This window comes from Phocoena phocoena, chromosome 2 (genome assembly GCF_963924675.1).
Source record: "Phocoena phocoena chromosome 2, mPhoPho1.1, whole genome shotgun sequence".
Taxonomy (NCBI): domain Eukaryota; kingdom Metazoa; phylum Chordata; class Mammalia; order Artiodactyla; family Phocoenidae; genus Phocoena; species Phocoena phocoena.
Genome location: NC_089220.1, coordinates 11,458,374 through 11,746,731, shown reverse-complemented (window position 1 = coordinate 11,746,731; position 288,358 = coordinate 11,458,374). Strand labels below are relative to the sequence as shown.

The window sequence follows — 288,358 nt, the reverse complement described above, 5'->3', positions numbered from 1 at the left end:
CAAGCAGCTGGGTTGTGAACCTGGTGCCTGGCACAGCTGGCGCAGAACACCGGGGAACCCGAAGGTTTCTAACTGGACAAGCTGGGGAGTCCGAAGCTCAGACGTCCTGCCCCGCTCAGTGTGGAGGACTCTTAATCTGGAAGGGGTGATGGAGGCGGGTCTCAGGTAAACGGTACACACCTCAGGGACATGTGTCCAAGGCTTGCTCTGACCTAAGAGCCTTTCTAGCTACTATGAGGCTAACCTGGGGAATGTGCACCTAAGGGCTCTGAAGCAAGACTACAGGGTAGCCTCGGACATTTCTGTGCCTCAGTTTCCGCGTCTTTAAACTGGGGGTTATAATATTAACTACTTTATATTACTGTGAGGACTAAATGGGCTTATAGTTGTAACACACAAAAACGACGTCTGGTAAGTGCTCCATAAGGGCTACTATTCGTATTATTTAAGTATATGAATAATTCTGATTTTATCCATTTTCTGGGGATTATATAATTCGCCCTCAGAAGCAAATTTAGTTATATGATTTTCACAGCCTTGGGAGGAAACTGTTGCTCTTTAAATGTCCTATATATCAATCACATTTACCATTTCATTCACTCCTTATTCATTCACTCAACATTGAATTCTCACTGTCTCCCTGTCAGTGTCCATTCGGCCTTTCTCTGCTGGTGTCGCCTTCACACCCACTAGGAATCCCCAGCCGATCTTTCCTCCTCAACCTCCTGCCTTCTGATTTGAATGGTCTCTCAAACATTAGAGCCAGGTAGTTCTGACGGGTCATAGGCCCAGACAGGTGAGGAGACAGAGGCCCAGAAAGGCAAGGTGGCTCACCCGGGTCGCACAGTGAGTGACAGGACAAGCACCCACTCAGGTGTCCTCCTTCCCAGCTCCCCTCCCCCCACCCCGCCCATCCTCTGCGGAACTGGTGCAGCTGGTCAGAGGGCCTGGGAGGGGGAGCGGGAAGCAGGGCAGCACCTCCCAAGTCCCGAGGGCCCTGCTCAAGCGGCTTCTCTAGCCCATAAGAGACCCTCCCCCCCCCATCAGTGCTCGCTGTCAGCTAAATGTAGCACCAGCCCTTTGCAGATGGCAGCTATGGATGAGCCACCTGAGCCAGCAGTCAGAAGTGTGTCCTAATCCTGCTCTAATTCCCTGCAAATAATCTGCCCAGGCTGGCCTTAACCTACTTGCTGGGGCTGGAAGGCACACGAGGTAAGCCACTCGGCTTAACCACAGAGTGGCCAGGCTCAGGAGCCACAGCGCGCCACCAGCCCGCCCCACCCGGAACGTGGTGGGGGCGGCGCTGGCATCCCGTTTCACAGGCCGGGAAGCTGCAGCCTGTGAGGCTAAGGGCTCGTGTGGCCGTGAGCTCAGACTTTGCACTCTGAAGCTCGGCCATAGGAGGACTAAGCCAGCACCCAGAGGCCTTCCCCGGGGCTGAGCTAATTAGTGAGCGAACAGCCCCTGAGGGGAACATCTGCTTAGTTGTCCTGAAGTGACAGGTGCAGTGGGCCTGCTCATCACCACCACTTAAAGCCTGTGTGTGAACAAGCACCATGGAGCCCTGTCAGCTGTGGGTGGGTGGGCGGCTGGAGCGCCTGCAGCGGAAGAGCTGAGTCAGAGGCCTAAGGAGATGTCCACTCACTCAACACACACTGATAAAGCACCTACTATGTGCCACCTTTACGAGAGGCGCTCAAGCAACTTCTCACAGCAACTCTAGGAAGTAGGTTCATTTATTGGCCCTAGTTCCTCAGCCTACAGATGGGGGAAATGGGGCACAGGGAAATTCACTTATTTGCTGAGGCCATACAATGAGAAGGTTGGCAGAGGTGAGATTTGAACCTACGACGTCTGTCTCCAAAGCCCCCATGTTCTTAACCACCTTGCTGTACAGTCGCTGTTGAATGTCACTCTACATGGAACCCTCAGAGATGGCTAAGATGGAGATGGCCTATCCCCACAAAGATACGAGCTGTAACAGTAACACCTGAAGCCCAAGGCACAAAGGCAAGGGTGCCCACAGCCAAGGACCGATGAAGCTCCCAGGACTTCGGGACTTCCCTAGTGGCGCAGTGCTTAAGAATCCGCCTACCAGTGCAGGGGACACAGGTTCGAGCCCTGGTCTGGGAAGACCCCACATGCCACAGAGCAACTAAGCCCGTGCGCCACAACTGCTGAGCCTGTGCTCTAGGGCCCGCGAGCCACAATTACTGCCTGTGCTCCACAACAAGAGAAGGCACCGCAATGAGAAGCCCGCGCACCACAACGAAGAGTAGCCCCCACTCGCTGCAACTAGAGAAAGCCTGTGTGCAACAATGAAGACCCAACGCAGCCAAAAATAGATAAATAAATTTTTAAAAAGCTCCCAGGACTTTAGAGAAACAGGGATATCACCTAATCTATTAATTAATTTAAATATTTTTGTTTAGCTTTACTTATTTCCTGGCTTGTTTGTTGTCTGTGTCCCTACACTAGAAAGTAAGTTCCAGAAGAGCAGGAACTTTGTCTTGTTGCCTCTGCATCCCCAGCACGTACAGTAGCACCTGGCATGTAGTAGGTGCTCAATATATATTTTATTGTTTAATAAATGTGGTAAATTAAAGATGGCCATAAATTCTTTGCTAATCTTCCCACTGAAATGGGGTGGAAGGGTCTACTCCTCCCCACTTTGAATCTGGGCTGTACTTAATGACTTGCTAGACCAATGGAATATGGTAGAGTGATGCCCTGGGACTTCTGTAGCTCAGCCATAAGAAGCTTTACGGGTTCTACCTGGGGTTTTGGAACTCCTGCTCCTGAAATGCTCCTTTTCACAGCCTGTTCTTCTTGCTTCGAGAGGCACTGCGTGTAGGTGCCCTCAGTCAACGGCCCCAGCTGAGCTCCCAGCTGACAGGGAGCATCAACCACAGGTCACAGTAGTGAGCCAGTTTGGACATCCAGCCCAGATGCGCATTCAGATGACCACAGCTCCAGCAGAGGAATGTATGATTGCAACTCGATGAGAGGCCCTGTGTGAGAACCGCCCATCAGAGACCAGTCAATCCAGTAACCCTGAGGGATGGGGAGAGGGGTGTTGTTCTGATGTGGGATGAGAGGGGAAGTGGCAGCACGCCCATGCCCATGATAAAACAGCATGTATGTTCTGGTCTCATTTATGTAACATCACGTATGTATCTATAAGCCTAAAGAGGGGCTTGAAAGATAATTACTAGATTGTTAATGGTGGTTAGCTCAGAACGGAGACATCCATGTGACCTTGACTCTATATTTTAATGAGCTGTTCAGGTGCTTTACAATGAGTATATGTTATATCATTGCATATAATAAGCAAGGTTACTGAGGGTGGAGTGGGAGAAAGATAATAAATTAACCTCAAGGATTTTCTGCAACACAGCCTTGAAGATTATCATGGCTATTTTCTTTAGGTGGTAAAATTAAAAGGATTTAAGTTTTCATCATCAGGATTTTATTCAGATCCTGGGTCAGGTGAGTTTAAGGAACTTGCCCAATGTTGCAAGGCTGGTATATCAGTCAGGGCTCTTCTTTGCCACAGAAACCAACAATAGCTGATTTAACTAGATAAGAAATTTCTTAAAAGATCATTGTGGGGGCTTCCCTGGTGGCGCAGTGGTTGAGAGTCCGCCTGCCGATGCAGGGGACGCGGGTTTGTGCCCCGGTCTGGGAAGATCCCACATGCCACGGAGCGGCTGGGCCTGTGAGCCACGGCCGCTGAGCCTGCGCGTCCGGAGCCTGTGCTCCACAACGGGAGAGGCCACAACAGTGAGAGGCCCGCGTACCACAAAAAAAACAAAAAACAAAAAACAAAAAAGATCATTGGGCACCTATTCATGATAAAAACTCTCAGCGAATTAGGAATAAATTGGACCTTTAGCACCTTAACAAAGGGCATCAAAAAAACCCTGCAGCTAACATTATATTTAATGGTGAGTGACTGGACACTTGCCCCCAAAGTCTGGGGAAAAGTCAAGGATGTCTGCTTTCATCACTCCTAGTCAACATCCTAGTCAGCACAAGAAAAGAAATAAAAGACATAAGGATAAGGAAGAACTAAAACTGTAGGCAGTGTGGTCCACATAGAAAAGACCAAAGAATTTTCAAAGACACTATTAGATCTAGCAAGTGAGTTTAGCAAGAAAGAAGGCTACAGGGTCAATATATTGTACAATGAGTTATTTATTTAATTGAATATTTGTGGGCTAGCAATGCACAGATGGGAGAGAAAATTAATTTTTTAAAAAGGTACCATTTACAGTAGCACCAAAACTATGAAATACTTCAGGATAAGTAATGTGTAAGATTTCTAAGCTGAAAACTATAAAATATATTGAAGAGAGAAATCAAAGAAAACTTAGATAAATGAGATATACTGTGTTCCTGGGTTGAAAGACTCAATACTGTCAAGACGCCAGTTCTCCCTAAATAGATCTCCAGATTCAGTGCAATCCCAATCAAAGTCCCAGCAGGCTTCTTTGAGAAACTGACAACCTGATTCTAACATTTATATGGAAAAGCAAAGGACTTAAATTGGCCAAAACAATTTTAATAAAGAACAATGTTGTTCTTGAAATCGTAGTACCTGATTTCAAGACGTACTATAGTAATTGATACAGTGTGCTATTGGTGAAAGGATGATAGACACATCAAGAGAACAGAAGATAGAACCCGGATACAGGCCCATACATATGGCAGTTGATTTTTGATATAGGTGCCATAGCAATTCATTGGAGAAAGGATAGTCTTTTCAACAAATGGGGCTATTGGACATCTATATACAAAAACAAAACAACCCCCCCAAACCCTCAATCCATACCATACACAAATAGCAATTTGAAATGGGTTATAGATCTAAATGTAAAAGCTAATATAAAACTTCTAGAAGAAAACAGAAGAAAGTCTTTGATACTTTGGGTTAGGGAAATGTTTCGTAGGACACAAAAGTGCGAATCATAAAAGAAAACAATAATAAAATGAATTTCATCCAAGTTCAAAACTTCTGCTCTTTGATAGACACTTAGGAAAATAAAAAGACAAGCCACAGACTGGGAGAAAATATTCGCAGAACACAAATCTGATAAAAGACTAGTAACCAGACTATATTTTTAGAACTCTCAAAACACGATAATAAGAAAATAACCCAATTAAAAAATTAGCAAAATATTTGAACAGAACACTTCACCAAAGAATATACGTGAATAACAAATAATCACATGAAAAGATGCTCAACAGTACTTATAATTAGGCAAATGGAAATTCAAACCATAACCAGACACCACTGTACCCCTATTGAAATGGCTCGAATTTTTAAAAGCTGACAATTTCACGCTGCTGGCGAGGATGTGGAACAACTGGAACTCTTACACATTGCTGGTAGAAACTGGTGGAAATGCCACCTGGTACTGAAACGGAGCAGGACCCTATGGTCCTCGCCCCCCATGTCCTCTGCCTGCCTTTTGTCCGTGGAAAAACTTTAGCCAAACAGTAAGTTTAATCAGAGAGGTGAGAAAATGCAGAAGCAAAGGAAAACAGCCAAACAAGACCAAATGATAATTGCTTAGTCATTAAGCATAGTCAGGGACCTTTGGCTCCTCCTCAAGGACTATAGATAATATCCTGAGCCTATCCCATGAGCTGTCTTGTAGATACTGAAGCCCCCACCAGGTGGAGAAGTTAACTGCACGATGACCAGACTGTAGCCATGACATCAGCTGGCACAATTCTGAGAACTGACCTCAAAGAACGGGAATCATTCTGCCATTTGCGACAACATGGATGGAACCTGACAGCATTTTGTTGACTGAAACAAGTCAGAGAAAGACAAATACTGTATGACCTCATTTATATGTGGAATTTGAAAACATCACCCCATACAAACAGACAGTAGAATGGTGGTTGCCAGGGGCTGAGGGGTGGAGAAAACAAGAAGATGTTGATCAAAGGGTACAAACTTCCCTTCCCTTATTCATAAGATGAATAAGTTCCGGGGCTCTAAAGTACAGCGTGATGATTATGTTAACAGTACTGTGTACTTCAAAGCTGCTGAGAGCGAAACTTTAATGTTCTCACCATAATAACAGCAACAACAAAATGGTCATTATATGAGGTGAAGGATTAACTAATGTGGTAAACATTTTGTAATATATACATGTATCCGATCATCACATTGTACACTTGAAACTTACACAATGATAGACGTCAATTATACCTCAATAAAGCTGTGAAAAACCCCAATAAATCTGCAAAAAACAGGGGCCACTGAGAGGGCCAGAGAAGCTGGTTTTGAGAGTGTATGCCGTGAAAAAGGCTCAGAGTCATACTGGACTCTGGACTTAGCCTCAGTGAGTGTCCAGTCAGGAAAACAGAAAGCACCTCAGGTTTTCAAGCAGAACAAGACTTACTCCATAGGCTGAACTGATGGAATACACGGGGCCCAGGTCACGTGCCTGTACCTTAGCAGCAAGGGAGGTGAGGATTGGGAATATCTGGCATTTTCAACTTTTCAGGTGGAGGATTCACCATAAAATAAGGGAGTCCAGATGCTACAGGCCAAAAGGAATGATGAATGTCCACTCTAGCTAGTAAATATGAAAGTTGCGTTTCGAGCCCTTATCAACCAGGACCAAGGTCCTCATCATGACATGGCAGGTCTTGAGGTGGTGCCTGAATGCTGCTCCCAGGATCCAGTCAGTCTGGAATGGGTTAATAACTGTGGCCCCACTACCATGCACTCTCCACCGTGAGAGTGGTGAGCTCCGGGCTTCGCCTTGGCTTCAGCTGCTTCTCTCAGCCCTACCCACACCGAGATCCCACCTGGGCCCTTCGGCACCATGTGTGGCTTCAGCCGGGAACGTCTTTTTTGGCTTTGGAGCAGCCAGGTCCTCAGAGAACAGAGGCAGGAGGGACACACCCTTCATGGGCGCGCAAGACGGGGAAGCTGGAGCTTGGAGCAGCATCCGTGTCCTGATAGAACAGGAGGGAGGAGTGGAAGGTCAGGGTGGGTTAAGGAAGAAGAGGAGAGGTCAAGTTGAGGTTCTGAGATAAAAGCCCTTTCCTCCCCTCTGTCTACTTGCCCTGTTCTCTGAGAAAGTCTGGCTCCAGGCAACCCAGGCTCTCACTTACCTCTGCTCTCATCCTCTGTTGACCCTCCCAGGCTGCTCAGCACCGTCTTCTTCCCCCTTCCACCGATCTCTGGATCTTTCTACCCACTTCTTACTAACCCACAGCACTTCCTGAATCTCAGCCTTGAAACACTCACGCACCTAAAAACACTACCTGCAGGGAATAACACAGCTGAGAGAAAGGTATGGACTCCCTGATTCAAAATCGACCAAGCCTGGGAGGGCATCTTGGGAAAAGGAAACACCTGCAGAGCAGAGAGGAAAGAGAAGGAAGGTGCAGGGAACACCTGCAGGGTTCTGCTGCTTGAACCCTCTAAACCTCAGTGCTGCCTCCTGGCCTGACAGATCCATTCAGGATGACCTCTCTCCTGAGAGAGTGACACCAGTCGGAATCAAGCAGAGTGTCATTTCCCCCTTTAAGAGCTGTGTGTTGGGCTGTGTCTATCCCTAGGCGTCAGTCATGCAGCCCAGGTTCTTTCCCATCCATGCTTCTGCCTGGACCAGGCTGCTTTCCATTCCTACGACCACAGGTAACTAGGTGGCCACCACTGAATACTGTCTTGATGAGATTGGTGATGACTGTATGATTCCTCAGCGAAATGGGAAAACTCAGGCACGGGGAGTTGCCTTTTGGTGATTCTTCTTTTAACCACATAAGGCTGGCAAAGGACTCAGAAACTCCTGTGAGTTGCTGATGAGGGAGAACTCTTTGATCATTGTCACAGTGACTCATGTACAGAATAAGAGGGTCCAGTGCGTAGGTTAGGTTAGGTTATGCTACAGTAACAACCCCCAAATCTGAGTGGCTTAACACAGCTAGAGTTTATTTCTGGGCCATGCTACGTGTCCAAGGGTGTGTCCCCAGTGGGTTCTGCTCATGTGTCCACTCAGGGACTCAGGCTGGTGGAGACTCCATCTTGACATGTGCTGGTGGGACCACTGCAGCAGTGAAGGGAGGGGAGTGGAGTGAACAGCCCACCGGTTCTTAAAGCTTCCTCCTAGAAGGACACATGCCCTGTTTCATTGGCCTGAGCATCTCAACACGCTCCTGACTTCCGAGCAGATGGGGACGTGAAATCCTACCAAGTGCGTGGAAAGCAGAGTCAGCACTAATGGGGAACAGCATTAATGATAACCACAGATGTGCCCTCTGCTGTTGGCGTGATCCTATCTCTCCGTGTCCTCTTACATTTATGTTAGTAGCCTGTTTCAAAAGGCATTTAACGCAAGAGGGAGGGGATATGGGGATATATGTATACGTATAACTGATTCACTTTGTTATACAGCAGAAACTAACACACCATTGTAAAGCAATTATACTCCAATAAAGATGTTAAAAAAAAGAAAGGCATTTAAGTTTGCTGAACTTTGAGCAGGAGAACTTGAAGCATTCCGTGCCCGACTCAATGAAACTCACCATATTATAACTCAGTCTCAACCCTTAGGTATGATCACCAGACTTTTGTTCCTTGTAACTTGCCCACTACACCGCCTGCCCGCCTGTTGGGCTGTTAGCTATTCCCTGCACCTGGATTCCCCATTAACACCACATCGATCCCTATGCCCTCTCTTCACCTGGAGTACTATTATTGCTAATCACCATTCCCATCAAGTACCATCGTCTTTGCTGAGTACAGGAGAGCCTTTTCTCCGGCACCCAGTACTGATTCGTTCCCCTGGCCCAGCCCCAGCCTCTGTGTCTCACCAGCCCAGCCACCATGGGCAGGTCTAGAATCAGCCCCATCCTCTCCCAGTCCATTCATCTAATTGAACTGGACCATGAGCAGCTCTCCTGAGACGTTTGCATTCTAGATTTGTGTCCAGATAAACCAAGCAGCCACCTCTTTTTTTTTTTCCCCTCATGCCCTTCAATCCCAGGAGGTGTAGCTAAGATTTATGTAACACCTGCCCCAGTCTTCCCCTTCTGGTCAAGCCCAGGTTGCTAAGTTTAAGAACATTTTGTGTTCCTACTTGTGGTGCCCAGCCAGAGTGCCACCCACGGCAGGTGAAGGGTGGAGGTGGAAGACACTTCTGGAATAAGACGGTGTCAGGACCAGGTTGAGCTGGGAGGAGTATCTCTATGTTAGGTGTAAGCCAGAAAACCGTCAAGGGGAAGCCAAGGTCAAAGCCGGAAAGGCAGTGCCAAGTACAAGAGGCAGAAAGGATGGGAACGCAGGACACGTATCACAGGGCCTTAGCCAGGAGGATCAAGAGTAGGACACAGCGGGGGTGCCGGGTGGGCAGGACACAGCCCAAGGCCATAAACGGCCCGAGGGCTCTGGGCCACCTGCCTTGCCTCTCTGTTCCCCACACCTTGCAAGCACTTCTAACCCAGCGTCAGAAACACTGGCTTAAGAGACCGGGAGACAAACAGAAGCTGACAAATCCGTGCGTCTGTGGCTGTGATTTAGCTACCTCTCAGCTAGTGCAGTGAACCAGCGGGCAGAACCAGGAACGACTAATACGAAGCTTTGGGGCTGGAGGAGTTCTGCACGGGCTCCCGAGAGGAAAAGGACACAGGGCTGGAGTCTCTCAGGTACTCCTTGGCCTGGCCCGGCGTGGCTGAGAACCGGAGCGACAGGCACAGCGAAAGGGCATCAGCGGTGCTACTCTGAGGCCTGCCGTGTGCTTAGGTGCGGGGCAGCCCCCTGCCCCCTGCTGGTGGATCCCGGCGGGGCTTTGCTCCGCGAGAACGCTCCGCACTCCCCGCCACTGGCAGTCAGGGAGCACCCTGGGGCCGCACCCCGGGCACACCCATGCGCACCCTCCCCCAGGGTACCAAGAACGGTTTCACAGGCAGCAGGCCCCAGGGGGACCCAGGCGTGGAAGAACGCAAGACGACCGCGCACGACAGGGCAGGAGCCACTGCTTGGCGGGATGGTGTAAGGCGGGGGTGGGAGGGATAGGATGGGGTAGGAGGCGGTCCCTCTCATGGGCTGTGTGTTCTGATTGGCTGAGGAAATCTCAGATACCATTGGTCTAAACCTGAAGTCGGCAGCTGACCGTAGCTTCTCAAGGGTCCTTCTGCAGCATTTTTGGGGTCTTTGGGGTTGAGGGGTGCAGGGGGCTGTTGGAGAGATTTCTGTCACAAGCGATCAGAACAGTTGCATTGCACCCAACATTGGGGGCTGCACTCCCAGCTCCCAGGCATGCTAGCAATTTTCCTGGGCTCTGTCTCGTGCTCTCTGAGGTCCTACGGGGGGCTATATCATCAACGTAGGGGGTGCCTCAGGCTGTCTGTACTCAGGGCAGTAGGCAGCACACCACACCACTCTGGCTTTAGAGGAGGGGTGCGTGAAGATGTTCCCTCAGTTCTCTCCAGCCACATCTTTCCTTTCCTTTTGTCTTCGTACCTGGACCAAGGAGAACACAAAAACTCCATGTGCTAATTGAAGCAATATCTTTCATCAGTAGACCCAGTGGAGCCTCCCAGAATACTCTGTACCATTCTTCTTCCCTCTGTGTCTTGCAACCAGAGAAGAGTGAGGATACCATATCTTGGGTGTCTTGTCCCAGCGTGGAAGGCACCAGAAACGCCCACCACCCACCATATTTTTAATACCTGTGCTGTACTGACCCACTGAGTTTCCAGCTCACTTCAATAAAGCTTGAGATGAGACAAGTCCCAAAATCCATTATCTCAGTCCCCTTTGGGAGCATTTGCTGCCTTCAGGGCTTTAACGAACACAACCCCCCACTTCCATCAGCAGCCCCTCTGCTTTTACAAAATGACAGATGCTACACACCTGCTAAAATCAGGTTGTTTTGCGTGCAGAGATTTTCTTTTTTCTTTTTGGCTTATGTCTAGCTACATTTCCAGAGCCCTGAGGGAAAGTTGCAAGGGAATCTCTGGTCAACTCCACAATCATTATGCCTGAGAGATAATGCAGAGAGACTCTCTCACACCTCTACAGACATGTTCTGGTGAAGCGCGTTTCCAAGGTGAGATTCGGTTAAGTTCCTGCTGAACCGAAAGAGGTTGACTCAGAAGTTGATTTATCAGAGAGCTGGAAAGAAGCCGGCCCGAGCGGTTGCCAAGGGCCCCATGCAGAAGTGCTGAATGTGTAAACCGTATCACTGTTTAAAAATGAGCCAACCCAGAAGCTCTGGCTTCAAAGAGCTCAGCCTCAAACAGCAGTGGGAAGCAGTCAGGAGAGGCTCCCCTGTGATCATGCCACAGAAGGGGTTCTCCTGCCCTCACTGTCATTCCAGCCACGGCAAAGAGAAGAGCTCCTGCCGGGGCTGGAAGCCTGGCGCTCTGGGATGGCCATGCAGGATGTACAGAGGCCAGAGGGTTTGGGCAGCCGTGAGCCAGAGGCCAGGTAAGGGAGAGAAAATAAAGGCAAAGAATGTGGATGAAGAGTGTGTTTGTGTGCCTAGACAGTGCCTGATGACATTGTAGACACACAGTATTTATGAATGAATGAATGAATGAGACTAACACAGGCCAGGAGCTGTTCTAGGTCCTGGGATATATCCATGAACAAAAAGAAACAGTCAGACATTCCTTGTGGAACATTCATTTTAGAGGCAGGGGAAACAGACAATAAACATTCCAAATACAGACATCATAGAGCATCCTAGAAGGAGTTATGTGCCTATTAAAAAAATAGAGAAGGCTAAGGGACTTGGGAGTGCTGGGGGTGGGTGGGTGTTGGAACTCTAAGTAGGATGGTCAGGGCGGGCCTTCCTTACCATGTCATCGCTGAGCAAAGACTTGAAAAAAGACAAGAGAACTGGTCAAGTAGGTATCTGGGAAAGAGAGCTCCAGGTCAAAGAGAAAAAAGCCCATGCACTGAAAATTTATGTCCACACAAAAACGTGCACATGGAGCTTTATTTATGACTGCCGAAACTTAGAAGCAACCAATATGTCCTTCAGTAGGTGATGGGTAAATAAATTGGGGAACATCCAGACAATGGAAGATTATTTAGTGCTAAAAAGAAATGAGCTATCAAGCCATGAAAAAACCTGGAGTATCCTTACATGCATATTACCAAGTGAAAGAAGCCAATCTGCAAAGGCTATAAACTGTATGATTCCCGCTGTATGACAGTCTGGAAAAGACAAAACTACGGAGACAGTAAAAAGATCAATGGTTGCCAGAGATGGGGGAGGGAAGGGTGAACAGGCGGAGCACAGAGAGTTTTTAGGGCAGTGAAACTACTCTGTATGATACAATAATGAAGGACAGATGTCCTTACACATTTGTCCAAACCCACAGAATGTGCAATACCAAGAGTGAACCCCAATGTAAACTGTGGACTTTGGGTGATGAGGACGTATCTGTGTAGGTTCATCAGCTGTAACACATATGCCGCTCTGGGGAGTGTTGATAGTGGGGAGGTTATTCCTGTTGCGGGGAGGAGATACATGGGAAATGTCTGTACCTTCCTCTCAATATTGCTGTGAACCTAAAACTGCTCTAAAAAAATAAAGTATTAATTTTAAAAAAGGCAAAATAAAAATAAAAAAGCCTGTGCAAAAGTGAGAGTGAACCTGGAGAGGCACAGTGAGGTAGGCAGTGTGGCTACGCGGACAGAGTGAGGGGAGAAGGACAGAGAGATAAGAAGGGGAGTGCCGGCCAAGGTCGCGGCAGGAAACAGATGGTCTGCTCACACTGGATGATTGGAAGAGAGTTTAATTAAAGGACAACTTGCAGAGTAGACAAGGTTCCGGGGCACCAGGATTCAGTATCCCCGGATGCCATTACCCGCCCTGAAACTGAAGGGGCAGGAAAAGAGAAGTTACTAGAACCCAGGGAGAGAGGAGGTGGCTGCTTGCTGGCTGAGTGACACTAGCAGCCATGCAGAGCCCTGCAGGGGGGAAGCTGAGGGAATAAGCACCCCAGCTCTCCTCTCCTCTCTCCCTCGGTCACCCGCCCAGGGTCCCCTATTGTCTGAACCCAACCGGAAGCCAGAGAACCTTCTGCAGGTCAGCCTCTGGGGGCTGGGAGCAGGGTGAAGGGTGGAGAGTGGAAATACAGGGACCAACCAATGATGCCCAGCACAGAGCAGGTTGTGCAGGGCCCTGGGGCCACCTAAGGACTTTGGCTTTTCCTCTGAGTAATACAGGAGCCCTTGGGGCTGTTGGACAGAGGAGTGATGTGATCTGACTTCAGTCATGAATGAATGGATGAATGTCGTAAATAAACATCATGTATGATCCTTAGTGCTGACATTAGTGACTAGGAGCTGAAGGAAGAGCACGAGCCCTAAGGGTCAGTGGAGAGGGAGATGCAGGAAATCGGTAACGATGGTTTGTACATCAGAGGGAAGCAGGATAGGAGGGGAGGGGAGGGCGCAAGCACCCAGCACCTCCAGACTCAGGCAGCTGGGGTCTGCCGGCCCTGCTTTATCCTCCTGGCCTCTGAGAGAAGTGCTCCAGATCAGTGGTTCCCTCTAAGATTCTACTCTCAGCCTGGTGAGGTGGGCCTGGACCCCTGTAGGACTGCCACGGAGACACCAGGCTTGTGGGTGTGGTCCTGAGTCATCCCGGGGTGGGGGTGGGGGGGCTTTATCAAATCCCAAGTGCCAACCCACATTTGAGTGTGCATTGCCCTTTGCTTACTGTTAATGGGCTGAATTGTGTCCCCTCAAAATATATGTCAACGTCCTAACCCCTAGGACCTCAGAACGTGACCTTATTTGGAAATACGGTCGTTGCAGGTGTAATTAAGTTGAGGTGGAGTAGGGTGGATCCTTTGTCCAGTATGACTGGTGTCCTTATAAGAAGAGACAGATGACATGAAGACAGACACACAGGGAGAAGGCCATGTGACCACAGAGGCAGAGACCGGAGTGATGCTGCTGGGACCCCAAGGAACACCAAGGATCAGCAGTCACCACCAGAAACTAGGAAGAGGCAGGAAGACCTACCTGACCCAATGCCAACCAGCCTATTGGCCGGACAGTGACCAATCAGTGCTCTCCCTCGAGAATTCGCACTGAGACATAGATTCCTCTGCTGAGGTGGGTGCTTGCAGGAGATGCTGCCAGGGCCCTACACACATCCCCTCCACCCTCATCTCTACACACCGATGGCAGCCGCGGGGCACGCCTGTGCTCTCCACCTGAGGACTTTGTCTGGCAGTGGGAGCATGTGTAGCACCAGGTGAGCCAGAAGTGCCAGAGAGTTAATGCTCCGAGAAGCAGCCCTCGGCCTGATGAGCAGAGCCAGTGGATAAATACCCAGCTTCCTCAGCCCTCAGTTGGCATAACTCTTGTTTTTCCAGAGTTTCCCAGCAGGATTGAGGTTGAGCTTCACATGATGGTAATTTGCTTGGTGAAACCCTTTTTATTGATTTCCTTCTTTGTCTCACTCCTCAGCCTCCCAGTGTTTGTGGGGTACCCCCCAAAATAAACTACTTCCCTAGATTCCTTTTGTCAGGGTCTGCTCCTGGAACAACCCAAACTAAGACAGGGTTGGGTCTACCTGTCTTGTAGACTCGAATCGGAAGGCCGTGTGAGGACGGACATTAGCATGCAGGTGACAGAAAGATGGGTCCGAGAGAAGCAGACTGGCGGGTCCACGAGGCCTCTGAGAGACAAGAAGATAGAAGTCACCAACACCTGAGAAATAGAGGGAACAGCTGTGTCCCCACACACCCATGGTCCCCTTTCCCTATGCTGTAAGCCTTTCTGTTCCCTTTGGCCCCGAAGCTTTAACAACAGCAAAAACAACAGCCAACTCGATGTAACTTACTATAGGCCAGGCACTTTCCTAATGGCTACACCCATAGTGTTGTCAGATTTCAGCAATGAAAAAATCCAGGCTGCCCTATTACATTTGGGGCATACTTTTCTTAAACATTTATTTGTTACCTGAAATTCAGATTTAGTTGGGTGTTGCCTTGAATCTGGCAACCTGATATACCATGAGGCAAGCACTCATGATCGTTTTACAGATGAGGACCCGGAGCAATTAAGCAATTAATCCAGGTTCACGGAGCTGCCAAGTCGTAGGGCCGGGCTGTGCACCCAGGTGGTCTAACTCCAGAACTGTCTTCTCAGCTGTCTCGGGGAAGGCACTCAACAGTAAGGTGTGCTGTATCTCAAAGCAGTGCATTCCCTGTTGCTTATTCTTTGTGGTCAAGCAGTTGGGGCCATAATGGATTGGTGTTTGAGTCCTGCCTGGGAAATCTTTTTTTTTTTATTTTTTATAAATTTATTTATTTTTGGCTGCGTTGGGTCTTTGTTGCTGTGAGTGGGCTTTCTCTAGTTGCGGTGAGCAGGGGCTATTGTTGGTTGCAGTGCACGGGCTTCTCATTGCGGTGGCTTCTCTTGTTGTGGAACACAGGCTCTAGGTGCGTGGGCTTCAGTAGTTGTGGCATGTGGGCTCAGTAGTTGTGGCACATGGGCTCAGTAGTTGTGGCTCGTGGGCTCTAGAGCACAGGCTCAGTAGTTGTGGCGCACGGGCTTAGTTACTCTGTGGCATGTGGGATCTTCCTGGACCAGGGACCGAACCCGTTTCGCCTGCATTGGCAGGTGGATTCTTAACCACTGCGTCACTGGGAAGTCCCTGCCTGGGAAATCTTTAAGGCAGGAAGGATGAGCTTGTGAGCTGCCTTGGTGGAGGAGCAAAGGAGGGGTTTGCTGCTGTGTGGGGACCAGATCTTGCCTGGGAAAGGATATGCGGGTTTCCCATGGGCCTGTTGGGGGCCATCGATAAACCACCACCTGCCCTGGTTTGCCAGGGACAGCTCCAGTTTAGATCTGCTGTCTTGGGGTCTCATCCTGTTCAGCATGTCATTTGTAAACAAAGTATATTGTATTAATAGTTCCATTCAAACAGACTGCATGGGTTTGGTGGACCTCCACTTGGTGCTTGCAGCTGCCACCATGGCCTCATCTAGTAGTGTGTGACACCTGTGGTTCAATCCAGAAGTTTCCTAGCAACAGCTGTCTTTTCCAGTTGCACAACTTAACCAACACCTTTCTTTCAAGGACAGCATGCAGGGCGCTCACAAAGAGTACTGTGACATGGGGGATTAGGGAGAGCCAGCGGCTGCCAGCCTCGTCTGATGGTAGGAGAAAGTATTTGATGCTGCTGATCTGGTGGCCATTTGGCGTGCCAACCAGTTGTGCCAATGGCCTGTACCAAGAGCCTGTGCTGCGGGCTGCAAAATGCTCAAAGCCACCAGGCTGCCAGTTGATGGTGTCAGTGGGAAACATAGGAAACTGCAGATTAGGTGGACGGCAAATATGTGGGATGCAAGCTGAGCCGTCCTCTCCTGCAGCACCGAGAGAAGTCCGAGTACTCTTGGTACAGTGGTGTTGTCACTTATCACATGGTGTAGCTCTGCTTATGCACTGCATTGCTTGGTAATGCTTTTTACATTTTCAGTAAACCCTTCCAGCCGTAATGGAGCTCAAGAACATTTGTGTGCATATTTAATGAAAACTTAAGCACAATTATTCTGTTTCCCAAGAAAATTGATGATGAGCATGTACCTAGCGCAAAAGGTTGATGTTTATCCAGACACCACGGGGACCATGGTCACCGACCGCATGGAAACCTGAAGACAGGAATCTGCTGAAGAAGCGTCAACATCCCCTGCAAAAGGTAGTGATAATTTTCAGGAAGTGATGCCCCAAGTGGGTGACTTAACATGTGCAGCTCCAGAGAAGTCCATTTACACATCCCTCTGTGGACCATGACTTTGTTGAACAGGGACAGAGTTTCAGTTTGGGATGATTAAAAAAAAGTTCTGGGGATGGTTGCCCAGCAATGTGAATGTATTTAATGCCATTGAATTATACCCTTAAAAATGATTAAAATGGTAGGTTTTATGTTATATATATTTTACCACAATAAAAATGAATCTTGTTCATTTTTTCCCAAGTTTCCTTGTACATATACAAAGAGAAGTGATAACTGTTATCGTGTGGGCTCCACTGGCAAAAGAACAACCTTGCAAACAGTTAAATGATGCCAGTTTGATATCAATGTCATCCAATGTTTTAAGTACATCAGTTAACTCCAATGAGGATTTGATTTTTTTCAACCAATTCACGGAATCAAAATAAAGTTTTAAAAAGTTCATTCTGCCAAGGGTAAAACATCCAAAATTAATGTAAACACATTGTAAACTTAGTTAAAATATCCAGCATTGAAGAGAAAATTGTTTCTGTGGTCTCAATACAAATACACTTGGTGAATCACAGCTTTATGGTAAAAATGATGTTTGTACTAAATGAGCAATGACCTTGGAATTGGCTGTGATGCACATGTAATTTGTAATTCATTCAAAGTAGCTGTGATGTCCACCAACTGAAATAAAAGCTGCACTTGTTAAACATTACAAATATTTTTATGCTTACTCAGAGTAACTGTGATAATGCTGAAGCAGTATTAAAACAATTTTTTTTGGCTGACGAGTCATTAATCAGATGTTAGAAATGCTTGAGCTTTGGCAGAACCACTCTGTGGATCAGCCCAAGAGTTTTACCAAGCTTTTTCTTTTTTTTAAAGGGAGTCTCAACATTTTTGTCAAAAATCAGTTGGAAATATTTAATCAAAGTACTCAATGAATGGAGCACTAAAATAGAACTTCAGCTTTTGAAGCTTTTTAGCAAATTGCAATGATTGAAGACAAAGCTTGCAAACAGGAAGGCATGAAAATGAAAAAAAGGGACTGAAAAAATTCTAGGATGTGCTTTGGGAAATCTTAGCTTGAGGGGAGAATCTTTGGATGGAGCTTATTTTATTAAGTGTATAAATTTATATTCTGTACCAGATGGAATAAAATTAAGAAAGGCCTACAGTCTAGGTTTGACAAAACACTGAAAAGAGTCATACTGCTCCAAAATTGTTCTCCTGGTGAATATTCCACGCTGTACTAGCGACTTAATATGTCAGAGAAGAACATATTTGGTGTATCATTTTAAGTTCCTTTCTAGTTGGATCTAAGTTAAGTGTGAGTGTTTGTTTCCTTTGGGGAAAAATTTTTTTTCCAGTTTAGAATTTGTGTTAAAAATGTCACTAATAAACCCTTGAACCTCAAAAAAAAAAACAGTCATAAATATAGATCTATTATTTGGTGCCTTTTTATCTTATAAAGATACTTACTAAAGAAAAGTAATCTGAAAGGAGGCAAAAAGACAATGTGTGAAAATATCTTGGCTGAAATATTATACATTTTGATTTGAAATAAATTAGAAATGAGAATCTCCTTCATCTACCAAAATTTCCTTTGAGCTCACCAGGCACCTCAGCACCAGGAAAGAATATTTTCTCAATTAAAAATATCATGGTCTGCTTGTGGTTGCTATGGGGGAGGGGGGTGGGGGAAGAATGGATTGGGAGTTTGAGACTAGCAGATGCAAAATGTTATATATAGGATGGATAAACAACAGGGTCCTACTGTGTAGCACAGGGAATTATATTTAATATCCTGTGATAAACCATGATAGAAAAGAATATGAAAAAGAATGTGTGTGTGTGTGTGTGTGTGTGTGTATTTAACTGAATTACTTTGCTGTACAGTAGAAATTAACACATCATTGTAAATAACTGTACTTCAACAAAATAAATTAAAAAATAAAAATAAAAAAATATCATGGTCTGTAGAGGAGTCTTTTGAAGATCTCAACAATTTCAAATGTATTAACAATTAAACGCAATTTTGAAGACAATTTCAGGCTATTTTATAAAAATCTAAAAATAACGAGCCCAAATTAAAAAAACAAAACAAACCATATTCTTCAGAAGAGTATTTATGACACGGTATTAGAATCAGATATAGCTACAAAAGAGAGTAAAAGTACTTGATTGTGCACCCAAAGTAATTATTCTTCTAAGTTTTTTCAATGTTCACACAATTAGTATAAATACTTTAAAGAGTTTGTTCAGACATATATGGATACAGATATATGTTATTTTTATTTTGAGAACGAATATTATTTTAAAATAGAGTTTTTGAATGAAACTATTTTATAGGTTCACCAATGTAAAACCAATTTGTTGATCAATATATAAGCATAATTAATACAATTTTAATTGCTTTTAGTACCCCCTAACCTCACAGGAGACAGACCAGCCGGAGACTTTAAAGTCCTGCTCAGAAGACTATTTGAAAAGGCTGGGATGCCATAGTGACCGAGCAGAGTGAGTGGGCCACAGGAAAAGAACAGAATGCATTGCCCACGTCAAGGTGTTTGCAACTGCAGTGCCCCAGCAGGAGCCACTGAAAGACCCAAAGAAATGCACATGCAAGAAAGGTGTGTAATACAATCAGACTCAGGGGGCGTGGAGCCTTTTTACTGAAGAACCAGTCAAGTAGCAAATCTTCTGCCCCCTTTCCCTGCCTTCCCTCCCCTTCACACTCCAACCCACAGGAGCCAGAAACCAGAAACTGGAGTTAGCCAACTAGGGAGGGGAAAGGGAGAGAAGAAGGACCACAGCCTGGTGCTGGAGCACGAGGGCAGGAGGTGGGGCAGAAGTCTCACCTCTGAGTCAAGATTTGGCTGTCGATTGGAGAGGAGAGTTGAATTTCTGAATTGAGACAATGGATTGCAAAGAATAATTACCCAGGGACTTTTTAAAACCAAAGAGCAAACAAAAATTGAGGGGCTAATAAGGAACGAAACGTTGATGTTACAATGTGGATAGACCTCAAGAACATTACCTGCAGCAAAAGAAGCCAAACGTGAAGGTCACGTATTGTACGTTTCCATTTATATGAAACCCCCAGAATAGGTAAACCCATGGAGACAGAAAGAGGACTGGCTAGAGGTTGCCGGGGTTGAGGCTTAGGGAGTGGGGGATGGAATGGAGAATGACTGCTAATGGGTACGGGGTCTCCTTCTTGGGGTGATGAAAACGCCTTGGGACTTGATAGAGGTAGTGGTGGCACAACACTGTGAACGTACTAAATGCCACTGAGTTGTGCGTTTTATTTTATTATTATTATTTTTTTTTTGCGGTACGCGGGCCTCTCACCGCTGTGGCCTCTCCCGTTGCGGAGCACAGGCTCCGGACGCGCAGGCTCAGCAGCCATGGCTCACGGGCTCAGCCGCTCCGCGGCATGTGTGATCTTCCCGGACCGGGGCACGAACCCGTGTCCCCTGCATCGGCAGGCGGACTCTCAACCATTGCGCCACCAGGGAAGCCCAAGTTGTACACTTTAAATGGTTAATTTTATGTTACGTAAATTGTATCTCAATTAAGAAAATATCAAGGGGCTACCCCAAATGTTCATCCAGGGACAGGAGAAGGATGCCTCCTACTGGGATGGTTTAAAGGCCAGTGCCTAGCAAAGAAAAAAGCTTTTTGTAAGGACTGTTGTCTCTCACATTCTGCGTGTAATACATATTACTAAATAGGGCTGGATGCATCAAACCATGTCAACTGTACTCTCTGGGGGATTTAAAGAATTTTCGAGGGCAAATTTGGACTCTGCTGAAATTTCACCTACTGTGCTGACTTCAGACCATTAGCTCCACATACTCTGAGCAACAGTAAAGCATTAGGCAAGTGAAGACACGACAGAGAAACAGCTTGAATTGTCTCCCTGGGAGCTGAGTCTCATTAATAGGCGAGTTCCAGGCTGGGGTGAAGTTCTACAAGCTTCTGCTGCCACAGACTCTGGACCACTTTGGACCAGAACCAGCCATCACCTCCTGTCATTCTGAGGTTCAGCTCTTTGGCGTGTCCTTGTTTCCCCTACCTCTGGATTCTGACCATAAATCCCCTAATTCCTGAGACAGGTTCTGTGCCAAGCAACCAAGGAACCCAGACAGCTTGGAGTCCGAGAAGCCTGCTAATTCGGAAAAAGCCTCTTGCCCCAGAAGAGTAGGGACTGGCAGCTGGCAGGCATCCTGGGTGTCGGCACTGGCTGTTGTGTGCCCAGGGGAAGGTGGGCAGGTTATTTTAAAACACTGGCATGGCGCTACTGAGCTTTGAACTTATAAATGTGCATTAAAATTGGAAATTATCAACCAGAGAAGTAGGGAAGTAATTAGGATCCAAAGTACATTATTAACTCAAGTGAGCAGATCAACTTGACCTCTCCATGCCTCAGTCTTCTCCTCTGCAAAATGTGAATCCTTTTGATTTAACCACATGGTGTGAGAATGGGATGGTATAGATATATATCGAAATGCTTTGAAAAGTACAAAGTGTAACACAAAATGCAAGGGTTTTACCCAAGTTGTTTACATAGGAACTTAGTCCAAAACACACCTAGTGGCAAAACCGAGGGCTTTCAATATTTAGGGAGAAGTTGGGCCAGTGGATGGATCTACAGCCAGACCATACTCTCTCATGCAGGGTTGGAAGATCTGTTTGGGCTGTGTACCAACACCCTGTCCTCAAATTTGTCATTTATTAGAAAGAGAAAACTGGCCAGAAGGGGTAAACCCAAACGAGAAAAATTAATCATCAACCTCTCGTTGTAATTGCCTTTGTTTTTCAGGATTAATCAATCCTAGGTCATAAAAATAACACAAAAATTTGAGTTTAAAATTAGGGGCATTGAGTAGCGCAAAGAACAAATTTCGAGTGTTTCTTATTTGTTTACCTAGCTGGGAGCATGAAGGACGTGTGTTTAAGTTGGCTTATTTGGAATTAGGAGACTCTGATCTAGATGTTCCATTCTCTACCAAACCATGATGACATTCAGTTCAACTCAGTAGATATTTGCTGAGTTTCCATTTTGCTTCCAAGCCAGGGATACTGCGGTGAATGAGATAGGTTTCCCTTCCCTTAGTTTGTACACAGGCTCTTGGAGATCAGCCCCAGCCCTTGTCTTGGGTTTGAAGGAAATGAGCCGTAGACATACACTTTGAAGTGTGTCGGGTGTGTATTCTGGCCAGAGATTTCCATGGGGTTAGCACCAGCAGAGGGGGACACCCAGGTTAGAAACCCTTCTTTTGAAAAGCTACCAAACTCTCTGGTCCCTTAAGCATATCCCGAATCAAGAGTCTGATATTTAAACTGACAGCCACTCATCACGTTTGAAGGGCAGACGTCTGAAATTAGAACGCCCAAAGGTCAGGAAAGCAAAAGATGGTATTTGGTGTGTTGTCACAAGGCAGTGTGTTTTAAGAGACTACACTCATTTGCATGGTGGTTGAAGGTTTTTTTTTTTTTAAGACAACCACTAAAACTCCAGACCAATTTTCAGCCTGAGTACTCCCCATGATTTTGCTCCAAATACTGAACAGATGGGCCGTGAGTTGAGTTTTCCTGAATCTAAGCACCAGCAGTGTTGCCCAGCTCAGACATACAATAAGCAAGACTCAACCCAAAGTACAAGAACATTGATTTTTTAAACTAATTTAAATGTAATTTAATTAATTTATTTATTGGCCACGCTGCATGGCACGTGGGACCTTAGTTCCCCGACCAGGGATCGAACCCGTGCCACCTGTGGTGGAAGCGCAGAGTCCCAACCGCTGGACTGCCAGGGAAGTCCCAAACATTGATTTTTAAAAGAATTTTATCCTTCCAAAGATCACAAAATACTTGCCCCGAGCTGCTACAAGTGAAGTTTCTCCAGGAGCTTCCATCCTCCACTCAGCTAGATGCAAGACCATCCCAAACCACAGACTTTCATCCAGTGTCTGTCTTTCTCCCAAATGGGTCTGGGAAGTGCAGGCTGGAAAGAGGCTTACGATTCAGTTTTACCATTTGATGACAGAAAAGAGGAATCTCCTTTTATGCTCTGTTGGCACCAAGAGGGTTAGAATTTCAGAGCTGGATGACACTTTAGATTTGGTCCAATGACTGCTCTTCATTTTCCAACTCCAGGACTTTTTATCTTTCCCAAACTGAAACTCTGTACTCATTAAACAGTAACTTTCCAATCTCCCCTTCCCCCAGCACCCAGCAACCACCATTCTATATTGTCTCTATGATTTTGACTACTCTAGGAACCTCATATATGTACAGTATGAATCATAGAGTATGACATTTTATGATCTTTTATGACTGCTTATTTCACTTAGCATAATGTCTTCAAAGTCATCTATGTTGTAGCATGTGACAGGATTTCCTTCCTTTTTAAGACTGTATAATATCCATTGTAGGTATATACCACAATTTACTTATCCATTCATCCATCAATGAACATTTGTGTTGTTTCCACTTTTTGGCAAACACTGCTACGAACATAAGTGTACAAATGTATGTGTGAGTCCCTGCTTTCAATTCTTTTGGGTATATACCCAGAGGTGAGATTGCTGGATCATATGATAATTCTATATTTACTTTAAAAAAAAATCTATTTATTTGGCTGTGCTGCCTCTTAGTTGAGGCACATGGGATCTTCATTGCGGCGTGCGGGATCTTTGGTTGCGGCATGTGGGATCTAGTTCCCTGACCAGGGATCGAACCCAGGCCTCCTGCATTGGGAGCATGGAGTCTTAACCACTGGACCACCAGGGAAGTCCCTATGTTTACTTTTTTTGAGGGACTGCCATAATGTTTTCCAAACTGGCTGCACTATTTTACATTCTCACTAGCAATGCACAAGCCTTCCGAGTTCTCTGCATATTCACAAGCACTTGTTATTTTCTGTTTTTTTTTTAATTTTTATTTATTTATTTTTGGCTGCATTGGGTCTTCGTTGTTGTGCATGGGCTTTCTCTAGTTGCGGCGAGAGGGGGCTACTCTTCGTTGCAGTGTGCGGGCTTCAGTAATTGTGGGACGTGGGCTCAGTAGTTGTGGCTTGCAAGCTCTAGAGCACAGGCTCAGTAGTTATGGTGCACGGGCTTAGTTGCTCTGTGGCATGTGGGATCTTCCTGGACCAGGGCTTGAACCTGTGTCCCCTGCATTGGCAGGTGGATTTTTAACCACTGTGCCACCAGGGAAGCCCTATTTTCTGTTTTTGGTTTTTTTTTTTTGCTGTACGCGGGCCTCTCACTGCTGTGGTCTCTCCCATTGCGTAGCACAGGCTCCGGACACACAGGCTCAGCGGCCATGGCTCACGGGCCTAGCCGCTCCGCGGCATGTGGGATCTTCCCGGACCGGGGCACGAACCCGTGTCCCCTGTATCAGCAGGGGGACTTTCAACCACTGTGCCACCAGGGAAGCCCTATTTTCTGTTTTTGATTATGGCCATCCTAATGGGTATGAGGTATCTCACTGTAGTTTTGATTTGCATTTCCCTGATCATTAGTGATGTTGAGAATCTTTTCATATACTTATTGGCCATCTGCATATATTCTTTGGAGAAATGTCTATTCAAGTCCTTTGCCTACCTTAAAATTGGGTTGTTTGTTTTTTGTTGTTGAGTTGACACTTCTTTTTTTATATATTACTAAATGGGTCACAGAAAGGCTGTGTTTACCCAAAGACACTAAGCTGGATGGTGGCAGAGCCAAAATAAGAATTTCGGGGTCCCAGTAACACAACAGGGCTTTGTCCTACTTCATTCCTTATAGAGGAGGAAACAGAGGTGCAGAGGTGAGGAGACTCACCTCTACTACTTAGGGCTGTGGCCTCTAGGGAGCCCAGATTCTCAACCCTGGTGCTATGGTCTCAATTGTTTCTCCTGTCCCCAAATTCACATGTTGAAGCCTTAACCCCCAATGTGACTGCATTTGGAGATAGAGCCTTTAAGGAGGGTAATTAAGGTAAAATGAGGCCATAAGCGTGGGGCTCTAATCCAATACAACTGGTATATAAGAAGAGGAAGAGACACCAGAGCTCTCTCTTCTTCTCTCTGTGTATGCACAGAGGAAAGACCATATGAGGACACAACAAGAAGGTGGCTGTCTGCAAGCCAGGCAGTGAGGCCTCACTGGAAACCATCCCTGCCAGTACCTTGTTTTGGCCTTCTAGCTTTCAGAATTGTGAGAAAATGAATTTCTGTTGTTTAAGCCACCTTGTCTGTGGTATCCTGTTATGGTAGCCTGAGCCTACTAATACACCTGGATTCAGAAAGTTACCAGATGGAGAAGACCCCAGAGAGAAGTGCCAGCGTGGGTATGGGAGGTCAAGTTGGCCAGCTGGGTCTCACAATGGGTGTGGCCATGTTAAGTTTTTCTGGAATCTTATAGTCTTCAATCTGATATCCGAGTAGTCTCCTCCTGGCAGGACAGAATTTCCTGATGTTGAAAATAAAGAGCTTAACAAAGCCTATTAAAATAGTTCTAAAGGCTTCCTGGATATCAGATAGCTCTCACTAAAAAGTATTCTGATGATTTAAAAGTCCCAGACACGTGCATATTAGGTTTCCCTCAAAGTGCACATGGTTTCACCACCCGTGTTGTACTTCTTTTATTCTGTTCTCTTCTCTGTGATCCCTGGTTTGGGTGGGTTTTCTCAGCTATTTCTGATGTATTTGTCAGCCTTTCCTTCCCCGTCCACCAGATTAACTGCCAAATCCCTCCAAGGTTCCTTATTTCTGTAAGATCTATTGTAGTTATACTTCAGATGGTCTTGACTCTAAGGCAAATAGGACCCAGCAAGCAAGGGCCAATGGGAAGAGGAGGAAGTGAAGAGCATCTGTGGGTGGGGCACTGGTGGGTTGGGGAGCAGCCTGGCTCTTAAGGATGGGCCTAGGGAAGGGAGCTAGAATGTCAAGTGGGACACTGAGGCAGAAACCTAACCTAGTAATAGGAATGGGTTCAACACCACAGGAGTTGTCCAGCACGGTGCAGTAGCCTGGTGTCAGCAGACAATCTTCTAAACCACTGAGCTTCTCCCTTCTGCCCCTCATCCTTTGCTCCATTTTCTCCGGCTCTAGCCCATCCTTCCTGTCCTCACCGCGCCTCCAGTCTCTTTGTTTCATGCTACATAATATTTCATCACTCCTTCTTGGCTTTGTCTGCTCACTGGAGACTCTCAGGGTAATGTCACAGTCCTGGGACTTCTCTCAGGGTCAAGGGCAGGATCCCAAAATGAGTAGGGGCTGGCTGAGACTCAGCTGTATCAGCTTCCCAGAGTGAACTCTGGCACACATTCCAGAGGCTCTGAAGATTTTACCTGGAAGTTACCAGTTCCTAAAGGAACCGGGCAGGGTTGGAGTTCTAGATGGGAGGTCTAGGAGAGTGGTGAAGTTGGAATTTACACTCAGGAATTAAGACTCCAAACCTAGTGCTCAGTCTGCTATAGTACTTCTCAAATTCTAATGTACCTCTGAATTTTCTCAACATGTAGGTTCTGATGTAGTAGGTCTGGGGCGAGGCCCTGGATTCTGCATTTCTAACACACTCCCAGGTAATATGGACACCGTTGTTCCGCCCTTTGAGTATCAAGGCCCCACTGCATCATATTAAGAGAACTCCAGCTGTGCTGGAATTTCAGCTACCATGGAAGGCTGGAATATTTTTGAGTACATTGGGCCTCTAGTCAGGCCTGGTGGGTACCACCTCCCCTGATGCATCTCATCAGTCTTGAATCTGTAGCACAGAGGTTCTCAAGCTTGAGGGTGTATTAGAATCACCTGGAGGGCTTAAGACACAGTCATCTGGATCCCATTCCCAGGCTTTCTGATTCAACAGGTCTGGGGTGGGCCCCAGAATTTGCATTTCTATTGTTTCCAGGTGATGCTGCTGCTGTAGGTCTGGGGATCAGACTTTGGAATCACTGTTGCAGAGTAGCTAAAACTGAGGTACCACTAGGGTCCCGCAATAGAGGGTCTGATGGTTTGGGTTTGAACCTGATTCTACTCCTTACAAATAGTGTGATATGAGGTATGTCACTCCTTTTCTCTGAGATCCAGTTTTCCCATCTACAAAGCAATGATAACGCACCTCATTGCACAGGGTTGCTGAGCAGTTGAGAAAGAATGTTTACAAGTGCTTCACACGTTTGTCCCTAAGAACGGGTTCCCATCCCAGTCTGCATGGAAAATCTGTCTGCTGCCATCAAACAATTAAAATTATTCAACTGTTTAAAGACCTAAATATACGACATGACACCATAAAACTCCTAGAAGAGAATGTAGGCAAAAACATTCTCTAACATAAATTGTAGTAATATTTTCTTAGATCAGTCTCCCAAGGTAAAAGAAAGAAAAGCAAAAATAAACAAATGGGACCTAATCAAATTTAAAAGATTTTGCACAGCAAAAGAAACCATTAACAAAACAAAAAGACAACCTATGGAATGGAAGAAAATACTTGCAAAAAGATGCGACTGACAAGTGGATGATGCAGCTGACAAGCAGTAATATCCAAAATATACAAATAGCTCAGACAACTTAATATCCAAAAAACCCAAACAACCCAATCAAAAGACAGGCAGAAGACCTGAATAGACATTTCTCCAAAGAATACATACAGATGGCCAACAGGCACATGAAAAGACGCTCAAGACATGCAAATCAAAACCACAATGAGGTATCACGTCACACCAGTCAGAATGGCCATCACCAAAAAGTCTACAAACAACAAATGCTAGAGAGGGTGTGGAGAAAAGGAAACCCTCCTGCACTGTTGGTGGGAATGTAAATTGGTGCAGCCACTATGGAAAATAGTATGGCTGTTCCTTAAAAAACTAAAAATAGAGCTACCATATGATCCAGCAATCCCACTTCTGGGCATATATCCCCCAAAGACGAAAACTCTAATTTGAAAAGATACATGCACTTCAGTGTTCGTAGCAGCACTATTTACAATAGCCAAGACATGGAAATAACCCAAGTGCTCATCAACAGACAATTGGTTTAAGAAGATGTGGATATATATACAATAAAATATTACTCAGCCATAAAAAAGAATGAAATATTGCCATTTGCAGCAACATGGATGGACCTATAGAATATCATACTAAGTGAAGTAAGTCAGAAAGAGAAAGACAAATATTATATGACATCACTTGTGTATAGAATCTAAAAAAAATACAAATGAATCTATATACAAAACAGAAACGGACTCACAGACATAAAAAGCAAACTTATGGTTACCAAAGGGGAAAGACAGAGGGAAGGGATAAATTAGGAGTTTGAGATTAACAAACTACTCTACATAAAACAGAGACACAACAAGGATTTACTGTATAGCACAGGGAAATGGAAAATAATCTGAAAAATATATGTATATATATAACAGAATCATTTTGCTGTACACCTGAAGCCAACACAATATTACAAATCAACTACATTTCAATTTTTTAAACAGTTGTTTCAGTCCATTGGTCTGTTGTTTTAGTTGCTTGACTTCCCCTTTTCATGGAATTGAGTCAATTAACCAAATGGATCAGTATATTTTTTTCCAGGACGCTCTTTGGGAAAGCGAGGTCTAGAAAACCTGCATCTGAAACCCACAAGGCATGGCTTGTTAAACTTTAATGTGCATACAAATCACCTGGGGAGCTTGTTTGAATGCAGACTTTTATACAGTGGGTCTGGGATGGGGCTTGAGAATTTGCATCTCTAACATGCTCCCAGGTGATGCTGGGGTTGCTGGTCCAGGACCACACTTCTTGTAGCAAGAATTCTGGAACAGTATGAATATGCAGATTCCTTGGCCCTGCCCAGACCTTTTCTATAATTTCCTCAGGTGATCCTTTGGCAAACTAAAGTTTGAAGGCTATTGTCTCAGTGATCAGCCTTAGTCTTTTGCCTTATAAATGTTGGCTGTAACCCAAACAGTGGGAGATGTCAACATCACATGGCCTGCCCAGCACATTTCATGGGGATGGAGAGGGAAGCAGAGGTGCCTTCAAGTCCCACTTCTACCACTTCTTGGCCATGCTGGGAAAATCATTTCACTTTCAGTTCGTTCTTTTGAAATAATCGGCTCATTTGTAAAATGGGAAAGATAATATTTGTCCTTATAATGGGTCGTTGTGAGTCTGGAAGGCTTGCTGGGTCCAGAAGCACTTTGGAAATTGTAAATTTGCAAATGCAAAGGATTATCTTAAAAACAAAAAAGGTTAGGGTAAAACTTTCTGTGTCAACTTATGAAAAACTAATTTTACCTGGGCCTTGGCCATAGGCACGTGGCTGAATGCAGAGCACCACGAAGGCAGTAAAATATTTTGGGGTTGGTCCAAACCTAACCCAAGCAAAGGTCTTCCAAACCTTTGAATTTTGACCAACTCCAAAGAAAGCCAGTTGGGTATGACTATGTCTCCCTTAAAAATTATTTAAATTGTTAAATGTACATTAACACAAGCAACATCTGAAGAGTAACACGTAACAGCACTGACCTTCTCCATGTAGGAGTCAGTAGGGTTTGAAAAGCAAGGGAATTGTTTGGAACTGAGCTCATTTCACAACACAACCAATGTTGTGAATATTGTTTCTGAGTGAGCCCACAAACCCACTTACCTCTTAATATCGCTAAAACTCAACACTTAAAAAAAACTAACAGCAATGATGTGTAAAGAGCATTATGCTTTAACGAAGCACTTCTATATTCACTGATTTTTACTTCCTTCCCATTTTAAAGATGAGGAAACTGAGGCTTAGAGAGGTTAAGAGAGTAAAGATTATAGAATCAGTCACAGGCCATGAGCTTGAATCTTGTCTGCCGATTTCAAGACTGGTGCATATTTGTGGTCTTCTAGAACCAGTCCCAATGAGCAGGGTTTGAAGGATTCCATCTTGGATCATCGTGTACATACCTATTCCTATAACCACAAGACCTGGGAATTCTCCCTCACCTGTTTAGTCTCCCACCTGGTAGTGGAGGATTCAGCAGGACAGTGCCAAGGGCAGAAGTATTAGTCAGGAGAGACAAATTACCTTAGCAGTTTTTGAGGGATACGTTTTGCCCCTTGGGTTCCTAGTTACACTTTCGTTAATTCAAAGGGGTCTGTCTCATCTCTAATTGGAAGCAAAGTTACTACCTCTAACTTAAGCAAGAAAATGGGTATATTGCTTAGGATTTATCTTGGTTGCTAATGACTGAGACTTGAAATAATATCAGCCTATATGAGTTGGAAGATTGTTTTTTCTCTCACTTCAAGCCTGAAGGTAGGTAACATAGGGCTGGTATGGTAGTTTCACGAGCTCCTCCGGAGCTCAGGTTCCTCTGCCTTTCTCTTCACCATCCTTAGGGCTGATTTCTACCCTCCAGTTCACTTTATGGCTGTGATATGGTCATTGTAGCTCCAGCCATCACATCAGCACTTCAGGTAGAAAAAAGGAGGAAGAAGGGATAAAAAAGTGCATCTCCCAAATGAGTTAATGTCTTTAAAGCTGGGTACAGGGACTTCCCTGGTGTCTCAGTGGTTAAGAATCTGCGTGCCAATGCAGGGGACATGGGTTCAAGCCCTGGTCCAAGAAGATTTCACATGCTGCGGAGCAGCTAAGCCTGTGTGCCACAACCACTGAGCCTGCATGCCACAACTACTGAAGCCTGCGTGCCTAGAGCCCGTGCTCCACAACAAGAGAAGCCACTGTGATAAGTCCACGCACCGCTCTGAAGAGTAGCCCCCGCTTGCCGCAACTAGAGAAAAGTCCACGCACAACAATGAAGACCCAACGCAGCCAAAAATAAATAAATAAAAAAATAAAGCTGGGTACATTTATTCACTCAGTAAACTGCAAGTTTTATTTCTAAGGAAGAAGGGAGAATAGCTGTTGGCATCTATGCCCTGTTGGGATTTTGGGTAGTTCATGGGACTGAAGGTCAGCGATATCTCAGGGATTCACAGAAAGTCTCTGTAGGGAGCTGTTGTGGGAGCATTTTGCCCCGCTTCCTTCAATCCCTGTGGGCCCACTCAAGATTCAAATTCCCAGGAGAAAGAGGCTAAGTTTAAGTTTGCCTTAGCTGCTCGCTGGGGGATCTGAGAAGTGGACCTCCGTTGTTGACTCTCCACCAATTATAAGGACTGGGCCAGGATCCTTGCTCAAAAGAAGGGATTCTGGGCAGAAAAAAGTCACAAGCGTCTCCCAGGCTTCATTTGTTGTCCCATTTCGTTCTCTCTCTTCCAGCCCCAGACTCTTCTTAGCACAGAGAAGGGATGGTAGGGTGTGGAGTGGAAACAACAGGGCTTTTTCAATCAACACACCTGGGTTTACTCACAGTTCTGCGTTTACCAGGTGTATGACGTCGGGCCCGTATTACTTCACGTGGCTGAGCCTCAGTTTCCTCAGCTATTGGAAAGGGGATAATCTTACGTGCCTTAAAGTTGGTTCAAGTATTTGTGAGGGCAGTTAGGGAATGCCCTACACACGTGCTTACCAAGAAGTCGGATACTCCCACGCATTGGTGTTGCCCTGCCAGGCACCTTAACCCTTGTCTTTCACTCAGCCCTGGGGGGCCTTTATCAAAGCTGAGCTATGGCTTGGAGAAACTGTCGGGAAAAAGCTCTTCTCCCCTCTTTGATGTTACTCTCAGTGGAAGGGACCCAGTTTAGCCGTCCTTGGGTCTCAGAGTTTTCTTGAGGCCTCCTTCCTCTCTGAGGCCCTGGACATGCAGCCATAGGACTCCCTGGCGGTGTTCCGATGGCTGAAGTTGCTCATTGCGTATACAGAAATCCATCTTCTCCTTTCTCCTTAGGAGGTAAACACTGACGTTCAGCTGGGCCCCTTGCCACCTGGAGTAAAAGACAAGATTTCTTGGCTTCCCTTGGAACTCAATATGTCCATGTGACTAAGTTCTGGCCATCAGGACATAAGCAGAAATGCTGTGTATAAAGAAGGCTGCTTAGGGAAATTTCTCAGCTATAAATGTGTCCCTTTTTGCCTTCTGCCTTCATTTTTTCAGCCAACAGCCTGAGTTGTGATGACTGGAGCTCCAACAGCCATTTTGGACCCTGAGGAGAGCTTGTAGACAGAAGCTATGTCCTTAAACAGTGAAGCAGAAAGGTTGAAGTCCGTGTCCCTAATGATACTGTGGAATCTCCATGCCAGTCCTGGACCATCAGTTCTGGACCTCCTTTGCATCAAAGAAAAATAAATTTCAATCTTATTTAAGCTACAGCTATTTTGAGGGTTTCCTTTTTTTGTGTGTTATAGTCAGCTGAAACTGATCCTAATAGATGTTACCACACTCACATCAGGTAATTTCCCTTTTCCCCTCGGGGTAAATTCTTGCCAGGTGATCTCTCAGTCCTCATGAAAACAGATTTCTGAAGGGATCTTCCCCACTGGTATTCCAGATGTGTCCAGGCATACCCAAATCCTACCTAGAATCAAACTGGGTCCCTCCTAACTCACATTGTAGCTATTCTTATAATACATGGTCTGACACAGCTCTGAGCATACCAGGCTCAATAAAAATTAGTCAGCATTCTCTTCATCCTTTATATGTGTAGGTGGTCAACTCCTTCCACCTGTTAGGTCTGGGCTGTAATGCCGAGGGCTGAGCCAGTGTGGGGAAATCCTACATAAGTGTCTATGAACCAATCTGCCCCCCTAGAGGTCCCTTTCCACTTTCCAGCCTTGCTTTGCTTTAGGACATTGCCGGGCAAGACCCTGAGCTCAGAGGGGAAGCCACCATCCATCAATAACACTTCCTGCTGAGCCACTGGCAGGGGTTGGGGGTGGGGTCCCAAAAGGAGAAGATGGAGCCCTTATCCTCAGAGGCTTCTCTACCCAACAGGGACTAATAACGCTGAATGATTAGAGTTGAGACTGGGACTCAGCAACACAAGGCCAGCTTGAACCATCTGGTCCAACAATCCATTATGTCCCTCTGAGGTCTCACTCATCCCAAATAGCCTCCGGGTTTCCTGGGTAACCTTCTCCCCTCCCCTAACTCATGCTGACCTGGATCCAGGCTACTGTGGATGCAGAGGTTCTCCTGATTATTAGGGTCATGGGTGGCCGAATGACTTTTGTTGTTTTGATGATTTGTCTTTAAGCAGGAAATCAGATCTAAGCCAGTTCTAGGCATTCAACTTATTAACTGAATTGAACTAAGGAAAAGGAGAGTAAAAAAACATGCCTGAACAAATGGAATGAACGGGCCAAGTCAAGAGATGGTTTCTTTCCACGTCCCTGCACACAATGGAAGCATGCTTCTCAGGCCCAGGATTGTGGGGCTGGAGTCACCATCCCTCCCGCTCTCCCGCCTCCCTTTCTCTCCTCATCCCAGGCTGGGCCGAGGAGTCTGGGCTTTATTTTCCACCAAAGACACCTGAGGAATCCAGGGGTCAGGCTGAGTCAGGTGACCCAGCGCGTGTCACCGTGTTCAGAGTGTGCAGTCCCCCTTCCTTCCTGGAGTCTTAAGTTAAGGCCTGAGAGGGTCTTTGCGCTGCAGAGGTCCTGAGACAGCAGAAAAGGGAGGCTGAGGTGTGGACAGCGAGGCCCAGAGGAGGCTCAGGAAAGCTCCCCAAGCCAGCATTCCTAGGAAAAATGCCCCTGGGGATGGTGGTGGTTCTTCCCTTCGCAAGGTCCTCGCTCAACCGTGGAGTTGCCTTCTGCAGTTCAACAGAAGTAGACTTGGTCCCCCATGTCCTGTAAGCCCGAGCTCCTTCCTCTGAGTGTGTGGGAAGGAGGTCGAGGCACTGAGGGAGCAAGTTTTCCTGCCAGTAATCCAAACGGAAAGCTGGCCCAGGAAAAGTTTTTGGAGTAAATCCACCCCACCTTGGAAAATTCTATCAAATGATCATATTCTGCACTATATACACACTTTCTATAAAAGCAAAAACTAAATGGTACTTCGGGAGACAGGGCCTTGGGGTGTCTTCCACAGTAGCCTAGGGGAGCTTAGAGGTTTCCTTTATTACACCTAGCTCTCATCGGGCAAGATGTATTTTTACTGTACCTAGCTCTCCGTTCAAATGATCAGAGCAAATCCAGTTACAAATGACAATATCTCTTTGAAACGGTGATGGTGACAGAATCTTGAGTGTTTCCAGTATGCAAGAGGTGGTAAGTGGAATGCAGTGTAAGGTAGTCTTTATTATCAACTTATAATGTATAAACTGTCACTGACAGTCTGTCTAATTTGTGTGTTAGTTATCTATTGCTACATAACACATTACCTCCAAACAGCAGCTAAAAACAACAGTTATTATCTCCTAGTTCCTGTGGGTCAGAAATTAGGAGTGGCGTGGCTCAGGGTTTTTGGCTAAGATCTCCCAGGAGGTTGCAGTCAGGCTGTCGGCCAGGACTGCGGCCTCATCCGAAGCTTCAGCGGAGGTGGAGGATCAGCTTCCAAGCTCACGTCCACGGTCGCTGGCAGTCCTCGGTCCCCCACCACGTGGGCCTCACCACAGTGCTGCCTGGTGACGTGACAGCTGGCTTCCCCGCAGTCAGTAATGTGAGAGAGGCTGAGGCCCAAGACAGACTTTTTGTTTTTGTTTTTTTAATATTTATTTATTTATTTGGCTGTGCAGGGTCTTAGTTGCGGCATGAGGGATCTTTAGCTGCAGCTTGTGGGATCTAGTTCCCTGACCAGGGATCAAACCTGGGCCCTCTGCATTGGGAGCATGGAGTCTTAACCACTGGACCACCAGGGAAGTCCCCCAAGACAGTCATTTTATAGCCTAATCTTGAAAGTCGTGTCCCATTAGTTCCGCCACGTTCTATTTGTTAGAAGCAAGCCATTCGCTCCACCCACACTCAAGGGAAGGGGATGAAACAAGGATGTGAAAACCAGGAGGCAGTGATCATTGGGGTGGGGAAAGGGCATCTCAAAGGCTGATTTCCACAGTTTCTGCCTTTTCTTTCTTTTTTTTTTTTAACATCACAAATACTTTAGGGATTTCTGTGGCTTAATCATTACCCTGGTGTCCCTACTATTTTTTTCTTTAAGGTCAGAAAACTCCTGCAAGGGAGTTTTCGGGCACTGGGGAGGTTTATCTTCTGTGGTTTGGGGAGAAATGTTCCACAAATTGGATTTTCTAGACAACTGAGGGCTTTTCCCTTTAAGCACCCAAGTTCATTCCATACTGTACAGGAGACCCATGTAATTCTGGAGTATAATTCCTGAGACCATTGAGAATACCTAGGTTACAAAAGGAAAGGTGTGTACGTATGACTAAGTTTCTCAGGAATTGCAATTCTATGATGTCTCATTTCTCGTAAGCATTCCCACACATTAAGTTAAATATCTTTGTAAGTTTTGCTAAAACTCTCTCATGTAGTTAATAACTTTTGTGCAGGTTGGAGCAGTTGCTAATATAGCTTTGAGAATCAATTTTTCTTGTTTCTGGAGGATTTGATTATGTCCTAGCTATGAGCCACTATTGAATGAAACACTTCATTCCTTTTAAAAAAAACAAAAGAAGTATTATCTTTATTCTAAGCCAAACTGTCATCCAAGTACAAAGGCAACTGAGAATTCCTAGTGTTTGAATGGCAGAATCTGTTAGAGGATAAACTTAGACTCCCCCAAGAGATGATGGGAAAATCTTCAACAAAAGAATGAGCAGGGGCTTCGCTGGTGGTGCAGTGGTTGAGAGTCCGCCTGCCGATGCAGGGGACACAGGTTCGTGCCCCGGTCCGGGAAGATCCCACATGCCGCGGAGCGGCTAGACCCGTGAGCCATGGTCGCTGAGCCTGCGCGTCCGGAGCCTCTGCTCCGTAACAGGAGAGGCCACAACAGTGAGAGGCCCGCGTACCGCAAAAAACAAACAAACAAACAAACAAAAAAACGGGCAGAGGACATTGATTCATATCACTGTAGACCAAGACAAAACACATGCAGTGACTATGATGGAAGAATAGATTCTAAATGATCTAGAAGTGATATAACTGACAAAAATTCAGATGCAAAGGGGGAACAAAGTTATATACGGTATAAACACATTGTGGTATAAATGAGACTCTTCATTCTGTAGGTTACTCTAAACATCTATCCCTTGCAAAAGAACCACCAATTTCTTAGTTATCCTTACTTTTTCTTCCCTTCTAATACAGCTCTAAAGGTCCATTTTCCTTGTGCTCTTTTCCATGCCTTGGCTTCCTCTTTGAGGCAGTATGTCTTAGTGGTTGTGAGGGGAGGCTCTGGAGTTATACAGTCTTGGTTCCACCACTTCCTGGATGTATGACTTTAAGCAAGTCACTTGACCTCTTTGGCTTCAGTTTCCTCATCTGTAAAATGGGACTTTTTATGTTTCCTACTCATAGGGCTATCGTGAGGATTAAATGGAACAATCCACGTAAATCTCTTAAGAAAGTGCCAGGAACATAGTAGGTGATCAATAAATGTTCGAGGTGATGGCCACTGGTCATGGGAATAAGAGACAACAGCAAGGTCATACTGAGGGCAGGTGCTGGCCATTGACAGGTATACTCAATGGCATCCTGGTGTCCAAATTCTTGTTCCATCTAAAGGTAAATCACGTCTAACCTTCAGGGTTGCTGGTGAGTGGACTAGACACCTACTCTACTGAGTCCTTCCTGCTTCTGCAAAGAGAGAGCCAGGAGCCTGAAGTGACCTTTCTCTTGGGATTCAGGTTCCTCATCAGGAACCAGGACCGATATGCAGGCGGACTCATTCAGCCATGTCTCAGACATGAGACTCCCATGTCTCAGAGGTGTGTGCTTGGGGTTGTTAGCCCTTGAACAAAATAGCCCAGACACTAGTGTGTTCCAAATGCAAATGTTTGCATTTCATACTTTTCTGCCTCTGAAAGATCACTGCCAGCTGCTGCTGTCGGCATTGCCAGCATGCCTGCTTCCAGCAGCTCTCTTCCTTCTCCTTCGAATTTCTTACTTTCACGGGCTGGGAAATGTGAGAGTGAACCTTAGTAGAATTTTCTGTAAAAGACAAGGCTTTTTTTTTTTTTTTTTTTTTTTCCGGTACACAGGCCTCTCACTGCTGTGGCCTCTCCCATTGCGGAGCACAGGCTCCGGACGCGCAGGCTCAGCGGCCATGGCTCACGGGCCCAGCCGCTCCTTAGCATGCGGGATCCTCCCGGACCGGGGCACGAACCCGTGTCGCCTGCATCGGCAGGCGGACTCTCAACCACTGCACCACCAGGGAAGCCCAAGACAAGGCTTTAAGGGAAGGTCCGAGGGCTGTGCCGCGAGCAAAGCTTGGAGCTGACGAAGGCTGTGTACTGTGGCAGAGACAGCAGCGGGCAAGGACTTGACCTTGTCTCAAATCACCACATTTTTGAAGTTTTATTTAAACTTTATCATAGAGTACAACTTGGCTCTTTTTCCTTTTCTCTAAATTTAAGACTTATAAATGTATGTGACCACCGCCCAAACTGGGACACAGAATAGTTCCATGACCCCAAAAGACTCCCTTTATGGCCATGCTCTCCCCCACCCAGAAGCTCTGGCGATCCCGATGTTCTCTGCATCACGACAGTTTTGTCCCTTCCAGAACATCATGTAGATGAAATCTTAGTGTATGTAATTCTGAGACTGGCTTCTCTCACTCAGCATAATGTCTTTGAGATGCATCCAGGTCAGCGTCTATCAACAGTTTGTTTCTTTTCATTGCTGAGGGGTATTCCACTGTATTGTTTATTCACCTGGTGAGGGATATCTGGGTTTTCCCAGCTTTTGGCTATCACAAACTCCTATTAACATGTGTGTACAGGTTTTTGTGTGAATATAAGTATTCATTTCTCTAAGGTAAATATCCAGGAGTGAGAGTTCTGGGTTATATGGAAAGTATATGTTTAACTTTATGAGAGATCGCTAAACCATCTTCCAGAGTGGCTGTACCATTTTGCATCCCCACCAGAAATGCTCCAGTTGCTCTGTGTCCTTGCCAGCACTCGGTATTGTCTGTCTTTTTATTAGTCATTCTAGTAGGTATGAATTGGTATTTCATTACGGTTTTGATTTGCATTTTCCTAATGGCTGAGGATGTTGAACATCATTTCATGTGCTTATTTGCCATTCTTACATCCTTTTTGGTGAAGGTCTATTCAAGTCCTTTGTCATTTTTGAAAGTGGGTTGTTGGTTTCCTTACTGTTGAGTTTTAAGAGTTCTTTATGTATTTTGGATACAAGTCCTGTGTCAGATCTGAGACAAGGCTTAAGCAAATACTTAAGCACCTGAGACATCTCCCTTATTAAATGGGGATAATGTCGTTTTCTTCGCCTGTTTCCCAATGTTGCTCTGGGGATCAAATGATAAAGGTAAGTGAAACATCGGAAGTCGGGAAGGAATCACCGTTGCTGCTTGGGTTATCCAGGTTCTCGTGTGAATGGTCTGTGCCCTACGGGTATTTCTTTATTTGCATAATATTACGCTCCTTCCAAGCAGGTACTTGACAGATTAAAAGGTTTAAGGTGAAGGGGAATTTTGTGGAGAAATGGTCTCTGCTGACAGCTACTCCTTTTTCTGTCACCGCTGGAGCACATTTCCTCCCCCCAGATCCCGGGAGAGACGTGACCAGGAAGGTGCTAAAGGTCGATGGTGGCTGAGCAGCCGGTGTCAGGAGCTCCTCTGCAGACCATCTGCCCCAGCTTTAGGAAGCAGCTCCTGCTGGCCCAGGCAGAGTCCAGCACTCCCATTGAGTGAGGATCATATGCCACCACTGAGGGTTGAAGAGAGATGTGCAGGAGAGGATGTGACTCGTTCCCAAGTGAAGGGCGGACGACTGGACTCCATCTTCCAGATCCCATTGCTTTGCCGGCTCCCTTGTGAGGGAGCCAAGCTTGAGCCTGGCTCAGAGGAGCCAGCAGTGGCAGAATATATAGGACCCGTGTCCTGGTAGTGTTTACCCCCAACCTAGCAGTGCTCACAGGTGCCCCAGGAGTGCTCACCCATAATCTAGTTAGCAGTGCCCACCCATATTACGATAGTGGGTATAATGGTGGCCTCCGCACTGTCTATCCCACCCCTCTCACCTAGCACAGGAGAACTCCAGTTTGAAGAATTAACTTCAGCTCACGGGGTGGCCCTGAGGTATTTGAGAATAATCCCATTCACCCTGCTACTGACTGGTTCTGGAACGCACATGACCTGATTCGGCCGATGAGACACAAGGAGTGGTTTGCTGAAGGTCTCTGGGAAATTGTCCTACCTTTTGTGGGTGGGGGCGGGGTGGGGTGAGAAGCCAGATCCATTCACTGTGTCTCACCCTGTCTGTCTGTTTGTGTGTCTCTCCGTCTCTGTCTCTCTCCCCCTCTGCTGGGGTGCTAGCAGCTAAGACCACAGGGACCCAGACTAGGAATGAGTCCAGTGCTGGGGCTGGACGAGCAGAGACGTGGAAGGAACCTGAGTCCTTGTTTCCGCCCTGCGCCTGAAGCGCACCTGGTCTGGAAGTCTTTGCTGAAGTTGACAATATTCTCTCCAGTTTAATTCAGTTTGCGTTCAGTCCCTTATTATTTGCAGCCCAAGCACGGTAGCCGTTATAAGCTGTCCCCTCACCAAGCTCAGGAGGCCTCCTTAGTTCACAAGTCAGACTTCAGAGGTACCGAGTGGCTCTGGGGGTGAAGACAAGGAAGAGGCAGAAAGGCAATGACCTCTTCTCACTTCAATGCTACAACATCAGCACCGTTTTATGGACCACGTCTCATTCTTTTTCTGTTTTAACATGGAAGCGTTAAAAATCACCTAACCCTTATTAACTTGGATTAAGGTGAGGGGAGAGTCTGAATTATAGCATCTGTTCAAAGGAAGGCAGTTTGTTTTATTCTATTTGAAGTACACAGTAACTAGATGATTCTGTATCTTGGGGCGTGGGGGGAGATAATCCAGATGGAAAGTTCTGGATCATCTCATGATCCAGAAAGGAAGAATGCTATCAAGGACGCCAAGGGCATCCTGAAGGTGCTCACGTGGACAAGTTGGACAATTTGACCTTCTAATCATGTGGTTTATTGGAGAAAACTCGTGAAAGGCCATGAGTTCATAATGATATGCAAATAAGAACTGTTAGTCTAACATTGAACAAAAGGGGAATTGAATGACTTGAAGTGGATGACTAGTGGGGTATAGTATTTGCTTTTTATCCTAAAATTAAGGGGTTGTTAATATGTGAGAGTATTTCATTTCTTCTATAAGGCGTGTGACTGGTTGTAATGACCCGTCCCAAGCAAGCAGGGACAGGTGTGTGAGCCTCCGGGTCACTCCTGGCCCCTCTCCTCTGCTCATCACACAGGGACTGGCTCTGATGGGCTGCGTTTCCCAGGTTTCTGGTTGGGTGTGACCAGCTGGGAGGGAGGCTGGAGAGTGGGAGGGAAGGAGAAGCCAGGCTGTTTCTCCCCATGCTTCTCTGTCTCCGGCCGTCTCCAGCATCGGCTGCATCACCTTTATAGCTCCAGCCGCTGTCCTGTTGGAGCCACCATGGTGCCAGTTTCTTTGGGGGGCCCCCAGCCTCAGGGCTCCACTACCACCTTCTCCTTTGTCTCACCAGCCCAAAGGTGTTAGTGGTTTCCTCAAGTTGCTAATCTCCCTGTCTCCTGTTCGGCTTCTCAGCTGTATACTCAATTCCCTTCGATGTATCCCCTTCATGTAAATTATTAAAATGACCTCTGTTTCCTAGTTTGTATCTGATAGGATATGTCATTGTTTCTATCTGCACAGGCAGGGATGAATAAACACCAGGAACTGCGAGTCAACCAAATAATCCCAGAATAAACAGACACAGTGGCAAGGGCAGGAAGGGTCAATGAGCACTGCGGTGACATAAAATCCAGGCAGGGGGAGCTCAAAGCTGAGAGGCGGCACACAGAAGAAGCAAGCAGGGAGAGGGTTCCGCAGGCTGCTCCTGGTGACACATTCGTCACGTGTCCTGAGGAGAGGAGCTCACTTTGCACATTCGATCCCTCATCTGGTAGGAGATGAAATGTTTCGATGGTCTTATATGAATAATAATAAAATGCAAGTAAAAGAATACATAAGTTTCAAATAATATTGTGGGACCAGGTCAGTACATCCTAATAGGACAAATGGGTTAGATGGTATCAGCTAAGAGACATTTAAAGGTAGAATCAATTCTGGGAAAGATGCCGAAAGTGGCAGGTGCCGTCCGTGTCCTGTCCGGCTACCCTCGGTACCCATAATCCCCTCATCTGTCACTGGGCTTCAGACCACGAGTCCTGCCACTTTTTGCCTGAGGGCTGTCTCTGGCCACTGGAACCAGCTTGGCCCAGGTGGGCCGCCTGGAAGTGTACATCTCCAGGGCAGCCCTCAACCGATATCTGATGAGAAGGGTGGATAAATACTCCAGCACCCCTGCCTCCCACTTGGGGTAACTGAGGTGTGATCTACACTATCTCCCATGTTTCTGGGCAGGACTGTGCCTGGTCACCCACAGTGGTCACCTGCTTGCCGACACGGCCTCTCTAGATTCCTCCCTTCCTGGTCTCACGTCCCCACGTCCTGACGGGTGATTCCTAGAATCTCCTCTCAGAGAAACTACTTCCACTCATATTCTTGTCTCAGTGTCTGCTTCTGGGGGAGCCCAGACTAAGGCAACATTAAAAAAAATAAACTCATTTGGAATAATTTTAGATTTAGAGAAAAGTTGCAAAATTAATACAGAGACTTCTCATTCAGTTCCTTCCAATGTTGATTTCTTTTTTTAAAAAATGGCTTTATTGAAGTATAAATGATATACAAAGGACAGCACGTATCTAATGTGTTTGGAAATATGCAAACCCCAGGATACCATCACCACAATCACAGTCGTAGACATACCAAACACCTCCCAAAGTGTCTTTGTATCCTGCCCCCTTTTTTATTGTTGGTTTTGTTTTATAGCACTTACCATGAGATCTACCCTCTTAAATTTTTAAGTGCACAATATATATTGGTAACTATAGACATTATGTCATACAGCAGATCTCTAGAACTTACCCATCTTGCATAACTGAAACTTTATACCCACACGTTATCTGGTCATTTGTTGCCTGTTAAACCTAAGAGGTTCAACCTTGCACATTACTATTAACTAAATCCAGGCTTTCTTCAGATTTTATCAGTTTTTCTGCTAATGTCTGCTTCCTGGTTCAGGATCCCACAGGATCCCACCGTGACTCCGTGGTGTCCTCTGGTCTATGACAGTTTCTTAGTCTTTCCTTATTTTGCATGACCTTGACAGTTTTTTGTTTGTTTTTTTTTGCGGTACGCGGGCCTCTCACTGCTGTGGCCTCTCCCGTTGCGGAGCACAGGCTCCGGACGCGCAGGCTCAGCGGCCATGGCTCACGGGTCCAGCCGCTCCGCGGCACGTGGGATCCTCGCGGACCGGGGCACGAACCCGTGTCCCCTGCATCGGCAGGCGGACTCTCAATCACTGCGCCACCAGGGAAGCCCTGACCTTGACAGTTTTGAGGAGTACTGCTCAGGTAGTTTGTAGAATATCCCTTGGTTTGGGTTTGTCTGATATTTTTCTCACGGTTAGACAAGAGTGACGGGTTTAAGGGAAGAGGATCTCACAAACGAAGTGCCCTTCTCACTACATCATCTCAAGGAAGATACCAAATTCAATTAAAAAACGTAAAAAAAAAAATCCATTAAAAAGACAGATGCTTAAAATCCCCAAGTCATCACAAGTAAAAAATTTTTTATAAAAAGGGACCCAGCCTGGAGTCCAGGGGCTCATGTTTGAGTCACCTGACATTGGACAATCCAGGTCCTATGTCCCAGCCAAGAACCAATTAGCCAATTGCCTGATTCTATGTCCTCAGCTTGTCTGAGAAAGTGTCCTCTGAATTTTGGCTCTGGTAAGACTAATGACTCCTCAGGAAGGAGTATATATTATTGAAACCCTAGGACGATATAAGAAATGCAATAAAGGATTAATAAATGTAGCAATAACCCTGGGAAGGAAATATATCAGGTGCAGAATAATGAATTAAAGCCATGGTGTGTGTGTTTAGGGTGGGTATAAGTAGGTGCAGTAATAAGTTGTGTAACTTGTGTTTCTGAATATTTTCTCTGCTATTTGAGGTCTTTGAACTATTCAGAAGAATCAAATGGATTGTTTGTAGTGGAATTTCAAATTGTTTAAGAACATATCATTCATCATATTTATAACTGAGAAAAATTGGTTTTCTGAGTTCTCTTAATTAGATGTAATTGTAACAAATTAAGGATTCAGGAAAGTCTACACAATTGTGGGAGCTTCTTTTCCCCCATAGAAAAGCCCCTTAGGCGTTAAATCGTCTATCAGTGGGTTACAACAGGACTAATAGTCCCTCCCGGCTCCCATCTGTAAAGCTGTTAGCTTTCAGGAGCTGAAATACTAAGCCTCTCATAGATGCTTTAGGCATTTTCACATCTTTCATCTCATTTTATCCTCATAAGAACCTGGTGGTATTATCTTCATCTGACAAATGAGAGAACTAAATGTGTAATTTAGGATGCATCTGAATGTGAGAAAGAGAATACTGGACCAAAAATGACTTAGACAGCAATAGATTTATTATCTCCTTGAGAAGTGGTACTGCTAGCTGCAGGGCTGGTTAATTCAGGGGCTCCATAACACCAGGTCCCAGCTTCTCTGTGCTTCTCTTGACTACTTCTCATGGGCAATAGGTGGCTGCAGCAGTTCTAAACATCCACAGTGTCCTCGTGTAAAGCAGGCTCTCCTGTGGTGTTAGGGAGGAAATCCTCTCCCAGCAGTGCTTTGGTGACTGCTCCTCACTGGCTAGGATTGAGTCCTGTGTTCAGGTCTAAGCCAATCACCTACAGAGGGGCGGAGTTACGTGATTGGCCTGGACCAGTCAACCTTCACCTCCTGGGACTGGGAGGGTGGATAGGCAGCCAAGCCAGCAGAGAAGATGGGCACAGGCAGCCCTGGCTGTGAGGAGGCGTGGCGAGGGCGTGGCTTGTCTAAGCTCAACCTGTCAAGCCAGGACTGGAGTCTTAGGTTCCAACTTACACTTTGGCCTTTCCCGCTAGACCTCTCTGAGCCCTTGGAATAAGGTCACACCTTTAAGTGGTCTTCAACTTGGAAGGAGCCTCCAGGGCCTTCTGGGCCAGTCTCTCTCTGACCAGCCGGCGAAGGTGGGTTTCAACTTCACAGAGCAGACCTGTCTTGCTTCTTCCCGAAGACTGTCGCAGCTCCTGAGGCTCCGAGGGCCACGTAGTCCATGCTTTTTATTGCACAGATGGGAACAGTGGAGCGGGGTGGGAGAAGGAGCTCATGGTCACAACAGGAGGGGACTGGATTCAGGGCCTTCAACTCCTGATTCTTAAAACGTTGCCCTTTCTACTCCACCTGGCTAATAAAAGTGAGCATGTATGGGAGGCACTTTAGAGCAGCACTTGAAAGCACAGCCTGTGGAGCCTGACTGCTGTGTTTGTATCTTTGGGCAAGTTATATTATCTTTCTGTTCCTCAGTTTCCTCATCTGTAAAATGGGTATAATAACTGGACTGCTTCCTCGGGTTGTTGTGAGGAGTAAAGAGTACATGTAAAGGCTTTGGCACACCTAGTAAGCTTTTTAATTTTTATCGTGCTGCTGCCACGTGCCCAGCACCATGCTCTATGTTTTGCATTTATCTAGTCTTTATGACACCTCTATTATTAGCAGAATTGTTTTACAGATGAGGAAATTAATGCACAGAAATGTCAGATAACTTACACAGGGTCCCATAGCTGAGGCCACACTGAGTGTCAGACCATGTCTGTCTCTAGAAGCCTGAGCTCTTAATCGCTTTGCTATCCTGTCTCCCTCCCCTTGGTGTTCGGCCTCTTGGGTTCTCTACTGCAGATAAAAAAAACCAAGGCCGGCCAGGACAAGCCCCCTAGTTCATGGTCACCAAGCTAGTCAATGAAACAGGAGCTAGGAGAGAGGGACATTTCACCAGCCCACTCTTCCCCTGCAGGGACAGAGCCTCCTCAGGTTCCGACAGCAAGATTTGTCTCAGCTACTCTGTCAGGCAGTTCTTCCTCATGTCAGACCCAAACCTTTCCTGCTTTAATTTAGGCTCATCTTCTTTTTGCTGAATCTCTGAGGCCTTTTTCTAGTTTATTTGAATTGTTAGCTTACGAGTCAACGAGCCTTCACACCTGCCACTCAGCCCTGCCCTGTTTGTCCCCCGACGTCCACTTCAGAGCCTCTCCCTGAGGCTGTAGCTAAGGGCTTTCTGTGCCACCTTCAGGGACAAGAGGACCGGGGGTCTCTAGAGTGTCTACCCTTGCCACAGTCTCAGCTCAGCCTCAGCAGGATCCCCTTCCCCCCCAGGCCTGGATGAAGCGTCTCCCTCCTGACGTCTTACTTCCTTGTACTTCTCCAGACTTTCCACCTCCCATCTGGCTGGGGAGTGACTATTTCTAATATGTGAACTAGGGGAGGGAGAGACTGTCCTCTAGACCGGCACTGTCTACCACTAGTCACATGTGGCTATTCAAATTGATTAAAAGTCAGTAAATTTAAAAAATCCCGTTCCTCTGCTGCGCTAGCCACGTTTCAAGTGCCTGACAGCCACGTGTGCACGGTGCCTTTGTATTGGACAGCGCGAGCACAGAACATTTCCACCACTGCAGAAAGTTCTGTTGGACAGCAACAGAACGGTGGTTCTCTAGCTCAGAATCATATGGAGGACTTGTTAAAATACCTAATGCCGGGCCTCCCCAACCCAACCAGAGTTTCTGTCTCAGTATGTCTGGGGTGGGTTGGAGGATTTTCATCTCTGACAATCTCGCAGGTGATGCTACAGAGGCTCGCCCAGGGCCCCCACTTTGAGAACCGCTGCTCTTCACCCACCACTGGGAGAGCCTGCTTGGAAGACCCATACGCTGACCCTGAGCTGACGGTGGGAAAGAAGGACTGGTGGACACAGCTCCCTCAGCTGAGCTTCAAGAGGGAGCATGAGACCAGCCTTTTCTTTTTAATTTTTATTGGAGTATAGTTGATTTACAATGTTGTGTTACTTTCTGCTGTACAGCAAAGTAAGTCAGTTACACATATGTACATATCCACTCTTTTTTTAGATTCTTTTCCCATATAGGTCATTACAGAGTATTGAGTAGAGTTCCCTATGCTATACAGTAGGTTCTTATTAGTTATCTATTTTATATATAGTAGTATGTATACGTTGATCCCAATCTCCCATTTATCCCTGCCCGCCTCCCCCCCCAGTAACCATAAGATTGGTTTCTACATCTGTAACTCTATTTCTATCATGTAAATAAGTTCATTTGTACCATTTTTTAAAGATTCCACATATAAGTGATATCATATGATATTTGTCCTTCTCTGTCTGACTTACTTCACTCAGTGTGACAATCTCTATGTTCATCCATGTTGCTGCAAATGGCATTATTTTGTTCTTTTTTATGGCTGAGTAATATTCCATTGTATACATGTACCACATCTTCTTTATCCATTCCTCTGTTGATGGACATTTAGGTTGCGAGACCAGCTTTCTAAAAGCAAACATTGGCGGGACAGTGGGGTGTGTTCCTGAATTTGCCAAAAAAAACCCCACCCTCAACCCAACAGAATAATCCTGCACCCCCGTGGGCTGCCTGGGCTTCATCTCCACTTGTTTGTAAGTTCTGAGAAGGAGCCACTTCAGTTCCAACCCTCATCACTGTCCTTCTCCAATGACAAATACAAAACGAGGAGCCACTCCAGTGTCACCTAAGACACTGGTCCTTGGTTGCAGTTTTCTTTCCACCTTGCACTTTCCAAGACCCATATGTACTTGGTACCTTCTCTTTCGAAGAGGCTGTGTCGGGGACAGGAAAGCACTGGATTTGAAAGATTTGGATTCAAGTTCCTGTGTGACCTTGGGCATTGCCCCTCTGAGTTCAGTAATGGCGTGATATGATCATATTACTTTACAAAGCAGTTTTATGCTCAAGTAATACAGGATGTGATTTTGTTTGTAAGTCACAGAGTACTAACCAGACCTCAGGTCCCGTAGCTTGGTGTGTAACTATTAGAGCACAGGCTCTACCCAATTATTTGTTTGTCCACACATCTCTCGACAGCCTGAGAACTCCTCAAGGCAAGGCTCTGTCTTATTCACCTATTAATCTTTGAGTCCCCTAGTGCTTGACCTGAGGTCCAGCAAATAGTTATAACAGTAATGATTATTATACTAAAGCATACAGCATGTATCACGTGTCAGGCACTGAAGTAATATATTAATTCATTTAATTCTTACTGCTTCCGCACAAGGTATGTATTATAGTTATGAGATTATACATAACAGGTGCCAAGTAAATATCTATTTCATCATCTAGGGCAGCCCTTCTCCAACTTTAACAGGAATAGGAATCACTCGGGGATCTTGATCTTGTTAAAGTACACATCCTGATTCAGCAGGGCTGCGGTGGGCCCTGGGATTCTGCATTTCCAGCAGGCTCCCAGCTGCCAGGTGATGCTGCCGGTCCGCAGACCACACTGCGGGTTCAGAGATCTAGATCATTTAACAAGTCATCAGATAGAAAACATCCAGTCCCTTGTGGGGTGAATGCAGGGGTGGGAAACACTCAGAAAAAAATAACTCATGCCTTACTTTGGTGGTGAGAGGATTACAGATCCTCAGCATAGACATTCTCTGAGGGGATGATGAAGCGAGTCAATCAAAGACAGCTTTCAAAGTCTCATTGGAACAGTCTGATCTCACAGTTTCCAGGAAAGGTGCAGGGTAAATACTTTCCAACATTAGGAACAAAGCTTACGGTGTGGGGCTACACATCTGATCTTAACAGGGAGCCCAGCACTTGCTGTCAAATCGCCTGGACTCTGTCCTCCAGCGAGGGCTGTGAGACCTTCCCATGGCAGCCACGGCACAGGTGGACCTGAGGCCAGTCCCCCTAGCAGGTGGATGGATGCTCAAGGGCAGTGGGAGGAAGTATGTGGATGAAATGTGGCCTCAGAGTCACACAGAGCTGGGTTCCAATCCGTTGCCACTTGCTAGCTGTTCAGTCCGTGTACCTTATCGCCGTGTTTCTGTTTTCTCAGTGTAGCAGACAGATGATACCGGGTTTGATGAAGAAACCAAAACTCCCGGAGGCTTTCAAACAGAGTGACTGTGATGCAAGGAACTGGTTACAGAGGAGATGGCAGAGCTGGAAGCCAAACGGGGCAAGGGGTGGCAGTCCAGAGGCTAGCAGGAAGATAGCTGTGGGCTGAAGGCTCGGGAGGGAAGCCGTGTTTCCACAGCCCAGGGGTCAGGTCACCAGGGTGAGGCTGGAACCACAGAGGACACGGCCCTTGCCAGGATGCTACCTGAACAAGGACGAAGGAGGAGAAATACCCCTAGGGCTTGGCTGTTTACCCCACCCTCCAGGCTCTGCCATTGCCTCCCTGGGCTGAACCTAGCTGGACGCTAGGAAACACGGCCTGCTGCGGCCAGCCGTGCTGTAACCCGGAGCAGGAAAGGGGAGGAATGGCTCCGAGGGCCAACAGGCTCAGGACCTGCATCACAGGTTCAAGGACTGGGCTGGGATGCCTGTGTAAACACCCCGGCACAGCGCCGGCCACATCAATAAAGCTCGTGTCCTTCCCGCTCTTGGAAACAGCCGGCCTCCGGGGGTTAACCGTGTCTTCTGGGATGCCGTCTTGGCTATCAGCAGTTTCCCTCATCACCCCTGTCTGTGTGGAACTCCAGGCTCTGCAACTCAAGAGAATCCTTCTCTACTGGCCTCTAGGGATCCTGGAACAGGAAAGGGTCCTTCAGACCAAAGGACCATCAGGGCCCTGGGAAATGGCCAAGGCTGGATGCAGGGACACCGGCAAGGGGTGAGGGCCTGGACAGGCCTGTCACTGTATTGTCCATTCGTTCATTCATTCATCCATTCATTCATCCATCCATTCTCCTCTTAACAAGCAGTCACTGAGCCAGAACCACAGCAGGTGTCAGGAATGCCGGCTGTGTCCCAGCCTGGTGGGTGGTACAGGCCTGCAAATTAACATTTCAGTCAGGGCTGTCTTGGTTCTAAGAAACAGAAAACCATTCAAAAAACTCAAGTGAAAAGGAGGCTTATTGAAAGGGGTAAGGGAATCTGATGGAATCAAAGTTCAGGAGGTGCAGCTAGACCTCAGGGACCCGGCCCCGTCTTGCTCTCTGCCTCTCTGAGCATCTGCAAACCAGATCGCACGTGGTTCCTGCTCCCCCAGAACTTCTGCCTGTGGTGACGCTGGCTTCCCCGCAATCAGCTGACTCAGGCCTTGACTCCCTGAGACCGTAAAAGTCCAGCGCATCCTCACCAACCAACCAAGATCACTGGTCTCTCCGTTTACATTATAGCGAGAGATCCTGCCCCTGACTGGCTCTCTTGAGTCAGACCCCAGGCCCCATCAGGGTGGCCTGGACAGGACAGGCAGTGGGGAGGCGGGGGGAAGGGCGGTGCGAGCTGCCCTTGGGAGGGGCAGGTCCTGACAAGGGAGCCGAGGGCAGGCAATGAAACATGCTTCCTGCAAGAAATAATTACAGATCTGGCCTAAGGAGTATGTTGAATATGGAAAAGCATTTAAAGTGATAATAGTGACCATTTATCAATTTATCAAGTTTTTATGTGTCAGACATTATATAAGTGCTTTTTATACGTTTACCTCTTTTAATCCTCACTGTAGGCCTCAGAAGTCTGCTTTATTATTTTCTCCATTTGACAGATGAGGAAAACAGGCTGTAGGAGGTTAAATACTTGGCCTGAGGTCAGATGGGTGGAGGTGGTAACAGCAGACTTGAGCCACATCGCTGAGCCACATGCCTTAGTCCTGTGTTTCTCTGCTTCCATCGAGAGCAGACGCCCATCGGTAAGGCCATTTCCTGTGCACAGCCTACAAGAATGCTGTCTCCAAACCAAACCTTTCTTTGGTTAAGGAATTTCAGATGCACAGACTTGGGCATTAGTGTCCCATTTTAAGGCTCACCGTAGCCATCCACCTGTGCTCAGATCCTCCTTTATCTTGATCATGTCTTATCCTTCATCCAGGTCCCTATCCTAGGCCCCTCCCCTAGAGCTGTCCACTCTGCAGTAGATAACATACGTGCTTCCAATTTACCTCGTGTAGGTTTAATTAATATATGCTATCCTTGGAAAGTGTATATGTGTTTGGGGTTTATTTTTCAGGGACTGTTTATTTTTTATTTCCTTTAAAATCTTATTTATTTATTAAAAATTTTTTTAAAATTTTATTTTATTTATTTTTGGCTGCATTGGGTCTTTGTTGCTGTGCGTGGATTTTCTCTAGCTGCGGTGAGCGGGGGCCTACTCTTCATTGCAGCGCGCGGGCTTCTCATTGCAGTGGCTTCTCTTGTTGCAGAGCACAGGCTCCAGGCGCATGGGCTTCAGTCGTTGTGGCTCGCGGGCTTAGTTGCTCTGTGGCGTGTGGGATCTTCTGGGACCAGGGCTCGAACCCGTGTCCCCTGCGTTGGGCGGATTTTTAACCACTGCGCCACCAGGGAAGTTCTATACCTTTTTTTAGATCATAAATCACATAAATTCCCCTCTAAGCCCTGTTTTTGCTACATCCCACAAATTTCCTGTGTTTTCATTTTCATGCAGTTCAAAATATTTTAAAATTTCCCTTGAGATGTATTCTTGGACCCATGTGTTATTCAGAAGTGTGTTGTTTAGTCTCCAGGTATTTGGGGATGCAGTAGTCCATAGATGTCCATTATGCACAGTTGGTTGATGGTGGTGTTGAATTCAGTCATGTGCTTACTGATTTTCTGCCTGCTGGATCTGTCCATTTCTGGTGGAGGGGTATTGAAGTTTCTAACTCTGTGAGTGGATTCATCTGTTTCTCCTCGCAGTTCTATCCGTTTTGTCCTACGTATTTTGATGCTCTGTTGTTAGGCACATACGCATTTAGAATCATTAGGTCTTCTTGGAAACTGACCCCTTTATCATTATGTAATAATGCCCCTCTTCCTCCTTGATAACTTCCCTTGCTCTGAAGCCTGCTCTAACATTAATATAGCTACTCCTGCTTTCTTTTGATTAGTGTTAGCAATGTATATCTTTCTCTACCCATTTACTTTTAATCTATATGTGTCTTTATATTTAAACTAAGTTTCTTGTAGACAACATATGATTGGGTTTTTTTTTTATATCCACTCTGATAATCTCCGTCTTTTAATTGGGGTATTTAGACCACTGATAGTCATTCAAAGTGATTACTGATATAGTTGGATTAGTATCTACCACATTTATTACTTTTTTCTATTTGTTGTCCTTGTTCTTTGTTCATATTTTTGTCTTTCACTCTTTTTCTGCTTTTTGTGGTTTTTTTTGTTGTTGTTGTTTGTTTGTCTTTTTTTTTTTGCGGGACGCGGGCCTCTCACTGTTGTGGCCTCTCCCGTTGCGGAGCACAGGCTCCGGACGCGCAGGCTCAGCGGCCATGGCTCACGGGCCCAGCCGCTCTGTGGCATGTGGGATCTTCCCGGACCGGGGCACGAACCCGTGTCCCCTGCATCGGCAGGCGGACTCTCAACCACTGCGCCACCAGGGAAGCCCTGCTTTTTGTGTTTTTAACTGAGCATTTTTTAAAACTTTTTTTAGTGAGTTGCCCTAGAATTTGCAGTATACATTTATAGCTAATCGAAGTCCACTTTCAAATAACACTATACTGCTTCATGGGTAGTGCAAGTACATTATATTAACAAAATAATACTAATTCTGCCCTCTTGTCCCTTGTATCATTGCTGTCATTTATTTCACTTATACATAAGCCATATAGGTATGTAACAAATACATTGTTCCTATTATTATTTTGAACAAACCATTGTCGGTTAGATCAATTGAGATTTTTTAAAAATTTATTTACTATTTATTTTTGGCTGCATTGGGTCTTCGTTGCTGTGCACCGGCTTTCTCTAGTTGTGGTGAGTTGGGGCTACTCTCCATTGCGGTGCACGGGCTTCTCATTGCGGTGGCTTCTCTTGTCGTGGAGCACGGGCTCTAGGTGCGCAGGCTTCAGTAGTTGTGGCACACGGGCTCAGTAGCTGTGGCTCACGGCCTCTAGAGCGCAGGCTCAGTAGTTGTGGCACATGGGTTTAGTTGCTCCATGGCATGTGGAATCTTCCCAGACCAGGGCTTGAACCCGTGTCCCCTGCATTGGCAGGTGGATTCTTAACCACTGTGCCACCAGGGAAGTCCTGAGATTTTTTTTTTTTTATCTTCAATTATTCCTTCTCCAGTGCTCTTTATTTCTTCATGTAGATCTGAGTTTCTGACCTACATAATTTTCCTTCTCTTTAAAGAACTTTTAACATTTCTTGCAAAGAAGTCTACTGGCAACAAATTTCCTCAATTTTGTTTGTCTGAGAAAGTCTTTATTTCTTCTTCATTTCTGATGGATCATTTAGCAGGGTACAGATTCTAGGTTGGTGGGTTTTTCTTTCACTCAGCACTTTACATATTTCACTCTACTCTCTACTTACTTGCATTTTTTCTGAAGAGAAGTTGGATGTACTTCTTATCTTTGTTCCTCTGCAGGTAATATGTTTTTCCCTCTGTTTTTTTTTTTTTTCAGGATTTTTTCTTTACCTTTATATGCCTAAGTGTAGTTATTAGTTTTTTGTTTGTTTGCATTTATCCTACTTGGGTTCTCTGAGCTTCCTGGTTCTGTGGTTTGGTGTCTGACATTAATTTGGGGAAATTCTCAGTCATTTTTGTTTCAAATTTTTACTCTGTTCCTTTCCCTCTTACTTCTCCTTCTGATATTCCCATGATGTGTATCTTACACCTTTTATAGTTGCCACATAATCTTTGGATATTCTGTTCTGCGTTTCTCAGTCTTTGTTCTCTTTGCTTTTCAGTTTTGGAGGTTTCTACTGCTATATCCTCAAGCTCAGAGGTTCTTTCTTCAGCTGTGTCTGGTCTACTAATAGGCTCATTGAAGTCATCTTTCATTCTGTTATAGTGTTTTTATTTCTGGCATTTCTTTTTGATTCTTTCTTAGAATTTCCATTTCTCATCTGTTACATTGCCCATCTGTTGCACGCTGTCTGCCTTATCAATTAGAGCCCTTAGCATATTAATGCTAGTTTTAAATTCCTGGTCTGACAATTCCAACATCCCTGCCATATCTGAATCTAGTTTTGACATTTGCTCTGTCTCTTCAAACTGTGTTTCTTTTGCCTTTTAACATGTCTTATAATGTTTTCTTGATAGCTGGACATGATATACTGGGTGAAAGGAACTGCTGTAGACAGGCCTTTAGTGATGTAATGGTGAGGTGCGTGTGTGTGGTAGGGGAAACATTCTGTAGTCCTGTGATTAGGTATCAGTCTTTCAGAGATCCTATACCTCTGGGTTGTGAATGTCACCCACGCTTTTCACGTTTTTTTTCCTCCCCTTAAGGGGAGACAGGATGGCTCCAGGGGGCTGGAGTTGGGTATTTCCCTTTTCCCATGTGGAAGGTTAAAGCTGCACCATAGTCTAGGGGCTTCCCGGTGACTGGATCACCCTGGAGCGTTCTACTCCCAGACTTGTTCATACTGAGCCTCCAGCAATTTGTTAATTACAGTTCCAGTTTCAGAGGTTGCAGCTTGTGGGTTTCTGCTCCAATAAATTGTTATTCTCTATATTTATCTGTTGGCTTCTCCAATTTGGGGGTGGGTAGTTTGCCGGTGACCTCACTTCTTTTACAGATCTAAGGAGAGGTGTTGATTTTTCCCTTTGTTCAACTTTTTGCTTGTTGTTAGGATAACATGGTGACTTCCAAGAGCTTCTTACATGGTGGACCAGAAACCAGAAGTCTCCCTTATCTAGTTTTAATTGAGCATTTTATATTATTCCATTTTATCTCTCCTCTTAGCCTATCAACTATAACTCTTTTAATTTGTTTTGGTGGTTGCCTACAAAATACATTTTTTAATTGATATGTCTACTTTTAAATAACAATATACCTCTTCACATGTAGTGCAGGTACCTTTTCCCCAATTTCTCCCTTCTATCCCTTGTGACATTGCTGTTATACATTTCACTTACCATATGCTGTAATTATACATTTTTATTCTTGTTGCTTTAAACCAAGTTATCTTTTAGATCAATTGAGAATAAGAAAAGTAAAATATTTTCTTCTCTGATGCTCTTCCTTTCATTACATAAATTTAAGTTTCTGACATATAATTTTCTTTCTGCCGGTAGAAATTCTTGTATCTTTTATTTTTTTATTTTTTGCAGGGCAGGTATGCTGGTGATATATGCCCTCAGTTCTTGTTTGTTTGAGAAAGTCTCTTTATCTCCTTTACTTTGGAAGAATAATTTCTCCAGGTATAGAATTCTGGGTTGGTGGGTTTTTTCTTTCAACATTTTAAATATTTCCGTGCCATTCTCTCCTTGTTGAGAAGTCTGCTGTACCTCTTCCCTTTTTTCCTCTATTGGTATGTTCCCCCCTGGCTTCTTTGAAGATTTTCTCTTTGACTTGGATTTTCTGTAGTTTGAATGTGACGTGCCTAGGTGTGCAGTTATCTTGCTTGTTCATTTGTTTTGGTGTTTATTCTGCTTGGTGTTCTCTGATCTTCCTAGATCTGTGATTTGGAAAGTTTTTGGCCATTATTACTTCAAATGTTTCTTCCGCTCAGTTTTCTCTTCCTTGTCCTTCTGGTATTCCAACTATGCATATGCTACACCTTTTGATGGTGTCCCACAATTCTTGGATGTTCTGTTCCATTAATGCTTTTTCCTCTTTGCATTTCAGTTTGGGAACCTGTCTCCAAGTTTACTGATTCTTTCCTTGGCCGTGTTTAGTCTCCCGATGAGCTCATCCAAGGTGTTCTTCATCCTGTGATGGTGTTTTTGATTTCTAGCATTTCCCTTTTGATTCTTTCTTAGAGTTTCCATCTCTCTGTTTACATTATTCGCATGTTCTTTCCACTAGAGCTCTCAACACATTAACCGCATTTATTTCAATACTCTCTCTGATATCCAACATATGTATCATATCTGATTCTTTTGATTGCTTTGTTTCCTTAGACTGTTCTCTCTTGCCTTTTATCAGACTTTGTTATTTCTTGTTGAAAGCCAGGCATGTATTGGGCAGTAAGGCCTGGGGTAAATCGGCCTTTAGTGTGAGAGTTTACGTTAATCTGTCTAGGTGTTGGGCTGTGTTTTTTTTTTTAATTAATTAATTTATTTATTTTTGACTGCATTAGGTCTTCTTTGCTGTGTACGGGCTTTCTCTAGTTACAGTGAGTGGGAGCTACTCTTTGTGCTATGCACAGGCTTCTCATTGGGGTGACTTCTCTTGTTGCAGGGCATGGGCTCTAGGCATTCAGGCTTTAGTAGTTGTGGCACATGGGCTTATTGGTTGTGGCTTGCAGGCTCTAGAGCTCAGGCTCAGTAGTTGTGGGGCACAGGCTTATTTGCTCCGTGGCATGTGGGATCTTCCCGGACCAGGGATCGAACCCATGTTCCCTGCAGTGGCAGGCGGATTCTTAACCACTGTACCACCAGGGCAGTCCTTGGGCTGTGTTCAATGTTTGCTGCAGCCCTGTGTTCCAGAGGCTTCAACTTCTTCTAGAGTCCTTGTTTTTGTCCCCTCTTGAATCTGGGCATCCCTAAGCACTCCTCTTTGGAAAGAGTCTGTGTCTGACAGCCCTTTCAACTGTAACCCACTGTTATTGTATTGGAACACTCTTGGTGTGGTGGCTTTGTGATTCATTAGCTTTGTTTGGGCATGTTTCTTCACTGAGCCTACTTCCTAACCTATAAAATAAGAATAGTAATAAGCCAAGATGTGGAAGCAACCTAAGTGTCCATCAACAGATGAATAAAGAAGATGTGGCATATATACAATGGAATACTACTCAACCATAAAAAAGAACAAAATTTTGCCATTTGCAGCAACATGGATTGAACTTGGAGGGCATTATGCTAAGCGAAATAAGTCAGACAGAGAAAGACAAATATACTGTATGATATCACTTATATGTGGAATCTAAAAAATACAACAACCTAGTGAATATAACAAAAAAGAAGCAGACTCAGAGATATGGAGAACAAACTAGTGGTTACCAGTGCGGGGGGGGGGCCAGTATAGAGGTGGGGGAGTGTAAGGTACAAACTATTGAGTATAAGATAGGTTCAAGGATGTATTGTACAACATGGGGAATATAGCTAATATTTTGTAGGAACTGTAAAGGGAAAGTAACCTTTAAAAATTATATAAAATTTTTTAAGTGAAAAAAAAATCAATGTGGAGCATTCTTCCCATAAAGAAGAAGAAAAAGAGGAAGAGGAAGAAGAAGGAGAAGGAGAAAGAGAAGAAGAAGAAGAAGGAGAAGAAGAAGAAGGAGAAGAAGGAGAAGGAGAAGGAGAAGTAGAAGAAGAAGAAGAAGGAGAAGAAGAAGGAGAAGGAGAAGGAGAAGGAGAAGGAGAAGGAGAAGGAGAAGAATAGCTCCTTTTAAGGTTATGTTAAGGCTCACATGAAATCCTAAGTGAAACACTAAGCACCATGCCCAGTATCAACTTGATTCTTGGTTGAATCAATGGGCCTATTTAGCTCTGCATCATTCATTGCTGCTGGTTTAGTTGGATGGTGACCCAGAGTATGGCTTTGCCTCCCTCAACCACACAGTTAGAATCAGAACCCTTCTCTCCCCATCCCAGTGGCTCAGTGGTATGAATTTTGCAATAGGCAAGTTTCTTAAAAATAAATAAAGTGCTTTCTAGGTACCCCAGATGCTTTAAGCATCTAATGACATCTTTAAGTACAGAAACTGCCGGAACCACCTCTCTCTCCTGAGAAAATAATAACCTCCCTAATTGCACACTGACTGAAGATACATTCCCCCAAGTAAATAGTATTCTGTTCAGAAGCATCCTAATTAGGTATTTACCTGAGAGATTGCAGTGGCTTTACCCGGCTCCCCAGGGAAGTATTAAGTATCATATCAGGGCCCACAGGACTGAAAAACAAGCCAGTACCAATAAAATAAACCCTGTCATTGATTTTCCACGGGAAGACAGAGGGCTGGGGCTCTGGGGAGAGGAGCTGTTAGCCAGCCGTGGGTGGGGCAGCATGAATGCCTGTATGAATGGAGGCAGCTCCCATCAACGATGGTCCAGATCAGGCTGAGGGGCAGTGCCTTTTTGTCCCACCTCCCCAGAATTAGGCATCGGGGCTCTGCAGAATGCCTTTTGTGCGGCCACTGAGTGCTGAAACAACAGATGTAGGAGCTGCTGAGGCTCCATGTTTTGTGGGAGGTGGAGGGGTCCTCTCTGTGTCCTCCCAATTCTCATTGGCTTTGGGTTGTGGAAGTCCCTGGAGAGGCCAGGGAGCCTTATACAAACTTCCCTGGAGGTGGAGTTACCTGCTCCCACCCACTCCCCTTCTCTCTCTTCTCTTTCTTCCTCCATTTCTCTCCTGTGTTCCACTTCTAACTATCTCATTCTCCCTCCATCTCCTCTTTTTTTCTTTTACCTTCTTCCTTTCTGCTCAACAATCCCCTTCTCTGTCTTCCCTTTCTCTCCTCCCTCAGCTCCCTCACCCTCCTTCCCCACTGCCCACTCTCTTCCACTTCCTGGCTCCTCACCTGGAACTCCAGGGAGTCCAGACCTGTCCTCATCACCCACACGGCACATGGCCCCTGGCTGGGTGGTGGTACCCCTGCTGCAGGCCCTTGGGTGCCAGGAAAGTGATGAGAGTTTGGGAAAATCAACCTCAGCTTCTTACCAGGAACTGATAGGAGATACTCCTCAAGCCTGGCTATTTTGCTTGCAGGCACCATCAGCTGTGCCTTGGGATCAACGTCATAAAGCTGTCCGGGTGGAAGGTTTCTACGGATGCACTGCGAGCTGTACAGGGACTGTCCTCGAGAGCTTGCAGATTGTACATACACTCAGAGGTGGAGGGTGGTGAGATTCTCAGCACGTGGGGACCACCAGCCATCACAGTCAGTGAAGGGGGCATGGAACACGTGGGTCTCCTTCTCATCCTGGCTTACGGCCCAAAGAACATGCCCTTTTGTTTTCATTCTCAGAGCCCTTCTTTTCCAGCACAGAGGGCTTCGTCAGCATGGGTAGAGTCAAAGGAACCCTAGCGATTGTCCTGACCTGGAACTCTTAACCTGGGTCTATAGCCTGGAGGTTTATATTAGTCTGCTTCTACTGCCATAACAAAGCACCGCAGACCAGGCAGCTTAAACAATAGACGTTTATTTTCTCACAGTTCTAGAGGCTGGAAGTCCAAGATCAAGGTGTCAGCAGGGTTAATTTCTTCTGAGACCCCTCTCCTTGGCTTGCAGACGACCGCCTCCTCCCGTGTCTTCACACGTTCTTCCCTCTGTGTGTGCCTGTGTCCTAACATGCTCTTTTCATAAGGACACCAGTTCTATTGGATTAAGGCCCACCCTAGTGACCTCATATTAACTTAACTACCTGTTTAAAGACCCTATTTCCAAATATAGCCACATTCTGAGGTCCTGGGAATTAAGACTTGAACATAAAAATTTAAGGGTGGGGGACCATTCAGCCCATAATAGGGTTTGTGGATAAAACTGGGGGAAAATAGGGAAAAAATGACATTTTTATTTTCACAAACCTCTAACTGAAATGTAACATTTCCTTCCTGCATTACAAATGTGGGCAATAAACCATAGTTACATTAGCAGCGCCTGTGACATTGTTACAAATAAAAGTCACAGATATTTTCAGATGAAATTACAGTTGTCACAAACATCCTAAAATATTGTTTATACTCATAACTGCTTTGAAATTACTGTTGTTATACCCACTGCTGGGTCTTCTTTATTGCATTTATTAAGAAACATATATGTTACTATATAACAGTTTTTTCAGTGTGCTGATAATTTTATGATAATTGGTTTCCCTTGCAAATTCAATTTTATTTTATGCACTTTAAAACATTATACTGATAACGGGTCCAGAAGCCTCACCAAACTGCCAAAGGGATTCATAGTACATAAAAGAACCCTGGACCTAGTTGAAAACTTCAGTTTTACAAGGGAGAAAAAGGGCACCCAGAGAGGGAAGTTCACTTGTCTGTGGTCACACAGCTGGTTAGTGGAAGGGCTGAGCTAGAGCTGAGGTCTTGCGATTCCTAGTCCACTGCTTGGTCCACTCCATCATGTTTGCTAGCTGTTATTCCCCTGGTGAGGACTGGTATAAAATCATTAGCTTTGATATGAATTTTCAAAATACCTTCAAATTAGTAGTATATCCTATATGTCCTTCAGATGTGCAGCCTTCAGGGTCACCCTTCCCTTTAATAGCCAACTAGCCTAGTCCCCTTTCTGAGAGATAGAAAGTAGGCCAGCTTTTAACTGCTCCCCCACCTGACATGTTAGGGAGATCTTGGAGGAATGTTTACAGGTTTCATGGGCACTGGTTTTCTCTGATGACCCCATCTAGTAGGGCAACCAACTCATCCTGATTTGTCTGGAACTTTCCCAGTGTTTGCATTGAAAGTCCCATGACCTGGGAAGCCCCTCCTTCCTGGGCAAGCAGGGGTGTTTGGCCACCCTCCCAGTCAACCTGTTGCGTGGACAGCTGCTCCAGCCCCTCGGGTCATCCCTTACCCACTCATCATCGGCCTGCCCAAGCTGTTCCCTCTTTGCCTACTCTGCGTGGCTCTCCAAAGCCCAGCTAAAACCAGGCTGTCTCTTGCTCTGCAATTTCTCTGAAGACTTGGGAATTATACTGTGGGTAAGAGAACAACCTAATATCTTACCGTGGATCTCAAGGCTCCTGGCTGCCTGGGACCCTTGCCCATGGGCTGGTTCTCTCTCCTTGGCCCCCAGCCTGCTGCTACTTGGCATGGGTCAGTGTGGCCTCTTCCAAGGTTGCTCAGCTCCCTCTTTCTCCACCAGAAGACCCTGACCTCGGCCCTCAGCCCTCTTCCCTCTTGGGGCTCAGATCACTAACATCCCCCCACTTCCCAGTCAATATCCCGATCTTTCTAACAAATACCATATGATATCGCTTATATGTGGAATCTAAAATATGACACAGACGAACCTATCTATGAAGCAGAAACAGACTCACAGACATAAAGAACAGACTTGTGGTTGCCAAGGGAGAGGGGGGTGAGGGACGGATGGATTGGGAGTTTGGGATTAGCAGATGCAAACTATTATATATAGAATGGATAAACAACAGGGTCCTACTGTATAGCACAGGAAACTATGTTCAATATCCTGTGATAAACCATAATGGAAAAGAATATGAAAAAGAATGTGGATATATGTATAACTTAATCACTTTGCTGTACAGCAGAAATTAATGCAACATTATAAATCAACTATATTTCGATAAAATAAATTTTTTAAAATCCTGGTCTTTCTCAAAGGTGCTTCTCTACAATGAACACTGGCTCTGACATCATCACCGCAGCACAGCTCAGCCTCTGATTCTCACACGCCCCAGCTTGGCTTCACCTCTGCCAGTGAGAAGGTTCATAGATGTGGTTTTCTAAAAACAATCAGATGTCCATTCTCCATGTCTATGTCTCTATTCCTGCCCTACAAATAGGTTCATCTGTACCATTTTTCTAGATTCCACCTACATGCGTTAATATACGGTATTTGTTTTTCTCTTTCTGGCTTACTTCACTCTGTATGACAGTCTCTAGGTCCATCCACATCTCTACGAATGACCCAATTTCATTCCTTTTTATGGCTGAGTAATATTCCATTGTATATATGTACCACATCTTCTTTATCCATTCGTCTATTGTTGAACATTTAAGTGGTTTCCGTGTCCTGGCTATTGTAAATAGTGCTATAATGAACATTGTGGTACATGTGTCCTTTTGAATTATGGTTTTTCAGGGTATATGCCCAGTAGTGGGATTGCTGGGTCATATGGTAGTTCTATTTTTAGTTTTTTTAAGGAATGGACATGTGGACACAGTGGGGGAAGTGGAAGGTGGGACGAATTGGGAGATTAGGTTTGACATAAATACACTACCATGTGAGAAATAGATAGCTAGTGGGAACCTGCTATATAGCACAGGGAGCTCAGCTCGGTGCTCTGTGATGACCTAGATGGGTGGGAAGGGGGTGGTGGGAGGGAGGTCCAAGAGGGAGGGGATGTAGGTATACATACAGCTGATTCACTTCATTACACAGCAGAAACAAACGCAACATTGTGAAGCAATTATACTCCAACTGAAAAAAAAAGGAAAAAAAATTAAAACACTGAGTTTCCTTCCCTCCAACACGAGTTGCTGCAGTCATTCCTGGAGCAAGGCAGCAGCATCTTAGAGAATAAATAAATAAAATAAATACTTTGTGCCAACACTTATAAGAAAAAAAAAAAAAAGCAGTCCGCTCCTGACCCCTAGGGCAGTAAAAAATACATTTGCATCATTGTTGCAGGCATTCATGTATTCATTCAAGACACATTTACTGAGACCTACCACGCACCAGGCACTGAGCTGGGATGTGTAGATGCAAAGATGAACACGATCAACCCCTTGCTCTCTAGTAATTCCCTGCTAGTAAGGGCGATAGACCATCACATCATGCAGCCAGGGTTGTATGGTGCAATCTACCAGGTGCTGGGTGAACCGAGTGACGATGTGGTCGTTTCCACCCTGGTGACAGGGTGGAGGGTGGAGAAGGGAAGGGAAGGTGTAGTGCCGTGATTCTCAAAGAATGATGTCTAGACCAGCACCGTCAGCATCGCCCGGGAACTTGCTGGAAATGCAAACTGTCATGCCAACCCAGACCTTCTGAATCAGAATCCCTGGGGCTGGGGCCCAGCAGTCTGTGTGCTAAGAAGCCCTGCAGAGAATTATAGAGCCAGTCAAGTCTGAGACCCATGGGCACAGTGGATGTTTTTGGTGCCCCTCCCCCAGTGCCCATTGCAGGTTAGTGCAAGCGTCCCCACAGCTTCTTCAAGTGTTGGCTGCTAACCCCTCACAGCTGTCCGCTTCCCTGAAGCATTGCCCTCTGCCAGGTAGCTGCCTCACCTGGGAGGTTACCTCCATCCCCACCCCGAGAGAGCACAGCCAGTGATGGATATGGGCTACACTGAGCTGCTATCTTGGCCACAGCTCTGTGTGGGGGGTAACTCTGGGGTGCAGGTAGGATGCAGAGTTCTCGAACGCTCCGACTGAAGCTCATCCCCAGCTGAGTGCACATTCCTGCTCGGTTTGATCCCTGCCCTCATCCTGCTCCCCTCATACCCTTCTCCCGAGACCACCCCCAGTAGATCAACCTCACGCGCCCCAGCTTTAACCTCCTGAGCTACCTGTCAGCGCAGAGGGTAACAGCATAGGGAAGCTTGTACACGGATACACATATGTAGCGCATTCCAAAATCTCAGCTTCACGCTTTGGCCAGGTATCAGCAGATGGATTTGTAGGTACCTGGACAGAAGGGTGGTCGTTTATTACAGCTGACGTTATTCGAACGTGCATTTTTCATCGGTGGAGATGCAAGTATGCTTTCCAAGGCAGTTTTTGGCAATGCTTTAATGAGAGGGACTAATCAATCACTTCTGATTCTGGCTGTTTATTGGCGCTATCAATCATGCTGAACCCTCTTGGCGTTAATGGGAATGTCATCAGTGCTTCTACAGGGTTCTCCCTGCACCTCAGCTTTAAATAACAAGATTATTATTTTTCACATGTTATTCAATCTGGGACTTCCCCCACCATTGGTTTGAATCTGGGAGGCCCTCACCCTGAAAGTGCTTCTCCTTCTGGCCCACCGGAGGAAAGTCTCTTTTTCTCAGATTTGGGGAAGGAACTAAGCCAAGATGCCTTCACACAGGCTAATTAGGGGTTGCGCTTAATTACAGGTGTTCTGACATTTTTGCAAAGGCTGCCACGTGTCTCTCCTGATGTTGGATATTTATCTTGTCGAAGCTAGGAGAGGCCGCGTCCTCCAGCTCCCCAGGGGCCTGACAAGTTGCTGGGGCTCCCAGTGAACTTTATGTGGTTATAGTGACACAGGCCGGGACCTGGGACCCTTTACTGCAGTGCTTGCACTTGGACAAACGACTCCTCCAGCGACAGAATACAAAGGAGCTCTAAGGGACTGAACATAACTGCACGCATGCGTGATTGGGGCAATTATGCACAACACGGTACAAAAAAGCCAAAACCCAACTGCCACTTCTGAGGTGCCGGGAGCAAAAGCAGGGAGCTGCGCGCGATCCCTGCACACAGCGCCGCCAGGCGGGTGGGCAGGCCACCGTACCCACCGATCCGCCCCTACCCTCACCCTATGTGAGGGACCAGCTCGCCCCTCACCCCTCAGGGACCAAGCAAGGGCACGTGTTACTTGTTTTCGCGCATGAGTCCCCATAAAGCCTTGCCTGAATTTCTTGTCTGGCCTCTCCTCAATTTCTGCTGATTAAAGGGTCCAGGAACTCAGGTCGGTAACAGCGGTGCAGGTAATCTGTGTGATCTGTGAAGTGGGCTTTCTTAAATCACAAAGAGGATAGAAAATTAGTGCCCAGCTATTACCTCCCTGTGATTATTCTCTTTGACGGAGAAAATCTGTGAACCAGAAGAACAAATGCATGTGTCCCCAAGCCAGTCCCCTAAAATGAGCATTTCCTGGGGACTCGTGAGATTAAAGGATCCAACAGCCAGGTGAGGAATGAGTGAGTGAATGGAGGGAGGTTAGGGGTGAGCTGGGGTGGGGCAGGGGAGAGCAGGGGAGCTTGTGAGGCCAAGGGTTGGGGTACAGAGCAGAGACCCGCAGAGCAGTGCAGAGCGGAGTCTGGTTTCAGTCTCCAGTGCCATAGTTTTGTCTAGTCAGCCTCGACTCTGACCTTGGGTCCAAAAACTCCTCCTCGACAACCGTCCCTGTCAGCGCGCTGTTGTTGCTGTCTGTCTGTCCAGTTCAGGGGTTACTGGATCCCTATTCGGTTTCCACTTTTGGCTCATTCTGTCCAGGAATGGTTGGTGAAGCACAGCTGTGCCAGGTGCAGGAAGAATGCAGCCCAAGGCTCACACTGACCCCTCGCGCCGTCTTGGCTACAAGATCAGGAGAAGGCCGAAGCCGTGATGAAGACAACAGGGTTTGGCATGACAGTATCTGTTGAGTTTTCCTCATTTGCGCCATCTTCCCCCACCCACTGCCATTTCCATGGGAAGAGAATGTGGGTTGAGTGAGTGAGTGAATGAATGAATGAATGTGGTTGAACCGCACCTTGCTCATCCTCCCTATCGGACCCTCATTATCCCCCCTGGCTTGGAATGTTCTTCCCGTGCTCCAATTTCCAGCCCCTCCCTTACCATCTTTGACTCAGCTCAAATATCGCTTGTACCTGTCACTCTCCTGATCTTTCGGAAAAGCAAACATGATCTTGTCCCCTCTGTGTTGAGATTCTTCAAATGCCTTGCCACTGTTATGAATTTATCCAACAAATACACATTGAGCTCCTCGTACAAAGGTTGCGTCATGTCTCCCAGTGCCTGGGACTGATCCTGGTTACGGGCAAGACCGCAGAGAAAGTCTGTCTCCTCGTGGGACTTACATTCTAGCAGAGGAGAGAGCCGCTGACCAAGTGAAAATAAACCAGGATGTTCCAGACTATAGCCTTTGGAGCACACAGTCTTGGACTGGCAGGTGGAAGGCCCATATTTAGTGCTTCTTTGTAAAGCACACTATCATCCCGTTCGCCTCTGCTGCCTCTGTTTCTTCCTCTGAATCTCTTTCCTTCTCTTTGACATACACAGCTCCAGTTTTCTTGAAGGTCACAAGAAGCCAGAAGAAGCAACTCTGTCGGCAGCTTCCACCAACATGAAGTGGAACTCCCAAGGGGCCTGCAGGAGATACCGGTTTAGGGGTGAGAAAAGGCCTTGATCAAGTGACCTCAGGAAGGGACTATTTGTCTCCGGAGCCACCTCCCCTGCCCCCCAGCCTCTGTCTTCCTTTCCATTCCTTTCAGACCAGGATCTGTGCAAGGATGGCAGTGGGTGAGCCAGGGCGAAAATTCTTTTTTGGCCCTAGGAGAGCTGGGTTCCGGTCCTGCCCCTGCCCAGGTGACCTCAGGAAAACCTCCTGTTTTCATCCCTGAGGTGACAAGATTGTGTTAGATGACATCTGTGGCCCCTTCCAGCTCTGGGTTTGACTAGCATCTTGCCTTTCTTGAAGCTTGGCAAGTCCTGGTGCTTCAGCAGCTCCCTTGGGGACAGCTGTGCTCTGAATGTTAGTTCTGTGATGTGAAAAACATGGCAGGGAGCGGGGCGTGGATTCAGTGGAGACTTTCTGGTGACCTGTCACATCTTGCAGCACCTGCCCGCTTCATCCACTTTGCGCTACTGGAAATCAAGAGGAAAGTGGAATTCCAGAATAAGAAGAGCACAGGCAGAACAAAGGGACGGGTCTCCGCTGAGGTGGTCAAGGGCTAATGCCAGGTATTTCCCACTCTCTGACTGGGTAAGCGGTAGTGTTGCGCTTCCTGGCCCTGTGTGTTTGGATGGGGCCACGTGATTAATTCTGGACAATAAGTTGTGAGGGGGAGTTTGCATATCACTTCCAGGCCAGAGCATGGAGGTGACAGGGGAAACCTTTCAGCACTCTTGACAATGTTTGAGAAGGAGTCTACTCAGTCAGTCTGGGTCTCCGAATGACCACATTAAACAGTGTCCAGCTGACCCTACATAGACGTGTAACAAAGGAGAGAAATACCCTTTGTTATCTTAGGTCCCTGAGACTTGGGGGTTGTTTGTTACTGCAGCATAATCCAGTATGTCCTGACTATTACACAAACCTAGATTCTGTCAAGAGCAGTGGAGAACATGGTTAATTTCCTCTGAGCAACTTTCATTAATCCTTCATTGGTAAGAGCAAAAAAAACCCCACAAGATGCCCATGTGGAAGCTTAACTGGGTCTTTCCTTCCCATCTTACAGTTTGCAATGCTCAAGGATAAAGAGGCCTTGGAAATCCACCACTAAGGTGAAGGTCTATGTAGATCCCTGCCGCACCAGTTCACCTTAGGTTGCGGGGCCTGTTTTTCCTCTGCCTCATCTCCCCAGCCTGACTCTGTACCCCAGCACGAGGAGCTTCCTTTCCCTAGCAAGCCCTTTCTGAGTCAGATGGATGAGAAATCAGTTGAGAAAGGGAAAACAAGACAGCTTGATCTTTCAGGGATGAGTTTGAAGACATTTCCCAACTTAATATTTTACGTGCCAGGAAAAGAAAAAGAAAATATTCATAGGAAATTATCTTGAAGAGCCCATGTGATGGGTGAGAAGAACTTTCCTCATTGTTTTCAGTAATGTCGTTAGATGACGTGATTGACTATGAATAATATCGAGAGGGATTATCACTGCTGTCCAACCCACTGTTTGCCTCAGACATTTATTATCAGGGAAAGCTGATTACATGCATAAGAATTTTCATGTCTAGCCAAGACCCATAGTAGATGATTTCAGTAAAGCAAATGTATGGACTTAGAAAGAAATTTTAGCAGAAAATTTCCTGTTAAGAAAACTCTTCAAATATAAAATTTTCAAGTCTCATCATATTGGCTCATCATCCCTAAAGTAGAATTTAGTGTGTGTCTACTATGGGACCAACTAATACTTTACTTGGCAAAAGATGTCTGTGCCATCATAGTTATCTATGATAGAATTTATATAAACCCCCTAGACATTCCCCATTGGTACCCGTGTCCCTGGCTGGTTTCCAGGTTTGGTATTAAAAAGCTTAGATTCAGGACCCACCTCAGCTACTGACTAGCTCAGAAACGTTAAAGAAATCAGTTTATTTCACCGAGACTTGATTTCTTCACCAGCAAAAGGGAGTCAACTGCCAACTCCTAAGGTAGTTCTGAGGCTCCACTGCTTCTATGGCTCAGTCCTGGTCATGTTCTCCCACTGAACAGTTTCCATTCCCATTGCCTTGCTGTGTTGTCCAGTATGGTAGCCACTAGCCACGTGTGGCTATTTCAATTTCAATTTATATTAATTAAGATGAAATATAATTGGGACTTCCCTGGTGGTGCAGTGGTTGAGAATCCACCTGCCAATGCAGGGGACATGGGTTTGAGCCCTGGTCTGGGAAGATCCCATATGCCGCGGAGGAACTAAACCTGTGCACCACAACTACTGAGCCTGTGCTCTAGAGCCCACAAGCCACAACTACTGAGCCTGCGCACCACAACTACTGAAGCCTGTGCGCCTAGAGCCCGTGCTCTGCAGCAAGTGAAGCCACCACGATGAGAAGCCCACGCACCGCAACGAAGAGTAGCCCCCGCTCGCCACAGCCAGAGAAAGCCCCCGCACAGTAATGAAGAACCAATGCAGCCAAAAATAAAATAAATACATTTTTTTAAAAAAAGATGAAATATAATTAGACATCTCGTTCCTCAGTGGCGCACACCACATTTCACATGTTCAACAGACACTGAGGCTAGCGGCTACTGTATTGAACAGTGAAGATACAGAACATTTCCCTAATTGCAGAAAGTTCTATCCGATGGCACTGGATAGCACTACCAAATTCTTTGTTAACATGAAATCTTGTGAGAAGTTCCCCTATGTAAAACAGTTGAAAAGAGATATTCTGATTGAAGACAGGTGGGGAGATCAGAGTCCCTCCCGTCCTCCACCTCTCCTGGCTGCCTCTCGCCTCTCAGGAGGCCGTAAGGAACCCCGCAGAGGCCCTCGGAGCAGAGTCTGAAAACCACTGGTTCATAGGCTAAAGCTCAGACTGCTTCGTAGGTGGCCCATTATGACCCGGCCTCAAACTATCGTGTTCTCCTCTCCCACCTCCGCGTCACCGTCCCCTCCCCAGGACAATGAGTTTCCTCTCCCTAATATGCCCTTCCCCCTCCCCTGCTTGCTACTCATGTTAATCACCTTCCAGGACCCAGTTTGAAGTAGATCCCACTCAACAAGTGGGATTAGTCACTCCCTGTATCCATTACTGGTGCTTTAACTGCTTTGGACTGGGCCTGTCTCTGCAGCCAGCCTGTGAGCTCCTGGAGGGCCAGGGCCACGCCCTGTATCTCTGTATGCTTGGTACACGGTCGGCACTTAGGAAATGTTAGTGGGGTGGATGGACAGAAATTGGGTGAGGCCTTGCAATGGGCCTGTCTCCCCAGCTACACTGTGGGCCAGGGTACTGTCCTGTTTTCTCATGACAACAAACTCACACTGACCCACTGCACACTCACAATCTAGCCCTGTTTTTGGACTACACAGCTGCCTTCAGTCCTCATGTCTGTCCCCAGTGCTGGTGGGAAAGGACACTGTGGCCCGGCCGGGCCTGGAGTAGCTGGGGGGCAGGGGGATGGAGCCCTGGCAAAGCAACACTATCCCTCACTCTCATGAAGTTCACGTTCTAAGTAAAATAAACAATAAATAAGTAAAACATATTTTGTCAGATGGTATGATGGAGAAAATTAAGCCTGGAAGGGGGGAAGGCGGGTGGGGCTGGGGCAGGAGAGCAGTGCTGAGGGGGTCACAGGGTGAAGGAGGGTTAGCAGGTGGGTCTCAGGGGAGGTGAGAGACATAAAGGCCCTGAGGAGGGAACCATGTGGATGTCTGGGTGAGGGGTGGTTTGCACAGAGGGGACTGCAAGGACAAAGACCCTGTGGTGGAAGGGTGCTGGGGGTGTTTGAGGCCCGATTGGGCAAAGCCTCGTAGGTGTCTTGCTGTGGACTGAACTGTGTCCCCTCCAAATTCCTACGTTGAAGCCTTAACTCTCAAGGTGACTGTATTTGGAAGTAGGGTTTTTAGGAGGTAATTACGGTGAAATGAGGGTGGGGTCCTCATCTGAAAGGATTGGTGGCCTTATAGAAGAGAGAGAGAGATATCACACCAGTGAGCACACAGTGATGCCAAGCAGAGCGGTCTCACCCCATCCTGGCCACACTGGCCTCCTGATCTTGGACTTCTGGCTCCAGAGCTATGAGAAATAAGTGTCTGTTGTTTAAGCCCCAAGTCTGTGGAAGCTGTTACGGCCACCAGAGCAGACTAAGCCACCTCTGTAGGGACTTTGGCTTTTACTCGGAGTTGGGAGCCCCGGGAGGGTTTGAATGAGGAGTGGCACGTACTGACCTATGGTTAAAAGCATTTGTCTGGCTTCTGTGCTCAGAACAGAGGGGACAAGGGGACAGGGAGACCCAAGAGAAGTCTATTGAAAACATCAGGCAAAGTCCGCACAATGGAATACTTCTCGGCAATAAAAAGGAACAAAGTGATGCCTGCTACAGCATGGAAGAACCTCAGAAACATCCTGCTACGCGAAAGAAGCCAGATGCTAAGGCCACAGACTGTGTGATTCCACTTACGTGAAATGTCCAGAAAAGACATGATGGAACGTTCTAAAATGAGACTGTGGGGATGGCTGTGTAGCTATAAATTTACTCCAAATCATTGGTTTGAACCAGGGTGATGAGAGTGGAAGTGGTGAGAAATAGTCAGACGCTATTTTGTGGGGTCAGCAGGTAGGATTTGCTGACGGATTAGACCTGAGATGTGAGAGAAAGAAAAGGCAAGGATGGATCTACGTGCTAACACTTACAGCACTTACTATGCTGCAGACCCTGGTCTCGGCCCATTACAAATATTAACCCATTTAATCCTTATGAAAATTCTATGAGATAAAGACTATGAAGCCCATTTTACAAATGAGAACACTGAGGCACCACAAGGTGAAGCAGCTTGCCCATGGTCACATATTTAGGATGAGACCAAAGAACTAGATCAGGGGAACTGACATGTATTAAGATGAGGCACGCCATGGGACATCCCTGGTGGCGCAGTGGTTAAAGAATCCACCTGCCAATGCAGGGGACATGGGTTCGAGCCCTGGTCCGGGAAGATCCCACATGCCGCGGAGCAACTAAGCCCGTGCGCCACAACTACTGAGCCTGCGCTCCAGAGCCCGTGAGCCACAACTACTGAGCCTGCGCTCTAGAGCCCGTGTGCCTCCACTACTGAAGCCCGCGAGTCACAGCTATTGAAGCTTGCGTGCCTAGAGCCTGCGCTACCCAACAAGAGAAGCCACCACAATGAGAAGCCCGCGCACCGCAACGAAGAGTAACCCCCGCTCGCCGCAACTAGAGGAAGTCCGAGCGCAGCGACAAAGACCCAAGACAGCCAAAAATAAATAAATAAATAAATTTATTAATAAAAAAGGAAAGATGAGGCACGCCTGTGACAGGAGCTGGTGTGTAGGGACAGGAGGTCAGAAGTGCCGTGTGGACACGTCACGTCTGAGAGGCCCCCTGGACACAGAGTGAGCCATAGGATAATCAAGTCAGTGGTTTACAGGAAGTCGCTTTGCTCTGGGACCCTCTTGCCCAAGCTTAAACTGAAGGTGTTTTTATTTGGAAAGGCACCTCGGAGCTGTCCCAGCACAGTGGGATTGAGATGGGGGGGGGGCCGGAGCCCTATGTAGCTGGGAATGGGATGTCAGAGACGGTAGCGGATTGCATATGGGGAGTCTGGCCATCACGGGGCAGCTGATTTTCTGCCCCACCCTCAGGACAAGCAAGATGCGAGGACAAAAATTCTGGTTTCCAGACACGAGTCAGCACACCTGGTGATTCTAAGAACCCCAGGCAATGACTGTTTACCTTCAGCCAAGCAGACAGAGCCTCAGCACAGGGATTTGGGTAATTAATGTAATTTGAGTCATTAATTGACCTGATTTGGTCTCATCTGGACTATACAGTTCTCGCCAACATTTGAGATACAATTAGAGGTTGTTATGTGTTTCCCTGTTGACCCACTTGTGGGAGACTCTTTCTGAGTTTACCCGGCAGGATGTAAATGACTTCATCTGGCTTATAGAGTAAAATACAGTGTCTCTACTTTCAGACCTGTGGTGTGTAGAGAACAGTAGGTGGGAAGCCATGAGACTGGCTTCTGATAATCCCCAGGCCACTTATGCAGAGGGCAGGCAGTCAGGCTAGATGATCTTCAAAATCCCACCTGTATTAGTCAGGTAGGGCCACTGTAACAAAGAACCACAGACTGGATGGCTTAAACAACAGAAATGTGTTGTCTCACAGTCCTGGAGGCTAGAAGTCCAAGATCAAGTTATTGGCAGGATTTGTTGCTTCTGAGACCTCTCCTCTTGGCTTACAGATGGCCACCATCTCCCTGTGCCCTCACTTGGTCTTCCCTCTGGGCCTTTGTCCTGATCTCCTCTTCTTGTAAGAACACCAGCCATATTGGATTAGGGCCCATGCTAATGACCTCATTTTAACTTAATTACCTCTGTAAAGACCCTATCTCCAAATACAGCCACATTCTGAGCTATCAGGAGTTAAGACTTCAACATATGGATTTATGGGGACTCAATTCAGCCCCCAGCTCCATCCAACCCCAAGTTTCAGCGATTCAGGGTCCCCTCTCTGTTGCTAACTCCCCATGAACTAGGCGTGACATTCTCCCTCTGTACCTCAGTTTTCCCATCTGCTCTGCCCCCCTCAACTGGGAGGCAAAAACCAGTTAATGTATAAGAAAGTGCTTTGTCACCCCCAAAGCAGTGGTCCTTGGACGGACAGCACCACCCCTCGGGGACATTTGGGAAGTCTCTGGGTGCAGGCTTTGGGTTGTCACCATAGTTGGGAGACCTCAGGGCATCTAGGGGGCAGGAGCCAGGGACAAGTCCTGCTTCATGGGGGACGTGCCCACACCACGAACTGTCTTCTGCCACTCGTGGCTTTCTAATATCCTCTGTGCATTCATGTAGGTGAAAAACAACCCATAATCACCTGAACTTAGCTCCTAATTCTATTTTACATATAAACACAGAGCATTTCTTTCTGCAAAGTTTAAATGTATACTTTTTACAGGAAGGCACTGCCAGGCAAATCGAGAGAAGATTGTACCTTGTTTTGTTTGGAACTGTATCAAAAATTATTCACCACTTTAGAAAACACATTTTCTACGACACACGTTCAGAAAACGGGCTTCTAAGGCAATGCCACTCATGGTACTTGAGTCACCGGTAAGACATACCTGTACCAGTTTGCATGTGTAGCTGCCTTGTCCTTTCCAACTAGAGATACAGATGTCTCCTCAGGCTGTTCCCTAGCATAGCTGTGAAATATATTGTTCTAATTTACTTTCTTTCCATTCGTTTTATCACAGCCAGGGCATCATATATTTTCTTGAAATTATGAGATAGGTAGTTATATTGTCAATGAATTTCCCTTAAAGAGTGTAAAGGGAATGCTAAATATTTCTAAATGGTGGCTATAACATAAGAGTTGAGAAATTCTGCTCTAAGACAACATACGGGTACAAATTTGTACCCGGCTCGTCAACGTCGCCATCTGGGGGTTTTGCATTTCTTCAGCCCCCGGGCACGGGTGCACCTGACCCCCCCAGGTGATCTGGTTGCAGTGGAGCACCCTCAGAAGGAAGGGAATGTTTTTGCTTTCGTCATTTCTTTTAACTCTCACCCAGCAAGGCGCTGGCATCTGCATTGTCTACTACTCATTACTTCAGACAATAGAGTCGGTCACTGCTGAGGCCTCTGGACTTCTGTGAGTGAGAGGGCACAGCTGGAAGCCCAGCTCCCCCAAACCCGGCTACCTGTGCCAAGCCGGGTCACTTGGAGGCCCGGCTGGGGCAGAACTGTGGGGACCAGCTTGTCACCGGTGACGTCACTGGTCAGGGCAGTTTGAGTTTGGGAATTCTCAGCTGGAGGCTGAGAAAACGACCTGTGCGTGGGCACAGCCTGTACCCTGGGGCAGCCCACCCTGCCACCCTGCCACTTGTCTGTGCTCCAGCTTCACTTCCAGCCTGGGTGCCAGCCCCTTCCCAGCCTTGGGGCCTCCGGCTTCATTAGTGGCACAGCACATAAATGAGGCATGGCTCCCCTGGGATGGCCACCCTCCCCGGGGTGCTGCAGACCCTACCCCAACCTCTCTCCCTGGTGCGCATTGGCCTTACTGCTGCGGGTGACGTGGAAAGTCCACCAAGAGAAGCCTCCTCGGCAGCAAGCCAGAAGTGGTCCTGCAGTTTCCCTTAGTGCACCTGCTCTGTGTTTCCTATCCCTCCAGGTCGTTTACTCTGAGCCTCCAGCTGAGAATTCCCAAATTCAATGCCCTGCTCCTTCCTTGAAACCCCCCAGCAGTTCCTCAGCTCCTACAAAGAGACTCCCCAACGTGTGGACCACCTGCATAACCGCTTGTCAAAATGCAGGTTTCCAGGTTGCATCCTGGACCCACAGAATCACAGTTTCTGGGGATATGACTCTGGAATCCATCTTTTAATATGAGGTCCCTGGGAGATTCTGTTTTCTCTAATTTGGGGCATCCTGACCTACAGAAAAAAGTCCAGTTGTCTTTATGGCACTGGCGTCTTTCACAGCTAGGCTCTGGTCTACCTATCGAGGCTCATTTGTCACAACTGGGCTCACAACGAACTTGTCACTGCTCCCCAGCATCGTGTGCTCTACCGTTTCCACATTCCTCTACACGTGCTCTTCCTTCTGTCTGGAAGCACAGCCCCTCCTTTCCCCCTTGAAAACTCCTACACACCTTTCAAGACAAGATCAAACAGCACCTCCTCTGGAAGCCTTCCATGACTCCCTCCAGGTAAGCAGTTGTTGCTGCAGCGCAAGGTCATACCGTGATTATAGCATTTCCCATTCTCTTCTGTCCTCATCCCTTTAACCCCACGTGGCAACGCCCTCCTCATTGTCAGCCCCTGGCGACAGGAGGACTGTCTTATTTATCTTTGAAACCCCAGCAACTAACACCCTTCCTGGTACATCCTGGGTGCTCGGTAAATATTTATGTAACTTTAAGTGGTCTCTTATCCCATCTCTTCTTAATTGAGGTTCTGCCTTAGGCTGCTGGGCTTCATTTAAACCTTGGTCATTAAAAAGCATTTCCTTTGTTTCTTCTGCATGGTTCATATTTAGCCAAAGAGATTTATTTCTCCAATAAACCCTGCTCTCCAGACAGCCACATTCATCTGTTCCTCCTACTGAGAAATGCAGGGACAGTATGCACCAAGAACTCCTGTGCTAGTGAATGCAGAAGAAGGGGACCAGGGGGCTTCCCTGGTGGCACAGTGGTTGAGAGTCCACCTGCCGATGCAGGGGACACGGGTTCGTGCCCCGGTCCGGGAAGATCCCACATGCCGTGGAGTGGCTGGGCCCGTGAGCCATGGCCGCTGAGCCTGCGCGTCCGGAGCCTGTGCTCCGCAACGGGGGAAAAAAAAAAAAAGAAGAAGGGGAGCAGGGAAACTTGGTTCTGTCTCACCGCCAGCCAGCAGTTGATCAAGGCTGCTTCCCTGGCATTTGTCTCCTGTGTTTGCAGGGTTAAATGAGGTCCTTTAGGGGGGAAAAAACTCAGAACTCTTTTCTTTGTTCTACTGACTCCTCTAATATTCTTTTTTTAAGGTTTTATTTATTTATTTAGGCTGTGTTGGGCCTTCATTGCTGCGCGCGGGCTTTCTCTAGTTGTGCGAGCGGGGGCCACTCTTCGCTGGGGTGCGTGGGCTTCTCATTGCGGTGGCTTCTTTTGTTGTGGAGCACGGGCTCTAGGCACGCGGGCTTCAGTAGATGCAGTGCGAGCTCAGTAGTTGTGGCTCACGGGCTCTAGAGAGCAGGCTCAGTAGTTGTGGCTCACGGGCTTATTTGCTCCGCAGCATGTGGGATCTTCCCGGACCAGGGCTCAAAGCCATGTCCCTTGCATTGGCAGGTGGATTCTTAACCACTGTGCCACCAGGGAAGTCCTGCTCTAATTTTTAATATGAAAAAAAGAGAATCTCGGGTTCACGTTCTAAGAGGGTGGCTAACCTATCAGGGAATGTAGAGCTGACAGGTGTGTTGTTAGCAAACCCAACAGACTCCAAGCTCCAAGCAACAAAAATGCAGGCTGCGGATATCTGCTACTTCCTGGCGACCCAAGACTGCTGGAGAATTTTTGCCTGATGTGAATTCAGGTACATATTCGGTCTTAACAGTTGGGGTTAACACCCATCCGATTTCTTCTGTGTGGATTTCTTCCTTTCTGTTTTTCTTGGTTGAGAATTTTATATCTTTAAGGATTCCCGCTGCTAAACTGTTTTCATAGATGCAAACCTACTGTTCTGGTGGTGAGGCTATTATACTCCCTGCCAACTTATCTCCAGGAGAATTAAGGGGTTTGGGGAAGGGGAGGACGGCAAGCACTAAATGGACTGGCTGAGTGCTGAGTTGGACACAAACAATACGGTCTTGCTCCTAGAATTCTGAAAGTTCAGGGTGAGAAGGAACTTTGAAGTTCACCTTGTCTAACCCCTCCTTTCCATGCTTGAACTCCCTCTGTGACATTCCCAGCAAATGTTGATTATCTGACCCTTGTACATCACTTCCTGTGCCAGACAACTCATTACTCTCTCAGGCAGCCCATTCCATTTTCTTTTCTTTCTTTCTTTTTTTTTTTTTTGCGGTACGCGGCCCTCGCACTGTTGTGGCCTCTCCCGTTGCGGAGCACAGGCTCCGGACGCGCAAGCTTAGCGGCCATGGCTCACAGGCGCAGCCGCTCCGCGGCATGTGGGATCTTCCCGGACCGGGGCACGAACCCGTGTCCCCTGCATCGGCAGGTGGACTCTCAACCACTGCGCCACCAGGGAAGCCCCCGTTCCATTTTCTGATTGCTCTGCTCGCCAGCTTTCTCATAGGGTAAGCTGACAACGTGTCTCTGTAACTTCTAGGGAATGGCCTTGCTTATGCCTGCTTGTGTCACGTAGAGAGAGGCTTAAGGACTGGAGGTTTTCTCTTGTTCAGGTTAATCATCCCTGTTTTGTACACTACTTCTGTGGGTGATGGGAACCTACATTGTTTTTACACTTTTTTCACATAATGGAGGTACTGTGACATGAGCCCTCTGTGGAGAGCTCCCCAGTGGCATGGTTCACTTACTTCTCCCCAGGATGGGCATGTGAATTCCATCCGCAGCCATTCACATCAGAGTGGTGGCTGTCACTACCTCAGTACTTAGTAGCTTAATGCTGGGCACGTAGGGGTACTCAATGAATATTTACCGGAGAAATACAAGGATAGATGGATGAATGGGTGGGTGGTTGAATAAAGAAATAGATAAATGGATGAATAAATGAAATTATGACTCAGTAAGTGAAGGAGGCCAACTGGAAATGTTTGGATCAATCAATCAATATCTATGGAACCTCTTCTATACCAATATCGTGCTGGGTAGAGGGAAGGAGTGCTGGGGAGAAAGTGAGCCTTTTACAAAGAAGTGTAGATATAATGATTTATATCCTAATGAGAGAAACAAGCTGGATGCAGACCTGTGAAAACAGCCTCCTCCCTCTCTAGATCTGATGGTTATTGACATCTGTCTATAGCAAGTTACCCGCAACGTAAATCTGGCTCCTTGGAATTCCTTCCTGTGATTTGGGATTGAAAGAAGTTAGAGCTGGAAGGGCTACTGGTGATTAATTGGTCAAATCCTCTCTTTTACAGTGAGGACCTGGAAATGGAAGTGACTTACCCAAAGCCACACAGGGAATTAGTGCCAGAGCCAGTTCTGGAATCCCTGTCTCTCAACTCCCAATCTAGCACCTCTTTTCCACTATGCTTTCTTTGCTCAGAGATTGTCTTAATCCACATTCATTGTGTACTTGCTCCAAAATGTCTGCTTTGCCTTGACTTTGCAGACCTGGCTGGCTTTGAATTCCATATATCTCATTCATTCATTCATTCATTCATTCACCCATTCTCTACCCAGCCACACTTGGGGGAATATTTATTATTTCACGTTGACCATTAGTATTTAGGATAAACAATGCTCCGTGTATTTATTAAAAATAACTTTGAAAATAGTCTCCTTGGTTTTCACATAAGGTTCACAACAAACTCCCTTGGAAGCCAGTATGGAGTTGAGGAAGGCTATGTGTGATTTAAATTTAAAGATGGGCCAGATATGACCTGTGATGAATTTTCAGTGGCTGTTGTGCACTTGGGTTGCAGAGACATTAAGGAAGGCTTGTAAACTACCTAACAGAGCACTTAAAAATCTAATAAATAAGAAATACAATGCCACTGTCAGAAGCCTCGATGGAGGTCGGAGGAAGCCAGAGAAGTAATTTGTGCAGTAAATCCTGTGTTTTTCCATTACTCTTTTTTTCCCTTTCAGACAGGCTAAAAATAGAAGTCTCAAATAAATACATATCAGAGGTAGAAAAGAGAAAATGGTGATTTGGAATGAATTGCTTGATGGTCTAAGCTGACAATATAGAAATTGGAATCAGAGATTATAAGCGCAGGGTATGATACCGCCAGGTTTTCTAGGGAGCCATAGTTGATTTGGCAAAACTTCTAAAGGGCTAGGTGGGGGGGGAAATGTTGCCACGTCCCATAAAAACAGATCAAGGTGAACAAGGTGAAGACCCAGGGAAGTATGACTTTAGTCCTTACCTGGCTGATGTCTCCTGGACATTCCATGGTCTGACTTCTTTATGGTCATTAATGACGATGACTGAAGGTGTTTCAGCTCCGATGTCTCAAACCATCTGGCTTCTCCTCCCATCACGCAACTACTCTTCTGATGACCACCAATGACCTCCTTGTCATTGAGGCCGGTGGACACTTGTTTTATCCCTTGTTTCATGTGGTGCTGGTATTGACCCCTGCTTCCTTTTCCTTTCCCTGCTTTTCTTCCTCCTTCTCATCCCCATGTTCTCAGTATCCTTTGCTGGCCCCTTTTCGTCGCTTGTATTTGAATGTTGATGTCCCCCAAGGGCTGTCCTTCACTCTCTTTACTCCACACTTGCTGAGCAACTTTGAGACTCTCAGCTTTCTGTCTTCGCCCATTCTATGTCTTAGCTCCATATTTTCAAATTTTTTCTAGATCCGTGCTGCTTAATATAGCTGCTGCTAGCCGCCTGTGGCCTTTTAAATTCAAAATCTCAAATTAAAATAAAATTTAACATTTGGTTTTTCATTCACGTAAGCCACATTTAAAAAAATCGAAGTATAGTTGATTTACAATGTTGTGTTAGTTTCAAGTGTACAGCAAAGAGATTCAGTTATACATATATATACTTTTTCCAGATTCTTTTCCATTATAGGTTATTACAAGATATTGAATATAGTTCCCTGTGATATACAGCAGGTCCTTGTTGTTTACCTATTTTATATATAGTATTATGTATATGTTAATCCCAAACTCCTAATTTATCACTCCCTGCCCCCCCTTTCCCCTTTGGTAACCATAGGTTTGTTTTCGATGTCTTGTGAGTCTGTTTCTTTCTTTCTTTTTGGCTGCGTTGGGTCTTCTTTGCTGTGCGCGGGCTTTCTCTAGTTGCGGCGAGTGGAGGCTACTCTTTGTTGTGGTGCACAGGCTTCTCATTGCAGTGGCTTCTCTTGTTGCGGTGCACGGGCTCTAGGTGTGAGGGCTTCAGTAGTTGTGGTTCACAGGCTCTAGAGTGCAGGCTTAGTAGTTGTGGCGCACGGGCTTAGTTGCTCCACGGCACGTGGCATCTTCCCGGATGCCAGGACTCGAACCCATGTCTCCTGCATTGGCAGGCAGATTCTTAACCACTGCACCACCAGGGAAGTCCCTGTGAGTCTATTTCTGCTTTGTAAATAAGTTCATTTGTACCCTTTTTTTTAGATTCCACACATAAATGATATCATCTATTTGTCTTTCTCTGTCTGGCTTACTTCACTTAATATGATAATCTTTAGGTCCATCCATGTTGCTGCAAATGGCATTATTTCATTCTTTTTATGGCTAATATTCCACTGTATATACATATACCACATTTTCTTCATCCATTCATCTGTAGACGGACATTTAGGTTGCCCCCATGTCTTGGCTATTGTAAACAGTCGCACAAGCCACGTTTTAAGGGTTTTGTAGCTGTTTGTGGCTCTCTTGTTGGGCAGTGCAGCTACAGAACACTACCACCATTGCAGAAGGTTCTACTGAACAGTGCTGTTCTAGCTATTGCCACCTGAATATCCCACAAGCACCTCAAACTCATCATGCCTCAAATATATTATCAGACTAGCTTTGGTGTACGTGGAAAAGGGTGACAAAAAGAAATAAGGGAGGGGAAAAAAAAGAAACTTTCAGTTGTAAGTAATATAAAACCCATCTCAACAGGCTTAAATAATAAAGGGAATTTTTTAATGCACAATACTAAATGGTCCAAAAGAAGGGTGAGTTTCACATGAGGCTTGACCTAGCAACTCAGCAACATCATCAAGGACCGTCTCTCTACTACATCCATAGTGTTGACACCATCCAAAGGCTGGCACCACTTATGGACACAAGGTGGCTGCCAGAAGCACCCAAAGCAACAATCTTTCTCACTCTTGTCCAAGGAAGATAGGGGCAGTTTCAGGTGCAGAGCATAGCGATTTTTTTTTTTTGCAGATTATATTCTATTATACGTTATTACAAGATACTGGGTACAATTCCCTGTGCTATACAATAGATCTTTGTTGTGTATCTATTTTATGTAGAGTAGTTTATATCTATTAATCCCATACTCCTAATTTGACCCTTCCCCCTTCCCTTTTCCTTTGGTAACCGTAAGTTTGTTTCATATGTCCGTGAGTCTGGTTCTGTTTTGTATATAGATTCGTTTGTATTGTTTTTTAGATTCCACATATAAGTGATATCCTATAATATTGGGGGGGGCCCAAAAGGTACCTTCAGTGTTTTAAGTAAAAGACACATTTTTCATTTTCACCAAAAACTTTATTGAACAAAGTATTCACCCTTTTGTTCCACCACCTTCTGTCATTTTTCAGGCAACTTCATAATTCCATCTTCCCAAAACTTTTTATCTGTTTGAGCAAAGAACTGTTCCAGGTGCCTTCTACAGTCTTCCAGGGAATTGAAATTTTTTCCATTAAGAGGATTTTGTAAAGACTGAAATAAATGGAAATCCGAAGGTGCAACGTCTGGTGAATACGTCAGATGAATCAGAACTTCCCAGCCAAGCTGTAACAGTTTTTGCCTGGTCATCAAAGAAACATGCGGTCTTGCTTTATCCTGATAGAAGATTACGTGTTTTCTGTTGACTAATTCTGTATGCTTTTCATCGAGTGCTGCTTTCAGTTGGTCTAATTGGGAACAGTACTTGTTGGAATTAATCATTTGGTTTTCTGGAAGGAGCTCATAATAGAGGACTCCCAATCCCACCATATACACAACATCACCTTCTTTGGATGAAGACCAGCCTTTGGTGTGGTTGGTTCACTTCACTTGCTCCATGATCTCTTCCATTCTAAATTGTCGTACAGTATCGACTTTTCATCACCCATCACAACTGGTTTTAAAAACTGAAAGTTTTCATTACATTTCAGTAGACAATTGCATGCGGAAATATGGTCAAGAAGGTTTTTTTCGGTTAACTTACATGGAACCCAAGCATCAAAGCGATTCACATAACCAAGCTGGTGCAAATGATTTTCAACACTTGATTTGGATATTTTGAGTATGTCAGCCATCTCCTGTGTGGTATAACATTGATTGTTCTCAATTATTGTTTCGATTTGATCGCTATCAACTTCAACTGATCTACCCGACGGTGGAGCATTGTCCAGTGAGAAATCTCCAGCATGAAACTTCACAAACCACTTTTGACATGTTCAGTCAGTCACAGCACCTTCTCCATACACGGCACAAATCTTTTTTGTGCATCTCAGTTGCGTTTTTACCTTTCTTGAAATAATAAAGCATAATATGCCAAAAATGTTGCTCTTTTCTTCCCTTTTCAATATTAAAATGGCTACACAAAAATTCACCAATTTTTTTTAACATCTTTATTGGAGTATAATTGCTTTGCAATGTTGTGTTAGTTTCTGTTGTATAACAAAGTGAATCAGCTATACGTATGCATATATCCCCATATCCCCTCCCTCTTGCATCTCCCTCCCACCCTCCCTATCCCACCCCTCTAGGTGGTCACAGAGCACCGAGATGATCTCCCTGTGCTATGCAGCTGCTTCCCACTGGCTATCTATTTTACATTTGGTAGTGTATATATGTCCATGCCACTCTCTCACTTCGTCCCATTCTCTACATCTGCGTCATTATTCCTGTCCTGCCCCAAGTTCTTCATAACCTTTTTTTTTTTTTTACATTCCATATATATGTGTTAGCATACGGTATTTGTTTTTCTCTTTCTGACTTACTTCACTCTGTATGACAGACTCTAGGTCCATCCATCTCACTGCAAATAACTCAATTTCATTTCTCTTTATGGCTGAGTAATATTCCATTGTATATATGTGCCACACCTTCTTTATCCATTCATCTGTCGATGGACACTTAGGTTGCTTCCATGTCCTGGCTATTGTAAATAGTGCTGCAATGGACACTGTGGTACATGACTCTTTTTTTTTTTTTTTTCCTGCGGTACGCGGGCCTCTCACTGCTGTGGCCTCTCCTGTTGCGGAGCACAGGCTCCGGACGCGCAGGCTCAGCGGCCATGGCTCACGGGCCCAGCAGCTCCGTGGCATGTGGGATCCTCCTGGACCGGGGCACGAACCCGTGTCCCCTGCATCGGCAGGCGGACCCTCAACCACTGCGCCACCAGGGACGCCCCCATGACTCTTTTTGAATTATGGTTTTCTCAGGGTATATTCCCAGTAGTGGGATTGCTGGGTCATATGGTAGTTCTATTTGTAGTTTTTTAAGGAACCTCCATACTGTTCTCCATAGTGGCTATATCAATTTACATTCCCACCAGCAGTGCAAGAAAGTTCTCTTCTCTCCACATCCTCTCCAGCATTTATTGTTTGTAGATGTTTTTAACGATGACCATTCTGATCGGTGTGAGGGGATACCTCATTGTAGTTTTGATTTGCATTTCTCTAATGATTAGTGATGTTGAGTATCCTTTCATGTGTTTGTTGGCAATCTGTATATCTTCTTTGGAGAAATGTCTATTTAGGTCTTCTGCCCACTTTTGGATTGGGTTGTTTGTTTTTTTGTTATTGAGCTGCTTGTAAATTTTGGGGTTTAATCCTTTGTCAGTTGCTTCATTTGCAAATATTTTCTCCCATTCTGAGGGTTGTCTTTTCGTTTTGTTTATGGTTTCCTTTGCTGTGCAAAAGCTTTTAAGTTTCATTAGGTCCCATTTGTTTATTTTTATTTCCATTTCTTCAGGAGGTGGGTCATAAAGGATCTTGCTGTGATTTACGTCATAGAGTGTTCTGCCTTGAAGAGTTTTCCCCTAAGAGTTTTTTACAGTGTCTGGCCTTACATTTAGGTCTTTAACCCCCAAAATCCACCAATTTTGATAAGTCTTTTTTTAAATGCACGCTGATTTGACGGCTGTCACATATAACCTAACAAAATTGTTTTGAATGAAGTTAAAGACAAGTAAATGTTGCTAGAACCATCTTATGGAAAAAAGCAAACGAAACTTTTGGCCACTTAATATTTGTCTTTCTCTGTCTGACTTATTTCACTAAGAATAATAGTCTCTAGATCCATCCAGGTTGCCACAAATGTCAATATTTCATTCTTTTTTATGGCCGAGTAATATTCCATTGTATATATATATATATATATATATATATATATATATATATATATATACCACATCTTTTTTTTTTTTTTTTTTTGTGGTACTCGGGCCTCTCACTGCTGTGGCCTCTCCCGTTGTGGAGCACAGGCTCTGGACACGCAGGCTCAGCAGCCATGGCTCATGGGACCAGCCGTTCTGCGGCATGTGGGATCTTCCTGGACTGGGGCACGAACCCGTGTCCCCTGCATCGGCAGGCGGACTCTCAACCACTGCGCCACCAGGGAAGCCCCTATACCACATCTTCTTAAGCCAGGCATCTGTTGACGGGCGCTTGGGTTGCTGCCATGTCTTAGCTATTGTAAATAGTGCTTTTCTCTTCGCATTTTTCAATCAAAGCCTTGAGATCCACTTTGGTTGGACCAGTCCAGGCTGCCTGCCTGTGCCTGAACCATTCACTGTGGCCAGAGACATGGTAAGGATTGGCTGGCTTAGTCCCGTGGTGCATCTCTGGTTACAGAATCACTTGGAATAAGCTTTTCCTGATGCACAAGTGTTCTCAGACAGAAATTGGGAGCTGCAGGGGAGACAGAAGGGAAACATGGGTGCTGAGGTGGTACCCACGGATGTCTGATAGGAGGGGATGGCATGATTTTACAATGAGATTGATAAGTGGAGTTTACGTTCCATTTCCTTTATTTTCGAGTTTTACAATCAGAACCTGGGTACTTCGGGTTGAACTTGAAGAAAGCCAAGCAGCAGCTGCGGCAGGATCACGCTTTTTTCATGTAACCCGCCATCAACTCCGAGCAGGACAGGGCTCCTTCCATCCCATGTATTTCCTAAGGAAAGCTTTTGCTTCTCAGCCCTAGAAATGATGGAGTTTTCTGGGGGGTCCAGAAAATGGGGTTGTTTTTTTAAAGCCCAAAGTAGAGTGGGGAAAATGTGCATTTTCCATTTACTGTGATATATTCTTCCTCAAATTGGGGAAAGAAATGCAAAGAATCAGGGGAGGGGAAGAAAGTAGGAAGAAATAATGTGAGTTAACACAGTACCATACTTCCTGGTTCAGACTGGCAGAAAGTAAAACTGCTTCTATGATGGCACAGGAAATTGTAATAGATGCCGAAACTAGAACAGAAAGCTTTTCTGTAATCTTTATGCTGCTTTATTTTATTTGTTTGCCAGTAATCCATATCACCTGTAAGAAAAGCACCATCTTCTTAAAAGTTCTGGCAAAAATTCACTGCATATCACGGGATAGAAGTTAGGAAAGCCACGTCTTTTCAGCAAGTATGAATTAGGACAAGTATTCAAATGGATCAGACCAAAGCTGCTTTCTCTCTACGTATAATGAGCATCTTAAGGGAGGAGTGAGAGCGGCCTCACAAACTCCATTCACAAATACTTACTTTATTCAGAGAGCCTTATAAACCCCACTTAGCTTTAAGTATTTGTCACATGTAGAGGGTCTCCAAGGGAGGGGCTTCAATTTTCTTTAAGTTATACGGTACTGGGGAAAACTGGCTAGAGCATGTTGAAATCCTCTTCTTGCACAGCTGCAGAAAAATATTTTTCTTGAAGTTGCTTAAGATGATTGTTTTCAAAAAGCCAAAGCGTTTGAAATGTGTCTTTTGTGGCAGAGCCCCCCTGACAGTTATTTATGAAGAGCTGAGAAGTGGTGGAATAGAAGGCAGCCAGTGTTTTGGGTTACATTGTAGTCCCCCGAAATATACGTTGAAGTCCAAACCTCTGGTACTCCTAAATGAGATTTTATTTGCAAATAAGGTCTCTGCAGATGTAATCAAGTTAAGATGAGGTCATACCAAATTGGGGTGGGCCTCAATCCAAAGACTGGTGTCATTTGGACCCAGAAACAGAGGCAGAGAGAAGAACTACACATGAGGACAAAGACTGAGATGGGATTGGTTCAGTTGCCAGCAAAGAACACCAAGGATCGTTTGCAGTCACCTAGAAACTAGGAAGAGACAACGTAGAAGTCTTCCCCAGACCCTTCAGATGACACATGGCCCTGCCAGCGCATTCATCTTGGACTTCTGGCTTCCAGAAGCATGAGAGAAGAAATTTCTGTTGTTTTAAGTTCTCCAATGTGTGGTATGCCGTTGAGGCAGCCTGAGCAAACTCACAGAGCCACTGTGGGTCTTCTCCCAGCTAGAACAAGGTTCACTCTCTTCCATCCTCGGATCTTCAGAGAAACACAGGTCCTAAATTGTCAGACGGACTCAAAGTGACCTTGCAAATATCCCACTCTGTTGCTACGGCCACCTACCAGTCTCTGTGTCACTGCCCAACCTTGAAGAACCACCCCCTCCCCCAGCCTTCTGAGTTAAGTCTCAACAACCAGACAACACAATTTAGTTAGAACAGGGCAGACCTGGAGAGAGCAACAATACAGGATCTGGTTTCCTGGGTATGAATTGACTCTGAGCCCAAGAAAATTTTGCATGTTCTGGTAGAAGGGCATTGATTACAAGATCTACTTCTGAAATTTAATGACTGGATCCTTGGATAAAACACTTAAGTTCTGTGAACCTCAGGCTCCTCATATGTAAAATGGGTCCATAATTCCTGCCCTGCCAATTTCTCAGGGTTGTTTGGGGATCAACTGAGAGCGAATATGAGTGAACCAGTTTGAAATGGAAGTTACATACAAATCTAAGCCATCGATTTTATCAGGGTGGCCACAAAACCCAGTTTCTTAGGGAGGGACGGAGAAAGTGTGAGAGTAGGAGACTGTAGCAATACCAGGGTGTTTCTAAAGCAGAGCTCAGAATGAAGAGATCTGCCCAAGGTCAACCAAAAGGACCAGAGATCTACAACTAGAATTTGGCTCTCTAAAATTCACCGCTCTACCCCATTCCTGTCTCTCTCTCCAACAGACTCTACATATTTGGTTTTGTTTTATTTTTTAAATTTATTTATAATTTAATTTTTATTTTATATTGGGGGTATAGTTGATATACAATGTTGTGTTACTTTCAGGTGTGGTCACTTTCAGCAAAGTGATTCAGTTATACATATACATATATCCATTCTTTTTCAGATTCTTTACCCATATACGTTATTACAGAATACCGAGTAGAGTTCCCTGTGCTATACAGTAGGTCCTTGTTGTTCATCTATTTCATATATTGTAGTATGTATATGTTAATCCCAAACTCCTAATTTATCCCTTCTACCCACCTTTCCCCTTTGGTAACCATAAATTTATTTTCAAAGTCTGTAGTCTGTTTCCGTTTTGTAAATAAGTTTATTTGTATCATCATTTTAGATTCCACATATTAGTGATATCCTATGATATTTGTCTTTCTCTGTCTGACTTACTTCACTTAGTATGATAAAGACTATACTTTCAGGGATCATTTCCATTAGTTTGTTACATATTTTCTTCTTTAAATTATATTTTATAATTTAGGAAATTTCTGCCTCTGCTTCTCCCCGTCTCAATTCCTATCCTCTCTCTGTCCTTCTCTATTCCTCATCCTCTTTCTCTCCTTCTCAAACCCCATTTTTTCTTTGGAAAAGTTTCAAGTAGAATGAATTCAGTGTTCTCAGCCAAGTCTCTGTATAAAGAGTTCACTATGTACTTTAACAGAAATTATCTCCTCTGAAGAATCCCTACTTTAATCTCCCCCAAGGCAGGTTTTTGTAGTGTTAGAACAAAATGACACGATTCTCTTCAAACTAAAAGCCTTATTAATTAGCATTCAGAAAACCTTGCCACTTCCTCTTCTTACCTTTCTTGTAATTGGAGGCTTAATTGATTGGATGAGTTTCAATGATTTTTTAATAGCATGTGGTTATTAGGACCAATCAAATACTCCAGAATAATTGTCTTAACTTTTGAGGGGGGGTTGGGGGGCGGCAATAATCATCTCTAACATTGCTGGGATTTAAAGAATACATCTTGGCTGAGTTAAAACTTTTTTCTGTGTAACGTATGTCTCAGTGGGGCTGGAACCAACATACACCTGAGCCAATAGCCTTTCATGGCAGATGTGTTCACAGCAGGTGACCCCAACCCGGGAGAGCATCTCTTTCATGTGAGATCTCTTGTGGCTCAATGAAAAGCTCGATTGTTTCAGGGAGACCTGACTTAAGACCTCATTACAGGTATGGGGGAGAGACAATTGGCTTATATCTTGTTGAGTCATCTCACCCGGGAGATAATAGCCACTCTCCCAGGCTGGAAACCCCTCCATCGCTTACTAACTGTGGGACTTCAGAAAAGTGTAGGGGTCATGGGGTTCTCAGCAGAGGAAAGGAGCTTAATGAGTCCAGCCCTTACCTGCCTCGTCCACAGAAGAGAATGAATGTCAACAGCCCTGAAATCAAATTGCAAAACTATACAAGTGGGAAGTACTATTCTCCATGCAGTAAATGAACTGAATGCCCATAGACAGACCTGAATGGGGTTGGAGGACATCCCCTGACCTATTACTTTCTTTGACTTAAACTTCAAATGAGCTTCCAGCCCAGTCTCTTCTTGGGAGCTGGCCTTGACATTCCAATTCAAAGGGGACCCTTCAGTCCTCCTGACATGCCCTTCCCGATTGATTTTGCACCACCCGCAAAGAAAGTGCTGTACCCAGCAGTCTCCCTCAGCAAGCCTAGTCCTTCAATCCCCTGTGGTCCTGCTGCTTCTGTGGCGGCTCTTGCTCGATGAAGGTGAAGCCTTAGAGCACCAGTGAGGGGAAGACTGCCCTCACCTTGGCACCTCAGGCACCCTACTGCCACTCCAGCCATGAGTGGCGGCATACTTGCAGCCCAGACACTGCCACCTGCCACTTCGATTTTTTTTTTTTGTAACATCTTTATTGGAGTATAATTGCTTTACAATGGTGTGTTAGTTTCTGCTTTATAACAAAGTGAATCACTTATACATATACATATGCTCCCATATCTCTTCCCTCTTGCGTCTCCCTCCCTCCCACCCTCCCTATCCCACCCCTCTAGGAGGTCACAAAGCACCGAGCTGATCTCCCTGTGCTATGCGGCTGCTTCCCACTAGCTATCTATTTTACGTTTGGTAGTGTATATATGTCCATGCCACTCTCTCACTTTGTCACAGCTTACCCTTCCCCCTACCCATATCCTCAAGTCCATTCTCTAGTAGGTCTGTGTCTTTATTCCCATCTTGCCCCTAGGTTCTTCATGACCGTTTTTTGTTTGTTTGTTTGCTTGTTTCTTAGATTCCATATATATGTGCTAGCATACGGTATTTGTTTTTCTCTTTCTGACTGACTTCACTCTGTATGACAGACTCTAGGTCCATCCACCTCACTACAAAGAACTCAATTTCGTTTCTTTTTATGGCTGAGTGTTATTCCATTGTATGGGACTGTGGACACCATGCCTCCATTTCCACCTGTGATCAGAAAGCTCAGAACAAAACAAAGCCCAGCCCCAGGACACATACCTTACTCCTGTCAAATTGCCCCTCTTTTCTAAAGGGCCCAGGGAACAAGCGAGGGGCTGTGCCTATCTCTTGGAGGAAGGATGCTCTGAGAGGTCTCAGAGCATTTGTCCCCAGCAACCGTGAGGTCTCTGCTCTGGGGCTTTGATGCAAACTTCCCTGCCGGGGAGGGGGATGGCGAGGCCATTCCTCAAAGGTGCTCGACCACAGGCTGGAGCCCTGATCCCTGGAGTGGGTGGGGGGAAGCGGCAGGGACACAGCGGCCCTAGGAAGATTGGGGGTGACCATTCTGCCTTGAGAAGGAGAGTGAGGCATCCTCTCTCCTGCCAACGCCTGCCTTACCTGTACCCCTCAGGGCAATCTTCCAGCAAGAAGGAGAACCACCTTCCCCTCCGTGAGCAGCTCTGGCCCTGCCTCCAAGGGCACATGAAGGTCATCTGTGGCCATCCCCTTCTTCCCCGCAGTTCTAGATTGTGGATTCCATTACTAAATTCGTAAAATCAAGACAAGACCTAGCGGTCACATTGGAACCTGTTCAAGGTGACAAGCATTGAACCTACGCTTAAAGATCCAGGGAATACGATGTTTCCAGGGAATACGATGTTTCCTCCTCAGTCCAAGCATATATCTGGTTCTTCCAGATTCCCAGGACAGAAGCCTGGGAGTCATCCTGACTCCTCCGCCTGCCCCCGCCCCCACCCCCCGCCCAATGTCCTAGGCCTCTTCAGTCAGCCAGTAACTGCAGTCCATTTATCTCCTAACTTTCTTCCAGGTCCATGCCCTGGAGTCTGGTCCCCCTGTCAGGTTTAGTCCACACCTGGCTTCCTCCACTGTATTTCCTTTCTGTAATCTGCCCCGCTTCATCCCATATTTTCACACAGGCTGCACAGTGGTGTCTTTGAAAGCCGAATGTGACCACGTCACTCACTCACTCGTGCAGAATCCCTGAGCAGTCCGTTATCGTCTCCAGGACAATAGCCGAACCCCGGCGCCTGACACCCAAGGTCCTTGAGGACGTGGCTGGCCTCCCCGGGAGCACTTCAGCCATTGCCCAGCACATCCTCTTTCTCCCTGTTTCTGTCATTCCTCGACTCAGGGGTGCACCTGATTTTTTCCTATGTGTTACATTTCTGAAATTCAGACGTGTCTGAAATTGACATACACACTTCAATCCCCCACCCTCACCCCCGCCCCGAGAAACTGTTGATAGATCAATGGTGCATCATATAATCACTAGCGTTTTGGATCAGAGGAGCCAGCATGGCAAGTGGCAGAATTGACAGTCAGTTCGGCAAGTGAGGCAGGAAATGGAGAGAGATGTTGTACTCTGGACGTTTTCTGGTGGAGCCGCCTGAAAGGGGATGGAAAGGGTCAAACCGAACTTTTGGCAAGATCTGTCTAGAAGTCGTGTGAAAAATGGATTGGAAAATGATGACAATGGAAGGGGGATGGGAGAGAGAACCAGACCTTAGAAGCGGAAATGTCTAGAGGACACTTTGCAGACAGACCTTAAAGTATGGCCCATTAATGTACAGTTAGTGCAGATCAAGTGCGGGCAAACTTTTTCTGCAAAGGGCCAATTGGTATCTCAGACTAACGAGGGTCTTTAAGATATTCCGAAAAGCCTGTTCCATAATCCTGCTTTAGTAATCGAGTGCACTGCCCAGTCCTTTCTAGCCAGCAAGCATCTCCCTTAACCTGAACCTCACGTTTAATTGGTATTTGTATCCTCTTTGCTTTAACATTCATGGATGCCAGGCGCAGCTTTAAGTACCGTAGATAATTCAAAAGTAATTAAGACTCCAGGAACTCGAAATCTAGTAGAAGAGAGAGACCTGCTAAACAACCGGAAGAGGGATTCAAACACGCTGTACGAGAGGTATGAACCAAGGGCCGTGGGAATACAGAGGAAGGAGGGGGCTTCGTTCTTCCTGGTCCAAGGGAAGGCTTTGCCAAGGGATAACATTGGAATTGGTCCTTGAAAGATGGAGTAAGGTTTGTCCAGGAAGAGGAGACAGCTTGAGCAGAGGCACAAAGGTGAAAGTGGTGTGTTCTGAAACAGCAAGGGGGCTGGGGGGAGAGAGCTGGGGCCGAATGAGTGAGTGCAGAGCCTGGAGGAGAGATTAGAGAGGCAGGTGGGGGGCTAGACCGTGAAGGGCTTTGCACACCCTGCAAAAGCTATGGAGTCTGATCCTGAAAGCACAGCAGGCTGAACAGAGACAAATAATGATTTCTCCCCAAACCTTGAATACTAAACTTTCACACTGAAATTTAAAAAAATAATTCTCTCTAAAACTCGGTTCTCTTGCCTTCTCTGCTCTGACATCTACCTCAGCGCAGCTCCAGCCGCGTCTCAGAAACACCCACACCACCACCAAGCCCCTGTTCTGTTCAACTGCTCTTTGCAATGAAAACGCCTCTTCCAAACAGTTAAATGTGAATTTGGGATCTCATTGATCTATTTCCACTTATTACCGACGGCGGTTGGAAGATTTGCATGATGAAAAGTGGGAAGATGAAATTGTCTTCTCCTTGGAGAAATCATCTGTGCACCTGCCATTTAGAAATTATTCCAAGTTCACGCTTCGTGAGAAAAGTTACAAATTGTTCCCTGGCATGGAGCTAATGCACCCATCCACAAGCGACCTCGCTCATGTCTGGGTGTGTTATTAGCTGCAACACCCTCTTGGTGTGGCCTTGGGGAAGCAAATGAAGAGTCATGGATCAAGGTCACTGCCAGGCATTCATTCATTCACTTATCAAATATTTATTAACACCTGCTTAGGTGTCCAGCACCAGGCAAATTGTACTGGGAGGTACACACACGTGAATCGAAAAGCACAAGTCTTCCCCCGCTAGAATATAAGGTCCGTGGAGCAGGGACTCGGCTTGTCTGATTCACTGCTTTATTGCCAGTCCCTATAATGATACCCAGCACGTAGTAGGGGGTGTCAGTCAGTATTTACCAAATGAATGAATAAAGGAATGAAAGCGTTTACATTGTAACAGAAAGAATACTGGAAACCTGGGTTTGAATCCTAGAATCTGTGCATGAGCGAGACATACCCGTACATATTTTTATCTCTAAAAATGACTTCCTTCACCAATTAAAAGTTGAAGCTTTGATCCTAATAATATTGAATACCCGTGGTTCCATATCATGTCCCCATATATCTTTATCTTCCTGAATGGGAGAAACCAATCTAACAAAATACCATAAACGTCATGGTTCCTGAAACGTCATCATCTACTACTCTCCAGGTCCCAGATAATACCAACTGATACCAGGAACAGGGAAAATTGAGACTCCAACAGAACAGAGAACGAGTAACTGCTTTTTTCTTTGTCAGCGTGGTGTTCAAGAGCCAGAGGAAGGACAGAAGTCCGACAAACTCCTGCTCTGCCACAGCTGTGCGGTGCCAGTTGATGGAATTTTGTCTAGCCCCCTCATTACACAGTCAGCAAAAGAGATATGATCAGCAGAGAGCTGGGCGCGCCGCCCCCGCTCCCCTTTGCTTTTTGGTCAAGTGAGTCGTGGTAGTCAGCAGGCCTGCCCTTCCTGGGCAGTTGTAACAGTTCAGATAATAGGCCCACAGACGTCAGCCCTGCATTTATCCGCTCACAATGGCTCAGTTCTGCACTGCAGCATTATTGCAAGCCCACTTTGAAACAAACACGCCTTGAAACACACACAAATGTGTCCCCGTGCCCCCGCCTCTGCTGGAAGCTTTAAAAGACACCTCAGCGAAACCAAGCTGGGTTGTAATGAGAAGGGGCCGTTCCTGAACACGAGGCAGAGGTGGGCAGATACTTAATCAATAAACTGAAATGCCAGGTGAGTTTGAGATGCAGGGGCAGACCGTGGATGCCTGGTCCTGCCAGGCTTGCAGAGTGCCAGCTGATCGGGTTTTGCCCAGACTTGGTCACAAACGTAGGCGGAGGGCGTGTGCGACCTGAGATGTTTCACGATGTCCTGTTTAGACGAAAATGTCATATCCTCCTCCCTGACAATTGCCTTTCATGCCTGAAGAGTCCAATTTCAGGCCAGTCTTTTAGATTATTAGAGGCACCGGGTCCCTAAAGCTTCTCTGTAAATGGAAGGAGGGATGTGCTTATTGTCAGCAGCAGCAGCTGTGCTCTGACACGTAGTCACAGTTACCAGGGGCCTTTGCGAGTTTGTCATTTAACCCTCGCAATACCCCGATTGAGGTATGTGAGGCAGAGACTCCCACATTGATAGACAAGGAAATGAGACTCATACGGGTTCAATGACTTGCTCAGGGTCACCAGCAAATACACGTTAGAACCAAGAACTCTCATGGCTGGGATTGACTCAAAGCTCATCTAGTCTCGGGTATCTCTTCTCAGATGCCTCTTAATATCCTAGACAGGCAGTCACCTCACTTCTTCTGGATCCTTCAAGGATTGAGTTTACTTCCTCACAAGACAAGTGCTCAGTTCCACTGTTGGCTAAGCCTCATTGTCATTCTGTTCTCCTTTATATCATGGAGCCCACATCTGTCTGCCTTTATCTTACAACCCTCTTTGGCCACATGGAATAGGTTGAGTTCTTCTCCCTGACAATCTTTTCTGTTTGAGGATCATTCCTATGTCTTCCACTCCGAGGTCTTCCTTAAGCCAAAAAATTCCCCAGAGTTCTGAGATACTCTCACTATCATTGTCACCCTCATTTGATTGTTTTTTTTTTTTTTTTTTTGGCGGTACGCGGGCATCTCACTGTTGTGGCCTCTCCCGTTGCGGAGCACAGGCTCCAGATGCGCAGGCTCAGCGGCCATGGCTCACGGGCCCAGCCGCTCCGCGGCATGTGGGATCTTCCCGGACCAGGGCACGAACCCGTGTCCCCTGCATCGGCAGGCAGACTCTCAACCACTGTGCCACCAGGGAAGCCCTCCTTTGATTGTCTTAAACTGTTAATATTCCTTTAAAAAAGGGACCCATCAGAACTTGACATGATAGTCTACCTGTGGCCTGAGAAACAGGGTAGAGCTGTTACTATCGCCTCCTCAGATTAGGACCCTGTGCTTGTTTTAACGCTACCAGAGCCTGCATAAAATCTGCCCTTCACCTAGAATAGTAAGATGTAGGGAAGGTAAGATTTGATAAAAGAATCATAGAATAATGGGACACAGGGAGGGTAAAATTTGCCGAGAAGATCCTGGAACAGTGAGACATGGGAAAGGTGAGATTTGATAGGAGGAAATCAGGAAAGCATGGAATGCTGCGGTGGAGAGGTTACACTTGGGGACAGGATGGTGGGGACCTTGTGGGTGCTGGAGCTGCTAGAAGGGGCAGTCAGAGAGGCTAAGAAAAGAGGCCCTGAGGTCAGCCATACACCCACCTTCTCTGCCCTCCCCTGCAAGGCCCCAAATTCAAGAACTGCAATTCCTGACTAAGCTGCTTCAATCTCCCATCTTGTGGTTGCCAGGGTGACCGAGGACACATACAGCAGAAACGACTAGCGGTCCACAAAGTCTGTCCTCTCCTGCCATTAGATAGAGATTAGTAGAGTTATAGGTGAACACGTGGCCGCATAACTAGAGATATTTCCCAGCCCTGCTTGTAGGTAGGTATGGCCATGTGACATTCCCACCAGTGGATCGTGAGTCACTTGCTGGTCTAGGCCTTAGAAAACTGGGTGGGGCTCCTCCATGACCTTCTCTCCCTCCCTCCAACCCCACCAGCTGGAATACAGGATGTGGCAGGGACCCAACTTCAACCGTGCCCAAGAGGATAAAACCTGCGGCAGTGGTTCTCAAACTTGATCTCATTGGAATCACCAGGGGGGCTTGTTAAAATACAGGTTGCTGGGCCCACCCCCAGGGTTTCTGGGGGGGGGGGGTCTAATAATTGCATTTCTAACAAGTGATTTCTAACAGGAGATACTGTTGCTGCCCATGGGGAGTCTGCAAATGACACCTTAACTTCTGTCTCGAGGGATTGCCTGCGTTTATAGACACAGTGAAGACATCCAGGACTGGACATCAGACCTGGGTACAAAGAAGCATCTCTGAAGGATTCCTGAACCATACAGGGCAGAGGACCCAGGAGAAAAGCCTGGGCATTTTGTCAAGCTGGCGTGGAGAAGGATGAGCTGTGCTTTGGCCCCTGCTGGCCGGTGATACAGTTTGCATCTCTGAGTGCACGAAGCAGGATATACCAATGACTCAAGATTCCGCTCCTGTCAATTCTTTGAGGCTGTGCTCTGCTCATCTGATGGGATCTCGGGGAGTGTCACCTTGGACTTGGGGTGCTGGCCACCCCTGACCTGGGAGGGGCAGCTGCATTTCCTCTGTCCCAGCAGAACCCCAGCTGTCAGCTCTGATTCTGCTCTCCTGGGGTGTCTGCTGCTCGTCTGGCTGCAAGTCCCCCAGGCTGGCTCACTCGGGGGGCCCTGTCAGGAGCAGCCAGGAGCAGCCCATTGAATGCCCCCTCTGCCCCCAGGCAGTGTGCCAGCTGTTCTCTGCGCTTTCTCCCATTTTGATCTAGTCAGTTGTTTTATTCATATACTCATATCTGGATTCGTCTCAAAAGGATTTTAAGGTAAATTTGTTTTCCAACCCTCACAAAAGCCTGTGAAGTAAGGATTATTATTTCCATTTTAAAGTCCATGAACTGCTGCTTAGAGAGGGGATATAACACAGCTAGTGGGCACAGTTAATGGCAGAACTGGGATGGAACATTGGTCTTTTTGACTCCAAATTATATCCTCTTTTTTTTCCCCCAATAGACCTTTTTTAAAAGCTATGAAAAATTGATACATATAAAAGAACATATGTAAAGTATATGTAGGTTATAACCCATAACAAAAAAATGTCCCCTGTGAATCGGCCCCTTGGGTTCTCCATGGGCCATGCTGCTTCCAAACGAATATTGCCAGAGACCCTCCAGGAACCAAGGTGAGCTGAGGGCGTTGTAGTGTTTTGTCCTGTAACTCTCACCTCCCCCGGGAGGCAGGCATGCCATGCTCAGAATGCAGGCGGAGAAACCAAGGTGCTGGGGCTCTCCCAACCAGGCCAAGGTCCCAGGTGGGGTCCCAAGGCGACCTGAGGTTCACAGAGCCCAGGGCTTCCTCATCTGGCTGCTTGTCACACCCTCTGGGCCCATTTTGGAACATGTAGATCCCTGATCTCCAACCCTGACCTTGTAGATCAGAATCTCCAGAGCTGTGGCCCAGGAAGGTATTTTTTTTCAAAACTCTGGTGCAGCTGGCCCACAGACTGGGATGGGGGACTAAGTTCTCTAGCCCCAGGCTACACGGAGTGATGGGAGAGCTGGGGATGGAGCCTCAGAGCTGCAGGCAAGCCGACCTACTTGACTTTTCCACCCCACGATTCTCAGTGACTTGCAGCCATGGGAGGGCCGCCAGGGTAGGATACGGCCCTCCTGATACAAACTCGTAAACCCTTTCCCACGCAAAGGGCACTCCACCCCAAAGGCTGTCATTGCCGCATAAGGGCCAAAGTTAACGAATGAGTAGTGAGGGTTTCTAATATTTGTTGTTTATAAAGTAAAATGAGCCTATTGCTAGAGCTGACTGAGGACTCTTAATTCGGCATTCTACTAAGAAGTCTGGCTGTCATCCAGCTCTTGGCATCAGAGATGGCTGGGAATCCTGCAACCCTGGGAAGAATACACGCTGCCAGGGTCCCATTGGTGTCATCTTGTGCTTTTCAGCTTCACCAGCGTCCGTGGCGTTGGTGGCGAGCTGTCTGGTTAACACTGTGGTGTGCAGTGATGCCTATTTGCATCAGCTGTTTGAGGAGTTTATAAGTTTCCAATAACTCCATGCTAATGTTATATTCACATGCAAACTATCCACACCCCTGTTGCAAGGCAGCTGTGAACGTGCACCTCGGCTCCCTTGAATTTGCTTGGATGGTAGCATCGCATGTTACCGTGCAGTTCCTTTTTCCATGAAAACTCGGGACGGGTGGGGGCAAGTGGTCCATGGGGCATCTTTTATCCAAGTAGGTCACCAGTCGACAAAGTTTGAGAGCCATCGGCCTAGAGGCGTCAACTCTTAGAGCTGGGAGGGACCTCGGCCCCAAAGTCGGGGAACCTCACAACCCACTATGGTTTCTTTAACAAAGTAGACTCAAGAGGTAGTTTCTCTTCTAAGACTAAGGCCAGGCACACGTACAGTGGCCGCCTGCCCAATTACATGCTATTTCATTTACAGCAGCCCAAGAGCGTAGCTTGTGTGTGTTAATATTAGATTATTTCTCTTCATAGTTAGCTGCCTCCTCACTTCCCGGTTTCCATGGCAACACTTCTCAAACACCACTTGCACTCTGAATACACAATGTAAACAATCTTCATTTGAACATTTCCCAATTTAGGGGTTTGGAGCCACAGCCAGCAGGCCTGCCATCAGGAACAAAGTTGAGACCCCAATCCTGGGAAGCTGTTCAGAAGTGGCGTGCTGGGAGGGGCGCTGGGGGGACATGGAGCAAAGGATTCCTGAGCCAGGTCTTTGATGGACAAGGGGCCCAAAGGTCACTCACTAATACTCTGTTCTTTCTTAGTATATGAGGGGCTCAGGGTGACTTACTGAACTGGCAGGGACTCCTCTGTCACTTAGAGATGAGGAAACTGAGGCTTGGAGAAGGGAAGTGATTTTCTTATTGTCACACACTTTGTGATGGAGATGAGACCAGAACTAGGGTGTGACCACGAACTGCACATGTTCACCCAGCATTCGGTTCCCCAGCACCCTTGTGCTCATGGCAGACATTGTTGGTCCATCCTGGGCTTCTTTCCCACTGAGTCTACACTCATACTTCTCAACTTCAGCACAGTGCTCTGGGAAGCCATTGCCAGTTGATTGGAAATGGCACGTGAGATGATGTTCAGTTGCCATTCCAGCGTGACCAGTACTAGATCCAGTACTGCAAAGAGAATGGCATTAGTGTAGGTCACTCGTAGGTTTCAGAAGCCTGGAGATCCAGGAAATAGGAAGCTAAAGCAGGAAGGAAGTGACTCAGTTGAGCATCTTCTGTGAGCCAGACGCTGACAGAGGTTGGTGCTTCCACATGCATGCTCTTGTCTCACCTCTGAAACTCACCAGATCCCCATTCAAGGGGGGTCAAGGGTTGGTCAGTCCAGACAACGATCAACAAGGGGGGCAGAGAAAAACTAATTGTGGACCTAGGCAGAAACATAAGACAAAGCAAGTCCATGATGGGCTCCAAGGACTGGATGGGGGAAACGAAGATCAAAGGACAAACCCAACGGGCAACAGGAGGGCCAAAAATGGGAGACGAAGCCCAGTGCTGGTGGGTGTGGAGTCTGCACAGCCGACGGGCAGAAGTGGGGAGGGGTGGGGCGGAGTGGAGGGACCTTAGAGAGGCAGGTGCCTGGTGAGGGTGCTCCCTTTTTCCAGGGATCTGGTACAGGGGTACTGCTGGCTATCCAGAGCTGCCTGACATGGGGCTTCCTTGGCAGATGGTGGTGACATTGTCTGTGCCTCTTGTCTTGAGAATTGCCTCCTCTGGGCTTGCTGGCTGCAGGAATGTTCCCCGAGGCAGCCCAAACTGGCACCCCACCTCTTCCTGAGGGAAAGGCACTGATCCATCCAGACAGGGGTGTCCGGAGGAAAGCCACGTGTCCTTTTCCCCAGTGCATCCTGTGAGCCCAGAGGTGCTGTGAGGGCCTCAGCCGGCTCCGGGCTCATGTGGCTCCACTATAGGAACTCCCTCCACTAAAGAAAATAGGGACTCAGCCCGCTATCCGGGGAATGGCTCAGGACCCCACTAAAGGCATTGCTTTTTTCCTTTCATCAAAGGAGATATTTTTCTTTCCAGTTTCTACCCACACATAGTAATGCACACATTTTCCGCATAGTTATAAGCATGATAAGGAGAACTGTTGTTGTTTTTTTTTTAAATAGAAAAACCTCAGACCTTTTCCATTCAACGTCCTAGCAGCCCTTAGCACCCTTCGATTTCTGAGCAAATGATCACATGATTGCTGTGTCTTTAGCAAAGAACCAAAGGACACTCCTGGCCTTAGGAAGTTGAGGAGAGGCTCAGATAGCGGGGCCAGGAAAGTGCCATCAGCGGTGTCCTATGGGAGTAGGTTGCCCTTCCTAAGAGTCAAGATTTTGGGAAGTGGGCAGGGAGCGGGGTTTCCCCCATTTAGTCACAAACCAGGCTTTGGAGCAGTGGGAGGATGGAGTCCATCATTTGCAGGTTTTAAACAAGCAAACGGAAGGGGAGGTTCAGCCCTAATATAGTTGGTGCGCGGTTTCCCAGGGGCCCTGAGCCTTCTCCTCTCAACCATCAGAGTGCATTTGGTTTTGCTGATTACAAACGTGTGCACTGGGGATGGGGTTTTGCCAGTTGTCTGTACTCCCAGGGATGGCACATTGGGTTTCCCCAGTGATGCTGTAAATGTCCCTGAGAGCCAGGCCTAGGCTTCAGGTCCCCATTCCATAACCTGTGCTGGGCTGGTCTTACCTGGGGCCCTCGAAATGAGCACGCCACGCCCTCAGGGTATCACCCTGGAAGGAAATCCACACGCCCGTTGGGGCTCTGGGCTGTGATGACCCGGTGAGCGCGTTTGAGCATTAAACCTGGGGCACTGACAATGCCCTCTGTCCTCAGTACCTCGGATATAGTTTCTGCTTTCTGTTCTCCTGCCTCCTTTGAGAGGAAAGACAAGGTTGAGAACAGTGCTGCCCCTCCTGTCCTCAGAGAAGACCTCTGTGCTGGGGCAGTTTGCCAAATGGAAAGAGCTACGAGCCAGGGAACCAAAGCCTGGCTTCACCACTGACTCACTGTCACCCTGGGAAAGGCATGCCCCTTTTCTGGGCCTCAGTTTCCCCATCTGTAAAGTACAGGGATTGGGCTATAGCAGGATTCCTCAAAGTGCCAGTTCTACGGGGTTGTTAACTGGTGATAGGAGCAGAAAGGAAAGCGGGGCCAAATCAGTTTGGGAAATGTAGAATTTAGCAAAATAAAAATGCTCCATTGCTGCAGACCTTCTCAGAGCCTTTAATACACTTTGTGGATTTCCAAAAGGGATTATAGCATAAGGTATTTCCAAAATTTATTTAAACATAGACCCTCTAAACTCTTTCAGTGTCAGTATTAGAATTCTCTTTCTCTCCTTAGAGGGCCAGCAAAGTCACTGATCTTCACTTCTTTGAGTGTCTAAAACTGTTTGGTTTTTCAGTGTGTTTCTAAAATATAAATAGTTCTTGGTGAGGTCTTGGGGGTGGGTGAGGATCCACCTTAAACTAGAGGTTCTTGGAAGTCTTTAGAAGATGGCTTTGGGGGAAGGGTTCCACTCTTGCAGAAGCTGTATGCAAAAGCTGATGTGTCTAGTTTGTACACTTTCCTGGGGTGGGGGGCTCAGAGTCTATAGCATTCGTCACGTTTTCTAAGGCATCTGTACCCCAAAGGTGGCGATGCATTGTGCTCTAATTCTTGGTAGAAATCATCTGATTTTGTAGGAATTTGGACAAGACTTTGATATCTTGATTGGAATCAGGGCAGCTGGGAACAGGGAACGGAAGTGACAGGAAAGTGGACAAAAGATGGGGAAAACTAGAGGGACCAGCAGTGGCTCCATCCCGGGCAGGGCATGGCCTCCCCAATTTCTTCCCTGGTCCCACTATGAGTGCCTCTAAAAATCATCACGTTGTTCTTGGCTATGGAACTCAGCTACTGAATATTAATGCTCTGTGGCAGGGAGAAAATTACCGCTGTCTCAGAAAGGCTCCATCTCTTACAGGTCACCGGGGCTCCATTTATTAAATTGTTGCTCAAGGGCACAAATGTCCTGCAAGTATGTGTCTCCTCAAGGGCAGATACTTTCTCTTCCTCAAAGACACGGGGCCTCCAGCTCGGACTCCCTCCCTGCAAACCGGAGAGGTTGCTGAAAAGGTGAGAAGTGGTGGCAGGAAACTTCCCTCTTTACAGAGAAGAGCCTGCCCACAAATGTGTCCGAAGGCGGTGGGGCATCCGTGGGGTGGCTGAGAGAAGGTTCTGTTGGAACCAAAACCGAAGAGCAGATCCACAGAGGGAGACTCTGAAGTGTTAAATCAAAAGCAGAGATCTCAAGTTCACCATTCTGACGGACCACCAGCCGTCCTTGGATCACCGGCCTTTGCAACAGAATACTAGGCATGAGTTTACACATTATTATTTACCAGCGGCCTGAGGGATTAGAATTCTTGGCTTGAACGGCCTCATGACCGTTCACACACATGACCCCGCGGAACGAACAGGGTTAGCAGTCGAAGGGGAGAAGGTTACTTGTGTAACCTTTGTGTTCTCACAAAAGCTCTTTCTTTCTCTCCTTGGATATCTTCTGAAATATCTCCACACCGCAGGCAAGAATTTGCTTTCAGAACCTGGTTGAAAAGGGGGAAGAGAGAAAGGACAGGCCTCAAAGCTAACTGACAACATTCATCCGAAATCCTTTAAATTAATTGAAAACGCTGAGTCACGCCCACCCATTGTATAACAGCCATTTACTCACATTGTGTAACAGCCATTAAAGTATTAGTGTTACTTTGGGGGGCACTTTATTATGCCACCCAGTGGTAAATCTCCTCTGGGACCCCCCCTTTTTTTTTATTCCCCCAAAGAGTCTCAGTTTGCTAATTTATTTTCAAATGGGCTGAGTCTGGGTTGATCCCAGCCTCCTATTCAGCTTTTTGCCTCAGCGTAAGGATGGTGGGCTATGTGAAAGCTGGTGTCCAGCCTGAAAGCCGTGCTTGATATTTTAAAAACACTTTGAATTATCTACAAAGGCAGAACCACCAATCCATCACCTAGCAGGCGTTAAAGGATGACTTACACGTGCAGGCGGGTGAGCTCTGAGCTTCTGTCTCTCTGTGTCTTTTCTGGGTCTCAGTTTCCCCCTCTGCCAAAGGAGAGCTTGGACAGGAAGGTGCATTCTTTTTTTTTTTTTTGCAGTACGCGGGCCTCTCACTGTTGTGGCCTCTCCCGTTGCGGAGCGCAGGCTCCAGAGGCGCAGGCTCAGCGGCCATGGCTCACGGGCCCAGCCGCTCCGCGGCATGTGGGATCTTCCCGGACCGGGGCACGAACCCGTGTCCCCTGCATCGGCAGGCGGACTGTCAACCACTGAGCCACCAGGGAAGCTCAGGAAGGTGCATTCTTGAGGCAGGATGATGAAAAGCAGAGATCCTGAACCCAGACTGCCTGGCTCTGAATTCCCGCTTTGTCGCTTACCGGCTGTGTGACTTTGAGCACGTTACTTAACCACTCAGAGCCTTGGGGTCCTTCATCTGTAAACTGATGGTTACAGAATTGTTGGAAGGATTAGAAGGGTCGCTAGGTATAAAGCGCTTTGGGCACCGCTTGGCCCCGAGCAAGGAGGTAAATGTGATGTACTGTTAGGATTGTTGTTGTTGGGGCCCTGGGGAGACGACTCTTTGTGCATGGCACTCATCACCCACCACTCACCATTTCCTCCGCTCCCTGGGCACACTGCTGGACTGTATTTCCCACCTCCCTTGCGGCCCTGGCCACTTGGCAGAGTTCTAACCCCAGAATGTGGGTGGAAGTGAAATCTCCACGTCCAGGTCTGACTCATAAAAACCTTCCCTGGGGGACGGATTTTCCATGTCTCTCATGCTCTGTCATTTCAGCGCAGATGAGTTTGGCTCCCCTGGAGGCCCAGTGCTGAAGATGGTGTGGCCACGAGAGGGAAGGGACCAGGAACCCTGACTAACCGCTTGGAGAAGAGCTGCCTGCCTCTACGCCCAATTCGGACTTCGTTTGGGTGAAGAATAAACGTCAGCGGTGCCAAGCCAGTGAGGTCTGGGGGGCAGCTAGAGTTACTGTAGCCAGGCGCTGGGCTAGTGTGGACATCTATGGAGACTCAGACATCCTCCCCGAGGGGTCGAAACTGCTTGCGGTTGTTCCATTTCCCGTCTCCAAGTTTCTGATGTTATCTGGGTAACTGAGCCAAAGGACACCCAGTTCTCTGGCTGGGGACAAGAGCTTGTATGTCCAGCAAGCCCTGGCCTGGGCTCTGGCCAGCTCCCCACAGACAGCTGCCTGAGCTGACTGCCCACACTTTCTGGACAATGGGGCCGAATTTCTGCCCAGATGCCATGGGGAGCTACTCAGGTTCCCCGGGCAGTAGCCCATGTTCAAAGTATTCCATTTCAGTTCTTAGACCTTGGTCCTCCCCCGTCTTCCCCATGGCTCTCCCTTGAGTGGGAATTAGCAGGAGCGTTTGTACAGAAGCCTCTGAAGTGGGCAAAGTGAAACTTCCTCATTAAAACTCAAAATGTAACACCCTCTCCAACAAAGCCAGGCCTAGAAGGATGCTCGCTGTGTTAAATTGTCTACTGGTGGGGAGTGACTTGCTGACGGTGCCCCTGAGCTGGAGACACGTGTGTCCCAACAGTCCCAGAGGCATTTACTAATTCCCCTTGTGGCGGAATCCCTCTCCCTTTGATGAAAATCTCCTCCAATGCTTTCTCTGTCTCTCTCTCCCCGCCCTTGTCATTTTTCTCCTGGCACGATGGTCATTTCTACGCATGTATTCAGGCCCCTCCAGAGATGCAGAGAGGCCAGGCCTTTTTTTTTTTTTAACATCTTTATTGGAGTATAATTGCTTTACAATGGTGTGTTAGTTTCTGCTTTATAACAGAGTGAATCAGTTATACATATACATATGTTCCCATATCTCTTCCCTCTTGCGTCTCCCTCCCTCCCACCCTCCCTATCCCACCCCTCTAGGTGGTCACAAAGCACCGAGCTGATCTCCCTGTGCTATGCGGCTGCTTCCCACTAGCTATCAATTTTACGTTTGGTAGTGTATATATGTCCATGCCGCTCTCACTTTGTCACAGCTTCCCCTTCCCCATCCCCATATCCTCAAGTCCATTCTCTAGTAGGTCTGTGTCTTTATTCCCGTCTTGCTCCTAGGTTCTTCATGACCTTTTTTCTTTTTTTTTTTTAGATTCCATATATATGGGTTAGCATACGGTATTTGATGTTCTCTTTCTGACTTACTTCACTCTGTATGACAGACTCTAGGTCCATCCACCTCACTACCTGAGCCATTAGAAAGAAACAAAGAAGTGTGAAAACAAAATAGAGCACTTTCACAGAAAAGCAAAAACCCAAGCTGCTGTAGCCTTTGGCTGCTCAGTGCACCAATTATAAAGGAAAATCCAGCTTTTGTGCAACGTCATGTTTCATAGTAAGCGTGGAGAGGCCAATCCAACAACAGAACATTAGCAAGGGTCTAAGGTGGAGACACCTATGAGCCATGTCCCTTGCCAAAGAGCCCTTCCTACTGTCCCTTGTGGTAAGCCCTACCTGCCTTATTTCTACTCTCAGACTGACAAGCTGCAAGCGATCAGAGGGGCAGTGGGTGCCCTCGGGGGTCTGCACCTTGGAGTGGAGGCTTGGACTGTGACTTATTACCCTGGGGATCTTGGCCAAGCCACTTAGTCTCCTTGAGTCACAATTTCACGTCTGTGGTGGAGGCTGATAGTTGCCCATCCAAATCCCTCCTCCTCTGCTTCCACGGTAACAGGATTCTCCAGGGCACAGGATGCTCAGGTAGGCATTTTCAACCTTTCTCGGGTAGGCGTGGTCATGTGACTAAGTTTCCACCAGGGGACTGTGAGAAGTGACACAGGCTGGGGCTGGGACTTCTGACATTGGGTGTTCCTGCCTTGTGCTCTCCTCCTCTGTCTTGTGGGCTGAAACCCAGGCGTGCTGGTGAATCAGCTTTTTTTTTTCTTTTTTTCTTTTTTTTTTGCGATACACAGGCCTCTCACTGCTGTGGCCTCTCCCATTGCGGAGCACAGGCTCCGGACGCGCAGGCTCAGCGGCCATGGCTCAGGGGCCCAGCCTCTCCGCGGCACACGGGATCCTCCCGGACCGGGGCACGAACCCGCGTCCCCTGCATCGGCAGGCGGACTCCCAACCACTGCGCCACCAGGGAAGCCCAGGTGAATCAGCTTTGACCGTGAAGATGATGAGAATGCCCTAGATGATGGCAGAGCCACCACATGGCAGGAGCCTGGGTCTCTGAGTGATGAGTAGTAGAGCTACCTTCCAAACCTGGATGGCTCTGTGGGGACTCTTGCATAAAAGAAACTGCTTGTTCTCTCTGACATTCTAGTGCTGGATTTCTTTTCCACAGTAGGTTAGTCTTTAACTGATAACATTCTTCATAGGCTTATGGTGTGGTAAGTTATATAAGGGTAAAGTGCTCTACAGTTAGGTGTTCAATACATGGTGAGCAAAGGGATTGGTCATTCCCTTGTTTAAATCCAAGAAATCTGAGAATCAGATTTACAAAACATAGAGCAGCTGCATAACTTGATTTCAGGGAACCCCCAGGCTCAGCCTGTTTGAGCATCTTTCCTCTGCTAGTTGGCCTTGGTTGAGAGTTCCCACCCTCAGTCAGTAACCAGGAGATGACCAGGAAGGAAACAGGGATATCATACACAGCCTTCTATCTCTACCCAAAGAGCTAGTTAGCACACCTGTCAGAACGAGTAGCTGTAGCATGGTGTGGTTGGTGAAGGGTATGGCTAATGGGCGGAAGACCAGGTTCAAATCCTAGCTGTACCTCTAACTCCTCTTGCAAACTTAAGTGGGCCACGTAACTGTCAGGAGCCTCAGCTTCCTGAAGCATCCATAAAATGCGGATGCTAATTCTGGCTCTGCCTGTTCCCCAGGACTACTATGGGGATCAAAAGACACAAGATGGTGAACACACTGCATATGGCAGATGCCAGTGGGAGAAACATAACAGATCAAGTCCTGTTTGCTGAATGTGGAACAGGTATGCTTGTCCCTTCCTTCCATGAGTATTTGCTGAGGACCTGCCAAGTCCAGTGAGGGGACATGTGTGCAGGGGAGACATGGTTAGAGTCTGCTGGAAACTATACACAAGGAAATAGGCAATTACAATACAGCATGATGAATTATTTGATAGAAGTACAAGCCACCATGAAAATATAGAAGAGGGGGCTCTTAACTCAGACTTCTGTGGTCCTGGAAGGCTTCCCCAAGGAAATGATATCTCCTTTAATATTGGAAGCAACAGAAAGAGTTAGCCAGGTGTCTTAGTTCAGGCTGCTATAACACAAATACCCAGATTGGGTGGCTTATAAACAATGGAAATTTATTTCTCAGAGTTCTGAAGGCTGGAAAGTCCAAGATCCTGGTGCCACCAGATTCAGCGTCTGATGGGATCCACTTCCTTGTTCATAGATGGCTGTCTTCTTGCTGTGTCCTCAGAAGGGGAGATGGAGCTCTCTGGGGGGGGTCCCTTTTATAAGGGTGCTAATCCCATCCATGAGGGCCCCACCCTCATGACCTAATCACCTCCCAAAGGCCCCACCTCCTAACACCATCACATTTGACAGTAGGTTTCAACATGTGAATTCTGTAGGGACACAAACATTCAGTCCATACCACCAGGCAAAGGGGGCTTTGGAGGTGGGAAGACTGTTCAAGGAAAATGAAGCAAGGGTCACCTCTGAAGAGCAAGAAAGAGCCTGAAAGAGATTCTGAGTGGCTGGAGCCTGGAGTGAAAGGAAGGGAACAATGAAAGATTGGGCTGGAGGAGCTGGGAGGGTCGGGAGCAGGGTAGAGAGAACACACTTGGCTGCAGCTTGGATAAAATACCAATGCCCAGTTCCTGCCCCCAGGTGGTTTAAAAGCTCCCCAGGTGACTTGAATGTGCAGCCAATGTTGAAAGTACTGATTAGATCATGCAGGATCTTATATGTCAAGCTCGGGAGCTGGAAGTCTAGCTTGAGAGCAGCAGGGAGTCTCTGAAGCTTTTATGGGAGGAAGGGACATGACCGGATTTTCCCTTTTACCCTAGCTGCTGGTTGGAGGAAGGAATGTGATGGAAAGACTGGGGTTAGAGACACTAGTTAAGAAGGCTGCTAAAGGGTGCAGGTGAGGCATGGAGCCAGAGGTGATAATGAGGATGGCAATAAGGGGACAAACCTGAGGCCTGAGTGACGATAGACAGGAAGGAAGTGGGGGAGAGGCAGGAAGACAAGGATCAGCCTCAGATTCCTGACGTGGGGGTCAGAATTCCTGAAAAGACTCCATTTCCAGATACACACTTACGAGTCAGCAGCGGAGAGCAAATAACTCCAGCCAGAGAATTGATGAGCTCTCCTGGGAAGAGGGGTGTAAAGAGAGAAGAAAAGAGGGACTAGAATAGAGGCACAGAGGGCCGAGGGAAGAGCCAGTTGGAGAAGGAATAGAAAAACCATAAGCACACACTGTTAAAAAAGTTAAGGATGTGACTGTTTTAAGAAGGGTGTGTTTAGGCGCAGTTGTGCGCCGGGTCGCCAAGATGTCGTTCCCCAAGTACAAGCCGTCGCACCTGGCGACCCTGCCCACTACCCTCGACCCAGCTGAATACGACATATCTCTGGAAACTCGGAAGGCACAAGCCGAGCGTTTGGCCATAAGATCCCGGCTTAAACGGGAGTACCTGCTTCAGTACAACGACCCCAGCCGTCGTGGGGTCATTGAAGATCCTGCATTGATTCGTTGGACCTATGCAAGACCAGCAAATATCTATCCCAATTTCAGACCCACTCCCAAGACCTCACTTTTAGGAGCTCTGTTTGGAATTGGGCCCCTCCTCTTCTGGTATTATGTTTTCAAAACCGACAGAGATAGGAAAGAAAAACTTATCCGGGAAGGAAAATTGGATCAAACGTTTAACATCTCATATTAAGTCTGGCAATGATGACTATATGTACTGCTGTTTAAATGAATCTATTAATCATTACAAAGTTTGTCTTTCTTAATATTAAAAAAAAAAAAGAAGGGTGTGTTCAAGAGTGTCCAGTTCTGCTGAGATGTCTCCACAGGTCACTGGTAACCTTGACAGTGAAGATGAATGGGACCTTGGGGTGGTGCTGAAGTGATGGTGAGAGGGGGCACCTCCTAACAGGGACAAGTATTTTTTACCTCCTTCACATTGTAACCAAAATGTGTTTATTCATTCATTCTATATATACGTCATTTATTAAGCACCTAATGTGCTGGGCACTGTGTTTCAGAGCTGCAGAAAAGACAGCGGGTCCTTGAGGTCCTCACTGGCCAGGAGGAGACAGATACTCTCTCCCATTTCACAAGACCACGTGATGTAATTGCTATAATGGAGATGCACGTCAGGGGCTTTGGAACAAGCTGGACCAACTCTACCGGGGAGGGGGAAGGGGTGGCCAAGAAAGGTCCCAGAAAGCAAGGAAGTGGGATGAGGTTTGCCCTGGTGTGGTTGTCATGGGGGTTGTCCACTGCAGAGTGCAGAGTTCAGCCTGCAGTGGAAGAAGCACACTTCCAGACCTGCCCATGTTGCTGGGGCCACGTGCCTGGCTTTGGCCAATGAGTGGTGAGCAGCGGTGCGCAGAGCCCAGAGTCCTCAGCTGCCAGCTCAGGACCCTCCAGTGGGCTCTCCTCCCTCTTGCATGGCAAGCAGCAGTATCTGAGACTGTGGCTGTTCCTAAGAACGTGAGTAACTGCCCTCAACACACACCTCTTGATAGACAAGAAATGTAGGGAAGGAAAACTATTTTCCCTCCATCTGTCTTAGGTTCATTGGCTGGGGCCTTGTAAATTAGACCAACAAAGGACAGATTAACAAGAGCAAACCAAACAGAAGTTTGTTCACCTGTGCATTGTGTATACACATGGGATTACCCAGTAATGAATAATTCAAAGGGGTGGTAAGAATTTGGGCTTGTATAGCATTTTAACAAAGTAAAAGTACATCTTTAGAGACGTGAGAAGACGAAGGAAAAAGACTTTGTGCTTCCACGGGTGGCAAATTGTGAGAAGGCAAAAATAAAGGGAGATCAATGGCGGATAAGGGCGAGTTTTAGCAAAGTTTGTAGATAGATTCCTCTGGTGCTGTCCCTGGGCTGATAAGGATCTAGAGTTGTCACCAGTGATTAACTTCTGTCCTTCCTGGCACAGAGCAGAGGGGAATAATCTCTACAGATTTATTTCCTGCATTTAGGCAAATAGGGGACATTTTTCTTGTATTTGCTTCTTCTTATTTGCCTTCAGCGCAAAATAACCCTTATGCCAAAGTAGCACGTTTTGGAGTCGAATATTCTGCTACCCTGAAGCAAACTTTTGTTGTTTTACTGTTTTTTTGTGGTTACCACAGCATAACCTAGCCCAGTGGTTCTCAAAATGTGGTTCCTGGACCAGTAGTATCAGCTTCACCTGGGAACTTGTTAGAAATACAAATTCTCAGGCCCCACCCCGGACTTACTGAAGCTGAAACCCTGGGGTGGGGCTTAGCAATCTGAGTTTTAAGAAGCCCTCCAGGGGATTCTAAAGCATGCTCAAGTTTGAGAACTGCTGCCCTAGGTGGTGCCAACTGATACAGCTTATCTGGAAGACACAGCAGGAGGAATTCCAATTCATGGAGAAGGTCGTTTAAGTAAACTCGAAAAAAACCGAGTAAGAAGATGAATTAAATGGTGAGGCTCTTCATGTCATAGGAATGAATATTTAAGAAAAAATATAGTGTACCTATCTCCACAGACTGAGCCTTCCTATCAAAATTTTGAAAACTGGTCATGTGGACAGTCTCCTACTATGTCACATCACAGAAAATACTGTTGCAGAGGGGATGCTCAGAATCCAATGTCACTGAAGCCACAACTAGGCTAACTAAGATAAACCCAGAAATACGCTTTCCATTTGTCTCCATGGCCTTGCTTAGAAAATGCTCCTGGATGCTTTGAATCTGAAAGGTACATAAAATCCAATTCTCTCTTCTGCCGGGTGAGTCATTAGAGCTGCGGCAAAGGCTGTTTGGTAACGGGCAGTATTTAAATGAAGCAAAAAGTACAATTTCAAATGAATTGCTTTTTAAACTGTCAGATAAAAGGAATCCATTTGTGCGTGTGAAATTATTCCAAGGTTCTAACTATTAACTGAGAGCAGGTGAAAGATGTCAAAGAAACGTTCTATTAAAGAGCTGGCTAAATGTTTCAAGACAGACACTTGATGACTCCTTTGGCCGGTTTTGGATTCAGAAATGTCTATTTTTGCCAGCTCTACATGAGCTCCATGGACAAAAGTTTTAGGAAAATACTAAATCCTAGTAATAAGATGCCATTTTTTAAGCTTCGATAAGTTTTTTAAATTATAGTTGATTTATAATGTTGTATTAGTTTCAGGTGTACAGCAAAGTGATTCAGTTATACATATATGCATATATATACATATATACACACACATATATATGTATATATATATAGATATATATTCTTTTTCACATTCTTTTCCCTTACAGGTTATTACAATATATTGAGTATAGTTCCCTGTGCTATACAGTAGATCCTTGTTGGTTATCTATTTTATATATAGTGGTGTGCATACGTTTATCCCAAACTCCTAATTTATCCTCCCCCCCACCCCACTTTCCCCTTTGGTAACCATAACTTTGTTTTCTATGTCTCTGGGTCTAATTCTGTCTTGTAGATAAGTTCATTTGTATTACTTTTTTAGATTCCACATATAAGTGATATCATAAAATATTTGTCTTTCTCTGCCTGGCTTTCTTCACTTAGTATGGTAATCTCCAGGTCCATCTGTGTTGCTGCAAATGGCATTATTTCATTTTTTATGGCTGAGTAATATTCCATTGTATAAATATACTACATCTTTTTTATACATTCATTTATCAATGGGCATTTAGGTTGCTTCTATGTCTCGGCTATTGTAAATGGGCTGCAATGAACATTGGGGTGCATGTATAATAAGATGCCATTTTGTTCATTAGAGATGCTTTAACCAGTGTGACCCAAATGCTGTCTTACGGCGGGACAATAGTATATTATTGCTTTAACTTTTTCCTTTGGTGAAAATACAATGCCAAGGGCTCTTGTCTAGCTTTCCAAATGCCCATTTAACACTGTTCTGTGGTCTTTTATTTGTTATTGATAAATAGCAATCCTTGTACAGCCTGGTCAATAAGAAGAAAATTCTTCAAACATATGAAAAGTGCCCCTTTTGGTCACCGGCAGGTATGCTTGGTAGAGGTCACCCATGTAGAGGGAGATCCTCGATGGTAAGGCTGCCCTACAGACAAAACAGAATCCTGAGCTGTTGTACACAAGGGCAACCCCGGCCTTTTCCATTTCATTTCCTCTAGGGGTTTCTACTGCAATTAGTCTCGTGTTCATGCCTTCAGTATCTGTGGGACTACTGAAACAGGACTACTGAAAATAATTAGTGAATCTTCTCCTTCCCCTGGTCCTCCAGGTACCTCTCACCTGTGTCACTATGCTGCCAGGCTAGCACAAGCAAAATTCTCCCTGCTTGGTCAGTCCAAGAGGAACTGTGAAGATGGTGCCCCACTAGAAGCATTGGGACAGATTTGAAAGGGCCGTGCTTCTGACACTTGAACGTGAACACAAATCTCCAGGGGCTCTTGTTAAAAATGCACGTTCTGACTCAGTAGGTCTGAGCTGGAAACTTAGAGCCTGAATTTCTTGCAAGCTCCCAGGCAATGCTTATGCTGCTGTGGACCACATTTTGAGTAGTGATGAAATAACACACATTCTGCAAAAACAGTGACTTTTAGAACTGACCCTATTAAACAGGCATTTATCTAAGGGTCTGGCTCCCCTTTGCTTTGGGGTTCCTTGAAGCCAGGAACTGGATCTTACACATTTTTTGGTTGTTTTGTTCTCTGGCTGGCACTTGGCATTAATCCCGCACACAGTGGGTGTGTACTTATTTAATTAAACAGAGCTGGCCTTGTTCCAAAAAGGATTTTAAGCGGACTAAACCCCTAGCAGGCCCTAACTAGGCTTGATGAGTTGGCCAGGGAAGGAAATCATTCCCAGGGTAGTCACAAACCCTCTGGGCTGAGGTCCTTCCGCTAAAGGTCCCCAACACCTGCTTGCACCTGGATTACAACTCAGCTGCTGCTCTTCTGAAATTCTCCCTCCTGCCCCATTTTTAAAGTGGTTTACACTAGAGAGCCGATCAGAGAAAAGGAGGAAAAACAAAACAAAACAAAACCCAGAAAGCCCCGTGGGGCGCAGAACTCTCGGGTTTCTCTCTGCCGGGTCTCCAGCTTTGTGCAGGTCGGCGTAGCGCCCCGCCGCCGGCTCCCCAGCCCGCCCCGAGAGCCCCGGAGGAGCCGGCCCTGGGGGCGCGGGCGCTCGTCGGCTTGGTGCAAGCCTGTTTGTTAGCTCTGCTCGAGCAATTAATCTTCTCGTGCATCTCCCGCCCCGGGGGCGGGGGTCGTGGGGGCCTCGGGTCGCCTCGGGGGTCGTGCAGAGCCCGGACTAGAGCGATCGCTCTACAGAAACCCTTGTTCCCAGAGTCCCTCCGGTGCCATAACCCGTTCCTCTCTGCAGCAGCCTCGGAGGGTTAGAGAAGGGCTTGTTTCGGCTCCATAGGGGCGGTGGGGAGAGAAAAAGGGAGAAGGAGGATGATTGTGTGGGTCAGTGGTTGAGCCTCACAGGGGAAGGGAGGAGCGCCCGGGCGAGTGCGCCCTAGGGGAGGAGTACACGTGCTGGGGAGGCGGGGGGTGGGGGGTGAGAGGCGGGCAGGAGGGGAGGAGAAGGGAGGCGAGAGCTGTTGGGGGGAGGCGCCACGGCCTCGCAGACGCAGGCGCCGGCAGCCGGAGAGAAAGTTCCCGGGGAGAGCTCGCCCCCGGAGGGCCGTCGTCGAGGCTGCTCGAGGCGAGGGGTTGCTGGTCCCGCGCGTCCCGCCTGCCTCGCCATCTGAGCGCACTGGGCCGCCGGGGCTCGGCTCGCCGGGAAGCAGGGAAACATCGCTGGCCGGCGGCCGCCGCCAAACTTGGAGGGGGAGGATGCTGCGAGTGCGAGCGGCGGCGCGGGGCGCGGGGGCACACTGAGTGCTACCGGGGCTGCGGCCGGGCGAGGGCGCCGAGGCTGAGCGGGCAGGTAAGGGGCACCAGCGCCAGGACTGCGCCAGCCCTTCGAGCCAGGGCCGCCAGCGCCACCGTGCCGGCGTCGCCTCCTCGCCACGGAGCCACGGTGAGCGGAGCGCGCACGCCGCGCGCGGGACTCTGAGCTCCGGCCGCGCCGCGCGCCTGCACCTCCTCTCTCCCCTCTGGGCTTCCCAGCCGAGCTCGCCCGCGGGCCATGAGGCTTTGGCCCGTAGCCCCTCGCCTCTGAGCCTCGCGTCGCCCGCTCCAGTCCACGCCGCTCCGCCACAGATAGCACTTCGGCCAGTGGGGCTCCCCATCCTCTGCCAGAGACTGCATCCAGGCGCTCCGGGATGGCGCTCCGCGGCCCCCCGCGGCCGCGCAAAGTTCGCAGGAGACGAGAGATGCTGTGGCAGCAAGTTGGCTTCGTGTGCGCGATTTTGGCGCTGGTGTGCTGTGCGTCTGGCCTCTTTGGCAGATGGGGTAGGTACTGGTGCGGGCCTGCCCCGGGAGTTGGGGGGCTTGGGCTGGAAAGCCGCGGGGCAGCTCCGAGAGGTCTTCCTTTCCTTCCCAGTCAGGTTGGCCCCAAGGGTTCATCCAGTCCCTTACCCACCAGGCAGGTAGAGGGCACCCAGGAGAGCTGATATCGACTCTCTGAGCTGTGGTGCCTGTTCCCCTGAGCTGCGCGCGGGCCCTGGGGCCTAAGGCGAAAGCCTGAACCACTGGCCCCCTCGGCGCCAGAGTTCTGTCCCTGGGGTGCCCAGGGAGTGTGGGCAGCGCAGCGGCGGGATCCAGGTGTGGATTCTCTTGGACTGGGGCGGACGAGACTAAGTGGACCAATTTCCATTTTGCAGAGCGGAGAAGGTTGTTCTCCGTGTCCCTCGAAAACCCAGATTCTGAGGCTGGGAACTGAACCTCAGCGCTCCCCTCGCCCCTGCCAAAGGGGCGCCCTGGGTGTCCCGACGCGTCCTCTCCAAACCCTAAAAATGTGGGCAGTCTGTCCCCTCGGGAGGTTGCTGCTATGTTTCAGCATCGCTTCTCAACTCCTCTTAATCTCCGCGGGACCAGCTTGTGCCTGGAACCACTATCCGCACTCCTTCATCCAAGGAGAGACTGAGGGATTTGGGAGTTGCTTAGGATATACAAATTTAAGATGGAGAGAAAAAGAAACTTACGAAAAATATGTTTAGGGAAGGGAGTGGTGGATGTGAGCCTAGGTGGAAGCTTCAGAAGACATTCAGGTGGCTAACATTCCCATTTTTAGTTGGATGCTGTGGACCTTCTAGTATTGTTTTTTTAGTATTCTATTTTAATTTTGAATGTCCTCTAGAAACTATTTAAAAAAATTTTAATTGAAATATAGTTGATTTATAATGTGTTAGTTTCAGCTGTACAGCAAAGTGATTCGGTTATACATATATGTGTGTGTATATACATATGTATATATGCTTTTTTCCCAATTACTGTCTAACATTTTAAAAAATGAAAGAAATGGCATGATTTAGCAACCTGGACATGGGGAATAAAGCAGATGGTACTTTCTTGAGCAGTTAGGGACAATTTAGAGAGGTTCATATTGATAAAAATCAGGTGGAACTTGACTTAACTCTTTAATACTGGCTTTCAAAACCCAAACTATGTGATTTGAGGATAAAAGGTCAAAAACTGGCCCTTCCCAACAGAAATCCAGAAAGGTGATTTGAACACCTTAGTACCTGGTGCTTTGCAATTGGGCAAGTTAGTGTGTGTTCTCCCTCAATTACAAGAAATAACAAAATACCTAGAGGCTCCTAGATGTCCGCATTATAGAAGAGGCATTATTATCCAGCTGAAGTCGTATGCACATCAGGAGAGGTAAATAAATACTTTAAAGGTCTTAAAGTGAGAATCATTTTTATTTGCTGGATCAGGAAGGCCTTTAGGAGTCTAACTGCGCTTGGTCATCGGCATCCATACCAGTGATCTCCCTTGTTACTCAATATGGCCCTTGGACCAACAGAATCAGTGTCACCTGGGAGCTTGTTAGTGTGGAATCTTGGGTTGTGGGCCAGACCTACTGAATCAGAATCTGCATTTTGACAAGGTTCCCAGGTGACTTGTGCGCACATTCAAGGGTGAGAAGCTGCGGGCCAGCCCCCATCAGCTTTCTCCACCTGTTCGCTGACTTTATCCTGTTTACTGGCTAAGAACTTCATGGTCACCTATCTAAACCCTTTGTTGCACCTGTGAAGGGCTGAGACTGGAGCAATCTTGGCCAAGGTCAGATCACATGCTGACCACTCTGGGACTAGAAACAATGAACTAGATCTAGGAAGCAGATTACTGTAGGTGAGCAGGTGATACTGTGCTTCCAGTCATTGTATCGCTCCCTACAGATGGCTCTAAATAATCAAACAGGGCTGTTGCTGACATAGCTAGATACAGGCGTGTAAGGCCATTGGGAGAATGCAGGCGCCATGTTGATCTAATGGTGTTTGTGACTTATTTTCCAATCCAGGGCACAAAACAGCTTCTGCTGGCAAACATGTTTTACCAGACACATGGAGAAGTAGAAGGCTGATGGCACCAGTGAATGGGACTCAGACAGCTAAGAACTGCACAGATCCAGGTAAGAGATAGATTCTTCCCCTAAGGCATTTGGCAGGGTCTGGAGTTGGTGCCTATGTGGACAATTATAGCCAGAGCTGAGAAAAGGTGGTTTTGTGACCCTGAGTAGGAAAGGGTAGCTATAAGGTGTTGAAAGGTAACGTACAGACGTTAATCCTTCGTGCTGCTAAGCAACTCCAGTACTTTCTTTATCCAACAACTGAAAAGATCGCATTTCAGAGTTTGAAATTCTCATTTTTTGTTCTCACCATGCTCCCAAAGGCTCAGTGTTCCGCCCCAGCTCCCGCAATTTTGTTTGCCTGGGTGTCTTCGTTTTCTTTCCCTTTTGCCCTCTGTGTCCATCTGATGGAGCTTCAGGGACACAAACCCTGCTGCTCTGGCAGAGGGCACTTTGGGATGACTCACCAGGGTCGTACCATCCAGGGTCGCTGCAGGGGTGGGACACGCTGGGCTGCTGGGGTCCCTTCTCTGGAAGAGGAGTTCCAGGTAGCATTGCAGCCTGGTAGATGGGTTCTGCTCGCCCTGGGAGGTGGTTCAGTGGGCCTCTTCAGACCTCTCCAGGCGGTCAGAGGCGGTAGGGACCCAGTGATGACATCTCGTCTGTTCTCCTGCCACATGCAGGCTTTGCTTAAATGGGTGCAGATTTCTTCTCAGAACCTGTACGGGCCAGTGAATGGAAGCTGCCCGGGCCTCACACAGGCCAGTCCTAGGTTTTAGCTCTGGTTCCCTAACTTGTGGGTCTTTGTGAGAGGGACTCAGTGGGACGATGCGTTCAAAAGCTCTTTGGGAGCTGTGAGGTTTTATTTTCTTATTTTTTAAAATTTAAGTAGAGTTAATTTACAGGGTTGTGTTTCACGTGTACAGCAGAGTGACTCAGTTATACATATATATCTGTTTTTCAGATTCTTTTCCATTATAGGTTATTACAAGATACTGAGTATAGTTCCCTGTGCTGTACAGTAGGGCCTTGTTGTTTACCTATTTTATGTACAGTAATGTATGTATCTGTTAATCCCAGACTCCTAATTTACCCCCACCCCGCTATCCCCTTTGGTGACCATAAATTTGTTTTCTATGTCTGTGAGTCTATTTCTGTTTTGGAACTAAGTTCATTTGTGTCATTTTTGAAGATTCCACATTTAAGTGATACCACATATTTGTCTTTGACTTACTTCACTTGATATGATCATCTCTGGGTCCATCCATGTTGCTGCAAATGGCATTATTTGATTCTTTTTTTATGGCTGAGTAATACTCCATTGTGTATATATACCACATCTTCTTTATCCATTTACCTGTTGGTAGACCTTTAGGCTGCTTCCATGTCTTGGCTCTTGTAAATATGTGCTGCTATGAACACTGGGGTGCGTGTATCATTTCGATTTATGATTTTCTCCAGATCAGTGCCCAGGAGTGGGACTACAGGATCATATGGTAGCTCTATTTTTAGTTTTTTAAGGAACCTCCATATTGTTCTCCATAGTGGCTGCACCAGTTTACATTCCCACCAACAGTGTAGGAGGTGGGAATGTAAATTCCCTCCTAAAAATTCCTTTTCCTGCAGACCCTATGAAGTTTTACTGTAGATGGGTACTACTTGGGTTTTCTATGAAGTTGCCGGGAAAGTCAATCTTTTTAGGTGTCTGTTTTCTCACCCGTAATATGGGCAGAATAGTACTTGGCCTCCTACTCCAGGGTTGTTGGAAGAACCTGGTAAGGCTCTGTATGGGGCTGTGTGCAAAAGGAACTAGAAACCCAGGCCAAGGGACCAGGTTAGGATGGCAGTCTTCCCATGTCTTATTTTCATAGGCAGGTCTTATCTGCATTTTACAGGTCGGAAAACATCTAGGGAGGAGACACGAGTCACTCAAAGTCATGAACCTTACAAGCGGGGAAGCTGGCACTGGAACCTAGGCCTGTGGGTATGAAATGTTTGGTTAGTTCCATGCACTGAAGGAGGCCGGGGCCCTCCCTCAGAGCCTGTCTTCTACACCATCAACTTCCCTTCCCTCAAGGTGCCGTCTGAGAAGTCCATTTGGGACACGGAGGTTTTGGTAAACCTCGAAACAGTTCATCCTCTGCTTGATGGGATGGGACTGGGTGAACTTGCAGAGAAGCAGCTGGGATTCCCATTAAACTCCCATCTGTCTTGGTGACCCAGTGAACAGTGGTGCCCGTCCTGTCTTTTCACCTCCTCCAGCATATTCTTCCATCAGCCAGAAGTGGCCAGTGCATTGCAGGACTAAGCCATGAACATGTATAAGGCCAGGAACTATGGGTCCATCCTCTCTAGGCACTTGAGAGGCTAAAATTAGCACCATCCATGAAAGGAAGACTTAGCTACTCTGGGTAAAGAATCAGGGTGAGTGCATTTTTGACTGGTTTCTAGCTCATTGATGGCCTCATCGTGGGCCGGCTGTGTCCTCGTCCTGTGACTCTTGTCCCACGTAGTCTGGGCACATCGGCTTAGACGGGGCCCCGTTCTTAGGATAGAGTCTTCTATGCCCCATTGTTGCCCTTGTCTCTTCAGTATACTGTCTGATCAGAAATTATTCCACTAACTATGGAGCAGTCAGTCCTATTTGGCAGGAAGGACTGGTCTTGTCCCCCTTGTGGAGAGGGAAGCAGGGAAACCGCAAAATGTTTAACAGTAAGTAATACTTGAATTATCCTTTGTGTTGACTGTTTCTGGGATAGGGTCCTGCACATAGAGAGGACTCAGTAAATATTGGTCAAGTGATGGAATGAAAGGGCATTTTTGAATATTAAACACTTTAATTCTTCGTGTTTATGCAAAGATGAGGAACACGAGGCTCCAAAGTTGAGTGACTTCCCAAGATCTCTTGGCTGGCAGGAGCATCCCTTGGTCATCTGACTCTGGATCTCATGACCTCCCTGTTCCAGTGCACCTGCCCCCGCTCTCCTCCCAGCCCAGGCGGGACTGAAGCCTGACTCCCCTTCCAGCCTCCTTGTCCCTGGACCACCCAGTCTCCTTTCCATTTCGCAAGTGTGTAGCGCACACCTGCTGTTGTGTGTCCAGCCCTGCAGTGGACACTTGGTGGGGAGCAGAAGCAAGTATAAGAGGCCGCCCTTGTCATCAAGCAGCTCACAGTCAAGCAGAGAGGACAGAGTCCTGACACAGGAGGACTGCACAGGTCCCCCAGGCAGCAGCCCCACGGGGCTCGGAGGACAGTAAGTGACCCGATGCAGTTCTTTGGAGTCTTAGCGTCTAGATGAGGCAGGCCTCTGCTGCAGTGACAGAAAACCTCCCCAAATTGGGTTTAGCAAAAAAGGGAATTTATTGGCCTAGTCACTGAAAGCATGAGGTCAAAGGTGAAGTGTTGAGACTCAGTTTCTGTCTCTGGGCTCAGATGTCAGCCGGTGTGGGGAGGTGGTGACCACAGCTCTGGCTTTATGTCCTCCCAGACCCAAAAATGCTGGGGGAGAGTGCTGGTGGCTGAGGCAGTTCTGCAGAAGCCCCGAGGTTCGGGTGGCGTGGCTTGGGTCACATGACTTCCCTAAGCCAATTGCTTGGCCAGGGGAGTGTTGGGTCTGGACTGGCTTAGACGTGAGTCACAGGCTCTGCCTCTGGAGGGAGGGGACGGAAGCATCCTCCTCCAGCCCCCAACTCTGCCTGGGAGTCAGCTGGGGATGGGCAGTTTCAGGAGGTGGCCCTCAATGCTTTATAACCGTCCTGTTCTGGGGCTGCTGCTGTGACAACGGTGGACCAGAGCTCCCTTCCCGTTAGAGTGTCAGGGGGGTGACAGGGTGGCAGCCAATGGCTGCCGTCTTTTCTACAGTTACAGGAGTCACCCATAAAGAACCCCAAGGTTCTTACATCCCCTGAAGCTTCTGCTCTGCATCGCTCTCCTCCAGCTAGAGGGCCCCCATCCTGATCTACCGGATGAGGTCTTTCAGGGACGTGGGAAGATGAGGCTTGAAGAATTTCCTGCTGTGTCAGCTCCCAGAGCTGAAGCATCGCCCACAGTAGGTGTTCAACAAACGTTAGTTCACGTTTCCATAAGAACCTCCAGGGAGGGACCACGTCTTATTTACTGCTCTTATTCGCCTGTCAGAGAAGTATTTAGCTTCGTTTCCTAAAAACACGAATGGGATCCTGCTCTAGTCATCCCTTAAGACTTGAGGTGGAAAGTGGGCTCTTTATTCAGCCTGGGGTCATTTCTCCAGATCTTGGTGGTGTTTCCATCTCATTATTTGTGCTTCAGTGTAAGTGCCCCCCTGACCGCATCACGTTACCCTATGTTATTTTTATGACATGTATCTCCATCTAAAATAATTTACTTATTCATCATCTGTCTCCCCTTGAGGGCTACCTTGCTCACTGCTCTATGCCCAGAAGAGTGATTCTTAATCCTGGCCACACATTCAAATCACTGAAGCACTTTTGCAATGCCCAGGACCCAACCCTGGAGTGTCTGATTGCCTTCGTCTGGGGCTGGGGCCTGGAAATCAGTTCTTGTTCAGAGCTCCCCAGCTGCTTCCAAGTTGAAGCCAGGGTTGATGCTTGCTGGACTGGAGCCGGGCTGCTCAGCGTGGTTGGCATCACCTGGGAGCTTGTTAGGAATGCAGAGTCTCAGGCCCCAGACCTACCACAGAATCAGAGTCTGCATCCTAATGAGATCCCCGGGACAGCTTCCATGCCCACCAAAGGCTGGGAGGCACTGGGCTAGAACACTGCCTGACACTTCGTAGGCTTTCAGCAAGTATTTGAATGTTGAATGAAGGCTAACACTTGGTTTAACATAGTGATTTTCTTGAAGACTGGTTTGGTTTCTTTTTCTAAATGTAGGGAAGCTAAAAAAAAAAAAAAAAAAAAAAAGACTTTTCCATACCCTTCAGTGGTCAAAATTGGAGTTTGGTTTTAGTCTTATTTTTCTATTTTTATCTTCCTCCAGAGGCAGTGGGTCCTTCCCTACAAAATGCATGAAATAGGAATGAGGGGCAGTGACTTTGAACCCCATGGGAACTGTCTTAGTTCAGGCTGCCAGAACAAAAAATTACAGACCGGGTGGCTTAAACAGCAGACATTTATTTCTCACAGTTCGGGGGGCTGGGAAGCCCAAGATCAAGGTGTTGGCTAGTTCCATTCCTGGCTTGCAGACGGCTGCCTTCTTGCTGTGTGCCCACGTGGTGGCGAGAGAACTGGAGCTCTGGTTTCTCTCCCTCTTCTCATAAGGGTGCTAATCCTGTCTTAGGGACTCCACCCTCATAACCTCAAATAAACCTAAAGACCTCACCTCCAAACACCATCACATCAGGGGGTTAGGGCTTCAACATAGGAATTTCAGAGAGACACAAACCTTCAGTCCATATCAGGACCCAAAGGGTTTCCACACGTTTCTTGGTGGTGACACTGGAGTGTTTGAAGACAGTTGAGGGTGGAACCGGTGATTCTCACCCCTAGCCCGCAGGTGAGAAGCACCTGGGAGGCTCTGAAAGATACAGATGTCTGAGCCTGGCTCTGACCTGTGAGGTCCGAACCAGTGATGGACACCTTCTGTGGCTGACATTTGGAGCTTCTGGGAACCATGCTCTCCCCCTGCCCCCGCCCCCAGTCTTCTAAGATGGGCCCCTTCTTGTGACTGTCACCTCCCACTGGCCTTTCCTGATCACCCAACCCAAAGTGGCCTTCTATGTCACTGGTTCTCTTGGTTTAGGTTTTAACAGGCACTAAACCTATCCATTGTTATACTGTTTGTTTGCCTCCCTCAACTAGGATATAAAAGGCGAGCCTCGTTTGCTTTTTAAAACCATAATAGTGCTTCAGTGTTTCCTTTTGTAAAGTGAGGGTGGCAAGCAGGGTGATAATTGCATTTATTTCATAGGGTTGTTAGAATTAAATAAGTTTATACCCATCAAGCACTTACGCGCATACATGTTCACACATTCGCTTCCGTTTCCATTATTATTTTATCTGCTTAGCCCGGAGATGACACAGTGCCCATGTATTGTAGGTGCTAGAAAACTACTTGTCAGTTGAATTTTATGAGGACAAGTAAACATCTTGACACACATTGTTTGTTTTCTGTGAATACATTTCTTTTCTTTTTTTTTTTTTTTTTAACCTTTTTGGAGATTTGGGATGCTGGAGGATGGCATACCTTGCAGAACTTGCCTCTGAATAGAAAAACTGGTTCTTGTCTCTTGACAGTTAGGTGGTGGTTTACCCTTTGGCTTCCTAGCTGGGGTGGGAATGCCTTCCCCCGTTCTTACACTGCCTTTTCCTACACGGTTGAGATTGAGTCTGTGGTCCTGCCCCTACCGTGTCACCCCATTCATTTAGGTGCCCAGCATCCTGTACCTCATGTTTGAAAGGGGAGAGAGGAGCTCGGTTCCCTCCATTGACACTGGAGGAATTTGCTTTGTCATGTTTGGTTTTGCTGCTTTTCAGATATGTCTTTTGAAAGGCCTGGTGGCTATGTATCTTCGCTTGAGCCGCCATGACAAAATACCATAGACTGGGGGGCATAAAACAGAAATGTATTTTCTCACAGTTCTGGAGGCTGGAAGTCTGAGATCAGGGTGCCAGTAGGATCAGGCTGTGGTGAGGACTCTCTTACTGGCTTGTGTGTGTCCTTACGTGGCAGGAGAGAGTGAGTGAGAACAAGCCTCTGCTGGCCCTTCTTATAAGGCCACTAACTCCATCAGGCCCAAAGCTCACCTTCGTGACCCCGTCTAACCCGAGGGACTTCCCAGAGGCCCCATCTCCAGCAGCATTACTTTGGGGGGTTAGTGCTTCAACATAGGAATTTTGTGGGGATGGATTCAGTCCATAATAGTGTCCACAGAGGGAAGGCCGGGGCAAGGAGGGCTGACAGAGAGGTGCTTGAGAGGCATCTGAAGTTGAAGGTGGTTGCTAGATTTTCAGGAGAGCAGAGCTGTGGGATCACGTGCTAGGTGGAGGATCTTTTGTGGTCAGCCTGGCTCTGATCTATTCTTCCTTTTTGTTCCATGCCAAGGCTGAGGTACAGACCACAGGGAGAGGGGACGGGGTGGTGGAGGCTGGTGCAGGTGTAGGAGCCTGCACATAGGAGCCAGCGTTGAGGCTGGGCCGGGAAGACATGAGATCCCTGAGCGGGTGCCCGTTGCAGTGGGTCTCTGTAGGCGCCCGTGTGTGGGGAGCAGAGGTGCAGAAAGTACATCAGGCCGGGTGGGTGTGGAGGTGAGCTGGTATCGGCGATGACGCGAAGTGTCTGCATTCTGAACGAACGTCTGTTCAGAGGCTGCTTCAAGGCACACATCCCAAGTTTGCAAGTTGTTATGTGAAAGCAAGCGCTGCGTTGGAAAAGCAAGAATTGAACTTATCCCTGTGGGCAGGGAGATCACAGATGAGTTACTGTCCCAGATGACAGAGCTGGAGTTCCAGCGGGGAGGGGCTTTCCTGGGCAGGGCAACCTCCAAAGCAGCCGGGTGGCTCCTTGGGGCAAGTGTCACCGTCCACCTTGGAACAGCGATAGGCTGGCAGAGCCACAAACCTGATCACAAGTACAGGCCGAGGAAGACCGCACCCTGGCATCAGTGCGATCACTCCTGGCGTTTTTGGGGTGGTGGGAGTGGGGATGTTAATACAGTGGGTCAGGTGGCTTGGGGGCCAAAGGTCTGGGTTCTAGTATTGGCTCTGCCAAGATCCTGCTTGGCATTTGGGGTCGATCTTTCCCCCCCATCCCCCCTCCCTCCCTTCCCTGCAGCCCCTCTCCCTCCCCACTCTCTGTCTCTCTCACACAAATACCTCCCCAGACGAGATTACATAGGATAAGTACAAAGACTCCCGGCAGCCACGCAATACCCTGGCCCAGTGTGCACCAGCTCTTTCCTTCTTGGCGATGGCGGCTTGTCATGGGGAGGGCAGACGTGTGGAACTGTGTCCCAGCTCATCGTTACTGGCCAGCCACATGACCTGTAGCGAGTTACATAATCTCTCTAAGCCTCAGGTTTTCTCTGTTGTAAAATGAGGGTAGCCGCATTTCCTACCTGTCTCATAGGGCTGCTGCAAGCCTTAAATCCCATGCTGAATTGAAGTATTGAAGGGTACCTGGCACATCACTGTAATCATGGCTAACACCAGCGTACTGTAGGCAGGTGCTGTTCTAGGTGCTTTCTGTGTATTAACTTACTTGCTCCTCATAACAGCCCTTTGGGTAGGTGCTATTAGTGTCCTCATTTTGCAGATAAGGACAAGGAGACTCAGGTTAAGTAACCAGTCCAAGGTCACCTAGCCAGCAAGAAGAGACAGGTGTATGGTGGGGGCAGGGAGAGAGAGAATTAACGGACTTTATTTTTAGAGTAGTTTTAGGTTTACAGAAAAATGGAGGGGAAAATAGATTTCCTATATTACTTCCCCTCTTCCCAGCTCCCCCTGTTAATACCTTGCATTCCTGTGGTACATTTTTTGCGGTTGATGAGCCAATACTGACACATTATTATTAACCAAAGTCCATAGTTTACATCAGGAGTCACTCTTTGTGTTGTACATTCTGAGTTTTGGTAGATGTATAGTGACGTGTATCCACCGTAACAGTATCATACGGAACAATTTCACCGCCCTAAACATCTTCTGTGGAACCAAGGTTTTTAATTTGGATGGTGTGAATTGTGCGCCTATACCCTTATCCATAATTATGAATAAACAGGGTGGAAAAAGACAGTTTAGAGATGAGGACTTCCGTTGCAGTTCCAGACTCCATCACTGTCTGGGTGCCCCCTGAGGAACAGGGAATGCCTATCCATTGTAACAGCAAACACCTGTGTGGGCTCCACTTCTTGGTATGTTTCTAATACCGATTTGCTTGTAATCAAAAGTTTTGTTGTTGTTGTTTTGCCTTTTTTGCCTTGTCCAAACTATCGGGGCCCTTTGCTAGCAATCTCGCCTCCTTGCCGGGCCATCTGACTTCCAGATTCTCCACTCTTGACGCCATGCGGGCCTCCCGCAATCCAGAGAGCGCCCGCTGGGCTTCCTCCTGAACTCTGGGGATCGTTCCTCCCGAGTTAAAAATGGAAATCATTAAGCATTGCCATGTGCTGCCTTGCGTGGAAGAGATCCAGCCGTGCGGTTCAACAGCAAAGTCAAATGCTTGAAAAGCGTGGTTTTTTAAAATTATTATTAAACGTTGTCCATTATGAAGAGGCCATTGGAGCATAGCATTTTACGAAAAAAGAAGAAAAATAAGTGTGCTGGAATAATCTACAGTTTCTCCTGAAAGGACAGTGGGTGTCCCCCTTGGGAAAGGAACAGAAGGTCACTGTGTGGCCAAGAAGCAAAGGAGCCCTCTGCCCAGGCTTGTCCCCTTGCACATGGGAAAGTGCCACCAGTTTCTGGGTCCACGGCTCCCTTTGGTAAGTCAGCACAGGACGGGGCTTCAGCTCTGGGTCTCATGTAATTGCGTGAGAAATTAGTTGCAATGTGCATTTCTTGACTGGCTACACAGCCTGTACTGTACTAGGCTCTGAAGCTGGAAGGGACCCAGTCTCTGCTGTCAGGGTGTGTGCTCTGCACAGGGGAGACGGGGGCTGAAATAACAGACAGAGTCACCTATGGCAGATACCTCCAGAGGAAAGAGCGACGTGGTTCAGGGCAAGGGTGCCCTCCCGGGAGGAGGTGACATCTGAGCCCACCCTGCAAGGGTAGGAGGTGGCAGCGGAAGGACATTCTAAAGCAGAGGGCTCAGTGCCTAGAAAAGCGCTGACTGAGAAATCGCAGCGGCATCTCCTACCTGAGCAGTGCTTACTAGCAACCATGCGTGGTGCTCATTGGCTGTCCAAGGGGAGAGAGAAAACAAACACTTCCTGAGATTACCATGCATAATAGTTAAGTAATTAGGCTTTGGGGATTTAGCACGGAGTCAGTGCTCAACCAGGGCTAGGTTGAATCAGATTACTTTTTTTTTTTTTTAAAGCAGACGGAGGTAGGGCTGGGCAGTATGCTGGGGCTGTCCAGGATGAAGTTGGTAAACTGGCTCACATTGCCCCTGCCCCAAGCCACAATTAAGGCAGTCACCCCAATTCACAGGTTGTGCTGGGCCCAGAGCAGGTTGTAGTTAAGCTAATAGAAATATTTGCTAGTCTTTCTGCACTAGGCTGTGAGCTCCTTGAGAACACAGCTGTGTCCCCTGCATCTTTAGCTCTAGGACTGAGGCCGGAGTCAGGCATAAACTCAGCTTGCAGCAAATAGTGGCTGGATGGACAGAGGCCCTCGTTCTACCCTTCGGGGAGCTGCGGCCCCCGAAAGCAGCTACTGTCTGCCTGGCTGTCCCCCCATGCCTCTTGATGCTTGGGGACAGATCCAGACACCCAGCCAGGAGGAATTAAGAGTTAAGAACTCAGGGGTTAAGAACATGGACTCTGGAGTCAAACTGCCTGGTTTCCGATCCTGCCTCTGTCCTTAGTAGTTACGTGACCTTGAACTAGTTACTTTATCTTCTAACCTCAGGGAAGGGGCAGGGTTTGTTTTGTTCACTGATATAGCCCAAACTCTGGAACGGCACTGTGCGCGTGTGCGTGTGTGTGTGTGTGTGTGTGTGTGTGTGTGTGTGTGTGTGTGTGTGTGTAGTAGGTGTATAGAAGCCCATACAGCACGTTCCTCACGGGGTTGTATGTGCTAAGTGTGTCAGTCTATATAATGGGCTTACAAGAGGGCCTGGCACAGAGCAAGCACTATACAAATATTTGCTGCTGAAATTACTTCCAAAAGATAACTCGAATTGAACATAATTTTATAGGATAAATTTTTAGAACAGAAAGATTGAGGGTGAATTTTGTAAAGGCAGCATTTGCTTTATTTCAAGTAAAAAAGTTAAATTGATATCTGGACTTACGTTTGCTTGTTACTCTTTGAGGACAAGAAGCTGTTGATTTTTTGAAGGGCTGATGCTGGGACGGTGCAGACCACGCAGGCTGCAGTGGACCTCTGTGTGTGTTCCACATCTGGTCCTTTCTGTTGGTGAAGGGGGACCTGATGATTGAGATCTGGAATTTGGAGACCAGAGTTTGCGTTCTGGCCCTGACACAACCTGTGCATGAGTCACTTTGACTATTACAGCCTTAGTTTCCTGCCTGTGAAATGGGCATAATGATGATGGTGTTTATCCCAAGGCTTTTTAGGATCAAGTGCTGTGCAAATATTATTACTGTTGTTTGCTTAACTATAGTAGATGCTTAACCCTTTGAAGAACATTCCTTCCTTGTGAAATAGAGAAAATCAGTTATTTGGGGCTTTTCAGAATTGACTCGTAAAACCACAAATAGGATTTGGTGCAAGCATTGCGCATGGCCCGCTTGCAGCAAATCCCCCATGGGTGGAGTGTCTGGCTAGAAAAGAAAGACACAGGAGGTCTTTTAGAACATCCTTTCAGATACCAGCTTTTATGACCCCCTCATCAGTTGATCTCATTTCACACTATAAATGTCTGACATTTGATTCCATTATGCATTCCAAGTTCAGGGACCAGCCTTTTAGCTGGGCTGATCCCACACCAGCTGGTTCAGCTCTGTGCCTAAGATTTGTGTTTATTAAAATAGTCACATGGGGCTTCCCTGGTGGCGCAGTGGTTGAGAGTCCACCTGCCGATGCAGGGGACGCGGATTCGTGCCCTGGTCCAGGAAGATCCCACGTGCCGCGGAGCGGCTGGGCCCGTGAGCCATGGCCGCTGGGCCTGCGCGTCCGGAGCCTGTGCTCCGCAACAGGAGAGGCCACAACAGTGAGAGGCCCGCGTACCGCAAAAACAAACAAACAAAAACACATGGATGAAAAAAATTACTTAGGAGGCCTTCTGTGGGCAGTTTCTCAGAGCTCAGGTAGGAAACTGTTCTTGGGTTTGATATTTGGCTGGACGACCATTCGTGGAGCAACATTGTCTGCTGAGCCCCTGGGGAAATGAAAACTGACCTAGATGTGGACGCTGCCTCCAGGGAGCTTCCATTCCAGTTGAGAGGAAGAAAATACAAACCTGGCCTGTAATACGAGGGGGAATATGAAATATTGCAATCCTGGGGGTAAGGACAGAGGAAGGACAGCTCAGTCCTAAATGTCAGAATCAAGAGCATCACATCGAAGGGGCTTCTGGGGATGGGCCCTTGCTGAGCCTTGCAGCAATCTTGTGAGGGTGGGCAGTAGGTATTATTATTATATCCAGTTTACAAAAGATACAAGGAAGGCACAGAGAGCTTAAATAGTTTGCCTAAGTTCTCCTAGCTCGGAATTGGCAGAGTGGGGATTGGAACTCAGGCCACCTGTCCCAATAGCCTGTGTTCTTTGGGGAAGATGATGAAGGGTCCCCTGGCTAAGGGACAGTTAGGTCCTGGATAAGCTTAGGGCATAAGGTGTATGGGCGGGTGTGGGAGGCTAGTCACCCTGTAACAAGCATGTTGGACTAAGAGCCTTAGACCCCCCCAAGGCCCTTTGTACCCTGTAAGCAGTGGGGGCCACGGACAGTTTCTGAGCAGCTCTGTGTTTTAGGAAGATGACTCTGCTGGCAACATGGGGGAGAACTTCAATTAAGGTAATATGTGAACGTTCTTAGCGTCAAGCCTTAGGAGCTTTCTAGGGGGAAAAAACAGTGAAGGCAGGGAGAACGGTTAGGAGCTATTGCAAAGAGATTTAGGCAGAAGTGATGGTCTTGGGCAGGTTGTGAGGAATAGATGGAGAGAGGCAGCTCCTGCAGGTCTTGGCAGGTGTCGGAGGTCGGAGTTGTCAGTTCTGATCTCAGGTGCAGATAAATGCTCCCAACACCACCATTTTCCAAGACGGGGGTGTGGGAAGCACTCCTTCCTTCTTTAGACTTGGACCCCTCTGCAGGGACCCTTGCCCAGAACCTTGTACCGAGCACAGTAGCTGGTTTCTATCCTCTCTTTCATACTCTGAAGTACGCATCTGACAGACACTCATTGGCCCTCTGTGGATGGGGCCCTGGTCGGTGCTGGGATACAGAGAGAAGTCCCTGTTCCCAGTGAGCCCACAGGTGTAATCTCCTCTTGTGACCTGGAATGACACTCTAATGCCCAGCGTGGCTGGAAGACATCACACACCGTGCAGCGTTTGAGATGTGCTTTGACGCAAGTGGGTATTTGCTGGACAGATGGGAGTGTGCGACATTCCTCCTGCTGGGCACGGTGATTGCAGAGATAGGGTGGTAAGAGAGGACCCGGCCGGATCACGGACGAGAGTGGTTTTCAGCTGGCTTTGGGTTCAAGTCCTCGGGTGGGCGTGGTGGGCTGCATCACACCAAGCCCGAGGGGCACTGCTTCTCCGTCTGGCTCGTGTAGGGTGGCAGATGCAGTTTCTGGCCTCAGGGAGCACAGCCGAGAGGCGAGGGAGCACAGATCGCCGCGATCCTCGTGCTGCTTCTCCACGTTGCCTCTGTGTCGGGACGCCCAGTTTATGACACGTTTTCTATCAGCAGAGCTTAAGCCCCATGGGATTTCACAGAGGCTTTTGCTGTAAGTGACACGTAGGCATTTAAACAAAACCCATAGGGAAGAGTTTTTATAGAGCATTGTACAGACTTAGCAAAGGGAAGGCTGTGGCCCTTTTTCTGGGGGACAGCCAATACTCGGAGCCTCACCTGTCCCTCTTCTGCTTGGCCCACTCTGAGTATACAGAGGGGCAGCTGAGTGCTCGTCCTGAAAGGATTCGTGTCATCACGTGGGCACTTGGCAGAGTGGCAGCAGCCCAGCCTCCCCTTGTCGCTTGGTGACCTTTGTGTCTTACCTTATTTGGAGATGAACATCCAGGACAGGGACCATTAACGTGCCATGTGAAATGCTCTCTGTGCTGAATGAGCTGCCTCAGGGTGGCTGATGACCTTGCCTGACCCGCACGGTGAGGACAGCGCACTGGGTTGGGGCCCGGGATGCAGGACCGAACTTGCGGGACGTGGATTGGAGCCAGAGACGGGAGTCCCACTGTCGAAAGGCTGGCCTGCAGTCTGGAGGAAACCCATTACCAGAAAGAAGTGGAGCCTCGTTGGAGACCCGCAGGAGTGTCGATAAAGGTGATTAATGGAGTAGATAGAATGACTTAGAAGTGGAGATTAGAGCAGCTAAGTAGCTCTGGCTTATTAAGCCTCTGCCAGAGCAGGCTGCGTGGGGAGGGGGCACTTGACATTGTTTTGCAGTGATTCACCTGCTTACAGGAGGCTGCACCTGGGGAATCCTCAGACCAGGAGGGGAAGAGCCAGGGGCAGCTCCCCTCGCCTAAGTGCCTCTTAAAGGAAACCTTGGCTTCTCAAACAGCCTCCCCAGGAAGGTGGAGGGAAGCCCCATCACCTGGGCTATTTAAATTAGATAGGGCAGTGCGCTGGCAGGTTTCTAAGAGAACTGGCTGCGGAATGGACTGGCCGTGCTATCACATCTTTTCTCTAATTTCTGGGTAATTCTTCTGTGGGCCTCGGAGGGGGAGCCCTTGAAAGAATTGCTTTGAAATCTCTTTGATCATTTAAACTTTGCTTGTTTTCCCTTAGCGGGCGAAAATTCCAATATAGCATGGTGTGACAAGTATCTAAATGACTTGTGGGTTTTGGGTGACCCATATGCATTCAGAGGAAGAAAGAAAGAAGAGGGGGATTGGTATCTAATTTGCAGACCACAGGCACTGGGCAGGCATTGCTGCTGCTTCCACCGCCCCCAAGCTCACAATGAACACTTAGAATCGCACAATGAAGTCAGAGGGCCCCCAAGAGATCACGGGGTCAGGGTGGGGGAGGAGGCGCGTGTTGAAGCTCAGAGCCGTGCCCCTCCATCTTTAATGTGCCCACGGGCACCTGGGGACTTGGGTAAAATGCAGATGCAGGAGGTCTGGGGGAGGCCTGAGGCTCTGGGTACGCGGGCCTCTCACTGTTGTGGCCTCTCCCGTTGCGGAGCACAGGCTCCGGACGCGCAGGCTCAGCGGCCATGGCTCACGGGCCCAGCCGCTTTGCGGCATGTGGGATCTTCCCAGACTGGGGCACGAACCCGTGTCCCCTGCATCGGCAGGCGGACTTTCAACCACTGCGCCACCAGGGAAGCCCAGCGCTGCTTCTTTGGAGTAGTGAGAGTAGAGTCTGCCTGTTGTATGTTTGGGTCCCAGCTCTGCCAGCGACCTGAGCAGCAGTCACTTGGTCTCTCTGAGCCTCAGTTTCGCCATCAGTGAAATGGGGGCTATGTTGCTTACCCAGCAGGGGTCTTAGTAGAGTTCAACGAGATCATGGCTGTCAGCTGCTTTGCTTTGTGCTGTGACCATACATAACCAGAGTTTGGATATGGAAAGCTTGTGCTTAGAGCTTGGTCCGACATTCTCCAAACTGCTTCGAGGAGCCCCGGTCCCTCAAGGTGGTCTGCCCCTCTCCCCATCTCTTGCTCAAAACAGCGTTCATGATTGGATAACTTCGGGGAAGACTTGAAAAGTCTGCCTCTAGTGGAGACCGATTGGGTCACGACAGCATATTCAAGGTTCTGAGATATTCTGCAGTAAAGAAGTATTTAAACTTAAACATTTGTATCATGGAAAAAGACATAACGTAAAAGTTACCATTTTAACCATTTTAAAGTGCAAGGTTTAGTGGCGTTAGGTGCAATCCACATTCTCGTGCAACTGTCACCGTCCCCCTCCAGAGCTTTCTGATCATCCCCAGCTGAAACTCCACACCCGTTAACCAGTGATGACTCGTTCCCCTCCTGCAGCCCCTGGTGACCTCCATTCTACATTCTGAGTTTGACTACTGTAGATACCTCATATAAGTGGAATCATACAGTATTTTCCTTTTGTGTCTGGCTTATTTCACTTAGCATAATGTCCTCAAGGTTCATCCATATTGTAGTGTGTGTCAGAATCCTTCCTTTTCAAGACTGAGTAATATTCCACTGTGTGTATAAACCACATTTTGTTTATTCATCCATCATTGGACATTTGGTTGTTTCCACCTTAGACTATGGTGAATAATGTTGATATGAACACAGATATACAAGTATCTGAGTTTTACATTTTTTTCGACCTAGTATTTCCCCAATATTGGTGGGGAGGCGTGTGGGTGGAAAAATGCTGAACAGTCCAGCCCACTCTCCCCAACCCTGTATATTACAGCCCCGGTGGGACTCCCAGGACTGTCCCTGAGGTCCTCAACCCTGACTGTGTTTTAGACTCACCCAGGGAGCTTTAAAAAAAATACCCATGCCTGGGCTCTACCCTGGACCAATTAAATGAGGATGTTTAAGGTTGGGACCTGGTCAGAGATATTCTCAAAGCTCCCAGGTGACATTAATGAGTAGCCGGGGGTGGGGGGACTTGCAGAGGTTGACACCCAGTGGTGGTGCAGGGCAGGAGTGAGAACTGAGGCGTATCGAGTCCCAGAATGTCACGGGCTGTAGCCGCTCCACGAGTCTCCATCACCCAGATCGAGCTCCTGTCATGGGTGCCTGAGAACAAGGGCAGCCCTTGTGTTTGGCAGCCCCTTGGGCTCCTATAAGTCCAGACCATATTGAAAAACGTCTGTCGTCCATCTCCACTAGGGAGGCTGTATCCTCAGTGGGAGAACCCAGGCGGAGGCAGGGCCACGCCTGCATGAAATCACCGAGGCTGCCGCTCAGTGCCGCAGTGTGGGCCTGCCTCAGCGTGGTGTGCGGAGCTGAATGCAGATGAGGCGAAGCGTTTCTGATTTTGAGGACACTTTCTGTTTACAGAGGGCAGTAGGAGCACCACAGTTCAAATATTTCTCAACTGGGAAGATCACTGTTGATCCTTCTTGTCCCTTTGAGATTGAGAGATTGAGTTTCTGGCCTTCATGCTGTCAGCCAGCCAGATGGTCTGGGCCGGTACACACTGCCCCTCCCTGAGACACGGATCTACCTCAGCAGGACTTGACCTTGGCAGCCACGGTGTAGCGGTCTGCCGCCCCTGTTTAATTTCTAGGAACTGGCAGTCTTGACTGCCCAATCTCACTTTGGTCTGATGTGTCATCGTGTGGAGGAAAGACTTAAAGGCATTTCAATTATTTTTTTATAGCATCCCATGGGCCCAGGAGAATAAGCCAAAAGCCTGTTTTTATTCCAAGTTAAGCCTTCCAGCTCTGTCCTCTCTTTCCGGGAGTGTATGATCCTGGGGTCTTTTGTAAGGAGATCCTCAACCCTAAAGAGATCACAGCAGCGTTTTGCCAGGTCCTGCCAGGCAGTACATCTGGGAGGCTGGGGCGAGATGAGCTCCAGGAGGTCCGCGCCTTTCCTGGGCCCGGAAGCCCAGTTTGCCGGAGCAGAGCTGGTGAACCCATGGTAACCAAGCCCACACATTCACTTCAAACCTCATAACCAGTCCCCAGCCAAGCTGCAGAGCCTGGGGACAAGAAAATCCCCTTCTGATTCGGCACACCTGACCGTGGTGTCATGGGGTGGTGGACCGTCCCCGTCACTCTTTCCAGGTGGGGAGAGTGGCACACTTGGTTTGAACAAACTGGCAGAGATATCCTCAGGCAGTTTTACTCTATAGAGACATATGATATGAAAGAAATGATTTAAAAAAAAACTCTCACGACAATAAGGAGTGATTTTGATTCTTGACCCTATCCTCCTCTTAGGGAGTCTTTATGGCTTTTTAATGACCCGGGTCTCCATCCACTATGCAGGCGGAGGATAAAGGCTGTTTCTCCGTTTCTGTGTAATCAGGCCCATCCTCGTGCAGGCGTCCCTTTGAACTGGCTGTGAAAATCCATCATGAAGACTAGACCACGAGGCAGGGGGATTTGCCATTCTGGGTTTGAGAGGCAGCCTAGGATCCCGTGAGGGTGAGTTGGTCTGGGACTTCTGTGAGTTGCAGGCATTAGAGATCATCTAGCAACTGGCTTTGCTAGCAGTTGAACGCACGTCAGCTCACCCCATTCACGGTGCAGCTGCCTGTCTCGTTCATCTGTCTTAGAAGTCCACGATTTCCCTTTCTGCTGCTTCCCTTTTCATATAACCCAGTGTCAATATAGCAACAAGTGGCAGGGGCAACCCTGAAACTACTTAGTAGACTCGATCCCTCATGGTTTGCTTGATATGATTTGTTACGGCCCATCTGTTCGTTCACCTCTTTTCTCTCCCTTAACTGCATCTTGGGAGTTGTCTTTTGGATGCAATCTGTGTCTTAAATTGTAGTACCCTGTCGTCTCTTTCCAGGAGTAGTTGGCTCCTGGAAAGAAGTAAGTTTGCAGACTTACCAGAAATTCACCGTCACTCTCCATTTGATTGAATAATCTTTGAGTTTAGCTAGTCTCTGAGGCCAGATTTTAACCGCTAGCTTCTCAGACCGGCTGGGTTCCCCACTCACACCTCTCCTGCTGCCTCTGGGCTTGAAGTGTGCTCAGGCGATGTGCTCACTCATTTATTTACTCATATACCCAAGAAATTCAAGAGCCGCTGATGTGGGAATCACATGTGTAGATGAATCGAACAGGACTCACCCTAACATACAGTGCGAGAGGCAAGAGGAATCGTGAATCCCAATATTAGTATGTCACGATGAGGAAATGAACTGCTTCTGCAAAAAGAAAAAAAAAAAAATTCCCAAAGTCAAATGGAAATCTAGCTCTTTATTCCAAAAACTCATTCTCACGTGAAATAAGCATTCCTTAAATGCCCACCCTATGGTGCAGAATACCATAGGCAGAAAACTAAATACCAATACCAACAACTAAGATACTCTCTGGGGATAGAGGGACATTCAGATCTACATACCTTCAGAGGCAGACGAAGCCATGTGAAGGGCCAGAGAAGCAAGAGATTTTTCCTTGTGGGCCTTCATGGAGGAGCTGGCCTTAAAGGTGGCGTGGACAACTTTTGACCCCGCGGATGGAGGGAACTACATGGACCCGGGCCCTGAGGTAGGACTTTCTGTGATGATTTGTGTTATTGTCTGCATTTACTTACTTCCAGACCTTCCCGTATGGGGGGGGCGGGCGGTGGTGGGGAATGTGACTTGTGTTATAGGGTATTTCAATCCATTGACATTGGACATGGACATGAAGCTTGCTTTGGCCAGTGGCACATGAGCAGATATGACTTATACTGTCTGAACAGAAGCATTAAAAGGCGTGGTGTGTTTCTGCCAGCTTTTGCTCTTTCCCCTTTCCCACGAAGATGGCATGTCCTGGATGGGGCTTATCCTTCTGCCTGGATTCTAGAATGGCAAGACAGGAGAAGCCAACCCACGATTGCCAGTATATGATGCAAATAAGAAATAAATGTGTGTTGTATGCCACTGGTATTTGGGGGTTGTTTGTTACCGCATCATAACAGTCATCTAATGAAAGTCGACTGATACAGTCTCAGTTGTAGAGTGGTGTGGTTTGCTCACATGTAGTATAAAGCAAGGGGGAGGTTTGGGGAAGAGAGATTGTCCTAGAGTCAGATGACAGCAGGTTTCTGTTGTCCAGCTAAGGAGTTTGGATTTCTTATAGAGGCAGTGGGAGTTGGGAAAGGAGCCAAGGATGTGATGAGGAATGTGCTTTGGGAGGATGACTCCAATCTCAGGACAGAGGATGGAACTGGTTCTGGGGAGATGTTTGAGGTTGTTTGTGGTCCAGGCAGAAGGAGAAGAGGGCAGGGACAGTGGAGTAGAGACAGGATCCAATTTCAGAGACTAGGTCATTGTCAGATTAACATAGACCTGGCAGCCGCCTGAAGGTGAGGGAGGCAGAGAGGCGCAGGGGCCAGGTTCTTGCTGGTGGGGGGGGCTTTGTCTTGGTGGACCTTCCACAAGCTGGGGGAAGAGCTGACCTCATGTGCGCCATCTGGCCAGCTCACCAAGTGTCTGAGCACTGCCTGTTTCCAAGATGGAGCATTTTGCCGTGTCAAGACGAGAGGTCTGGGGAGACATGCCAGGCATTGGGTGGACTTCAGGTTCACTCCCGGCTTTAGAACTTCCTAAAATTCTGCCGCTGCACAAACCATTGTGCAAACAGGGTAGAGGTGTGATGGGGCCTGACTAAGGAGACAGATGGAATGCCTGGGGGGATGGGGTCCAGTCGGGGTGCACTGTATCCCAGAGCAGAATGCAGGGTGACCCCATGAGGGACTCGGGGATTTGGCCTGCCCCACTCATTGATCAGTGTGTAGTTGTCCCTTGCATCCACAGGGGATTGGTTCCAGGACCTGCAGGGATACCAAACTCCCAGGATGCTCAACTCCCTTAGGTAAAATGGAGCAGTAGTCAGCCCTCCTTCTCCACAGGCTGTGCATCTGTGGATTCAGCCAACTGTGGTTCGAATCTTGATTGGTGGTTGGTTGAATCTGGGAATTCGGAGCCCACGGACATGGTATGCCGATTGTAGTAGCATCACTCCTTCATTAAGCACTCATTCAGCAAAGTGGTTGAAGTACCAACTCTGAAGCTGGACTGTATAGGTTTGAGTCCTGGCTCTGCCATTTACTAGCAGTGATGTTGGGCAGGTTACTTATTAACCCTTCTGTGCCTCAGTTTCCCCATCTGCAGAATGGTGATGACACCCCTGAGGTCAGTTGTCTTAGTGAGGGTTCAATAGCACTTAGAGTAGGATTTGATGACACACAGTAAGGGCTGTTGCAGTTGGGGTGGGGGCAGTATTTATTGAGCACCTACTATGTGCCAGGTACTGTTCTAGGCACTGTCCGGGATACAGCAATAAGCAGAGTCCCTGCCCTCGTGGAGTTTATTTTAGTGGAGAAGGCAGCACATAAATTTGCAAATAAGTAGATGTATAATGTCAAGTGATAAATAGCGTGAGGAAAAATAACTCGGGTTGAGGAGATAGTGACCAGGATGGGTTTGGGGATCTAAAATAGGGTTTTCAGGAAGGCCTCTTAGTGGACAGGACCTGAATGTGGTGAGGGAGGGTGTCTAGCTATCTTCTAGGGGAAAGGGGAGTTGTGTGTCTAGAGAACAGGAAGTGCAAAGGCCCTGAGGAGGCTGTGTGGCCAGAATGTAGTTTGCTCATTCAAATACTTCCATTTCTTTCTTAAGGAAATTGAAGCTTTCTGTTTCTATTACAAGTTCAGATTTTATAACAAATGGGATAGTGAGTAGTGCAGGAATATGGAACCCTGTTCTCAAGCATTTTTTTAAAAATTTAATTTTATTTATTTTTTTATATAGCAGGTTCTTATTAGTCGTCCATTTTATACATATTAGTGTATATATGTCAACCCCAGTCTCCCAATTCATCCCACCACCACCCCCACCACTTTCCCCCCTTGGTGTCCATATGTTTGTTCTCTACATGTGTCTCTATTTCCACCCTGCAAACCGGTTCATCTGTACCATTTTTCTAGGTTCCACATATATGCGTTAATATACGATATTTGTTTTTCTCTGACTTCACTCTGTATGACAGTCTCTAGATCCATCCACATCTCTACAAATGACCCAATTTTGTTCCTTTTTATCACTGAGTAATATTCCATTGTATATATGTACCACATCTTCTTTATCCATTTGTCTGTTGATGGGCATTTAGGTTGTCTCAAACCTTAAATTGTCTTTTGTAGCCTCAGTTTTACCATCTGTAAAATACGGGTGGTCTTCCTTACCCCTCTGGATGGGTGTGAGGAATACATGAGGTCATGTGTCCTTAATCTCTGCACCCACAAGGCGTCCGGTAAACATTAATTATTAGAAGCCTTGGAAGAGAGGGATCTGAGGACAAGGATGGCATTGTCTCTCCAAGGTAACATGTTGGGTTCGAATGTGAGGTCATAAGGGCGTGATGGATCATTATTGTGACCATCTAATTTAAAGGGCCTTATATCCAAGCTGTTATTTATATTGCAGTAATAGCTACTTGCAGTGGTAATTTTCCTTGCTAGAGGGGAAAATGGCCATGACATCTGTGAAATGGCATTGAACTAGGGCTGTGCTTCTTAACTGTGGTTGCTCATTAGACTTACCTGGGGAGATTTAAAAAATCCCGATGCTGAGGCCACATCTCAGACAAATTAAGTCAGAATCTCTAGGTGTGGACCAGTCTGCAGTAGCTTTTAAAGCTCTCCTGGTGATTCAAATGTGCAACCATGGTTAAAAACCACTGAGCTGGATTGGGTGGGGGTGGCCTCTTGTTTTGGAAGATTCTGCAGGGAGATTTGGGGGCGTGTGTGGCAGATCCATGATCATTGCCACTGTGATATGCGACCGGGGCAGGGGGTGGTGCTGAGGTTAAGAATGACCTCAAGAGTCAGGGTTCCACTAAGCTACTTCCTCTGTAGTATAAGCTACTTCCATTGCCAGAATGGTTCATTACGCAGCTGGACACAGCTTTAGTTTTAAACTTCTAAGAAAAGTGTCATTAAAATGAGTGCTTTACAGTGGACTCTGTGCTTACTAAAAAGAGTGCAGGCTCTATAGTAGGTTCTGATATCAATCTCCTATTTCTTCCTCCTGGGGAGTTAGCGATCACCCTTAGCCAGTGTGTTGATGGGAATTAACGTGATACATCCTTGATTCCATTCAGTGTCCCACAATGGGCTCATCCCACCTGGTTTGTGTTGGGGTGCACCGAACCTTTCAAGGAGCCAAAGGCACCAGCAGCCTGGTATGCCTCTTTGTGGGGTAAGACAACACTAATGGCAAAAGGCAGAGTCAGGAAAACTGAAGCTTCAAGGTAAAGTAGCTGCCAGGAAAAGATGAGGCTTCTCGTTAGATAGTGAAATTCTCATCGTTTCTGTTGTTTCCCTTTTTGGCTGCCGGGGAGCTGAAAGTTGTTTTGTGCTCATTTGCCTTAGATTCCCTTAGACTTTATTTTAAAATTGTAATTCTCTAGTCCCTGTTTACCATTCCTTCTCCACACTGCTACTCGACTTTCAGCTTTTTACTCTGATCTTGGTCCTTTTTTTTTGAAGTATTTGGGTTATAAAAATACTTTGAAAGAAAATAATTTAAGTGCCAGACATTTTGGAGATCACCCTGTGCCTCGATATCTGATTGGAAAAGGGTTGTTCTTATCATGTTCAAAGGAGTTCTTGGGATGTTGGAGCTTCTTTTGCAACTCTGACATCTTCACAGGTGAGGCCCCAGGCCCAGGGAGAGGAAAGACTTGCTCAGGAGGTAAGACGATGTGATGGGAAGAGCCGGGCACTCAGCGCAGGAGTCTGGGTCCTGGCTTCTCCATTTACTAGATATGTGAACTCAGGCAGGTTTTAACCTCTTTGAGCTCTCAAATTCCTTATTTATGAGATGGAGACCATCCTAGCTTTGCAGGTTTGTTGTGGGGATTGGATGAGTTAAGGTGTATAAAGCACTTGGTAGGGTGCCCAGCACTTAGAAACAGACATAGTAGCATTTTTATCACGATTATTGCTAAGTCCATGGTCAGCAAACTCTTTCTGGAAAGGACCAGATAGTAAATATTTTAGGTTTTTCAGACTGTGTGGTGTCTGTGGCAATCGCTCAACTCCGCCATTGTACGATGAATGCGTAAGTGTGTACGGATGTGTTGCAATAAAACTTTATTAACCCTGGGCTGTAGTTTGCGACCTGCTCTAGGTCACACAGCCAGTCGGCAGTTTCCTGATTCCCTGTCTCTGGGGCCCCTTCCTCTGGACCCACACTGCACACCATCGGAAATGGAGACTGCACGGTAATTAGTTTGGTGTTGTCCAAACTATTGGTTTTTTGGGTTAATTTCTTTTCCCTAAGATTCATACTAAGGCAGAGTTTCATCTTGAGAAATCTGAGACAGGGTCCGCATGTCCCTGTGTTTCCTCTGGGTTTCATCTTCTGACGTGCTTGGTAAAATCCTTTTGAAGCACATGGTTCTAAGGGCTCCCTTTGGTGAAGGCTAGTTGGGGCCCAGAGCCAACAAGGGATGGAGCCAGGCTCTTGTGAATGTGGGAGATTCATTACTGAGAATGTTGTACAGGAGTGACAGTCTAAACTAGGGAAGGAAAACAGGCGCTGTGTCAGCCCCTGACCGTGGCTTATGATCTGGAGTTACCAGCCCTCAGGGAGGTGGCAAATCATGCTTCAGCCTTGGGAAGGCTCGTAAAATGAACCATTGCAAAACAAGAGGCAAAGAACGGGGACCCCGCATTCCAGGTAGGAAGGCTGGTGTAAGAATTACTGTGAATCCTCCCCTGCCCCCGCCTTCTCCCGATTTTCAGTGTCCTAAATGATAAGTGACTGGATAATGTTTCTTGAGTGTACAGGGCAAGTTCTTTTTTAGTTTATTTTTTAATTAAACTTTTAATTTTGAGAACTGTAGATTCACACAGTCGCAAGAAACGGTACAGGGAGATTCCATGTATTCTTTACCCTGTTTTCCCTAATGGAGATATTTTGAGAAACAATATCACAGGATACTGACACAGACACGGTCAAGATACAGAATGTTTCCATCGCCCCAAGGATCCCTCCTATTGCTGTAGGGCATTTTAAAATGCAAGCTTGTATTGAGTGCGGGGGCATTCAAATAGGGTAGCACGCCAGCAGAGTGGTTCAGGTACCGTCTGTGGCTGAGTCTTGTTTCCCATAGCAGAATGTCTCCTTTCTGAATTATGGATAAAGGAGCTTTGTAACTGATTTTCCTCATAAGAGGCAGTTCTTGTGGGTTTGAGGATGTGCCATGGCACTGGTGCCACAGGGCAGACACTTGCCACTCCACCTGGTGGACATTTGGTCATAAGGAATCATTTTAGGGATGGTTGTAGAGGGGAAACTTGCCGAAGCTCAGAATAACACATTTATAAACAATAGCTGCAGGCTTACGAATGTATTGGACCCTGTTAAAGTCTCTGCGTCTAGAAAGACAGTGGAGAGTAGTAACTGGTGAGCTGACCTCCGTCATTTGATCATGGGAGGCTAAGTTCTTTGTGGGGAATCGGTAACAGTGGTGGGTGAGAGCCAACTGCTCTTCGGGACCCTTGCTGCCAGGTTATAAAGAGAGGAAATTGCCAATCAAATTCCGCCACATGCGGATGTACAGCCATCAGTAAGATAAATGAAGTTCTAACACACTACCCTTTAAGGTATTCTGAGCACACCTTGAAGGGAAGTTCAAGGTAGAATCGATGATATTCAAGTGTCAGGATTCAGTTAACCTTATAGTCAGGATCAGACAACCAGAACCCACCCAAGCCACAGCCAGACTCAGGTCATTTGGGGATCAGGCACCCTCCCTAAGGATGCAGGTTGTCCGCTTCTCTTCCTGGTCACTGTGGGTGGGGATGACCTCCACAACATCTCAGCCTACCCACATGTCTTGAAGGCCACTGATTTCATCAACGAGAGTCCATTTCTAACACCCAGTATGCTGAGCATCCAATTAGGATTCTAGTTACCAGTATTCCCAACTCATTATGCAGAATCCCTGATGTTTATGGGAAATAGAGACAACTGAAGGACTTGGTGTTCGGCCATTCATCATGCTAACTCACCACCCCTGGGGTGGGAATTCCAGACACGCACACACACGCACACGCACACACACGCACACACACACACACGCGCGCGCACACACACGCACACGCACGCACACACACACACACACACACACGCACACACACGCACACAGTGTCTATGCCAAAAGCTCAAAGTAAATTAGAGAGATCTTTAAAAAGTGGTTGCAGGACAGGCTGAGCTTCAGAATGCCACCTTTAACACTTATAGATTGTGGGACTCTGAGATTTTTTAACTCAGAGGCTCTGTTTCCCCATCCTTGAAGTGGGGATAAGACCTACCTCAGAGGGTTGCTTGTGGAGTTTAAGAAATGTTAGCTGCCATTGTTAAGTGAAAAAAAAAAATGCTTCTCAGCTTTCTTCTGCATCCACTGGTATAAACAAGACATGTGCCCTTCAGAATCATTCTTAAGTTCTTCTCTAATCAAAAAGTTATAGGCTTTATTTTAGTTGGAGAGGTGGGAATAAGAATGGCAGGGTTTGGGGGGTAAATAGGAGGAAGGGAACTGGCATTTGAGTCCCTGCTCTTTGATCAGCACTGTTGTGGGTGACAGTGAACAAGAGTCCTGACCCGCAGGGAGAGGAGAGGCCTTGAACAAGGAGTCAAGAGTGAGATGAACTACGAACAAGTGCAAGAGGCAGTCAGAGCGTACAAGGGGGTTGATCTCGTAAGAGAAAGCTCCCCCGAAGCAGGGATGTTTGACTTGAGACACCACAGTAGACAAGGTAGATGTCTTGTCTGGAAGATGGAAGATGTGAATGGCAGATACAGAGGCACTGGGGCAAGGAAGGAGGTGGTATATTACAGCAATACAGCCAAGTTTGTAGCTTTTGGAGTAGAGTGATGGGTGAAGGAGGCGTGAGGTGAGGCTGTAAGGGTGTAGGCTCTACATGGAGCAGGACCTTATAGGCCAGGGGATGGCATTTGGGCTTTGGCGAGCTCTCCCCTAGGGCTTTGCATTGCCATTAGTGTGGAGTCTGTTTTCAGATGATTCTCAGATGTGTGGCAGCCTCATTTTGCTGATGAAGAATTGAGGCACGAGTAGGTTACGCAGGTTGGAAGTTGGAAGATGGAAAGTGGGCCCAAGATTCACTCCCTGGGCCTTGTTTCACCATCTGCCAGAAGAGGAGGTTGTAGCTGAAGTCTGAGGTCCATTCCAGCTATATTGGGATGAGTTAGACTTGCAGAGGGACTTACATGGGAGCAGGAACACGGCACCTCCTTATGAGGGTTATAGAATGGTGGCCGGATAAGTTAAAAATGAAAACTACACTCAGGAAATTCCATCAGCCATCTGTGGAAATCAGCCCCTGTCTTCATTCATTTGGGCTGCTATAACAATACCATAAACTGGGTGGCTTATAAACACGAGAAATTTATTTCTAATTTCTGGAGGCTGGAAGTCCAAGGTCAGGTGCCAGCGTGGTCAGGTTCTGGTGAGGATCCTCTTCTGGCTTGTAGATTGCCGACTTCTCATTGCGCCCTCACACGGTGGAAAGAGGGCAAGAGAGCTCTCTGGGGTCCCTTTTATAAGGGCAGCTACCCTACTTGTGAAGGTTCCACCCTTATGACCTAATCACCTCCCAAAGACCCCACCTCTGAATACCATCACACTGGGGGGTTAGGATTTCAACATATGAATATGGGGGAGACACAAACATCCAGTCTGTAACAGTCCTGTTGTCCAAGCATGTGATTCTGTCGAGGTTGGGAACCCTCGAAATTCTGATTAGGATTTCCTGGCTGTGCTTTGAAAATGACCCTCGAGAGTAACTGTAGTTCAGTACAGGGAGTATATAAAAGATGATACCATAAAAACCGTCCCTCCTGCCTCTGTCCAGCCGCTACCCAGATCCCTTCTGCAAGGCAGCTCTTTCCCAGTTTTGGCGCGTGTATGTACATAGAGCTTGGGGCTGTGTGATGGTTTATGTATTTCACACACATGGTTAGCACAGCACACACATTGTTCTGTACCGTTCCTCGCTATTGAAGGCTGACCCAGATCATTAGTAAATACATGTGGGGTTTTCTTCCTCTTTAGTCTGTAGAGCGTCCTGTTGTAGGATAGGGCTATGACCTATTGACCTGGCTCCCTCCTGACACACGTGTAGGTTGGTGAAGCAAAAGAGGGCAAGGAACAGGGTCGTAATGAGTAATTTAGGAGGGGGATCGCTGGCCAGAGAATATGTGAATTGGGGGTTTTGACAGATGGTGCCAAATGGCCCTCTATCAAATTTGGACCAATGAACAGCCTGTGTCCCAGGAGCCAGAGATGAAGCACCCCGTGGTGTTATCAGATTTGTCGAGGTTGCTAATCTGGGGTGTGGGGAGTGGAGATTTTGTTTCTCACCCATGAGTGAGGTTGAACATCTTTTCCTGTTTGAGCCATTTATTTGTGTCCCCTTTCTGCTTACTATCATTTACATCCTTTTCTAGGCAGACACTTAATCGGTTGCATACTAGTTGGGCTGTCTTGTCAGAAAGGGAACTGCCACCTTCACGTGTCCTGAAGGTTCTCAGTTGCTTAGAGAACCTCAAGGTGGCAGGGCCTGGCCCAGCAGGCTGCGGGAGGGGCCTGGCGTGCTCAGTTCCCCAAGGCAGCTGTAACCCTATAGGGGTCGAAGCTTCCGCCCCACTCGTTCTGCCTGCGTCTGCCGCGGTCCACAGCTGGCCCGGAGAGAGGGAGTGCACTGCTGTCACGCATAGTTGCATACTATGAGAAATCGAACTGAATCACCTTCCGGTTTCCCTTGCCCTCCCAGTGAACTTGGCCATAGGGCTCTGCCTGTCGGAAACCCAGGGCCAGGTCTTAGACCCTGGTGAGCTCCCCTGCCCCGTGGTTGGGCGTGCTTAGCCGCTTTCAAGCCCCGCCTCACTGTCCCCATCTTGGCTGCTTTCAGTTCATTCAGTTGTTCGTTATCTGTTGGCCTGCCTGCAACGTGGCCAGTACCTTTGTAGCTTGGGGACCGCAGTAGAGATGAGAATGGACAAATGCCCGGAGCTTATAGCCCGGGGTGGGGGAGGAAACAGACACAATAAGCAAGCAAAGTCTATAAGCTGCTAGAATAGAACCTCTCTCTTGTGCACCCAAATCCCCAGGGGAACCTTGTGAAAATGTAGATTTTGATTCAGCAAAGCCTGAGATTTTGCATTTCTAACAGGCTCCCAGGAGATGCTACTGGTATTGGTCCCCAGACCACACTCTCAGGAACAAGGCCCTAGAAGGTGTTAAAAGCAATGGGAGAGATGCTTCCCACTAGCTGTCTATTTTACATTTGGTAGCGTATATATGTCAATGTTACTGTCTCACTTAGTCCCAGCTTACCCTTCTCCCTCCCCGTGTGTCCTCAAGTCCATTCTCTATGTCTGTGTCTTTATTCCTCTCGTGCCCCTAGGTTCTTCAGAACCATTTTAAGGGGTGAGATAAGGAGGGTGGGAGGGAGACACAAGAGGCAGGGGATATGGAGATGTACGTATGGATATAGCTGATTCACTTAGTTATACAGCAGAAATTAACACAACATTGTAAAGCAATTATACTCCAATAAAGATGTTAAAAAAAAAAAGCAATGGGGGAGAACACAGAGCAGGATAAAGGGGCCCTAGGTGCTATTGGGGGTGGGGCATTGGGAATATCCCAGAGGCTCCCCAGCTGAGCAGCAATAGGAGGGAGGTGGGGACACTGAGGGGACAGCCAGCACACATGCCTCACAGCAGCAGGAGAGGGCCGGGTCGCTCTGGGGGACAGCAGGGAGGCGCGGTGGCTAGAGTCCGGTGGGCGTCATCAGAAGAGTGGGTTGTAGATGTGGGGCAGAGGGTCTCATAGGCCGTGGAAACACGAATGTTCTCTTCATGTGGTTACTGACAGTGGCCCAGTGGGGTCTCAGGCTCAGGTAGAAGCTGAGGCCAGAGAGATTTGATGGTTTGTCAAAAGCTAGCCCTGAGCCCAGGTCCTCAGACTTCAGATTTTGTACTTGGGGATGCTAACCTGCAGGGTGTGGGAACTTCGTCAGTTCGTGCAGAAATCGGTCTGGTGTTTCAAAATGCCTCTTTGTCCAAATAGTAGAAGCAGGACTGGACTGGGGAGGGCCAGAGGACAGAGGGGAAGCTCAGGGCTGCTGGGCCTGGGACTGCTGCCTGCCCCCAGGTTTGGGGCATCAGGCTGGGGCTGGGCTCCCAGGCTTTGGAGGATCCGCCTCTACTCTCCAGCCCGAGGTCACACACAGCGGCCCTGAGTGATACCGGCCCCGCAAGCCGACAAGCGAGGGGTCATGAGTGTGGTCTCGGTAGGCAGTCTTTCCTTTGTGGGTTCCTCTTGGCGTTCGCCCTCCCTCACGGTCTCTTCATTCCCCCAAAACTGGGTTTGCCTTTTGATAGGTGTCAAGCCAGAGAGTCAGAGAAGGAAGGATTTATTACTTGCAACAAGTAAGGAGAATACTGGGGATCTTTCCCAAAGCAGTATCTCCCTGAACAGCAAAATTGGGGACATTTTAAGCTAAGGGAGCATGCATATTCATGAAGGGAATTTAGCATAGAATTGGAGCAAGAGTCATGCTAGGTTGAAGGAGTCCAGGTCTTAGTGGCTTGAGGTCACGAGAGCCAGCAAAGGTCAGCATCATTAATTCTCTGGCTCCATTTAGTCTGGTGGCCAATTGTTCCAGGGGGTTGAGGACCCTGTAAAACAGCTCAGGAATGTGTGTCAGGCTATTACTTTACCTTTGAAACGGACCTGGGAGTCTTAGTGACTGATTTATTGTCTCCGATATGGTTATTTCCCTGGCCTGGCAATAGGTGCTTGTTCACACATTCTTTTGTTCCCTTAAAATCATTAACTACGGAGACCTATTCTTCTGCACGGGCAAGCATCGCGGCCAGGCTTAGGTCACAGAAGGGCCTAGGCCTAAAATGGCTGCTCTTGCATCAAGAAAGCCATGCCTCGTTCTCTTCCCCGGAGACCCCAGCCTTACCTTGCCTACACCCTGACCGGCTGGCGTCACGTTTATTTCCCCGTGCGTGTGTGCGTGCCACGGAAGGTACGAGGGCTGAACCCCCCACTGTATACTTGCCTTGCACGTACTCAGTCTCAACAGGAGACACGGAGCTCTGATGAATTTAATGTGACATTTTCCATGTTCTTCTCTCGTGCAAACCAGAATGGGCGTGCCACTCTGCGGACTGTCACAAAATAGTAAATAAAGCTTAGTGTCTGAAGCCAGAACTCCTGAATCTGAACCCCAGATCCATCACTCACTAGCTGTGTCACCTTGGGTGTGCCATTTGACCTTTCTGTGCCTTAGTTTCTCCGACTGTAAAGTGGGGACAGTGATGACAGTGCCTGGCTTGTCGTGAGGATTAGAGGAATTCATGGATTATGTCGCAGAGCGCGGTGCCTGGTACATAGGACAAGCTTAGTGAATTGCACTATGTCCTGTCTCTTGATGAAGCTTCAGTGGGTCCCATGGATTTAGGATGGAGTCCAGTCTCTGCAGTGGGACGCTGTTCAGTTCTCTCTGGGATCTGGCCCCTGTTCCCCTCTCTGGCTCCTCTCCCCACATGCCCCTCGCCTACCTGATAACCCAGGTATGCTGATAACCCACTGCCGCACATACATTACAGCTACATGTCCCCGAGGATCTGATGCTAAGCTGAAATCCTTCTCAACTCTCACAGCACAGAGGAAGCACTTTAAGTGCCGATGGAATCTTACAGAGATGTCAGATGCTGATATTTCAGGTTTCCCAGGTAACCAGACGTGGGACATTTGCTTCTGTTGGGCCCGAGTGGAATTGTTCCCTTTGTATTTTACTCAATTGTTTTTCTCGCTCTGATGAGTAGTCGTTGGATAATTACATCTCCTTTCAGTATTAGAACCACATTTCTCAGTTTCTTGAGACTTACTTGGGCTATTTCATCACGAAGGTCAAGTCAGTGTCACAGCCTTCCTTGGAAGGGTAAGATTAGGGTCATCTCTGCCAGAAGGACTTGGCACAATTAAGACCTAGGGAGAAGTTCTTCTAAAGTCAATAAAGATCCAGACAGAAAGCTTGGTTGCAAAAAGGAATTGGATATCCTGGTGTAAAACCAGAAATTGGTCGGCTTGATTAAATTTCATTTGGGAAGCTCAACTCTGAAGAATACATGTTGCATTTCCGGACTCGAAGAGACACCTAGACGTGCACATTCATAGCAGCGTTATTCATAATAGCCAAAAGGCGGAAGCAACCCAAGTGTCCACCAATGGATGAATAGATAGAATGTGGTGTAAACATACAGTGGAATATTACCCAGCCTTAAAAAGGAAGGAGATTCTGACACATGCTACAACATGGATGAACCTTGAGGACCTTATGTTAAATGAAATAAGCCACTCACAAAAATAGAATTCCTGTATGATTCCTTATATCAGGTGCCTAGAGCAGTCAAATGATAAAGACAGAAAGTAAAATGGTGGCTACCAGGGGCTGGTGGGAGGAGGGAATGGAAAGTTATTGTTTAATGGGTACAGATGTAGATTTTTACAACGTGAAGGGAATTCTGGAGATGGATGGTGGTGATGGTTGCATAACAATGTGAATGTACTTAATGCCACTGAAGTGTGTACTTTAAAATGGTTAAGATGGTGGAGTTCATGTATATTTTACCACAATATAAAAAATTTAAAAAATATATGTTGCATTTTAAAAATGTGACAAGGAAGACCGTTTCAACCTGTCATAGGCTGTTTTCAGTGGAATGATGAAATCAGTGGAAGTCTCTCAGATCTCCCTAAAACACAAAATTAAATATGAACAAATGTTTGTTTTTGGTTAAGTTACCTTCTGAGGATGCTCCTGGAAGGGCTGCTATTTGAGGCTGCTTTAGCAAAGAGTGGGGTGTGGAGGGAGACATTAAAGTTGGTTCTTTTCTACCGAATTTTCCTGTTCCAAAAATTGCTTGTTTCAGTTCTGCCTAGAGGGGACATAAGGTGGAAATATTGGGTAGGGAACTGGAAAAGAAAAAGAGAGTATGTTCAGAGAGCCATTTAAATGCATTCAACTGGGATAGGTCTTTTTTTTTTTCCATCTAAAGAGCAAACGGTGGTGACCCATTTTGAAACATGTTTATTTTTAATTAAGTTGACCCTTAGCAATGATAATAATGCTTGTGGGTTCTCCTGTTTGGGAGCATATGCCGAAATCCCATGACATAGAAGAAGATATTATTTGCTGATCCACCTGTGTTCGGTAAGTGCCGGGAGGCTGGTGTGCAGGAGGGGTGAGTGTTTTGGCTGGGCTGCCCGGTGATCACTGCTCCTAGTGTGTTGAGCTCCAGGCTCACATATCTAGTGGCCTCCCAGACACCTCCTCTGGGAGGTCCACCGGGCACCTCCAAGTTCACACGATCGATGCAGATTCTTGATGTCCTCCCGCACCCATCCCGATGCCTGCCCCACCTCTTCCCCATCTCAGCAACATCACCAGCTGTCCAGGTGCACAAGCCAGAACCTATCAGATGTCCTTCCTTCCCACACCCCGCCGGTCTGCACCATCTAGCTCCAAAGCACACCCCGAGTCTCTCCAGTTTTCTTCCATCTCCGTTATCACCTCCCCTGTCCTGGTTCCCATCCTCTCCAATGTAGTCTGGGATGATCATCTAACTTACGGGGCTTGTCCCGTCTAGTCTAGCCTAGCCTAGGGAGCTCTGTGCCCTTATCTCACCGAGCCTGTTAGGCTCCTCGAGACGAGTGGGGGAACATCTTAACTGGGCCCCCTGTTGTCCCCCTCCCCAACAATCCGCTCTCCAAACAGCCACGATGATTATTGAATCCTTTCTAAAACTATCAAACACTATCACACGTGCAAAAATGTGCACAAGGGTCTTCTCTGGTGGCGCAGTGGTTGAGAGTCCGCCTGCCGATGCAGGGGACGCGGGTTTGTGTCCCGGTCTGGGAGGATCCCACGTGCTGCAGAGCGGCTTGGCCCGTGAGCCATGGCTGCTGAGCCTGCACGTCCAGAGCCTGTGCTCCGCAACAGGAGAGGCCACAACAGTGAGAGGCCCGCGTACGGCAAAAAAAAAAAAAAAAAAAAATGCACAAAACACAAATGTAATTATAACACATCATTATAAAGTGAACACTCATAGAAAGGTCACTCAGGTCAAGAAATGGGCCATTGCCCAGGACCCCCAGGAGCTCGTCAGCATGTCCCCTACCAACCACACCCCTTTTTCTCTAGTAACCACCATTCTGACCTTAGATGTAGTCACTGCCTTACGTTTCCTAAACTAGGTAAAACTAGTTTAATTTTGCCATAAAAAAAACCTTTATATTAATGGAGTTATACAAACACACACACACACACATTTTTGACTACTTTCTTTTAGTCAGCATTATTTTGGCCATGCGTTCCTTGCAGCTGTAGTTCATTGCCATTGTGATTATTTCATACAATACTATGCATTTCATTGAATACTATACAATTTATCCATTTGCAGTTGTTAGATATTTGGGTTGTTTCCTGTGTGGCGCTAATACCAGTTATGCTCCTGTATACGTCCTTGTCCATGTCACCTGGTCCACGGGCTGACCCTACCTCTAGGGCAATACCCAGAAACGGAATTGCTGGATCATACCGCCAGGCAGCTTTCCAAGGTTTTTATATCTATTTACATTCCCTCTAGTCACATTTGTGGGTTCTAGTTGTGCCATATCCTCATCAACACTTATTACTGGTGGCCTTTTAAACTATTGGTGGCCTTTTGGGGGGCTGTGTAAGTGGTATCTCATTGGAATGGCACTTCCCCAGTTTCTGAAGAGATTGAGCATCTTTTCATCAGTCTGATGACACTCGACATCCTCTGTGTAAAGTGCCTCTTTCATCTTTTACTCATTTTTCTGTAAGCTGTCTTACTGACTTGTAAAAGTTGTTTATGTTTTAGATATGGGTTCTTTGGTTTTTGCTACAATTAGCTCCCAGTCTGTGGCTTGCCTTTTTTCTCTTAAGGGTGTCATTGGATAAAGAGAGGTCTAATTTTAATGTAGTCAAATGCGTCCATCTTCCCTAGTTAGTATTCCCTGTGTTTTGTTAAAGGTTGATTTCCCTACCTCAGGGTCACAAAGACATTCTCCTGTTTCGTCTTCTGAAAACTCTGTAGTTTATTTCACCTTCATTTCTGTAATTTGCTTGAGAATGTTGTAAGAGAGGAGTCCAATGTCACTTTTTCTGGTAGATAAACCCATTGTCCTATTAATGGGGGGTGATCTTTTAAAAATGTACATCATGGATTGTCACCTCCTCCCTTGAATCAGCTGTAAGTAACCTCAGATAGCTTCCAAACCCCTTACCTTTTGCTTACCTTCCTGTTTAATCATTTTGGCTTTAGTTCTGTTTCTCAAATAGGCCAAGTCCATTTCTGCCTCAGGGCCTTTGCATTTGCTGGTCTCTCCCTGGAATATTCTCCTCTCAGTGTTTTACCTGGATGTCTCCTTTGTATCTTTAATATCAGTATCACTCTTTCAGAGGACCTTCTGTGTTTACACAATAGATCTTTCCCCTCATTACTCTTTCTCCTGTATTAAAAGCATTGGTCATTGTCTTAAAATTATTTTCTTTAATTTTTCTCTCCTCAGTAGAATATCACTTCTTTGAAAGCAGAGATTGGCTTGTCTGCTGTTGTGTTTCTGGTCCCAAAACCTATCCTAGCTAACAGTAGAAGCTCATTCATTGTTGAATGATTGAATAAATCCATCATACTTTTGTGAAATAAGAAATTCTGTGAAAACGGCCACCTGGTGCCCTAAAGGACTTTCGCAAAAATTTAAAAGGTAGCTGATGGGTGCTGTGAGGATTTTCTTTATCTGACAAACACTTATGTAGTGCTTACATGTACTAAGCACTGTTTTAAACTGCTTACAAAAGATGAGCTCATTTAATTTTTGTAAAAACCTTCAGAGTAGGTATTATTATTGTCCCCATTCTGCAGATGAGGAAAATGAAGAACAGACATAATAAATACCCAAGTTCACCAAACTGGGACCTTGAGGAGCTGGGAGTCAAACCCAGACAGGATTTGTGTGAGCTGTGAAATACAATGAAAATGGGAAAGGGAAAGAGTGTGAGGGAGTGTCAGTATCCCACTGGAGATTTGCAGGTGTCCCTGGGGAGTAGCAGAGTTTACTGCAGCATCTCCCATGGTGTTCCATAGAATTCAAAACCCTGAAGATGACCCCTTGATAAAAGGACGTTGGGAAATGTGCATCTTTGTGTGGTGGCTCTGGCCCACTGGTGGACAGGGCTGGATCTCAGGGTGGGGGGCGGGGGTCTCAGGACTGGAACTGGCCCACTGGTGGATGGGTAAGCCCCTGGTGCTACTAGGCTAGAGAGGGGACTCCAAAATGACACTTGCCGGCACCAGGGTCCTCATGGTAGGTTGAGCTCCCCAAAGTGGCTGCTGGCAGCATCGGTGTCCCCACGGGGAGTCCCAGTTGCTGCTGCCTCTCAATGAGGCTCTCCAAGACAGCAAATAGGTCTTCCCCACCCAGGCTACTTCCAAATTACTGCATCTGTGCTGGGACTCAAGAGTCCATGAGATTTTGTGTGTACTTTTTAAGAGTGGAGTCTGGGCTTCCCTGGTGGCACAGTGGTTGAGAGTCTGCCTGCTGATGCAGGGGACACGGGTTCGTGCCCCGGTCCGGGAAGATCCCCCATGCCGTGGAGCGGCTGGGTCTGTGAGCCATGGCCGCTGAGCCTTCGTGTCCGGAGCCTGTGCTCCGCAATGGGAGAGGCCACAACAGTGACAGGCCCGTGTACTGCAAAAAAAAAAAAAGAGTGGGGCTTCCCTGGTGGCTCAGTGGTTGAGAGTCTGCCTGCTGATGCGGGGGAGACGGGTTCGTGCCCTGGTCCGCGAGGATACCACGTGCCGCGGAGCGGCTGGGCCCGTGAGCCATGGCCGTTGAGCCTGCGCGTCCGGAGCTTGTGCTCCGCAACGGGAGAGGCCACAACAGTGAGAGGCCGGCGTACCGCAAAAAAAAAAAAAAAAAAAAAGAGTGGAGTCTGTTTTCTACAGCCCTCCAGCTCTCCATATTCCATATGTAAGCCCCACTCGTGTTTGAAGCCGGATGTTTTGGGGGCTCATCTTTCTGGTGCAGGACTCCTAGGCTGGGAAGCCAGTGTGGGGCTTGGACTGTAATTATCCTCTCATTTGTGAGCTGCCTACCTGGTGATGCTGGTCTTGCCTGTACCTCCTCTCCACCCCTCCTGTCTTGTTATGGTTCCTTCTTTATATCTTTAGCTATGGAAATCTTTTCTGCTAGTCTGTAGGTTGTTCTCATAGGTAGTTGCTCTGTAAGTAGCTGTAATTCTGGTGTGCGCATGGAAGAGAAGAGCTCAGGGTCTTCCTACTCTGCCATCTTGGCCATACTTCTCTAAGTATAGTTTAAAAGTAAGGGGCAAAGACATGTAAGCGCAACTCATTAAAATTTCTGTATGTTTCCTTCCTGTAATTTTGTTATAACATTGAATAGTTTTCTATTCAATTTTTCTTCCACTTAGCATTTGATTAATAAATATCATTTTATCATTTTTAAAAAGATAAAATTAAAAAAAAAATTGACCCTCTTTATGTTTCATGCCCCCCCCCACCTCTAGCAACCACCAATCTGTTCTCTGTATCTGTGAGCTTGTTTTTGTTTTGATTTTTTAAATTCTACATATAAGTGAGATCATATGGTATTTGTCTTTCTCTGATTTATTTCAGTTAGCGTAATGTACTCAAGGTCCATCCATATTGTGGCAAATGGTGAGATTTCATTCTTTTTTAGGGATGAATAATATTCCATTGTATACATACCACATCTTCTTTATCCATTTATCTGTTGATGGACATTTAGGTTGTATTCATAGTTTGGCTGTTGTGAATAATGCTGCAGTGAACATAGGGGGTGAATATATCTTTTTGAATTAGTGTTTTCCTTTTCTTCAGATAAATACCCAAAAGTGGAATTGCTGGATCATATGGTCATTCTATTTTTACTTTTTAAAGGAACCTCCATATTGTATTCCATAGTCTTTGCACCTATTTACACTCCCACCAGCAGTAAACCAGGGTTCCTTTTTCTCCTCATCCTTGCTGACACTTGCGATTTTGTTGTCTTTGATAGTAGCCATTCTGACAGGTGTGAGGTAATATCTCATAATTTTGGTTAGCATTGCCCTGATGATTAGTGATGTTGAGCATCTTTTCATGTGCCTATTGGCCATCTGTATGTCTTCTTTGGAAAAAATGTCTATTCAGATCCTATGCTCATTTTTTAAATCAGGTTGTTTGGGGTGTTTTGCTATTGAGTTGTATGAGTTCTTTATATATTTTGGATATTAATCCCTTATGAGATATATGATTTGCAGGTATTTTCTCCCACTCAGTAGGTTGCCTTTTCATTTTGTTGATGGTTTCCTTTGCTGTGCAGAATATTTTTATTTTGATATAGTTCCACTTGTTTATTGTTGCTTTTGTTGCCTTTACTACAAGGAGCTTTTGTGTCTTCTTCTGGGAGTTTTGTGATTTCAGGTCTTAACTTTCAAGTCTTGAATCCATTTTGAGTTAATTTTTGTATATGGTGCAAGACAGTACTCTAATTTCTTTTTTTTTTTGCATATGGCTGTCCATTTTCCCCAACACCTTTTATTGAAGAGACTGTCCTTTTCACATTTGGTATTCTTGGCTCCTGTGCTGTAAATTAATTAACCATATATGTGTAGGTCAATTTCTGGGCTGTCTAATCTGTTCCATTTATCTATGTGTTTTTATGCCAAAGATTATTTACTGTAATTGTATCCTGCAAAGTGACTACACCATTAAGTGAAACAAACTGTTTACTTTTAGTTGTTAGATAAGTAAATAGTCTTGGGATAAATGTCTTCTGTGAAAAAGCTTTTTAAAAAACATTTACAATTGTTACCTTAAGATGCTTTCCTGAAAGTGGAATTATAATACTTGGGCAGAGTATACACATTTTTTAAAAAATAAATTCAAAAAAAATTTGGCTGCGTTGGGTCTTCGTTTCTATGCGAGGGTTTTCTTTGGTTGCGGCGAGCAGGGGCCACTCTTCCATCGCGGTGTGCAGGCCTCTCACTGTCACGGCCTCTCCTGTTGCGGAGCACAGACTCCAGATGCGCAAGCTCAGTAGTTGTGGCTCATGGGCCCAGTTGCTCCGCGGCATGTGGGATCTTCCCAGACCAGGGCTCGAACCCGTGTCCCCTGCATCGGCAGGCAGATTCTCAACCACTGCGCCACCAGGGAAGCCCGAGTATACACATTTTTAAGGCTTTGATTTCTAATTGCTTTCTAAGAGAATCATGCCAGTTTGCTACCTGCAGAATATACAATTCTTTGTTTTTAAACAGACACCGATGACCTATTCTTAATTAGGAAATTCTACAAGGTGGATAATTGATGCCATGAATTTTTGCATTCTTACAATTAAACTTGTTTCCCATATGTCGGAGTAAGATTATTATTGTCCAAGTGTCATTCTCCCACATTTCAAGGTTTGTAACTTCTTTTTTCTGTAAATAGCTGATGTGTCTGTTCCTTATCTGTCTGGGGATTTTGTGGTTATACAACAGATGTGTGTCATGTTATTTAAACAGACCAGGGAAAGGCCTGATCAGATACTAAGATTCAGCATGGCTGCTCAGGGCTTGGGGATACGCAGGACCTGGGCCCTTGGCGTGGCCAAGCCCAGTCTAGCGTCTGAGACCCCCAAAGGGTCTGTATGCGTCTCCTTCTCTTGCTCACAGTGGAGCTGATAGGGAAGATGAGTTTACTTCTTCCAAGTCATCTACATTTTAACAGCATCTTGAAGACACTCTTCCCCCCAAACCTCCAAAGTCCCAAAGTGAAGGGACTTCGGGTGTTTTAACTGCTTAGTGAAGAAGATATGTTGGACAGAGATGCCTACCCAGTGTTTATAATAATAATGCTTTATCTTCCTGTTTAATTTCCAACACCCCTGCACATTTACCCCTCTCATTTGATCCTCACGGAAGCGCTGTGAGGGAGAGAAAACGCTCGCTGTCTGTTTACAGATGAAGTGATGCCCCATTGGACAGGTAAAGGAGTTTAGTGCTCACTTATTGGACCGTCCATCACCACCATGAGATCTGTAAGCGTTTTGAGGATGACTGTCCTTTTTATCTGTGTTGGTGGTGCCTGCACACTGCCTGTCCTCCATCTGGTGCGAGCCATTTACTGGGGTGATCTGGTAAACTCGGCTCTAGGACCCACCCCGCTGTCTTCCCCTTTGCACCCACCAGGCTTCTAGGTTCCCACAGAGCCTGAGTTTCTGCAGCACAAAGATCCCCAACGCCCAACTCAGCTGCAGTCTCATCCTTGTTATTTCAAAGGATGGGCCATTCTTGTGTGTGAAAGTAATTAGAATAAAGCCGTCCAGCCTTTTAACACACAATTGAAACGAAAGGGAATGTTTTAATCTTATAAAAAGACATGGCGTTGCCATGCTCCCAGCAAGCTTCCAGGTAGGAGGCGTCAGGATGGAAAAAGCCACAAGTGTTCATGGCCAAAATATGCCCGTGGCTGGTGAGCGTTTCAGGTTGGCCCACAGTTGGCATCGCTCCCCACACGTTTCTCATCTCGAGGATATTGACGGATTATGTAATAGAACATTTTTTTGCTGAAGATAGAATTTGAAACTGCAAAAATGTTCCCTGCGCTAGCTAAAAAATGTTTTTGAAAGAAGTCTTAGGCTTCAGACTCTCCTTGGAAAATGCCGCAGGGGTGGAGAGGCAGAGTAGTTAGGGCGGGAGCGGGTCCTCGTGAAGGTACAAGGGGGGGGCACAGCTGATTTCCTTAAAACAAGAAGCTCTCAGCTGCATGAATTTCTGGTTGCTAGGTCCCTTAGTAAAAATAAAGCAAGTGAAGGTTGAAATGCAAAGGAAATGAACGAAGCGAGGGATCTTTCAAAGGCAAGGGCAGCCGGACTGGTGTCCTTTAGGGAACAAATTCAATACATTTGAAGTTTGCTAAGTGCTGGGACGGCGATTAAAAGTCCTTGCCCTCATGATGCTACAGTCTAGCACGTGGGGGAAGAGAAATAGTGAACAAATACTGTGTTTGGTGGAAAAACAAAGCCAGGTGACAATTACAGAGAGAGGGAGCTGAAATGACTCCACTTGAGTTGGGGTATGTGGGGTGGGGGTGGGGAAAGATGATGAGCTTGGCTTTAGTGGTGTTGAATTTGAGGTCTCCGTGGGTCCTCCGTGTAGGAGCCAGTGCCCAGCTGGTGGCTGGAGACGGAGCCTGGAGAGATGGGGGCTGGTATGGGATCTTAGAGGGTTGGGGGGCAGCAACAGCCTTGGGAAGCACGGCATGCCGGGGCCCGGGGGAGAACTCACAGGTGCTCAGGAAGGATTCGTTGAAGTAACAAATCCCGATAATGGCTTGGAACGTGGGGAAGTTTCAGCAGGCGTGGCCCCCTGACCAGGTAACTTGGGTAGAGGCCTGGGACTTTGCTTTGCTTGGCCAGACTGAAATAGAAACCCCAGGCCTCAGCTTCCCTGTCTACCCCCAGCCTGATGCGGTTGGTGCTGGGATCTGACCTCAGGGGCCTCTCAGGTCACTAGACTCTTGGCAGCTCAGGCCCAACCTTGTCTGTTTTGCTTCTCCAGGTCTCTGGAGAGAGCTTCCGAGTTCCCTTTCCAAGAGGCCTGGATGGGGGCACCTTGGCACCCCGTCTGGGGCCAGGCTGGGGCACTGACTGAGCTCTGGCCCCATCCCAGGCTCTCGGTCCCTGTGCTTCTCCTTCTGGTACTTCAGTCCTTCCCCTCCTTCCAGTCCCTGCATTCTCTGCTCTCCCGTGTTTACCTCTCGTTGCTCAGAAGGGCCTGGGGGCTGGGTACAGGAACTAGGCAGGCAGCTGTAGGTTGGATTGACCCCACTGAAATTTACTATCAAGTCATTAAGCCAATATATTCACATGGCCACTGACGCAAATGGGCATCCCTAAAAGGGATTTTGAGGCGTATGGTAGAGATGGCTTCTGGCTTAAGAGCTTCCAGGTAAATGGAAATTTGGGCTTAAAAATGAGGACTTTAGAAAATAGTTCCCTTTACCCCCGTAACAGTGATGCCCTCCCCCGCCCCCCCCCCCCCTCAGGCCTCATGCAGCACTGACGTCTGTACTGGAGTCACGTTTTGCTCAACAAATTTTGCAGAATGAAGGTGCAAAGAGAGAAGGCAGCTTGGGGCAGAAGCTATAATGCTGTTGGTATTCGGTCAGCAAACACTGAGTGCCTACTGTATACCAGAAAGTGGCAGCTGGCAAGGAACGCACAAGATGAGGCCGTTTCCCCCTGGGTTTCTCTGCCTAGTTAATGAAACGTGGAGTGTGTTGTTGGTGGCTTTAAGAAAATAACAAAGAGGAAGGACAACGGAGGAGGGGAAGATTCTTCGCATTTCTCAGTCCTTTGTCTTCCTCTTGGGGGGCGGGTGCTGCACCTGTACGTGAGGAGCGGACAGACGGCTCAGGAGGGAACCAGGCTCAGGTGCCTGGAGGACAAGCCTGTCCCCACCTGGGTCTCAGAGGTAACAGTTCCAGGACATGAAGTCGGAGCCGACCATCTGGGGGCTGAGCAGAATCGGGGTGCAGGGTGGGTTGAATCTGTTCCCATGTATTCAAAGGCCACTCTGTGTCTCGTGGTCAGCTGGCCACCAAGTCGTGGCCAGTGGCTGCTGCGCCAGCACCAAGTAGGACATACGACCCTTGAGGACTTTACGCTGTGTTAAGGGTACAGATGAATCGTGCCTGAGGGTTTGCCCTCCACTCTGTTGTCCACGTGGTCATGAGACGGCTCTTCTGAAGGCTGTCACTGTCCGCATCCTTCCTTTGGTTCAAGTCACCAGAATGCATCGCTGCCCTAGCGATGAAGACAAAACTTCTCAGTCCTGTGTCTGGAACCCCTGGCCTTCTGGGCTCTGCCGCCCGGGCTCCATCGCTGCGCCTGCGCGGTTCCTGGCCGCATCACTCACCCTCGGATGCTTCCTCTATACTCACGGCCCTGCCCCCTGCGCCGTCTTTCCCCCAGTCCTCTGTCTGGCGATTTCAGCTTCTTTCTTCAACACCCAAGTGAACAGCCAACTCCCTAATTGTCTGCCCAGATGTGCTGTGAGCAACTCTACTCACCACCCAGCACCCAGCCGGTGGTTGGCACTTAATGGTCCCAAACCTTCACAGAATGGCCCAAATCTGTGATGGCTGTGGTTCCCTCCTTGGTGGCCCCCATCCTCTCTGGGCAGCCTCTCTGCTAGACTCTTGAGGGGTGGAGAGGGTGGGAAGGATGAGAGGAAGTGGAAGGCGAGAGCCCCAGAGTGAAGGGCGTGGGATCGCTGCCCTTGAGGATAAAAGGAAGAGGCAGGGAACGCACAAATGTTTATCCACAAACACAGGATGAAACAAGTGTGTACACAAACAGCAACACCTGTGTGGGGCGTAGCGGGGGAGGCAGGGTGATGGTGGCTGTAGGCACGAGGAGGTGACGTTGCAGCACAGGGCCCATTGGGAACAGCCTTTCGCTCAATTCCAGAGGCCCCGTCCCCATCAGAGGCAGGCAGAGGGGGAAGGAAGGACTAAATGCACACTCGCTGTCCCCTGGTCTTTGCACAGAGGAGGCTCCCCCTCCTTCAGGTGTCTCCTCCACCGCCATCAGGTGTTCCCTGATGGCCTGAGGGAACTTGGAGCCTCTCCCTCTGCCCCCTCCAGATGACAAACCGCACGAGTGACCAGAACAGCCGTGGCTTCTGCTTGAGTGTGTCCAACAGAATCTCGGCGGGCGTCCAGCACACACTGGGGCTTAATAAATGTTTACTGAATGAAGCTCCTGCCCTCGCCCTCCGCCCTCCGCTGGGGCCCGGCAGCCTGCTGACTTCCCCAGCCCACCCTGTGAATCCCTTCTCCCTGCCTTGCCCCTGCCCTTCCCTCTCTGCCTGACCCTCCTTCCTCCCAGTCTTTCCACCTTTGCTTGCACAGTGCCTCCCTCATGATGCCCCCCTGGATACACCACAGTGTCAGCCCTCCTCCCCTCTGTTCATCTGGGCCGCCCACAGCGTGACCACCGCCTGTCTGTCCCCGCCCCGTCCTGGGGGCTCCCTGAGGACAAGGACCACTTGTTTATCCTTTGGCTGCCAGTACACAGCACATCTGGCACACCTGTGCCGACTGGGAAACGTCTGAGTTATTCTTAATTCACCTCCCTCGGCTGTTGGAGCCTTGATGAGATTGGGTCTGCAGATCAGATTCCTACAGTGATTCCAAGGCTTGCCATTGTCTGTCTGTCTTTTTTTTTTCTTAATAAAAATTGTATATATATATTTTAATAGATCTTTATTGGAGTATAATTGCTTCACAGTACTGTGTTAGTTTCTGTGGCTCAACAAAGCGAATCAGCCATGCGCACACACACGTCCCCATATCCCCTCCCTCATGAGCCTCCCTCCCACCCCCCCCATCCCACCCCTCTAGGTCATCATAACGCACCAAGCCGATCTCCCTGGGCTGTGCTGCTGCTTCCCACTAGCTAACTATTTTACATTCGGTAGTGTGTATATGTCAGCGCTACTCTCACTTTGCCCTCCCACCCCATGTCCTCAAGTCCATTTTCTATGTCTACCTCTTTATTCCTGCCCTGCAGCTAGTTTCATCAGTACCATTTTTTTTTTTTTTAGATTCCATATATATGCGTTAGCATATGGTATTTTTCTCTTTCTGACTGACTTCACTCTGTATGACAGACTCTAGGTCCATCCACCTCACTACAAATAACTCAACTTCGTTTCTTTTTATGGCTGAGTAATATTCTATTGTTATATGTGCCACATCTTCTTTATCCATTCATCTGTCAATGGGCATTTACAAACTTACAACACAGCGAATGAGCGCTAGAGATCCAATGCACGGTATAGTGAATATAGACAACAGTCTTGTATTAAAATCATCAAACTTGCTATTGTCTTAACGATCCTTGTTTTGGAGCAAGCTTCTGTATGGGCTTATAGCTCACGCACAAGGCCTTCACGTCTGGATAGGCTGGCCCAGGAGGACTCAGGTTGACACCCCCAGCTCCCTGAGCATTCTTGATGGGGGACAAACTGAAGCCTCTGGGTGCTGGTTTGTGCTTCTCCCTCCCTCCAACGCCCTCCCCTCATGTTCCCCCATGAAGCACATCTTAGCTGTGACATGTTGGTGGCTTCCTTCTTCCCACTGTGAAGGCAGGACTGTAGCTACTCACCCCTTTGTCCCCGGGGCCTGAAGCTCAGAGAGGGAGCACAGTAAGGGAACGAGCCAGCCTCGGGTCTTAATATCCCTGGGGTAGTGTGTGCTGTGACCCCGAGGTCCCCGAGCAGGTGGAAGATGATTATAACAGCAATGCATATTCATTTTTGCTTACTTACTATGTGTCTGCCACTGTTCTTGGAATTTCATGCATATTAACTGTTCTTTTCATTGGTTTTTTTTATTTTTATGCTTTATTTTAGTACAGTATAATTGACACACAGTACTAAAATTCACCCATTTTCAATCGTACAGGTTAAGAATTTTGTTCATTTTGTGTGGCTGTGTAACCACACTACAGTCAAGATGTAGAAATTTCTTTCACCCCCAACATTTCTTCATGCCCACTTGCATCATATCCCTCCTTGACCCCTGGTCCCAGGCAATTATTGATCTGCTTTTTGTCACTAAAATTTTGCCTTTTCTATAGTTTCATGTATATGAAATCATACGGCATGTAGCCTTCCTCTTTGGCTCCTTTCACTTAGCATAAAGATCTTAAGGTCCACCCGTGGCGATGCGTGTCTACATACCTTTATTACTGAGTAGCAGTCTACAGTGTGGATATACCCCAGTTCATCTCTTCACCAGTGGAGGGATATTTGGGTTGTTTCCAATATTAACTATTAATTCTTGCCACAAGACTATGAGGAAACTGAGGCAGCGGGAATAGTGAACTTGCCCAAGGTCACATAGTATGTGTGGCAGAGGTGAGATCTGAACCAGGCAGTCTGGTGTCAGAGCCCATGTTCAAATCACCCCACCATTCTGCTCTTTACCAAGTGTCTGTGATATTCCAAGCACTGTTAGTAATAACTTGCGCTTGAAAGCTTGGTGTGTGCCAGGCAGCGTTATAAATCCTTCACCCTTATAAACTGGTTTAACCTGCAGAACCTTTTGTGGGATAGGCATGGTTGTATCCTGTTTTGCAGATGAGGAAGTTGAGGCACTGAGAAGTTTCGTAGTTGTAGCAAAGGCTGAATGAAAGGAGAAGGAGGCCTGCTTTTCCTGCTGGATGCGCTGTCCAGATGCTGACCATCCTGGCCTTCTCCTGGGAGCACCTGATCCCAGGGCCAGGCCTCTGGGAAGGGAGGAAGCAGAGTGTAAAGGGAAAGGGGCGCAGTCCTGCCACTGCACGCAGACCTCTCTGGTGGGCAGGCGATCCTGGGATGATGGGGGTTTGCCAGCAGATGCTTGGGATAAACACAGTCCTGGCCCCTGGCCAGAGGGATGAGATCACAGCAGCCTCCTTGAGCCAGGAGCCTGTGCTGGTGGTAGAAAGGGGGATGGCCTTGTGCCCTGAGGCAGAAATCGGTGTCAGGTTTTACTGGGGTGTTATGCTCAGGGCTGCCCTGTGACTTCAGCCCTCAGGGTGGAATCTCCTTGCCCTGAACTGATACCTTCTCCTTTGTCCTTGTCTGGGCTTTGGAGGTTAGAAAGGAAACAACCGGGACATCTTCAGAACTTGATTGGATGCACAGAACCCATGCTCGTGGGCATTTTGTATGAGCCTGTTTCTGTTGATACATCCCTCACCCACCCTACAGCCTAGGTTAAAATGCAGATACACGCGTGTGTGCCTTCTCCTGCACACCTCATTGCCACGCCTGTGGAAAACAAACGAAACCGGAACTGGAAGGTGGCCGTAGGCGCTCTTTTCCTTTAAACTTGCCCTCTGCCTTAAGACTCGCCCTTAGGTGACAATGTTGATTTTTATGGGTAGGTCCAAGGTGAAGGTTCCCAAAGCCAGAGTTGCCATTTATTTTCCTTATTTATCTCTTTTTTTAGTACCTGTCCAAGTAGTGAGAACTCTTTATTTTTTATTTTTACATTGATTTTTTTAAATTGAAGTATGGTTGACTTATGTTCGTTTCAGGTATACAGCATAGCGATTCAGTATTTTTATAGATTATACTCCAATAAAGTTGTTCTAAGATAATGGCTATAATCCCCTGTGCTGTACACTATATCCTTGTTGCTTATCTATTTTATACATGGTAGTTTGTTTCTGTTAATCCCTTACCCCTAATTTGCCCCTCCCCGCTTCCCGTTCTTCTTTGGTAACCACGAGTTTTTCTATAATCTGTCAGTCTGTTTCTGTTTTGTGTATACATTCATTTGTATTATTTTTTAGATTCCACATATAAGTGGTATTATACAGTCTTTGTCTTTCTCTGACTTATTTTACTAAGCAGAATATTCTCTAGGTCCATCCATGTTGCTGCAGGTGGGAGAATTTCATTCTTTTTTATATTGAAAACTTTTCAAAAAAATTAAACGTAACCAGTATAACCCCTCTGTCAGCTGGATGATGAGGATTATGGTGATAGTAATTCTCACTTTATATTTTTCTGTGGGTTTTTAGCAGCATCTTTTTAGATTTTTTTTAAATATATATTTTTAATGAATGTATTTATTTTTGGCTGTGTTGGGTCTTCGTTTCTGTGCGAGGGTTTTTCTCTAGTTGCGGTGAGCGGGGCCACTGTTCATCGCGGTGCGCGGGCCTCTCACTGTCGCGGCCTCTCTTGTTGTGGAGCACAGGCTCTAGAGCGCAGGCTCAGTAGTTGTGGCACACGGGCTTAGTTGCTCCGCGGCATGTGGGATTTTCCCAGACCAGGGCTCGAACCCGTGTCCCCTGTATTGGCAGGCAGATTCTCAACCACTGCGCCACCGGGGAAGCCCTCTTTTTAGATTTTTAAAACAACCCTGGAGTAGGCAGGGAAGGCACGATTACTTCCGTTTCTTTTTCAACCTGAGGCTCAGCACGAGTAACTTGCTCAGGGTCACACAGCGGTAAGCAGCATGCTGGGACTGGACCCGGGCCTCTTGTTCTGAGTTCACTGTCTTCTCGGCCACTCTGCAAAGCCCCCTTCTTGGCTTTGGTTGAGGAGCTCAAGCTTTCCATCCGGCTTTGAGGTGATATAGACTCAGGAGTTGGAGTGAGGGAGCTGGCGGCTGCTCCAGCTACCATCCAGGAATCATTGGAGTCACTTTAATGCCTTCTGATGCAGCAGGAAGGAAGGAAAAGGCAAACCCCAGGCCTAGCTCAGTCGGAGGTTGGGAGGTCTGTCCTTTGACTCCGATCTCATGAGAGCAGGATGTCATCACTGCTTCTGCCCAAGCTTCCGGGAGCTACTGAGTGCTTGCTCCGTGGGGTGGCGCTGCTGTTCTTACAGTGCTGTATTAAGTCGCTGAACCCTCACAGCGAGGCAGAGGGAGGTCGAGGTTGCCCAGTTACTAAGTAGCAGAGCTGGGATTCCAACCCTGACCCCCAGACGTGCTCTTAATCCCACACCGTTTGCAGAGCAATGGAATGGAGTTTTGTTTTTCCCGAGGTTGGCCCCGGCCTGGAAGATGATGAGATTTGGGGTAGTGAGCTGAAATGCTCTGCCTGGGAAATGAACAAGAATGAAGGGGTGTCAGCAGGTAGAAGGCAGCTCCTCACAGGAGAGACAGCGGGAAAAAAGGGTTGCAAGCTGCTCAAGGGGAAAGATTGCCCATTCCGAGGGGAGTGGCCACGGTGATTTAGGCAGCTGTGCAAGGCTCCGTTTCCGGCGGTGTTTGTACTGTGTTACACCAGACCTTCAGTCGCCAGCCACGGGGGCTTTGCGGGTCAGGGTGCTTTGGGGCTGAAAAAACAAGAGGTGACATCATAGCGTGGGGCAAAGTGGGGAAGGGCCAGCATTTGCTGCCTGTGAGTCTCAGGGTGGAGAATAAGCATTTGAAAGAAGCAGAAACTCCGAAACAGAAGTACTTGGAGAGTTGTTAGCGTTTTTTTTTTTTTTTTTGCGGACCTCTCACTGCTGTGGCCTCTCCCGTTGCGGAGCACAGGCTCCGGACGCGCAGGCTCAGCGGCCATGGCTCACGGGCCCAGCCGCTCCACGGCATGTGGGATCCTCCCGGACCGGGGCACGAACCCGCGTCCCCTGCATCGGCAGGCGGACTCTCAACCACTGCACCACCAGGGAAGCCCTAGCATATATTTTTGAAAAAGTTAAACATAATTCTCATACAGATGGAGAGCGGACATGTGTCAAAGACCTGTTTAACTCATTAATGACAGAAGCAGCGGATGGAAAGGAAAGATACAGGTTCCAGGAAAGATACAGGAGACAGACATACCTCGTTAGTGAAAGGATGCTTGAATCCGATTCCAAAGTGAGATACCAAACCGATGGACATCCTGCAGGGCAACGAAGCCACCACCTTTGGGATTGTCTTTTATCCCTCCAGACAGAAATGAGTGGCGGTTTACCAATTCTCAGCAAGTTATCCTCTAACTTTACAAAGTCTGAGCCACAATGAGGAAGAAATTATCCAAGTGACATTCCCAGGAAGACCAGATGATCTTTTGCTGGGCAGGTTAGATGATGCTCTAGTGTGGCATTGAAGAGACAGCAGACATCCATCTGCCTTATTTCAGGGTTGGATAATTTTTCCCTAAGTCTTTAGAGACATCCTGGGGAGAAGTTCCTCCGAATTTCCTATAGTAGATGGGTTTGGGACTCTTGCCGCTATTTAGATATTAAAGGACACAGGCTCGTTGTTAAAGGTGGTAGATTGAAAATGCGCATCACCTTCACTCGTTCCCAAAATCCCATCAGAAGACAAGTAAAAGGGTTTCTTGAAAAACTAGAATGCAGAAAGGCAAGAAAATATCAAGCATTTTGGAAGCTGGGGAGCAGAAGTGTGAGTAGCAAGTCATCCTAGGGTAGCGAGTCATCTTGCAAGTGGAGGGGACAGTGTAAGTTGGGCGGGGGGCTGAAGACAGGAGGGTTGGTGGGAGGTCGGGGAAGCAGTTTGGTGCCCTCTACCCACCCCTCCCCCATTTTGCACAACCAGACTACCCTCCCCATTCCTACTGTGGCAAAAAAAAACGAGGGTTTACTTTTTGGAGAGAGTGGAAGCGAGGGTCCCTGGAAAAAGGGATTAGGAGGTTTACAAGCTGGATGGGGACCTGTAGCTGTCTTCCCCACTCAGCTTCCAACAAGCTGGCAGCCAATTCTGTACCCACTCGGAGGAGACTAGAAAGTTCTCTGGGGGACTGGTCAGCCTGAGAGAATGGATCTAAAGACCTGACCTCCAGAGGTCCCCACTGAAGCAGCCTGATTGCCCTGCGATGAGACATTTGGCCTCCAGCCTTACCCGTGTGCCCTGCGCATCCAGGCAGCTCTTCATGCCTCTTGCGTGAGCCCAGAGGGCCAAGAGTCATCTGGCATCCAAGGAGAGCCTTGACTTTGTAGGGCAAACAGAAGAAAAGCAATTTGGAGGCAACTAACTATGCAGGGAGTGAGATGTAAGTTGGGGCCAGGGATATGTTCCTAGGCTGTGAGTAGACTTTGCATTACTATGTAGTATCGTTGCCAGAATCTTCAGTGTGGATCTAATCCTGGGGACACAGACAAATCCACGTGTGGATCAGTCTACAAGAAACCGTTGTGGAGACCTCACAGATGACAAGGAGAAGAAAAAAGCTGGCCCAACTCTAGAACAGAGGAGGTGAAGATGGCATGTCTACCAAATGCCATGGTTGGATCCAGAACTGGAAAAAGTATATATTCGCACAACACATTTTGGGGACAGTTGGAGAAATCTGAGTGTGAGCTGTATGTGAGTAGTGTAGCGAGATTAGATTACTTGACAGTCACCGTAGCGATGTGGGTAGGAACAGGGTCTCTAAACCTCAGTACTGTTGGCATTTTAGGTCAGATCATTCTTTGTGGTAGGGGCCGCCCTGTGCATTGTAGCACGTTCAGTAGCATCCCTGGTCTCTACCCAGCAGATTCAAGTAGCACCCTTTCAAGTCTTGATTATAGAAAATATCTCCAAACATTGTAAAATGTCTCCTGGGAATGGAGGAGAGGAGAAACTGAAATCGCCCTTGGTTGAGATCCCTTGGCATGGAGGGGAGGCTCTTCTTGTTCTAAGGAGAAAGGTGTTGAAGGATCTAGGGCTGAGTTTCGCGTCAACAATTTACTTTTGAATGGTTTAGCAAACCAAATGTATGATACAGAAAAAGTGGCTGTGACATATTAACTGGTCGATCTAGGTAAAGGGTACATGGGCGTTCGTTGCATTATCCTTTAAACCTTTCTTTAGGTTCAAAAAGTCTCAGAGTGAGTTCATATAAAAAATTAGCAAAAGAGAACCCAGAGAATTTTAGTACAATTGAAGTGAGGAGCTCAAAACATGGCTAAAAGATAAAATTGAGAGTCTCCTGGCTATAGAACAAAAATTGAAAGCAGGAGCTGCCTGAACCAGCCACATATTCACCATGTGACTTTGGGCAACTGTGTGACCTCTGTGGATTTCCATTTCTTTGTCGGGAGGATGGAGCTCATAATTTCTGTCCTGTCTCCCACACAAATGTAAAAGGCGACTGCTGTCCTTATTATGGAAGGACTGTCTCCGACCCTTAGAGACACTCTCTGTGAATGGGGTTCATGTACTTACTGCTCTGGTTTGCGTTCATTCACCCATTCATTCATCTGAGAAACATTATTTGAAAATCCTACTATAAATAAAGATGCTTTTCTTAAAACCAACAGGAGGGGAAAAGAAAATTAGGGGAGATCAGAAGCTCCAACATTAGAGTAGTATCGATAATATTCTAGAAAGAGGGGATAGGGAAAATGGAGTGGGGGGATGTTATTAAAAATAATCCAAGAACACTGCTTGGAACCAAATTTCCCAATGAAAAGCCCATTAAATCCTCGGCAATACGGATGAACATGAGCCTTACTAAGGCTTCTTATTGTGAAATCGTCCCCAGTATTTAGTAAAGTGTCTAAAAGTTTCCAAAACAAGGAGAAGGAGGTCGCATCAGATGTCTCGGCAGCAGTGCTGGATGCCAGAAGGTCATGGAATAACACCTTGGAAATCCTGGAAGAAAACTGTTCCAGCCTAGATTCTCCGACCTGCTGAGCCTCTCATCGAGGTTGAGGGCAGAATAAAGACATTTCAGACATACAAGGTCTCAAATGTATCTCGATCTCAGTGGCTTTGCAGACACACTCCTGGGTCTGCTCCTCGGCTGGCCTTTGGCGCCTGGCTCAGTGTCCCTGACTGGCACTGGCCCTTTCTCAGTCACCAAGGTAGGGGACTCCCACCTTCTCTCCCATGGGCTCTCTCGTCCATGCCATTGGCCAGGCACTGACCACCGCGCTGGGCTGGGCTGGGCTCCTGGTCCAGCGGGGAGAAGACGCCTCATGGTGTTCGTTATTTCCTCAAGTCAGACACCTGCTCTGAACTTGGGCTGTGTCTCAGGAAGTGTACACCTAACGAGTCATGGCCCTGATCCACCCGCAGACTGTCACAGTCAGTGGGTGTGTGAATCAAGAACAGAAAGATCTGTTCCAGAATCCAAGGATCTGGGATGTAAGGATGACTGGGAGGGAAACAGGCAGTGATGTGTTTATACAAATAAAACACATCATAAAAGAAAGGCTCCAGCCTGTGGCCACCAGGAAGGGCTCTCGGGGTTCTGGGCTGCATCTTGAAGTTGGGGGGCAGGAATTAGGCCAGCAGAGGAGGAGCCTGTGTGAAGGTGTGCAGACATGAATCGGTATTGGGGGTAGGGGGCTCACAGGTGGAGGGGTCCCCAGTGAGTTTGGGTTTCCTCGCAGCCCTCGGGGACCGGTCAGAGCACATGAGTCTCAGTGGATGGACCCACATTCCATGCCACCTTCCTCCAGCTGAGTGAGAGCAGAGAGGTACGTGGGGAATCATGACCTGGCTGGCTGTGACCTTGAATAACCACTGCCCACAGGTGTTTGCCCCTGGTGGCCTGAGGCTGACAGAGGAGACAGGAATGTAGGGGGCCCGCTGGGCTCAGCCCCTGGGGTGTCCAAGAGGTAGGCAGGGACTGGGTGGGGGTTTCTCTCGAAAGTTCTGCCGCATGTGCTACATGTCACGGCCACACACACGTACACCGGGCTCTACTGGAGAGCATGGATCGCCGGGCAAGGTGTCACAACATTGTATCGGGGACTTTGGAGGCAGCGTTTTGTGGCAAAGTGTGCCAAGGCTTCCAGAATCTGGAATGAGGTTTACTTCCTTGGACCTTCATCAGGCTCTTAGCCTTTCTGAACTCACTCCTCTTGTCCATAGCGTGGGGATGGTGTCAACCTCCGGGTTTCAAAGATGTGGGTGGAACACTGCCCGTCGCATTACATTTGTACATCTTCAGCCCAAGAGAACAGGGGGCGTTATTGTAGTTCTTAAGAAAAATGGATACTTGGAAACAGGGGCCCCAGGAGGAGAAGTGCTTTGCCTGGGGTCCAGAGGGAGCCAGAGGGAACTGAGATGGGTGCCCAGGGTGCTCAGCCACCATCCAGGAGTGTGTGCCCCCCACGTGGGGGGCTACAGCCCCCCTCTGCCTCGTTGACCCTCTGTTCCGCAGTCACTTACCAAGCATCCTGAGTGAAATTGTTGTTAAGCTTTGCACGAATTCTTCTCTTTCTAGGTCTTTTAGACATCAGGAAAACACACCGCTGAGAGTAAGGTTGGGGAAGAGATCTGTCTCCACCCCCACGGACTTTTAAAATGGGGACAGTGAACTCCACGGGGTTGGACAGCCATACATCAGACTGCTCTAATGAGGAAGAACACCTTTCACTCAGCTCTGTGCGCGCACGCACGCGCGTGTGTGTAACCATGATTAGCCTTATTTAAAAATATATGAAAAATTTCAAACATATGTAAAATTAGAGGTAATACTATAATGACCCACACACACATAGCCATCAGCCAGATTCATGGCCATCCCCGTTTTATCAATGTCCCCCCACTTACCCCTTCCTATGTTACTTTGAGGCACATTGCACATATCATACAGGATATCACTCATCAGTAATTCAGCATTATCTCTAAAGGGCTTTTTCATGACATAACCACCACTGTTGCATACCATGACTGCATCTGAGAAATGAACTACTTTTATTCTTCATTCAAACTAGACCTGAGTCTCCACTGCCTCCTTGGGAAAAGAAGGCCCTGGCCAAAAGACAGAGGGAACCCCAGCACGTTCTTTGCTTTTATCCTTCCCCGGCGTGGCTCCTGGAGACGGAAGAGTGATTTCAGGAACTGTCAGGGGACTTCCCTGGTGGCACAGTGGATCAGAATCCATCTGCCAGTGCAGGGGACACAGGTTCGATCCCTGGTCCGGGAAGATCCCACATGCCACAGAGCAACCCGTGCACAACTACTGAGCCTACGCTCTAGGGCCCACGAGCCACAACTACTGAAGCCTGCGCGCATAGAGCCCGTACTCTGCAACGAGAAGCCACTGCAGTGAGAAGCCCGCGCACCACGACTAGAGAAAGCCCGCACGCAGCAACGAAGACCCAACACAGCCAAAAAAAAAAAAAAAAAAGCTGTCAGGATTGCTTTTGGTGGTTTTTACCCCGCCTCTCCCGAGCCAGGCAGGGCTGCTGTGCTATGGTCAGCACGGCACTTATGTCCAGGAGGCGAGGCAGGCGCAGTCGGGTGGATTGGACCCCTCTTGTGAGATCAAATTGGATCATCTTGAAGGACCCAAGGCTCTGGTCATGGGTCTACAAGTCATCAGTCCCTTAGAAGGTGGCATCAAGTCATAAAGCTGAACTCCATAAACAGAGAATAGGTGTTCTCCCACACCCAAGGCTACTCCCGTAGGCAGGTGGGCACCGAGCACGTTGTACCCAGTTTGCAGAAGGCTCTGGCATTCCAGAGAGAAGTTTCCCTTGCAACAATCCCCTAGCTCTGCCCTCCCTTCCTCAGCTCTCAGCACCACTGGCTCTTGCCGCATTTTCTCACTGTGCTCAGTGTTTTGAGAGCCGAGCCTGAATTTTAAATTCATGCTGTCTATATACCGAGCCTTCCTACTACACAAAGTTAGGGGACCTTTATGCCTTGGGTCCAGCGTTTTGCAGTTTGCTTGCTTACCCTACATTTGTTAATAGATCTTTAATTCTCTTTAAACATTTGCTTCTATCTTTTGCTTTTATTAAATTTTGAAATGCACATGTGTTTTTGAGTCCTCTGGGTAACAAAATGTCAACAGATTATAGAGTACATTTTTTTCGGTGCCTGCTGGCCGGCAGAGTTACAACAGTAATCAAAATCTGATTAGAAATGAGGCCGTGACCCCACACATACACACTCTCCCCAGATCCTCTGATAAGACGACCAGGGAAATGTGAGAAATTAAACCAATGATTAGGTTCCCTTCCAATAGTTACAACTTTTTTAGCAAATTCCTTTCTGGGGATTGGGCTTGGTAGGATGAAGTACAGTTCAACTGCTTACGTCCACCAGTGACCTGAGCACCTCTAGAATAAGGTTCATGGAGCTTGGAAGATGCCACTTGACACCCGCTGGGGATGGCTGTGATTTTTTTTAAAAACGGGAAACAAAGGTTGGGAAGGACGGGGAGAAATTGGAACTCATGTACTGCTGATGCGGATGTAAAATGGTGCAGCGGCGGCGAAAAACACTTTGGAAGGTTCCTGAATAAGTTAAACGTAGAATTCCCATATGGCCCAGCACTTGTTCTCCTAGGTATGTACCCAACAGAATTGAAAACAGGTGCTCAGACAAAAACTTGTATGCCAATATTCCTAGTAGCATTATTCATAATAGCCAAAAGGTGGAAACAACTCAGATGCCCATGAACTGATGAATGGATAAACACATTGTGGTTGAACCATCCAATGGAATATTACTCAGCCATTAAAAGGAATGAAGGACTAACACAAGCTACGGCTTGGAAGAGCCTGGAAGACACCATGCTAAGTGAAAGAAGCCAGACACCAAAGGCCACGTATTGTGTGATTCCATTTATAGGAAATGTCCAGAACAGGTAAATCCATAGAGACAGCAGATTGGTGATTGTCGAGGGCTGTAGGGAGGGGGGAGATCATAAGGTGTAACTGGTCAGTGGGTAAGGAGTCTTATTTTGGGGTGAAGAAAGTGTTTTACAATTAGATGGGGATGCACGTGGTGAATGTACTAAATGCCACTGAATTGTGCACTTTGAAACGGTTAATTTTATGTTACGTGTATTTCGCTCAATTGGAAAAAAGAAATGACAGTTTGGCTTTGTGTAACACAGTCACTGTTTGCTTGCCATGAAGCCAGATAAGTGTGTTGGGGAGGGTGTGCGAGCGAGGTGGTCCGCCGGGGCCGTATGGTGCAGTGGATAAGAGAATGGGCTCTGGAGGCAGGCAGTCGTGGGTTCAAATCCTGACTTTGCCAAGCTGTGTGATGTTGGGTAGGTTGGTTAACCTCTCTGAGCCTCAATTCCGTCATCTGTAATATGGAGCTGCAGTAATGCCTACCTCACGAGGTTGCTGAGAAGACCAAGCTCTTAAGGTCAGCCACGAATGGATGGGTTCAAGCTGGCAGCCGGGGGCACGCTCCTTCTCCAAACTCTAGTTCCCTCTCCTGTAAAACTCATCTCCATACTGTAGCTGCCGCTTCTGCTAAACAATCCTGCCTGGCACACCCTGTCATGTGAGTGACAAAGACCATGGGCAGGAATATGCTCGAGCAACTCCAAGCCTCTGAGCCTGTTCTCTGGCCACAGAGACTGTTGCGGGGGACTTAGAAGGTGTCTTTTTTACCCCTATGATCCATCTGCTGTGCGTTCCATGCGGGAGGCTGGGCTAGAGCTGAAAGGCACCGGAGCCCTTTGCCAGGTGACGGGCGAGCCCATACCTGTCCAGCTTCTCCTGAGAGTGACAAGTGTTCCCTGTCTCCAGCTGGGGCATGCAGGTTTTTCCAGGAATGGATTAGCCCAACGCCAGGATCAGCTGCTTAAACCAGTTTAGCTCAGGTGCCAGGAGAGTTTGGGAGGTCCTGGGACCAAAATCTAAGTCAGTGGTTCTCCACTGCCTCCCAGGGGATGTAGGCCAAGGTCTGGGGACATTTTTGGTTGTCACAACCCCAGGGGAGGGGTTTTTATTGGTATCCAGTGAGCAGAGGCCAGGGATGCTGCCAAACACCTTGCAATGCTCGGGACAGCCCCCTAGACAGAAGACTTGCTGGCACAGATTGTCAGTAGTGCCAGGGCTGAGATCCCTCCGCTAGATGCATCTGTCAGAAAGACTGGTTTATAATGCCAGGGAAACGCCTCAGAGGGGACCATTCCTGCTTGCCACGTGCATCCCATTCGTTACCTCAACAGCCACGTAGGCACCTCCCCACTTCATGGAGGAAAAAAGGGAGACCCAGGAGGGATGAGTGACTTCGTTCAGGGACCACAACTGCCAAGTGGCCGGGCTGGGATTTGAACTGAGGTCTCTGTCACTCCAGAGCCTGTTTCTTCAACTGCCCATCAGTAAAACAGGGAGAGTGGCACATGTCTAGCCTAGCTTATGGAGACCAGATGGGTCAGGTATGTTTTATTTAGATAAACCAGCATTACTCAGTGATTCTTGCCTGGGAGCTGTGTGGCATGGTCCTTGTTCACAAGGCACCTAGAATTGTAGTGGGTTGGGGGTAGACCTTAAAATGGATAAATTCAATCTGCTATGCTAAGGACTAAGCTTTAGGGAGAAGGGTGTACCCACACTGAGGAGGAGCTGCCCGAGCTGAGTATGAAGATAAGAGAGGCAGTCGGCTTGTAGAAGAAAAGCAGGGAAGGGTGTTCCGAGTAGGTGGAACAGCATGAACAAAGGGATGGGGTTATGAACCGGCATGGAGCTGTGGCGGGAGCTAGACACTGAACAGGCTCCGGAGGTCCAGGCGACAGGAGGAAGCGCACCAGGATGCCATGCAGAAGGGCTCGGACCTCATCCCCAGAGTGAGCTGGGGAGCAACAGGTCAGGTGCGTTCTAGATCAGGCATCCTGGCTGCTGTGTGGGAGACAGACCTGGAAGGGTGATGGGCCAGGTTGTCAGGTTGCTCAAGGCAGTGAAGTTGGGCTGAATCGGTGGGGATGGAGGCGCGGCGGGGGTGGAGACGGATGAGAGGCAGGAGGTGAACCAGGCAGAACTTGGTGACTGGTTTGCCCTTGGAAGAGAGGGAGAGGGGCCTAGGCTTGTCCTGGGTTTCTAGCTTGGTGAAGGGGAGTGTTGGTATCCTACCTAAAAAGGAGGATGCAGGAGATTTGGGGCAGAAGGTCTGAGTTTGAGTCACCGTGGGATGAGTAGGGGGTTTGTCCAACACCCAAAGGTTGAGTGGTTGAGTCTGACCTCGGGGTGGTAGATGTGCATGCAGTCGGCCTGCTTTCACTTACGTTACCGGTGAGATTCCTGCAAGCTGCGGGACAGCAGTCACTGGTTTTCGTTTGTATAATTGCATGGTGTGAACACATACGGGATTGGTTGGTCCATTCAGCTGTCGGTGAGCATTTAGGTTGTTTGGAGTCATCAGGAATATTGCTGCAGTGAACATCCTTATGTTACCAACTCGGGTCCTTGGACTCCTTAATCGACAGAAGTGGATAAGAGGCCAGATGAGGAATTCAGGCAAGGCTTCATTGGGACTCCGTGCCGCAGCACAAGGGAGTGAAAACAGGTAACAGGTGTCCTTGCTCGTTCCCTAAGGTGCCGGGCGCTGGTTCCTCAAATGGGCCGAGGGCAGGGGCGGATCAGTGGGCGGGGTAGGAGGGGTGGCTTAGGTGACCTGCTGTGGCGGTGCTGCGTGCGGGGATCACGCGCAGTCCCCTGCTTCTGCTCCCGGCACCTCGGAAATGGCAGTTGGCTTGTGGCCTTTTTGTATCTTGTTTATAACTGCCCCAACTACGCACGTGTGCTGTTATTTTCAGTCCAGTTTCTTTGTGTTCTGTGGCTCCAGATGTTCAGGTGCAAGTGCAAGCTCTGGTAAAGGTCCCAGGTCCCAGCCTATCTCACTTATATGTGCCCTTTGAGGGACATGGGCTTTCATTTTTGTTGGGTGTTTAGGAGTAGAACTGCTGGGTCACAGGAAGGTGCTTGGACAGCTTTCGTAGACACGGCCGATGGTTTTCCAAAGTGTACCTGTTTACGCTCCCGCCAGGACGCATGGGGGTTCTGGTCCCTTTATATCCTGACCAACGTTTCTCTGGTGTCTTGTGATTTTAACATGCCTTTCTCTGCAGATGAATGGTTCTGGGCCCCTTGCCCTGTGTTTATTGGCTCTTCAGTTATCTTTTTTCCACCTGTGATGTGTCTGAGTCTTTGTGCAGTTTTCTAGATTGTCTTTTTCTGGTTGATTTGTATCCAAGTCCCTTGTCAGATACGTGCACTGTGAGTATCTTCTTACCCCCGTGCGTTTCATTTTCACTCTTTTACTGGTGTTGTTTTTTTTTTTTTTTTTGCGGTACGCGGGCCTCTCACTGTTATGGCCTCTCCCGTTGCGGAGCACAGGCTCCGGACGCGCAGGCTCGGTGGCCGTGGCTCACGGGCCCAGCCGCTCCGCGGCATGTGGGATCTTCCCGGACCGGGGCACGAACCCGTGTCCCCTGCATCGGCAGGTGGACTCTCAACCACTGTGCCTCCAGGGAAGCCCTCTTACTGGTGTTTTTTGAATGGAAGTTTTAAATTTTAATAAATTGAAGTTAACAATGATGGCAATGAAGTAAACATCGTCATTAGAAGTGGAGCAGAGTGGTAGCGTAGACGGCAGAGGAAGCCTAGTGCTCTGGCTAGTGTGATTTTTATTTATTTATTTTTGGCCGCGTTGGGTCTTCGTTGCTGCGCACAGGCTTTCTCTAGTTGCGGCGACCGGGGGCTACCCTTCGTTGAGGTGTCCGGGCTTCTCATCGTGGTGGCTTCTCTTGTTGAGGAGCACAGGCTCTAGGCACGTGGACTCAGTAGTTGTGGCGCATGGGCTTAGTTGTTCCGCGGCATGTGGGATCTTCCTGGACAAGGGATCGAACCCGTGTCCCCTGCATGGGCAGGCAGATTCTTAACCACTGTGCCACCAGGGAAGTCCCTAGTGTGATTTTTAAAGGAATTAAGATCTCTGGTTTCTTGAAAGGAAGGAGATGGCCTGGGAGTGGATCTTGAGTCTTAGATCTTTATTATTGGGCAGGTCCCCAGGTCTCTGTCTGTGAAGGGGATGCTATCTTCCTGGCTTCCTGGGGGCTCCACAGGATCCAGCGAATCCACATGGGTGAGAGGACTCTGAAGAAGGATATTCTCAGAGGTTCCTCTCTGAACCCAAAGGCAGAGGCGTGGCCCCAAACCCGCCTGCTCGCTGGCTGCAGTGGCGGGTGTTGGGGACCGGACACAGCAGGGGCTGCTGGAATAGCCTAGGAGGGAGGGTATCGGGCTCCGGCCTGAGGTGGGTGGGGGGAAGCTGGGCACGCCACCCCCTCTGCCTCCCTGGGGTCTCCCTCTTTCTATCCAAGGCCTGGGAGCCGAGGAGCCCCGGAGAAAGGCGGCTTCAGGAGGCTGGCCGGCCTGGATTCCGTTTGTGCCACCTGGTAGGTGCCCACTGTGATGAGGCTCGTTCCCACAAGGGCCAGCGGTCGTGCTGGAAACCCAGCTTCCTGTCGCTCAGCACAGCCTCCCCATCGCGCATCGTGCTCCAACCACGTGACCTTTCTGTTCCGCGATCACATCACCACTTCCTCCCTTCGCTGAAGCCGTGCGCTGAGCTGAAGCTGAAGCTTCTCCCTCCCCCAACACCCGCCCGTTTTCACATCGTCCAGGCCTCTGCTCGCTGTTCCCCTCTTTGGTGGCCCTTCTCCCGCCCACCCTCTCCCTGCTGTGGTCTCTTCTGGAGCTCGCCTCGCCCTGAAGCTGGGCAACACGGCACGACTGGGCTGGGGTCCCCTCTCCCTCCAGTACAGCAGATACCCGAGGCACAGACCTCACGCCGTTTGCTGCAGCCCTGTGGCCTGTACTTGTGCCTGGCACGTAGTAGGAGCTCACAGACCCTGAAGGCAGAGGGACACAGACCCACAGATGCTAAGGAGTGGTCCTCTGCCACTGAAGTTGGAACAGGGTGGCAGCGACAGGGACCAGAGAGCAAATTCCACGGCCAAAGGTGGGAGGACCCTACCTTCCATCAGTGCCCTCTGTCCTCATTTAAAGAGGACTCGGAGGGGAGTTTGAAGCTCTAAGGGCCGGGTTGAGTTTCCTAAGGTGCTTAGGTATCCCTCGTGATCCTTGGTCCCATCAGTCGTGAAGGCGGGGCGTCAGCACGTGGCCACATTTCCCGGCCTCAGGGAGGGCTCTGCCCTGACAAGCCTGCTTCCTGCCTGTTGGGGCCACGTGTTGCCATGATGGCCGCAGCCCCATGCCAGGTTCAGAGCAGTGCAAGGTGGCCGTTTACTGGGGCAGGACAGGTGTTGGTGGGAAAGTGGCTTTTGGGTGTCTGGGCAGATGCTGGCTGTGCTGAGATCCTGTTATTCTGGGATTTTGTTTTCAACACCCCACCCCGCTCCCGTGGAGCTTCTCTGACGGTCAGAGGAAGAGGGGCTGCTTTTCTAAAAATCTGGGCTTTCATAGTACCAGCTGTGGGATCTCTGCCTTTGTAGGATTCCACTTCAAAGGCAGGTGCGGTTTATCAGCTCCAGAAGGAACTTGGGTGTCCTGCCCGGGCTCAGTCAGCACCCAGAACTGTCAGCCTGTGGGCGAGGCTCCCCCCCCTCCTCCACCGCCCAGCGCAGGTGCCAGGCTGGGTGCCTGGTGGGCCAGACGGAGGCTTTGGAGGCACAAGGGGCCCGAGCTGGAGGCCAGATGCTGCTGCTAATGAGCCAGTGACTGTGGGCAAGGGAGGTGACCCCTCCAAGCCCTAGTTGTCTCTTGTGTAGAAGGGGACATTGCTCCTTCCTCTGAGGCCTGTTTTTTTTTTTTTTTTTTTTCGGTACACGGGCCTCTCACTGCTGTGGCCTCTCCCGCTGCGGAGCACAGGCTCCGGATGCGCAGGCTCAGCGGCCGTGGCTCACGGGCCCAGCCGCTCCACGGCATGTGGGATCTTCCCTGACCGGGGCACAAACCCGTGTCCCCTGCATCGGCAGGCGGACTCTCAACCACTGCGCCACCCGGGAAGCCCTCTGGGGCCTGTTTTAAGGGTTTAATCGAAAGAACAGTCCTGGGAGGATGTGCCTGAAGTAAGGGGTGGATGGCAGCGATGCCCACTGAGCTGCAAAATGCAGCCCGATGGTCACTTTAAGAACTTGAATTGTGGACTTCCCTGGTGGTCCAGTGGTTAAGACTCTGTGCTTCAATTGCGGGGGCCACGGGTTCCATCCCTGCTCGGGGAACTAAGATCCTACATGCTGCGTGGCGTGGCCAAAAAAAAACAAACTTGCATTGCATTTGCACAGTACTTTGAAGTTCTTCAATTATGTGATATTGTTTTGTTTTGTCTTTTATTCTTTTAGGCTTGGGATTCTCAACCATGCCTGCACATTGGAATCGCCTGAAGGGCTTTAAAATTTCTTTTTAATTTAATTTTTTAAATTAAAATTTTAGGTTTCCCCTCCTCTCCCAACATTATGATGTCATCACAGGGGTGTGGCCTGGGCCCCAAGATTTTTCAAAGCTCCCCAAGTGATTTCTAAGGCTTAGAAGCCCCTGTTTTAGGAGGTCACGTGTATTCTGTAATTCACCACCTTTCAGAAATCTGTAGGAAACCCAAGATAGGTAATTTTAAAATTCATGTAAGTTCTTAAAAGAAACGTTGCCTTATTGTGTCAATTTGTATCTATCATCTTGTCTGTTATTTGAAGTGTGTGGGTCAGCTCCCTAGCTGAAAATCTCCACTGATTCTCTTTTGAGTCCTCTAAACCCCTTCCTGCCTCAGGGCCTTTGCACTTGCTGTCCCCTCTTGCTGAACACTCTTCCCAGATCTTGATAAGGCAGGGTCCTTGAAATCTATTCAGGGCTAGCTTAAATGTCACCTCCTTGAGAAGCCTTCTCAGACTTTCCAGTCTCAAGTCGCTCTCTCCCCAGTCACACCCTATCACGTCACCCTTCACAGCCAGAACTGCTATAATTACCCTGTTTATTTTCTTACTTATTGCTGGCCGCTCTGTTCTTAAACATGAGCCCTCGAGAGCCTCGCTGTCTGTTCACTGCTGGATCTCCGGGCCTGGCACCTGAGAAGCACCCAGTGAGGACTACTTGAATGTAAATTAGGTTGAACGTGCATCTTTGGCATTTGTGAGCCTCTTGAGAACAGGCCCAAGGATTGTGTCCTTCAAGGCCTCTTGCAGTGCACAGGGGTAGAGGCACAAGTGGTGCTGTTACATAAAAATACATTCATCAACTTGTCATTAGAATAAGCGTCTGAACTGGAAAGACCAGTCTGAGCATTTGCTCTAGGCTATTACAGAGGGAGGGGGAAATGAAGTAGGTACAAAATTGCAATGTACAATTCTACTTTGAGGTCGTATGGATATACTATAATGATAGAGGCCAGAACTACTGTAACAGTGAAGATGGAGGCCAAAAGTCGAGTGGTAAAATCTCTGGGTTGAAGGATAGCCAGGAATTTCATTTTCTTCTTTATGATTATTTTATATTTTGAAATTTTCCTATAGTGAACACATTTCCTATAACTAGAAATACTAAATTTTAACGGGGGAGATTTCTATTTTTTGATGCTTCTGGCAAAGTGGTTTAAACACTCTGGCTTGCAAAAAAATTATATATATAGTATATACATTATATATATATTTATATATAAATAAAAGTAAGACCTCTGGCTCCGAAGCCAGATGAACCTGGCTATACATCTTGCTAGCTCTACCTTAGGCAAATGAACCTCTCTGGGCCTCAGTATTCCCAGCTGTTCACTGGGGATAATTACAGTCTGCCTCAGAGTTATGGTGAGGATTAAATATGTTAATCTATGCAAACTTTGCCTGGCACATAAGGCTCAGTATGTGTTAGCCCGTATTTTTACTACTAGTGGGGTACCAGTATATTTTAGGTATACCATCTCACTTCATCGTTTAATCCCCCAAACAAACCTATGAGGTAGGTGTGGAAGCAGAAACTGAGGGAAGTGAAGCATAACTTGCCTTTGGTTGTTGTCAGAGCAGGGATGGGGAAACAGTTTCCAGCTACCTTCTCAGGAGGCCATGAGTTGACCACCTGACCCTACCTGGATACAGAGGAATTGGTCAGTCCTGTTAATCGGTCCTGGAGCAGTTCTTAGAAAATCTTGTGCCCCAGAAGTGGTCCTGGGGCTGTTTCTTTAAACTGTGACTCAGAGGGTCCTGCCTTGGGCATTCTGCCCTCTAGTGGCAGATAGAGGATGTGCGTCTGTTCTAGGCCACCGAGTCTCTTGGCCTGTTATGAAGAGCACTGGATTCAGAGTCAGAAAATCTGTATCCGGGGCTGTGTCTCTTCTCTCACTAGCAGTGAGGTCATTGGCTAATCTCTCTCAGGCACAGTTTCTGCTCCCACCCCACCTTAGACCTGCCTCCCCCTGCACCCCCCAGCCTTGTCTGGACAACTTCAGGGCTCTCCCTGCTTGGCTTCCGAGCCATCATATCATATCACCTCCCAGTTGTCTCAACAACCAGCAGATATGTTCTGGTCACTTTCATATGTAAAGACCCCAGGGGCCCTCATGGCAGGAGGAGAAACCCGGTGTTTACTGAAGGTCTCGCCCGAGCTGGAAGCTTGCCATGTCAGACCCTCTGTCTGGCCCCCCACCCTGTTCGCTAGCCTCATTTTGTGTCCCCGTGTCCTGCACACTGCTTGCGTAGACCCCAGAGGGCACCAGGAGAAATGACACTCGGTTGTGGAATTGACGAGCTGGAGCAGGCAGCCACATAGGTGCCAGGGTATGAGACAGAATGCCCTGAGTGCTGGGGACTTTGCACGTGCCCGGTCCCCTCCTGGATGCCCTTCCTCCTCTGTCTCCAGACCCACACCCCATGGCCTTAAGGCATAGCTTGATCTCCCCATTTCTAGAATGTTGCCTTTTGGCGCTCCAGGCAGCAAGGACTGCTTTCTGCTCTTTGCTGTTACCGCTGTACTCCCTCTGACCCCTCGTCGCCCAGGTCATGCCTGTGACAGTGTGTTTCCCACTTGGCTTTCCCTGTGAGACTGGGAGCTTCCCCGGGGCAGAGGCTGAATCGGCCATCAGAGTCGCTTCCCCTACCCAGCAAGGTGCCCCTCATGGAGTGGGCTCCAGTGTCTATAAATGAATGAAGGGGAATGAAGATGAAGGCCGCTTCCCACACACCCAGTCCCTGTGCCCTGGGGGCCTCGTCCTGCAGATGCACCTCCTTTACCCGCTCCCTTGCGAAGATCCTCAGTGTGGCCCAGAGCCATGCCTGGCCGGGCCCCAGTCACCGCCGCCGGATAGCGTGCTTTCGGCCGACAGCCCAGTGACTCTGAAATATAAGCCAGAATTAGTCTAGACCAAACCATTTCATGACTCCAGCTTGACTCACATGAGATATGAACGGGCTAAACACCGAGTGAAATGAATTTTCGATTACCACTTGGGCATTGTGCATCTTTGTGTCTGCCTCGCCCTGTGTTTCTCTCCCGCAGCTCAAGCCTGAACGGACCCTCTGCAGTTCCTCAGGGGACAGCCTGGCAGGCAGGGCCTTTGGGGTAAAGTAATGTTGGAAGTAGCATAAGAAAGGAAAATGACAGGCCTCTTCGGGCAGAGGTTTTAGCCTCTCTGCTGTAATTTAAGTTTGCTTTAAATTTCAGGGCTGCATTTATCAAGACTGAAGGGCAGGGTGTACAGTGTAGCGTGGTCACGTTTTAGACCTGATGTTTTTTCAAGGAAGTTTAATGGAGGTTTTTAGGTCAATTCTGATTTCTAAAAACATTATCTGCGTGTGCATCGAGAGCCTGCTCTGTGCTTGTACTGGGCTGGAGGGCTGATAGAAAGGTGAATTGGATAAGAAGCCTCTCCTCAAGCAGACAGCTGTAAATTAGGACAAGTAGAAAGGTCTCGGTGCGCTAGGAAAAGGCAGCAAATTCAGAGCCCTAGCAGGTCAACGCTGGAGGGCTTCATGGAGGAGGTGGCCATCTAGGTAGGCCTTGGAAGACACTGAGGCTTTAAATACGTGTTAACTGAGGCTAGGGAAGGGCAGCCCAGGTGGAGGGAGCATGATAAACAAAGGCCCAGAAAAGCAGCTGCCTCAGAAACGAGGCGCTGTCAGATGGGACCTGGAAGGGGGAGGGGAAAAACTTGAGAAGGAAGGTTGGGGTAAAGCGGTAGGGGCTGTTTGAGAGTCACTATGGCAATGGCTGCCCTTGGCATGGAAGAGCTGTTGTCACTGGGAGCATTTTCCATCGTTGGGGCTATAGGGACAGCAGTAGACACAAACCTGTCAGCTGGGAAGTGGTGGGTGAATGTTCCCACTCCCTGAACTCAGAGGGCAGTTTGTAGGGGGTTGGTTACCAAGTGACCCATTGGCACGATGCAAAGAAAAGAAGGATCTGGCTTCTCTCTACCTCCACCCCCACTCCCATCTGTTCTTTGAAGTCTGACTCAGACTGACCAATGCTAAGAGGAGAGTAATATTTAAGAGACTTAGCTGGGTTGGGGAGCACCCACTGCCAGGTCTTGAATCCTGGCTCTTGCTTGTGCTAGCTGTGTTATTTGAGGCAAGTGATTTAACTTCTCTGAACCTTCATTTCCCCATCTGTAATCAAAGGGGACAAAGTAATTAGGATAGCACCTGAGAGATAAAGCGGTTCTGAGAATAAAGGAAGCCACTTGTGAGACTTAGAAACCATGCCTGACAAACAGCGAGTGGTTAATAAGTGTGGGCTGTGGCTTTGCTGGAGTTACTGTCTCACGGATCCTGCCTGGTTTGGGTCGTGCCCCAACGACTCTTAGCATCTCTGATAAGACACAGAACCTCCCAGCTCCCAGGTGCTGTGTCTTATAAAATATTATACTGGGAGGGGTCTGCCAGGTAGGTCCCATCTGCAAGGAGCAGAAACAAGCTCAGCTGGAGGTCAAGGTTGCACAGCTCCATTTAGATGCACACCCAGGGCTTCCGAATAGTGACTCGGCTGCTCAGGAACAGGGATGGGCCTTTGTCACAGGTTCTAGGCGAGCTGGCACGTGCGTGGTCTGGGTGCAGATCTGTCTCCGTGTTCGGCTGAACTGGGATGTCTCAAGGACGGTGTCTGCCCATCCCACGTCCCTTCCCCCAGCCCTCTATGTGCTTCCTGAAATTGATGCCTCACCTCCCAGGATTTGTGGGGAGAGGGGAGAGGGAGGGATGGTGTCCGCTGCTGCGACAGGACAGCAGAGGTGAGCAGCTATGGAAGGGGAAGAGCTTCCATTTGGCAGGACTCTGGTTACTCAGAGCCTATGTCCGCAGTGGCTTCAAGGCCCTGAAGTGGTGCTGGGCAGAGAGGGGCCTGGGCTTCACTTCTGTGACCTTGGGGAGGTCACTGATGATCCCTATGCTCCAGTCTTCTCAGCTGTAAGATGGGATCAGACGAACCTCCCGAAGTCACCGTGTAGATTAACCAAATGCACGTAAAGCACTTACTAGTCCTTCCTTCTCCAGTTCCTCATGAGTGCCGAGAACCAGCAGGGCCCCTGGGATCCAGCTGTGAGCAGGACCCTGCCCCCAGGCAGTCTGCTTTCTCGGGGGATGGGGTAGCCTTTAGCACAGTGCCTGACACATGATAAACCCTCTAAATGATGCATGGTACCTGCTGTTAACCAGAATTAGTGTTATTTAAAGCCAACCTCTTCTCCCCTCCTCTCCAGCAAAAGGCAGTTAAATCAGCAAAAGTCAGAGAAGGTAGAGTCCACGGCAGGAGCCCAGGCTGCTGAATGGGGTTTGTTTGACGTTTCCTTTAATCTGTGTTTAACGTGTAAGCAGATTATCTGAGCAGAACTGGGACTTCTGTGTGGGATGCTTTGCCCGCCTCTGGCCTGGGCAGCTGGCCTGTGGCACCACCACTGAGGCTGGGTTCTCTGCTTCTGTGGAAATTCCGGGTGGTCCTCGATGGAGAGATTTGGGCAGGAGGAGGGGGCTTCTATAGCTGTAAAAATGTGTTCGGGACGCCATCTGTGAACGCAGATGCACTTCACCTTTGACCTTTGAGAGGTTCCTTCTCTCCCCCGACCCTTGACCTTTGAGAGGTTCCTTCTCTCCCCCGACCCTTGACCTTTGAGAGGTTCCTTCTCTCCCCCGACCCTTGACCTTTGAGAGGTTCCTTCTCTCCCCCCAGCCTTGACCTTTGAGAGGTTCCTTCTCTCCCCCCAGCCTTGAACATTGAGAGGTTCCTTCTCTCCCCCGACCCCTGTGTGAGTCTATCTTCAGTCCTGTGACCCCACCCCCGCCAGCCTCCCGCTGTCCTGACCAGGTCCAAGGGAGGACAGCAGGAGCTGTGGGGACCAGGGGCGGAGGGCAGGGGTGCGGTGGCAGTGGTCTGCCTCTGGGGAGGAGTGTTTCTATCACTGATGTTTAAAATTGTGCCAGGGGTGACCATAACTTTATTATTTTTTTTGTCATTTTAGAGTGGGAAATATACGTAACATAAACTTTGCCATTTTAACCATGTTTAAGTGTACAGCTCGGTGGCATTAAGTGCATTCACTTTGCTGTGCAGCCATCACCCCCATCCACCTCCAGAACTTTCCAGACTAAAACTCCACACGCATTAAACAGTGACTCCTCATTCTCCACTCACAGTCCTTGGCAACCACCAGCCCACCTTCTATCTGTATGCATTTGACGACTCTCGGTGTCACGTATAAATGAGACCATGGAGTACTGAGCTGTTTCTGACTGGCTTTATTTCACTTGCTGTAATGTGTTCAGAGTTCATCTGTGTCGTGGGCGTATCCGTCCTTCATTCTTTTGTAAGGCTGAGTAGCACTCCATGTGGTATGCGTTTACCACGTGGTGTTTCTCCATTCAGCCACAGATGGGACTCGGGCTGCTCCCACCTCTTGGCTATGGTGGATAAGGCTGCCCTGAACGTGGGTGTACAGTATCTGTTTGAGTCCCTGCTTTCAATTCTTTGGGGTACCTACCCGGAAGAGAAATTTCTAGATCATCTGGTAATTTTATGTTTAGTTTTTTGAGGAACCGCCACACTTTATAAACTCTTTATGCACGGTGCACCCCTTTATTGCCTGCATCTGGGGTCGACGCAGCCAGCCCGCCTTGGGTGCCCCATTCCTGCCTAATAAATCCTTGAGAGAGACCTCAGAACCTGTGTGGCTGCGAGTTAGGTCTGGAGCGTATTGGAGTCTGAGGCTGTGTCCCTGTCGTGAGAGACGGGCTCCCCCAGGGCTGTGTAGCGAGGTCTGTGGCTGCCGGCGCCTAGCCTGGCTTCCCAGCCACGTGCTCCTCCGTTCTTGGAAGCTTCCGACGGCTGACTTCCAACCTTGTTGGTTGAGGAAGGCCCACAGGCACTGATTGGGGACGCCTGTCCTCTGGACTGGACTTCAGCCAATGGCCTGGGTTGGCCCCTCCCTCGTGGCTCACAAGACACTTAATGTCTACACTTACGCATTTGCAGAGTGGGGAGGCCGCAGCTCCCCTTCCCCTCTGGGTACTGGTCGGTACCAGTTCCAGGTGATGGTTCTGGAACTCATGGTGTTGATGCTGAGGGATGTCAAGGCTACTGGTGTTCAGGTATCTAGGGCAAGGGCTCCAGGGCAGCCCCCCAAGACCAAGACGGGGGCCCAGGAGACATCTCACGCCCACCTCTGGTCAGCCTGCGTGGGGAGCAGAGAACACCTCTGGGCTCTTGGAAACTTTGGTCCAGACTTTGTGTTGAGTTTCTTTTTAAAACAAACAAACCCCACCTCCTTTAAGGTATGTGCACTAGAACATTTATGATAGAAATACTGTGACAACTGAGATTTTCTTCAAAGTAAATGGGGTATGGGAGTTCCCTGGAGGCCTAGTGGTTAAGATTCTGGGCTTTCACAGCTGCAGCCCGGGTTCGATCCCTGGTTGGGGAACTGAGATCCCGCAAGCCGTGTGGTGTGGCCAAAAAAAAAAAAAAAAAGAAAACAAAACTAGAATAAACAGAGTGGGGAGACAGAGGGAGCCAGCACAGCTGGTGGGGATATGAGATGAAACCAGATCGGCCCTGAGTCGATAGTTGAAGCTGGGCAGTGGACACATGAGCGCTCATTACACTATTCTCTCTGTTCCTGTCTGTTTGACATTTTCCATATTGAAAATTAAAAAAATATAGCCTTTCCCTCCACCCCTCTCTTGGAAAGAAACTAACCTGCCCCGAGCACTTCTTATGTTTGGACACTTCCCTATTCTCTTATTAAATGCTCACAACACACGTGCAGTGGGTGCTGTTATCCCCATTTTACAGGCGGGTAAATGGAGGCGCCTTGACATTTCAGCAGTTGAGTGGCTTAGCTGCGATCTGAACCAGGTCTGGCTCCCACACTGCTGCTCTGCCCCCTGGACTTGCTGCCCCTGGTTGGAGAGTCCCAGCCCCACCTCGTTAGCCCTGGGTCTGTGCAGCCTGGACCAGCTGCTGGAAACCGGTGCCCTGGGCAACTCCTGATCCTGTCTCTGTGGCTTTGCCTTCCCCTCTCCTGTCCCTAGGAAGCCCTGCCTGCAGGACCTAGAGATCGTTATAGGGAAGAGGAGATGGGGTAATGACTTGGCCCAGGTCACTCAGCTCCTAAGGGGCAGAGCCACTCCTGGGCCCCAGCCCCCCGGGGGCTGTACGCCTCATTAGCTCACTCTCATTTCCTGTGTCTTCCCTGGGCTCCTGAACTTTGCTGCTCAAATCTCCCCTCACCCTTGGGCTCCTGGGTTCCCTGTCGAGTCTTGGTCCCAAGCATCCTCTTGCACTTGTTTTCCTCCCAGTCTTGCTTGGTTTCTTAACTTGTGTCTTCTGCTCAGTTGGTCTGTTGCCAGCTGGTCCCTCTGCAGAGGTGGCTTCTCCCATCCTTTGCAGAATCTATGCATGGCATCTCTCCCTGCCCCTTCTCTCCTCCCTCATCCTGGGTCGTTCCCGCTTCCCTCTGGCCTGTGTCTTTCAGCTCAGCCCAGGTCGTGCCACTGCTGTCCCACTGCTCCCACGGCCCAGGTTGACAGCCTTCTCCCACCTTCATGGAGGGAGTGCGTTTCTCTCCACTTACGCCAAGGCGTGCCCACACCATCTCACCTTCCCATGAGCAGAGGGCACAGCGACTGCCAAACAGGACCTGAATTCCCAGCCTCCTACTCGGTTTCGTCAGCCTGTCAGCCTTTATTCCATTTAAGATATTTTTAAACACTCAACACTTTTGCCTTAAGTTTTAACTCTTCCCCCAGTTAAAATGTGGCTCTCCTTCCAGTGGATTTTCTCCCTAAGATCTAACAATGTATTTTCTTAAAATGGCTTCTAAAAATTTATCTGTTCACCACCATAAATTTGAACCATCACAAAAATGATAAAGCATCCTCTTTGGCTGTACTCTGTATCCTACACCAGACTAGCTGGGGGGGCTTCTCTGTGAGCCCCGTAAGCCTTCCCGGACCCATCTGTATCATCGCACTTACTTGTCACTAGACAGACCTGCCAGCACCTTTTTTTTTTTTTTGGAAAAGGCACCAGGTTTACCAGGGAAAACTGCAATTCCTGTTTTAGGAAACTTGAGTTGACTGTGACCAGGAGGTGGCGTGGTATTAGATAGGATGCCAGCTAGTGTAGCAGACACTCATACTTCAGCATCTTCGCACAATAAAGGTTTACTTCTCACTGTGTAACGCTCCAGGGTGTGTTCCTGGCTGGTGGAGCATCTTCCACATGATCACTCAGGGACCCAGGCTCCTTCCATCTTTGGCTCTCTCTCTAGGGCTCTGGGGAAAGAAAACAGTGGAATAAACACACCTGCTGCTTGATGACCTTGGTCTGGAGGGGTGCATCGCTTCCACCGGTGAGAGCTGGTTGCATGTCCCACCTAAGTGCGAGTGACATTGGAGGTGTTCCGGTTGGCTGGGTTCCTAGCCGACTGGCAGCATCACCTGCCAGCCAGGTACATGCAACATTCAGGATGTGAAGCCCAGTCGAGTCCTTGGATGACAGCAACTTCAGGCAACATCTGGCTGCAACTGCCTGAGAGACCCTAAGTGACCCCAGTTCCACATTCTCTGTCCTGCCCACCCTTCCCAGGAAGCCCCAGCCCAGGCAGAGCGGGCACCACCAGCTCTGGCTGCATGTACCACACTCCTGGAGAGCACCTTTCTCAACCTGCTCTTTCCTTCTCCCCAGTGCCCTGTCGGTTTTATTGATTCTTCTTTTTCAGCAGTACCAGAAACACTCTGTTGTATAATTTTCTAGAGATAAGGCAGGATTTCTGGATTTAGAGATTAGTGAGTAGAAAACTAATGTCTTTTTTTTACGCAGGCCTCTCACTGCTGTGGCCTCTCCCGCTGCGGAGCACAGGCTCCAGATGCGCAGGCTCAGCGGCCATGGCTCACGGGCCCAGCCGCTCCGCAGCATGTGGGATCTTCCCAGACCGGGGCACGAACCCGTGTCCCCTGCATCGGCAGGCGGACTCTCAACCACTGCGCCACCAGGGAAGCCCCAAAACTAATGTCTTGATCTGAAAAATACATTGGGTGGTTATCTTCTCACTTATAATTTTAGGATCACTGAAAGAAGAGACAGTCGCAGATTTTTTTTTTTTTCTTTTCTCCCAAGGATTGTCCCTAGATCGTGTCAGCCTTGCTTGATTTCATCCCGACGTCTCATCTGCCTGTCACTTGCCTTCTGGGAGTCTGGACCCTGATTGCTCCATTTCAATCCTTTGCCAGTTTTCCATCCTGCACAAACAGCACTTTGATTCATATATTGGGGCAACAGCTTCTGATCTCTGGGTTGTGGCCGGAAGCAGCCTTGTTTCCAGTGAGTGACCTCTCCAGTAATGGGATATTCAGGGGTTATTGGTTGCTCTTCATGCCCTACTGGGTAGCCAGTGCTCACTTTTAGGACCACTCCCTGAAGGAGGCCTTGGAGTGGGAGGTGGGCACTCAGATGCCTCGGCGATGAAATTGCAAAGCCCTCTGAGTTGGTGGCAAAGAGAAGAGGGAGAAACGATCAGGTAGGATTGACTTTCCTTTTCCATCATTCAAGGAGTCCAGACTGTTGGTGAGCATCACCCCTGTGGAGGTTTCTAAGGAATGGTTTCTGCTTGGAGGTTCCAGCAGTTTCTACCGTTGTCCATCGTGTGATTACCAGGTATCTCCTGCAGCACAGAGAATGCGGGGGACTTGCCCCACATGGATGCTTGCCGTCCAAGATGGGGGCCAGTCAAGTGCCACAGGAAGTGGTCATGGTTTCTGTCTAGTTCCATCCAAGACAAGCTTTTAATAGGAACAAAGCCATGATTCGTAATTTTCCCTTAATTTAATTCTCACAGTTTGGAGTTTGTCATTTGCTTTCTCGTCTTTATAAATTAGAATGTTTTCCTTGATTTGGGCGAGTTATATCCATTTGCAATGTTGTTAAAATGCAGAAGAAATACAGACTTCTGCAAGCAGTTGAAAATGGTCATCCAGATGGGAAATTACTGCACTTAGAATAGTTTTCATCATAATACATAGTCCTACATAAAATTTTGTTCAAAACAATCTTAAAGGAGAGTAAGATCAGTTGATGTTATTTCCATAGAAATTCAGATTATTCTTTCTATAACTTTTAACACTATTCTGAACCATAAATAGCTACTTAATATACAATCGTGTAGGGTATCGGCAATACCATTTACACATCCTCTGTGAATGCTGTTAAATTTTAAATGATGGGTAGAGTGGGAAAGAAGGTGCTAAAGTGAACACCATCATTCTAGGCTCTTCTGCTTCAGGGCAAATTTCCTGGCTCCCTCCACCCAGAGAAAGCAAGGTGCCAATTAAGAGATGCTTTGAGGGCTTCCCTGGTGGCGCAGTGGTTGAGAGTCCACCTGCCGATGCAGGGGACACGGGTTTGTGCCCCGGTCCGGGAAGATCCCACATGCCGCGGAGCGGCTGGGCCTGTGAGCCATGGCCGCTGGGCCTGCGCGTCCGGAGCCTGTGCTCTGCAACGGGAGAGGCCGCAACAGTGAGAGGCCCGCGTACCGCAAACAAACAAACAAACAAAAAAAAAAAAAAGAGATGCTTTGAGACTAGAGCTGTGGGGTAACCTCCCCACTCAAAAGCCAGACAGCAAGAGTGATGGCAGGGGAGGGCAGAAAAAACAAAGGGATGTAGTACGGGGTGGGGAGGGTCTGAGTGCCTTCTAGGATGGATCATGCAGCCCAACGGTTCTGAACTTGATCCCAGATAGATTTATAAACTGTCCTCCTATTTTCTTTAGAAGTGATGGGCCCATCTTTTGACCTGACTTTTTTTTTTAATTGAAGTATAGTTGATTTAAAATGTTGTGTTGGGCTTCCCTGATGGCGCAGTGGTTGAGAGTCTGCCTGCCGATGCAGGGGACAAGGGTTCATGCCCCGGTCCGGGCGGATCCCGCATGCCGCAGAGTGGCTGGGCCCGTGAGCCATGGCCGCTGAGCCTGTGCATCCAGAGCCTGTGCTCCGCAACAGGAGAGGCCTGCGTACCGCAAAAAAAAAAAAAAAGTTGTGTTAATTTCAAGTGTACAGCAAAGTGATTCAGTTATACATATATATTCTTTTTCAGATTCTTTTCCGTTATAGGTTATTACAAGATATTGAATATAGTTCCCTGTGCTATACAGTAGTATCTTGTTTTTTATCCGTTCTGTATATACTAGTTTGCATCTGCTCACCCCAAACTCCCACTCCATCCCTCCCCCAACCCCTCTCCCCCTTGGCAACCACAAGTCTGTTCTCTGTCTGTGACTCTATTTCTGTTTCGTAGATAAGTTCATTTGTGTCATATTTTAGATTCCACATAGAAGTGATATCATATGGTATTTGTCTTTCTCTGTCTGACTTACTTCACTTAGTATGATAATGTCTAGGTCCATCCATGTTGCTGCAAATGACATTATTTCATTCTTCTTTATGGTCAAGTACTATTCCTGTGTGTGTGTGTGTGTGTGTGTGTGTGTACACACCACGTCTTCTTTATCCATTCGTCTGTCAATGGACTTTTAGGTTGTTTCCATATCTTAGCTATTTGAATAGCGCTGCAGTGAACATAGGGGTACATGTATTTTTTTAAATTATAGTTTCGTCCAGTTACATGCCCAGGGGTAGGATTGCGGGATCATATTGGCCTGACTTTTACAGCGAGCTCTTTCTGCCTGACCAGGGGACTCAAGTGTCTCGGGTTAAGAGTTAATCTTGGCTGCACTACTTTTAACTTGCCGAGTTGCCACGAGTGGAAGCCACGCTTCCCAACCTTGCTGCCTGTAACAATGCAGTGATGCTGAAGGCCTCTCTAGACCAGCAATTCTCAGAGCAGGGCCTTCGGCTTAACTGGAAGACTTCGGGGGCCTCCTGACAGGCCAGGGCTGATTTTTTAAAAATCCTCTCTGGTTCTTGTGGGCAAATAACGTACCTAGGACTAGCTCCAAAAGCTTCATTTGCAGAAATTGTGAAGGGTAACTATTACCCGAGCTAGCTACTAAGGGTTGCTTTGCTAAAACTTTTTATTTGTAAACTAAAATTAGCGAGTTGCTAGAGTTTGAGGGACCTAATTCAGGATTCTGTAAGAAGTCTGGATTCCAACCAGCAGTTGGCGTTACTGCCCAGTTCCGACTACACACGTGTCCAGACAGAGTTGGAATCTCCTTGACTTGGAGGAAGCTTGCTTTATGAGTGCCCCTTCTGTTTATTGTTCTGAGATGCTCATAGTTTTTCATTGCTGCCATTTTTGCTCTTCATTTATAAGCAAATCACTGTTAGTTTGGCTTCATTGCCAGTTGAGTTTCGTGTGGGTTGTTTGCATCGCAGGGCAAGGTTTGCCACACCTGCATATTTCGGCTTGTCATTTGCCAGTAGTGAGACTGATTTTAATTTGACTAAATCACACAGTCCTGCTTCTCCCACCATCGCCCCAAAGTGGCTGGGGAGTGATGCTTTGTTTTCATCATGAAATCCTTTGTCCCCTGGGAAGTGGGGACAGGTGAGGTTGGGTGAGCCCCACACGCTCTTATTCCTCCTTCGTGGGCCATAGTGTGAAAGTTAAATTAAAAAGTGAAAGATGAGAGGGTGTAGAGAAAAAAGAACCCACCTACACTGTTGGTGGGAATGCAACGACTACGGAGAACAGTGTGGAGGTTCCTTAAGAAACTAAAAATAGAACTACCATATGACCCGGCAATCCCTCTCCTGGGAATATACCCTGAGGAAACCATAATTCAAAAAGACACATGCACCCCAATGTTCATTGCAGCACTATTTACAATAGCCAGGACGCGGAAGCAACCTAAATGTCCGTCGACAGATGAATGGGTAAAGAAGATAGGGTATATATACACACCCACAATGGAATATTACTCAGCCATAAAAAAGAATGAAATAATGCCATTTGCAGCAACATGGATGGACCTAGAGATTGTCATATTATGTGAAATAAGTCAGAGAAGGACAAATATCATATCACTTATATGCAGAATCTTAAAAAATTATACAAATGAACTTACAGTAATTCCCCTACATACGAACCTTCAAGTTGCAGACTTTCAAAGATGCGAACGTGTATTCCATCAACTTCGGGTGTGAGTGACATTGCAGCTTGCCCTCCATCTCCTATCGCTGACGATCCTTCAGCTCTACCGTCTCCCACCTCCTCTCCCTCCTCCAGTCAGTAACTCTTCTTGCCACTCGATGCCAGCCCCTGTGTGCCAGCTGTTGTACTGCACTACTGTGCTTTTTAAGGTACTGTACTGTGAGATTAAAAATGTGCACTTTATTTTTTTGTGTTTATTTTTTTATGTATTATTTGTGTGAAAAGTATTATAAACCTACTGCAGTACAGTACTGTATAGCCGATTGTGTTCGTTGGGTACCTAGGCTACCTTTGTCAGACTTACAAACAAATTGGACTTAGGAATGCACTCTCGGAACAGAACTCGTTTGTATGTAGGGGACTTACTGTATTTACAAAACAGAAATAGACTCACAGACATAGAAAACAGACTTACAGTAACCAAAGGGAATAGCGGGGGTGGGGTGGGGGAGAGATAAATTAGGAGTTTGGGATTAACATATATACACTACTATGTACATATATAAAACAGGTAAACAACAAGGCCCTACTGTATAGCACAGGGAGCTCTACTCATATCTTGTAATAACCTATAATGGAAAAGAACCTGAAAAAGAATATATATGTATAACTGAATCACTTTGCTGTACACTTGAAACTAGCACGACATTGTAAATTAACTATACTTCAGTTTAAAAAAAAAAAAAAAAGAAAGATGTGGGAACTCATGCCCCTGCTCAAAGACAGACTTAGGGTACAGGAATCCCACAGAAAGGAATGGAGACCAACCCTAGGAATGTGACCTCCCGCGTCACCCTACAACTTAATGGCATGTTTAAAAATACACCCACAGCTTCTTTGTCTTGAGAGTCAGTTTACATCTAGCACATCTGTAGCTCTTTCTTTGCGATGAGTTGAGTTTTATACACAGTGTGTACGATTTAGAATTCTGCTTCTTCGTCTGTCTTCTCTGTTCTTGACTGTGTCTCTCTTTGGGGGTCAGAATTCTTTTTCCTGTATGTCTGCTGAGCTGTGATGGTGACACATCCAATGGGGGCATTTGAATGGCTTCCTGAATCTCTGTCACCGCCTCTGCTCGTGGTGTTCCCCCCACCTCCCCGCCACCCATACACCCACTTTTTACCAGTGCATAGATTAGAGTTGGAGGCTTAATACAACATAATAGGGTTATAGGGCACCATCTCCATGCCGGAACTTGTGCTGCCCCAGGGATTCTAACGTGGACAGGCCTCTGGCTCCTGCCTTCAAGGTGCTAATAGCATTTCCTCTTAGTCTGGTAGGTGGAAAGTATACATTTTCTTCTTATTGATCTATGAGTTTTGACTGCTTATGAAATCTTATATAGAGAAGCATCACGGAAAAGGGGAACTTCTCCTCCCCTTTTGCTGTGGTAATTTACACCAGAGGTTCCCAGTAGCTCTGAGGTTGGAGGATGGTGTGAAATATATCGCAGAGGATAATCAGAGATTTGCATTTGAAATGCAGAGGTGTCTGTTCTCAGAATCCCACGGAAAGTAAGCCTCCCCTGTGCCCAGCTCCTTCTGCCTGGTTCTCCTGGCTGCAGCATTGGAAGGAGTCCCTGAGTCACCACGTGGAGCGACCATCTGTGACTAACAGAGGGATCACAGCCTGGAACTATTTGGGTGTCTGTCCGTGATGTGAGCGTAGTACTGTTTCCTAAACTCTCAGTCCAGGGCTCTTTCCCATGTTCTTGAAGGAAGAAAGACCTTTGGCATGAAAATAGTTGCCTAATCATCCTGGAGGGGCGGGCTGGGTATCTGTGCTCTAGGGGGATTTAAACTGGCAATGGTGGGAGGAGGTATGCATGAGCAAAGATGTAGGGGTCGGCTTGGCCGGAGACTGTGTGCAGGTCAGTGATCAGGCTAGAGGGCAGGGGCCCCCCCACGAGAATGGCTGGCAAGGTTGGAATTGTTATCCAGGGCAATAATTTTGAAAGGAATAAAAGATGTTTCTGAAAGTTCTGTTTGTGATTACCTAATGTTGCAAGTTGGCCTTTGATAAAAGTAAAGAGCAAGACCACCTGGTGGAGAAGCTTTTCCTACCTGTGTTATTTTTCTCACCCTAAAAATAGAAGCCAGTGACATACTGCTATTAGGATTCACAGTGATACCGAGCTCAGATTTGGCCACTTGCCACTCAAAAGCCAATAATTCGAGAGGCAAGTGTCAGTAGAAAGGAAAGTAGCTTTAATCAGAAAAGCCGGCAATCTGGGGAGAAGGTGGACTCTGTCCTGAGATCAACTCCGAAGATTCTGCTCAGCTGTGACAGCTTTTCAAGGGAAAAATGGGGGTGGGGGGAATCTCAGTGAATCATCGAGGCAGGAGGTTGGCTTCTGCATCATCCTCCATTGCGTGCAGACTGGCTGACTCTCTCTTCAGATGTTATCTTGCCCACATGATCTGCCTGTAGGGTTGCTTATGGAGCTGTTAGGGTAGAGAGCTAATCATTCTTTTTTTTTTTAATGTTTATTTTTATCTTTTTCTTATTAGTTATCCATTTTATACACATCAGTGTATACATGTCAATCCCAACCTCCCAATTCATCCCATCACCACTCACAACCCCTGCCGCTTTCCCCGCTTGGTATCCATATGTTTTTTCTCTACTTCTGTGTCTCAGTTTCTGCTTGGCAAACCAGTTCATCTGTACCATTTTCTAGATTCCACATATATGTGTTAATATACGATATTTGTTTTTCTCTTTCTGACTGACTTCACTCTGTATGAAATCTCTATATCCATCCACGTCTCTACAAACGACCCAATTTCGTTTCTTTTTATGGCTGAGTAATATTTAATTGTATATATGTACCACATAATCTTTATCCATTCGTCAGTCGATGGGCATTTAGGTTGCTTCCATGACCTGGCTATTGTAAATAGTGCTGCAGTGAACATTTGGGTGCATGGGTCTTTTTGAATTATGGTTTTCTCAGGGTATATGCCCAATAGTGGGATTGCTGGGTCGTATGGTAATTCTATTTTTAGTTCTTTAAGGAACCTCCATACCGTTCTCCATAGTGGCTGTATCAATTTACATTCCCACCAACAGTGCAAGAGGGTTCCCTTTTCTCCACACCCACTCCAGCATTTGTAGTTTGTAGATTTTCTGATGATGCCCATTCTAACTGGTGTGAGGTGATACCTCATTGTAGTTTTGATTTGCGTTTCTCTAATAATTAGTGATGTTGAGCAGCTTTTCATGTGCCTCTTGCCCATCTGTATGTCTTCTTTGGAGAAATGTCTATTTAGGTCTTCTGCCCAGTTTTGGATTGGGTTGTTTGTTTATTTAATATTGATCTGCATGAGCTGTTTATATATTTTGGAGATTAATCCTTTGTCCGATGATTCATTTGCAAATATTTTCTCCCATTCTGAGGATTGTCGTTTCGTCTTGTTTATGGTTTCCTTAGCTGTTTCAAAAGCTTTTAAGCTTCATTACGTCCCATTTGTTTATTTTTGGGTGTTTTTCCATTACTCTAGGAGGTGGGTCAAAAAAGATTTTGCTGTGATTTATGTCAAAGAGTGTTCTTCCTATGTTTTCCTCTAAGAGTTCTATAGTGCCCGGTCTTACATTTAGGTCTCTAATCCATTTTGAGTTTATTTTTGTGTATGGTGTTAGGGAGTGTTCTAATTTCATTCTTTTACATGTAGCTGTCCAGTTTTCCCAGTACCACTTACTGAAGAGGTAGTCTTTTCTGCATTGTATATCCTTGCCTCCTTTGTCAAAGATTAGTTGACCATAAGAGTGTGGGTTTATCTCTGGGCTTTCTATCCTGTTCCATTGATCTATATTTCTGTTTTTGTGCCAGTACCATACTGTCTTGATTACTGTAGCTTTGTAGTATAGTCTGAAATCAGGGAGTCTGATTCCTCCAGCTCCATTTTTTCCCCTCAAGACTGCTTTGGCTATTCGGGGTCTTTTGTGCCTCCATACAAATTTTAAGACTTTTTGTTCTAGTTCTGTAAAAAAATGCCATTGGTAGGCTTCCCTGGTGGTGCAGTGTTTGAGAGTCCACCTGCTGATGCAGGGGACACGGGTTTGTGCCCTGGTCCGGGAAGATCCCACATGCCACGGAGCGGCTGGGGCCGTGAGCCATGGCCGCTGAGCCTGTGCGTCCGGAGCCTGTGCTCTGCAACGGGAGAGGCCGCAGCGGCGAGAGGCCTGCGTACCGCAAAATAAAAAAAGCCATTGGTAATTTGATAGGGATTGCATTGAATCTGTAGATTGCTTTGGGTAGTATAGTCATTTTCCCAATATTGATTCTTCCAATCCAAGAACATGGTATATCTCTCCATCTGTTGGTATTATTTTTAATTTCTTTCATCAGTGTCTTATAGTTTTCTGCATACAGGTCTTTTATCTCCCTAGGTAGGTTTATTCCTAGGTATTTTATTCTTTTGTTGCAATGGTAAATGGGAGTGATTCCTTAATTTCTCTTTCAGATTTTTCATCATTAGTGTATAGGAATGCAAGAGATTTCTGTGCATTAATTTTGTATCCTGCAACTTTACCAAATTCATTGATTAGCTGTAGTAGTTTTCTGGTGGCATCTTTAGGATTCTCTGTGTATAGTATCATGTCATCTGCAAACAGTGACAGTTTTACTTCTTTTCCAATTTGTATTCCTTTTATTTCTTTTTCTTCTCTGATTGCCGTGGCTAGGACTTCCAAAACTATGTTGAATAATAGTGGCGAGAGTGGACATCCTTGTCTTGTTCCTGATCTTAGTGGAAATGCTTTCAGTTTTTACCATTGAGAATGATATTTGCTGTGGGTTTGTCGTATATGGCCTTGATTATGTTGAAGTAGGTTCTCTCTGTGCCCAGTTTCTAGAGAGTTTTTATCATAAATGGGTGTTGAATTTTGTCAAAAGCTTTTTCTGCATCTATTGAGATGATCATATGGTTTTAATTCTTCAATTTGTTAATATGGTGTATCACATTGCTTGATTTGCATATATTGAAGAATCCGTGCATCCCTGGGATAAATCCCACTTGATCAAGGTGTGTGATCCTTTTAATGTGTTGTTGGATTCTGTTTGCTAGTATTTTGTTGAGGATTTTTGCATCTATATTGATAAGTGATATTGGTCTGTAATTTTCTTTTTTTGTAGTATCTTTGTCTGATTTTGGTATCAGGGTGATGGTGGCCTCATAGAATGAGTTTGGGAGTGTTCCTTCCTCTACAATTTTTTTGAAGAGTTTGAGAAGGATGGGTGTTAGCTGTTCTCTAAATGTTTGATAGAATTCACCTGTGAAGCCATCTGGTCCTGGACTTCTGTTTGTTGGAAGATTTTTTTTTTTTTTGCGGTACGCAGGCCTCTCACTGTTGTGGCCTCTCCCGTTGCGGAGCACAGGCTCCGGACGCGCAGGCTCAGCGGCCATGGCTCACGGGCCCAGCTGCTCCACGGCATGTGGGATCTTCCCAGACCGGGGCACGAACCCGTGTCCCCTACATCGGCAGGCGGACTCTCAACCACTGCGCCACCAGGGAAGCCCTGTTGGAAGATTTTAATAACAGTTTCAATTTCATTACTTGTGATTGCTCTGTTCATATTTTCTATTTCTTCCTAGTTCAGTCTTGGAAGGTTATACCTTTCTAATAATTTGTCCATTTCTTCCAGGTTGTCCATTTTGTTGGCATAGAGTTGCTTGTAGTAGTCTCTTAGGATGCTTTGTATTTCTGCGGTGTCTGTTGTAACTTCTCCTTTTTCATTTCTAATTTTATTGATTTGAGTCCTCTTTTTCTTGATGAGTCTGGCTAATGGTTTATCAATTTTGTTTATCTTCTCAAAGAACCAGCCTTTAGTTTTATTGATCTTTGCTATTTTCTTTGTTTCTATTTCATTTATTTCTGCTCTGATCTTTATGATTTCTTTCCTTCTGCTAACTTTGGGTTTTGTTTGTTCTTCTTTCTCTAGTTCCTTTAGGTGTAAGGTTAGATTGTTTATTTGAGGTTTTTCTTGTTTCTTGAGGTAGGCTTGTATAGCTATAAACTTCCCTCTTAGAACTGCTTTTGCTGCATCCCATAGGTTTTAGATCATCATGTTTTCATTGTCATGTGTCTCTAGGTACTTTTTGATTTCCTCTTTGATTTCTTCAGTGATCTCTTGGTTATTTAGTAACGTACTGTTTGGCCTCCATGTGTTTGTGTTTTTTACGTTTTTTTCCCCATGTAATTGATTTCTAATCTCATAGCTTTGTGGTCAGAAAAGATGCTTGATATGATTTCAATTTTCTTAAATTTACTGAGGCTTGATTTGTGACCCAGGATGTGATCTATCCTGGAGAATGTTCCGTGTGCACTTGAGAAGAAAGCGTAATCTGCTGTTTTTGGATGGAATGTCCTATAAATATCGGTTAAATCTATCTGGTCTATTGTGTCATTTAAAGCTTGTGTTTCCATATTAATTTTCTGTCCAGATGATCTGTCCGTTGGTGTAAGTGAGATGTTAAAGTCCTCCACTATTATTGTGTTACTGTCAATTTCCTCTTTTATAGCTGTTAGCAGTTGCCTTATGTATTGAGGTGCTCCTATGTTGGGTGCATATATATTCATAATTGTTATATCTTCTTCTTGGATTGATCCCTTGATCATTACGTAGTGTCCCTTGTCTCTTGTAACATTATTTTAAAGTCTTTTTTTTTTTTTTTTTTTTTTGCTGTACACGGGCCTCTCACTGCTGCGGCCTCTCCCGCCGCGGAGCACAGGCTCTGGATGCGCAGGCCCAGTGGCCATGGCCCACGGGCCCAGCCGCTCCACGGCACGTGGGATCCTCCCGGACCGGGGCACAAACCCCTGTCTCCCGCAGGCGGGGGGTTGGCAGGCGGACTCCCAACCACTGCGCCACCAGGGAAGCCCTAAAGTCTGTTTTATCTGATATGAGTATTGCTACTCCAGCTTTCTTTTGATTTCCATTTGCATGGAATATCTTTTTCCATCCCCTCACTTTCAATCTGTATGTGTCCCTAGGTCTGAAGTGGATTTTACATAGACAGCTTATATATGGGTCTTGTTTTTGTATCCATTCAGTGAGCCTGTGTCTTTTGGTTGGAGCATTTAATCCATTCACGTTTAAGGTAATTATTGATATGTATGTCCCTATTACCATTTTCTTAATTGTTTTGGGTTTGTTTTTTGTAGGTCCTTTTCTTCTCTTGTGTTTCCCAGTTAGAGAAGTTTCTTTAACATTTGTTGTAGAGCTGGTTTGGTGGTGCTGAATTCTCTTAGCTTTTGCTTGTCTGTAAAGCTTTTGATTTCTCCATCTAATCTGAATGAGATCCTTGCTGGGTAGAGTACTCTTGGTTGTAGGTTCTTCCCTTTCATCACTTTAAGTATATCATGCCACTCCCTTCTGGCTTGTAGAGTTTCTGCTGAAATCAGCTGTTAACCTTATGGGAGATCCCTCGTATGTTATTTGTCATTTTTCCCCTGTTGCTTTCAATAATTTTTCTTTGTCTTTAATTTTTGCCAGTTTGATTACTATGTGTCTCGGCGTGTTTCTCCTTGGGTTTATCCTGTATGGGACTCTGCACTTCCTGGACGTGGGTGGCTATTTCCTTTCCCATGTTAGGGAAGTTTTCAACTATAATCTCTTCAAATATTTTCTCGGGTCCTTTCTCTCTCTCTTCTCCTTCTGGGACCCCTATAATGCGAATGTTGGTGCGTTGAATGTTGTCCCAGAGGTCTCTTAGGCTGTCTTCGTTTCTTTTCATTCTTTTTTCTTTATTCTGTTCTGCAGCAGTGAATTCCACCATTCTGTCTTCCAGGTCACTTATCCGTTCTTCTGCCTCAGTTATTCTGCTATTGATTCCTTGCAGTGTATTTTTCATTTCAGTTATTGTGTTGTTCATCTGTTTGTTCTTTAATTCTTCTAGGTCTTCGTTAAACATTTCTTGCATCTTCTCGATCTTTGCCTCCATTGTTTTTCCGAGGTCCTGGATCATCTTCACTCTCAGTATTTTGAATTCTTTTTCTGGAAGATTGCCTATCTCCACTTCATTAGTTGTTTTCCTGGGGTTTCATCTTGTTCCTTCATCTGGTACAAAGTCCTCTGTCTTTTCATTTTGTCTAGCTTCTGTGATTGTGGTTTTTGTTCCACAGGCTGCAGGATTGTAGTTCTTCTTGCTTCTGCTGTCTGCCCTCTGGTGGATGAGGCTATCTAAGAGGCTTGTCGCTAATCATTCTTTAACTGCTTCATTCTTCATTCTTCTTTCGATCTAGGAAGAAAATCAACAGGTTAGGCAAGGCATGGTGTGCATTCAGGGGAGCATAAGTCAGGAGTTAATTTCAACTGCTTAGTGATTGCATTCCTATAATTAGGTTTTTAAGGTTACAGGGGGACAGAAATGGGTAAACAAGAAAGGGGCAAAAGAGCTGCTTTTAGTTCCCCACTGTCAGACATCATTCCATTTCTGTGGGATTAGGGGCAAAGGTCCATCTTCTGTAACTTCTTCACGCTGACACAGGGTACCATATTCTCAGAGTGGAAGATGTTGACATGGGTCTGTACCATCCCTTTGCTAACAATTTTAGTTGGCTTCTCACATATATGGGCAGGGCAAGCTACAATTATTTTGATGCCCACCAAGGTATAGATTATTTTGAGCAATAATGTTAATCCCATTCTTTTGAGGCTAGTTCTTGGAATTGCTCAAGATGGAGCACCTTATGTCATGGCTGCACTCTGATCTTCATGCAGTTGGTTTTTTGCCTCTAAGTTGTTCTAAAAAACAACTTAAGAATGTGTATCAGGTGCTGAAAGATTCTGTGACTCTCGTCCTAATCATCAGCTGCTCGAGCCTGCTTTTTTGTGACTCAGGGAGGCCTGGGAGACTTTAGCTTTTCTACAAACAAGAGGCAGGGAACAGAGAGGGGCTGTTGTACTTGTGGGGGCCACTGCAGTATTCCGCTTGGTTCCAGTAGCATATGTAGGATTTGGCTCCAAAGTGGTCCAGATCAGAAAACTTGATGCAGGTGTCACAGGGAACCCAGCCTGACCTCTCCTCTTTGAGAACAAGCCATGCACCTGAAATAAGGGCCAAGAGGACCAAACCCTGAGCTAGGGGCTGCAAACACACCTCTGTCACAGCACCTCCACCTGGGCCCTGGCTTGGGGCTGAGCCATGAGAAGGATGGGCCCCTGCTGTCATCCCTTCTGCGTCCACACCCCCCCCCCGATACAGGCCTTATTTCTGTTTTCTAAATGTCCCGGTTATTTGCCTGTTTAAGTTGGTGGAAACAGGCAGGTGAGCTGCTGTGGTTGGTAAATTGTAGCCCAAAACCGCTGGGTAACAGAAGGGCGGTTCAGTGCCACACTGAGGATGGCCTTGTCCCCAGGGCAGCAGGGGCCACTGAGGGCCTCTAAGGAACAGCCAAGCATAACCACGGTGGGGTTAAGAAGAGGCAAGGCTGGCAGCAGGCGTCTACACCGAGCATCAGAGAGGTGGACATGTGGGAGGAAGAACTGGTGGGCTTGTCGGAGACCGGAGGGGAGAGATGGGAAAGGACACTAAATGGGTGGGGCCCCCAAGGCCCAGTTTTACTGACATCTCCTCCCCCTCCTCCCTGAAGCTTTCTGTGTCCTAAGAAGAAGCCTGTTCGCCTCAGTGCCTTACTTCCTAGGACCCCTGACCAGCCGGGGGCTGCTCTGATAGGTTCCCTCACACCTGCCCCACCTGATGGGCCCAAACAGATCCCTTCTTGAAACAGGAGGGAAAGGGGCAGGGCACAGCCTTTAGAAGAATGACATAGCCCAGGGACATGACATAAACTGATTAGAACCAAGTAGGTCCAAGACGGCAGATGAATCAACTTTCAGTAGACCTTGAACCTCCCTGTACTCTCATTGTAACACATCAGCAAGCTAAATGACACAGCCACAGGTGCCATGACAGTTCCAAGGCAGACCGTAAGGGTCAAAAAGTGGGCGGTGGCCCAATTCCTGGAAATCCCCGCCCCTTCTTCCCCCCGCCCCCAAGTAGCTGGAATACTCCTCCCACTCATTAGCCTATGAAATTACCCGCCCCTATAAAACGGACAACCCCATACCCTGGGGCTACTCTCACCTTCTGAGATGGCCCAGTCTGTCCGTGGACCGTGTTTCTCTCTAAATAAATCCACTTCTTACCTATCACTTTGTTTCTCACTGAATTCTTTCTGTGACGAGACATCAAGAACCTGAGCTTCATTAAGTCCTGAGACCAGGTGTGTGAAAGTCCCAATCTGAGTTGTGCGGTTTCCTTCTGACCCTCACCAAGCTGGAAGGGGAATTTCTACAGCTGTTTGGGCACAAATCACCGCCGAGAGAGTGGGCTACGCTGGGCAGAGTTGCCACGTGAGGGACCCCTGTCTCCCTGCAGGGTGGCTGTTCCCGGCTTAACACCTGCTACTTTCCCGTGCTGAGATGCTCCCAGGCCAGGGTTAGGCCGAGTAGCCCTGGTGACAGGCTCGGTAACTGTCGGGTATTTGAGGATGATCAAGTAGCCACCTGGAGGGGAATTCCAGCAAGATTTAGGATCTTAGTTAACAGCCCTAACGACCTATTTGTGTTCAGCCTGGTTAGATGACATTTAAATGCCAGCACTGTCATGAGCTACCTGCCGAGAGCCCTGCTGACTCGTTCAGGCCTCAATTGATCATAAAATGTGTTTTCAGTAGGATACAGAATTACCTAGACCCGGGTTCTCAGAAGATAACATGTTAATTTCATGCACACCGAGTTAAAAATGTCACTCCATGGGGTCTAAATTGCCATAAACTCGCTTAGGCAGCAAAACCTCACCTTGATTTTGAAACCTACTAGATAGGGATGATATTTCCCATTTGGCCTGATGAATCCAAACAGTTCAGATCAGCAGCAACTGGATCTGATGTTTCTTTTCTCCCAGAAGGGATAGAACAAATATATCTAAAAGAAATTAGGAAAAGACGGTTGGATTTTTACAAAATGTAGATAGAAAACGACTTGATATTACGGTTACTTTTCATATGCAAGGTGTTACCTAAGGAAGAAATCAGTATTTCATGGCGTGGACTTTTAGATTAAATGTTGCCCCGTGTTTGGATTGAAAGCCATTTTATTGCCTTCTGGGAGTGGTTGTGAAATCTTGAAGCATCTTCATTTACTAATGTCTGCCTCTACATTGGTGACGTATTGGTGCCGGGGCTCAGCTGGCTGCCAGGGCTTTGCTATACGATGGAGCTGAACTAATCCCTGGCCCTCTAGTACCCCCAGCACATTCTTCCAATGAGAGTTTCCATTACGCTGGTTAATTAAGACAACTGCAGAGAAATTTATTAGTTGCAAAGGTAGTTAGAGAAGAGAGTTGAATGTGGCCTAAAGAAACTGCAGAGAAGGAGAACTTGCCTTGAGCCTTGAATGTGGGAGTCGGGGAGGAGTAGAGGTGGGGGTGAGGAGCAATTTTAAATCAAATACCTGTATATTGGAACTGGTAGTGTTCTGTTAGTGATCTGTACCTTGATAAACTGGAAGAGATCAGAGGATGTTGGCACAGAATTGGGGGAAACGCACACCCAGCCACCCAGAGGGCGGGTGAACCAGGGGAGAGAAGACACGGGGCTTGACTAGGAAGCTCCAGCCACAGTGGACCCTTTAGACCCTGGGGAACTGCAACTCACAGCTTTGAACCCCAGGTCATTAGGAGTGCCCCTCCCTCCCTGGGGAAGTATTGGACAGTATATAACTGAGCACAGGATCATCTAAGATGAAAGACCACCTCATAATTAGCTGCAGTGATGCGAAGTTAAGTCCTTTCCTCTGACAGCCCTAAAAACAACCTGAGAACCTAGGTCTCCTGTTATCTTTGTCTTTTCTCGTTTATTTCTGTGGGCTTTGGTGCTTAGTGGGAGATGCATACTTTGCAAATGCAAGTTAGAAAGTGTTTTTATCGATATTCTTGATGCCTGGTGTAAACAAGTGTGTTTGAGGAGCTGTTGGCTAAAGGAAAGAGAGAAATCTCAAATCTCACTGGTCCTTCTGCCACTTGAGGGGAGAAATTGGGAAATGGGAGTGAAAGCCTAGGTGGAAACGACTGTTTAGAAAGGGCCTCCACTCACACAGGCATCTATCCTGTAACCGCAGTCCTTGATTTCCCACAGCAGAGCAGGGGAAACAATGAAAAGATTCCAGTCTCCTCCCTCAGTCTCATAATGAAGAGTCAGAAATCTCCTGCCTCTCGGGGTTGAGTTAGCCAGCAACGCTTGCAAATCGAGTCAACAAAAATCTATTGTGTGCCTGGTGCTGTGTTAGGAACTGGCAGCACCAAATGGAAAAACAGAGACTGTCCTCAAGGAACTTGTGCTCCCGGTCTGGTAGTAGATCACTGTGTACAGCTGTGCAGGTTGTGCACTGCACAACTCTAGAGGGCGCCATTCAAATCAGAGATGTTGTTGATTTGTCTCTTTATTATGAGCATATTCCAGTAACTGGAAGCAAAATTTCTTCAGGAAGGGGCACTTTTTTCTAATTCTAGGCACACTGTGGACTAGTAGAGCCTGAATGAGGAGTCAGACAGAAAAACAATGGCAGTACAGTGTGACAATGGCTAGAGTGGATATGTGTGCAAACAGCAGACTTAGTAGGAGGAGCCCTCCATGTGCCTGAGAGAATCATGGAAGGCTTTGCAAAGGCGGTCCTTTGGAAGACCATTCCCCTAAGCAGAGAGGAAGTGTTATGTAGTGGGAAAGAGATTATGTCCAATACCCAGACTTCCTGGGTTCACATCTCAAATGGGCCCCTTACTGTGTGACCTTGGACAAGTTACCTAACCTCTCTGTGCCCTTCCTGAGTTGCTACTAATTCTGCAATACCCCCAGGGCTTGTGTCTCTTCAGCCAGGCAGGTGGCTCCTTAGGAATGAAGCAGGGGGCTGAGGGGGGGTGGGGGCAGGGAGGCATCTCAGTCCTTCCCCTATAGACAATACACTCAGAGCCCTACACACAAAATGCACCAGCCTTTTCCTGGCACACAGACCCGACAAAGGTCAAATTCACCCACTAATAACAAAACGCATTCTTTTTCCCTCTAAACACCAATGCTCCCAAAAGTAAGAGAAGTATGGAATAAATATATTCAAATCATCTAGGTCCATTGCCCAGTTTCCTTGATGATGGGATATATTGGTTTCATAACATTTAAACATTTGATAGTTTGCTGTCTGTGGTCCTCAGATAACGTTTATCAATTTACACTCTTGTTTCAAGGTACGAGGGCAAAGCTGAACAAGATGAATGTTTGCTGGAATAAGTAAACCGTATGTCAAAAGCAAGGCATAAAATTGGTTACCCTGGCTTCTAAAAATACTTCTGTGAGGCAGGCAGGAGTATTGAGTGCTAAGTGTGCTCACACACCCACTAAATTGTGATGGTCCTGAAATACATAGAGTTACATATCGGTAGTTGAAACTTTTCCCCTTTCCTCAGTGTATATCCTTGGGGACAGCCATGAAGAGCATCCCAGATCCTACAGACCAAGAACAAAACCCCTAACTAGATCATACAGGTGGATGCTTCGAGACTGTTTGAGAGCATATGTTTGGAAAATCAGAAAATGTTATTCCTTTGGAGGTTAAGATAACAATCACAACAGTAACTGAGAAATCCCCACATCTCAGTAGCTTCACCCAGTAGTAGTTTATTTTTCACTTGCTTGGCGAGCCAGTGTGAGCGTTTGGCAGGGAGCCTTCCAGGTGGTGACACAGGGATCCAGGCTCCTCCTGCCTCCACTCTGCCATCTTCAGATGGCCTCCAGGGCCCCCGTGGAAGGTGAGAGAGGGTTGAGAAGACATGCCAGCTTCTGAGGCACTTTGGAACACTAGCGACACATGACACACTGGTGATCTGGCTGATGAAGTCCTCTGGGTGGGCAACTGTTTTTACCAGCAGCAACCCTATCCTGTGGAAGTGAGCACGAATCTTTGGGAAGCCTCCCCACCTTGCATCTCTGCCGTCATGAAGTCATGAGTAACAGTACCCTCCCCCCAACACACACACACACACCCCACAGTTCAGAACAGCAGACTGTCTAAAGTTCAAAGAGTACAGACTGGAAACAGGACTTCAAAAATCCGGGAGAGGGCTTCCCTGGTGGCGCAGTGGTTGAGAGTCCGCCTGCCGATGCAGGGGACGCGGGTTCGTGCTCCGGTCCGGGAAGATCCCACGTGCCGCGGAGCGGCTGGGCCCGTGAGCCATGGCCGCTGGGCCTGCGCGTCCGGAGCCTGTGCTCCGCAACGGGAGAGGCCACCACAGTGAGAGGCCCGCGTACCGCAAAAAAAAAAAAAAAAAAAATCCGGGAGAATTACCCTCAACTCTTTTAGATACAATTAGGGCTAGTCCTTAGTCAGAATCTAAAGTAGGCATCTTCTCTCATCGATTTTTTTTTTTTAATGGCTTGTGGGATGTTAGTTCCCCGACCGGGACTGAACCCGGGCCCTCAGCAGTGAAAGCCTGGAGTCCTAACCACTGGACCGCCCGGGAATTCCTCTTCTTTCTTGTACATGCTTCTAATGGTCTCCTCTGCAGACTCTGCTAAACACCTCCATTTGGGCACTGCACCCGCACCCCCCCACACCTGCTCTGTTCCTGTATTACATACCTTCAGCCAAACCACTCATTCTTTCAGGGCGGCTGATGCCCAGTATTAAGAGGTGAAGCTGATAGGGCTCATTTATACTAATATGTAGTTGACTGACAGCTCTTTTTCCCTTGGAAATAATAGCATTTTTATTAAAACAATTTTTTAAAATTAATTTATTTTTGGCTGTGCTGGGTCTTCATTGCTGCGCGTGGACTTTCTCTAGTTGTGGCGAGTGGGGGCTGCTCTTCATTGCGGTGCGCGGGCTTCTCATTGAAGTGGCTTCTCTTGTTGCAGAGCACGGGCTCTAGGCGCATGGGCTACAGTAGTTGTGGCTCGTGGGCTCTAGAGCGTAGGCTCAGTAGTTGTGGCGCACAGGCTCAGTTGCTCTGTGGCATGTGGGATCTTCCTGGACCAGGGCTCGAACCCATGTCTCCTGCATTGGCAGGCGGATTCTTAACCACTGCACCACCAGGAAAGCCCAATAATTGCATTTTTAAAAGAGCATGTTTGAAAAAGCTTTGCTCTGGTCTTGTCAGAATCTCAGTTCAGTGACTGTTAGAAAGGAGTTGTGTAAATTTAAATTTAAAAGAAATGGAAAAAAACCAATACTGCCCTTGGTGCTGTGGGTGCTATGCATGTCCATCTCCCTGAGTAGAGAGGAATACAGTGTAGTGATAAAGTGCTGACTGCCTGGGTACAGACCCCTACTTTACCACTTGCTGTGTGACTCTGGGCAGGTTACCTAGCCTCTCTGTGCCCTATACTCAGCTATTGCAGAAATTTCTGCAATACCCCAGGGATGGTGTGTTTCCAGATAGATCAGTTAACCCTTCAGCTGGGAGTCGTATCCCCTCCTGAGAAATGACAGGATTTAAGAACAGGACTTAGTTGCTGTTTGTGTGTGTAACAAAGAGGTAAATATGAACATTCAAGTTGGGAGCTTTTCCATCAGCCCCTTAGTGGTCAAGATGGTGCCAGGAATTATTTAGTGCAGGCCTCACTTCAGTGGTTTCCAGCATTAAGGGTTGATTACAACGCTAGAACCACTTTGCAGGGTGATCACAGACGGTGAAGGTAGAGGGATATGGATATACACACACACACACGTGTGTGTGTGTGTGTGTGTGTGTATGTGCACGTATTTTGGGAGAGAGGGGCTAGGCTTATTCCTCATGTGGATTCAGACAGAAATGATTTCCAAAGAACCAAAGTCTTGAATTGCCATGGGATGCTCACGTGGTTTTAGTATACTTATTGCTGCAAAGAGTATGCATGTGTGTGTGTGTTTTGTTTTGCATCCACGAGGGGGGGATGAGTCAGGATGGAAGAAAAAAAAAGGGGGTGACTAAATTGACCCGAGATTAAAGTCTATTATTGTATTTGTTGTGGTTAAATTGAGCTTTCTGAGTTTATTTGTTTCAGGAAGTGGCTTACTTCATTATTTTCTTGATTATCCCAGAATAGCAAGCAGTCAGTACCTGTGTGTTGGAAAGTGCAGCTAGAGCTTTCCTATCTCTGCAAGCGTGTGAGTTATGTTACCTTGGAAGCCTTCTAGGTGGGCTAATTGTTTTAAAATGATGGCTGTGAGATGTGAGCCAAGGTGGGAAAACTCCAGGCATTGGAGCCAGGCCAGTTTGCTTGGGATGAGTTGTGGCTTTCCTGCTTATGGGCTGTATGGGCTCAGGCAAGTCATTTAGGCTTTCCGAGCCTCAGTTTTCTCATCTGCCAGATGGGAATAATAAGACCTACCCTTCAAGTGGTAATTAGGATTAAGTAAAATAATAACTTACAAATGTTGGTTTCTTTATTTCTCTAGAGGGAGTGGACCACTGTTCGTTTTACCTTTTCCCTTGTCCTGGAGTAGGTTAATCTATACCTGTTCTCCCAACAGGGAGTTTCCCTGTGGGAAAACTTAGGGTGGATGTATTTATGTAAGCCTTTTCCTCATGTGAGAACGTGGGGAACTTTGATGCCAGTATGTGTGGATTATAAGGCATTATCATTGGGACTAAATAGAGCATCCTAGGGGCTGGAGTTTTCTGAGAGAGAAGAGAAGCTGCAGGAAAGGAAATCTGGCCTGAGGACCATCTGGTCGAGTCTTTGGGGTGAACCAGGTGTGAGTGGGGCTTTGGTGGGGCTTTCTTCAGACAGAGGTGGGACTGGGTCAGGACAGCCTATGGAAAACAGCTCCCCAGCCAATTCTGAGTAAAGTTCAGTCTCCTCAGGCCTTTCCCATCTCAGTCAGGGTCACTGAGATGCAAAGGGGTCCAGCAAGCTGACGTCAGCAACTCCAAGTCATAAGAGGAGGCGATGTTGAACAGCTGGATGGAGGAATGGCCCTGGGGGTGGGGGGTGGCCAGCGCTGTTTCCCAGGGAGCCAGTTTTCTGCAGGGCTGAATGAAGCTGGAAGCCATTTGAGGCTGTAAGGCACAGAGGTGGAGGAGATGCTCAGGAGCGAGGGATAGGAAATGCAAATGCATTAAATGTTTTCATTATTGGGAGCTTTGCAGCTGCCGCTGACCTTCTGTCTTTTTTGTTTAAGAGTATCTTGGGTTTTAGTACTTTTTATTGAAGGATAACATACAGGGAAGTGGACTTAATACATTTTCCCAACTGTGCGTACCCATTTCACCAGCACCATATCACGCAACAAAATATTACCAGCTCCAGAAGGCCCCGTGCATCCCCTTCCAGTTACCCATCCTCCTGGGTGTACTGAGCCCTTGTTGTATGCTGGGCCCTCTTCCACACGTTTACATAGACCTTCTCGCTCCGTTTTCTGAACGAGCCTAAGCGGTAGGCACTAATTTGTGCCTGTATCACACGTAGGAAACAACGGAGACGTGGCAAGTTAAGAACCTTGCCCAAGGCCACACCACTAGCAAGTGGTGGACAAGAATTTGAGGCAGCCGTATAGCACAGGGAGATCAGCTCAGTGCTTTGTGACCACCTGGAGGGGTGGGATAGGGAGGGTGGGAGGGAGGGAGACGCAGGAGGGAGGAGCTATGGGAACATATGTGTGTGTATAACTGATTCACTTTGTTATAAAGCAGAAACTAACACACCACTGTAAAGCAATTATACTCCAATAAAGATGTAAAAAAATAATAAAAATAAAATAAAGGCAGTGAGAGGTCCACCTTGCCCATGCGGCTTCTGGGAGGAGACGGAGGACACTTGTCACCTAGAGGTCCCATGTACTATATGCAGAGAAAACAGTGACCAAAAGTGATTGAGAATTTAGTAATTTGATTAATAAAATATAAATGCATCCAGAAACAGAGGTTTAGACATTCCTGATGCTTGCACATGGGGGTGGGGTGTTCATTCCATGTTCACTCAATGCACGTAGGTTTGAGCATCTCTTAGACAAACTCTGAGCTCTCCCCTCAGATGAAGAAGCACTTTTCTGGTGCTTTTTTTTTTTTTTTTTGCGGTATGCAGCCTCTCACTGTTGTGGCCTCTCCCGTGTGGAGCACAGGCTCCGGACGTGCAGGCTCAGTGGTCATGGCTCACAGGCCCAGCCACTCCGTGGCATGTGGGATCTTCCCGGACGGGGCACGAACCCATGTCCCCTGCATCGGCAGGCGGGCTCTCAACCATTGCGCCACCAGGGAAGCCCTCTCTGGTGCTTTTGACAGATGAGGGAGGCGGAGAGAGTCACTTCTCCCAGAGAGGAGAAGTGACTCGCTGAAGGCCACACATTCAGTGATGATCAAGACTGGGACTCAGACCCCAGTGCATATAGACTCCCTGTATAGCGCTCTTGCCTTTCTGCCTTGCAACACCCCCATTCATCAGCTTCTCCGTGAACACATTTCATAGACACTCACAGTTGAGTTGAATATTCCAGAGCCTCTGTTGGGTCACAGGCCCAGGGTCTCAAGCTGCCCACACACATCCCTAGCCCCAGCCTTGGAATCAAGGTTGAGCACTTAGCAGAGCTCCACCACCCACTTACTCTTTAGCCAGTGAGCTGCTGCTAATAGCCAGCATCTTCCATGCCCAGCAGGACGCCTGCCCCTTTCTGAACCATCTCTGAGATCAGCCAATTCCTTTCTTTCATTTAGGGTCTTACCCAACGTGCAGTGAGAGCCGGTGCCCCACCAGCCTGCTCTCTCCCAGCCAGAGCCTCTCTCGGTTATTTGTGTAAAGCAGAACCAGGTCCCTGAAGCTCATGGGTTCTCTGAACCCTTAGTCGGTGGAGGACAAGAAATGCATACAGCCTGCTGACGTGTCTCTCCAGAGAGCTTCCTCTAGCTCAGTGCGTTGGTGCCCTGGGATTATGAACCTTCACTCTTGCACCAGCATTATTGAGTACTTACTGTGTATAAGGGGCACTGTCCAGAGATAAATAAGACAGATGCATGCTTTGGACTAGGCCATTTATCAAGGAATCCTCTCGGATGGGCACTTTATGACACACAAGATCAAGGCCTCTGCCTTCCTGGGTTTCCATCTAATAGCAGCTGGATGAGTTAGGACTTTGGTCGGAAGTGACAAAGACCCAGCCTCGACTGGCATGAGCGAGTGATGGGAAATGACTGGCTTCTGATCTGGGAGGTTTGGGTCCAGCTTTAGGCATAGCTGGATCCAGGGGTCAGTGGGCGGCAACAGGATGGGCTCAGCTCTCTTCCATACTGGCTTTCTTCCCAGCCAGTCTTGCTCTACGTAGGGACCCTGGAAAGTCATGGCCTGCATTGTTAACCACTTTTAGGTTCAGCAGAAAGAAAGCTTGCCCCAGATTCCTAGGATTGACGCTCATTGGATCATTTACCTATCTCTGAAGCAACCTTGTACAGCCAGCCCTAGGGAGGGACTGGCCCCACTCACATCATATGGACAAGAACAGGGAAAGGGTGTCCCCCAAGGAGAACCAGGGTTGCAGGATGCTGGGCAAGCAGAAACAACAGATGTCAGCTCTGTCAACCACCCCAGCACTCTGAGTACCCAGCTCTGGTATAATCCGTCTCTCTCTGAGACAGGCTGATCTGCATTTGGGCCAGGCACGTCTGTCCTCTTGGGCACAGGGTGTGTGGCAACAGCCCACAAGCCTTCCTGGCCTGTGCCATCTCTGTATCATCACCCACCTATATTCATGGCATCATAGTGCCCTCTCATCACTCTAGCCAGAAACCACAGGTGCGTCCTTCCTCCCCTCCTTTGGTCCTCCATCCTGCTGCTCAGGTGGCCACAGCATTTGCGCACCTGTCCCTTCCTCACCATCCTTGAGTTACTGCGGCAGCTTCTGCCCAAGGCCCCCGTCCCCCACCCCCACCCCCGCAACACCTTTCTAAAACAGGCATCAGCGAACTACAGCCCGGGAGCCAGATCAGTTCCCCGCCTGTTTGTAGATGGCCCACAAGCTAAAAATGGTTTCCACATTTTGAAATGGCCAGAAAAACATGTTAAAGAGTGATCGTTTGTGACGCCCGAAAATTATGTGAGATTCAAATTGCTGTGAACGTAAATAAAATTTTATTGGCACACAGCCATGCCTATTTGTTGACGTATATGGCTGCTTTCGTGCTACTAAAGCAGAGATGCGTAGTTGCGACAGAGACCATATGGCCCCCAAAGCCTGAAATACTCACTCTCTGGCCCTCTACAGAATTAAGTTTCCAGTTGGGGTTAAAATACTCTTATCCTGTCATTCCTGTGCTCAGAAGTCTAGCGCTCCCTGGTGTCATGGGGACACAGCTAGATTCCCACCCTGGCACTCAGGTCCTCTTCTCATTGTCGCCTCCCCTGCTTCCTGGGTCCTGACTACACAGGATTCCCGGTCTCCAGGGCTCCCTCCTTCCTGCCTCAGCATCCAGTTCATTCCTTTGCCTAGAGAGCCTCTCTCTCCTTCCTGGGAGAATCCAGGAAATCTTTGGAGCCCAGCTCTCTCATCTGCTGCTTTTCCCTGAGTCATCTTTTCTGAGTTGGAGTTAATTGTTCCCTTTTCTGTATCGCACTAAAATTCTGTGTAAGCTTCTCCCTGTGGCATTTGTCTTGTTACAGTCGCCATCCACTACACATCTGTTTTCCCCTCCCTGCTAGACTTCAGACACTGCCAGGCTTATCTTTCCTCCCTCCCAGCCCCCAGCACAGATCCTCCCGGTAGATGGTACATACTCAGTGCTTGTCAGAAGGAGTGAAAGTCAGGGTCTGGTCTGGAAGCAGCTTCTGTTCCAGGGACAGACCTGCTGGCTGTATAGGAACACATGCATCGGAGAACTGCAGCTGGTAGAAGAAAAATATGAAATTAAGTCAGAATGAACAAGGATTCGAGTTGACTTAATGAGACTTTAAGGGGGGAGGGAGGAGAATCAGAGTTTTCTGGCATGTTCCTAGCCACCCAGTTTGGGTAGAGAGGGTCTTGTGAGGGAGGAAGACCTGTGCCTAGCAGCATGTGGACTGGTAGACCGTGAGAGGCAGAGAGTAGGCAGGTCTTAGTTACAAGGAGGCAGAGTGAGGCAGGCATCAGTGTTCAGTGGACAAAGACAGCAGCCACCATTTTAATGTGTTTTATTCCCTAGACCAGCGTTTTTCAACCCGGCTACTGTTGGCTTTTGGGGCTGTATACGTCTTGGTTATGGGGGCTGTTCTGTGCATTGTAGAATATTTAGCAGCATTCCTGGCCTCTGCACACCAGATGCCGGTAGCACCCCTGCCCCCAGTGTGGCAACAAAAAGTGTCTCCAGAGCTCACCCAGGCAGGGGAGACATAATCATTCCTGGTTGAGAAACACTTTCCCAGATGAGTGTTCCTCCACGTTCTGTGGTCAAAGACTTGTTTCTTTATTTCACCAACACTCTTGTGAAATACTAGAAAAGCATGTTTGTAAAATGCTAGAAAAATGAATCACTCCATAAACGATCACATCCTTGGTTGTCACAACATCAAATTGCTTAAAATTGTTGAAATGCTTATTCTTCTCGCTCTGTTTTCCTCCTGTCACGGACAGGTAACAGAGGGTTCACAGACCACACTTTAGCACAGCGCTAGACCCAGAAAAAGATTCGAGAACCTTCATTCTCTGCTTGAATAGAAGGGAGGTATCATTCCCACTGAATGGGTATCGCTTTCATAAAGTCGAAAAATCATAAGTTGAATCATCGTTAAGTCAGGGATCGTCTGTGTAGTGCACTTCAGGAAGAGTTTGCAGTACTGGGCGGATAAAGGGAGACAGAGGCTGGCGGGAAAGCAGAGACTCATTTCCCTGCCTTAATGATCAACTTCTCTCCTGCCATGTGCTGTGCGCCCTGCATTGAGGGGACAGGACATGAGTGAATTGAGCTGAACCCCTGGGGTCAGGCATCTCACTGGGGACCTCTTACTCTCCTCTTACTGAGCTGGAAACTGAAGACCGCTCTGTCAAAATGACATTTAGGGCTTCCCTGGTGGCGCAGTGGTCGAGAGTCCGCCCGCCGATGCAGGGGACGCGGGTTCGTGCCCCAGTCCGGGAAGATCCCACATGCCGCGGAGCGGCTGGGCCCGTGAGCCATGGCCGCTGAGCCTGCGCATCCGGAGCCTGTGCTCCGCAACGGGAGAGGCCACAACAGTGAGAGGCCTGCGTACCACAAAAAAAAAGAAAAATGACATTTAGTGGCAGAACTGAGGCCAGAACTGAACATTCTGGACTCTCAATCCAGTGCCCATTGTCTGATTCTTGACTGCCTCATGAATCTTAATTCTGTTGATGTTTTTGAAGAGGGGGCATGGGCCCGAGAAGACATCTAAGGGGAGAAAAGGCTGGAAGTGAAGGTTCGGTGACCTCACGTGGTTCATTTTATAGTCTGTTCTGTGGTTCAGTGAATCTCCTGTTTATAACAAGCTAATAACCTTCTCAAACTTCACAGTGCTTCATGGAAACTAAGGAGTGAAGTAATTTTCCACAAGCTCACAAAGGAAAGCCAAGAAGAAAATCCAGACCCTAGTGACTCTTCATCAGAAACGTTCTGGACAGAAGCTAAGGTTGAGAGCAAGCCTAGAACTTAGAGAGAATTAGACAGACGTTTTTGTTCTTGTGAGATCTTAGGAGAAAGGGGTTATGTGTCTGAATTACAGCCATCTGTCATTCAACAACTGTTTAGTTAAGCACCTGCAATGTGAAACACCCTGGAAATCCATCAAGCCTGCCAGTGTCCTCTTTGTGCCTGTCACCTTGCTTCACCTTATTAGTTGAGCTCTAGTGGCTCGATGTCTCATTAGAACTGTGAACGTCGACAAGGCCCACCGAGGGACTGCCTGGGATCTGTACAAAAGGAGAAGCTGTCGTGTCCTTTCCAGGAAGGTCTCGGTAGGCCTTCCCAAATATGACTGGTGACCTCGGCCCCTGTTTTTACTCAGTCCTGACCTGAGGCTTCCTGCTTTGAGGCTGCTCAGGGCACCAGCAGGGGTTAAGTCTGGGAAGAGAGGCAGGATTATATGCCAAGGAGAAGGGTGGCCAAACAGGGAACCTCTCGGGCTGGGGGTAGGGAGACAGCGCAGGACCTAGGAGTGCTGGGGTGGGGTGACCCCGACCCACGGCTCTGGGTTATCAAGTAAGTGGTGATAGCAGCCCGTCAGGTCCCTCCACCAGCCTGGCCCCTTGGTCTCCTGGTTTGGCCCCATCGGGGCAGGAATGGCCCCTCATTCTTCATATCCTAAGCCCAACCCCAGTTTGCCAAGATCCAGTGTGTCAGTCAGGGTTCTCCAGAGAAGCAGAAGCAACAGGAGGTACACACACACTGTGTGTGTGTGTGTGTGTGTGTGTGTGTGTGTGTGTGTATCCATAAAGAGATTGATTTCAAGGAATCAGTTCATGTGATTATAGGGCCTGGCAAGTCCGAAGTCTGAAGGGCAGGCTGTCAGGCTGAAAAAAAAAACCACTCAGGAGCTGATGCTGCAGTCTTGAGACAGAATTTCTCCTTCTTTTCCAGGACACTTCAGTTTTTGCTCTTACGGCCTTCAACTGATTGCACGAGGCCCACCCACATTGTCAAGGGTGATCTCCTTAAAGTCATCCAACGGTAGATGTTAAGGCACATCTGCAGAACACCTCCGTGGCAACCCCTAGATTTGTGTTTGATTAAATGACTGGGTACTGTCGCCTAGCCAGGTCGCCACATAAAATTAACTGTCACCTCTGCTAGACAGCCCTGGTCATGATTTCAGGACCAGAGCAGGTCAGAGGTAAAGGGGGGAGCTGTTCCAGCCTCCTCAAGGCCCCTTGCTGGTTAGTGGGGATCCCTAACCAGCCTTGCTGGTTAGACTACTCGCTCTTGGCAAATCATCCACCCTCCCTTAGCTTTGTCCTTGGGTGGGAGGCATTCCTGAGCCCATGTACCTGCTCCAGCATCTGTCTTTCCCCAGGCATTTGCTTGAGGCTGTCTAGGAAGGGGACGTACCAAGTATCTATGTTGGAAATGATGGAGGTCTTTCCTGGCACGTAGGCATGGGTTACCTTGAACTCTCTCGACTGATTGGTGTGGATTTATACTATGGGGCACTGAACTCCTAATTAGAAGAGTGGCCATGAAATTTATGATCCAAACTGGGACACTTTGGAGAGTAGAGGGGACGTTATTAATCATGCTGGACAGCAGACGTGAATCAAGATGTTTCTGGGGCAAATCAGAGCATATAAGAGACTTAATAACAGCAATCACTGTGTTGTTCTTAAGAGTTCATTAACCCAGAGTAGTTTTCTGTGCCTGTGTTCCGTAGATGAAGGGTTAATTAAGTCAACAAATGTGAGTGCAGTTGTGGGCTGAGTTGTGTCCCCCCAAAGGTATGTTGAAGTCCTAGCCCTTGGCATCTGTGACTTTGACCTTGTTTGGAAATAGGGCCTTTGCAGATGTGATTAATCAAGATGAGGTCATACTGGAGCAGCGGGGCGAGGTTGCTAAATCCAATGGCTAGTTCCTTACAAGAAAGCCACGTGAAGACACAGATGCCCAGAGGAGAAGGCTGTGTGATGATGAAGCAAAGATTGGAGTGATGTGTCTGTAAGGCGAGGAACTCCAAAGATTGCCAGCTGTCACCAGAAGCCAGGAGAGAGGCCTGGAACACATTCTCCCTTAGTCTCTGAAAGGAACCAACCCTGCCACACCTTGATTTTGGACTTTCAGTCTTCAGAACCACAAGAGAATAAATTTCTGTTGTTTTAGGCCACCTTGCGTGTGGTACTTTGTTACATCAGCCCTAAGAAACTAATATGGGACTTCCCTGGTGGCACACTGGTTAAGAATCCGCCTGCCAATGCAGGGGACACGGGTTCGATCCCTGGCCCGGGAAGATCCCACATGCCGTGGAGCAACTAAGCCCGTGCACCACAACTACTGAGCCTGCGCTCTACAGCCCGTGAGCCGCAACTACTGAGCCCGCGTGCCCCAGAGCTCCTGCGCCGCAACTACTGAGCCCCCGTGCTGCAATTACTGAAACCTGTGCTCCTAGAGCCTGTGCTACCGCAATGAGAAGCCTGAGCACTGCAAAGAAGAGTGGCCCCCGCTCGCTGCAACTAGAGAAAGCCCTCACGCAGCAACGAAGAGCAGTCAGTAAAAGAAGAGAAACTAATATGGGTGCCTCCTACATGCCAGGTTCTGGTGGAAGTGCCAGGGGTACATCAGCAACGCACAGCAGATACAGCCCAATCTTATGAGGGCTCACCATGTAGACCTTTGTCCCTGGGACTTCGCACAGACTGCTGGCTGCATGGTCTAGCCAGACAGTAATTGTTTCTGCAGGTTGATCAGGTAACTGAGATTAACACCTGGCCCAAATCGATTCTCACACCCACCTTTGCCGGCTGAGAATGATAGGACAAGTCAAGTGGGTTCTGTTTCTGACTTTGGCAATGGTGACATGGGCTTAGGTGACATCAGGTCTTGTTCCAGGGGTGCAGAGTGCCTGTTGTGATGAGCCCACCTGAAAATGGGTCACAACAGGCAGAGCCCACGCTGCTTCCTGAGCTTCTGAGCTTGGGAGATGAGCTCACCTTTCTATCAGCAGCAGCAAGGACCATATCCAGCCCCATCCCAAAGTCTCCTCCACAGGAAACGTGGTGGTGGCTGACATGTGCGATTTTCACATGAATCCAGGTGCTTGTTACTTGTCCATCCATGTTGCAAAAACTATGACAATGAGGGAGAACAGTGGGGAGTGCTAAGGTTTATCAGTGGTAATAAATATGCTCCCCTTTTCCTATATTGTGGGAAGTTCTGTGGATCTCTCTTTACTGACATACAACAAATATAAAAAAAATACAGATTTTTAAGTGCACAGCTTGAGTTTGACAAATGTATGTAACCATGTAACTACCACCCCAGTCAAGATCTGGAACATTTCTGTCACCCTAGAAAGTTTCCCGTGCCCTTGTCTAATCAGCCCCTCCCCCAACCCCAGAGGTTCTGATTTCTATCCCCGAGGGTAGTGTTGACTGTACTTGGGCATCATATCTGTGGCATCATGCCATTTGTGCTAGATTCTTTAATGCACCATATTTTTAAGCTTCATTCTTTACTGATAAATCATAATAAATGGACTTCAACATTTTACTATAAAAAACAATATAATCATGTTATAAAGCGTTTGGCAAGGGGGCGATGGGAGGGAAAGTGATTTAGGATTCTTCTATGTGCCACAGCCGTTGTAATGGTTTTAGTGTTATTTCTTTCTAGTTCTTTTCATTTGCTTATTTGTTCGTAGCTGCAAAAAAGCCAAAGGGGATTTTTTCGTGTTTCTTTTTAAAATTTATGATAAACATTTTTTCCACATCCCGTGTCTTTACCATTTTTTTTTTTTTTTTTTTTTTTTTTTTGCGGTATGCGGGCCTCTCACTGTTGTGGCCTCTCCCATTGTGGAGCAACAGGCTCCGGACGCGCAGGCTCAGCGGCCATGGCTCACGGGCACAGCCGCTCCGCGGCATGTGGGATCTTCCCGGACCGGGGCACGAACCCGTGTCCCCCTGCATCGGCAGGCGGACCCTCAACCACTGCGCCACCAGGGAAGCCCGTCTTTACCATTTTTGATAATACTCTATCTAAATTGTGCCATGAGGGCAGGGGCTTTCCCTGTCATGTTCACTGATGTATTCCCAGTATGTAGAACAGTGTCAGGACATTGGTAGGTGCCAGTAAATGTTTGTGGAAGGACTAGATGAATGTATCAGAGCTACTTAACCAGTTCCCTATTACTGGACAATTAGGGGCTTCAGTGTTGTACCATTAGAAATAATAAATATCTTCACACAAATGGTCCTCCCACCCCATTTTGAGTGACATTCTTAGAACAAATGCCAAATATTGTGTCAGAGAAGAAACATGTTATGGTTCTTGTTAGACAGTCAAGTGCCTTGTAGAGCTGAATTGCTCACCTATCAGTCTTGGCTCTGCCACTTACTTGCTGTGTGACCTTGAACAAATTACATTACCTTTCTGTGTCCTAGTTTGCCCATCTGTAAAATGGGACTAATGATAATATTTCCCAGACTTGTTGTGAGGATTAAATGAACTACTATGTGTAAAGTACTTAGAAGGCTTGGTGCATAGTAAGCTCTGAATATGTATTTGCTGTTTATGTTTTATACATAAAAGAGGTTATGCTAAGAAAAGCTTTGCCTATCTTTCCAAATAGAAATGGTTTATGTCTTAATAACCACTTCCTTTTGATACTTAGTAGCGCTGTGTGGTGCCCACTGGCGAGTGGCTCAGAGCTGGGTTGCTCTGTAATGGACAGGAACCTTGGTGACTGGTTCACGTCAGATGTTTTGTGTGCCCGCCTGTAAAATGCTCTTGCTGGAGGCCATCCGGTAGAGGCAGAGACAAGACCGGGGTGAACAGTTTGTCCTCACAGCCCTCAGAATGCTCCACCTAGTGCTGGAGAGAGACATACAGACACAACTAAAGGTTCTTCCTATCGTGGCAGTGAACAAAGACCCCCCCGAATGAGAGCAAATCCCCGATACTTATTGAGAGTTTACTACAAGGGAGTCGGCCGCCATCACTTGTGTTTGCCAGAGATTCAAACGCAGGTAGGGGAGTGGGGCAGCTTTATAGCGGAAAAGAAGAAAAGACTTGCATTTTGCCCTGAAGGAGGTTGCCGGCCTGGGGAAGCTGGAGGTGGCTAAATAGAGGCAGGGTATTTTATGCCATTGGTTTGGGGAGTGTATTCATTTCCTAGGGCTGCTGTTACAAATTACCACAGACTGGGTGACTTAAACAGTAGAAATTTATTCTCTCAGTTCTGGAGGCCGGAAGTCAAAGTGTCAGCGGGGTTGGTTTCTCCTGGAAATTCTGAGGAGAATCTTTTCCTTGTCTCTGTCCTTGCTTCTGGTAGCTGCTGGCAATCCATGGCGTCCCTTGGCTTATGGACACATCACTCCTATCATTGTGTTTGTGGTCACATGGCCACCTTCTCTGTTTCTGTGTGTCCTTTCCTCTTCTTAGAGGGATACCAGTCCTTGGATTTATGGCCCACCCTAATCCAGTATGACCTCATTTTAACTCAGCTACCTCTGCAAAAACCTTATGTTATGAACAAGGGAACTGCATTCCCTCAAAATCCATACGTTGAAGCTTAACCCCCAAAATGATGATATTTGGAAATAGCGCCCTTAGGGAGTTAATTATGGTTAAATGAGGTCGTAAGGGTAGGGCTTTAATGTAATAGAACTTGTGCCCTCATAAGAAGTGAAAGATATCGCTTATATGTGGAATCTAAAAAAATGGTACAAATGACCTTATTTACAAAACAGAAAGAGTCACAGATGTAGAAAACAAACTTATGGTCACCAGGGGGGGAAAGTAGGGGGGAGGGATAAATTGGGAGATTGGGACTGACATATACACACTACTATATATAAAATCGATAACTAAAAAGGACCTACAGTATAGAACAGGGAACTCTTCTCAGTACTGTATAATGACCTACATGGGAAAAGAATCTAAAAGAGTGTACATATGTATATGTATAACCGATTCATTTTGCTGTATAGCAGAAACTAACACAACATTTTAAATCAACTATACTGCAATAAAAATTTTTTTTAAAAAGTGAGTTTCCCATAGACAGCAAAAAAAAAAAAAAAAGAAGCGAAAGAGACACCAGAACAGAAGTGCACGCACGCAAAGAAAAGGCCATGTGAGGACACAGTGACAAGGCAGCCATCCACAAGCCAGGAAGAGGGCTCTCACCAGAAATCAGCCATGCCAACACCTTGATCTTGACCTTCCAGCCTCCAGAACTGTGAGAAAATTAATTTCTCTTGTTTAAGTCCTCCAGTCTGTGGAATTCTGTTATGACAGCCCTAGCAGTCTGATGTACCTTCTTTCCAAATAAGGTTGAGTTCAAGGTTCCTGGTGGACATGAATTTTGGCAGGGGACACCATTCACCCCATTGTAGGGGTCATATTTAGCTTTCTCTGGCTGGTCTTGAGTTGGAAATTGGGACAAAACAGTAGGGAGGCTGGCCCTCACTGACCACGTCCTGACCATCTATCTGGACCATTACTATGGCTGTGGGCCAATTGTGGTTGGGCTTCCTGGACCAGCTGCTGCAGAGGACATGGGTCAGAGTTGTCCTGTATGGCCTGGCCAGTGTCCGTTTGCATGTTCAGGCTCTTGTCCTGCTGCTGCTAACCAGCTGTGATGCTGAGGAAAGCACTTGACCTGTCTGGACTCCAGTGTTCTCTCTCCCCTTGAAAATGGGACATTAAGCGGTTCTCCGTGGGCAGGAGAAAGATTCTTAGCATCAGGGCAGGGAGAGAGGTGGAGATGGCGAGGATGGCTTAGAAAATATTTCCCTGGTGATTTTGATAAGCCCATGGCCCCCCCTGGGTGGAGAACAGCTGGGCCACTTGGCATCTGGAGCCTCTTCCAGCCATAACATTCCACAGTGGTTTCTCCTGGAGAGAACAATCCTCCTGCTGGATCTTCCAATCATATTTTTATTTTTCGTGGCGTTTAATCTCTTCTGGAATGTACTGAAATGAGAGAGAAGATTTTAAACTCATTTTCATGCTGGTTAAGCCAGTGATTTAATCTAATTATTTTTACTCCTGTTTGGGACATGAGAGTGATGCTGTAAAACCTAGACATTTCAGCTGTTGTCCATGAAAGGTACACAATTCTTAGCAACTTTATTTCAAACCATAGAATTGGGGGAAAATCACGATTTTTTTATTTTTTATTTTTTTGCTTTGGTTTCTGGCACTGGGTGGTTTCTAAAACACAGAAGTCGAAATGATAGAAATTTGAAGCTATTTAAATTACTCACCAGCCTTCCCATCTAGCTTTCATAGTTTCAGAATAAACGTCAGGGCTTAGAATGTGGGGTTATTTTTAACCGGGGTAGAAAGCAAAGGGAGAATGGCATGTTTTGAGGCAATTTTTTTTTCCTTTTTGAAAAATTCAATTCACAGTTTCTATTCCCTGAAGAGAATCAACTAATTAAAAGGTTTAAGAAAGATCAGCATCTAATGGAAGGACTTCTCTGTCAAACACTCTCCGTCTGGGAAGGGTCACGGTTCAGCATCCAAGCAGCAGTTTGAAAAGCCGGGAGCTGAGAAAGGAGGGCTAGCCACACCATCTCCTGGGCATCCTTCCGGGCAGAGCTCATCCTAGCAGCTCCTGGGTTTGTGTCAAAAGGGAGGTGGAAGGCCAGATACTCATCACTCAACGGGCATTTCCTGAACACCTGTCTTGTGCCAGGACCTGGCAGCTCACAGACGTGACCAGTGCAGCCAGACCAGAGCAGACAGGAGACGTTGCCAGGGCTGGACCACGCAGGGTCTTGAAGACCTTGATAGGGTCCTGGGCATTTCTCCAAAGAGTAGTTGAAAGCCATTGAGGAGTTCTAAGCCATAAATGCATGTGGAAAACAGAAAGGAGCAGATTGAGAATGGTCGTGGGGAGGTCAGGCAGAAGGCGGGTGCAGTGGTCCAGCCAGAGTGGATGCAGGTGGTGGAGATGAGGAAGCTGATGGACTCGAGAGCTGTTTTGGAAGTAAGATTGTGGAGGATTGGCTAGAAGAGGGCAGAGTGTACCAGTTAGCTTTCAGTGCAGGAAATAGAAACCATTCTCAATATTTTCAACAGAAAGGAATTGAATTCAGGGAATTAGGGCCTTACAAAATTGCAGGAAGGGCCAAAGGAGCAGGAATTGGAAATGGAATATTCAAATTCAGAAACATTTTATGTACAAATAAGGAAGTAGATGCTATTGTCAGGAGAGCCTGTCCACACTTAGATCTCCGAAGCCTTGGTTGCTAGAGGAATAACACCTCTCCCTCTTTTCTGTCCTCTGAATCTGCTAGGTTGGCCGAACCTACTTCTCATTCAGAACCCTAGCTGCATGGTAGGTCAGGTTCCACAGAATAGGAAACAGGGTTAGTATGTGTGAACATGCAGTGCACAGCCTGCACACCCGTCACCTGTACCTAGTGTTCTCGACAGGAAGGCTCATGGAAGGAAGTCGAAATGGATGCTGAGTGCCAACTGGCCTGTCCACTTATCACAGGGTATGAGGGAGGAGGAGGTCATCAAGGATGGCACCAGACCGACATGGAGGGTGGGCCGTTCGCTGGGGACAGGTTTAAGGTATTTATAAGATAGCTAGAGAGTGATGTGCCATTGCCAGCTGGGTATGTTAGGTCTTGAGCTCAGGAAAGATTGAGATCTGGGAGAAGTCTGCAGAGATTAAAAAGTCAAAGCCAGGTCACCTGGAGAGAAGAGGGCTCAGGGCAGATCCCCTGGAACCCCAAGGCTCGGGGTCCCACAGAGGAGGGGGCCCTCTAAAGGAGACTAGGCAAGTGAGGACAGCGTGGGGTCAAAGAAACTAAGAGAGAACATTGCAAGAAGGTGGAGTCACACAACAACGTGGGTGAACCTGAATGTATTTTGCTAAATGAAAGGAGCCAGACCAAAAAGACTATATATTCCATGATTCCATTGATATGACATTCTGAAAAAGGCAACACATCAGGGGTTGGGATTCGGGGGAGAGTTTAGCTACAAAAAGGCTGCAGAAAGGAATTTGGGGGTGGGGGAACTCTTCTGTCTCAGAGGCTTGAGAACCCATAGAAATGCACATCACAACGAACAAATCTTACTGTATGTAAGATGGATGGGTGGATGGTTGGATGGATGGATGGGTAGATAGATAACACATACATTCATTCATACATATGTTCATTCATACATAAAAGAAGTGGTCAGTTTTATTAAATGTTTCAAGGAGGTCAAGGAAAATGAGTGACAGGTTTCCCCAGGATCCACAGAATAGTGGGCTAGGCCTCTGTATGAGTGGGTCCTGGGCTGTAAGTGGAATTGACCTAAGACATGCAATGTGTATTCCTCCTTTTGAGAACATGACTTCTTGACACGGCCCTTGGAGCTTCCAGGAATACAGAACCTGCTCCTTGGATAAAGGAGACCTTAGTCCCGAGATGTGCCCCTCTTGTGGGTAAAATGCTTGGATGCAAAGAGCCTGGTGTTGGTTGGGCTCCCAGCCTGGGTTCTTCTCTCACCTGTGCCAAACAGTAGTTGTATGACTGCAGGTGAATCCTTAAGCCTCGCAGAGCCTCCATTTCCTCATCAACAAAATGGGAATAATGATCTTCTCAGGACTGACGTGGCAGATTAAAGGACTTTGAAAAGTCAGTAACGCAGCCTCCAAAACTTGACAAGGGTGCCACTCTCTCCATGGGCTTGCTGCCCGTCCCGCCTCCCCCAGGTCAGTAACCCCTGGCTCCCTTCATGCCTTACCATCACAGCAGCCTTCTTCCTGTCTCTCAATCATTTGTTGCCTTATTGGACCCTCACCAGCCCATTAAGGGCACATCCTCAAAGCTAAGCCCCTAGCCTAGCACCTGGCACATAGTAAATGCTCAAGAAGCATGTATTGACTTGAACTCATTCAGGATCAGGGTGTTTGCCATCCTGATAACCTCCTGCTTTCTGAGTAACTTTGGCTTTCTCCAGAAGTTCCCATCACCCTCCAAGGTGAAGAGCTGCCAGACCTAAGGATGCTCCCAGATGCATCAGGGCCTCATCCACCTGCTCCCAGAGAGTCCATCACCTGCTGCGTGGGGGCTTAGTAAATACTTGTTGAACAAATTCATACATTTTGGAACTAGCAGCATTGTTGGCCAAAGTATAGAGCCTTGAAAGGGCAACATAAATTCAGGGTTTCTGAAATATAACGGCGTCCCCCATGTAACTGTGTGTGTCAACAGGAAAGGTCAGGTGTGTGCTAGGGGTATGGCTTGTAAGGTATTAGAGAACTTAGTAGCTGGTGGTGGGGAAGGGGTGGCAGATGTCCCCTGGGACCTTACATTTCCCCCCTCAATGTTCAGGAAAGCAACTGGCAGGAAAGACCTCCCACCCCAGTTCCCCCCTGCACACGGTGGTGGGGGGTTGTTCCAGAACTAAGAGTGACAGAGAAACCGACTCTGGGCTCCGAGGTCCACAGGAAAGAATGCTAAAAGAGGGGTGGGGAGTGGCTGCTGGGTCGCTGGCAGCTTTATCTCCCCTCCTTCTCCTCCCCTGCCCGCACCCGGGTGTGGACGTTGCTGGAATCATCTCTGGTTTCCTGAGCTCAGCTCCACCTGCAGACACATCTCTTCCCTACACCCACCAGATTTCTGCGGCTTAAAGGCTTAGGCGTGACCTCGAAAGCCGCTTGTGTGCGCCCTGTTGATTCCTCTCTTCTCCCTGGTGGGGATTTGAGCGGATAGGGCAGACTCGGCCCCTCTCAGACCCGCAAGCATCCCACCGTTGAACGTGGCCGCGGGCCCCCAATCCCAGCAAGCCCAAGAGAGGAGAAGAAGGTTCTCTCAGGAAGCTGGGATTAAACGGCACCAGCATTCACATCCTAACGTTGCCGGTATAATCACGTTTGCTCTTTCCCCCACTAAGCTGATCTCATCTTCTCTTTTGCTTTCACAAACCAAGGCTCATCCTCTGGAACAGCGGGCACAGACCTGGTGTGGAGGGAGGAGTCTGTAAGTCAACAGTCCTCAGAGTGATGGCAGCCTAGCTGGGATAAGTGCTGTGCATACACTATCTGTATCACTTAATCCTTACAGCAGCCTGGCGGGCAGGTTCCGTAGCATCCCCATTTATAGGTGAGGTAACAGTCCTGCGGTGTTAAACAACTCGCCAAGGTCATGCAGGTAACAAGTAAAGGACAGAGGCACTTCCTGAAACCTAAGCTACCTGCTTCTAAAAACAAAGCCTTAAGCCGCTGTATAGGCTGCCTGCAGTTTAAAATTGCTGCTGTTGAAATAGAGACACAGACGTAAAGAATGGACATGTGGATACCGGAATGGGGGGAAAGGGGGAAGGGACGAACTGAGAGATTGGAATTGACATATACACACTACTAGATAACTAATGAGAACCTCCTGTATAGCACAGGGAACTCTACTCAATGCTCTGTGGTGACCTAAATGGGAAGGAAATCCAAAAAGAGGGGATATATGTATATGTATAGCTGATTCACTTTGCTGTACAGCAGAAACTAACACAACATTGTAAAGCAACTATACCCCAATAAAAATTAATTAAACATAATAAAAATTAAAATCGTTGCTGTTGATGACGAAGGTGCGAGGGGTGGAGTTCCTGCTGCATGTGCTCCATGGCCTCTACACCCCACCCCCCGTATGCCAATTTCTAGAGGATTTGACTCTTAAACTGGGGAGTGGGCTGGTCCCAGCTACCAGCTGCCAGCTAGGGAGGGCAGGGTGGCCATCTCCCTGCTTGCGGCCGTTGCTGTCCTCGCCAGGGCGTGCACACACAGTAACGGTGACTCTTGCACCACCTTGCATGGCAGCACATCGCCACTGAAGAGATAGAAGGACAGAGAGGTTAAACGACTCGGCCAGGGTCCCACAAGCGGATGGGTAGTTGAATCAGGACCCAGTTCAAACCTTCCATTTCAAGTCAGTGCAGCATGATTTCTGTCCATGTTAGAGGCAGCCCTTAACCCTGGACGGGGAACTCAGGATCCCCCTCCTGAGTCCTGACCTATATGGTCCCTGAGCTAGTCACTCCCCCGCTGAGTCTCATCTGGAAAACAGGGATATTTGTGGCTGCGGTGCCTGCCTCACGGGCTCAGGGTGTGTCCAGAAGACTTGGGTGGGTACAGAGGGTGATTAGCAGCTGGCAGCTCTGCCAGTCACTCTGTCTCTGCTGGCAAAATTCAGACCGTGATGACATTCACCCCCCTCCATAGCCCTTCAGTGTACGCGTGGGGTCACGGAGCAAGGCGCTTCGGCTGAACCATTAGAAGCCTGTTCCTACCAAGGACAAAGCCGCTTACAACCCGCATCCCCTCTCTGCTGGAGACCAGACGACAATGTCCTTATGGCACAAAGGCAGAATTACTTGATTCTAATTTTCCAAGAGTGCCCAGTATCGGATAAATCACTGCTTTGGAGAATCAAAAACTGGCTCGAATTTTCATGGCAGAAATGTTTGCTTGATCTGCCCTGAAATATCCCAGACAGTTACATTTCTCCTGGAAGCAAGGTCCTGGACTCAGGAATGTAGAGTTACCACCTTTATAATTCTCCGTCTCTGAGCCGACAAGCCTTGAAGTAGACCCATGCCCTTGAACTGACAGCAGCAATTCTATTAAAGAAGTTTGATTACAGGGGGAAAAAAAGTGAAAGAATCTATGTTTCATTAAATGCTGCTTGTTTTAAAGTGGGAACATGTTCTGGGAGTCTGGGGAGCTAATGTTTTCTGGGTCTTGTTGGGAGAATCTCATCTTAAACAGAAGAGTTTTCTGTTTTAAGGGAGAAACCATCCTTTCAGAGCTTAGAGCCAAATTATATTTACAGAGAAGGGATTTTTGTCCTGGAAGTTTCTAAGCATTTATCAAGTGCCCACTCTGAACCAGGTATCATTCTAGGCATTTAAGAGGTTTGCAAGGGTAACGAAAGCATTCTAACAGGATGAGATGATGTAGATTGTCGATTGTCATTTTTGTTAATATTTTAGCATTGTTTATTCAACTGAATGTTAAGGTCTCTTGAGAACCTACTGTGTGCCAGGCCTGGCCGAGGCACTGTGAATGCAATGCAGGGCAATGTGGATCCCTGCCTTCCAGAAGCTTCCAGTCTAGCTGAAGTGCCGAGGACGTGGGGGTGTTTTGGTGTCTGATGGGGAACCTGCAAAAATGACATTCACAAAATAAAATACTTACCTTTGGTCATCTCCAGTGGGGGGCGGGGCAGTGAGAAGGAATTATTCCACCATTATAAGTGACGTTGAGGTCCAAGAGCCCATAACAGAAGCATTCTTGGGCCAAAGAAGGGCCTATGACATGGTACTCAGTGACCTGAGATGCCACCTGTGCCAGTGGAAGCACACCTGGCACCTGAGTGGGCCTGAGAGGTTAGGGGACAAGGATGCTGTCAGTCCTCACCTCCTCCCCTGTTCCCGCTCGGCATCAGGTGTCCCTCCAAGGCTTACCTAGAGCCTCGTCTCCTATGGATCATTTCCCCTGCTCTGTGTGGCACTGCTAGAAGAGTGCCCTCCCTTGGGACAGGAGATTTTCCTAGTGCCGGCACTGCCATCCTCGACCCTGCCAACGTCACTTGACCTCTCTGGGATCTTGGCTTCCCCCTCTGGAGTGAAAGGTCCATTGTGGGCAGGAGGGGAGATTGGGAGGAGCGGCTGATGGGTCTGGGACAGGCTGGAAGGGCTGTGCAAGAGGCTGCCTGTCCCTGAGCTCTGAAAGGACTCTAGCGGAAGGGGATGGGCCTCCCCTCTCCCCTTCGTGGAGCTGCGTCTCAGTTCTGACTTGGCGGTGAGGGAAGAGTATTCCACAATCCTGGGCGGGGTGGGGGGGGGGATGCAGGTTTGAAGCCCACCACAAGCTTGACGCGCTGTAACAGTAAGGCACGTTATTAAAATTAGTCTCACCATTTTACCGATGAGGAAACTGAGGCACAAAGAGGTTAAGGAACGTGTCCCTGTCGACCCAGCCTGTAAGTATTAGAGCAGAGAACTGAACTTGGCCGTGTGACCTTGGAGCCTGCCCTCCCAAGCGGGACAGCCATCCCTGGCCTCAGCCTGCCCGTTGGCAGGGATTGTATTTGTAACAGATCCGAGCGTGTGTTGAAGCCACTTGGAAAGCTGTCTGCTAGGAATGTGGTTGGAATCCATTGACAAAGCAAGGAACCATCCCGATTTTCTTCTTTGGTGACTTTTGACTTCTTTATGCTTTTTTTGGTAACTTTATTGAGATGTAATTCATATATCATACAATTCATCTGTTTAAAGTGTACAATTCAGTGGCTCTTAGTATTCAGAATTGTGCCAGCATCACCACAATTTTAGAACATTTTCATTACCCCAAAAAGAAACCCTGTACCTTTTAGCTGTCACCCCCCAAACTCCATACCCTCCAGCCTTAGGCAACCATTAATCTACCTCTATCTCTATGGATTTGCCTGTTCTCCACATTTTATATTAATGAGATCATACAATAGGTAGTCTTTTGTGAGTGGCTTCTTTTACTTAGCAAAATGTCCTCAAGCTTCCTCCATGTTGTAACATGTATCAGTACTTCATTTCTTCTTATTGCCAAATAATATTCCATTTGTATGTATATATCACGCTTTATTTACCCACTCATCAGTTGGTAGATGTTTGGGTTGTTTTCTGCATTTTGGTTATTATGAATAATACTGCTATGAACATTTCGTGTGTGGGTTTTGTGTGGACATATGTTTTCATTTCTCCTGGGAAGATACTTGGGAGTGGAATTGCTGGGTCATATGGTAACTCTGTTTAACCTTTTGAGGAACTGCCAGACTGTTTTCCAAAGGGAGTGCACCATTTTGCATTCCCACGAGTAATGTATGAGGGTTCCAGTATCTCCACATCCTTGCCAACCCCTGTTATTATCTGTCTTTTTGTTTATAGCCATCCTAGTGGGTGTGAAGTGTTTCATTCTTTTTTTTGAATTGCAAGGGATATGCAAAACATGATCAACTTTAAGGTACTAGAATATCTGGATAATTCCGTATCCAGCAATGTTTTCCTAAGAGCGCAGGTCTGCCCTGGACAGAGAAGTAGCTGGCCTCTCCCCTGGTAGTCTAACACCAGGGGGGCTCTTCAGTTCCATGGCCGACCCCCCCAGACCTCAAATGACACCCCTTGGTAACTAATATTGAATACCTTACCGTGTCCTCTTGTCTTCCAGCGATTCATGAGTTCCCCGCAGACCTGTTCTCCAATAAAGAGCGACAGCACGGAGCCGTCCTGCTACATATCCTTGGTGTAAGTGGCCCTCTCGGGGTGGGATGTCCCTAAACTTCAGGCATGTGAAACCTGTCTTCAGAACACAGCGTGTCAAAGATCTCATCCAGTCTTTGTAGAGCCCTGTGAGAACAGATGCTGGATGTGTTTTAACCACAAAGAAATGAAATCTTAAGGATAGGAAATGATTTGTTCAGTGTCACACAGCGAGTGGCCCCAGAGCCGAGACAAGGATTCACGTCTTCTTGTGCCTCATTTTCTGCTTTTATAAAATGGGAGTGACAGCATCTTTCCCAGATGTATAAATACAAGTGAACATGGGTCAAGTCCATCAGACGTCACAGGGCACGTGATAAGGGCTCTGTCCCCACTTGCTATCATGATCCCCGGGATCCCCCCACATTTTACTGCCTTGACATAACTAGTTTAAGACTTTGGTGCCCTTCTTCTCAAACTTCCCTCAGTGTTAGATGAGCCTGCTGACCAGTGGTGGAGTTCAAGTAGCAGTTCAAAAAGGCACAGTGAGCTCAAAACTAAATTATAGGTAAAAGTCGCTCTTCTCTGCAGGCAAACTACAGCCCGCAGCCACTGCCCATGTCTGTAAATAAAGTTTTATTGGAACACAGCCATTCTCACGCTTTTCTGTATCATCTGTGGCTGCTTTTATGCTTCACTAGCAGAGCTGAGTAGCTGCGTCGGAGACTCCGTGATCCACAAAGCCAAAAAAATTTACTGTCTGTCCCTTTGTAGGAAAAGTTTGCCAGCCCCATTGTTTACTGCAGGGAAATGAAAGTGCTCAGGGTTTAATTTTCTACTTCGCATCAGTCACAGCAAATGTTCCTCCTGATGTGGTTCCCTGACCACCCAGCACCATCTGCTTACATATTTAAACCCAACACGGTATTCGTCTCTGCAAGAGATAATTAAGCAAGTGAAAGCTGGGATTCTCACATAGAGAGTTGCCAGCCGAGAATAATGTATGAGTGAAGTTTTAATTAACAGGATAAACCACTAGTGAAAATGAAGGTTGTGGGCAAATTCTGAGTGACAGACCTGTGTATTATTTCTCTAATAGAGTTATTATCTTCCTAGTATCTCTGGCTTTCCCATGCCCTCTCCTTTCACTGAGGGGGTGTGGGTTTGGCGAATTAGTCCCATAGTTCTGTCCCTCTGCCTCATCAAAGTCTTGACAAAGCTTTTTTTCCTGAATCTGAGAGGACCTCAGGAATCTTTTTTATTTTAATTTTTTAAAAAATTTATGTATTTACTTGACTGTGTTGGGTCTTCGTTGCTGTGCGTGGGCTTACTCTAGTTGAGGCAAACAGGGGCTACTCTTCCTTGCCGTGTGCAGGCTTCTCATTGCAGTGGCTTCTCTCTTTTTTTTTTAATAAATTTATTTTATTTATTTATTTTTGACTGCGTTGGGTCTTTGTTGCTGCGCTCGGGCTTTGTCTAGTTGCAGTGAGTGGGGGCTACACTGAGTTGCAGTGCGCGGGCTTCTCATTGTGGTGGCTTCTCTTTGTTGTGGAGCACAGGCTCTAGGTGCGTGGGCTTCAGTTGTTGTGGCACGTGGGCTCAGTAGTTGTGGCTCGCAGGCTCTACAGTGCAGGCTCAGTAGCTGTGGAGCACGGGCTTTGTTGCTCCGCGGCGTGTGGGATCCTTCCGGACCAGGGCTTGAATCCATGTCCCCTGCATTGGCAGGAGGATTCTCAACCACTGCGCCACCAGGGAAGCCCAGCGGTGGCTTCTTTTGTCGCGGAGCATGGGCTCTAGGTGCGTGGGCTTCAGTAGTTGTGACGTGCGGGCTCAGTAGCTGTGGCTCACGGGCTCTAGAGCGCAGGCTCAGTAGTTGTGGTGCATGGGCTTCATTGCTCCGTGGCATGTGGGATCCTTCCGGACCAGGGCTTGAACCCGTGTCCCCCGCATTGGCAGGTGGATTCTTTTTTATTTTATTTTATTTTATTTTATTTTATTTTATTTTATTTTATTTTGTGGTACGCGGGCCTCTCACTGCTGTGGCCTCTCCCGTTGCGGAGCACAGGCTCCGGACGCGCAGGCTCAGCGGCCATGGCTCACGGGCCCAGCCGCTCCGCGGCAAGTGGGATTTTCCCGGACCGGGGCACGAACCCGCGTCCCCTGCATCGGCAGGCGGACTCTCAACCACTGCGCCGCCAGGCAGGAACCTTTTAGGCCAGGCACTACCCAACTATGTCTGGAGAACCAAATCTAGCCTACCTCCTGTTTCTATAAATAAAGTTTTATTGGAATGCAACCACAGCCATTCCATGGCTAATCTTCTACAGCACCAGAGTCAAGACAGACTGTGTGGCCTGCGAGGACTCAAATATTTACTATCTGACCCTTTAAGAAAAAGTTTGCTGAGCCCTTCTTTAGAGCAAGAAAAGGCTGGAGCTTTAGAGCCAGTTTTTGTCTGTAGCACTAAGAAGCTTCTCAGAACTTCTGTCCCAAGTGAAGGAAACAGTGGTGCCATCTTGGCCCCCTTTTCTCTCCAGTGTTTCTGAAGCGTCAGGGGAGCCAGAGGCCCTTCAGCCTCACGGGACAGCCTTTGCCTGGGAGATGCTGTTGGGGGGAACTTCCGAGGGTGTGAATTCAAGTCGGTATCCTAAGCTTTGTAGCAGGGTCTCTCCCACCTCTCTCTGTCCACTTTACCCACACCCCCAGTATTTGTTTCCTTTTTCCTTCCCCCCGCCACCAAAAGATAATGTGTCAAATTCAGCAAAAGCCACACCTGGACTCCAGTAGAGTAGATGTCTACTCCAGGAGACATCTGCCTCAGATGCTTTGGTTACAGTTGATACATCTTCCACTTCAGTCACAGTTAATTAATTGTAAAGTTGTCATAATATCACGCTGTTTTAGCTGAAGCAGCCCAGCCTTTCCCTCTTTTGTGAATAGGGCATTCATGTCACTTTTTCTTTGAGGAAGAAATGGTTTCCACCAGAGCCTAGAGTAAAATCCCATCTGCTTTCCATAGGTCCTGCTCCTTGCCTCTCCCTCCAGCGTCACATTCTTTATTTTCCACCTTATTCTCACTCTGTTCTACCTGCACCAGTGACCTTGCTGTTCCTCAAATGCATCCAACATGCTCCTGCCTCAGGACCTTTGCACTTGCTGTTTCCTGGCAGTTACAGATACTTCATTTGCCTATCTGCTCGTCCCCCACAAAGAGGCAGAGGCTTTTCCAGGCATCCTCGCCACCTATCCCTAATGGCTAGAATAGTCCCTGGCACATAAGATGAGCTCAGTAGAGCCATGTTGGGTGGACAGGTCAGGGAAGAGTTCTGTAGATAAAACCGTCTAAAAACTACCCACCTGTTCTTCCTCTGTCATCAAACAGAAGAAACTGAGACCTAGAGGTGTGACTTATCCAAAATCCCAAGGCAGATAATTCCCAGGATTAGCACTGGAATTTGGACTCTGTTCCATGAGCCTCCCGGTGTAAATGGCTTGTGGATTTTAACCCGGACCAACATCAAGCTGCGTCCGAGAAAAGGCTGGGTCTCACGTCACCGTCTGTTTTGGCAGGAGGTGGGCAGTCAGTAACAAGGAAATGATGCCTTCTCTAAAACTAACGAGGGGAAATCAGGAAGATGATTATTTTAAACTCTTAAAATGGCAATTTTAAATGCTTTCCCCCTTGGCCCTTAAGATTAGGATCTTGCCTTTTGAGGGCCTACTGTGGTGCTGAAGAGAGAGCTGCTTCTTTAAGAAGAAGCACAGGACCCTGTGGCATGAGTTCTAGTTCCCTCCACTGCTCAGCAAGTGGTTTCTCCTGTCTGGGCTTCAGTTTCCCCATCTGTCAGTGAGGGAACTGAGGAATCACATCTCTGTGGTGCTGGAATTTTCCTCTGTGCCTCCCTCTGGTCACCTGGCCTCTGCCCGAGCAGGCTGGTTTGGAGGGTGATGGACGCCTGGCCGTGCCCATCAGTGGCAGGAGTTCTGGCTGACGCTCTCTGTCTCCCCGTTTCCTTCGCAGGCTCTGTACATGTTCTACGCCTTGGCCATAGTGTGCGATGAGTTCTTCGTTCCGTCTCTAGAGAAGATCTGCGAGGTACGTGGGAGGGACTTAGGACCCTTTGGCAAAAGCCTGGGTGAGGGGCTGGGGGTGATTGACACGTGGCGTGTCGGTACCAGGCCAAGAAGGACCGGGGCGGGGAGCAGGCCCAGGCAGAGGCAGGGAGGGGCAGGACAGGATGTAGCATGGTTTGGATTCGGCTAAAAGCTATCACAGGTGCTTCAGTGGCTGAACCGCTGCGGCACCTCCTCTGCAGCAGGGCTGAGGTGGCCGGGCTTCTTCCTGGGGTCAGCGATGGGCCCCCACCCCATTTTCCATCAAGCCCAGAGCTCCAGCCCTTCCGAGGACCCCTTCTGTAGCAAGCTCAGTGGGGAGGTTGTGCTGGCCCAGCGATTGGATTCCGCAGTGGCTTCAGAGCCCAGGCTGCCCAGGAGTGCTTTGGGAGGTGAGGGCAGGAGGAGGCCGAACCCTGCCCTGAGCCAGCCTGACCAGGGGCCTTCTGAGAACCACAGGTGAGCACCTTCAAGTTGGCATTTAGGCGGACCCAGAATCTCCGTGGTTTTCCCGAGCACCCGAAGCCTCCAGCCCCACATTCCAGATGAGAGGATGGGCCTTTGTGGCCAGAACACAGCGTTGCCAAGCGGAGTGGGCCTTGACAGTTCCAGCCCTGTCCCGTGCTGGCTCAGCCCTGGGGACAGGATGTGAGGGTCTGTTTCAGTGAGCAGCCAGGTGTTGGGCCTGCCATTGAGAAGGCCTTCTGGGATGCAGGAGCCAGGCTGTGCGTCCGAGGCCTCCACATCCACAACCTGACGTGTGGAGGTCCGCTTGGTACCCAAGGTCTGTGTGAGCACCAGAGGAGATGGGCGCTAAACTGGTGGAATCCCCGCTGAGCACCAGACCCTGTGCTAGGCATCCAAAGATGAAAAAGACCAACCTCGTCCTCGTCATCCAGTGGGGAGGCAAGCGCATGGACCTCAGACCCTCACTGCGTGATTCGTGTTTCAGCTCCTCTGTCCCAGGGGAGTGGCTGGCTCGTGGTAGCCACTTAGAAAGACTTCATCAAGGAGACGTTATTTAGGGGCTCAGAGAGTGAACAGAAATGGACAGATGGGGGAAGGGGACAGGCAATTCTGGGTTGAGTGCCTGGCAGTGTGGAGGAGGTGCAAGGAGGAGAGGCCACCACACCAGCTGCCGTGCTGCTCCCCTGCGCTCTCCCTGCCTGCCAAGTGTCCAGTTAGCATGTTTACTGCCCCCACCTTACAGCCCTGAGGGTCTGCGGTCGCTTCTGTTTCAGAAACTCCATCTGAGCGAAGATGTGGCTGGAGCCACCTTCATGGCTGCAGGAAGCTCGACGCCAGAGCTGTTTGCCTCTGTGATTGGTAAGAAGTCCCGTCGCCCCAAGACGCAGGATGCAGAGAGAGCCCAGGTTTGGTGTCCAGACTAGTGCGGGCATTTGTCAGCTCTGAGTCTCAGTTTTCTCATCTGTAAAATGGGAGAAGTAGAGAGATAGAAAGTGAATTAGTGGTTCCCAGGGGTGTGAGGTGGAGTGGGGTACTAACAGGTATGGGGTTTCTTTTGGGGGTGAAGGGAACGTTCTAAAATTAAATTGTGGTGATGACTGTATAATTCTGTGACTGGACCAGAAAACACTGAATTATATGGGTGAATTTTATGACATGTGAGTTACATCTTAATAAAGCTGTTCAGAAAGTGGGAGCATTAGAGTAGCCGGTCCCTGAGGGCACCTCCACCTCTGGTTTTGTTGTCCTCAACCATGTCGCTGGTGTTCTCTGATAATAAGAACAGCTTCCCTCCATTCATGGGGTGGGGGACACAGAGCCGGCCCGGGTCTAAGGAAGGGGAAGGCCTGGGCTTTGCAGAGGAGTGTTTGTGCCTTTCTCTTTCCAGGTGTGTTCATCACTCACGGAGATGTCGGGGTTGGGACCATCGTGGGCTCTGCTGTGTTCAACATCCTGTGTATAATCGGAGTTTGCGGATTATCCGCAGGGCAGGTCAGTGGTCTCTCTCTCCGTACGAAATGACATAGGGACAGCGCGGGGAGACCCAAGGCCCAGCCCTAGCCGAGCCCGTAAGTGCTGTGGCTGTCAGAAACGGTTTCCTCTGCGAGCCTGCTTCCTCACGTGTAGCAGGGCTGTCCTTCCTTCCTTCCACCGGTGGGTCTGAGAGCAGAAAGAGCATCAGCTCCATGGCTGGTCCAAGGGGGGAGCGTTCATTCAACAGCAGTAAATATTTAAGAGGCGTCTCCTGTAACTCTGACCCTGAGCTAGACTTTGCACATATTTGGGTCCCGCCTTCGGCCTCCCCACAGGACGCGCAAAGCTGGCTTGTTGTTGAAACCCCATCGCATCTTCCTGGTCCTCAGAGCCCCAGGGGGACATTAGACTCAATCTCAGAGAGTCAGGCTCTAGGGTAGGCCCCGCCCGGCCAAGGGAGGTAGAGGTAGGCAGCCGATCACCCCCGGAAGGTTCGAACGTCGGAGGGAAGAGTGAGTGCCTCTGGCCTCTCCCCCTGGCACATGGCTTCTGCTGGGAAACATGCCATGTGGTCACCTTGGAGGAACAGGGGGCAGCTTTGCCATCATTTAGGAACATGATGTGGTATCATTCCATCCCCAAATGTGACAAAGAGCACAGGGTGGCCTTGAACAGCCAGACAAGATGTGGTTCTGGTGTCACAGTTAAGATGAGCTCCGTGGACATGTGTCTGCACCTGCAGGGGCCTGGGGGTGGTGGGAGCCCCCCAGCAGTGTCCCCCGGCCCCCGTACCCCATCTCCCCAGCCAGTAACAGCTGATGTCCCTTTGCTCAGCAGGTCATCCGTCTGACATGGTGGGCCGTGTGCCGAGACTCTGTGTACTACACCCTCTCTGTCGTTGTGCTCATTGCCGTGAGTTACCTTCCCCCCCCCCCCGCCCCCCGCCCCTGCGAAGGCACCGGGGCCCAACCCACCTCTGTCCCTGGCACTAGAAACAGAGAACCCACGGCGCTCCTACCCTGGGGTGTGCTGGCCACTCATTGCAGTCATGTTGACCAGTCTCCCTCCACCGTGCCTCCCTGTCCCGAAAATCTCATACCTGATGCTTTGCTTACCCATCACATCCAGGTACCACCTTGAGGGCACAAAGGCCTTGAAAAAGCTAAAGAAGGCATCACATGGTTGACGCAGTTAAGCTCAAGCACGTGCTCCTCAGAGGCCTTCAGATCCTCACTTAGAGCCCATTTACTAAAGAGCAGAGTTTCTGCTTTCCCACCTTACCGCGGAGCAGGGAAGAGAGGCCAGCTGGGAGCAATCAGGGTTGGCAGCTGGGAGCAAGGATATGGGCAGAAAAGGCAGAGGGATTGAAACAGGGATCCCTGAGGGCTCGGGTACATCATGGTACATGACAGTGACACAGCCCATGACACAGGTTACTGCCATCCACAGGGGAACAGCTTCCATCCAAAAGGAGCTTTAAAGTGGCGGCATGAGGGCAGGTCATTTTCACAAGGGCAGAGGCACATGGCGTGCCCAGATTTCAGAGTATGGAGCGTGCCCTAGAGTGACGGTTCTCAACCTAAGAACATCTAGAGGCAACTGGACTTGATGATCATGACCCTTGTATCAGTTATCTGTTGCTGTGTAACAAATTTCCCTTAACACTCAGCAGTTTAAAACAGCAAACGTTTCTTGTTTCCATTTTCTATGCATCAAATCTGGCAGTGGCTTAGCCGAGCCCTCTGGCTCACGGGTGTCGGCCAGGGTATAGTGATGTCAAGGCTCCCGTGGGCAACGATCTGCTTTCAGGATCACTCGCTAGGCTTCAGACTGGCCTCGAGCTGTTCCACAGTGCAGCTCTCGGCATGGGGACTGGTTTCCCTCCCAGCAGGGCCGAGGAGGCACCAAGCTGAAAGCCATGGTCTGCTTGCAACCGAATCTCGGAAGTGACAGCCCATCACTGTTGCCATATTCTGTTACGAGCAAATCCCTAAGCTCAGGCCACGCACACAGGCGAGCATGAAGATCAGACGGTGGGATCATCGGGGCACCTGAGAGGCTGCCCACCACACCCCCCAAAAATGAAAGTTATAGATAAAACTATTTACCTATACACAATTTTACAAAATCAATATAATGCCCAAACTATACCATAAAGGACAAATAAAAGTAATTCATAATAAAAGAATACATCTTTCAATGTGTAAATGTTTGGGCATGAAGGTGCTAGAATGCTGAATGAGGTGATCCGTTGCCCCCATATGGGAAATCTCCAGGTCCTACAGCTACCAGTGCAGACTGAGGCTGGTATGCTGGGCTGGCAACCCCGTGAGTGGTGCCGACCTTGATGATGTGATTTTCCAAAATTATGAATGACTCCTGATAAAATCCTAAACAGAGCAAAGTACAATCATCCCTCCATTTGCATGACAGTTAACTCACTAGAAAATTAAGTATTTATTAAAACCATGTAAGAATACTTTGATTTGCAAAATGGAATTAAGGTTGAGGCGCAGGTCATTTTTTTTTTCTGCTTGCCTAAATATCTAGCAGGACATTTAAGACGTGTGCCAAATACGGAAGAACGCCTCTGGTAGAACCATTTCACATGCTCTAGGCTGACTAGCACCCCGGGCCTTCACTGCCTCTAAATGCCAGTAGCCCTCCATTGGGTTATAAAAGCTGAAACTATCCCCATAAATGTCCCCCAGTTTTCCCAGGTGGTGGCACTGAGCTCCCCTCTATTGAGTCCCTCTTCCTCAGAGGCTTGAGTTTGGGGAGCCTCACAGCAATGCCCAGCCAGGAGGACCCTCTCCGAAGTGACTTCCCAAAGCAGATTCTGTGTGTGCTGCCTGCCATGGCAACCAGGAGAGGGGTACAATGGGCCCAAGTCCAGACAACATCCCCCTGGTCTCTCCTGGCATCCCGTGTCTCCAAGATCAGATTGGTGGGCACTGCCCCTCCACCTTCCTGTGTGCACTGGGCCTGGCTGGGGCGGTCACAGGACTCCTCCCCTGGACCACGGAAGCATCATTCATCCGTGTCCCACGTAGGCAGTGCTGGGTGGAATTGTTGGGCAATGTCAGTGCCCTCTTAGGAAGCCACGGCATCCCCACCATCACCCCTGGCCTCCTTTCAAATGGTACAAATGGGTCCTTTGCCCTCAGAGTTTCCAAAGGAGTTACTCTTTATTTTTAAAAAAATGACACCCTTTCCTCCCCACCCCCACACACAGAGGTACCACAGATCGATAGATAGATAGATAGATAGATAGATAGATAGATAGATAGATGATAGATAGGCAAGTAGGTAGATAGACACAAACATACATACATACAGAGGTGCCTTTTCAGTTTTTAAGAGTCTTGATTTCAGCAACTCTGTTCCATTAATGAGGGCAGACCCCTGCCAGGTTGGCCCCAGTGGCTACTTGGACTGTTGGTAGCACAGGCCAGTTCTCTTTGGAGACCCACCCTAGACCTCATACTGCAGCATCTACTGACCAAGGTTTCCACCAAGGAAAGGTCACCTTCTATGTTTGAGAAACCCAGACATGGAGAGAAGAGCCAGCTTTCTGTGAAACACATAACTAGCCTATGTGTTGGCTCTGGGCACTTAGAAGTCTGCGTTTGTTCTTCTTTTGGAATAAATCTGTTGCCCCGCCCTTTGTTTCTTTTGCCTTCCAGTTCATATATGATGAAGAAATTGTGTGGTAAGTTTTTAAAGTTTGTTTCTCGTTGTTCCTTTTTTGTTAGTATCCTTGCTTATCGGGTTCATTGAAGCTTTTTTAAAATTATTTTTACAAACATAAGTTTATGAACTTGTGAAAGTAAAAAGGGTATCATTCTAAGCAGTCATGTCTTTATTTATGCTTTCAAAGTGACAAAGATTGTTTCCCTTAGTATTCCCACCCTGCCAGATATCAAGATATACTGTAAAACTAAAATAATGAAAACAGTATGGTGTTTTGCACAGGGATAAGCATAGGCCAATATGGAACTGAGAACACAGTAATGGGCCCAGTTCTGGGCTGGGGGATACAACAGGAATCATGACAAGGTAGTGAGTTGGGAGAGGCGGGAGCGGTCCTCATACTACAAAAATGAGGAATTCATATAGAATAAAATAACATCAGCTCGTTGCCTCACACCTTATACAAGAATAAATCCCAGATGGATTAAAGATCTCACTGTGAAAAGCAAAATTAAAACAATTTAGGGTAGAATATAGGGACTCATCTTTATGATATGGAGGTAGGAAGTGATTTCTTAATCAAGATACATAAAGCACAAACTTCTAAAGAGGTTGATATTGCCACTCTAATTTATAGGGCATGAATGTATCTTATATCCATAAGCCATAAAAACGGTTCTCTTCATTGACCATGATTCAGGTCTGCATCCTGTATGTGGTTATTTGTTAGGCATAGATTCAGGAGAACTGATGCGAGTGGGTGTGTGCTATGGGCCCAGAGCATCCTGGTTCTGGGTCCTAACCCACCGTGTGAGCCAAGAAGTCTCTCCCTTTCTGGGTCTCCTTTTCCTCATCTGCAGATGGAGTTTTGAGGGGGTGGTCGGGTCATCTACAGACCCCTTTGTGGCTCTGCTGGGCTGTGGGCTAGCAGAGGAAGAGCTCCCCAAGATGACTGTAGCTCATGTCAGGCACATAGTAGGTCTTCAGGACACATTTGTCAGATGACCCAACAAATTAAGCTGTGTGACTCCTCAGAGGCTTGTGTTCTGAGCTACAAAAATCCCCACCATGTGTGGGGTTGAACACTGGTTCTGCTGGACGGCGATAAGAGTGCACCCCAGGAAGACCCCCACCCAGCCCAGCCCCCGTGTTTGGCCCAAGAGGCTCCTGTGACTGGCCCATCTCTTCAGGCAGTTCTTAGGGTCCCTTTCCACCTGCACCCACAGCTTCTCCCGTCGCTGGCCAGAATCTCGGGTGACCATAGGGCCTCTTAGCATCATGACTCCAGGCTACTCCCCTCCCTGAGTCTGGGATGAGGTGGCCCTGGGCCCTCCTTTTTCTAGGTAGCTGGGGGAACTCCTCCTGAGCCGTGTAGATGAGACCCCTTGTAGTTGAGAAGGCCCCACCCTCAGCCTTCTCTGTTACCAAGCGAGCTTCAGACTGCAGGACGGCTGGGGGCTGGGTGGCTCGCCCGCATGCCTGGGTCCTGGGCCGGGCGCTGGGTCAAGGAAGGTGAGAGGACCACGCACCCTGCTCCGCCCGCCGCGCTGGTCGCTCCCAGCCTTCAGCGCCGCGGGCCTCCTGGCTCTAACCAGTCTCCTTTCTGTCTTTGAGGTGGGAAGGCCTGGTGCTCATCGTCTTGTACGTGTTTTACATTCTGATCATGAAGTAAGTGCCCTTTCTCCTCTTCTGGGCTGTCTCACCCCTGGTTTCGCATCCTGCTGTAGCCTTTTGTCCGAGCAGGAAGAAAACCTCCTTCAGCCCTTGCGGTCACTTCTGGCCACCCCAGTTCTCTGGGGGACACCCTGCTGGGGCAGCCAGAGTGGGAGAGAGATAGTCAGACTCTGTGTTAGGGTGCTGTCTGCACTTGGGCCGGGGTAGGTGGCTGGCTGGTCGGGGGGAGGTTGAGGCCCCTCCCCAAAACAAATAACAAGTGGGAACCTCTCTCCCAGCCCGGTCCTCACCGCTGGCCCGTGCCGCAGGGGGACCGCTCGTTTGTGCTGCCTCTATAAATCGCCTGATAATTTAATGCCACTCTTTTGAAAGCGCCGGGCGCCTCCATTTTGTCAGACTTCATAAAATGCCACCCCTCGGGGCTGCCACCTTGTGTAGCTGCACTGGGCACCGCTTGTAGTTGTAAAGCAGACCTCGGCGCCAGGCTTGTGTACCCTGAGGCCCTCCAGAAGCTGCCCAGGTCAGAATCATCTCAGAACTCCCCGTGATGAATTAACATTCAGCCATGAAAAGGGAAGGAAATTCTGACTCATGCCACAAATGTGGATGAACCTTGAGAACATTATACTGAGTGAAAGGGATCCAGTCACAGAAGGACAAATACTGTGCGGTTCCACTTCTGTGAGGTGCCGAGGAGACGCAGATTCCTAGAGGCAGGCAGCAGATTAGAGATTGGTTACCAGGTGCTTGGGCGAGGGACTAATGAATGACTCATGGTGAATGGGAACGGAGTTCTGTTCGGGATTCTGAAAGTTTAGGAACTAGATAGTGGTGATGGTTGCACAGCCTTACGGATGTAATGACCACCACTGAATTGTGCACTTAAAAATGGAAAATAGTTAAAATGGCAAATTTTATGTGGTATGTATTTTTCTACAATTAAGAGAAAAAAAAAGGCAACCCACGAGCTAAGCCACATTCAAGTTTGTAAGTTTCTCCTCACACCTCCGCAGGTAATTAAAAAGGAAAACACCACTGAGGTTTACGACGCTCTGAATCCCCCGTTGACCTAAAACGTTTATAATGTTTTATAAAAATGGGTGAAAAGCTGTCAAACTGCAAGAGAATGGTCCTTAAACCGTCTCTTCTCTGAGTGCCTTGCAGTGGGGCCGCCAGCCTGGGGTCTGGGATGGAGTCTGTTCTCGGTGTGGGCAGCAGCGCTGGCTGGGATGGTACAGGGAAGGGCCCCCAGGCAGCCCACGGGAGCAAGGCCAGCCAGGCCTGGGAACACCTGCTTCGAGCCTGTTCCGAGGCTGGGCTGAACTTCTTTTGTCAGGACAGGTTTATAGCACGCAGAGGTAGGCGTCAGTCATTTTCTTGGGCTGAAGGTCTCCTATGGCCCCAGGAGGCCCTGCTCAGCCCCCTACCAGCTCCCCCAGGGCCATGCTCACTGAAGGTGCACAGGGGAAGGAGGTGGGGGAGGGCCCTGCCCAGTCTATCCCGCAGCTCTGACCTCCCACCTTAACTGACTTGCAGGTACAATGTGAAGATGCAGGCCTTTTTCACAGTCAGACAAAAGACCATTGCAAATGGCAACACGGTCAACAGTGAGCTGGAGGATGGTAATGATTACTGTGATAGTAGCTCTGATGACCCTTCCATGCCATTGCTGGGGCAAGGTAAGGCTGAGCAGACAGGAGCCGGCAAGCCATGTCATTGAAAGTACTCTCCCCCTCTCTTCCGTGCACACACACACTCCCTCTGAATTGTCACTCTTCCCCTTGGCCACGGGACCCTAAATGAGGAGGGCGCGTCATTTAGGACGTGTGGCTCAGGTGGGCGTTTACTTAGACGGGAGAAGGATGAATCGAGTCCGCGGTCACGTCCTCGGGGGTCGCCCCAAGCCTCCCGAGGCCGTCTCAAGCCCTGCTTGGCTTTCCTGAAATGCAGTGAATTACATCTCTGACCCACGTCAAAGGCCAGTGACAGGAAGCTGAGAACTTGGGAAGGCAGAGCAGGCTCCGTCTCCCTGTGGTTTCTCAAATGCCAGGCCCAGTTCTGGAGAGCTCTGTTCTAGAGAGACCACTGGCTCCTTGCCGAGATGAACAGCAAGGCCGGGAAGGGTGCCACGGAGCTTCGAGGACTTCCAGACCCACCCCCGAGAGCCCTGGTGGGAGCCCCTTCCCCTGGGGACTGTGGTCTGCTCTCCTCAGCTTCTCTTTGGCCCCTTGTCCGGGGGTTCTGGGCCTCCGGAGCCAGCCCGTGTCTGTCAGGTTCCCCAAATGTCTGGGCCCGACCAGCTCCTGCCTTGGAAACCTTGTCCTCAACTCTTAATCCAGCCAGTTACCAGGTGACTCCATCTGTGGGGACAGCTGCCAGGAAGGCGAGAGAGTTCACACTCTTTCCCATCCAAGACCTGTGTTAAGGCCTGAATAGATTCTTGGAGTTAAGATCTGGAAAAAAACAGCTTAAGCTGACATTGTTGAGTTCCACCCACAGTATTGCTAGAGGCCTCCTTTAACCAGGAGAGAGTCCCTTGGACCAGCTACCCGAGGAGTATTTCTCCTTTGTTCCTCATGGCCTTGGGCAAGTCACCCCCTCTTTCAGGTAACTTTAATTCCTTTGTGGTGTCACTGATGTCTCAGAGCGGACTGTTTGCCAGTGTCTGGGACACGTGGAGGCTGAAATCTATATTCTGAGGCCCTCTCCCCAGCCTCCACCCTGGGGTGGGTCAGGGTAGGAGCTCCCCGCATGTGCGCTCTGGGCAAGCATGCTCTGTTCCGTCCCAGGTAACCCCCAGTAGGAAGGCACCTGTCGTGGGTGCTGAGTGAGGGGTGGATTTCTCCACGTGGAAGGAGGGAGGCTGGTGGGGAGAGGGTGTGAGTGCGGCCAAGGCTACAGCCTGGCTGCCGAGGCCTACCCGCGGGTGGGCGGGGTAAGAAAGGAGGCCTGCAGAGGGTGAGGATTTCCCACAAGTTTATTGCTTTTCCCCAAATTTCGAAGCCCAGGGCAGTTTCTAAAAAATTGGAAGATTAGACACAGGATTGCCCCCAGGCACAGGGAAAGGTGCGAAGGTAGGTCTCCCTCCAGCTCTTATCAGGGTGAATGCGCTTAGATAAAGGCGGAGGAGGAAAAGATTTGGGGGGTTGGGGGGATGCAGGCCTGGAACTGGAGAGGTGGGAAACCCAGAGATACAGCCCCAGTTGGTGGATGCCCCTTCCCTCCCAGAGGGCCGTGTGCAGGGCACTGTCCCCTAGAAGCAGACAGATGGACAGGGGCAGGAAGAAGGAGCACCTGTACCACCCCAGGGGGATGGGGCCGGGCCTGAGGAGACCGGGGCTTCGGGACTTTGCCTTTTCTCACGGTGCTGACACAGAATCTTTCCAACTCGGAGCTTCTCTCCCCTGGTGCTCAGCCTTCAGGCAGGTCGTGGAGACTGCCCCATCCAGGGTTGTCAAAGATTGCTGGCTACTAAATTATTTCAGGAAAACACGCACACGCACACCCCTGGCTTTGCTGGTATCAGCTTTGGTATTTCCCCATATATGTAAAATCAGACATTTTTAACCCAACCTCTTGACAGGAGAGGACACACTGCCTTTTTACTCCCATTTCTATTAAATACCTTTATGTACTTAAATGTTCTTAAAGGTCCTACCGTTCCGCTCACCAAGTCAGCTCAAGCCAGTTTTCTCTCGAGGGGAGTAGCAGCCTCCAACTTTGTTCTGCGTACGGTTGTTTGGGCTTTCCTCTCCCTACAAGTTTTACACGTTTTTTACATCACACTTCAGTTCAGCTCAAGAAAGCAGAGCACGATACACCAAGAAAAGGTGACGAGGGCAAAGGCGGGAAGGCACGGCTGGGGGTCCGGCCTCTCCTTGTTGGCTGTCAGGTGGCCTTGAACACGGCCTGACAACCAAGGCCATCTTGACCGCTGGCTGGGCTCACTCTGGGTCCTTTCCAAGCTGCCCTGGCCTTAGACACAACTTTGGCTTGGAGCAGGGAGAGAGGGAAGGATACCTGGCCTTAGGCTGAACTGCCAGAGAAACATGCTGTACCTGGTTGGGTTCCCTGCTGGGCCGGTGCCAGGACGAGGTGCCTGAGGAGTCAGGTATCATGGCTCTCCCTCCTCCTGAGCTCGTCTGTTCCCCCAGGTGGTGCCCACGGTAGGGCTGGTTCTACCCACGGAGCCTGCGGCTGTTCTGCTGGTTTCCCCCTCCCTCTGAGGTGCAGGCTGCAGAGGAGGGAAGGAGTCCAGCTTTCCTGCAGCAGGGCGGGGCAGCGGGCACGGGGGCTCCCCGATCCTCAGAGTGGGACCGAGCCAGGAGAGGGGGCCCTTCAGGAGGCCAGAGGCCCCGAGCATCGAAGCCCCTCTACTAACACCCTCCTTCATATAACCAACCCCCTGGCATCTGGGTCACCATCGAGAATGCTGCCCCAGACTCCCCGGTGTCCACCGCACGCTAACCACCTCTGGCAATCTCTGTTGGCCTCTGTCTCCTTAACTCTTCTCCTCTTCTAAATTGTAAGTAATCTGCTTTCATCCAAGCCGTGACACATGCATTTACAAAACAAAATCCGTGAGTCCAACGCACGCCTTGTTGGAGGTTAGTGTCTGTCTCCGAAAAAATGCATGGTCTTCCTGGCTTTGGTTCTAACCACACGCCTCCTGTCTGCTGAGCCTTGCTGCCTCTTTGGTGAGGGTGTGTGTGGCTGGTGTGCATTTGTTCGTGTTTGTGCCATTAACTCTTGCTTAGGTTTGCTCTCGACTACTCCTGGTTACCCTGTTATCCAGGAAGGACACTCACCGGGAGCCGGTGACCCGTGGAGACGGATGGGCATATCCGCCTTGATAGCCCCTTGGAGGGGAAAGCCCCCCTGCTTCTGTGTGCTGTGTTCTGGAGTGCTTCTGTTTCTGGACCCTCTGGGGCTCTGGAATTAAATTTCAAACCCCCCAGGACTCGAGCTTGGAGCATGTTTGGGAAGGTGGCAGGGCAGGTCTGGGCACTGGGGAGATTGGTTCTTCAGCCTCATGAGTGGAAGCAAAGGCTCAGAGAGAGTGGCCTCCCTTACTGGAGACACTGGGCTCGGCCAGCAGCTCTCCTTGCACCCTCCGCAAGCAGGCTTCTCCTGGGTCTCAGTTGCCTCGCCCAGGGCGTGTGAGCCAGATCTTTGACCTCACTGCCTACCTCATGGAGAACAAATTTGGAAGCATCCTTTTGTGCCAGGTGGAGATGGTTCCTCTAAGACAGAGCAGGTGGCCTCATGGGAAGTTTAGAGCCGGTGCTGTCTGGTGCCTCCCAGCATTTTCCATTCCAGGGGGCCCTTGTCAATTTGTAAAGTTTTGTCTGAACCTCTGTGAACAGCGGGAAAGAAAGATCCTCTCAGAGTCAGGGGTGAGAGGTGGCAGGAATCCTGTCCACTTTGTAGGCGGGCTGCCCTGTGAGGCTTAGATGAGGAACTGAAAGACCCTTGCAATTAGCCAAGACTGGGCCCCAGAAGAGAGGGGCATCGATTGGCGGAGGGGCTGGCAGTGGAGATGGGGGAGTGGTCCTGTAACAGGGGGACTTTGGGGTTCTGTCCAGTGCTTGCAGGCGGTTCAGACCCAGTGGCCCACTTGACTAAGGGGATGAACTGCAGCCAGGCTTCCAGGCGGCTACCAGCTGCTGAGACCACAGCCCAAGAAGTCTGCACTGAGAGGGGAAGTCAGTCGCCCCAGCCCTTGGGTTTGGCCCCGGGGGATCTCAGCACTAATCATGGCTTTGTGCTCAATATAGTGAAGGAGGAGCCGCAGTACAGCAAAAACCCAGTGGTGATGGTGGATGAGGTCATGAGCTCCAGCCCTCCCAAGTTCACCTTCCCAGAAGCAGGCTTACGCGTAATGATCACCAATAAGTTTGGGCCCAGGACTCGTCTGCGCATGGCCAGCAGGATCATAATTAACGAGGTGAGTTTGCTTCAAGGACCATGAGACCATGAGAGCGAGTGGCCTCGGATGGGTTCTGGCAGTATGAGGAGGCCCTGGCTTGTCAGCACACTTTCTGGTGTTGGGCCTGGGGTGTCCTCTGCCAGGCTGGCATTTATCACCGCACCTGTTGAAGGAAGGAAGCCCAAACCTCACACACAGGCAGCAAATGGTCTTATCGGGAAGGATTTTAAGGCAGGTAACAATCAAACACCATGCCTGCCATGTTCTGCTAAGTATTTTGTCAAGTACTAGAGTAAAACTAATTGGAGAAAGGCTCGTCTGAAGTATGGATTGTTTATTTTAACTGTTATTCAGGGCAAAAAAGAATGAATACACACCTGTTCTCTATGAGTAGAGCAACTCTAGAAGGAAACTGAGAAACCTATAGAAACCTTCTGGTTTGTCTCTCTCAGCATGTGGATCCGTCACCTCCTTTGTGTTGTAACCTATGCCTCTTTTTTTTTTTTGCGCGGTATGCGGGCCTCTCACTATTATGGCCTCTCCCGTTGCGGAGCACAGGCTTCGGACGCGCAGGCTCAGCGGCCATGGCTCACGGGCCCAGCCGCTCCGCGGCATGTGGGATCTTTCCGGACCGGGGCGCAAACCCGTGTTCCCTGCATCGGCAGGTGGACTCTCAACCACTGCGCCACCAGGGAAGCCCAGCCTATGCCTCTTTTAATGGAACCTCATAGCTGTAGATTTTTTTTTCAAGTATAATTCTCTATTGATTCCTATTAAGCTCGAGTCGTGACCCCCTCCCATTATTACCATTCATGTTCCTACTGAGTCACGTCCCACCTCCTTACAATTCTGCCCTTGCACAGCTGTTTGGGGGTTTTGTTTGTTTGTTTGTTTTTGTTTTGTTTTTAATAAGGATGACCTTTCATTTCACTCTTTTTGGGGAGCAAAATATGCCTCCATGTCTGGCCCTGAGTCTCAGATGTAGATCACTTTGCTCTTTTTGGTGGGCTAAATGTTGTGGACACACGTGCAGGAAAGAAAGTTTTAAATTTCCACTCAATCCTAGACTTCATGATTTAGGAGTCCCTGCCTAAAACCAACATGAAGGCAGTTAATGGTCAATTCCTCTTTCTTTTGGAAAAATAACATGCCTCCATTTTAAGTAATAATGACGTTTTTCCCCCTCTTTTTGCTTCCAGTAACCACAAGGGCAAGTGTTAGGCACACAGTTGTGGAGTATTGCCTTGGGGACATGTTTACTGACTCTTGGTCTCTTGCTGAAGTAACTGGGAAGGATACATGTGTCCATGAGTGATGATCGTTACCCACAGGACCTAAAGCTGATCCATAAATTTATCTTTTATTTTTTTGCGGTACGCGGGCCTCTCACTGTTGTGGCCTCTCCTGTTGCGGAGCAAAGGCTCCGGACGCGCAGGCTCAGCGGCCATGGCTCACGGGCCCAGCCGCTCCGCGGCATGTGGGATCTTCCCGGACCGGGGCACGAACCCGTGTCCCCTGCATCGGCAGGCGGACTCTCAACCACTGCGCCAACAGGGAAGCCCCATAAATATTTTTAATGGGAGCCAGACAAAGATGAGCTGTGCAAAGGCAAACAGATTCTTGGGAGCATGAAAACCTGTTGATTTCTTGAAATGTGGCCTCTGGTTTCGTAGAAACCCACAGACTTGGCGAGCAAAGTCAGCTTCTGCTTGGGTAGAAAGGAGGCAGACTTGGTCAGTAGCTACAAGGAGATGGCAGAGGGAAGGGGGCGGTTCGGTTCAGAGCACACCCATTTCACGTGGCAAAAGACTTAGACAGCAGAGGCCTTCCGAATGGCCACTAACGCAATCAGGATGCTGAACATCATTCGTTGTTAGGGAAATGCAGATTAAAACCACCATTAGATACCACCGCCCATCCACCAGAATGGCTAAAATGAAAAGGATTGACAGTATCAAACGTTGACCAGGATGGGAAGCAACTGAAATTGTAATCCGTTGCTGGTGTGAGTGTAAAATGGTTCAACTTGCACCTACCTTATGACCTAGCAACCCCACTTCTAGATAAATACCCAGGAGAAATGAGCGCATATGTCCACAAAAAGATGTGTACACGAATGTTCACGGCATTCTTCATGATAACCAAAAAGGGGAAATAACCTAAATGCCCATCAACAAGCAAAAGATACGTTGTGTGTTATTCACAGGGTGGACTACCGTACAGCCCTGAAAAGTATCAAGTGACTGCTGTGTGCAGCAACATGGATGAACCTCACAGATATTCAGTTGAGTGAGAGAAGCCAGACATAAAATAATATGTACTCTTTGAATCCATTTATAGGAAGCTCAAGTTCAGGAAGAACTAAGTGATGTTTATAAAAGTCAGAATGGCGTTACCTTGGTTACCCCTGGAGAGAGGGGACCCTAAAGGAGTCTTTGGAGGGGCTGGAAATGTTCTATATCTTGATGTGAACCATCATTGGGCTGTTGGACACATAATATAAATGCACTTTTTGTGTGGAAAAACATTTTTTTTAAACTATGCAAAGTCTCTCCTGTGTGACTGTCTTCAGGTGGTTTATGACCATCTACGGGGCGGATGCAGAATGATCGCTGTCATCCAGTGACATGGGATGGGTTGTCAGGTTGGCGCTAAGAAGAGAAGGCCCAGGGCTCTGACTGATACCCTCACTGGTATTGGTCCAAGTGGAAATGAGCAAACTTAGCTGGATTCCAAAGTCCCTGGGCCATTTTTCAGGCAAACCCATCTCCAGGGGCGTCGTTCTCGAAACCCTTAAGGGCCGCTACATGGGAGGAACAAAGCAACAGGGCGACACTTTGTCACACGCCTGGGGGTCTGTCTTGCCTCCTGTCCACACAGAGGCAGAGGCTGATCAACTCGGCAAACGGTGTGAGCAGCAAGCCACTTCAGAACGGGAGACACGAGAGCCTCGAGAACGGGAACGTTCCTGTGGAAAACCCTGCAGAGCTGCAACAGGAGCGAGAGCAGCCGCCGCCACCCCCAGAGCCAGAGCTGGTCGAGGCCGCTCTCCTGTCCCCCTTCTCCATGCCCGGTGAGTTCGGCGGGGGCGGGGGGGGGGTGCTTCCGGGCTACACTGCTGGGGGCTCCGAGGGTCCAACCCCGGGTCTTCAGGATGGAGAGTTGGACCCATGAGGGCGGGGGAGGCTGGTGGGAAGGGTGGGCATTAAGTCACTCAGCGAACACCTCCTAAGTGCTGAACTGTGGGTTAGAGCTGCACTGGGATACAGGCACTGCCCAGGGTTGGGGAGCCTGTGTGCCAGACGGCCGGCCAGATGGAGACTTGGGAAGTGCCAGTAACCCCTAGTGACTGCACTCAAATGCCCAGGGCATCGAGGCTTTCCCATGCAGTAAGAAAAACAGCCATGTATGTTATTTTTATGGGCACGCTCAGACTCTCCAGCCCTTCCAGCATGGGCAGGCTGTTTTGCCCATGCGTTGTACATTTGCTGGGACAGGATATTCTAAGGCCATAAATGACCTTTAGACAGTTACACCTTATCTATTTGATGACATCTCCTACCTATAAATAAGTCAGAACAGGCGTGACTCTGCCCCCAGCCCTGAGTGTCCTCCCATCTCATTGGATGGGCCCAGTGTCATCTGACTGCCAGCTCCGTGCTGACCTCACCTCTGCTGCATCCACACTGGCCTCCTCACTGTCCTTCCCAGAACGTAGCAGGTGTGCTCCTGCCCCAGGACCTTTGCACTTGCCCTTTGCTGGAATGCACTTTCCCCAGTTATCTATATGGCTCCTTTCCTCACCTTCTTCAGGTCTCTGCAGAAACGTCACCTTCTTGGTGTGGCCTTCCCTGACCACTCTAATTTAAGTATTTTATCTATTTGGTTACCTTGTGTCTCCCCAGCTAAAATATCAGCTCCCTGCTGGCTGAGATCTTTGTCTGTTTCATTCACTGTATCCCCAGTGCCCAAGCCCGACACATAGTAGGTGCTTAGTAGATATCCGTCAAATGAATGAATTCAGGAGTTCGTGTGCGAGAGGATCCCCAGACACACCCAGTCTGTCTTCATCTTTAACCAAACTCCTCTGCAGTCCACGATGGGAAATGAAGGCCAGAACTCTTTGGCCTCATCTCAGAGGTTTTTTCTTGGTGTCCTGCCATCCTGAGAGGCAGCAGAATTCCAGATTTTCAAGTCCAGAACTTGATGTTTTTCTGAAAAGAATCCTATGTTTTTAACATCAGGCTTATAGACCGCACCTGATTTGGGACATGGCTTGGGGGGCTAGAGGGGAGAGGCTGCCCCAGCCCCTCGTCCCCATCTTTATGGGGACACTTCTGCTTCCCAAATAGATGGTGTGGGCCCTCCTGGACTGGGATACTCTGCCACCATGCTTCATCTGGAAAATATAGGTTCTATTTGCAGTCACAGGGCTTCCTCGGAGTTTCTGGATTAGAGTCTCCAGAACATCCTGAACACAGCTACCTGGGGGCTCTTCTCCAAATTCAGGGCCTGGTTCCCAAACCCAGATAGTCCAAGGACTGGAAAATGGCCTGGGAATCTGCATTTTCAAACCTTCTCAAGGGGATTCCTGGGGCCTAGGCCAGGTTAGGAATTGCTGTTCCTGGTCAGCACCTCCCAGCCTTCTTTCACATTAAGGGAAGACCCAGAAAGTGGAATGTATTTCCCCCACTGAGGTCACAGAGGGGCCCAGCCCAGGGGTTGGGTCCTCCCCAGGGCCCCCTCCGCTGACCAGAGGGCTGAGGGATCTGTATCTCGGCCTGCCTCTAAGACATCCCTGGCACGTCGGCCCACCTTCCGGAACACTCTGTGGGAGCAAAGGTCATGCTCAGCCAGCTAGTCTGGTGGGCTAAGGGTGAACTGTCTTTGGGTGGGAGCTTGGCCCCTGGGGCTGGGGCTGGGACACTGAGGGAGGGAGCGGTGGTCTTCTCCAGATCCCGGAAACCTGTATGAGATCATCCGTTTAGATATGCAGGAAAAAGAAGCTTTCTGTGGGGTAGAATCCTGGGAGGGAGGTGTGTCCACCCAGAGGAGAGCCTGCTCCAGGGCTGATGGACCAGGACGGGCCTGCCCCACCTAGTGTTTCTTACTTCTGTGGTCCTGAGAGGTCCGGACACAGTCCCCTGGGTACTGCACATAGCCTCGAGCCGTCACATCACCAGCCAAGTCCACGTGGGGCTGTAATCTCCAGTGGGGTTTCAGTTCCTCAGGACCTGGACACCAGATGCCAGGGAGGCCTGGAGTATGGCCACAGAGAGGGAGATGCATCCGTTGTCCAGGAAACAGCCTACCTTGCTGGGGAGTCGGACTGAGAAGGGGCTACTATTCGGGGTGTTCTGTTCTCCAGCCCCAGGAGGCGGGTGCAATCCCCATTTTACAGACGTGCGGCCCGATGGGGCCACCGTCCCCACCACCCTGTACTGCCGGTTCGTCTGGATCCTGGTCCTGATGCTGCTCATAGACCAAGGCTCTGCGGGAAACCAGGGAAGGGACGTGCCCTTTTTGGTAGCTGCTATTCTATAAAGTGAGGCAGCCCCATGTAAGGGCAACTCATCTTTCCATTTCCTTGAAAACTTGAGCTTGGCAGGACTTTGTGGGGTGGCCCCAGAGCCAACTACCTCCTCCCCTTGTCCTGCTGCCAGGATCTGATGCTCCTTAGAGAATTGGCTTATGGGAAATCGTGTCTAGCTCCCTGCAGGGACTCTGAGCAGGTCACCTCCCGGGGCGGGCGGCGGTGCTTATAATGCTGCTGTCTTGCAAAGGCCAGGACCAGGTCCCTGCCCCCATGAGCCCTTCCCCAGGGAGCTCTGCCCTTCCTGGTGGGCAGGGGCTTCCTGTTGAAGTTGGTTCCACATTCCTCTTCAAGCCAAGGGCTCCAGGACGTTCCCCTGGGCCGGCCCGCAGCAGAGCCAAGTGCTGTGAGCTTCTGCCCAGCGCTTGCCTCTCCTCGCCCTCAGGAACAGGCCGGGGCTTCCTGTGTCCCTGCGGAAAGCTCCCTTTGTGTCCCTGCGGAAGTGTTCCAGGTGTTGCCCTGGGAAACCACAAGTGACTTCCTCTCCACCTCCTCCTCCCCCCTCAATGTGAGGGGCAGGGGTGGGAACAGAGTCGTGTGGCTGCCGCCCGTTTAGGTGTGTACGGCAGCCGAGGGAAATCGAGGCTGGTGTGGACAGAGGCTTACAGGAATTTAGAGCCAGTGGATGGGACACAGCACTGTGAGAAATTCCGAGTATCCAGCCCTCCGTCCACCCACTCGCCCTCCTCATCTTTTCAGCTCATCTCCGGTTGTGACATCACAATCATCTGGGGCTGTAGGGAGGCCCTGGGGGTCTTTCGGGGTGGATGGAGCTCGTGTTCTCCTAAACTGGACCCCAGGAAGGAAGCGTGGGGCCAGGGAAGGGGTAAGGGGGTGGGGCACTGGGAAGAGGGCAGAATCCGTCCCTCTGGTCGGCTAGGAGCCAGCGTGGCTGCAGGTGTCAAGGAGTGACCCCAGGCCATCTGGTGTGCAGCTCTTCTGCAGGGTCGGGGACAGGCTGGGAGGCAGGCTCTGGAGTCCAGAAGTCCTAGGTTCGAATCTCGGTTCTGCCACTCACCAGTGCCCTGGCCCCGGGCAAGCTGCTTCACCTCCTAAACCTCGGTTCCTCATCCACAAAATGGGCCGATGGCATTTGGGTCTCTGTAAATAAGCTAAGTAAGTAAGATAGATCTTTAGACACTGCCTCTGTGTACTGTGTGACACATGGGTGCTCAGTAAATGTTCATTTGGGTCACAGTGTGCTTTAGTCTCGTGGTTTCTGTTATACCCAGCTTCGCATGCCCTCCCCTGCTTGGACCATAAGCAATGTTCTAGAAAGGTCACGGGTGCCAGAATCCCTGGAGGCCTGGTGCCGTGCTCATCCCCAGGGTCAGGGAGAGGGAATTCGTCTCTGCTAGGTGCCTCCTATGTGCTGGGCCCTGAGTTTCAGGCACTTTTCAGACAAGAGGATTTTTTTAAAATAGATTTGTTTATTTATTCATTTATTTAATTTTTGGCTGCATTAGGTCTTCGCTGCTGCACGCGGGTTTTCTCTAGTTGCTGAGAGCAGGGGCTACTCTTCATTTTAGTGCGCGGGCTTCTCATTGCAGTGGCTTCTCTTGTTGCGGAGCACAGGCTCTAGGCGCGTGGACTCCAGTAGTTGTGGCACGTGGGCTCAGTAGTTGTGGCGCACGGACTTAGTTGCTCCACGCCATGTGGGATCTTCCCGGATCAGGGTTCGAACCTGTGTCCCCTTCACTGGCAGGTGGATTCTTAACCACTGTGCCACCAGGGAAGCCCCAAGAGGATTGTTTTAGTAGGTAAATATTTGCGTACCAGACTGTGTGGGCCTTGGGGATCCAGGTGGGAACAGGACAGCCATGGAGCCTGCCCTCTGGGACCTTCCAGGCTTGCAGGGTAAATCTGAGCAGATAATTGCATGATACGCTTTGTGTAGCATCTCCTGCCCTCACCACACAGCTGAAGGGTAGGTGAGGTGGAAACGCCAGCCACGGCCCCCCTGGGCTCTGCCCACCCACATGAGGCGTCACTGGGCTTGTGAACCAGAGCCAGGGGCACCCAGCCCCAGCCTGCATCTGGTGCCCACCCGGTCTGATGCTGGATTTATATCGACACTGGGCGCAGCCATGCTGTTCCCACTCTGAGCCACAGAGGCTGGTAATCGGGCCTCCTGGGCCAGCTGTTGGTTGTGGGAGAGGAAAAGGAGAAGGAGCTCTTCCTCCTGTGGAAACTGTGGGCTGCGGCCCAGGCACTACCCTGCAGTGGCCGGCCGGTGACCCTGAGCCCCAGCCCGGCTGGGGAAAGCCCTTAGTACAGGCTGTTTGTGGCTGACGTACAGTCTGAGACGTCCTCCTGCCCTGTGGGCCACACCCTTGCCCTCCAGCTGGACTCCTCCTGCCCCCATAAGGGTAAAGAAATCACATCTTGTGTTCTGGGGTGCTGGCACTTGTGTCCACCATTATTATAGTGACCACATCTAACTGGGGACTTGCTGTATGTCCGGCATTGAGTGAAAAATAGGGAATTCTTACAGGGCTCTTATGGGGCTTCTGTGTGCCGTGCCCTGCTCTAAGAGCCTTACATGTATTCCCTCATTTAATCCTCACGACAGCACGTGAGGTGGGGGCGATGGTCATCTCCATCTTATGGAGAAGGAAAGGGAAGCACAGAGAGGTTAAGTGACTTTCCCACAGTCACCCAGCTACTAAGTGGAGAGCAGGTTTCCAAACTGGGCAGCCCTGACTAACCACTGCCTCTTTGTACTGTGCACTTACATTCAGTCCTCGCAGCTGCTTTGTGAGGGAGGCATTATCATTATCCCCATTTTACAGAGAGGGAAACTGAGGCTCGGAGAGGCTGTGGGACTCCCCAAGTCAGACAACTGTCATGTGGGGAACCACCCTTCCACCCTGTGCCCCTTGAGCTAGGGACGCCATCCCGAGCCAGTCTACTTGGGAGCGGAAGCCCAGGCCCTGGGAGGTTCTTGAACGGTAACAGGCAGTAAAGCTTATTATTGAGCACTTGCGGTGAGCCAGGCAGGGTGCTTCACGCAGATAAACTCACTGAGTCCTCCGGACAACCCTGGAAGGTGGGTACTGTTATTATCCCCATTTCCCAAGTGAAGAAACTGAGGCTCAGAGAGGTTTAGTTGCCCAAGATCACACAGGAGGAAAGGGCAGAGCCAGGATTTGCACACTGACATTCTGACCCCAGATGTGCTGAAGGGACAGCACTGTAGCCCAACCAGGGGATTCTTTCAACTCCTTCCTTTGGAGCCCGTGAGAAAATGCTTGCCTCCGCCTGGGGTGTCTTCTAGCTTCTGCACAGGTGCCAAAAAACTTGAGTCTGTGTTGAGCAAACCATGTTGAACTGAGTTGAATTATGGGCCTTTGGGACCTGGCATGCGTTCTTCAGGCCTCGGATGGCACAGCTAAACCTTTTCTTCCTTTAGCAGCATAAAACTCGGTGCAAGCCATTTGAAGGTTTCGGGAAGCTTCTAGGGCTTCTTCTCCCCACCCCAGCCCCATCTTCTCCATAGCACTGACAGAGCCGTGCTGACGGGGAAGAGAGAGGTCTGCTTAGTCTCTCTGAGCCCAGTAAGGGATACTGCAGAAACGGAGCTCTGGAAAACTCCGGGCCCTATTCTTTCCTCTTAGCCGCTCGGCACATCTGGGAACACAGTGGAAAAGCTGCCGGTGCCGTGGGCTCATGTACATGTGAAATTCCACACACGGTTCCCGTCTGCTCCAGGCCCCCAGAGACACACGGCACTTTATGGTGGAAATGATCTTGTTTTTGCCTCGGTCGCGGGGGCCACCAGAGAAATCACACATTCGGTAGATTGTCCCGTAAGTCAAGGTCAGGATTTCAAAGAAGTGCCCTTGTCAGTCACTGTGGAGCGCTGAGGTGTCAGTTCACACCTAATTAGAACAGACACTGGCTGAGCACTGTTATTTTTTAATATAACAACTTTATTGGAGTGTAATTTATTTACCCTTATGTTCATACCTTTGAAGTATACAGTTGAGTGGTTTCTAGTCTACTCACGAAGTTGTGTAGCCATCATTACCCCGATCAGTTTTCTTTAGCATCCAAAAGGAGCCCCCTACCTATTAGCAGTTATTCTCCATCCTTCCCCCATCTCCTGGCAAATGCTACTACTCTCCTTTGTCTCTTTGTATTTATCTATTCTGGACATTTTATATAAATGGAATCATCCAATAAGTGGCCTTTTGTGTCTGCCTTCTTAGCGTGATGTTTTCAAGGTTCATCCACGTTGTGGCACGTGTCGGTCCTTCATTCCTTTTTATGGCTGAATAATATTCCATTGTATAGATGTACCACATTTCTCCATTCATCAGTGGATGGACATTTGTATTATTTTCCCTTTCTGGTGATGAGTGGTTTATACAAACAGCTACTAAAGCATAGTAGGGAAAGGGGGGGTCTGTTTCTATTTTTTAATCTGAATGAAAGTGATTTTCCTCTGAAATCTCTGTGGTTAACAACAAATGGTCTCTGAATACTAGAGTTAAAAGGGATTTGGGGAATTTTAGACCTTCTTATATTCCAAAGCAGGAAACTGAGGGGAAGGGGCTTGCCCAAGGGGTGGTCTTGACCAGACAGAGCTAGGCATCTGGACCACCTGCCCTAGAATCTGCTCTGTGATGAGCCAGGCCAGTGCAGTGCAAGCTGGGAAGTGAAGGGGCCCAGGACCCACCATGCACCAGGCATGTGCTGGGGTCCTGAGGTCACACAAGCTCCCTTTGAGATAGAAGGAGACGTGTTTTTTTTTCCCCCCCATAAGGATACAGGGGTGTGTTATGGATCCCACGAGCAGGGAAGCAGCTGGACTCCCCCAGGGGCCGGACTCGGGACCTCCGTGAGTGTTGCGGCTCTTGTCTTCATTTCTCCACACCTGCCTGTCTCTTTGGCTGCAGACCAGCTTTTCTCAAATTCACTGTCAGTGCAGACGGCAGATGGTGGCCTCACACTGGCCCCAGACTGACTCCTGCCAGGTCCTTCTTCCCTAACTTGGTTCACTGGTGTTGCATCTGAATTCCAGAGTCCCAAGAGAGAGAGAAAATGCTACAGTTCCAGAGGTCAGGGGTCCACCCCTGGTCAGAAGCCGTGCTCGCCAACACGACTTTGGTGGCCCCCGGGAGGGTGGGTTAGAGGGAAGAAGGGCTGAGCCCACGTGCCTGCACCCCTTGTAGGTGTCTATGACAAGTGCCTCCAGCTTCATCAGGACATGATGGACGGAACCCATCTCAGATGCAGGAGAAATTGATAGACATAGGTCCCTTATGCAGTGGTGGGAAGGACGCTCCTGGCTGGGCACCAGCAGTGACTCCCACTGAACCACGCCAGGATTGGGGAGGTGGGGAGCTGGGATGCACCAAAATGTTCAAGAACTCACCGTCAGAACTGTGACCCGGGGACCACAGCTGATCTCCAGCGCCCCAGCACCGCGCAGTGGACACGGGGCTGCTGGTCCAGCCTGAGGGACCATCTCTGATTCCCACTCAGCTAGCACCTGGGCACGGACGTGCTACTGCAGCAGGACTAACATCCCCAGAGCCCTGCTTAACAGTGGTGCACAGCAGAAAGGCAGCCCGGCCCCACCTCAACTCTGCTTTTCAGAGGGACCCAATTTGAGTCCAGAACTTCAGCTGCAAGGGAGTCTGGGAAACGCCTCTGCAGATGCAGTAGGAGGAAGTTGGCCTGGGGAATGCTGAGGACCCACTCAGCGTGTCCACCCCCGTGGGAGCTGCAGCGAAGCGTGGAGAGAAGCAGTACAGCCGATCTTAGCTGATGACTTACGCCAGAGCAGCTCTAGCGAGGGACTCGTGTGGCTTCCAAGCTCCTAGTGAAACAGAAGAGGGGACAGGGCCCCGACCTGTAGCTTGGCAGACACATCCTTCATGGAGCCCCAGCCCCGCACGTGCTTCACACCTTATACTTGGTGCTTAGATTCTGCACACAGCCCTGCTGGGTGGCTCATGTGGTCCCCGTTTCGCGGGGGAGGAAACGGGGGCTCAGGAAGCTAAACACAGGTGAGTAGGGGCCACGGGCAGGGCTGGTACCGCAGGCCTGCCTGACCCCCGAAGTGCCGTCCTCAGCCTGGTCCCAGTGTCGACTTTGGCCAGGAGGGCCCCCAAGCTGGAGCACCTGCTCTGGAGTGCAGGGGGTGGCCAGCTGCTGGGTCTGCGTGGTTTGTAAGCACCGGGAGCCCACAGCCCGGCCCTGAATGTTTGCTGGATGTTTAAAGCGAGCGTGCCTGCCAGCGCGAGGACCAGCAAGCGTTCTTCACTTCGTTGGTGTTCGTGGGACCAGCAGCCTCTGTTTCACCCTCCCCGGGGCCTCCAGATTCAAGGTGCGGCCTTCAGAGGCGGGACAATGAGCTCTGTGCTTTTTGCCTTTTTTTAGTCTCCCCACAGATCCTTGGAGTGGGTGAGGCGGGGCAGTTATCACCTCACAGACAAGGACAAAAGGAGGCTCAGAGAGGTTGAGGGTCCACCTGCTGCCACACAGTTGAGAGTGACAGGACAGAACAGCTCTCTTTGGCCCCAAGCCTTGGGATTCCTGAGGTGGAGTGCAAAGCTGGCCATAGCTTGGGATCATCGTTAGAATCGGGGAGTCGATGCACCGACCCCAGCTCTGGGACGCACTTACATCCAGTCCCAGAGCTGGACATGATAGGGGCTGTGGACACGTACGCGGAGCTGGGGTAAGGGTCCCTGGGAGCTGCACCAACCGAGGGAACTCTGGGCCCGGCTTCTCTGTTGACTGGGAGGTCCTGGTCTGTTTGTCTGATCTGTCCCCCTCTCCTGTGTGGGAGGATGCTTCTTGGGGAAGCACGAACAGGGTTCCGGAGGCTGAACCGTGTTACCTGAGTGTGCGGTGTGAGGGGGAGACTGGGCCAAGGGCGCGTCCCTGGGGAAGGGCTCTCTCAGCCCCCGCAAGCTCTCCAGGTCCCTGCACTTAGCTGCCAGGGCGTCTATTACCAGGCCTTTGGTCCCTGTGCACTCAGCCCTGACTGCCCACATCTCCATGTCAGCCCTCAGCAGGGCCTGCCTTGCTGAAGCCTGTTTCCTCTCACATCCTCCCTTTCAGTCTTCTCCTTCCTCCCCAACCTCAGCTTGGCAGCTCGGTTTGATTACAGTCCTGACTTGTCTGCTTCCCATGGGGCCCCTCCTTGCCCCTCTAATGCCTTCAGGGTCGAAAGGCATCCTCCAGGACTCAGGACAGTGTAATTAAGAGGCTTTGGTTTTGGACGTCTGGGTCTGCCACTTCCTAGCTGTGTGACCTTGGGCTGGATGGCTTACTTCTCTGAACCTGTTTTAGTCTTCATAAAACCACCCAACCCAGTGCTTGAGTAGTAGATACTCAGTAAGTGGACGTTAATTAACCATTAATATCAACAAAAGCTAAAATTTGGTGCTTACTCTGCACCACGCGTTGTGCTAAATGTATCTCCCATGTTGGCTTACTTCAGTCTCACAATAGCACTGAGAGGTAGACAGTGAGCACAATGATACTGTTGTTATCCCCATTTTGCAGGTTAGAAAACTGAGATACACAGAGGCTAAATATTTTTCCAAGGTCACCCAGGTAGAATATGCCAGAGCTGGTATTTGAAGCTGGCAATCTAGCTACCATTAACCCTGGGGCTTCTGTGCCCCTCAAAGACCAATCAATTTAATGGTAAGTCTAAATTAAAGGATAAAACAGAAGTATATTAAAAGTAACTAAGAATTATTGATTCTAAAGTTCATTAACCCCTAAGGAATAAGAAAACTTTAATGATTCCCCTTCTTAAGAGGATTTTTCTGTTTCGATCACAGCCATGAGCTAAAAGTATAAAGCTCTATGCTGACAGTAGACACCTCTGTCAGCCAGTGGGCAGTAAAAGGACTTCCACAGGCTTTGAAATCACAGGACTCAGAGGGCAGGCGAGCAGTATAGTACAGAGGACCCAGGATTTAAACTCTAAAGACCTGCATTCAAGTCCAGTACTACCTCCCACTTTGTGATGTTTATGTCACTGAATTTCACCAAACCTTAGCTTACTTACCTGTGAAATGGGGAGATATGAAAAATAGAGTGTTGATATGGAAAATAGAGTATTTGTGAAAACCACCTCCGAGATGTGTGAGGCACAAGACAAATGTTGAATAATGATGAGGGGTCTGTTCATTAATCCAGCCTTGACAATGCTCCACCTTCACCTGCATCCCCTTACCTCCCCACAAGGGCCAGACTAGAGGCCACTGGCTGGGAAAGCAGGGTCTCTTTGTGACTCTGCCACTAATTTTCTGTGAGATTTGGGCAGTTCATTAACCTTCATGCATCTTGGTTTTCTTCTTTATAAACAGTTAAGCAAGTGAGATTTATCTCAGGAATGCAAAGCTGATTCAACGCATGAAGAACAATTATTTTTAGACTAAAGGGTGAAAACCACATGATTGTCTCAACAGACACAAAAAAGCATCTGTCAAAATCCAACACCCTTTCTTGATTAAAAAAAAAAAACACAACAAACTAGGAATAGAAGCAGGTTTTCTCAATCTGATAAAGGGCATCTCCAAAAAAACCCAAAGCTAACGTCATACTTAATGGTGAAAGACCGAAGACTTTCCCCCCTAAGATCAGGAACAAGACAGAGATGTCACTCTTGCCTCTTCTATTAAACATTGCGCTAGAGGTTCTGTCCAGGGTAAATAGGCAAGGAAAAATAAAAGGCATCCAATTTGGAAAGGAAGAAGTAAAGCTGTACTCACAGATGACATGATCTTATATATAGAAAATCCTAAGAAATCCACCCAAAAAACCCCACAACCCTATAAGAGTTAATAAACTTGCAGAATACAAGGTCAGTATACAAAATTCAATTGTATTTCTATACATTAACAATCTGAAGATGAAATTAAAATTTCATTTACAATGCCATCAGAAACAACAAAATACTTAGGGGTAAATTTAACAAAGGTAGAACAAGATCTGTACACTGAAAACTATAAAATATTATTGAAAGAAATTAAGGAAGATTAAATAAATGGAAAGGCATCCTGAGTTCATGGGTTGGAAGACTTAAAATTTTAAAGATGGCAGTAGTCCTCAAGTTGATCTACAGATTCCATGCAACCTTTATCAAAATCCAAGCTAGCTTTTCTTTGCAGAAACTGACAAGCTGATTCTAAAATTCATATGGAAATGCAGGGGACCCAGAATAGCCAAAACAATCTTGAACAAAGTTGAAGGACTTCCTGATTTCCAAACTTATTACGAAGATATAATAATCAAGACTGCCTGGTACTGGCATGAGATAGAAATATATATCAATAGAATAGAATTGAGAGTCCAGAAATACACCCATACATTTAAGGTCAGTAATTCTTCATAAGGGTGCCAAGACAATTCAATGGGGGAAAAATAGTCTTTTCAACAAATGGTGGGCTTCCCTGGTGGAGCAGTGGTTGAGAGTCCGCCTGCCGATGCAGGGGACACGGGTTTGTGCCCCGGTCCGGGAAAATCCCACGTGCCGCGGAGCGGCTGGGCCCGTGAGCCATGGCCGCTGAGCCTGCACGTCCGGAGCCTGTGCTCCGCAACAGGAGAGGCCACAACAGTGAGAGGCCTGCGTACCGCAAAAAAAAAAAAAAAAAAATGGTGCTAGGAAAATCAGATAGCCACATTTTTAAAAAGAAGTTGGACCCCTAATTCACACCATATACAAACGTTAACATGAAACAGACTTAAATGTAGTAGCTCAATATATGAAACTCTTAGAAGAAAACATAGGAATACATATTTGTGACCTTGGATTAGACCATGGTTTCTTAAATATATCGAAAGCATAAGTACCCAAAAAAAAATTTTTTTTAAAAACCACTTCATCAAAATTAAAAACTTCTGTGACTTCTAGGACACTTTCAGAAAGTGAAAAAACAACTCCTGGAATGGGAGAAAACATTTGTAAATTATATTTCTGATAAAGATCTAGTATCTAGGATATATACAGAACTCTTAGAACTCAGCAGTATAAATGGGCAAGGCATCTGAGTCAACAATTCCCCAAAGAAGATTCACAAGCAGCCAGTAAGTCCATGAAAGGTGCTCAACATTATTATGAGTCATCAGGGGAATGCAAATCAAAACCACAGTGAGATACCACTAATCACTCACTAGAATGGCTATAGTAAAAGACAACCCTAAAGTGTTGGCAAGGATGTGGATATATTGGAACCCTCGTATACTGCTGGTGGGAATGTAAAATGGTAAAGCCTCTTGGATACCAGGCTAGCAGGTCCTCAGAGTTAAACATAGAGTTACTATATGGGGCATCAATTCTACTCCTGGTTATATACTCAAGAGAAATGAAAACATAGCCTCGTCCACACAAAAACTTGTCCACGCATGTTCATAGCAGCATTATTCATAGTGGCTAAAAAGTAGAAATAATCCAAATATCCAAGCGACGAACAGATTAAACAAAATATAGTATATTCGTATAATGGAATATTATTTGGCCATAAAAGGGAATGAGATACTCCTTCATGCTACATCATTAATGAACTTTGAAAACATTATGCTAAGTGAAAGAAGCCAGACACAAAAGGCCACATGTTGATTCCACGTATATAGAATGTCCCGAATAGGCAAACTACAGTGATTGGCAGAGGTTGAGGGGAGGGGGAATGGGGAGTACTGCTAAAAGGGAGAGGGGTTTCTTTTCAGGGTCCTGAAAATCATCTGGAATTATGTAGTGATGGTTACACAGTTTTCTAATATACCAAAACCCACCTAATCGTACACTTTAAAAGGGGTGAATTTTATGATATTTTAATTACCTCAGTTTTTAAGTGGAGTTAATCTAGAATGGTGGTTCTCAAAGGGGCGAGACACGTAGCATCAGCATCTTAATTATCTCAGTTTTCATTTATTTTTTTAAATTTATTTTTGGCTGCGTTGGGTCTTCGTTGCTGTGCGCGGGCTTTCTCTAGTTGCGGCGAGCGGGGGCTACTCTTCATTGCGGTGTGCGGGCTCCTCACTGCAGGGGCTTCTCGTTGCAGAGCACGGGCTCTAGGCACGCGGGCTTCAGTAGTTGTGGTTCACGGGCTTCAGTCGTTGTGGCACACGGACTTAGTTGCTCCGCGGCATGTGGGGTCTTCCCGGACCAGGGCTTGAACCTGTGTCCCCTGCATTGGCAGACGGATTGTTAACCACTGCGCCACCAGGGAAGCCCTGTCTCCGTTTTTAAATGGAGTTAATCTAGAATGGTGGTTCTCAAAGGGGCGAGACAAGCAGCGTGGGCAGCATCTGGGAACTTGTTAACAAATGCAAATTCTTGACCACCCCCCTCCGCCCCCCCCAACCCCCAGCCCAGTTCCAGAGCTGCCAAATCATTAGCTCCAGGGGATTCTGAGTTATACTCAAGCTCGAGAACACTAGTCTTGGACCTATGCTCTCTAGATCATGTAAACGCTCATGGTTCCAGCGTCCATGACTATCTACATCATTTGGTGACACACACATCCCCACGTACCGCAGGTTAACCACTCTAGGTAGTTAACTATCCAAATTACTTTGTTTGAAGTTTTTCATTAGCAACTGCATCTGTTCTTATGTTTTTCCCTCCAGTATGATTAGCCATCTGTTTTGTTAGAGTTCATTTTAAAGATTTTTTTTCACATAATTAAATTGTAATTTCCTACTTCAGAAAAGAAATCTGAGAGTGGAAGAAACACCAGCAGCCCTTCTTTCATGCTTACATTTGCACATCAGTTGGTGTCCACGGGGAGCATCTCTCAGATGTCCCTGACATTGCTTGAAGGGATGGCAGTTGGAAGGGGGGCTGGAGGGGCTCCTGGTGGTGTCAGAGGAGTGTCCCTCAGGATAGACATTGTCCTGTAGCCCCCCAAACTCTTATCACTTCACCCATTAATTAGTCCAGACTCTTAATGTTAGAGAAATCCAACTCAGGCTGGTTTAAGCCAAAGGGCCCATAGTGGCAGATTCACTGAGAGAATCTACCTTCAGGCAAAGCTCAACATGGGGCTCAAATGGTTACAAGACCCTGGGACATCGCTCAGCAAGGTTTTCCCTGTATTGGCTTCACCCTCTGGCAGCTTGCCAAGGTGACCACCAGCCATCTAGGCTTACCTCCCATCGGATTAACCAGTGCACAAGTGGCGCCTCTGGCTGAGTTAAGGATTGCATTCGGCTGCATGTAACAGAAAATTCATGTGACAAAGGCTTCACCTCAAAGGATTTATTTTTATCACAGAAGAAGTCCTGAGATGAGGGAGTCTCGTAGCTCTGTCATACCATTGGTGTCCCATTTCTGTTCTTCCATCCTTAGCAGGTGACTTTTGTCTTCAAGGTTGCCAAGTGGCTCCTGTGGCTTGTATGTTCATGTTCCAGGCAGGAACAAGGAGGAAGGACACAGGGCAGGAGACACGTGTCCCTAAGCCTGTCTCTTCTTATCAGGAAGATAGTCACCTTCCTGGAAACCCTACCATGTAGACATCTCCTTACATCTCATTGTCCAGAACTGTCCATGGCCACTCCTACCTGCCAGGAAGCCTAGGAAATTAAGGTTTTTAGCTAGGAACCTACTGTCCAAAGCAAAATAGTGTTCTGTTAGTAAGGTGGAAGGGATAATAGATATTACAGACAGTGATTCCCAGCAAAATCCACACATGGGTCTCTAAATGGGTTATCCGTCCAACCCCAAACCCATGTAAGCCACTCAATGGCAAGGGTTGTTGATTTGTCCGCTGGTGGATTCTCAGTACCTAGAATAGTGCCTAGCACTGAGAATGAACACATTGAGTATTTATGGAATGCATGATTAGCCAAGCTGGACTCAACACACCCACCCATAGAGCTAGGAAGTAGAGTCAGCCCTCCAAACCACATGGCTGATGTGGAATGGAGGGTTGGTTCCCTAAAGGAACATTAGCATGCTGTTACCAGGAGCGGGGCGTGGATGCTAGGCAGATAAGAGCAACGAATGTCCTGCCCAACCCAGCATTGCTCGGGCTAGCCAATTCTTAGAGATAGCAAACTACCCACCAGAAGTACACTTTTCATATGCAGACTACCCCGTCCGGAGCTCAGTACTCTGAATCGCTGGCCTCTGTCTGGCTCTCGCACTCCAGGAGGTACTAGTCCTTTGCCCTAATCACTGCAGGGTCAGTACCGGACGACTGGAGACAACCCCTGTCCCCCAGAGCCCGCTGAAACTGTTCAAACCAGCCAGTCCTAGGCCTGCTCACCCTGCCTTGTATTTGCTCGTGGAAACCACAATAAGTATTTCGGTGTCTGGTGTCTTACGGTGCCTCATTAAACAATGGAGACGCTGAAGACAGGTAGAAGGTGTGGGTGGGGTGGGGCCCAGCACGATCACTGTGGAAGTTTTCCACACTTGGACCATGACACACAGTAATAAATATCTTACACACGCACACAGATATCTATAAAAAGGAAACAGAAGTCTTCAGAATAGTATCTAACTCGTTTACTGTAACTCTAATACTTTTTTTTTTCCTTTTTAAGGAAATGCTAGTTGCCACCCACTTAATTGATTTCACAGTCCGCTAATGGGTCTCATCTAACAGTTGGAAAACACAGCCATAGAGCAGGTCTGATGGAGCATTGTTTCTTAGGAAACAGTGGTGGGCCGTGAGGCTTGCAAGCCGGGTGGGACCAGATCAGGGCAGATGTCCAAACCGGATTCAAAACCCATGCTAGACAAACAGACAAGCATCAGCTTCAATTTGGTGTCTGTGAAAATAAATTATCCTTCTGCTGTGGCATTTGTATATATCTACAAAGGTGCTCCTGAGCATGTAAGTGTCCAGGGTTACAATTCCTCAAAGTGGATTTTTCCCTTACATACAGTGTTTTAGGTCAATTCTGGAGATGCCCTAGGCCTTCCCTGGCGGCCTGGATGAATTGGGATGTGGGCTGAAATTTGGGACAGACTAATCAGGTAGGAAAACTTTCTGCTGTTTGTGCAAGGATTACAAGATGCAGAAAGGTATATGTAGAGGAAGATCTGGGAAGATAGCTGCTTTTCTAGATGTAGCATCTAGGATGAACACATGAATGGATTTGCTGATTTCTAGCTAACCATATTCTCCTGATTCGTTATTATAAACAGGCTGGGTTGTTTTTTTTTCTTAGCAAATATGTTTTTAGTGACAGAAAGATTCAAGCACAGATTTACAGAGCTAGACCTGCTACTGCCAGCCTACTTTGCAATTTCTTTTTTTTTATTGAGCTGTAATTTATAAACCATAAAATTCATACGAATAAAGTATACAGTTCAATGTTTTTCAGTATGTTCACAAAATAGTACAGCATCACCATATAATTTCAGAAAATTTTCATTACCCCGAAAAGAAACTTCATACCCCTGAGCAATCACTCCCCCCCCCATTCTCCACCTCCGCCATCCCCTGGCAACCACCAGTCTACTTTCTGTCTCTATGGATTTGCCTAGTCAGGACATTTCATATAAATGGAATCATATAATATGTGACCTTTTGTGTCTGGCTTCTTTCATTTTGCACAGTGTTTTCTAGGTTCATCCATGTAGCATGTATCAATACTTCATTCCTTTTTATGAGTGAAAATTCCATTGTGTTTATATAACTACATTTTGTTTATCCATTTATAACTTGATGGATATTTAGGTCGTTTCCACTTTGGGGCTATTATGAATAACGCTGCTATGAACACGAGTACAGGTTTTTGTGGGACATATTGAGGAATTGCCAAACTAATTTCCAAGAGCCTGGACCATTTTACATTTCCACCAGCAGGGTATCAGGGTGCCTATACTCCCACATCTTCACCAATACTTGTTATTATTTATCTTTTTTATTATCGTTATAATTGTGGGTCTGAAGTAGTTTTGATTTGCATTACCCTAATGACTAAAGATGATGAGCAACTTTTCACATGCTCATTGGCCATTTGTGTATTTTCTTTGGAGAACTGTCTATTCAAATCCTTGGCCCGTTTTTATTTTTCTTTTTAATTTTTAACTTTTATTTCTTTTTGGCTGCACCATGAGGCTTGCGGGATCTTAGTTCCCCAACCAGGGATCGAACCTGGGCCCCTGGCAGTGAAAGCGCCAAGTCCTGACCACCAGGGAGTTCCCCCTTTGCCCAGTTTTAAAATTGGGATTTTTTGTTGTTGTTGTTGAGTTATGAATTCTTTATATATTCTTTTTTCTAAATTTAATTTATTTATTTTGGGCTGTGTTGGGTCTTCGTTGCTGCGCGGGGGCTTTCTCTAGTTGCGGCGAATGGGGGCTGCTCTTCGTTGTGGTGCACGGGCTTTTCACTGCAGTGGCTTCTCTTGTTGCGGAGCACGGGCTCTAGGCGTATGGGCTTTAGTAGTTGTGGCACGTGGGCTCAGTAGTTGTGGCTCGTGGGTTCTAGAGCACAGGCTCAGTAGCTGTGGCACACGGTCTTAATTGCTCCGTGGCATGTGGGATCTTCCCGGACCGGGGCTGGAACCCGTGTCCCCTGAATTGGCAGGCGGATTCTTAACCACTGTGCCACCAGGGAAGTCCTCTTTATATATTCTGAACACTAGATATTTTGAGTTAATTTTTGTATATGGTATGAGGTAGGGGTCAAATTTCATTCTTTTGCATATCTGTATACAGTTGTCCCAACACAATTTGCTAAAAAAATTACTGTTTCCCTATTGAATTGTTTTGACACTGTTGTTAAATATCAATTCACCTTAAATGTATGGGTTTATTTCTGGACTGTAAATTCCGTTTCATTGTTCTATATATCCTTAGGCCAGTAGCACACACTCTTGATTACTGTAGCTCTGTAAGTAAGTTTTAAATTCAGAGCATGTAAGTTTTCCAACTTCATTATTTTTTCAAGATTGGTTTGGCTATTCTGGGTCTCTTGTATTGCCATATGAATATTAGAATTGGCTTGTCAGTTTCTGCAAAAATGTCAGCTGGGATTTTAGCAGGGATTGCATTGAATCTGTAGATCAGTTTGGGGAGTATTTCCATCTTAACTATATATATATTTTTTTTGGGGGGGGTGGGGGGGTTGGTACGCGAGCCTCTCACTGTTGTGGCCTCTCCCGTTGTGGAGCACAGGCTCCGGATGCACAAGCTCAGCGGCCATGGCTCACGGGACCAGCCGCTCCGCGGCATGTGGGATCTTCCCAGACCGGGGCACGAACCTGTGTCCCCTGCATCGGCAGGCGGACTCTCAACCACTGCGCCACCAGGGAAGCCCCATCTTAGCAATATTAAGTCTTTCAATCCATCTACAAGATGTCTTTCCATTTATTTAAGTCTTCTTTAATTTCCTTCAATAATGTTTGTTATCAGCATACTAACCTTCTGTTGTATTTATTCCTATGTATTCTATGTATTTTTTTCTTTTTGATGCTATTGTAAATGGAAATTGTTTTCTTAATTTCATGTTTTTGATGTTCATTGTTAGTGTGTAGAAATACAACTGAATTTTGCATATTGACCTTGTGTCTTGCAGCTTGGCTGAAATTGTTTCTTAGTTCTAACAGTTTGTGTGTGTGTGTGTGTGTGTGTGTGTATTCCTTAGAATGTTCTCCATACAAGATCATACCATCTACAAATAGGGATAGTTTTATGTCTTCCTTTACAATCTGAATGACGTTTACTTATTTTCCTTGTCTACTGTTCCTGGCTCAAACCTCCAAAACAATGTTGAATAGAAATGATAAGAGCAGGTATCATCTTGTTGAAGGCTTTCAGCCTTTCACCATTAAGTATGATGTTAGCTGTGGGGTTTTTATAGATGCCCTTTATCAGGCTAAGGAAATTTTCTATTCCTAGTTTGTTAAGGGTGTTGGATTTTGTCAAATGACTGTTTTGCCTCAATTGAGATGATCGTGCCATTTTGTCCTTTATTCTGTTAATGTGGTGTATTGCATTGATTGAATTTCATATGTCAAACCAACCTTACATTCCTGGGATAAATCCCCCTTGGTCGTGGTATATAATCCTTTTTATGTGTTGCTGGATTCAGTTTGCCAGAATTTTGTTAAGAATTTTTGCATTCGTATTCATAAAGGATATTGGTCTGTAGTGTTGTTTTCTCTTGATGTCTGGGTTTGGTATCAGGGTATTACTGGCTTCATAGAGCAATCGGGAAATGTTCCCTCCTTCTTTATCTTTTGGAAGAGTTTTATGAAGGACTCATGCTAATTCTTCTTTAAACATTCGGTGGAAATACCCATGAAACCATCTGGTCCTGGCTTTACTTTAAAGGAAGCTTTTCCGATCACTGTTTCAGTCTCTTGTTATATGTCTATTTAGATTTTCTATTTCTTTTTGAATCACTTTTTGTAGTTTCTGTCTTTGTGGGATTTTTTAATTTCACCTAGGTTATCTAATTTGTTGGCACACTGTTGTTCATAGTATTCCTTAATAATTCTTTTTATTTCTGTAAGGTCCTTAGCGGAGTCCCTCTTTCGTTCCTGATGTTAGTAACCTGAGTCTTCTCACTTTTTTTCTTGGTCAGTCTAGCTAAAGTTTTGTCAATTTTGTTGATCTTTTTAAGAACCAACTTTTAGTTTACTTGATTCTGGGTTTTGTTTTGTTTTTCTATTTCACTTACTTCTACTTCAATCTTGATTATTTTCTTTCTACTCTTTTTGAACTTAATTGGCTCTTTTTGTTTCTGAGGGTAGAAAGTTAGGTCACTGATTTAAGTTCTTTCCTCCTTTTTAATATAGGAATTTACAGCTGTAAATTTCTCTCTAAGCACTGCTTTCACTGCATTCCATAAGTTTTGGTATGTTATGTTTTCATTTTCTTTCATCTCAAACTATTTTCTCATTTCCCTTGTGATTTCTTCTCTGACCCATTGGTTGTTTAGGAATGTGTTATTTAATATCTACATATTTGTAAATCTTCCAGTTTTCCTTCTGTTACTGCTCTCTAATTTCTTTCCAATGTGGAATGGTTGTAGAATATACTTTGCATGATTGAAATCCTTTTAAATTTATTCGTGCTTGTTTTAAATTAATTGGTGCTTGTTTTATGACCTAACATATTGCCTATCCTGTAGAATGTTCCATGTGAACTTGAAAAGAAGGTATATTCTTCTTGAATGTATATATTAATGTTTTTCATCAGATTCGGAAAGTTTTTGAGCGTGAGTTCTTCAAGTATTCTTCCTGCCCCTTTTTCTCTCTCCTCTTTTTCTGATACTCCCATTATGCATATGTTGGCATGTTGGGTGGTGTGCCACAGGTCTTTGAGGCACAGTTCATTTTTATTTACTCTTTTTCTGTTCCTGACACCAGATAATCTCGGTTCACTTATCTCCAAGGTCACTGATGTTTTTCTTCTTCCTTTTCAGATTTGCTATTGAGCCCCTCTAGTAAAATGTTCATTTTAGTTATTGCACTTCTCAATTCCAGAATTTCTGTCAGCTCTTTTTTATAAGTTTTACTTCTTTGTTGATACTCTCTGATGAGAAATCATTCTCATGCTTCCCTTTTGTTTTTGAGACATTTTTAAAACTTCTTTGTGCATATTTAAAAATAGCTGATTTAGGGGCTTCCCTGGTGGTGCAGTTGTTGAGAGTCCGCCTGCCGATGCAGGGGACACGGGTTCATGCCCTGGTCCGGGAAGATCCCACATGCCGCGGAGCGGCTGGGCCCATGAGCCATGGCCGCTGAGCCTGCGCGTCCGGAGCCTGTGCTCCGCAACGGGAGAGGCCACAACAGTGAGAGGCCCACATACCACAAAAAACAAAAAGCTGATTTAAAGCCTTTGTCCAGTAAATCCAATATCTGGAATTCCTCAGAGATGGTTTCTATTAACTGCTTTTTTTCCATGTATAAGCCTTACTTTCTTGTTTCTGTGCATGTCTCGTAATTTTTGTTGTTGAAACTGGACATTTAAAATAATATATTTATTAATCTGTTCCTCCCTTTATGAATTGTTAAATAAAAATACCAATGAAAAACTTAAAAATAAATAAATAAAATAATATAATGTGGAATAAGAAGAAGAAGAAGGAATCACATCCTTCCCCTTTCCCAGGACTATTTGTTGTTGCTTTATTGTTGTTGTTGTTTGTTTGGTGACTTTTCTAATTCTGTAGAATCTATATTCTTTGTTGCCTGACCACTGAGGTTAGCCTCATATCTGTGAGGTTAGCCTAAGGTCATCTAATGATTGCACAGAGATTTCTTTAGATGCCTGGGTGAAGCGAGTCTCCCAGTCTTTGCTGATGGGCTCTGTGTGCGTTCGGGGGCATGCCGTTAACACCCAGGCAGGCAGTGTACAACTCCACCTTGGCCTTTACTTCTTGTTTTCTCCGAGTCTCAGTTTTAGGCAGAAGTGAAAGCTTAGGACGTTCTCAAGTCTTTCCTGAGCCTGAAAATAACCCTGGGAACAGCCCTCTGCGTGCTCATGGACTTTCAGCTTCCCAGAACTATGTGGGAGCTTTTCCAGGCCCTCTATGGATATCTCACTACCAGCTTTTCCTCTTAAGCTTTTTCATTAACCTATTATTTGTCCAACTGTTATCTAGCACCTCAGGCTGCACAGTTTTCCACAAGTGCCCCTGACTGTTTTCAACAAATGCCCTCAAGGAAAAGGCTAGTCATACTGGGTGAGTTCTGATTCAGGTAAAATAAAGACAGCCTTGAAAGTGCGGTCTTTTGGGAAACCAGCAGACAGGTCAGATAAAGCCAATCCTCTGGGAGTGGACTTGGAAGGAGCTCTAATCCTGTCCTACCCTTTCTGGTGGATGCCAGGCTACTGGTTTTTCAAGGCTACTCCGAAGCTGATGAAAGGGAATGAAAACAGGGCAAGTTAAAATTCTATATAAAGTTCACTGTTCTTACTAATACCCAGCCAATTTTCTTAAATAAACACTCCCTGGATTGCTACAAGGCTTTGGTTAATTTCCAGAGTCCTAAAACAAGTTGAGGGGATTCCCTGGTGGCTCAGTGGTTAAGAATCCGCCTGCCAATGTAGGGAACACGGGTTCGAGCCCTGGTCCGGGAAGGTCCCACATGCCGCGGAGCAACTAAGGCCGTGCGCCACAACTACTGAGCCCATGCTCTAGAGCCTGTGAGCCACAACTACTGAAGCCCGCGTGCCACAACTACTGAAGCCATGCACCACAACTACTGAGCTTGCGCTCTAGAGCCCGTGAGCCACAACCACTGAGCCCACGTGCCACAACTACTGAAGCTCGTGCGCTTAGAGCCCCTGCTCCGCAACAAGAGAAGCCACCGCAATGAGAAGCCCGTGCACCGCAACGAAGAGTAGCCCCTGCTTACTGCAACTAGAGGAAGCCCATGCACAGCAACAAAGACCCAACGCAGCCAAGAATAAATAAATAAATTTTAAAATAAATAAAATAAAACAAGTTGACTCTGACCATTTTTGCTAGTGTTCTCATTGCTTTTATGGAGGAGAGAATTTTCAGAGGTCCTTCCTCCACCATTTCATTGGCATCACCCACAAGCCTATTTTGAGCTTGCCTGTGCTCAAAATACCCAGTGGCTTATCAAGGACGCTATGCTTGCACTCAGTGGCTTTCGAGGCCACTTCTCCTCTTGAATTGTTTGCGGATTCCCTTGGTAGGGGCCAGCGGGGTCATGCCTGCCAGCAGGACACCACATTTTAGTCTTGCATCTGCCACTGGCTATGTGACCTTGGAGCAAAGGAGCTGAGAGTTCCAGAGCACCTGCTGTGCCAGGCTCTTTGCGCTGGCTGTTTTACGTGCATTGTATCATGTCATTTTTGCAAGAACCGAGAAAGAGATAATGTTCCCATGTAACAGGTGAAGAAACTACTAAGATGCAAACTGCTTTAGCACTATGCCTGCTACACGTAGCAGATATTCCCTGCATCAACTATTGTGCTGTTGTTACTTACAGCTGTTATTGTCAGAGGAGGAAGTGGAGTTGAGAGGATTGCTCAAGGTCATTTGAATTCCAGCCCAGGTCTGACTCCAAAGCCTAGCCGTGTATTGTACATCCCCATTCCAGCTGCCCTGTGCAAATCTGTTTCAGCTCTGGGTCTCACTTTCCTCATCCTGTCAAGTAAAGGATTTGGACTGACAGAGGTTATTCAGTCAACAAACACTTAACCGTCTTGCTAAGATCGCTTCCAGGTTGACAGTATGAAGGTGTGTGATTCTGTGAAGTCCGTTGCTAGGAGTCACATTCGTAGCATTCTCTTGTTTGGCTTGAAAAAATAAACCGACGGGTAGACTGGCAGGTGTGTAACCCAGTGTGTGTTTCTCTCCTCCTCCCTTCTGGCTCCGCCCCATCCCTCCGCAGAGGCAAGAGGGGACAAAGCCAAGTGGGTGTTGACCTGGCCACTCATCTTCCTCCTGTGCGTCACCATCCCCAACTGCAGCAAGCCCCGCTGGGAGAAGTTCTTCATGCTCACCTTCGCCCTTGCCACGCTGTGGATCGCTGTCTTCTCCTACCTGATGGTGTGGCTGGTGAGTGGCAGAAGTGGGGGTGGACCGTACGGACAGCTCCTGCCTGGCGCCTGCCGGCGGTGGGAGAGCTGGTGTCAAGGGCACGCTCAGATGCTGCTGTGCCACCTTCGGCACAGACCTTGGCTTATTTCTCAGTAGGAAGGGGTTTCAGCAGAAGTGCGCGGTGCTGTGCTGTGCATCAGGGATACCCAGGTGGACGCAGCATGGTCCATGGAGGCCACAGGAGGCAGGTGAACCTTCACACGGACAGCCTGGGACACGCCGCTGTGGTGTGATGGGAAGAGGGGTGGTGGGGAGTCTCTGTAAGAAGCCCTGGAGGGCTAACCTCTAGGCTCCCTTCCTTTTCAGTATCCATAGGGGAATGTGATAGAGACTGGAGTCAATGGGAGACAAACACAAGGCAGCCCTTTCCATGCCGCCTGCCAGGGGATGCTCCTGTCCCCTTTCTATGTCCAGGCACAGATACAAACTTTAGGTAGACCCTTCTAGTCCTCATAACAACCCGATGGGGTAAGCAGTTTTATTATGCCAGTTTTACAGATGAGCAAACTCAGGCCTAGAGACTCAGTCATTTGCCCAGTTAGTTACACAATTAGCAACTATTGCACAAGTAGTCACACAGCTAGTAAGTTCTAGAGTTGGGGTTAGAACCTGGGTATTGGTCTCCAGAGTCCAGGATCTCAACCACTCTCCTGAGCGGCCTCTCAGGTTGTTACTGGAATCTTCAGGTGCCGTTTGGACTAAAGATTTTCAGGCCGAGAGGCTTTGGCGTAGCTGGCCTGGCCACACCTGACGGCTCCCTGGAAAAACCTTTCGCTGGCTGGGCAGGGCCAAGCAGGAGCCCCTTCTGCCTCGCTCTGCATCACCCTGTGGGGCCCCTCCTCTTCCCCTCCCCTCCCCTCACGGGGGGCGGGAGCCCGGGAACAAGGAGAGAAATAGGTACAGGACCTCTGCCTTTCTATTGGGAAGCGCACCTGTCAGCCACTCACGCCTCAGTGGCATGCATGTAGCCACTTCACTCTCGTCCTAACACCTGATGTCCCCGCACATCTAACACACAGGGCAAGGTTGTCTTGGTTTCAGAGACACAGGGGCCTCCTTTCCCTTAACCCCAGGGAAGCAGTTTGGTGGGGGAAAGAAGAGCTGTGGGGTCACATGGGAATGGACGTGAATCCTGCTTCTCCCCCTGTGAGCCGTGAAACCTGGGTAGGTAACTCAGCTTCCATCAGCCATGGTCGCCCCCTCTACGAAATGGACTGGTTATTGGGAGAATGGAAGGTCTCCGTTCAGACATCAGGTCTGAGCTTGCAACACAGCAAATTGATCATAACTGTGAATATCAGCCATGTTCACCATGAGATGCAGCCAACACTGTTTCCACGCTTGTTCAGATAGAGATTTAAATCCCCTTGGATGCTGGTGTGTGTGCGTGCGTGTGTGCATGTGTGTGCGCGCGCACGTGTCTGTGCGTGTGTGTGCGTGTGTGCGCGCGTGTGTGTGTGTGTTTAGGAAGAAGAGTTGGAAGTAGCTACTATCCAAACCCCCCAGAAAAGGATGGCAGTCAGACATAATGAAAACTGGCCTCAAAATGAACTGAATTTGCAAACTTAAATTTTTCTGGATAGGGTTAAAGGTCAGCCCCTCTACATTTGATAGAAGAGTCCAGCGATTTCTCTTACTAAAGTGCATTCCCCAAACGACACTGCTAGTGAAAATAGTATTTCGTGACATTTGAGTGGGTGTGAGAATTAGGGAAGAATTAGGGAATTAATGAAAACAACAGTATTATGAAATCAGTTCTACTCATTAGCAGTGAGGTAGGACATTCAATAACGCTCCCCTACCCCCAACCTTGAGTTACAAACCCCACTCTCACTTCTTAAAGCAGACTCTTGGCAGTGGCTTGGCGGGAGATACAGGAACCACCTTGCTGGGGCACTCTTACCTGCGGTTTTGAACTTCAGCTAGCCTCAGTTTGAGGTGATTGAATGGCCTCCACAGTAGACAATGGTAAAGACAACAGTGCCACATTAACCTGATTTCCACTGAAGAAAGATGTGCCTGCCTGGGGGCCATGCTCTTACTTTCCTCATGTCCTGATGGGGGCGCCAGGGAGCAGTGACGTCGCACCTGCCCACACCCTACCCCAGCCACCCTTCACATCTCTCACCCCCAACGCTTTGCGGAAAACGATTCTTGAGTGTCAGTGTCAAAAGGGAGAGACCTCCAAAATGGTTCATCCTGTCCAGCACCTTTGCCCAACTGGGGAGGTGAAAACCAAAGAGGAGGCGTGACTTCCACGAGGTCAGGCAGATGGTCAGCCCAGCTCTGGACTCGCCTCTGCTTCCCTTCCTGAAGCCCAAGCATCAGGAGGGCTCCGAGAGCCCAGGGCTGGAGTCCAAGGCAAAGCCACACTCACGTAGCATCTCTGGTCCTAAACACTTGGAGGGTGTACGCACACACACGAAACCTTCCTTCTGTCCTTCCAGCCTCCGGCTTCTTAGCCATGTAGTTCAGTAATTAAAGAAAAAAAAAAGGAAGCATCCTCAGTATTGCCACAGCCCGGGCAGTCTTGTGGAGACCTCCTTCATGGCCAGCATGGGTTAGGCATTGATGGATCGAACAGCTGTGTGGTTTTGGTGTCCTCAGCGTCCCTCTTCTTTCACAGCCCAGGGCAGGCCAGTCAGTGTGTGCTCTGCTCCGCACCTGGTGATGCTGAGCTGAGCACTGTTTTGAGGGTAGAGCATCTTCAAACCCATCTGCAAAGCTTTGTCCTAGGAGGGGTATCATTTTAGTCCATGAGCTCTGACTACATGCCAGGGCTGAGCTTTGCCCTTAGAAAGCACACTTCTTCTGGGTCTGATCACCCTAATTTTCTCTGCCCCCATAGATTGCAAGACGAGTGATTGATAGAGAAAGGAAACATACATCTATGGATGTCTTGCACAGACCAGGCACTGTCACCTCATATTTTCTCACTTAATCCTCATTTAAAAGTCCATTTTACAGATGAGGGAGCTGAGGCTCAGAGAAGCAAACCAGCTTACCCTAAGTCACCCAACCATTTGCTGGGATTGGAGCCATCAGCCAAGATGAGAACAACCCTAAGAGATGCCACTGTTCCCGTTTTCTAGATGGGGAGGTGAGCCAGGACTAGTGGGCGTTTTGAATGGGGTCCGAGTACTTTCTAGGGCTTTCCATCTGGCTGCTGCTCAGGGCCCAACCGCCTCCCAAGTGTCAGGCATTTATTAGAGGACTGTGTGACCATGCCTCAAGGTCCTTAAAAGCCTGCGAATCCTTTGATCCAACAGGTCTATTTCTTGGAACTTATGCTAAGGATATAGTAAGATGAGATCCCAGAGAAGTTCACACAAGACAGCATGACGGCGAGGTTGGAGCGCAGGCTTCAGAGTTGGAAAGACTTGGCCTGGGATCCCTGCTCTGCTGCTCACCGGCTTCATGCCCACCAGCATTGTAACTTAACCTCTCTGATCCTCATTTCCCTGGGCATAATAACAGTGCCTCTCTCACCAGTGTGTGGTGAATAATAAAGAGTACCTGAGATTGGGAAAGTAAAACACCTGGAGAGGATCTGGTACACAGTAGGTGCTCATTAAATGTTACTCGTTACCATACAGTGATATTGTAAGAGCAAAAACAGAAACCACTTCCATATTCACCAGTGACAGGTTGGTGAAAACTTTAAAGCCATGCAATGGCATCCATGCATCAGTTTAAAATAATGTTATAGATGAGTATTTGAGTTGGAAAGATACTCACAATGTATTATTACGTGTAATAAATAGATGCAAAATATAGGTCGGTGCTATAATCTGATTTTATTTTTTGTCTAATACACACACCAAAAAGAAGGTCAAGGTATGTCCTAAAGCAGGGGTTTTCAAAAGTGATTCCCAGACCAGCAGCCTCAGGGTCCCAACCACCTGGGAACTTGTTAGGAATACAGATTCCTGGGCTTCACCCCAGACCTCCTGAATCAGAAACTCTGGGGGTGGGACCTGGAAATCTTACTTTAACCAGCTCACCAGAGAATTTCCTACATGTTCAAATTTGAGAATCACGGGCTGATGCAAAGTGTTAATAGTGGTTGTCTGAGGGTATTGAGAAATGGTAGGTGATTTTTACTTTATTTTCTAAACTTTTTAAAACAGTAAACACGTATTACATAATCTGGAAAAAAGAACACGCAAAAGATGGTTTTAAAATAAAACCGTATTCCAGGTTTTTCTATTGGATATAGCAGTACTGTGTATAAGTTAAAAACACTCAGATATAAGCGCATTTTCCAGGGCTGCTCCTCTGTGAGTTGATATTTCCCCCTACTCTTCTGCAGGTGACAATTATTGGATACACCCTTGGAATCCCTGATGTCATCATGGGCATTACTTTCCTTGCAGCAGGCACAAGCGTTCCAGACTGCATGGCCAGCTTGATTGTGACGAGACAAGGTATGGATCACGCCTCAGCCCTGACGGCAGTCAGCATCACCATGTGGGCCCCGACCCCCAGCCCGAGTTACAGTTCATGGCTCTCATGACTTGGCAGTCATTACATCCTGCTATGAAGGAAACTATGACAACTGGGAAGCATCATGTATTAGATTCCATCCATGGAGAGAGTACTACCAAGATCAACTCCTCCAGACCTCTAGAAGCATTTGTGTGGAGTTGTATAAAAATGGACTTGTTCTGGGAGTTCCCTGGTTGCCTAGTGGTTAGGGTTCCAGGCTTTCACTGCTGGAACTGAGATCCCATGAGCTGCGCCACGTGGCCAAAGGAAAAAGAAAAAAGGATGAACTTGTTCCGGCATCACCAATGTGAGATTGAGCAGAGCTGGAGCCCAGACTTTTTTTTTCTTTCTTTTTTTTTTTTTTTTTTTTTTGCAGTACGCCGGCCTCTCACTGTTATGGTCTCTCTCGTCTCTCGTTGCGGAGCACAGGCTCCGGACGCGCAGGCTCAGCGGCCATGGCTCACAGGCCGGACTCTCAACCAGGGAAGCCCGAGCCCAGACTTTTTATAGCAAATGCAATAGTAATGAGAAATGTTCTGATCCCAAGAAAGCCAAGCGGGTGTATCCTGTATCTCCAACTATTTTCCAATTCTCCTTCAGAATTCTAGACCTTATGTAATGTTATGGTTCGCTTGGCGGTTTTTCTTTGGAGCTAAGTGCCATGGGGTAAGCAAGGTGAGGAATACCAGTATGCTCTTTGATGGCAGAACAAAAGAGCTGTAAAGAGCCAGCCTTCCTTTACTGCTCCCTTTCTACCCGTGAGATAGCATCCAAGCCCGGACCACAACAGATCGTCCTCTGTAGATGGAAATTTGAAAGTATGGGGGGCAGGATGGGCGAATAATGGAGTGGAATCTCAGAGGAGACAGGAGAGGAGAGCAGTGTCCAGAGAGAAACTTGGTTTGGAAAGAAGGAAAAAGTTTTATTTCTTCGAGATAAAAGAAAGGGTTCATTAGTTGGTCAGTCAGTCCTGAGAAAACACGAATTGAGGGGAAGAGAAGGGTGGGGGTATGTTTGGCAGTAGGCTGGAGCCTTGAGGAGAATGGGGACAGTGGGGGACAGCAGCTGAAGGGTTTGGAATTGAATTGAGTGACCTTTGAGGTGAGTGTATTCATTTCCCAGGGCTGTCATAACAAAAGTACCCCAACTGGGTGGCTTAAAACAACAGAAATGGATTCTCTCACAGTTCTGGAGCATAGAAGTCCAAAATCAAGATGGCGGCAGGACCATACTCTCTCTGAAGTTTCTAGGGAGGATCCTTCCTTGTTCTCTCCCAGCTTCGGGTGTTGCCAGGAATCCTTGGCTTGTGGCTGCATCCGTCCAGTCTCTGCCTGTGTCTTCATGTGGTATAATTCCCTCTGTGTGTGTTTGTCCAAACTTCCTCCTTCTTATAAGGACACCAGTCATTGGATTAGGTCCCACCCTAATTCATTATGACCTCATTTTAACTGGATCACATCTGCAAAGACTTTATTTGCAAATAGGGTCACATTCACAGGTTTCGGGTGGACATGAGGGCTGGGCACTATTCAACCCAGTACAATGAGTAAAAGGAAAGCCGATGAGCGCCTAGGGCCTGGCCGATGTTCAGTGACGTGAATTTGGGAGGGATTCTGGCATGAATTTGAAGTCATACCAGCTCCAACAGCACACAGATGAGAGATCACAAGTTCATCCAGAGCTGGGGTTGGCTGGGTGGACACAATGGAAGGTCAAGGAGGCAAAAGAATGTGCCATTTAAACAGCTGGCCTTGGAGTCCAAGCTAGTGGGTTGGGGGTGGGGGTCATGATACTAGAAGATTCAGGGCTTGGAGCGGAGGGTCCCAATGAGGTCAACGGAGCTCTGTAGGAACAGGGACAGGTGGGGACATCATCTCAGAGTGACTCCTGTGAGATGTAGAATGCAGAAACAGGAGGGGTGAGGCGGGGGCGGGAGTGTATAGTTGTCGTGAGGGTGATGCTGACGTGATTGGCAGAGGGTCCAGCAGACCAGGTTAAAGCCTGGACAGATTCTTTATGGCAGGGGATACAGAAACCTCTGTTCGGAGTCCATCACACAAGGCAGGAGCCGTGCGGTGAGCTCTAACACAGAGGCTCTGCATCCTGGGCTCCCTGAAGGCTCGCAGCCCAGAGCGTGGTCCAGGCCGGCAGCATCAGCTTGAGAGAAATGCAGACTCTCAGGCCCCGTCCCAGCCCCACTGAATCAGAGTCTGCTTTTTTTAAAATAATTTTTATAACTTTATTTTTTTTAATTTAAATTTATTTTAATTTTGGCTGCGTTGGGTCCTCATTGCTGCGCACGGGCTTTCTTTTAGTTGCAGCGAGGGGGGCTACTCTTCGTTGCGGTGCATGGGCTTCTCATTGCGATGGCTTCTCTTGTTGCGGAGCACGGGCTCTAGGCATGCGGGCTTCAGTAGTTGTGGCTTGTGGGCTCTAGAGCGCAGGCTCAGTAGTTGTGGCACACGGGCTTAGTTGCTCTGCGGCATGTGGGATCTTCCCGGCCCAGGGCTCGAACCCATGTCCCCTGCATTGGCAGGCGGATTCTTAACCACTGTGCCGCCAGGGAAGCCCCCAGAGTCTGCTTTTTAGCAAGACCCCCAGTGAGTCGTGCGTTCTTAAAGTTTGAGAAGTGCTGCCGTAAGATTTCTCAGAGGGCAGTGCCTGCGCAGAGCAGTCAGTCAAACCTGAGAAGCTCTCCTCTCTCTTCTCCCAAACCTGGGCATCCTTGTGCCTCCTGACCCATCCGGCTAGTGCCTGCCTCCTCACCAGGGGCAACTAGCTGGTCCAAAACAGTTGCTGCTCTTTCCTGTTTCACAAAATCCTGGGATACTGGAAGGCAGGTTTCCCAGAGGTACTGCCCCCCGATAGGACTCAGCTGCCGAGGTTTTGAAGGCACTCGGATCAGTGCCCAGACAGGCAGGGAGGGAGCTGTGAGGCTGTTGAGGGAGGCATTGTGTCCTGGAGGTCAGCGGATGACAGCAACAGGGCGGGAGGAAGTGGCCTGGCTATACTAGGGGGGCAGGAGGTCAGATGGAGGTGAGGCAGTCGTCCGGATGCTCTTCTGAGTCTCTGCGAGCTTCTCAGCGACCAAGGCAACTTTATGGGCACAGGCCTGTGTGTTTCAGGCTTGTTCATTGCACGGACGTTTGTTTGTGGCCAGATTATGACAGTCGTGTCCATTTAGGGCTAAGGGGCCAGGTGAAAACAGGTTCAGCCTGTGTGAGTCTTATTTGTAAAAGTTTGTTTACTAACTTTTGATACCTCTCAAATTATTAAGTTCCTACGACTGTGTGGCTTTCATGAGACTGGACAGTGGGGCAGGAGAGGGAAGGTGGTGACACAGTCCCTCACCTCTAAGATGCTTCTAGTCTGGTTGGGGGGAAAGAGTTCACTCTTGGGAGACCACCCAGGCATAAAACCTGATGCCCTGTCATCTGGGTCAAGGTCGTGGTGCCATCACCTGGGTCACAAGTATACATTGAGGATGAGGCCCCTTCCCTCCCAGAGCACCTGGGAGGCTCAAATAAGAAGCACCTAGTGGGTCCTCCCAAAACACCGGCTGACACCCCTGGCAGGAGGAATAATGAAGGGCTCTGGATTAGTTTCCTAGGTCAGCGGTAACTACCACAAACTGGGAGACAGGAAAACAGAAACTGACTGTCCCACGGTCTTGGAGGTTAGAGGTCCGAGATCAGGGTGTCAGAAGAGTTGGTTCTCTCTGTCTGTTCCAGGCCTCTCTCCTTGGCTTGCAGATGGCTGTCTTCATGTTCAGATGGAGCGCTGCCTGTGTGCATGCCTCTGCCCTAACAGCCCCTTTCAATGAAAACACCAGTCATATTGGATTAGGATCCACCCTAAGGACCTCATTTTAACTTGATTACCCCGGAAAGACCCTGTCTCCGGATAAGGTCACATTCTGAGGTATTGGGGGTTAGGACCCCAACATATGAATCCTGGGGGGTCACAATTCAACCCACTACAGGGCTCACATGTAAGACTTCATGAAGGGAGTGGATCTCAGTCCTCATTAAAAGGTTTTAGAAATGTGGGGTCCGTGAGGAAGGAATTCCTTTCTAAGGAATAGCACTGATGGAAATGGGAAGGAACAGGGGTTTCCAGCGACCTGCACTTAATGCATGACATGTCGATTGTCCCCTGCAGGCCTTGGTGACATGGCGGTCTCTAACACCATAGGAAGCAACGTGTTTGACATCCTCGTGGGACTCGGCGTACCGTGGGGGCTGCAGACCATGGTTATTAATTATGGATCCACGGTAAGTTCGTCTCACTTCCTTAGTGAGATGACGCCATGCGCTTTACAGGGAGCGGTAGTGGTGTTGGCCCTGTGCCAGCCAAGGGCTGCGGGGGATGTACCGCCTCCTTCTCCGTGGCACGCTGGCAGCCACTTTGTGCAAAGGCGTCCCGAGCAGCCTGGGCAGTGCCTGCAGGAGGCAGCCCGTGTGTGCCCTGCACTCACGGGTGCTTCGGCCCCGTGTCTCCGCCCACCGGCACGCCTCTCCCCTCCCAGTTCATTTCCTCAGATGAGCAGAGACCTGGATCCATGCCCACGTGCTCACCGTGAACACCCACCTGTGGCTTCCAGATAAGGGAGGGGATAAGCCCGAGCACACTGGGCTTCCAGAACGGATAGGGGCCTGAACAGCCCAGAGGTTCAGGGCATGTGTTTGTTTTTCCAGGTGAAGATCAACAGCCGGGGTCTGGTCTACTCCGTGGTGTTGCTGCTGGGCTCCGTTGCTCTCACCGTGAGTTTTTGCAATTCCAAAATAGAAGCCTCACACGTGCATCATTTCCTCTGATTGTGTGCAGTCTCTGAATCCCCTCCCCCTTCCCCTTGGCAGTGAGGGGTAAAGTAGTAAAAACATGTAAATTCACAGATACCCCCCGAAACACTTTCTGCCAAGAATGTTGGCACCAAACACTGCACTTTTCCCTGAGCCACTAAGGAGTCCCTAGAGGAAGTGAGTTACGTTTCCTCTCTTCTTGCTGCCCGGTCTGTCTCCTCTCACTAGTGCCAATAGGAGACAAGTCCTCCCCCAGCCCATCTGAGCTGACATGGGGGCCTCATGGTCAGGTCTCGGGGCTGGCACACCGTGATACTGAGGTCTCCTCACTCCACATGCCCCAAACTGTGCTAACTCTACCTCTGCTTACTTTATTCCATCCTTACAAGCACCTGGTGATATTCTACTTTGCAGAAGTAAGCAAGGCTCAGGGGTTAAGTAACTCGCCCAAGGTCACAGGGATAGGAAATGACAAAGCTGGGATTTGAACCCACACTGGTCTATCTCTAAGGACCCATGGCATTGCTCTGATGAGGTAACTCTGATCCAACCCTTAGGAGGCCTCAATTCAGGGATAAGAAAGAAGGTTGTAAAAGGACAGGTGGGCAAGTCTGGAAAGAACATAGAAAGAGGATGTGCTCCAACCCCGTCTCCCAAACACACACACACACACACACACACACACACACACACACACACACACACTCCTAGCAGAAGTTTGCCGGACGTGGGCCAGCGGGAGCCTTGGAAGTTTTGCTGAAGAAGGCTGAGGATGCCAAGTTCTGAAGCAAAGGGAAGACCCAGTGAAAGTCCCTGGTTGTCACTAAAGAAGGCCCGGGAGGGCATGTGCATCCCCAGGAAGTGGTATACGTGCCTGGCAGAGCCGGTGCCCTGAGGCCAGCTGCTGTGTGTGCCTGGAGTCTGCACCCTTTCATTAGACAAGCATAAAGCCTGCAGGGCTTATTCTGATCAAACCAAGGATCTACCGGCAGCACCCCTCCACTCTTGCCCACCTTTTGCAGAAAGTTCTGGGGTTCATCGTTCGTGTGTAGTTTTCCAATAAAAGTACCTTTTGTAGTATTTCTCTGCCCCCAAGCCCAACACTCACACCCTCTCCTTCCAGGTCCTCGGCATCCATCTGAACAAATGGAGGCTGGACCGGAAGCTGGGGGTCTACGTGCTGGTTCTCTACGCCATCTTCTTGTGCTTCTCCATAATGATAGAGTTTAACGTCTTTACCTTTGTCAACTTGCCGATGTGCCGAGAAGACGATTAAAACGGAGCCGCTGCCCCCCGCCCGGGAGCTCTTCTGGACGCTCCGGTGCTGGCGTCCTCCTTCTCCTCCCCTCCCCCACCACGAGTCTCTCCTGCATAGGCAGCCACCGCCTGTTCTTTCATGCACGGGAAGGAAGAGCCATCGTGGTCTTTGTGTGGTCACGGGCCAGGCTGCTGGGCCTCCTCCACCTGGGAGTTCTGCCCCCCAAAAGGCAAGATTCAGGGGCCGCTGTTTGAGCAGCTTCGCAGCCCTCTGAGCCACCAGCCATAGGGACGTGGCATGTGTCTCCTCTTTTGGACACTTGGATCACAAGGACTTCTGTGTGCTGGTTGTCCTTCTGTCGCACTGCGGCCTTGGAAGTGAGGCGGGCGGTGAACACAGGGTCTCCTGTGGCAATGCAGAATAGGAGTGTTGTTCTCAAGGGTCCCTTCTGGGCCAGAGAGTGTGGGCTCCTTGGGCAGCGTGTGCTACTGCTGGAGGCACTTACGGTTTGTTGGGAGTTTGGGGCTGTGACGGCAAGCACTCCAACCCTTTTTCTGAAAAAATTGCAAGAGTGGAAACAGTTGTTCACAGCAGAAGAGAGAAAACGAGTGAATATTCTTATCACTTTCACTGATGCATTCAGAGAACGAGCAATGAAACATTACAAATAAAATGTTAGCTATACATCTTCATACTTGAAAAATATCATTCCATACAAAGAACCTTGATGGGGCCCAAAAAGGTAATGCTTATGGAAAACAAATCCTATGTATATCGTGTTGCACTGACACTAAGACGTTTGGTTTGGAACATAGGAAAGAGCGGAAGACTAACATCTAAACGGGTGCTAACTCAGAGACACGGTGGAGATGGTAGTTTACAGCCATTCATTCCAGACTTCCTGTGGCATGGGACGCGCTGTCAGTTTGGGTTTGTCGTTCCTTGTTAATGCTCTGCTCTCAAAACCACCCTGTTCAAAGGCCCAATTGTTTATGTGCCCGACAAATTTCATAGCCTGCTGAAGTGGAATGCGTGTGCCGGAAGTCATGGTTACTGACAAGAAGAGAGATTTCCTGAAAAACCACCAGTTGCTCTCTGCTGAGCTGGAGGCGAGTATGAAAACCGTAACTTGGAATTTTTTAGAGCTAAGGTTGTTGAACCTTATCGTTTGCTCCACAGGAAAGGCCAAAGATGGGAGGTTGATTCAAAAATAGATAGAAACATATTAAACAATTTCGACTGCTTCATAGCTCTCAAATATATGTTAGAAAGATTTACGAACACAAACCATTCCTGGTTTCTAAAAAGAAAGCACAATTCATTTTATATAGAGGTGTTCTTTTTTTATTTTTTTAATGTTTCTATTGCAAAAGGCTGTCAGATTGGATGCACTTTTAATATTGGGCTATTTTGCACAGAGGACTGTATGGGAATGCCGCCTGATGGTGTGAGGAAAAGAGGCTTTTCGTGATTCACCAGTAATCGGTCATGGGTGATGAGTGTAAATCCAACAGCTTATTCTTTCCTCAGACACAAAGGTGGTGACCCGCAGTGGAATTTGTGGCTGTGCTCTTTGGGGCCTCCTGAATTTCAGAAGGAGGACGTGTTCAAGCTTACGTCCCTAAAATTCCCTTAGCATGGGCCTAAGACATGACAACTCTATCACCAGGCTTCTCTTCTGGATCCTCATCAGTGTTAAGACTTCTCTTTTCGTTTCTCTACTTAGATACTCAGTGGTCTTCTGGTTGAGGAGAAGGGCGATCTTCCTAAGAAATTAGCTAAGTGGGAGGCCAGGGAGCCCGTTGGTTCATCAGTATAAATGTCTAGATGCAGAGGGTTTCAGAGCCCTCAGGACCGCTCTGTGCCCTCATAAAATAGCAGCCTGGTCATCTCCATCTTCTCCATCTAACAGACTCATCCAGGTTTCAAACTGTGTCTGTCTCTGTGTGGAGTCTCAAAACTGCCCTGTGACGTAAGTAGGGATTACTGTCCCCGTTTAACAGGAAATTTAGTCTTGGAGAGGTCAGGTGACTCTAGGTCAACGGCTAGTAAGTAGCAGAACAGGGACCAAGCTCCAGATCGCCACCCGGCTGAGCCAGTCCAGTGTGTGGCCATCCTTGGTGGGGCGAGTGTGCCTATGTCCTTGTCCTTGGGGTTGGTTGCTCCTTATTGTTGGGGTCAAAACTTCATCAAGTTTCTAATTGACCATCTGGGTGCTCCAGTTCACATCCTAATATTTATCTCCAGCCTGTGTCCCTATTATTTTCCAATAAAGACCAAAAAATATTTTTAGCCACAACAAGGCACAGGCCACACGGTCCCTGATGACATCCCTGCTGGTGTTCAAGTCTTTGAATCCTTGTGTAGCTTTCAGAGAGCACATCCTAATCACCCACCTCTTCCTCAGCAGAACCCATTTGAGATTATAAATATGCTGCAGTTGTAGTTTGAGACAAAAAGTAATGTTTCTAGCATGTAGAGCAGTGCTCCTGGCTAATTCTCTTAGGACATTAATGTGCCAATGTAACTTCCTTGAAGGATCTATGCATTTATTGTATCTAGGAAACTACATATACACTGTAGGTGCAGAATTCTCTTTTTTAACTAGATATTTTTCCATCTCAAGTTTAAAGAATTGCTTGATTAATTAGGCCTTCATTTTAAAATACTGCTTTCATCACTGCACAGGATTACTTCCTTTATTTTATCCCCGAAGCTAGTTAGCAGAAGGTAAAGTTACTCTTGCTACAAAAATAGGCAATCTGAAAAATAAACTTAGCTCTTCGAATTGGGGGCAGAAAATGAACCACTGCCCTCAGATAGAAAACGTCTATAAAAGCAGGAGCTGGTGGTTCCTGTCCATTTCTGGTTTGGAATTTACCTTTGCCAGCCCAAGCATAGTCACGGGGGAAGGGGTGCAGTGTCTTGAGAACGCAGCCCTGGAGGAAGGTTCTGGGTCGGCTGCAGTGAGAGACTACTGTTAAGGGCAGGTCAGGGGCATCCCACCCCCATCCTTCCTGTAACCCACAGCTGCTGGCCTCTGTGTTTGTCTTCCGCGAGCACCGTTCTTGTGAGTTTCCACCTGTTCATAACCTGCTCCCCCACCCCTCGTGCTGCCTATTAAGGCTGTTTCTTGCTTCTCCCCGTCAATCTTCTGCCTTTACAGACCCAAGCAGCTGAAAAGGCATAACCCCCGGGGAGCCAGCTGAAACCAGATGGGCGTGCCCACCACTCCAGGGCAGCCCTGCAGACCCCGACCAAAGACCCCTTCTGGGCTGCCCAGGGTGTAGGTCCCAAGGGAAGAAACTGCCCCCTCTTCCCTTTTGAGGAGGATTTGCAAGGCTCGTAGAGTCAGCAGGAGACCAGCCCTCAGGGAACACCAGACTCCACAAACAGGCTGGGAATCCAGGAAGGCTGTGGGCAGCCTCTTTGGCTGACGCCCTTCTTTCCCCCGGGGATTTCCCCTCCCTGAGCCCTAGGGCCCCTCCCTCTCCCTAAGGTGGGTGTGGACAGAATCGAGATGGACTGGCAGAGGGTCACTTCCTTGCCTCCTTCGCCAGGTGTGAAATGGGCTAGCGGGGTCAAGGTCTGGAGCAGGGCAGGAGAGAAGCAGAGAGCCTCCAGCTCGGGTTGGCCCCTGTGAGCTCGTGGCCCTCCCGTACGCCCTGATGCTGACTGGGCCCTTAGGGCTGGGGTGGGCCTCTCACACGCCACCCTTTCCTTCTGTGGTGAGCCCTATTCCTCCGCTGGCGGGGAGAAGATGGTTGTACAGGTGTGTGACAGGCTCTCAACAGATGCTCGTTGCTTGAATAAACAAAGAACTTGCCTGTTAGGGTGAAAACCTTCGGGAGGTGGTTCCCGAGTCCTGTGATTTAAACATTCCCAGGTCCCTCTAATGCCCTCTGAACATCATTTCTGTGTGAGTCTTGGGGCAGTTAGCAGATGCGCCCAGGGCCCCTGCGATGGGCCACAGCTCAGCAACTTCGTCACCACGTGGAGCTCAGAGAAACTTCCAGAAATTTTTGAAAATGCTCTCTGGGCAGCTCTTGGGTGGCAGGAAGTCCATCATCCCCCATCCATCCCTGGACCCAATGTGCTGCCCCTGGCCCCTGCCCTTTCTATGTGGATTCACCCAGAGCATCCGGGCACCCCACCAGCTGTGAGCCCTTACTCTCTGCAGCTGGTCACATGAGCCCTTCAAGTGCGAAGATGCTCACAGGGCCTTCTGGAAGCATACGGAAGGGTCCCCTCCAGCACTGGGTCAATCTCCCCCACTGTGTCTGTCATGGGGGTGGTAGAACAGGAGGGTCTTTGCACAGGCCCATCCTACAAGGCAAGACACAGGTGGGACGCAGATTTCGTTACCTGGCTCGTGTAGGGCCCCTTTGCCTTGCTGCAGAGACCTGTTCCCCCAAGGGCACAGTCCACAACAGTATTTATGGCTGTGTTGGGTCTCCATTGCGGTGTGCAGGCTTCTCATTGTGGTGGCTTCTCTTGTTGCAGAGCACAGGCTCAGGCACGTGGGTTTCAGTAGTCGTGGCTTATGGGCTCAGTAGTTGTGGCTCGCGGGCTTAGTCGCTCCGCGGCATGTGGGATCTTCCTGGACCAGGGATCGAACCCATACCCCCTGCATTGGCAGGTGGATTCTTAACCACTGCGCCACCAGGGAAGTCCCGTAACGGTACAGATTTTTAAAAGGCTGTTGCATTTGCTTCTTAATAGGAAATACTGAATTGGGACACTAGCTTAGTATGTGCTTAACTTCAAACCTCTTAGCCAATGGGGTCAGTATTTGAAGTCACACGCTACCCAATCTCAAGGAAATCGTACCTGCATGAAATGGGGAGAAGAAGTGCTTTTCTCCCATCCTGCCACCCAGAAGGAGCTGTGTTTTCCATCACAATAGGGAAGCGAGCTGGGTTGTATTAGAGCTTTGATTATTTTATGGGGATTTTTTAAAGTTCTCACTTTTCAATGACAAATGGCTCCCCGGTTCCCTTGGTCTCTGCTAAATCCCCACACACTGCTGGGGGCCAGGGGCGTGCTTGGTGTCGTCTTTTACCTGCGTGCTTCTAAGGCTTTCCATCACCTCTTATGGTGCCAGTGTCTGGTCATCAAGGTGGCGTGTCCTCC

At 47.9% G+C, this 288,358-nt stretch overlaps 1 protein-coding gene and 1 pseudogene across 3 annotated transcripts; both read left to right on the top strand.

The window, feature by feature from the left end:
• Positions 1-105,936: 105,936 nt before the first annotated feature.
• On the top strand, positions 105,937-106,400 carry LOC136119320 (NADH dehydrogenase [ubiquinone] 1 beta subcomplex subunit 4 pseudogene; annotated as a pseudogene). Its single transcript, XR_010655465.1, has one exon. The product of XR_010655465.1 is annotated as an NADH dehydrogenase [ubiquinone] 1 beta subcomplex subunit 4 pseudogene (transcript).
• A 5,492-nt stretch (positions 106,401-111,892) lies between these two features.
• Positions 111,893-283,273, top strand: SLC24A4 (solute carrier family 24 member 4). 2 transcript variants are annotated; one of them, XM_065871257.1, is made up of 17 exons: positions 111,893-112,022; positions 114,037-114,147; positions 228,188-228,264; positions 232,241-232,315; positions 233,574-233,658; positions 234,188-234,291; positions 235,111-235,185; positions 237,960-237,985; positions 239,581-239,634; positions 241,177-241,319; positions 245,418-245,587; positions 248,450-248,642; positions 272,469-272,635; positions 276,990-277,104; positions 281,327-281,439; positions 281,863-281,928; positions 283,091-283,273. In XM_065871257.1, exons 1-17 carry the CDS (start codon positions 111,893-111,895, stop codon positions 283,241-283,243), a joined length of 1,857 nt encoding a protein of 618 aa, XP_065727329.1. In that variant the 3' UTR covers positions 283,244-283,273. The 2 variants fall into 2 exon arrangements, with proteins under 2 accessions (XP_065727329.1, XP_065727330.1); XM_065871258.1 differs by having other exon boundaries at positions 241,177-241,262; positions 283,091-283,243.
• Positions 283,274-288,358: the final 5,085 nt, after the last annotated feature.

Bases quoted from the DNA above. Each gene is read 5' to 3' on its own strand.
- SLC24A4 (XM_065871257.1), top strand. From the start codon at position 111,893: ATGGCGCTCCGCGGCCCCCCGCGGCCGCGCAAAGTTCGCAGGAGACGA. The intron at 228,265-232,240 runs GTAAGTGGCCCT...TTTCCTTCGCAG, and splicing joins TCCTGCTACATATCCTTGGT to GCTCTGTACATGTTCTACGC. The intron at 233,659-234,187 runs GTAAGAAGTCCC...TTCTCTTTCCAG, and splicing joins GCTGTTTGCCTCTGTGATTG to GTGTGTTCATCACTCACGGA.